This window comes from Prionailurus viverrinus, chromosome A1 (genome assembly GCF_022837055.1).
Source record: "Prionailurus viverrinus isolate Anna chromosome A1, UM_Priviv_1.0, whole genome shotgun sequence".
Taxonomy (NCBI): domain Eukaryota; kingdom Metazoa; phylum Chordata; class Mammalia; order Carnivora; family Felidae; genus Prionailurus; species Prionailurus viverrinus.
In genome coordinates this window covers 203026968-203315325 of record NC_062561.1, presented here as the reverse complement: position 1 = coordinate 203315325, position 288358 = coordinate 203026968, and the positions used below count along the sequence as shown (strand labels likewise).

Below are 288358 nucleotides of genomic sequence, written 5' to 3'. Positions count from 1 at the left end.
GTGGTCCCAGCGGTGGGCTGGGGGCAGATATCAGGTCTGACTGTGGCCCCGCCCACCAACACAAGTTATTCAAGACAGCACAGGGGAAGTACCCCACAGTTCCACACCACTCCAGGGACTATCAAAAATGACGAAACAGAAGAATTCCCCTCAAAAGAATCTCCAGGAAATAATGACAGCTAACGAACTGATCAAAAAGGATTTAAACAATATAACAGAAAGTGAATTTAGAATAATAGTCACAAAATTAATCGCTGGGCTTGAAAACAGTATAGAGGACAGCAGAGAATCTATTGCTACAGAGATCAAGAGACTAAGGAACAGCCAAGAGGAGCTAAAAAATGCTATAAATGAGCTGCAAAGTAAAATGGAGACAACCACAGCTCAGATTGAAGAGGCAGAGGAGAGAATAGGGGAGCTAGAAGATAAAATTAGGGAAAAAGAGGAAGCTGAGAAAAAGAGAGATAAAAAAGTCCAGGAGTATGAGGAGAAATTAGAGAACTAAGTGATGCACTAAATAGAAATAATCTACACATAATTGGTATTCCAGAGGAGGAAGAGAGAGGGAAAGGTGCTGAAGGTGTACTTGAAGAAATAATAGCTGAGAATTTCCCTGATCTGGGGAAAGAAAAAGGCATTGAAATCCAAGAGGCACAGAGAACTCCCTTCAGACATAACTTGAATTGATCTTCTGCACGACATATCATAGTGAAACTGGCAAAATACAAGGATAAAGAGAAAATTCTGAAAGCAGCTAGGGAGAAACGTGCTCTAACATATAAAGGGAGACCGATAAGACTCGTGACAGATCTCTCTACTGAAACTTGGCAGGCCAGAAAGGAATGGCAGGACATCTTCAATGTGATGAACAGAAAAAATATGCAGCCAAGAATCCTTTATCCAGAAAGTCTGTCATTTAGAATAGAAGGAAAGATAAAGGTCTTCCCCAACAAACAAAAACTGAAGGAATTCGTCACCACTAAACCACCCCTACAAGAGATCCTAAGGGGGATCCTGTGAGACAAAGTACCAGAGACATCACTACAAGCATGAAACCTACGGACATCACAATGACTCTAAACCCATATCTTTCTATAATAACACTGAACGTAAATGGACTAAATGTGCCAACCAAAAGACATAGGGTATCAGAATGGATAAAGAAAACAAGACCCATCTATTTGCTGTCTACAAGAGACTCATTTTAGACCTGAGGACACCTTCATGATTGAAAGTAAGGGGATGGAGAACTATCTATCATGCTACTGAAAGTCAAAAGAAAGCTGGAGTAGCCACACTTACATCAGACAAATTAGACTTTAAATTAAATGCTGTAACAAGAGATGAAGAAGGGCATTATATAATAATTACAGGGTCTATCCATCAAGAAGAACAATTATAAATGTCTATGCGCCAAATACGGGAGCCCCCAAATATATAAAACAATTATTCACAAACGTAAGCAACCTTATTGATAAGAATGTAGTAATTGCAGGGGACTTTAACACTCCACTTACAGAAATGGATAGATCATCTAGACACATGGTCAATAAAAAAACCAAGGGCCCTGAATGATACATTGGGTCAGATGGACTTGACAGATATATTTAGAACTCTGCATCCCAAAGCAACAGAATTTACTTTTTTCTCGACTGTACATGGAACATTCTCCAAGATAGATCACATACTGGGTCACAAAACAGCCCTTCATAAGTATACAAGAATTGAGATCATACCATGCATACTTTCAGACCACAATGCTATGAAGCTTGAAATCAACCACAGGAAAAAGTCTGGAAAACCTCCAAAAGCATGGAGGTTAAAGAACACCCTACAAAAGAATGAATGGGTCAACCAGGCAATTAGAGAAGAAATTAAAAAGTATATGGAAAGAAACAAAAATGAAAATACAACAATCCAAACGCTTTGGGATGCAGCAAAGGCAGTCCTGAGAGGAAAATACATTGATAAATTCTTTATAGATTTTGGATACTAACCTTTTATCTGATATGTCGTTTGCAAATATCTTCTCCCATTCCATCAATTGCCTTTTAGTTTTGCTGATTGTTTCCTTAACTGTACAGAAGCTTTTTACTTTGATGAGGTCCCAGCTCAGAGTATTTTCCATTCTTTCAGTTTTTAGTCATCCATGCAAGATGAAACCAGATAAGCAAACTTGTTAAAAATTGTATTCTTGGTAAGTGGGACTCTGAAATAGGTCCCTATAAAATACCTGGTCACTTGCAAGGACTCTGGGAAACTTCTTCAGTGTTTTGAAGAGAACTTTGGGTTCACATATTTGCTAAAGTGTAGAGCTCCCTGTCAATGAAATTACCCATAGTTAACTCCATTCTCTGCAAGATGTTAGAAGAAGAGAAAATTGGTCACTGGGCTGCTTGAGCTGCCCTAACAAAATACCATAGAGTGATCAGCTTACACAACAGAAAATTATTTCCTCACTGTCCAAATAAAAAATTATTTTCTCACTGGCCCAAAGTCCAGGATCTAGGTCCAAGAGGATCAGTGTCCTGGGGAAACTGTCTTCCTGGTTTGCAGGTGGCCCCTTCTCACTGTGTCCTCACATGGCAGAGAGAGGGAATGAGCTCTCTGGGGTCTCTTCTTATAAAAACACTAATTTTATCATACAAAGGCCTCCATTTTATGACCTCATTATCTTAATTACTTCCTTATGAGTTAGGGCTTTACCATATGAATCTGGTAAAGGGGGGAGGGGGGGGGAGGCACACAAATACCCATAATAGGTGATTAAACTAAATGATATAATAATTATTATTTTAATAGTAATGTGTATGGTTATTTATTTTAGTGAATTTGGTTAAATTTGTAGTCAAACTCAGAAATGACGTCTTTTCTTTGGATCTCTTAAAAAAGGATATGAAAGGACTACGGCTTGCAATTAATCTTTAGAATCAAAGATTTTGGGAGTGCCTGGGAGGCTCAGTCAGTTGAGCATCCAACTTTGTCTCAGGTCATGATCTCAAGGTTGTGGGTTCGAGCCCTGTTTCAGGCTCTGTGCTGACAGCTCAGAGCCTGGAAACTGCTTTAGATTCTGTGTCTTCCTCTCTCTCTCTACCCCTTCACACTTATGCTCTATCGCTCCTCCCCCTCAAAAAAAAGAATCAAAGGTTTTTGTTTTCACTGTATTTATTAAAATGCTATAGACCTCAATGAGTGCAAAAATAACCTTTACTATTATCAAACACGTATGTGTCTCAACGTCCGATTAAAAGTTGTGTTAAGCATTTTCATTGTGAGATTGATATTACTGTTTGATGAGTGAATGAAAGAGCAAAATTCATGGATCAAATTTGTTTTTCAGTACAGTCTCCAAATAAGGATAAGGTTTGGTTGCTATGAAGCTTTCCACTTACATTTTCTTTAAAAGGTTATAATGACAGTTTTAAATGACTGTCCTTAATACAGTGGTTGTAAAACTAATCAAGTGTAGTGATCCTTCATCTGGAAATTCCTCAGACTTCATTTAAAAAAAAATTTTTTTTCAACGTTTATTTTTGGGACAGAGAGAGACAGAGCATGAACGGGGGAGGGGCAGAGAGAGAGGGAGACACAGAATCGGAAACAGGCTCCAGGCTCTGAGCCATCAGCCCAGAGCCCGACGCGGGGCTCGAACTCCCGGACCGCGAGATCGTGACCTGGCTGAAGTCGGACGCTTAACCGACTGCGCCACCCAGGCGCCCCCCTCAGACTTCATTTAATGGATCTTTAAGTTGTTTGTCCAGACATAGGTCAATGAATTAACTAGTGGTTTTGTTGGTGGTGGTGGGGTCTAATGGGATGATACAATAAACAAAAAACACTAGTTTTTCCTTCACAGTAAAGTAAATATACATTATAAATACTTTTATTTCTATATCACAGTGGGACCATGAGTCCCTTATTCCTAGCATGAATACTACTTGTCTTCAATCAACAGACTGCTGAGTGTAGAGTGTTTGCTAAACTAACTGAACACTGAAATTTGCAGTGCTTTTAAAGTGATTTTTTTATGTTTATTTTTGAGAGTGAGAGAAGGGGGGAGAGAGAGAGAGAGAAAACACGAGCGGGGGAGGGGCAGAAAGGGAGGGAGGGGAACAGAGGATCTGAAGTGGCCTCTGAGCTGACAGCGGAGAGCCTAAATGCGGGGCTTGAACTCACAAACCAGTCTGAGAGATCATGACCTGAGCTGAAGTCAGATGCTTAACCAACTGAGCCCCCTACTTGCAATACTCTTAACCTGTAATGTGTAACTGACCCACCGAGGATATTGTTAAACTGCCCTTTCTAATTTTCAGATCCAGTAGGTCTTGGGCAGACCCCAAAATTCTGCAATTCTAGGGGTGATACTCATGTTACTGGCCCAGACCACACTTTGAGGAATGAGGCTCCAAAAGGTCCAAGAGATATCTATTTCTTTTAAAAATCTGCAAAACTGAAATTACTAAAAGAACATTTCTATCCTATTATGGGTGCTTGGGGGATTAATGAGGTTACATCGGTAAAGCAACTGGCACAAAAGAGTTTAAAAACAATGAAACCTATTAATTGGATAAACAAAGACATCATCTTTTATGGTGAATTTTATGTTGCTGAATTTACTTAGAGCAGAGAATTTGAAGGGTTTGTTATGGTAGCATGGGCACGTTGGTATGACTTTATTGAAAACATTAAACTCTAGGGGCACGTGGGTGGCTCCGTTAGTTAAGTGTGTGACTCTTGATTTCAATTCAGGTCATGATCTCATGGTTTGTGAGTTCGAGCTCTGTGTTGGGAGCCTGCTTGGGATTCTCTTTGCCCCTCCCCACCCCAATCAATCAATCGATCAATGTATAAATAAATAAATATATAAAAAAGAAAATATTAAACTCTAGAGATATGAGACTTCATTCCAAAAGTGAGAGTAAACTTCTCAGTGGCTTCCAGTCATGGTAATGACAAAGTAAAAGCAATAATTTCATTCCGTGAAACTAAAGTTTTGGAAACCAAAACATTTGTGCAGTAATAGGGACTAGACTTGATAAGGCGTGGAGGTTAATGGTGGAAATAATGAAAATGTGGAAAACGAGAGGCCAACAGATATTGAGTGCCTACTGTCAACCAGGCAACATGCTCTACAGGACGCTGGCTGTATGGAAAACCATGTGGGAGACTTTCAGAATGTATGTATACACGTTCAGTCTCATTTCTCACCAGAATCTCTGCAGGAAGGTCCAAGCAAATCTTTTTAAATGTTCTTTACAGCCTCTCTTTCTCATGCCAGGTATACCAGTTCGCCCACCAGACTTCTCCCCAAAACTCCTATGAGGAGACCACCATTCTTTTCCTTCACCAGTTCTCCTCCTCAAGGCTGGCCATCTTCTTGTCCTATCTCTCAGGGAAGAGGCAAATGGTTATGGCCGATATCCTGCCCTCTGCTCCCCTGACAGCTTTCTCTTTTTATTCTCAAAAGTCTAGGTTGAAAGTAAAAGATGTTTTTAAATTAGCTGTGTTTCCTCTTAACCTCTCTGTTCAACCTAAATCCTGTAAGGCAGTTAAAATTCCCCAGAGGTGTAGACAAGAAAGAGATGCACACAGTTTAATATTTCAGGGTCCTTTCTCACTACAACAAATGGCCTGAGTCAGGGTGTGATTCTAGGACTGACTGAGTCCCAAGTACTTATTTATTATTCCTACTATGCCCTGCTGCCAAGCATTGCAAGCTGTCTAGGAAAAAGCAATTAAATTAATAATAACTTTTGCTTTTCCTTTTCTAAGAAAGGGAAGAAATAGGAGCCTATATTTCATCTCCCGAGAAATATACCTTGAAACATTAGGAAATACAGTGCCATAACCAGAGCAACATCTTTACCTTGAGCTACGAAGGTCTCACCACTGGTTCCATTTCATCTCCAACTTCTTGGTTCATAATATTTTTGGCCCAACTCAGATTTTTAAAACTGAACATCACCTTTCCTCTAGATCTTTCTCTCCTACTTCTGCCTTTTCAAAGTTTCTCTTGTGTCACTTATCTGCCTTGACTGGATCAGATCTCCCTTCTATCAGAACACAGTTTGTAAAGTTTGTTTCCTTTCAGCTTTGCTGAACAGGAGAGTCGAGTACACCCAGTTTAAGATCCATGCATTAATAGTCCTATCACAATCCTGAATCCCTTTTCATAATTGGCATTTCCTCAGTATGTATGTTCTCTTAATATGTATTCTTTTAATGTTTTAAAAGCATATAGTATTGCATTGCCCTCTGATCTTTTCTTTAGACCTTCTCTAAAATATGTCTATGATGATTGCCTGGGAACAGTGATTCTCAGCTCTAGCTACACATTGGAATCTTTTGAGAGCTTAAAAAAATATTGTTGCTTGGGCCTAATTCAATCAGAATCTCTGGGGTGGGACCGAGTATGAGTTTATTTTTAAATATCAAGATTGAGAATTGCTACTTTAGATCATACATTAATTCAAAAATGTCCCTTCTTTTCCCCCAAAAACACAAAAGCGAAACAAACAAAAAACAGCCTCAGGGCATAGGTTTAGCTAAAGGTTTAGCCCTAGAAGTGTTTGGAGGCCTCGATGTTGGAGGGCTCCCAAGAGAAAGTCACAGAATTGGAAGACATAATTCAACCAAGGGTATTTACTCAGCTACTAGATACTGTATTTATATTCCTCATTTCAGCTAAATCTTGTCAGCCTGGAGGAAGTACCTTTCGCTCAAAATCAATCTTTTAGTTGATTGAAGATCAATGACTTGTGTTTCTCAGGTCTGCAAGAAGGCTGTGAGGAGAAGAGCAGGATGAGGCACACCTCAGTTATAGGGTCTTCTCACGCTGTCATTCACATGGCCCCTGAACTTTTCAGGGTAAAGATGTCCTTTTCAGGTTTATTAATCAAGGGCCCAGAATCTCTAGATAAACCCCTGCCCCAGAAGCCCTGGCATAGGAACCTCATGAGGTAGCCTATGGTTCAGAATTGGGGATTTGGCACCAGGAAGCTACTCCTAACATTGCTCTTTATTTTGAGCACATCACTAACCAATATGTGCCTCCATTTCCTCACAGGTCAAAGGGAGGGGGGATCAAGTGCCATATGTACCTCAAAGGTTTTTGGGAAATGAGACAATCATATGGCTAAGTGCTGGAAAAACTCCTAAGTACAATTCAAACCAAAAAAGTGATTTGTATCACTGTGATTATTTATGAATGATGAATTTGACCATGTTGTTCTATTTTTTGCCAACTTTTGAGACTCGATGGAATTTAAAAAGTAAAAATGAGGAAAAAAAAGGCTCATTGCAGTACATTTAATGATACGAACCCAATGAAAACAAAAATAATAAATTGCTTTATAGGAAAAGAAAAGAAAGACATCCTGAGTATTTGTGATGACAATGAAAATTTGAGGGCAGGAGAAACTCTTTTTTTATTTTGCCTTATTTACAATAAGACAAAATATTTCTCCCGCTGAAATGTACCTGTTCTCCCCTTAGCAACCTAAGCATTGTTTAGGGAAGAAATGGCTGACATTTAATTTAAATTGAATTCTCAAAACTCCAGAAGGAACTTTTGTCGCTTCTTAAGCCAAAATAAAAACTCAGTCTTTATCCTTATTACAGTCTCCAGGGAAATTTTAGCTCCTTGGCGTTGCCCCTGGGACGTGCTGCTGAATAGCTGTTTGGCTGCTTTGGAGAAAAAGATCTCAAACTTCCCCTGAGATACTGCTCATTTCAGATATTTATACACAGAATAACTTTATTCACAGAATAATTTTTCAAAAACGTGTTTTCCAAGTGATCAATAGTATTAAAATTCTGTATCAGAAATTACTTACTGCTAAAGAAATCGACCTCATAACAGACCAGGAAGATTGTAAAATGTTTTATAAATATCTAAGGCTTTCATCACAAACAAGAAAATAATACACAAGGGAAAATGTGTTCCAAAGCCACCAGGAAAAATTGTGTTCCATTAATTCCTATCATGGCCCCTCCTCTATTCTGTTTGCCCCCAACATTTATGAAATTACTCAATACTATATGATTTTACTTTTATGATTAGCTTTGGATGAGTGTTTATAAAGATCAATGAAAACTTTCCTCCTTAAAGGTAAAATTGCACATTATTCTATATGCACTCAATAAATACTTGTAAATCACCTACTCATTTGAATCACATGAAATTACCATTTTCATGAGTCAAATATAATTCAGTAGCAGCAATCTTATATGCCTAATCTCCTACAGACTAACTCTTGTCAACCACTTTTTCAAATATCAGGTTGTTTGCATTTAACTTTTAAATATCTAAAAAATGTTTTCTCGGGGCGCCTGGGTGGCGCAGTCGGTTAAGCGTCCGACTTCAGCCAGGTCACGATCTCGCGGTCCGTGAGTTCGAGCCCCGCGTCGGGCTCTGGGCTGATGGCTCAGAGCCTGGAGCCTGCTTCCGATTCTGTGTCTCCCTCTCTCTCTGCCCCTCCCCCGTTCATGCTCTGTCTCTCTCTGTCCCAAAAATAAATAAACGTTGAAAAAAAAAAATTAAAAAAAAAAAAAAAAAAAAAAAAAAAAAGTTTTCTCATCTATGTCAAAAGTTTAGCTAAGTTTTTTTCCTTCTCTCTGCTTAGAGTAGACATTTGTACTATATGGCAATTAAGTAATATTTCTTCATGACTATTTCAATGACTATTTCAAGTATTTAAAATTTTTTTCTTTTATAATTAAATTTTTTTTCCTTATAAGTCTTAATACTCTTCTTTACAACCTGTTGATTTTAATTACAGTCCTTTGATATTAAAGAGAAATATCTTGAAGATAGGTAAATTGAACCAGAATGTTTCAGATTTACTTTTTTCTTGGATTCCATATATAATCTATACACATGTAAGTCACAAATTAGCTAACAACATTCTTAATTCTCTAATCTCATTTTCCAACCCTGTTCATGCAAACTTGAAAAAGCAAATTTCCTAATTTCACACTACAACAGGTGCTTAGTCAAGTATTTTTACCATTCAGTTAGTTAATCCTACTCTTTTCCTTCCCCTCTCCCCACAACAGAAAAAAAAATATATTGGAAAATGTTTATTTCACAATAAGAAGTATATGGATTTTCCTTTCAGTCACTACCAGAAATCACAGAGGTTTTAATAACGTCTAACAAAGATATACTTAAGGTCTTTGAGCATCTTTCATCATGGATTAGTTCAACTTTCATGATTTTCTTCTCACCATCAAACCAACAGAACCTCCCCAAACACTAAACAGGAAAACATTACAAAGATGTACGTTCAAATTGTCCTTGCTTTCCCTCCACTGCCTTTTCCATTCTATGTTCTATTGTGTAGTTCACATTCTAAGACCATTTGTCTACCAAATTATGCTTTCAAAATGCTGATATCCTAGACAGCCTGTATTTCCCAGAGGGTAATTCTAGTGCTTTCCCTTTACATTTAGTAAAGATTCTTTGCCAATATCATGAGCCCACTCCTCCCTGTCCAATTTTCTGCCCTTTAGTTTTGGTTTAGACATACTTAGAGATTGTTTCTTCATTCTCCCTACTCTCCTCTTGGGCAAATGTTTTTCCTTCCCTAGGAGTTTTATGTGGACTTTATCTAACAGCTATGCTGACACTTTAAACATGCAGTTCTGCATGGCCCTAGTTCTAATGTCAGCAGCTGCTTATGGATGCTCGTCCACAGATCTAACCATTTCTCTCTTACGTAGCCAAATCACCCTTGATATTTCTTTGCATGTGTTGACTTCCCACTCTTTCCCCCAAGGGAAGGGGGATGGGGGAGAGTAAGTGGGAATGTAGCTTAGAGCAGGGAAGAGGGAGGGGCAGAGGGCTGAGAAGGGGAAGCCAGAGTGGAAGGATGAGAGAGAGGACAGTGGGACAAAAGTAGAGAGTTAATTGCTTCCTCTGAGTCTGTTACTTACAAGGAGTGCCCTCTTTCCAAAGGTTCTTAAGGCCAAGGAAGCATTGTGACAGTGGTGACAGGAAGATCAGTGCTGCTCCAACAACGAGCTGTGGAAATGAGGTAGTGAAAGAAGAACATGATATTAAATGTTTAGTTCTTCACCCTTTTAGGGGTTCTTTCTCGCCCACTCCCCCATGGCCCAGCTCCAACTAATGCAAATACCCTCGCTGCATAATCTGATCAGCTCTTGGAATTCACCTCCAATGTTTTCATATTCTCTTCATACTGAAACTCATATCCTTTACATTGAAACTCAACACCAAAATTGATAACATTCTTACACTGAATATTCTTGTCATTAATCCACGTCTTCAATAGCATAATTTTGAATAAGAGCCACATAAATTCACACTAGTTTTCTGTTGGATTGTCAAAATAAAGTTGGATATCAACAGTTATATAGCTATTTTTAAGAGCTATATAACAAACAGGAGAATTAAATTCGAATAGGGTCTGTAGACGTGAAAGAGTAAAGTCTGTCTGGAACAGAAAAACTGAAAATTAGCTTAGATTGGGAGAAAAAAAAAAGTATCCTTGCTGTTAATCAAGCTGGGAGGACACAGATGAAGCCCTGCTTCCTGCAAAGAATAGGAAACTTTTTTCCAAGGTCAAGCAGTCCCTATAAACTGCTATCATGATCTCTTCTTTCTGTGGCCGCTGCTTTGTTACCAATGAGGCTCTCGGACTTGCTTTGCTATCCCCACCCACTATTACTGGGGACACCCAATTGCTAAACGCCCTTGCATCATGACAGCACCCAAGCCCTAGTTAATTCCTCCTTCTCCTAATCCTGCTTCAGAAACAGCATCTAAGGGAGACTCCAAGGTCTTCCTTCCCTTCAAGCTTCCTCAGAATCCTTCAGCAGGAATCTAAGCCTTTCCAAAGACAGTGCCATCCTCTCCCCCTAGAATTTTTTTGGGGGGATGGCATATAAATTGTCAGAAAAAAAATGTCTTTTAAAACAATCAAGACCCTTTGAGACATAATCAAGTAAGTATCTGAGGCTTCGTGACTTCATCCAAAACTGACAACTTCCAATAATAAGTAATAAAAATTTTCCATAATAGAGACATAACTTTTCTAAAAGACTTGACAGTTTGGTTAAGAGGAAATAAATTTCCATCTAGTGTTTGATTTAATTTTTTAACAAGTTAACTCTGAGGTTTCTCTTCTGTGGAAAGCTTAGGAGCTTAGGAAGCACCCAAAATAAACATTTATTTGCCTTTACTCTTCAAATAGGTCCCATATTGTATATATTTGATTCAGATGTATGTTCTGTGTATGGCCTATTTCTGATGTATCTATCATGTTCCATAATTTCTGCCTCAGCATTATACACTGTAAATTCAGAATACATTTTATATCTGATGGAAAAACCTGTCCCTCCCTCCCATTCTAACAAATACATTTTGTTAAAACTTGGTTGAATTCCAAAAGAAAATTATGTTAGAAATGTTCCCCATTGTAACGATCAAAAATGACATTAAACTTCTAAATTAATTCTGAGATAATTGAATTCTTGAATAATTGAACAGTCTCAGGACTTCTCTTTTCCAAATATTATTTTGTTTCTCAGCAAATTTCCGTTTTTAAAGATATGTATACAATATTTTTACTATTTCATTTTATTTAAAAAAAAATTGGGGAACGCCTGGGTACCTCAGTCATTTAAGTGTTGGACCTCGGCTCAGGTCATGATACTGCAGTCTGTGAGTAGTTCAAGTCCCGCATCAGGCTCCGTGCTGGCAACTCAGAGCCTGGAGCCTGCTGCAGATTCTGTGTCTCCCTCTTTCTGTGCCCCTCCCCTACCCCTCAAAAATAAATAAATATCAAAAAAGAATTTTTTTAGGGGTGTCTGGGTGGCTCCGTCAATTAAGCCTCTGACTTAGGCTCAGGTCATGATCTTGCAGATGGTAAGTTCAAGCCCAGCATCAGGCTCTGAGCTGTCAGCAGGAGCTCTGAGCTGTCTCCGGAGCCTGCTTCAGAGTGAGAGAGGGAGACACAGAATCTGAAACAGGTTCCAGGCTCTGAGTGTCAGCACAGAACCCATGAGATCATGACCTGAGTCCAAGTTGGATGCTTAACGGACTGAGCCACCCAGGTGCCCTTTGCTATTTTAAATACAAAATTTATTCTTTTTCTCTAATAAAGATAATGTACATGATAGAAGTTGGAAAGTACAAAAAATACATGGTCATACTCCTCATGCTTCTACTCGGCCAAAGTATCAACATTATTTAGTGTTTAAATTTATATATATTTTCACATTTGTATTAAATTCGTGTTTGACCATTTTATTCAGTTATTAATTTCATTAGTATTTACAAATTTTCTTAAGCTTTTTAGCTGATCATATTATTATCTTAAAAGATTAATAATTATATCCCAGCTTCTTAAAAAATTCTATTTTCTATTCCTATGTCATGTTGTGGTGAGCAGAATAATGGCCTTCCAAAGATGTCTATGTCCTAATCACTGGAACCTGTGAATATGTTATGTACCTGGCAAAAGGAGATTAAGGTTACAGATGGAATTAAGGTTCCTAATCAGCTGACCTTAAAATAAGGAAATTATCCTGACGGTCCCAATCTAATCATGAGTCCTTAAAGGGAAAAAAAAAAATCTTTCTCAGCTTCAGTCTGAGAAGGATGTGGTGACAGTAGGTCAAAGAGATGAGTCATTCAAAGGATTCCACCAGCCATTGCTATTTGTGGAGAAGGAGGAAGGGAGCCCTGAGCCTAAGTGTGAGGGTGGCCTCTAAAAGCTGGAAAACTCTTCTGCCCTGGAGCCTCCAGAAAGGACTGCAGCCTTCACAACACCTTGATTTCACACAGAAAGATCCGTCAGGCTTCTGATCTATGGAACTGTAAGATAATACACTTATATGCTTTATGCTACTAAGTTTGTGATCATTTGTTACTGAAGCAATAGGAAACTAATACACATGTCTTCTTACATTGATCTGAACAATGTTAAATAATAATGTCAAATTGGGGGTAGAGAAAGATATTAAAGTTGAAAAAAACAAATGAGGCTGTCCTCTCTCAGCAACAAATGATCTAAGAATTCTCTTCTACTTCATTAAATTTAATTAAATTTCTAACCTAGTTTTATTGATCTGGCTTTTAATGAAACATTTTATGCTTCATATTTCATCTCTCTGGTTTACTTCATTTATTTTTATGCATTAATTTCTTGAAGTACCATTTTCAAAGGATTATACAAGAGTTTTCTTCATTCATTTTTTAAGAAACTTTTTGTTGGAATCTTCTCCAGTGGGTTTTTATGTGATATACATGAAATATTGGCCCTTCTGGTACTTTGATTATCGTGTCTCTCTATATTTACTATGACAAGAGTCACGTGTAATGTACATATTCTCACTTTCACATCTTAACATCTCTCACATTTAAGCTGTTTCTAAAGTTGGAATCCATAAACAGTACCTATAGCTAATAACTTTGCCCCATCGTCCTCAATTTCTTTCTCTACAGATTCCCAAGTCATGGATGCAATGAGTAGGGTACCATCTTCTCAGTAGCCCTTCCTCTTCCTTTTTGGAATAGCACACTGCTATGTAAACCACAGTGGCCCACCCCTTCTGAACTAACAGGAGTAAGTAAAGCAAGATTCTGTTTCTCCTGGGAATCTGAATCTTGAATAGAAGACCATAGCATTCTTGAAGTTGAGTTACTGGCACTCAATAAAACCTCAGTTTCCAACTGAGATGCTGAAAGCTGTTGTAGTTCTATTTTTTTCTGAGGCTTGGTTATCCTGTTTTTCCTTCTATTGTGTAAGCTAAGCAATATCCTTTTAAATACCTTTATTTATTTTTACCAGAGGCATTTTCTAATGTTTTCAACCAAAGACCTCCAACTGATAACCCGGACGACGTTAGGGAAGATGATATATAACACTGACACCTATTTCTGGATGTAATGGATTATTGCAAAAGTGTTTCATTTCGTTTTGTCTTTTAATTCTTTTTAACCTTTATTTATTTTTGAGAGAGAGACAGAGCGTGAGCAAGGGAGGAGCAGAGAGAGAGGGAGACACAGAATCTGAAGCAAGCTCCAGACTCTGAGCTGTCAGCACAGAGCCGGAGGCGGGGGTGGAACTCACGAACTGCCAGATCAAGACCTGAGCCAAAGTTGGAAGCTCAACCGACTGAGCCACCCAGGCGCCCCCCTTCTTTTGAATGCTATCTTAGTTAAGAATCTTTGGTTCTGGTGTAAGACTGGAAATAACAAGAAGGAAGAAAATATGTCAACTAAGTAGAGAATATGTCAACTAAGGCATTAGAATAAGAAGAGATTCTAGTAGGATCTCCACAGTGACTCCAGTGTTACCAAATGTGCCTTCCAATGAACTCCTGTTTCCTCCCAGAGTAAGAGACTGCTCAATGGGGGTTGGAGTGAGATTAATGGAGTGGTATATCTTTTGCTTCCTATTTTACAGTAAGGATGTCAGCAAACCTTTCCCAAAGCAGTCCTATGCAACTCTCAAATTAAAGAAAAAGGCTGTAGCAGCCACGTCTATGTCAACTCACTCCAGTCCTTGAATGCTGAATGGTGACATATAAGTGAGGGTGACTTCCGCATGACGTAGCTTAATAGTCTACATGGCAGACAAGGCCAACACATCCAATGGCAAGGAAATGAGTGACAATGAGGGCAGCCCTAGGGGAAAAGGCCAGAATGACATATTGGCATCAGACATGCTAAGTGATAGACATTAGGAAATAAATTAGATTTATAGTGGATCTGTTACTTTGAGTTCTTTTTGACAGAAGAGCCTCTCTCTAAACCATTAGAACACAACCACTGTCTTGCCCCCCAATGAACATTTATAAATCTGAGTTGTAAATCCCTTTTACCGAGATTAATCTATGGTAGAAAAGTTTCAGAGACAGGAAAGCAAAGGATATACAACTTCATTCATCATGAAGGGAGAATAAAACAATTTTTTTTTGAAATGTTACTCAGGCATCTGTGATAATCTCAGGAAAGATTGGAATATCTCATCATAAAAATGTCAGAAACCAGGATAGCTTAGAGAAACTGAACAGCTGGAGAGCTGGAGTTCATGTACCTTCCTTCTGTAGTTCTACCACAAGTTTAATTTAATTCACAAAACTACGGATTTAAATATGTGAGAAATAGGGGCGCCTGGGTGGCGCAGTCGGTTAAGCGTCTGACTTCAGCCAGGTCACGATCTCGCGGTCCGGGAGTTCGAGCCCCGCGTCAGGCTCTGGGCTGATGGCTCAGAGCCTGGAGCCTGTTTCCGATTCTGTGTCTCCCTCTCTCTCTAACCCCTCCCCCGTTCATGCTCTGTCTCTCTCTGTCCCAAAAATAAATAAAAGTTGAAAAAAAAATATATTAAATATGTGAGAAATAACTGTGAAAGGCTTTAGAAGAACAATCCTACCACAGGGCTCTCATGTCTATAACACTTTCTAGTTTCAATGTTTCCTTTTTCCGTCCTTGGATTTCCTTTTTTTCCATGTAAACTACATTACTCTTTGATTTTCATTCTCTCCCTTTTATTTTTCTCTATGTCTAATGTCATTCAATTGCATTCTATACTTTTGAAAAAGAAATCTTTCACTTAGTTTTTTTCTCTTAAAGTTTTTATCATATTTTAAATTATTTTATTATTCTTCAAAATTATTAAGGTTAACAAGTATCAATAGTTTCTTCTCTGTTGTTATCTGTCCTTTATATACATGATAGGTGAGATGTAAAAGTAAGTTACAAAAAGTAGGGTGAGTACCTCTTATTTTTATAAAAATAGTGTGTATATATAATAAATTTATACACCAAGATCTACATTTAAATACCAGTGTGCAAAACATGTGAAGGAAAGAGGAACAGATAAGTCAAGTGACATCACAAGGAAGTAATTAACCAAAGTCAGAATATGGGAAATTGTTCAGAAGAATGAACCTAATTTCTTCAACAATAAATGTCATAAAAATTGGTGGAGGGAGAAATAATCGATTATAGACTTAAAAATTTGGTTTTCATAGGGGTGCCTGGGTGGCTTAGTTGGTTGAATGTCTGATTCTTGATTTCCACTCAGGTCATGATCCTAGCATTGTGTGATTCGAGCACTGCATTGGGTTCCATGCAGAGTGTGCTTAAGATTCTCTTTCTCTCTCTCTCTTGATCTCTCTCTAAAATATATATAAAAAAATTTTGGTTTGTCATAAAATCCTCATAGGTATCCCCATTTGTAAAAAACAGTAACTATTAAAATACATTTTTGAGAAAATCAGGGAAATCATATTAAGAAATAATTATTAACATTGCTATGTGTGATAATGGCATTGTGGTTGTATTTTTAAATTTTATTGTTTTTTAATTTTAAGTTTTTATTTTAATTCTAGTTTGTTAATATACAGTGTTATATTAGTTTCAGGTGTACTGTATAGTGACTCAACACTTCCATACATCACCCGGTGCTCATCACAACCAGCACCATCCTTAATCCCCATCACCTATTTAACCCACCCCTCCCCTCCCCCTGCCACCTTCCCTCTGGTAACCATCAGTTTGTTCTCTATAATTAAGAGTCTGTTTCTAGAGTCTCTGTAATTAAGAGTCTGATTTGTCGCTCTCTCTATTTTTCCCCTTTGCTCATTTGTTTGTTTCTTAAATTCCACATATGAGTGAAATCATATGGTGTTTGTCTTTCTCTGACTATTTTGCTTGGCATTATGCTCCCTAGCTCCATCCATGTCATTGCAAATAGCAACATTTCATTGTTTTTTATGGCTGAATAATATTCCATCACATATATGTGTGTGTATATATATATATACAGACACACATACATGTATATACATACACATATATGCATATATATCACATCTCCTTTATCCATTCATCAATCAATAGACACTTTAAAATCTTCCATAATTTGGCTGCTTCCATAATTTGGCTATCGTAAATAATGCTGCTATAAAATAAGGGGTTCATGTATCCCTTTGAAATAGGGTTTTTTTTTTGTATTCTTTGGGTAAATATCCTACTGTAGTGCCATTGCTGGATCATAGGATAGTTCTATTTTTAACTTTTTGAGGAACCTCCATATTGTTTTCCAGAGTGGCCGCACCAGTTTGCATTCCCACCAATAGGGCATAAGTGTTCCTTTTCTCTACATCCTTGCCAACATTTGTTGTTTCTTGTGTTGTTGATTTTAGCCATTCTGACAGGTGTGAGATGATATCTCACTGTATTTTTTTAAAACCTATCTGTGAGAGATGTGCACCGAAGTATTTTCTGGTAAAATGTTATGATGGGTGAAATTTGATTTAAAATATTCCAGTATCACTTGTCAAAACTGTGTGTTGAGCTGAGGGGGCGGCCATAGATGGCAAGATTGACAGAATGTTGATGATTGTTGCATATCGATGATGGGAACAAGGAGATATATTAATGCTCTCTATTTTTTAAATGTTGAAAATTTCCATAAAAAGGTGATGAGTTTATAGATGACTAATCTTTCCTTCTCAATATTTTCTAATTTTTTACTACAATGATGTGTTAGTTGCACAAGAAAAGTTTAAAATATTTAAAAAGTATGTCTTACATTTTAAATGTATTCCTATTTCTAATGCAATTTGTTCATCCTTTACGTGCTGCCAATTTTTCAAGTTTTGAGAAATGAATTTTGACATTTTCAGGAAAGGTGCCATCTTCCATCACAAGGGAGTTTTAAAGTTCAATTGAGATCACATTTCTGAAAATACAGTATAGCCATCACAGTGTTATACAAATGTACTATAATTTGTTATCAACTTGCCTCTTGCTTTTCTTTTTTTTTTTTTTTGTCTTTCCTTTTTTGTTATTACAATCCAGACTGTTAGCACATATATACAAGCACGTGGACTTTCATTTTATATTCCAGCATGTTGTCCGCTATTATTTGGCTTCAGAAGTTATTTTACTTACTTCTGGTTCTATTCTCTTTTCCCAGGATGCAACTTAAATCTCCTTTGAATAATTGCTGTGTGCAGGGTAATTATCCTTGGGTAACTCTTCATATTTCTGTTAAGAGTATGCCCGTTAGAAATTCTCATGTTCTCCTCTCAATATAAAGCACCACATTCTCAAGAGGTAAATAGATGTAAGATATTTTGGAGCATGGGAAATACTGAGGTAATAATAATAATCATAACAACAATAGTAGACATTTCCACTCTGTTCAATTTCTCTCGTTCTGCTTCTTCCATTTGTGTTGGGCCCTATTGTGATTGCCTGGCTCCTATGATCCTCATTCTTCCAGGACTCATGGTTCAGTCCATGGGGAATGTTAGTCTTATTTCTTGGACCCTTTTCCTCTATTGAATTATCCATCCATATACTTCTTTTCTCTCTCTGCCTTTCTTTTTTTTTTTTATATGAAATTTATTTTTTTTTTTTAATTTTTTTTTTCAACGTTTATTTATTTTTGGGACAGAGAGAGACAGAGCATGAACGGGGGAGGGGCAGAGAGAGAGGGAGACACAGAATCGGAAACAGGCTCCAGGCTCCGAGCCATCAGCCCAGAGCCTGACGCGGGACTCGAACTCACGGACCGCGAGATCGTGACCTGGCTGAAGTCGGCCGCTTAACCGACTGCGCCACCCAGGCGCCCCTATATGAAATTTATTGACAAATTGATTTCCATACAACACCCAGTGCTCATCCCAAAAGGTGCCCTCCTCAATACCCATCACCCACCCTCTCCTCCCTCCCACCCCCCATCAACCCTCAGTTTGTTCTCAGTTTTTAACAGTCTCTTGTGCTTTGGCTCTCTCCCATTCTAACCTCTTTTTTTTTTTTTTCCTTCCCCTCCCCCATGGGTTCCTGTGAAGTTTCTCAGGATCCACATAAGAGTGAAACCATATGGTATCTGTCTTTCTCTGTATGGCTTATTTCACTTAGCATCACACTCTCCAGTTCCATCCACGTTGCTACAAAAGGCCATATTTCATTTTTTCTCATTGCCACGTAATATTCCATTGTGTATATAAACCACAATTTCTTTATCCATTCATCAGTTGATGGACATTTAGGCTCTTTCCATAATTTGGCTATTGTTGAGAGTGCTGCTATGAACATTGGGGTACAAGTGGCCCTATGCATCAGTGCTCCTGTATCCCTTGGATAAATTCCTAGCAGTGCTATTGCTGGGTCATAGGGTAGGTCTATTTTTAATTTTCGGAGGAACCTCCACACTGCTTTCCAGAGCGGCTGCACCAATTTGCATTCCCACCAACAGTGCAAGAGGGTTCCCGTTTCTCCACATCCTCTCCAGCATCTAGAGTCTCCTGATTTGTTCATTTTGGCCACTCTGACTGGCGTGAGGTGATACCTGAGTGTGGTTTTGATTTGTATTTCCCTGATAAGGAGCGACGCTGAACATCTTTTCATGTGCCTGTTGGCCATCCGGATGTCTTCTTTAGAGAAGTGTCTATTCATGTTTTCTGCCCATTTCTTCACTGGGTTATTTGTTTTTTGGGTGTGGAGTTTGGTGAGCTCTTTATAGATTTTGGATACTAGCCCTCTGTCCGATATGTCATTTGCGAATATCTTTTCCCATTCCGTTGGTTGCCTTTTAGTTTTGTTGGTTGTTTCCTTTGCTGTGCAGAAGCTTTTTATCTTCATAAGGTCCCAGTAATTCACTTTTGCTTTTAATTCCCTTGCCTTTGGGGATGTGTCGAGTAAGAGATTGCTACGGCTGAGGTCAGAGAGGTCTTTTCCTGCTTTCTCCTCTAAGGTTTTGATGGTTTCCTGTCTCACATTTAGGTCCTTTATCCATTTTGAGTTTATTTTTGTGAATGGTGTGAGAAAGTGGTCTAGTTTCAACCTTCTGCATGTTGCTGTCCAGTTCTCCCAGCACCATTTGTTAAAGAGGCTGTCTTTTTTCCATTGGATGTTCTTTCCTGCTTTGTCAAAGATGAGTTGGCCATACGTTTGTGGGTCTAGTTCTGGGGTTTCTATTCTATTCCATTGGTCTATGTGTCTGTTTTGGTGCCAATACCATGCTGTCTTGATGATGACAGCTTTGTAGTAGAGGCTAAAGTCTGGGATTGTGATGCCTCCTGCTTTGGTCTTCTTCTTCAAAATTCCTTTGGCTATTCGGGGCCTTTTGTGGTTCCATATGAATTTTAGGATTGCTTGTTCTAGTTTCGAGAAGAATGCTGGTGCAATTTTGATTGGGATTGCATTGAATGTGTAGATAGCTTTGGGTAGTATTGACATTTTGACAATATTTATTTTTCCAATCCATGAGCAGGGAATGTCTTTCCATTTCTTTAAATCTTCTTCAATTTCCTTCATAAGCTTTCTATAGTTTTCAGCATACAGATCCTTTACATCTTTGGTTAGATTTATTCCTAGGTATTTTATGCTTCTTGGTGCAATTGTGAATGGGATCAGTTTCTTTATTTGTCTTTCTGTTGCTTCATTGTTAGTGTATAAGAATGCAACTGATTTCTGTACATTGATTTTGTATCCTGCAACTTTGCTGAATTCCTGTATCAGTTCTAGCAGACTTTTGGTGGAGTCTATCGGATTTTCCATGTATAATATCATGTCATCTGCAAAAAGCGAAAGCTTGACTTCATCTTTGCCAATTTTGATGCCTTTGATTTCCTTTTGTTGTCTGATTGCTGATGCTAGAACTTCCAGCACTATGTTAAACAACAGCGGTGAGAGTGGGCATCCTTGTCGTGTTCCTGATCTCAGGGAAAAAGCTCTCAGTTTTTCCCCGTTGAGGATGATGTTAGCTGTGGGCTTTTCATAAATGGCTTTTATGATCTTTAAGTATGTTCCTTCTATCCCGACTTTCTCAAGGGTTTTTATTAAGAAAGGGTGCTGGATTTTGTCGAAGGCCTTTTCTGCATCGATTGACAGGATCATATGGTTCTTCTCTCTTTTTTTGTTAATGTGATGTATCACGTTGATTGATTTGCGAATGTTGAACCAGCCCTGCATCCCAGGAATGAATCCCACTTGATCATGGTGAATAATTCTTTTTATATGCCGTTGAATTCGATTTGCTAGTATCTTATTGAGAATTTTTGCATCCATATTCATCAGGGATATTGGCCTGTAGTTCTCTTTTTTTACTGGGTGTCTGTCTGGTTTAGGAATCAAAGTAATACTGGCTTCATAGAATGAGTCTGGCAGTTTTCCTTCCCTTTCTATTTCTTGGAATAGCTTGAGAAGGATAGGTATTATCTCTGCTTTAAACGTCTGGTAGAACTCCCCTGGGAAGCCATCTGGTCCTGGACTCTTATTTGTTGGGAGATTTTTGATAACTGTTTCAATTTCTTCGCTGGTTATGGGTCTGTTCAAGCTTTCTATTTCCTCCTGATTGAGTTTTGGAAGAGTGTGGGTGTTCAGGAATTTGTCCATTTCTTCCAGGTTGTCCAATTTGTTGGCATATAATTTTTCATAGTATTCCCTGATAATTGTTTGTATCTCTGAGGGATTGGTTGTAATAATTCCATTTTCATTCATGATTTTATCTATTTGGGTCATCTCCCTTTTCTTTTTGAGAAGCCTGGCTAGAGGTTTGTCAATTTTGTTTATTTTTTCAAAAAACCAACTCTTGGTTTCGTTGATCTGCTCTACAGTTTTTTTAGTTTCTATATTGTTTATTTCTGCTCTGATCTTTATTATTTCTCTTCTTCTGCTGGGCTTAGGCTGCCTTTGCTGTTCTGCTTCTAGTTCCTTTAGGTGTGCTGTTAGATTTTGTATTTGGGATTTTTCTTGTTTCTTGAGATAGGCCTGGATTGCAATGTATTTTCCTCTCAGGACTGCCTTTGCTGCGTCCCAAAGCGTTTGGATTGTTGTATTTTCATTTTTGTTTGTTTCCATATATTTTTTAATTTCTTCTCTAATTGCCTGGTTGACCCACTCATTCGTTAGTAGGGTGTTCTTTAACCTCCATGCTTTTGGAGGTTTTCCAGACTTTTTTCTGTGGTTGATTTCAAGCTTCATAGCATTGTGGTCTTTAAGTAAGCATGGTATAATTTCAATTCTTGTAAACTTATGAAGGGCTGTTTTGTGACCCAGTATATGATCTATCTTGGAGAATGTTCCATGTGCACTCGAGAAGAAAGTATATTCTGTTGCTTTGGGATGCAGAGTTCTAAATATATCTGTCAAGTCCATCTGATCCAATGTCTCATTCAGGGCCCTTGTTTCTTTACTGACCGTGTGTCTAGATGATCTATCCATTTCTATAAGTGGTGTATTAAAGTCCCCTGCAATTACCACATTCTTATCAATAAGGTTGCTTATGTTTATGAGTAATTGTTTTATATATTTGGGGGCTCCGGTATTCGGTGCATAGACATTTATAATTGTTAGCTCTTCCTGATGGATAGACCCTGTAACTATTATATAATGTCCTTCTTCATCTCTTGTTACAGCCTTTAATTTAAAGTCTAGTTTGTCTGATATAAGTATGGCTACTCCAGCTTTCTTTTGGCTTCCAGTCGCATGATAAATAGTTCTCCATCCCCTCACTCTCAATCTAAAGGTGTCCTCAGGTCTAAAATGAGTCTCTTGTAGACAGCAAATAGATGGGTCTTGTTTTTTTATCCATTCTGATACCCTATGTCTTTTGGTTGGCGCATTTAATCCATTTACATTCAGTGTTATTATAGAAAGATACGGGTTTAGAGTCATTGTGATGTCTGTATGTTTTATGCTTATAGTGATGTCTCTGGGACTTTGTCTCACAGGGTCCCCCTTAGGATCTCTTGTAGGGCTGGTTTAGTGGTGACAAATTCCTTCAGTTTTTGTTTGTTTGGGAAGACCTTTATCTCTCCTTCTATTCTAAATGACAGACTTGCTGGATAAAGGATTCTTGGCTGCATATTTTTTCTGTCTAGCACCCTGAAAATCTCGTGCCAATTCTTTCTGGCCTGCCAAGTTTCAAAAGAGAGATCAGTCACGAGTCTTATAGGTCTCCCTTTATATGTGAGGGCACGTTTGCCCCTTGCTGCTTTCAGAATTTTCTCTTTATCCTTGTATTTTGCCAGTTTCACTATGATATGCCGTGCAGAAGATCGATTCAAGTTACGTCTGAAGGGAGTTCTCTGTGCCTCTTGGATTTCAATGCCCTTTTCCTTCCCCAGTTCAGGGAAGTTCTCAGCTATTATTTCTTCAAGTACCCCTTCAGCACCTTTCCCTCTCTCTTCCTCCTCTGGGATACCAATTATGCGTATATTATTTCTTTTTAGTGTATCACTTAATTCTCTAATTTTCCCCTCATACTCCTGGATTTTTTTCTCTCTTTTTCTCAGCTTCCTCTTTTTCCATAACTTTATCTTCTAGTTCACCTATTCTCTCCTCTGCCTCTTCAAGCCGTGCTGTGGTGGTTTCCATTTTGTTATGCATTTCGTTTAAAGCGTTTTTCAGCTCCTCGTGACTGTTCCTTAGTCCCTTGATCTCTGTAGCAAGAGATTCTCTGCTGTCCTGTATACTGTTTTCAAGCCCAGCGATTAATTTTATGACTATTATTCTAAATTCACTTTCTGTTATATTATTTAAATCCTTTTTGATCAGCTCATTAGCTGTTGTTATTTCCTGGAGATTCTTCTGAGGGGAGTTCTTCCGCTTGGTCATTTTGGATAGTCCCTGGAGTGGTGCGGACCTGCAGGGCACTTCCCCTGTGCTGTAGTGTATAACTGGAGTTGGTGGGCGGGGCCGCAGTCAGACCTGATGTCTGCCCCCAGCCCACCGCTGGGGCCACAGTCAGACTGGTGTGTGCCTTCTGTTCCCCTCTCCTAGGGGTGGGATTCACTGTGGGGTGGTGTGGCCCGTCTGGGCTACTTGCACACTGCCAGGCTTGTGCTGCTGGGGATCTGGCTTATTAGCTGGGGTGGGTAGGCAAGGTGCTCGGGGGCAGGAGGGGCAGGCTTAGATCGCTTCTCCTTAGGTGATCCACTTCAGGAGGGGCCCTGTGGCAGCGGGAGGGAGTCAGATCCGCTGCCGGAGGTTTGGCTCTGCCGAAGCGCAGAGTTGGGTGTTTGCGCGGAGCGAGCAAGTTCCCTGGCAGGAACCGGTTCCCTTTGGGATTTCGGCTGGGGGATGGGCGGGGGAAATGGCGCTGGCGAGCGCCTTTGTTCCCCACCAAAATGAGCTCTGTTGTCAGGGGGCTCAGCAGCTCTCCCTCCCTTTGTCCTCCAGCCTTCCCGCTTTCCGAGCAGAGCTGTTAATTTATGACCTCCCAGACGCTAAGTCGCGCTTGCTGTCGGAACACAGTCCGCCCGGCCCCTCCGCTTTTGCAAGCCAGACTCGGGGGCTCTGCTTGGCCGGCGAGCCGCCCCTCCGCCCCGGCTCCCTCCCACCAGTCCTTGGAGTGTGCACCGCCTCGCCGCCCTTCCTACCCTCTTCCGTGGGCCTCTCATCTGCGTTTGGCTCCGGCGACTCTGTTCTGCTAATCCTCTGGCGGTTTTCTGGGTTATTTAGGCAGGTGTAGATGGAATCTAAGTGATCAGCAGGACGTGCGGTGAGCCCAGCGTCCTCCTAAGCCGCCATCTTGCCGCAACTCCCCTCTCTCTCTGCCTTTCTACTGTTGTCATTAGACAAAACTTCTTTACTAAAAACGGCCTATTATTTGGTTGCTGTTTGCTCTGTGCATACTGTTTCATTTGCAGCCATGCTGTCTTTCTTCATGTCACCTCTATCACCAGAAACCCACCTTCTTTGTTTTCTGTTTCATTTCTGGAGCCTTGACTCACTCTGCTACATAGTTTCATGTGGCCTTTTCTTTTAACAGCTGTTGCAGCGGAAGTAGTCAATTTATTTCTTTAGACTCCCATTTTATTTATTGGCTTCAGACTGGCCTGATTATGTCCCTCTCAATTTTGTTATGACCAGTTACTTAGAACCCATAGAGCCCACAAAGGGACCCTGGGGGATTGTAAGTCCAACTCCTTCATTTTAATGATGAGAAACCAGAAGCTCATGCTTCCTGATTTCTGGTCCAGTACTGGAATTCTTTTCATGACACCTCAATTCATCATCCGTTTGAACAGTCATATTTTATATTTGCGTAATACTTTTGTCCTTGCGATGGGCTTTCACATCTATCTTTTCATTTGCCTGTAGTTTAAAAGGCACTTCTGACCACCTATTTCTAATGACAGCAGCCACAACCTTGGGATGTTTCTGCCCCGTGACTTCACATGTCTGTTCTGGGCCCTTGGGTAAGAGCACAGAATCCTGCACTGTGTTTTCTCAAATACTTTCTCACTGTCTGGAGAACAAATTTTGTTATGTGCTCCATCATTGTAGTAATATTTGCCTTTAGTCCTATCTAGAAGCATTAAAAATGTGCATAATATATATCCTTTTAGATCTTATCTTAATAAACATCACTTGTGGTGGAGGAGAGCTAGATGAATAAAAGAAGGGTTTGCTTCCTCCCAAACAAGCCCACCAAGAACCTCCTGAAGAGAACTCAGACAACAATCCAGATGAAGTAGGCTCACTTCAACACCAAAAGCACAGCAACTGAGAAAGATATTCTTAGATGTAACCTTTCTGTAGCACTAAGGTTTTCTAAACCTTTTCACAGGTTGATCTCTTTTGTTTGTTTGTTATCTCTTTTTTCCTTCTCTGGGGTGCCCCATTCTAGCCAACACGTGATTCTTTTTTCTAGAAGTTAGTTATGTCCTTTTCTTCCAAACAGGTAGTGCTTTTTGTTTTTGTTTTTTGCCTATAGCATACATCCAAAAGGATGGGAGGAAAAGAAACCTCTTTCATTCTGCTCCCCAGTCAACACAGGCAGGAACAGCAGTTTTCACCCGGGCACCTGCTAAGGAGCACCTTGTACGGAGGCGCTTAGCATGTGCAGATCAATGAAGAAAGGAAAGATCTTGATGGGACTTTCGTGGCATACCCACTTTGCACAATTTCTTACGCAGCCCAGCTATCTCCAGAATTTGTTCCACCCATTTAAGAAATTAACCAGTTGCTGATAGACAGTTTATCATTGAGACCACGTTGTCTTCACCTTGCTGCATATTGACCCTAATACAGCCCCTTAAGGAAAGCAGGGAACTTCACAAAGACAGTGGTTAAGAAAGAGAGAAATTAAGCCATTTGTTCAAAATCACCTAACAAGCTGGTGACAAAGCCTGAATGAGCTTGAACTCAAGTCTCTGGCTGAGAGTTCAATGCTCTTTTCATTGGAACCACACAGCTTCTTAAAAGTAGATCAACCTTAGTAATAAAACTTGCATAGTGCAGTGTGACAGATAAACTAGTATGGAGACCAAGATATAGCACAGGAAGCACTTGGCCTTGCATCCTCCTGGTCCCCCTCGTATCTTTTGTTTATGTACTGACTTGACTTGGGCAGCAGGCAGGTAGCACAACAGCTGTCAGAATGAATTGAGGCCACGATTTTATGTTGTTGAATGTGTTGAGTCATTTCCCTTAGTTCACACATCTGCCTCACTCTGTCTTCTAAGTTATTATCATGGCTTTAATCTCTCCTTTATTTTGACAGTTGCGATATTTTTGGAGACATTATTCAAATGAAATATTGATTCTCATTTATGAGACCCTAATCCTTCCCCAGTGGAAATGGCTATTTCCTAGATACAATAGTTAAACCTATAGGATTAAAAATGCTTTTACAAAGACATTAAAAAGTTGTTTACAAAAAGGATGGTTAAGAAAATAGAAATTGAAACTCGAAATGACTGCCATCAGCCTTCTCTAATGTTTTTCTCTAATCTTTTTTCCTGCGATGTAAATCAAAATACTTTTTTTTTAAAGACTGTTTTCAGGTGAGGATAAAAACAGCCAAAACCCTGAATTAGTTAGTAGTCTTATGATTCCTAGTCACCAACTATTTTTATATTCTTTTGTGAGATGGTTGTTATCTTTCAGCCCTCTCTAATACTGTATGTAACTAATCTCCAGGTAGAGAAACTCTAATTTGTCTGTTGTTTATCATTCCCTGATTTTAATCTTTTGTTTATCATTCCCTGATTTTAATCTTTTATTTGATAAAAACCCAGCTTTTTTATATGTAAATATTAGTAGTAGTCTAAAAATGCCATTTCTCAATGAACAGGATGCATTAACTTGGAAAATAGAGAATCAGGTACTCACCATTGAGGAAATCAGCAAATCGAAGAGTCCTATCCAGCTGGAAGGAAGTCAGACAGGGCTATAGCATGAAAATATTGGAGAAGTTTGTTGGAAGGGCAGGACCTAATATAGTTTACCTTTACACTTTTAGAAGATTTTGCTTCTTGCCTCTGCTTGAATGCCCTCTGTCATTTATTATAACTGGATTTATTGTTTCAATAGTGTTGTACCTGGAGTTTTGACCACAGTCAAAACAAACAAATCACTGGATATAGCTGAAACCATAGATAAATGACATGGCAGGGATTCGTGCACAGATTTGCTCTAGTGCCCTCTCACATTCTGGTACCATCAATCTAGCTGGTGCTCTCTGAGGGTCATCAAAGGTCAACATACTTTCAATAAGGTGTTTTTTTTTTTAATTTCAGTAAGGTTTTAACTGAAAGGTGCCCTTAACGTTCAGTGAACTTCAAGCATGTTTATAACCAAAAAGCCACTCCCCCTGTGGAATGATCACCCTCTACAGAAGTCACCCAGCCTGTGTCACATTTCCCAACAGTGCTCGTGCTCGATACATTGACCACTGATTCCCGTAGGCCCAGCTGCTTCCAACGCTGATGGTCCAAATAATCTCAGTTGTCTGCCTGGCCTTGTCAAAGTCATCTCATTTCCCATCTTTGTGTTTTTGCTCACACGGTTTCTACGTGGAAAGTCCATACGCATCTACTTCATTTTCCACCTCATCATTCCACCATCCATATGCTCTCAGGACTATCCATCATCAGAACTGCTCTTAGCTGACTCTCCACCAAAAACCTTTCCTTGAACTCATCCTGAAATAACATTTTTTTTCTGCTAAATTACCATTTGTCATATATTAGTGCATGGCATCTCTAACTATCATGAATTGGAACAGATGAGAGAAGATGGAACTTGGAAGGAAATCTGCTCTTTTAAGGTAGGCCCTGGGGAAGCAGGCCTGGCTGGAGGTGATGTACAGTCTAGATGATGTTTTCAGGATCTGAAGATGGTAACAACCAAAAAACCAGTGTGAGCCCAGACAAGCTGCCAGTGCTGGTCCTAAAACTAGGTATTTGAATGAATGGACAAATCAGCTTGGAGAATTGTGTCAGTAAATAGAGGAAGGGCAGTCAGGGGTGCAGTGCAAGACTACTGAGGGAAAATGGCTCAGAGATAGCAAGATGAGGGGTGCCTGGGTGGCTCGGTCAGTTGAGTGTCCGACTTTGGCTCAGGACATGATCTCATGGCTTGTGAGTTCAAGCCCCGCGTTGGGCTGTGTGCTGACAGCTCAGAGCCCGGAGTCTGCTTCAGATTCTGTGTCTCCATCTCTCTCTCTGCTCCTCCCCTGCTTGCACTCTGTCTCTCTCCCTCTCTCTCAAAAGGAAATAAACATTAAAAAAAAAGAGAGAGAGAGATAGCAAGACTAACACATCGCCTAAGTTGTTGAGAACTTAAGGCTATTACTAAATCACTGAATCAATTATAAGAACATAAGACAACACAAGAACATAGCTTAAGTCAAGATTAGCAGTAGGGTAAACTAATATTGAGTCTTAAAACACTGAGCTAGAAATATTTAAATCCTTGCCAAAGGTAAATAGAAAGGGCATGTATTGGTTCAGGGTGAATTTCAGGTCTTTTGTAAAGAAGACTAGAACAAAAATATTCTTTTCCACTGAAAGGGAACAGTGAAGCATAAAACCCCAAATTTAGCTGCAGGTTCCATCACCTGCTGATTTGTGTGTATGGAACATGAAAGGAAGGCTCAGAAACAAAAGTCTGTAGGAAAAAAATAGAAGGCAGCATTTACTCGCAAAGAAATGTGAGGAAGTCAGACTTCAGAAGAACTGGCCCAACAAATTAAAAAATAGGACAAGTATTTTTAAACAAACAAACAGTATTATGAAAGCTCAAGTTCTCATCAGTCTGTTCATGGTGGAAGACAGCAATTTTATCGTGGTTACCATATTCACCAAGTTCATAACCTATCTTCAGACAACAGCATTGCGAACATCAAGGATAAAGTCATTTTCACTTAGGAGTTAGCAGCTTGCAGGGAATACTCAAGGTTTCATTTGGAGGACAGAACTAGGCAGAGAGATTCTTTTAGTTTTTATTTATGTAAGAGTGGAATGTTGAGGGATTTTTTTTCTTTCGTTAGTGGTGAGACATGGGGCACGTGCTTACACTGGTGACAGTGCCAGGTGTCACTTTCTGTTTTTGCAGTCCTTCCTGTGGTCATGATTCCCTGCCCCCCATAGGACACATTTGTCTGCCTACATTTGCTTAGCAATTTTCTCAGTTGTTATTATTGATTTCATATTTTACTTTGACCCATTTTATTTGTGTCAATATAATGAGAAATGTTGATTCACATATAATTACCTCCTTGTAATTTTTCTTAATGAAACAATACGATACTAAGACCCAAGATTTCACTTCTGGTTGTAGGTTTATAAAGTCTTTCTGGTTTTAATTTATTTCTATGTGTTTATTAGCTCAGTTGAGAGCAGACTATACCACCCAGTTCACCTCCACCCGATTAACAGTACCTGTAGTTGTAAGGCTGCCCTTTTCCCAAAAGATACTCAGATTTCTCAGAATCCACACCCTGCCAAAAAGTGACATTCTTTCCCACCTATAGAGCTGAGATTCCCTAGTCCATCAGGGCAAGTACCAGGTGAGTTTCCCGAATCATGCTATAGGCATCACTCTATATGCAAAACAAAGAGTTGTTTTTATTACTAAATTTGTCTCATCTACTTGAGTGTAATTTGCAGCCTGATTATGTTAAAATTTTATTTTTTCCCATCATATAATGGTGGAAAAGAGGACAGATTCTTATTGAAGCAATACAAATAACTATATTCTCATTTAAAGTAAAAGTTTTTAAGGGCATCTGGGTGGCTCAGTCGGTTAAGTGTTGACTGTTTTGGCTCAGGTCATGATCTCACCATTCATGGGATTGAGCCCCCATGTTGAGTTCTGTGCTGACAGCCTGGGGCCTGCTTGGGATTCTCATTCTCCCTCACTCTTTCAAAATAAATAAATAAATAAATATTTAAAAACTGTTATCTTCCATTAAAAAGAAGTTTTTATTAACAGTAAATTTATACGTTTGACCATTGTAACTAACTTATACCTTTGGTATATTAATCTAAAAATTTTAAATTTCCAAATCAATTATAAACCTGTCAACCCAGAGGTATTTTTGTTGATGTCTTTCAGAACCCAGGACATAATATTCTGACTTTAAAATGTTTATTTTCTATTTAATGGTGGAAAATAATCTATATGATGACAAACCAATCTAGAAGTTAGTAGTTACTTGTATAGTGGATACAGGAAATTTTTCTATATTTATATTAAGTGCAACACTCTATTTACCTATAATTAAGGCTTTCTAAACTCCTCTTTAGAATGACTAAAAATGATATTAGAGAGGATGGTCATGTTGATGTTTAAAGCTGGTTCACCATTCTCTATCTCACTCTTATACAGAAACCTGACTATTTTACCACAAAAATGCATATTTAACATTTAACATTTCTTGAAAGGATTTAGAGGATAATCCCTATTCCCTCAGATGGCAATACTGCTATGCGTGTGAAAGAATTGACTCCAGAAGGACTATTTCTAATCTGGCAGGACACTGTAAAAAAACACTAGAAAACAAAGTACATGGTGCATGTTAAGCATACTTATGATTTCAAACTGTCTAATTGCTCTAGTGTTCTGAAAAAGTAATTAGATTTTTAGTTGGTCAAGAAGCCATAACTGTCTTCACTCAGGCTTGTTGTCTAAGACTCTAAACCTAAGGAAAAAATGGGGCACCTGACTGGCTCAGTTGGTTAAGCGACAAACTCTTGGTTTCAGCTCCAGTCATGATCTCATGGTTTGTGGGGTCAAGCTCACATTGGGCTCTACACTGACAGTGCATGGAGCCTGCTTCTGATTCTCTCTCTCCCTCTCTCTCTTCCGCTCTCCCTTTCATGCTTACTCTCTCAAAAATAAATAAATAAACTCCAAAAAATTCTAAACCTGGAGGAAAAATAATAGATTTCAAAAGAAGTATCAGAGGATAGAAATATGAACATAAGTTACAAGGACAATGGATGATAGAAGCATAAAATAAGCATAGCAATAAGAAACCCTGATCATCAGATACAATAAGATAAAATGATTATTAAAAGTGTAGAATACTTGATTAAAGAGTTATTCAAATTTAGAGCAAAAGCAAAAACATTATAAGTACCATGACTAAATGAAAATCCTTCACTATCTAGAAGAGAATAATTTTTTACTACTTTTACTAACAGCAGGCTGGTATATAAAGGTTGATTTATCATTTTATCAAAAAGAAAACCCAAAACTATTGCTTTTTTTAGATCTATATAAGAAATTGCAGTAAAAGGTTCAAAAGCCTTTTTTATGTTTTATACATAAACTCATTAATATTGGATCAACTTACCGGGAAAATTATAAATATTTTATTGCTCATTTAAACTCATTTTTTTACAGGTATTATAAACTATAGTAAGTAAAGTTTATCTCCCTCAGATATTCTATAATTATTACACACCCCCCAAATCTGTATTCTTATTTATTTATTTATTTAGAGAGTGAAAGAGAGAAAGTGGGGGAGGGGCAGAGAGAGGGAGAGAGAGGGACGGAATCCCAAGCAGGCTTTGTGCTGCCAGTGCAGAGCCCGATGCAGGGCTTGAACTCATGAACTGTGAGATCATGACCTGAGTCAACATCGGACGCTTAACAGACTGAGCCACCCTGGCACTCCCTAAATTTGTATTCTAAAGTCTAATTGCATATTCTGGCACAACAATAACAATTTTGCTTTTAGAAAAAATTACTCCCATTTTGCCCTGATAAACAGAACATATTAAGATCTTGCATGCACTTTTCCATACATTCACACGGACTTAAATTCTTAAAGAATTAAAGAACGAACATATGTAATAATAGGTGCTAAAGGTATTTGTACATACTGTTCATTTTCTTATCTGATAGTCATTCTATAATGTATAAAAATAAGGGGCATGGATGTTAAAGGTTTTGCTTGCATATACAGAGATTATTTATTAATGATCTCAGTATAATATTTATCAAAGTTCTCAAAGTTAACTAGTGTAACAAAATTCCATGTAAGCTGACATATTACATAGAAACAAAAATTTATATGAAAATTTTGTCAAATATTAAATTTGAAAAGTTGTCTCCCAACAAGGTAAGAGTGATTTTAGCTACACAGTATAATGATTTGTAGCCCTGTCTCAAGTTACAGAAACAAAATCTCTTAAAAGACAGTAGTTATTATAACTCAATTTAATTGAACCATAAAGCCAGTGTGGGACACTTTGAGAGCATTGATTAATTAGGGTATTTTATAAATTAGAAAAAAAATATGCTTACATTAATTCTAACATTGTGATAAAGTCTGGAAGAAAACATAATTTATTTAAACCAAAATTATTAAACCATATACATTTATCCAAGGATTTCCCCTTATTAGGAATCTTACTGAACTTTATTTTAATCAAATAGAAAAATCTTTCAAATTTTGTTTTAAAGTAACAAAGTCATGGGATGCCTGGGTGGCTCAGTTGGTTGAGTGTCCAACTCGTGATTTTGGCTTAGGTCATGATCTCAGGCTTGTGAGATCGAGCCCTGCATTGGGCTCTGCACTGATGGTGTGGATCCTGCTTGGGATTCTCCGTCTCCCTCTCTGCCACTCCTTGATAGGCACACTCTCTGTCTCTGTCTCTCAAAATAAATAAACTTATAAAATAAAATAAAATAAAATAAAATAAAATAAAATAAAATAAAATAAAATAAAATAAAATAAAATAACAAAGTCTTTAGAATTTTGTGGCTCTTCTCAGGCACCTGCCTTTCCTTGTTTCTTATCCTTTAGCGTAGCAACCAAATTCATTAATTCAACTCGGAATTAAACCTCAAAATTTTTGTTCTTCTGAACTCAGTTCAGCAAATCACCTGTGTTTATGTAAGTAAGCAAATGAAAACAGCTCTATTAAATTCAAGACTTGTTTAACTCACTTCTTTCATTTTCTCTAGACATAGTAAAATATATATAAGAATTTTTTCAAAAAATATTTATATCATACAACAGGAGGTCATTATTAAATTCTGAGCCAGCAATGATTTTCTCCCTATTTTATTGTATGCTTTTATGCGCTGTTTATTTATAGTCCTCATCCAGTCAGATTGTGGGTCAAGTTAGGGACATAATTATTGAGGTTAAGTAATACCTCATAGTTGGCATACAGAACATTTCTTGCATCTTCTTGTGACTCACTTTTTATATAACTGTGAGATTTTCCTGGTTTTTGGGTTTTTTGGTTTTTGTATTTTTTGTGTGAGGAGAGAAAAATTTGCACACTTGAAATTCTAGAGTTTTCAGACGGGCATGCAACTCCAGATTAATCAAAAGCAACAATTTCCACTACAAATTGTATTTAGGCTCACTTATGTTTGGTTTTGGCAAATTAAGCAAAACCCTCTCAAAAGTTAGAACTCTCCAGGGTGCCTGGGTGGCTTAGTTGATTAAGCATCTGACACTTGGTTTTGGCTCAGGTCATCCAGGGTCATCCCAGGGTGATGGGATCAAGCCCTGAGTCAAGCTTTCCAAGGAGCTCCCCACCCCTGTTGAACCCCCCATCGAGCCAGGCTCTGCATTGGGCACGGAGCCTGCTTGGGATTCTCTCTCTCTCTCTCTCTCTCTCTCTCTCTCTCTCTCTCTCTCTCCCTCTGGCCCTCTCTCCTGCTGGCACATTCTCTCTCTCTCTTAAAATAAAAATTAAATAAAAAATTAAAATAAAAGTTGGAACTCTCTGTTTTACAAGTCATGTAAAGTTGCCTTCCTTAGCTGTTGCTACAACAGTAATTTGAATTGCAAGAGCATAAGAATCACCTGGAAGGCTTATTAAAATGCACATTTCTTGGCCCTTGCTGGGCAGTATGTGCTTCAGTAGGAAAGGTCTGGGAAGTTGCATTTCTAAGTTCCCAGGTAATGCTGGTAAAGCTGGACTGGGGACCATTTTGAGTCCAATGTTCTAGAATGTTTGCTAAACGACCAATTTCTGTGCCCAATTAATCTGCCAAAATTTCCTGAGAGGGGGAAAAAGAAATGAAGAGTAGTAACACTTAAAAACAGACAAACCGCTATAAAGGCTAATTAATCTTTCTTCGTAAGAATGGGGGAAAATGTATTTCGTTTCACACCCACAAAAAGCTTTAAAATCTAATCCATATGTCAGAAGGAAGCATAGAATGCAAAATTTACTGACCCAGATCTCAAAGGAAGATCAGAGGCTCAGAGGCTCTCCATTCCAATGAGCACAAAAATTTTGAGCAAAAATTAAAAACAAGGAGGATGCTGGAAGTTATCAAAATTTTGGATATAAGCATACCAAAAAAAAAAAGATTAGAAAAGTCCTGGGTGGCTCAGTCAGTGGGCGTCCAACTTCAGCTCAGGTCATGATCTCGTGACCCATAAGTTCGAGTCTGTGCTGACAGCTTGGAGCCTGGAGCCTATTTCAGATTCTGTGTGTCTCTCTCTCTGCCCCTCCCTGACTCATGCTCTGTCTCTCTTTGTCTCTCAAAAATGAATAAACTTAAAAAAAAAAAAAAAGATTAACAAAAGGTATGAAAGACTATCTCTGCTAGATTCCCCAACACTTTCACTCAAGAAAGAATGTCTCTCCTAATATTACCCAACAAAGTCAAAGAACTGTGGCCTGACGATAAATTCCCAACAGGAGTCTTGGACATGGAGGCCCCAAATCAGAACATCTAGATTATTGAGGCTTAGATATGGGTTTTCTGCAGCCCAGTCCCGAAGCTCCAGACCATTCCAGTCTTATTGTTTTCTGTCTTTGCTATCTAAGAATTCTAATATTTTTGAATTTCTTCCATTTCTCCTAGGAAGACATAAATACATGAATACAGTATAATTTGTCATTCCTGCTTCCTTGAAATTTTATTAAGAATTTCAGAGTAGAATAAACTGAGGGTTACTGGAAGGGAGGTGGGCAGGGGGATGGGTTCAATAGGTGGTGGGGAGGAAGGACTGTACTTGGGATGAGCACTGGGTGATGAATGTAAATGATAAATCCCTAGATTCCACACCTGAAACTAATGTTACACTGTATGTTAACTAACTGGTATTTAAATAAAAACTTGAAAGAGAAAAAAAAAAACCAAAAACTCCAGAGTAAAAGAATCCTTTACTTTCCAACCTTTGTTACCTAGTGGTGTGAAAATAAGGATGAATGGTTGTGAGTTCTTTAATTGCCTCAACACAGGCTGACCCTATCAGTGGTATAATGGAGGATAAATTGGAACCAGTCTCCGGGGTCACAAAAATAGGCTGTGCAGAGTGGTTCACCATGGTTTGTTAACAATTTTCAAGGAATTTAGCAATTTTCAAGGAATTTATGGTTAAATCTTTGCCCTTCATAAAAACTGTGATGAATTTTATAAATGTAATTTGACTTTGCCACTTCAACTCATATAAACAAATCGCTTTACATATTATACCATAAGAATGTTCCCCCAGGTCAAGAAACAAAAAGTTACAATTGTTGCATAACTGTGTAATTTTTACATGTAGATATAAATAATGAATGTGTATATGCGTATGGGTATATGAATGTATATATGTGCATATAACTAAATTCTACAACTAATGTAATCATTCTCCTATTGATGGAAATTTACCGTGGTCCCATATATTTTGCTGCCATAAAAAAAGCAGCAATAAACATTCTAACTTTCCAGAAGATGCATTCTTTCACACTGGTTCTTTAATCTCCATAGGCTCAAGTCCCAAAAATGGAACTGCGAAGTCAACATGTTTTTTGTCTTTAAAAATAATAATAATAATAATTACTACCAGATGACTTTACAAAAAGTTTTCAATTCACATTTCCACCAACAATGTATAATGTTCGTATCCCTGAATCCTCACCAGCACTGATTTTTTTTTTAATATAATCTAGTGGAATTAAAAAAAAACATAGTTTCCCTTTCAATTTGAAATTCCCTGATCCTACTGAAATTAAACATCAACGTTATTCCTTTAAAATTCAAATGCTGAAAATATGTATAACTACAATCAATGTCAAGAGTCGAATAGCCAAGAGTCCTGGTAAATTATACATCAGAATCCTAAGCGAACACAGCACTGGATGTGGAGCTGGAAAATTCCTATATAAATCCTAGCTCTTCCATCTACCACATTGTAAATGTGGATAAGTTGTTTAACTTTTCTAAGTTTTAGTTCCTACAATATCTAAATTGGACTAAATCACCACTCCTACTTCTTGAGGCATTGTGATAATGTGGATAATGTGATGATGTTGAGGAGTATCATCTGCTGAAGTGGTTAGCACGATTCCCGGCACCTAGAGAGCAGTTAATAGACGTTGGTTAGTATTACAAGGATGCTTACCACCTTCTGATATGCTTTTCACTCTTTCTCTCTCTAGGATCTTGAGTGAAACGTGGTTAAAGAACAAAGCGGAATGATGTCAACTTGATGACCTCAGTGTATTCACATTTGAAATACCTTAAAATATTTTTCTGGCAACACAAAAGACATCTGCCGTCTTAAGTTGGCACTAACGCTTTCTTTAAATTATATATGCAACAATATTACAGTGAGATTGGCAGCATCAAAGAAACAAAAACCAAAACCCAAACAGAATGAAGCAAAACACAAGAAAGCACATAAACCTTAATAGTGAGTTAATTAAATTCTTAATGGTGAGATGGCAATGTTTTGAGTATTACAATGCCTTCATAAATGAATAGGTAGCCCCTGTGAAACCATGTTATTGGTTCACCCATTCACTCACTATTTTTACATCTTTGCTCTTTGTCTCTGTGAATTCACTAATTCTTTCCGATGTTATGTTCTCACACTCTGAGCCACTTCTATCAATTTATAATACACTTGATCGAATGGTAGTTTGCATTTGTTTATCCTTGGTTGGTTCAAAGCACTTGGTATAATTTCCTTGAAATCATCTCCTCCCATTTCACAACATTGCATTCTTTTCAATTAATTCCCAATAAACTCGTAATTGTCCATGCTCTGTTAGAGCCAGCAGTTAATCTCTGTTTAAGCTAATGGGTACAACGTCTTCAACAAACAAATCTTTCGTGAAGGCTGCTGACAACCCAGAGTATTAACTGAGTCTAGTTTCATTATTTCTCACTTTCCTTGATCGTTTTCTCTCTTATTGTTTGGGAAATAGTCATGGCATTCTGGTGCTACTATATAATACGATCAAGACTAGAGAACACAGTGCAAAGAGTCAAACTATTCTCCTTAAAGCTGGTGTGACCCTTCTTGTATACCAAGCCTCAGATGACAAGCCCATAACATGGGTAGTAGTACTCTCTAAACTCATTTTCAAGCATGAAACCAAACACATCTGACAATGTATGATTTCACTCGTACCTTATACAAGTGCCAAGAATAAGAAGTACAGTTGTATCAAATAAAATGATATATTTTTCAATTAGAATTAATTTTTCAAAATGGAAAAACTTAACCACTATTTTTTATTATAAAAGTAAATGTACTCATCATTTTTAAAAAGTACAAAGAAAAAGGGAAAAAAAAAATTACCAGAATTACCAGCTGTCCTACATCCCAGAGACAATCACTGTTAACATACAGATGTGAAATATCCATTTGGATAAAATAGATAAAATTTTTTCCGAAAAAAAATACTAGACATTATTTTGCATAACCTATTTTTCTAATTGTATAGAGCATAAAATAAATGTCATCACTTGACAATATAAACTAACCTATTCTTTTTTTTTATGTCTATTCCTTTATTTGGAGAGAGAGAGAGAGAGAGAGAGAGAGAGAGAGCAGAGGAGGAGCAGAGGGAGAGGGAAAGAGAGAATCCCAAGCAGGCTCCGCAACATCAGCACAGAGTCTGAATTGGGGCTTGAACTCACAAACCAAGAGTCAGATGCTTAACCCACTGGGCCACCCAGGCACCCCTACTCTATTATTATTTTTTTTAATTTTAATTTTTTTTTTTTTTTTAAGGAGAGAGAGAGACAGAGCATGAGCAGGGGAGGAGCACAGAGAGAGGGAGACACAGAATTCGAAGCAGGCTCCAAGCTCTATGCTATCAGCACAGAGCCTGTCGCGGGGGCTCCACCTCACAAAGCACGAGATCATGACCTGAGCTGAAGTCGGACCCTCAACCAACTGAGCCACCCAGGCGCCCCCCTAATCTATTCTTTTAAACAGCAAGGTACATTTCATTGTATAATATATGTAATATACCATAATGTATTCACTGAGGCCTCAGGAGGGGAATTTAAGTTGCTTATAATTTTCCTATTACAAATAAACATTATAAAAGTAATCTTTGATGGGGCACCTGGGTAGCTCAGTCTGTTGGACGCCCGACTTGGGCTCAGGTCATGATCTCGTGGTCTGTGGGTTCAAGCCCCGCGTCAGGCTCTGTGCTGACAGCTCAGAGCCTGAAGCCTGCTTCAGATTCTGTGTCTCCCTCTCTCTCTCTCTGTCCCTCCCCTGCTCGTGCTCTGTCTCTCTCTCTGTCAAAAATAAATAAACATTTTTTAAAAATTTTTTTTAAAAAGTAACCTTTGCAAAAATTTTTTCTATGTTATTTGTGTAGGAAAATTACTAGAAAGAGAATTGCTAGATCAAAGATTTGTAACAATTCAAATTTCAAGATATTGGGACTAACTGTCCTTCAAAATATTGTACAGAACTGTATTTTTGAGTTTCTTTCCTTCATTTTCTCTAGAGCCAATCATTTTAATTTTTTCCAGTCTCTGAGACAGAAAAGAAATCCAGTAAAAAAATATTCAAGGCAGATGAATAGATAGAGAAGGAAACACAAATGGTCAAGAGAAATAAGAGATGGCCAAAGTCAGTCCAATCAGAAGAGCTAAACTTTAAAAAATGCAATAATAGGGGCACCTGGGTGGCACAGTCGGTTAAGCGTCCGACTTCAGCCAGGTCACGATCTCGCGGTCCGTGAGTTCGAGCCCCGCGTCGGGCTCTGGGCTGATGGCTCAGAGCCTGGAGCCTGTTTCCGATTCTGTGTCTCCCTCTCTCTCTGCCCCTCCCCCGTTCATGCTCTGTCTCTCTCTGTCCCAAAAATAAATAAACGTTGAAAAAAAAATTTTTTTTTTAAATGCAATAATATTCACTGTTAGCAAGTGTGTGAGTATTAGACATTCTCATATCCCATAGACATGGTATTGGCAGGAATACAAACTTGGGCCTTGTTTTGGAAGCATATTTGGTCACAACAAAAAATATTATTCGTATATTCCACAGCAGTTTCATTGAGGAATTTATCACAGAGATAATCTTGAAAAAGTACAGAAGCCAAGATATGTTATTAATGTTATTGGTAGAAGATTACTTAAATAAATTATAACATTCATACAGTGCAGTTTTTAAAAGTAGTATCTTGAAAATAAATTGAATAACTCAACCAAGCTTTCATAATATATATGCCTATGAAATTATTATGTGTACCTTAAAGTTAGATAATGTTATTTGTTAATTATATCTCAATAAAGCTGGGGAAAAAATGTAAAGCCTAGATTCCGAACATCCTTTTGTATAATTCCAAAAGAGTAAGTTATATTTCAGGGCACCTGGGTGGCTCAGTGGGTTAAATGTCAGACTCTTGATTTCAGCTCAGGTTGTGATCTCACGGTTCGTGGGATCATCCCTGCATCAGTCTCTGTGTGGACAGTGCAGATTGTACATGCGTTTCTCTCTCTCCCTATCTTCCGCTCCTCCCCTGCTCTTGCGCTCTCTCTCTTTCTTGGATTAAAAAAAAAAATTTTTTTTAATGTTTACTTGTTTTTGAGAGAGAGAGAGAGCACAAGCCAGGGAGGGGCAGAGAGAGAAGGAGACACAGAATCTGAAGCAGGCTCCAGGCTGTCAGCACAGAGCCTGACGTAGGGCTTGAACTCATAAACCGTGAGATCATGACCTGAGCCAAAGCCAGACGCTTAACCAACTGAGCCACCCAGGCGCCCCAATTCTTGGATTTCTTTTACCAAGTGCATGAATTATATTTTTATGTCAGCCTGAGCTATTAACTAAATAAAATTATGAGCCATTTTTGTCATTTCCCACTTTTGTGTATAAATGAAGAAAACCGAGGCTTGTCTTTTTTAAATTTGATCATTCTAAGTCTGTAATTTTTATGAAATCCTCTAACTTCGTAAAGTTTAGTCCTCTGCTAACATCCTTTCACAAAGACTGTTTATGTTGTACAATAACTATTTGCTCAAGACAAATCTTATAAGGTAGATACAAAATGTGGCATGCATCTTCTGGGTCAAACTAATTTCATGTAATGAACAAAATTGTGTAATATCAAATTATAGGACCTTTATATGATCTATCAATCTACCGAGTTAAATAGCTGAAATCACTTCCAAAACAAATCCTTTTGCAGTCAGCAAAATGAAGCAATTACATGAATAAGTTTTTCCACTTGGCCTATTTTTCTGCCCATGGTTATTAATCAGTCTCACTGACTACATTTTCCATTTTACATCCACTTTCAGGCACTACTCCAGGTGGCCAAACATTTCACATTACGTAAATAAAATAAAACAAAACCTTTGCCCATTGAGCAAATGGATGTACTTCAGATCTAATTTTTCCAGCCTCTCTCAAATCATTCAGAAAACACAATATGGATTCTATAAAAGGATACTCAATATTTTCATTTTATTTGGCTAACTGGAATTTGTTTAAGTGAAATTTTGCTCCAACCGATATTACCCAGATAGCTGAATTAATTTAGGTTGATGGCCTGTTTTATCTCATGGCTCTTTGATACCTTTGGCTCGATTGTTGCTTTGCCTTGTCTCTTCTGAATTCAAAGTCTGGGAAATGCCTGTTTGGAACAGCTGTTTCACATAATGCCTCTTTCAGATGCTAGTTCTTAACCCTTGCTACATATCAGAATGACTATTTCTTTATACTACTATTCTAGACGCAATCAGGTGGTGATTCAGATTTAACTGGGCCAAAGTGGGGCCAGGGCAACTTTTTAGAGCTCCAAATGTGATTCTGTTGTGCCCGGACATCCTGGCCCTCAGGCAGGGTCAAATATTACTCTATGTTAATGATAGGTCTCTTAAATTTAATCCAGGTCCTTACAGCTGATAGATTTCTGTAGGCTGATCTGCCCTGAGTGATAACATGGCTGTAACAAATCTACTCACAACATCTATGTTTTTCATAGGAATTCCAGTGTTCTAAAGATTAACGGTTCTTAGGCCTCAGAGCGTTTTGTTTTGGTTTTTTGGGTTTGGGGTTTTTTTGAGAGCTTTAAAAAATAATAATGCTTGTACCACTCCCGAAGTCTAAAGTGTGACCTGGGCATTGAGATTCTTTAAATTTTTCCCAAGTGATACTAATGTGCAGCCAAGGTTGAGAATGACCATATAGGGCCAAGATACTTAAGAAAATTCAAGTCCTGGCTTGTCAAATGCAGTTTCCCTCTTTCCCAGAGAGATTCCCAGGGGATAACTTAACCATGGGATAATGACCACAGGAAATAATCCACAACTATTATATATACACACACATATTCTTCTTCGAACTTTGGCTTGGAAATATCTGTGTTAGAGTTCATTTCTAGAACTCTATACGGGGACAGTCCTAGGGGAAAAAAATGAGACTAGAAAATATATTTTCCATGGCCTTCTCTTAGCTTCTTTTATCAATTCTCCTCATTTCCCTACCCAGGAACTTTTCTTACATCACAGTCTCTGAGGGCTTTGCTCTCAGCTAATTAGCTAAGACATTAGCTTTCAAAAGTATAAGATGTTTTCTCACAAAGATGTAGAGTATCTGTATTTAATAGGACAGTATGGAAAGATTTTAATTCTTTCCAGGAACACTACATCTTCTCACCCTATTCATCAGAATAGTCAGGTTTCTAGACCAAGATTGAAATTTACTGTTAAAAAATAAATTCCCATATGACTTTTCTACAGCTCTAGTATGCTCAGTATTGTCTTGATTATAGCAACAAAAATTCTGGGTAAATGGGAATACCGATCACCTCTTTTCCTGTATCTCTCCCTTTCATGACTGGCTCATAACCATGGCTGCTTTGGTCTGAATGTTTGTATCCCCCAAAATTTGTCTGTTGAAATACTAACCCCCAAGGTGATGGTATAAGGAGGTGGCACATTGGGAGATGATTAGGTCATGAGGACCAAACCCTCAGGAATGGAACCAGTGACCATAGGAAAGAGACTTCAGCCATCCCTCACCTTTTCTACCATGTAAGAACACAGGGAAAAGACAGCAATCTGTGATTGAGGAAGTAATCTCTCTCCAGACACTGCATCTACCAGCATCTTGATCTTGGACTTCCTAGCCTCCAGAATGGTGAGAAATAAATTTCTGCTGTTTGTAAACCACACACTGTATAGTGATTTGCTATAGCAGCCTGAGTAGACTAAGTAATGGTGAAGGTCACAGTGTTGTTTTTTTTAATTGTATTTTAATGCATTACTCATTGCTGTTTCTGCATTTTTATTTTATTTTTTTAATTTTTTTTAATGTTTATTTATTTTTGGGACAGAGAGAGACAGAGCATGAATGGGGGAGGGGCAGAGAGAGAGGGAGACACAGAATCGGAAACAGGCTCCAGGCTCTGAGCCATCAGCCCAGAGCCCGACGCGGGGCTCGAACTCACGGACCGCGAGATCGTGACCTGGCTGAAGTCGGACTGTTTCTGCATTTTTAAATAGTTTGTATGTACTAAGAAACATTGGAAATGCAGAGAAAATAGTAAAGAATGAAACAAGAATCACTGACAGAAATAGTCACGATGAAAATCTTAACCCACTCCCTTTCAATTTGTCTCTCTGATTGATATTGACACCTATTAATGTCAAACGAAAAAATCGGAGATTCAGTCCTGGAACTGGCTGTAAGTGTAAGACATTTGACAATGTAAGACAAACATGAAGCTCAATTCTAGCCAGACTCCATGCAGATTAACCCTCTTCTGCTAAGACATCATTTGAGATAGAATAAATATAGTTACTAACATACAAGCTTTCTTAGTTAAACCACAATTCAGTTATGCTTCCCTGACTTTGTAGCAGTTGGATTTTGAATGATCACAGAACATGTCTTGAATAATTTCTAAAGATGGTTGATTATTTCTTTTGCAATTTGCTTCTTCCTTTTTAAATTCAATTCTTGGAACATCAGTATAATTTGGGGGTACTTTTCTTCTCATATTTATATTCTCTCTCTCCCAAAGTTGGTGTATACTTCCATATTTATGTATTTGAACCTTGTATGGAAAAATGTGTAAAACAATGAGGTTATACAGTATATGCAAGTTTTTATACTTCTATTTTGAAAAGTAATTGAATACTGAATATATATAAACTAATATTTATAAAATACAGATAAGATACACACATAAGTAATAAAACAATAATATATCTGCTTTGACTAGCCCCTCTCTTCCTCCTCTTCTCAGTCACTTAATGGGTCCTAAACTGGTTTGTTCTCAGACCCCTTCCAATCTACTCACCTGGTCTATTCTGTATTTAAGGAAAAAACATTTGCAGGTATATTTGACCTCCAATTCTTCATTAGGTTAGCCAGTGGGAGGTACTAGGAAAAGGCAGGGTATGATCTCCCTGTCTCCTATGGTGTCTCCAGCAAAACTTGTCCCTCTTTTGCTGGTCTAATTCCTGACAGATACCCTCTCCTTGCATGAAGCCTGCTCTCCTAGACAATGCTGATCTTAGCTCTAGTGGCTGCCAGAGATTCCAGTCTCTTGAGTCTGAGAACACTTCTCCCACTACTCTTCTAGCCCTAGGGGCATGACTGGCTTCCTGTCCCCAGTAGCTGACTCAAAATGCCTGGTTTGACTTTCATAATCTGAGTAACCAAATTACTTGTTGTAATCACCTCTGTTTGGAAGACCAAGAAATTTCTGATTTGTAAGTGGATGCTAAAAGCTCTTCCATTTCTAGTTTGCTAGAAAAAAAAATTATTAAGCTTTATTACTTAATTTTATTGAATTCACTTTCAGCATTTCCAGAGATAATGATTTGCTTTTCCTTCTTTAACTTGTTAATGTGATAAATTACATCTATAGGTTTTTTTCTATTGTTAAAAATCCTACATAGATCAAGTTTTCATACTACACTATGCATTTTATAGGTCACTCTAAGAAAGAAAATTTGCTAAGTTCTAATTTAGAATTTTTACCATTAGATTCATGAGGGAGATTGGTTATAATTTCTCTTTATTGTACACTTATCGTATAATGTTGGTATCAAGATTATAGGGACCTCATAAAATTAACTAAAAAGAGTTCCTTCTTTTCCTATTCTGGTATAGTTTTCGTATGACAAGAATAATACATTCCATTGACATTTGTAGAGCTCATCAGTAAATTTGTCTGGGCCTTATGGTTCTCTTTTTGTGAGAAGAATTTTTAACTTCTAAATCAAATATCTTTACTAGTAAGAAAAATTTTCAAGTGCTTTATTTCATCTTGAACATTAATAAATTTGGACTATGAAAAGTCCTTAGATATTATTTCCTTGACTATAAACTTTCCTAATTTTCTTTTTCTTTTGTACATCTTATCAGATATTGCCTCTATTTAGTTCTTAATCTCTACTTCACATATCTGTCTCCCCTCCCTGTGCTGTATTCAGGATAATTTCCTCATATCTAACTTCCAATTCATTATTTTATCTTTGGCTCTATCTAATCTAGTACTTAACCTCTCCATTAAGGTTTTGATGTTCATTATATTTTTTATTTCTAAAAGTTCTCTTAAATACAGTTCCAAATTTGCTTAATACATGATATATATACTGTTTCTAACTTCTATTACCGACACAGTTCATTGATTTCTTTAAACATATTAAATGTGGGTTTTCTGGTTACATAATAATCCTAATATCTGAAATCTGAGTAGAGTTCCTTTATATGTTTCTGCTCAGGATGCCTATTTCCTTATGAGTTTTTTTTTTTAAGTTTATTTATTTTTGAGAGAAAGTGAGAGAGAGAGAGAGAGAGAGAGAGAGAGAGAGAGTATAAGCAGGGAAGGAGCAGAGAGAGAGGGAGAGAGAGAATCCCAAGCAGGCTTCAGACTCTCAGCACAGAGCCAATGCAGGGCTCAAATCCACACACCGTGAGATTATGACAGCCTAAATCAAGATTCTGACACTGAACTGACTGAGCCACCCAGGCTCCCTTCCTCATGAGTTTTGTGATAGTTTATGTTTCATTCCATATTTAATGGAATTTTGGGTGTAGTAATTCTCTGAGACCTGGAATACATGGATTTCTCCAAAGATATTTTGCTTTTGTTTTGGCTAAGTTCTTTTTTTTTTCCTTAATGTTTTTTATTTATTTTTGAGACAGAGAGAGACAGAGCATGAGTGGGGGAGGGGCAGAGAGAGAGGGAGACACAGAATCTGAAGCAGGCTCCAGGCTCTGAGCCATCAGCATAGTGTTTTGGCTAAGTTCTTAAAGATAATACCAAACAGGGACAATCATAAAATACATTTCAGTTGATTTTTTTTTTTTTTAATCACGGAGACCATGAGAATATAAACTACAAATTCATGTGAAGATGTACTTATGATTTCTGCCCCCTCAACCTTGCACCAAGTTTGGGGCAGAAACATTTCCTAATGCCCTTCCGAGGGGCAGTTATTTTTTCTACTTCATTCTTTCACTGAAAATATAGTCCTTTAGATTCTGGCTTTAAATAGGTTTCTCTATAAGACTGTTACCCTGAGCAGGCTCTAAGCTTTGTCTCCCACTTTCCCATATCTTGATAATCATAAAAATGGAAAGTCAGGGTTTTAAGGATAGCACTGTTTCATGGAAATCTCTGGTTATCGTGCTTTCATACCTTTCTGGATTCATGTATTCTCTTCATGATCTTCTTATAAGGTATACCTTAATACCTTGGCAAGTTATCAATACACTTTTTAAAATGTCATGTGCATTTTACCTGGTATTTGTAGGATTGTGGTACAGAAAAAAAATCCCCTGCACTTTGAAAACATTATGTAAAATAATTTTTATTGTCATTCATATTTTTTTAGAACTGTGCTTTTAAATGCCTGCCCAGGGTTTCGTTAGACCTTTTTGGTGTGTATTTAACTAATGTGCCCCTCTTCCCTTTGTGCTGTGGAAGTGAAGGTTGTATTCAACTCTCCATTTTAAATAATGTTGCAATAAATATCACTCCCTATAGCATTTATGATTATTTCCTAGGGAGTAATTAGTGAATCATGGTTACATGAACAGTTTTGATGTTTGAGATACCTATTTCCAAATTACATCCCAGAAATTACAGTACCAGTTTATACTCTGATAAGCCGGATGTGAAAGTGCCCATTTCACTGCACTCTTACCAAGAAAAACTATCACTATTTTTATACCTATAAATCTGACAAGGACTTTAGCAGCCATCTTATTATTTCAATTTGTATTTATTTGATTACTAAATTACTCAGCACTTACTTTATCATCCACTTTCAAACACAACATAAAGATTTTTTCTTATTGTTTTCTATGTTAATGCAAACGCTAAATCACCACTTTCTTCGTCCAAAATTATTTCCTAAGCAAATTATACATGCCTTATACGTATGTTTTCTATTATTCTCCCTTATATTTATATCCTGTAAAATCTGTTAAAATATATATTAATTATGAATGATTGATCAGAAATAATATCTTCATTTGGGAAATTTTCTCTGTAAATCTAAGTTTCCATAAATCTTCCTTTGAACAACTCTGCAGAATTTCCTCTAGTTTTAATATTTGCAGATAAACATTTCTTCCATTTCCTATTGCTTCTGGTCTGCTGCTCTCTCCTTTTTCTTTCATAAGGTAAATAAAAATTCTAGTTTCAGATTTTGTGATATATTATTTCTTACAACCTCCCACAACACTTTAAGGATTCAAATTGACCTTTTCTCCCATTCTTCTTATTTCCTGCTACCGGTATGTCAATACCTAGGAAATCTCATCAAAGATGTAACTGTCCATATCCAACTGACTCATTCCTTCTTTCAAATTGGTCTTCCTTATTCTCATTCAATTTTTTTTTTCAGTAATATAACTTCTTCAAGCATTTTACCCTCTAATTCATTTCTCCAAGCAACAACCGTAGCCCTTACTTGTCCTCATTCAACAAAAACAAGCAAACAAACAAACTGCACTAATCTTGGAAACAAATGATTATATCAAATCTTCTATATCATATCTTCTCCCTCCTTCATATAAGTTGTATGTGACAAAATTAGTTAATCAAGTAAAAGCACCACCTTTCTTAATGAGAAGGAGCAGATACTGGCTATTATTTTCAGTGGTGAAATGGGTTATTCAGTCCCAATTAAAAATAGAGACGACAGAGACTGAGACCAAGATTTTTAATTTAAGATGTGCCTGTGATGCAGTTACATTTGCCAAAGGAAACGGCTTCAACAGTTGGATGCAGGCTTCTTCTCTCTTCTCTCTGAAAAGAAGGGAGGAAACAATAAACTTACAGAAATAAAAAAGATGCCACCTAGCTTCTTTCACCCCACCACGTTGCTTTCTCGTAAACATTGTACAGAGCAGTTAGCATTCAAAAAGTCAAGCCTCCCAGTTCTAAAAAAAATTTAAAAGACCCACTGTGATTTTATTTCAGAATTTTTATCAAATACTATTTACAATGCTTTTCTTTTTGCTTCATTAAAATCTGATTAACAATATCTAAAAACTTCCACTTTATTAACAATCAATAACGTCTCTTTTTCTGATCAGCATTTTTTTTTTCCTATTAACCTTAGAAAATGAGAGTCTGGAAAGTATACTTAACTTTTTGATCCTGAGATTTTATATTTTCAAACTGAAGTTACTTTCCTCTTGCACTACAGAAAGTACTTAAGACAGTTTAGATAATATTTAAATGCTCTTGGATGAAATGTGCTTAGTGACCAAAGCCAATCATTATACAAACCATGTGTTTTTCCATAGCAAATTAAATGAAATGAAAGAAGATGACAGTTCTAACTAGTAATCCTGCTTCAATAGTATACAAATTAGGAGCATCCGTATTCTATTATATTTATAAATTCCAGGACTTCTCTTTAATTGGAAACAAAATAATTGATAAGTAAACAAATTGTGTGTGATAACGAAAGAATGGACAGATCTAGAAACCCAAATTGCCTGAAGAGCTAACTAAGTACTTTAAGCAAGATGCATTTTTATTTCCATAACTTTGTATTAAACTTCAGTAACAAATAAGCAGAGTACACAGAACATAATGAATACTTGATGAGTCAGGGTTATCACCACACAATAACAATATGATATATAGTTTATAGTTAAAAAGTGACTGCTCCGTGGCGCTTGGGTGGCTCAGTCGTTTAAGCATCTGACTTCGGCTCAGGTCATGATCTCACAGTTCGTGGGTTTGTGCCCCACATCGGACTCTGTGCTGACAGCTTGGAGTCTGGAGCCTGCTTCGAATTCTGTTTCTCCCTCTCTCTCTGTTCCTCCCCCACTCATGCTCTGTCTCTCTTTCTCTCTCCTTCAAAAATAAATAAAAACATTAATTAAAAAAATTAAACACGTGAATTCTCTCAAAAAAAAAAAAAGTGACTGCTCCTCAGACCTATGAGATATTCTGGAAATGTAAATAGCTTATGAAGAGAACAATACACCAGTAGGATTTAGTCTGCTACCTACAGGAACAGTATCTAAATTGTAAGGATTCCCTTAGCTTTTGAACAACCTCCACTCGTGTTTGGATTCACCCCATAATCACGGTCTACCTTTCTGGTAACATTGCTGAATGAAGACCCATGCTTGGGTCTAGTTTTTACTAATTTGACCCATTTAGATTTCTTTAACTCTGAATCTTCTTTTTATGTTACGGTAAACATACATTAACTCATATGCCAACGAGTAGAGTGGAGGATGGGGAAACTGCCAAAGAACCATGGTGTTTTTTTGTTCTTTTCACAAACCAGACACCATAACAGAAAACAAATTTAAGAATGTGTGTGGGTCTGGTAAACTTCCGTGCAATTACACTAATTATTTCAAAGTTCATAGGAATCAATATTTTTTTAATATTTACCAGGTCTGTGATGGCTTATTTGATGTGTAACTTGATGGGACTACAGGGTGCCCAAATATTTGGTGAGACATTGCTCTGGCTGTTTCTATGAGAGTGTTTTTGGATGAGATTAGATTCAAATTGGTAGATCAAGTAAAGCAAATGGTCTTCCCAAACATGAAGCCTCATCTAATCTGTTGAAGGCCTGAATGGAACAAAAAAACAGACCCTCCTCCAAGTAAGAGAGGGTTAGCTTTTCTTCAGCTTTCAACCTTGAACTGAAACATCAGCTCTTTTTGGTTCTTGAGCCTGCTGAACTTCTAACGGAAACTATACCATTGAGTCTCCCAGCTTGTGGACTCATTCTGCAGATCTTGGGATTTGCCAGCCTTCATAATCATGTGAGCCGATATATGTATATCTTACATATGTCATTAGTTCTGTTTCTCTAGAGAACCCTGAGTAATACAAGGTCACTCACAGAATGTTAGAATTTTGACTGGGAAATAATAATGAAAATGACTTTTTTACAGTGTTCTATAATCTCCTACTATTTCTTCTTCATGTGCTGTTCTGTTTGTGTGTGTGGTTATTGTTATAAGAGCAGAGGTGAGCAGGGGTGTTTCTCACGACTTCTTTAACTTTCTCTTGTATACTCAATTTCCTGACCAGTTCATGCTTTCCTCTTGCCCGTCTCGGTAATATCTGGAGACAAGTAATAGATTAGCTCACAGTACCTATCTATTAAAGATGAATTTATCTTCCATCAGTCCAATTTTTAGAAAAGATACTGGTGAAATTGTTCCATATTGTAACATCAAAATCATTAACCAGATTCCAGAGCTAGAGGACAGGTTGACTCCCTGCATTCTCAGATGCTTATAAGGAAAGTTGTATCCACTAAAAAACCAAAAAATACAATTGAGGCAAAATCTCTTACTGCATATCCAACAGCTATTTCTCTTTTCTCCTTCATAACGGATCCTGTTATTGTTTAGGACTTTGGTCTCAAATGATGAATCATGAAGGATTTTGAGATAATATGTAATATCATTTCTCCTTTGCATGTTACTATTTTAGAGGCAAATTTGTGATGTATTTTTGACCTCTGGGGTGTAAGAGGGAATATTTTGAGGATTCTTGGAAAGATTTTACCCTTAATTTTTAAAAAAGAGGGTGGGAGGTATCTTTTCCTCCTTTCTCTACCTTCCTATTTTGGAAACTTCAAATAAATATAGGCTATCTAGAGCTGCAGCCACTGTTTACAAATGTGAGGGGACAAGCCTGATGAAGAAATTCAATATTCTGAAGAAGTCAGTTAAAGGATGGAAAGAAACTAGTTTTTTAAGATCCCACTGGGCCACCAAACCAACCCTGGGGACCAGCTACCTTAAGAATTCCTGTTAAGTAAAAATTAAATGTTGCTCTGTTAATAAGGTTTTTTACTGGTTTCAACCAAGCACAACCTAACTGGCGTGATCTAACATAATTAGTTATATATGATAATGTATGGATTTGTCTTTATTTTTCAAAAGTTCTTTCTTGTTCTTAGCTTCATGCTGAGTAGCCTATCTCTTTTGCATTATAATTGCATTCTGTTGATTTCTATTATGATGTTTTTATTGACATTCCCATTGATTTAATTCCCTATGGTTGCCTTTGCTTGCATAGTATAATCTCCTAACATACTTTGTTAGAAACATAAAAAAATATTTCCTTTATGCTAATGGTCTAGAGTGCTCTATAGAAGTTCACAAAAGCTTGTAGTAAAGTGCTTCTTTTTTTGGCAAAATAACATGTATGTATGTGTGTATGTATATATATATATATATATATATATAATAACATGGCAAAATAACATATATAACTATATATACAAAAATATATACAATAAATTTTTTTTATTTTTTTATTTTTTAAAGAAATAACTCTTGATTTGATCCTGGGCCACTATAGAGACTGAAGTCTTTTTTTTTTTTTTTAATTTTTTTTTTTCAACGTTTTTTATTTATTTTGGGGACAGAGAGAGACAGAGCATGAACGGGGGAGGGGCAGAGAGAGAGGGAGACACAGAATCGGAAACAGGCTCCAGGCTCCGAGCCATCAGCCCAGAGCCTGATGCGGGGCTCGAACTCATGGACCGAGAGATCGTGACCTGGCTGAAGTCGGACGCTTAACCGACTGCACCACCCAGGTGCCCCGAGACTGAAGTCTTATCAATGGAACAAAACATGACAACATGAACTGCTTGTCATGAAATTAGTGCTACCCAGTTAACTAGTATTACTAGGAATAATATAGATGGACTTGAGCCAAAGCAGCTCCTAAAGGCACAGAAAGCTGCATGAACTTATTCTCTGAGCTGCTGCCCCTCCTTGATCCTCATCTCTGTCTTCACGGGAAGTTCTCTATGTCCAGCTCATGAATGAGGGAAAAATTGAGCCTGTTTTATAGAAGCACTGCTCAATATATCAGTGCCAGCCCAAAGTTGACAGCTTAGGCATTATAGCCCACTTGAGTGTAATCTTAAGAGATACTTCAAGCTGTATATTTGGTTGTCCACTATTCCTGCAAGATGAGTTATTGATTTATGCATGGTAGCTAATAATTTAGCTAAATGATTAGGGACTTGGAAGGAACAAGATGGGAGGACTGGTAGTAATGAATTTGAGGGAAGAAATATGTGGATGAACCACTGAGAATGAGCTACAGTATGAGAACATTTATGCTTAATATGAATGCTTACCAAACTGTCAAGAAGATTATCAATCAGATATGTAGGTGTGAAACAACCTCTTTCACCAGGCACATTGCTTGTTCAGAAAGCTTATGAACAAAGCAACCTTAGCCAAAGAAAGCTTAGCAACAAAGGCAACAGAAAACATTCATAGGCTCAACAACATACCTTGTCCCTCACCAAAGCCAATTTATCTGGCAAGACTATTACATGTCCAACATGCAAGCAATAGTGAGCAAGGCTAAGCACTCAACAGTGTATCTTGGGCAAACAAACTACTTACCTTTTGGCAGGATCATTGATATTTAATTCCTCTGTCACGGTGGCAACAGGGAGTTTCATAACTGGAATAGATAACTCTTCTGAGATTACATTGTCTTTATCTGCACACTATGCTTCTCTGACCACCACCACCACCACCCCCCCCCCCCCCCGCCATGGGCATATTAAATGCCTTAAATGCTGCCACAGTCTGTGTTTCTACACTGCTTGTATGCAAGGAACTCTCTTTATAACAAAATAGTAGATATGCATTGAACATGCCAGTCTCACCATTTACCCTATGACCCCAGAATAACTCTTACCATTGTCTGGTGAATATTCTGTTAAAAACTCAATTCTAATTCCAGCTGAGAGACAATGGCTTGAAAAGTTGGGCTGATGTTAGAGGATGTGTTGTGTGTTCTAAACTAGTGATCAAGTGTGAGCTTATGTGGGTTCCCCATAGAGCAAATACAAGAATCTTTGATTTGTGTTCTGGATGTCAGAGTGACACCTTTGACCATTACAATTACCAATCCTTTTAAAACTTTTGTCTCTTACTCCTGAGATTTTAGGCTTTACGGAATTAGTACCCGAGGGAAAATATGCAGCAAGATTCCTTTGAATTTGAGGATGAAAGCCTTTTAGGGTTCTTCATGCTTCTGGACAAACAATCAAAAGTTTAAGAGGCAGTTACATTGTTGGCTGGGGAATAAAATTTGACTCTAGAAGGGAATTGAAATGGCAATTTCTGAGAAAAATTAAAAGAACACAGGGGCAGGATGGTGCCAAGGTGGCTCATTCCATTAAACCACTGACTCTTGGTTTCAGCTCACGTCATGATCTCATGGTTTGTGAGATCCAGCCCTGCATCAGGCTCTGCACTGAAAGTGTGGAGCCAGCTTGGGGTTCTCTCTCTCTCTCTCTCTCTAAATAAATAAATAAATAAATAAACATAAGAAAAAAAAATAACACAGGGGATCTCCTTGGATAGCTCCTCATTCTGCCAAGTCCTATGAGAAAAATCAATGAAGACCTAATGGTCGAAACTTGGAAGCAACCAAGATGTCCTTTAATTAGTGAATGCGTAAATAAACAGTGGTCCAAACACACAATGGAATATTGTTCAGTGATTTCTATAAAATGAGCTATCAAGCCACAAAAAATTCTTGAAGGAAACAAATGCATTTTACTGAGTGAAAGAGGCCAGTTTGAAAAGCTTATATACTGTAATATTCCAACTATATGACATTCTGGAAACCACAGAGTAAAGTAAAAGTATTAGTGGTTGCCAGGAGTTGGGGAAGGGGGATAGATAAGCGGAACAGAGGAGATTTTAGGGCACTGAAACTATTCTGCATGACGTTGTAATGGTAGATGCATGACATTAGACGTTTGGCAAAACCCACGGATCTACACAACACAAAGAGGGAAGCTTAATGTAAAGTAGGAACTTTAGTTGATAATAACGTATCAATATTGGTTCATCAGTTTTAACAAATGTGCCATACCAGCACAAGATGCTGAAAATAACAGAAACTGGGGATTGAGGGAGATGAACAGAAAGAGAATACACAGAAATTCTGTGCGTTCTACTCAACTTTTCTATAAACCTAAAACTGCTGTAAAGAATAAAGTGTATCAATTTTGTTAAAACAAATGCCCACATCAAACTCATGCAAGTAGATTATAAAAGATATTTATGTTAAGAATGAAGATTTGCGGGCACCTGGGTGGCTCAGGCGATTAACTGTTGGACTTTGATCTTGGCTTAGGTCATGATCTCATGGGTCTTGGGATGGAGCCCTGTGTCAGGCTCTGTGATAACCATGTGGAGCCTGCTTGGGATTTTCTTTCTCATTCTCTCTCTCTCTCTCTCTCTCTCTCTCTCTGCCCCTCCCCTGCTGGTTCTCTCTCTCTCTCAAAATAAATAAAACTTAAAAAAAAAAGGAGTCTCTTCTTTAAAAAAAAAAGAGAGAAAAGGAAAAGAATGAAAATTGGTCACTCTACAGTGGAAAGCTCTGACTGTAGAGATGTTGGCAGAGGGCACACGGTCACAGCTGCCAGTAATGACCTGATGATCATCCACAGAAACAAAGGCCTTAACATCCACCCACATTTCTTGCGTTGTCTGGTATATTTCTATTTTATACGTATTTTATATTTATATATCTTAACAAAATTTCCCTCTTCTTTCTTCTCTCTTTCTCCCTCTTTTTTGTGTAGGATATTTGGGAGGTGGTTAGCTTATTTTTAAAACCACATATGACAAAATATCAAGATAGTATAGTGATTGGCTTAGAAGAGGAATGGACATCACCCAGAATTCTTGGATTTGGAATCGTTGCTGTGACCGATGAGATTTTTCATTTGTTCCCTTGTTGAAGAGAGTGTAGCTAAATATTCAGTTGGTGAAAAAATAGTTGCATCTTTTAGTATGAAGCATGAGTTTTAGTGGCTAAAAAACAGAAAAGTTTATGTTGATGATGAACAAAGCATGAAGTTTTAATTTGTTATTATTATTAAAGTATAATTGACATACAATGTTATATTCATTCTAGGTGTACTACATATTAATTCGACAATCCTACACATTACTCAATGTTCACCATGTTAGGTATAGTCACCATCTGTCATCTTACAACATTATTTTTTTTTTAATTTTTTTTTCAACGTTTATTTATTTTTGGGACAGAGAGAGACAGAGCATGAACGGGGGAGGGGCAGAGAGAGAGGGAGACACAGAATCAGAAACAGGCTCCAGGCTCTGAGCCATCAGCCCAGAGCCCGACGCGGGGCTCGAACTCACAGACCGCGAGATCGTGACCTGGCTGAAGTCGGACGCTTAACCGACTGCGCCACCCAGGCGCCCCTATCATCTTACAACATTATTAAAATATTATTGACTATATTCCCTATGCTGTCCTTCTCATCTCTGACTTATTTATTTTATAACTAGAAGTTTGTACCTCTTAACCCTCTTTATCTATTTCATCCATCCCCGCACCCACTTTTTCTCTGGAAACCACTAGTTTGTTCTTTGTGTTTAAGAGTCTGGGTTTTTTGTTTGTTTGTCTGGTTTTTGTTGCTGTTTTTTAGATTCCTCATATAAGTGAAATTATATAGCATTTGTCTTTGCCTGACTTATTTCACTTAGCAGAATACCTTCTGGGTCCATCAATATTGTCACAAATGACAAGATCTCATTTTTTAATGGCTGAGTAATACTCCATTGAATAGACCACATCTTCTTTGTCCATTCATCTATCAGTGGACACTTGGGTTGAAAGCATGGATGTTCTTATTATTTGAAGCTGTTGTATTATTTGTAGCTATTGTAGAAATTCCTTAGCCTCTCAGTCTTGATGGGAGCAAGAGACCACCTCTTGCTTTAGAAGCTGAAATGTCAAATCCTCGCTTTCCCAGCCTCCTTTGCAGCTAGGGTAGCAGCATATGATTTAACTTCTGCCAATCTGTTTGCCTGCGCTGAATTTTGACACAGGAATTCATAAAAAAGAAACAGCTTTAGTTAAGCTTTCTCTGTTTCTAGTGGAGGCAATGCAGCAGCTGCTAAAGCATCTGTTGTATAGCGCACAGTGGGAGCGAGCGGGAAGGGTGGTTAAACAGGTGGCCTGGGATTGAGCAACAGGTACAATCGTGGTGTCTGCGAACTGCAGCATGAGTTCCTAGAGGTGTGCCAGTAGAACTCTGGTCAAGTTCTACAGCATGGTTGGGGCATGTTTTGTGACTCGTTAGCTTTGAGTCTGGTTGTACAGCCTTTCAACAGTACCACAAACACTGTGATATTTCTGATCAACTTATTTATTGTTGAAGTCAGAAATATTAGGCGACTGTGGTTTATATTTTTAGAAGTCCAAGATCTACAAATGTAACAGATGCTCTGACAACATTTGTCTTTTTAAGTTAAAATACAACCTATGTCACAGAAGGTAGAATGAGCAGAAATCAGCAAGTTGAACTGAGGAGAGACCAAAAATATCCAAGCCTGTTTGGTCTTAAAAATGTAAGTGGATGAGGGGCGCCTGGGTGGCGCAGTCGGTTAAGCGTCCGACTTCAGCCAGGTCACGATCTTGCACTCCGTGAGTTCGAGCCCCGCGTCGGGCTCTGGGCTGATGGCTCAGAGCCTGGAGCCTGTTTCTGATTCTGTGTCTCCCTCTCTCTCTGCCCCTCCCCCGTTCATGCTCTGTCTCTCTCTGTCCCAAAAATAAATAAACGTTGAAAAAAAAAATGTAAGTGGATGAAACTTAGGCTTTTAAGTAAGTAGAAAATACTTTAGGTAAAACACAAATAATAAATTAACATTCTCATTATGGATTTTTGTACTAGAATTTTTACTCTAGACTTTTTTCACTTGTTAAAATGTTGACTATGTTGCAAATCCTTGAAAATGTGAAATATAAACCTTGGTATTTTCCAAATGTATTTGAACATGGACTATTTTACTTACTAAGTTAGCATGTAAGTGCACTGCTAGACAATGGCAAATACTAGTATAGATCAATTATGATCTAACATTTTAGTGCTAATGTATTCTGATAATTTGGTCACAAGGAACAAAGGCATAATTCAAACTGGCTCATATAATAAAGAGAATTTGGAAAATAGTAAAAACTCTTACTAATTTAATGCCAAAGTTTAGTGATGACACAAAATAAATGCTTCTTGTCCTTTCCGTATCTCCACTCTACCTTATTAGTACCCATGTTATTTATTTGAAATTCCATATCATCACGGGGTAACTACCTCCTGCTTCCTCTGATATGTTTGGAGAGAAGCTATTTCCCCCTCAATCACTGAATGAAAAAAACTGTGCTCCTTTCTGATTCGATGAGCTGAAAGCACATGCCCCTTCCTGTGTCAATTGTCATGACCAAGAATTCAGCACGGGTGTTATCCCACTCCCATGTTGCCGTGGCTGAAAAATTCATCGTCTGGTTAGGAGTGTGTGCATGGGGGAAGGAGCATATTGAACGCTTGGGAGGCCACTCCCAACGATGTCCACCACATATATTTCCATATTTCCAACGATGTCCACCACATATATTTCCATTTCAGCAAACTTTGCCATTAGGATACTGCTCTAACAAAAATCAGAGGAGCAGAGCCTAGAGCCCCCAAGTTTTGTTGATCTGAACAAAATGAGGCTGCTTTCAACTGGATAGTTTTGAATCTCACATGTACTTTTATGCCTCAGTCCAAATTTACATTAAACAATTTCCAGACCCCTATGTTTAGCATATTCTGCTTGTTGGTCTATATATGTATATATTTTGTATGAGATATAAGATATTTATTTATATTTATATTTATATTTATATTTATATTTATATTTATATTTATATTTAACATGCACATGCACACACACTCCTACATATAGTTTGGAGGGCTTCACATTATACTGTTTTCCCTAAAGAGTGAAAAAAAAGGGACGCCTGGGTGGCTCAGTCAGTTAAGCAACTGACTCTTGATTTTGGCGCAGGTCATGATCTCATGATCATGAGATCAAGCCCCATATTGGGCTGTGTGTTGACAGTGCAGAGCCTGCTTGGGATTCTCTCTGTCTGTCCCTCTCTGCTCTCTCTTTCTCTGGAAATAAATAAAAAAATATTTTGCATTCTGGATGAATTAATATCTTCATGATTTTGTTTATTTTTTTCATAATTTTGTTTGTTTATGGCTTAAAATAATAGAAATTTATTTTCTGATAGTTCTGGAGGACAGAAGTCTGATATCAAGATGTGAGCATGGCCATACCCCCTCTGAAACACATGGGGGAAAATCCTCATGTCTTTCACCTTCTGGTGTTTGCTGGCGATCTTTTAAGTTCCTTAACTAAAGATACTCCACTCTCATCTCTGGCCCTGTCATCACATGGCCTTCTTCTCCCTTTATGGGTCTGTGTCTTCACATGGTCATCTTCTATCATTTTAAACACTACTTTGAAACAAACAAATGCTTTCCCTTAAATCTGATCAACTACAAGATATAAAAATATATTCAAGATGCAATTTGTTTCTCAGGATCCTGTACAGAAACTTAAAAGGCCCCTATATTTCAGAATGTACCTAACATGGGTAATTGCACACACACACAATGGTCTACAATTATCGACCAACCGACAGAGAGGACAACAGGGTGTTACTGAGAGATGGTAGCACCCGTGTTTGCATTAGCTTCTACTAGTTCTTTCTTCTGTATCTGACATGTTTCATGTCACTGTTACTTAGCTACTGAGCTAATGTGCTTATATCTATAAGGGGTCTCATGTGAGCCTGTAAATAATTAAAGACGCATTAGCTCCCTGGAGGGCCCACATGCCTCCCTGAATAAGCCAAGATACCTAGGGACCTAATCATGCAATTTCCCTAAACCACCTAGCTTTGAGGAAGAAGTCACATCACTCAGCAGTAAGTATGATAATTATTCACAGCAGTTTGCCTGGTGCGATATAACATTCAATTTACAGAATTAAAGGTAATGCAATTCAAAAGAAAAATAGCTGGTTTTAAAAAACGAATAGCCACATCAACTACTAGAAGTGTCTTTGGGTCAGAGCCTCTATATTAGGGTTTCGGAAGGCTTATATTTTTAATTAATATCCTATTCGGCTTGGTAAAATTTCCATTGAGCTTCCCCAAGACAAAACAAATCGGAAATTGATCTTTGATTGTAAGCCAAAAAGCAAAGAGCCAAAGAATTGAGACAAATTTTGAAGAAAGAGATTTATCAGAACTAATCATCTCAAAAGGATAAAGAGTAATCAGACAACAAAGAACCGAATATAGTACAAAAACCCTATGACATACACTGGGAAAAAAATTATTAAACTTCTTCAAGAGGAAACGTTTAACCTTCCAGAGAAAAGAATTAGCAGTTTTGACTGTAAAAGAGACAAATAAAATATCAAAGAATTACTTAAGTCTGTAAGATGAAGCTCTAAATGTTCTCAAAAAGAAAACAGATGCTAAAGGGTAGGGTTTAGTTAGTAAGAACAGGCAATAGAGGAATAGTATCTTCTAAGTTGGGAGAGAAAATAATTGTCAACCTAGAGTTTGACAACCGAGTAAACCATCATTAGATGGATAGGAATTAAAGATATTACCAAATGTATATAGAGAGATTTAACTCACAAATGTCAATATAATTTGACTGTTGAAATGTAGTAAATGGACACCTGATAAGCTTCTTGGGAATAGTTCAAGGCTCTTCAAAGCTGATGTCGCGTGTCCTCCTTGAACACGTGGAGCTTTGCACTTGATGTAGAAGCGATTCTGTTTCGTCTCCAAAGAAATCTCTGCAACTTCACTCCCCCAAGTGTAAGTGTAAGAAGTGAGGGTTTTATTTTTGGTCTCTGTTCCCTGCTTATGAATATGCATATTCGCGTTACACTCGGGCTTCTCTTTTAGTTACTTAATTCCAGAGACCATCACTTTCGAAAAATCATTATAGTCTCACCATCCATGTAGACTTGTGCTAGTTAACTTGGTTAGCTGTACTGACTGTGTGATAGTTATTTGGTTGACACCTTTCTTTATAAAATATATTATATATTATATTTATTATATTATATTATATTATATTATATTATATTATATTATATTTAGATGGGGAGCCCTAGCTACACTCAAACTAAGAGAATATTTTCTTTGGTAGTTTCTGAACACTTAGACACAATGACTGTTAACTCTTCCTTCAGCAAACAAACTAGCCAAAATAAAAGTATTCATAAATGTAATTTAAAAAATATTTTAAGGTTTACTTATTTTCAAGAGAAAGGGACAGAGTGCAAGCAGGGGAGGGGCAGAGAGGGAGGGAGACACAGAATCCCAAGCAGGCTCCAGACTCTGAGCTGCCAGCACAGAGCCCGACTCAGGACTCGAACCCGCGAACCATGAGATCATGACCTGAGCCAGTCAGTCGCCCAACTGACTGAGCCATCCAGGCACCCCCATAAATATAACTATTTTAATCATACTTTCAGATGGTAAATGGGATAGCCCATGAAGGGCAAATAATATTCGGGGGGGGGGGGAATGATTATTTCTTAAAAACTGGTGCTGAGAAAGAGAAATGTGTGGTGTGGGGAATGTGAGAAAAGCCTGAGTGTAGATTAATCTTACGTTTATAGAACAAGAATTCCTGATTGTGGAATGAGTAGGGCATCATGAGATGCTCTTTTTCCTCACTCAGTGTCTGGCACACCACAGTAACTTCTTACAAAGAGTTAAAGTTACATTATATGACAAGACAGAGCCGGTCGAAGAAACTGGACTTTCTGGATGGGCGTGAGACAGTGTGGATCTGAAAGCGGTAGGGAAGGGAAAAGGAGATTCCAGGTGCTGCAGAAGGCTTGTGGTGCCTTTCCAGGAAAGCTGGGTTGGCGTTAAGATAAGGAAGAAGAAGGGATTTTGAGTGGGGAAACAACAGAGAGCAGGATTTCTTCATCACAGACGGGGTAGAGGGGCCTCTGAGAAAACCTGTCGGAGAAAGAAGAGTTGCCGTGGAGGAAGGATGTGGGAAGAAAACCCAGTGAGTCACGAAGAAACGATAGCATGCAGGAGGGCGGAGGCTTTGATCAGTTAAGGCTGCGGGGAAAGGAAGGGTGTGAAACTTGGTGGAACTTGTTGGCTGCATGTTTTCCAAAATAGTTAATTCCAGCAATCCCTTGGTCTTTGCCAGCTGAGGAAATAGCAGACTAGTGGATGGAAGACCTTTCTGGAAGAAAAAAGCTCAGTGCTGTCTTTTAAAAGCTAGTACAGAAAAACAGTAATTATGAGGTCTTGCCACGTCCATTAATTTATTAAACATACATCTCTATCTATCTACCTCTCTATCTCTATTACCATTATTTCATTTTACTTTTTTTTCTCTCCTTCCCACCCAACCCTTTCGAGTACTTTCTAGACCTCTGTGTGCTCCTTGCTGCTGGGGAGGAACGTGAAAAGATAAAGCAGAGAAAAATGTTTTCCTGGCTTTGGTTTCCTAAGTCAGAAGCACTCGGGGTAGTTTCCTGCTAGAGAAGGATTCTGGATGGAGAGGATTCTGGACTTAACAAGATGTTTAGAGACAGAGCAGAACTTACCCCAACTTCTCATTAAAACAAAAACAAAACCCCAAATACTTTGGGTTCAAACTGGAAGAAAGAGAAGGGAAGATAATAAAAGTGGAAACGAGTGTTAAAACCTAAAAAGAGAGATGGGGCACCTGGGTGGCTCAGTTAGTTAAGCGCCCGACTTCAGCTCAGCTCATGGTCTTGCCATTTGTGAGTCTGAGCCCTGCATCAGGCTCTATGCCGACAGCTGGAGCCTGCTTCCGATTCTGTGTCTCCCTCTCACTCTGGCCATCCCCACTCGCATTCTGCCTCTCTCTCAAAAATAAATTAAAAAAAAAAAACACCTAAAAAGAGAGAGCCATTCCTGTAGAGTCACCCTGATGGGAAAGAGGAATGTTACAGCAAAGACCTGCAAAGGGACAGAGGGGTCGCTGGGGACCCAGGAAGTGGAAGCTGAGCCGGCAGGCTCGGCCTTCACTTGCATTAGCAGGCTAGTTGCCTAAGGACAGTTGGCTGAACTTACCCCTCTGTGACCCCTGGTGCAGAGTCCACCCTTTGGTAGCGTTGTGCCTGAGATCACCGGTGACCCCTATCGGTACCCACGAGGTGGATAATCACATCTCTACGATGCCACTGGATGGAGGGTGTGGAAGGTATGGAAGGGAAAGTCTTCTTCCTGAACCCTGGTAAGACACACCTCGATGACAGAGCCTATCTACCGAATTCAGGTAAACAAGATCTAGATGCATCCCTAGAAAATTGGGTTTTACTGGAGAAGTTTGTTTTAAAAAGAAACATTTTCTTTTAGAATTGAGAAAAATAAAGTAAAATAAAGACCCCACTTATTGAAGTGTAGCAATGTTTGCTTTTCCCCTTTTTTTGTTGTTGTTAGTTTCGAAACTCCCTCTGAGAAACAAGTGATTGTTTCAAAACCTGTAATTTGAAACGAGGCTAAATTTGTTCCCTTAAAAATAAAACAACATGTTTTGAAATTATGCCAATAAGCTATGTTATTAAAAAGTGTTTAAGGGGCGCCTGGGTGGCGCAGTCGGTTAAGCGTCCGACTTCAGCCAGGTCATGATCTCTCGGTCCGGGAGTTCGAGCCCCGCGTCGGGCTCTGGGCTGATGGCTCAGAGCCTGGAGCCAGTTTCCGATTCTGTGTCTCCCTCTCTCTCTGCCCCTCCCCCGTTCATGCTCTGTCTCTCTCTGTCCCAAAAATAAATAAACGTTGAAAAAAAAAAAATTTAAAAAAAAAAAAAAAAAGTGTTTAAATAAGGCAGAAATATTCATAATACCACCATTCAGAAATAATCGCTCGTAACATTTTTCTGTGATTTCCAGGCACACTATGAAACATAACAATTCAGATTTAAAGAATCTGACTTTTCAAAAGTTTGCTTTCAAACTGTCCCTTCAACTTATAGGGAATGAGCTGAGCATGACGAAATGGGAGCCACCAGGAAGGCATGAAGACATTTTTGTATGCTTAAAATTGGTGATTGTTGGATTAGGTTTTCTTTTCAAGAAACCTGTCATTGTCTAGGTCATCCCAGCAATGGCCTGGTGGAGTGTTTGCCTCATTTTTATTGATTTATTTTGTCTTTATTGTTTCGGTCAGTCAACAATTAACACAATAATGCTGAGTAACAAAGGCACTCCAGACTTTGTGGTTTAAATTTTTTTTTTTTTAATGTTTATTTATTTTTGAGACAGAGAGAGACAGAGCATGAACAGGGGAGGGTCAGAGAGAGAGGGAGACACAAAATCTGAAGCAGGCTCCAGGCTCTGAGCTGTCAGCACAGAGCCCAACGCGGGGCTCAAACTCACAGACCATGAGATCATGACCTGAGCTGAAGTCAGACGCTTAACCGACTGAGCCACCCAGGCACCCCGAGACTCTGTGGTTTAAAACAAAAATCGTTTGTTCTCATTCATGTGTCTGTGCCCGATCTAGGCTGGGGTAGACTGGGCTTAGCTCCAAATGGCAAGATGAATCCATGTTTCTTACATGTTTCTTATCCTTCTGGGAACCATCAGAGTATCTAGGTTTATCTTCTCATGGTGATGTCAGAAGTGTAAGAGAGCAAGTCCAAACACTAGCACATTTTCAGCTCCTGCTGGTTTCATACCTATGAACAACCTATTAACCAACACATGTCAGTAGACAAGTCCAAAGGCAAAGGCAGCAAAGTACATGTACTCCACTTGGCAGGAAGCCAAAGAGAGTCACCCATCCAACACAATAAGTAGACCTCTCCCCTGCAGATTAGAGGGCAGAAGGGTTTTTGAGTAAAAAATGGAATCTATCCTGTTAGATTTCAATACAAACATTGGAAATCATAAGCTCGCTTTGTTAATTCTTGAAGTAATTGTATACTATTAATGTGAATGATACTTACATTTTGATTTACTCAAATTTGCCCAGGACGACTTTTTCATGGATGACTTAATTTCATAAGACAGAAGAAGAAAAATCCACTTTTAGAATTTATTCTTACTAGGTTGTTCTGTGACCACTTTTCCATGATGGTAACTAGTGATAGCAATGCTAATTCTAATCCCTGGTTCTGTTATAAACTTTCTTTGTAAACTATAAGAATTTTAAACAGGTAGAGCAATCATTTTAAACACACAGTATTTCCCACATGGGGCAATAGAAAGGCCAGAGACCCCAAGGGAAGAGAAGGTCAGATTCAGGGAACTAAGACTCTGTGGACTGATTTCAGGGATGAGAAGCTAGGGGAAAAGGAGGAAGGCACTTTGCTGTGATGTCAAGAAAGAAATTTGCAAAAGTCTGTCCACCGAGAACACCTCATGCTTTCATTATAGCAAAATCATAAATAAATAACAACCAAGTAACTTTGAAAGGGGAGTGCTCCATTGTACTTCCTCATTTCATCCAGCTTGCACGTGCGATGCCACCGTTTTATAAGTGTCTATCTCAAGGGGGAAAAAAAAGAGAGAGGGAGGCAAACCATAAGAGGCTCTTAACTATACAGAACAAACTGACGGTTGCTGGAGGGGCGGTGGGTGGGAGATGGGCATTAAAGAGGGCACTTGTTGGGATGAGCACTGGCTGTTGTATGTAAGTGAGGAACCACTAAATTCTACTCCTACACCAATATTACCCTATCTGTTAAATAACTAGAATTTAAATAAAAATTTGGAAAGAAAAAACAAAGCATCCATCTCAACCACCCCAAAAGAAAACTTTTTCCTTCCAATCTCTGTACGTGTATATGTATCTGTGTGTGTCTTTCTTCAATAAACTTTCCTTTCTCTACATATTCCTAGATTTCAAAGAAATGCAAAAACCCACTTAGGTCAAGTCTCTACCATTAGACAAGACCACACCTGAAATAATCTAGACAGAAAAGACAAATACAGCTAGAGTTGGCAACCTTTTTTGTTGGAAGCTTGCCGATGTCAACGCTTCAGGAGGCTGGTGTGCCAGGAGGCAGGAGGAAACAGACTTGTATTCTATGGGGCATATGAGCAACTGTAATACATGTGAAGTGGGGCTGCTGTTGGGGCCACACCTGGTCCCGATGGAATCAAGTTTAGGTTGGGCCTGGCCTAGTTCTAGGCTAAGCAATTGGCTGAGAATGATTTGATAGGACAGGGAATAACTTCCCTAGAACTGCGTGCACTCAATGCAGGGTGACTGTTTATGTCACCCTCTGCCAGTTTTGCCATGCAAAACCGCTGTGGAAGGGCTCTCGCCAGCAGATACCGAGCAAGTCATGTCATGTGCTTTCCTTTTCGAAGGAAAGTGTCTAAGATTTCAGTGTTTAAGATTTCTGATTTCCGTGGTAAATACCCCCCACTATGACTTGTTTCAAGCTACTGATAAGTCACTGCTTATGGAGTGAGGAAGAGATGTGTACGATGGGTCTTGCAAGCTTCTGCGAACCAACTCAGCACATCACGGGCTCCAGGACTTCCCACTGCCTAGAGGGTCCCGTTTCACTTTCTTTACTCCTATTTATTCAGTATTCGGCATCATTGGTGCCTACAAACGTTTCCCCCTGCTTCAATCTGAGTTATATGCCCTCTGTCTGTGTTTCTATTTTGCATCATGGAAGTGCACCGCCCTTCTTCGCTTTAGTGAGTATTCAGTGAGTGTTTTCTGTGTTTTACATATTAGCTTAAGTAGAAGAGAAACACTGTTGAAGATAGCAAATTACGCTCTGAGCACATTTGTTCATCCTCTCAAAAAAGGAAGATGAACAGTAGGTGTGCTAAGTACTATTACTGGGGTAAGCACAGAGGAGGGGGCACTGACTTAGTGAATAAAATGAGAAGAAATCCAAACGGTGAAGAAGAAAATAATCCATTTCTTGATATAATTCAACCCCGAAAGATGAGTGAACACTACAGATCCATCTAGAGAAATGCAGCGAACTGACGCAGTAGGTGATTTTTTTATCGGACTAGCAAGAGATCTTAAGTGACACTGCCTTCATTCCTCCCCAAGTGCTGTCCCTGAACATGGAATCAGTATTTGACCTGGCCTAACATATCATAGTACATCATCCACTTAGCAACAAAAGATAGACCCTTGATCCAAGCTGGGAAGGTAATTATATTGTTTTTATTATGAGGTTAATATATAGGTCCTGGAGGGAAGAAGTGATCCTTCCTCCACTGGGTTTACTATGCTGCTATGTTATAGATTTGGGATTACCGCAGGGCCATTTTCCTTGTTATTGGAAAGTAAGAAAATGACAAGCAGAAATGGAAATGGAAAGAGAGAAAATTCAAGTTGAGTCCCCAGTTTAATTCCCTAAGTCACTAACTAGTTCTTCTGGTTCTTGTTTTGGTCTGGTAAGCGAACCAAGCACCTTTTCCAGTTATTTGAGCCAACAAACCAAATCCTGCCTTTGCTAGTTTGAGTTGGAGTTCTCTTATACCATCAATAGTGACCTTGGATGTGATCTCAAAGAGGCAAGACTGGATTATAGCAATGGAAGTACCAGAAATGTACTTCCACAAGTTTGAAGCACTTGAGGAGAACTTAAAAGATCAGGGCATAAATAAAACGTTTGGGAATAACAAGAAGAGTATGGGGCTTCCCCAGACTGTCCCATTCAATATTAGTAGCACGGGGGCACCTGGGTGGCTCAGTGGATTAAGCATCTGACTTCGGCTCCGGTCATGATCTCGCAGTTTCTAAGTCCAAATTCCACATCAGGGTCTGCGCTGACAACTCAGAGCCTGGAGCCTGCTTCAGATTCTGTGTCTCTTTCTCTCTCTGCCCTTCCCCAGATCACACTCTGTCTCTCTCTCTCTCAGAAATAAACATTAAAAAAAAAATAAAAATATTAACAGCATGTTCCCTTTAGTGAAGAGCAAAAGAAATGGAGGAATTGGGGATGGGACTTACCGCCAAAGTGGGACTCAGAAGCAACAGAGAGAGCCATGTGGTCCCTAACACAGCAAATAAGCAATGTTCTCTCAGTTGGGAGAGGCTGTGAGAGACAGGGCTTCTAGCATTGTTCTGAGTGGTCCACCGGCCAAGGAGCAGACTGGCTTCCCACACATACCTTAACACAATGTAAGCTCTTTTAGACTTCAGTACAATCCCAGGAGAACTGGAGTAGAATTCACAAAAACTAAAGATAAATTTTTTGTCTGCTAGACATGATAGGACTAGAAATAGAACTCTATTTAAGCAATCAAAAGTAAAATATAGCTCCTCCTCCTCTTCCTTTCCTCTTCCATCACTACAATCTCTGCTTCCGTGGTCACATTGCTTCCTCCTCTTCCATCTACACGTCTCTCTAATCTCCTCTGCCTCTTGCTCGTAAGGACATTTGTGAAGGCATTTAGAGCCCAAGAATCTAGGATAAATCTCTTCATCCCCAAATCCTTAACTTAATCACATATATAAAGAGCCTTTTTCCTTAGAAGGTATTATTTACAGGTCCCAGAGATTTGGACCTCATACCTTGAAGGCCAGTAGTTGACTTGCCTATCACACTCAATGATTTGGAGGTAATGGAGCATCAGGTTGGCAGATTTCTCTTAAATATTTCAGGCAAAACAAAGTTATTTGTTCTCTACTTCCAATTTTTTATAACTTTATTTCAGAACAAAGAAATATGGATATCTTGAACAGTTGAAAGTAAAAGAAGAGAAATGTTCCTCCAGGGAAGCACTTGTTCTAGAATTCCTCCATCCTCTTCTACTACCTCAAATCTGTGCGGGTTCCCAGTTGCCACCAAGCATGAGGGGGTTACAAATATGAGGAAGAGGAAGGCCCCACACAGAGACTTATAACTTACTTATAACAAATGCATCCCAACAATACAATAGAAATTACCAGGTAAATTGGGGAAACAAAGGAGGATTTAGTCAATTGTATGTGGAAGTGAGGGAGAACATTTTTGAAAAGTGGCTCCTTAAGAGTAATTAATTCTTACTAAGCAAATTCTTTATTTTTCTTTGCATGTGCTTATCTCATCCTTTTCTTCAGTCATAAAGAGACAGGAGCCATTGTTCTTCTCAGATTTTAGATGAGAAAACTGAGAGTTTAAGTAATAACAAATTGTGGTTATGTACCTTGTCCAAATTTACATCACTAGTAAGTTGGAGTGTCAGAGTTTGATCCGAACTCTTCTACTTCAAAATCTACTTCAATCATCACAAGCCTTTCCTGGGATGAGTGTTAAAAATGCTTCACAACTGATACCACAAAGAAGAAAATGAATGCGTATAGTGGAAGTTTTTACCTGACTTGAAACAGATAAATTATTGAAATTACATGAAACACAATTCACTGCCAAGAAACCAACCAATCAACAAAAACTCCACATGGTTAGCCAGCTAAAACTCTTTGGAAATTCCATATATCCTTCTTAGTTAGGTACATTACAAGCTCAAATTAGTTGGAGAGAAACCTATTTAAATTGATTTAATCCACTTTCCACAAATTTACTTGAATCTGGAACAATTTGGAGGGAAATATCATTATATAATATGAAATTAATATCCAATGGCACACTCTTACAGAAATGCTTCTCTTCTGTGGAGATAGCATGAAATATTCAAGATCATAACAAAAAGAAAATCAATTAATCAATGCATATGTACTGAGTTTCACCAGTATATACTCAGCACTGTGCCAAAGGTTATTTAGGAGCAGTGGAAACATAGAGTAACAGGGCAATCAAATATTCAAGAAACTTAAAACAACAACACTAAAACAGAGTAATTAAGATTTCATGTCAATTGAACAATTATTCATTACACTACTTCCTTTGCATCCTATTAAAATAATTTCAATCAAAAGTTCTTCTGAAGTTACTAAGATGAGTGAACTTACAGTCTAGAAATGGGGAATTCAGGGAAGAAGAAATATTAGTGAATTGGTGAAGTTAGGAAAGACTTTTTTTGAGGAAGTAGTTTTGATCTGAAGGAGTTAGCTTTAAATTTTTTTTTAATGTTTATTTATTTTTGAGAGAGAGAGAGAGAGAGAGAGAGAGAGAGAGAGAGCATGAACAGGGGAGGGACAGAGAGAGAGGGAGATACAGAATCCCAAGCAGGCTCTAGGCTCTGAGATGTCAGTTACAGAGCCTGACTCTGGCTCGAACTCATGAACTGTGAGATCATGACCTGAGCCAAAGTGGGACCCTTGACTGACTGAGCCACCCAGGCACCCTTGAAAGAGTTAGCTTTAAGTTTTGTTTGTTTGTTTGTTTGTTTGTTTGTTTGTTTTTTAGAGAGAGAGAGAATCCCAAGCAGGCTTCATGCTCATCGTGAAGCCCAATGAGAGGCTGGATCCCATCACCCTAGGATCATGACCTGAGCCAAAATCAAGAGTCTGATGCTCAACTGAGTGAGTCACCCAGGTGCCCCTAAATTGTTTATTATTTTTAATAAATAAAAATTTAAAGTTTCTGTCTGACTAAAGCATATCTATGGCAGAAACGTGATTACTATCTGAAATATATAAAGGTCTCCTATAAATCAATAATAAGAAGTCAGAAAACTCAATAAGAAAATAGAGAAAGGCTGTGACAGTCATACTCAATTATACTTGTACACTCAAAAGACTATACCATTTACCAAAAAACACTTGAAAAGATGCCCAATATCACTAATAATCAGGGAAATACCAACAAAATAAGATGAATATTTTTCATCCTCCCTGCTAAAAAAGATAAAGATTTGTAGTACCTATTACTGGGAATGATGCAAGAATTAGTAATCTCAAAAACAGTTGGTGGAATATAAAATAGGGTTATTTTGAGAGTAATTTGTTTATACCTATCAAATTTTTAAATTGTCAGTTCCCTGTGATCCAGTCAGTCCACTTATACCAATATATTCCAAAGAAACTGCTGAAATTGTGCATAAAGATATACATTTATTGCAAATTGTTTTAATCAGAAAACATTTTGAAAAACCTATCATGACTGCAGAGGCATGGTTAAAGTATATTATGGCCTGTCGGTTCAATAAAATTCTGTACGGTAGCTGAGAGAAATGAGCTAGATCTCTTTGCACTGACATAGAAAGTTCTCCAAGACAGTGGAAAAACAACACGTTTACGTGTTGCAAAACAACACGTATTATGTGATTCCTTTTAAATTAAGATGTGTATGTATAAGCCGATGAACATATATATGTGGATATATAAATCCAAGAATGAAAAGATTCTCTTGTAACTATTAATACTAATTATCTTTGGGATCAGGAGTGGATTTAGGGGTTTAGATATGTAGGAATTTTCAAATTTTGCTCTCTGTATTAATATATGCTTAAGTAGTTTGCATTGAGAATATATCCACGCATTATTTACGCACTTTTAAAAATAAACCAAGGGTGGGGCGCCGGGGTGGCACAGTCAGTTAAGCGTCCGACTTCAGCCAGGTCACGATCTCGCGGTCCGGGAGTTCGAGCCCCGTGTCAGGCTCTGGGCTGATGGCTCAGAGCCTGGAGCCTGTTTCCGATTCTGTGTCTCCCTCTCTCTCTGCCCCTCCCCCGTTCATGCTCTGTCTCTCTCTGTCCCAAAAATAAATAAACATTGAAAAAAAAATAAAAAAATAAATAAATAAAAGTTGAAAAAAAAATTAAAAAATAAATAAAAAAAATAAACCAAGGGATAGGTATACAACAAAGTAGAATGAATAAGTGAGTACAAGCTGAGAAGTGGGAGTTTGTTTTAATGGGATGATGAGACATCTAATTTAATGAGGGCCAAGGATGCTTCTATGGTAGAAACGGGAATTAAAGTTTATGGAGAGACAAATGGGACGAAATTAAAGAGAAGTCTGGAACTAGAAAGAGCAGTTCAGTTTTTCTGTTACAGCTTTGGTGTTAGTTAAGTGTCTTAAAGTTGCTAGAAAGGGCTATCAAATCTCAACGAAACCAACACGATGCTCCATTTGACCTTAGGTTAGGCGATATGGTAAAGACCAAATTGAGACAAATTCCACAACAAACTACCTAAAATTCACTTCCATTTTGTCGAGTTTATTCAAGGGTGACTTTGTTTTGCTCATACTTTGATTGCTAGACCTACCAAATGAGGTTAGTGTAGCAGGATCAGTTTCTCCCAAAGCAATACTGCAGAAAGAATTGCCCAAATCCACTTTATTTAGGAAAGGCCAGTTGGGCCTAGCAGGCATTTTGAATTTTATGGATTTCTGTCCATTACAGAGCCACTGCAAGAAGGTCTTATAGATCGTAGGAAAGAATTTTGAGATCCCAGTGACTTCCCATTTCTCTCATATAAAATCCCACTTCTTCCCATTGGCTTAAAAGCTCTTGGTGATGTCTTCCCATCGCGATCCCTCACGCTCTCTCTCTCCCTTTTTCACTCTCATTCTACCTCAAAAGCAAATTATCACAGTGCAGTTTCCAGGGCTGACCAAGGCTGCTTTGCGTCCCCAGGGGCATTTGCTACTGATGACACCATCATGCATTTGGGAAAGGGGGCTGTTCTCTTGCTAATTCTGCCTCCCAACCTCTTTTCTTAATTCCTAAGAAATAACAGAGGTCAGGCTTTGACTTTTCTTCAGATGTAACTGAGGACTGGGATTCCTTTGGGAAAGGAAGTTCAATGCAGGAAAGGGAAAGATAACTGCCACTAGTAGAGGCTATTTTGAGAGCCTGTAGGCTCCAGGCCTGTTTCAGAATCCATTAAAGGGCTTCTTGTTGGCTTAACTCCTGGCCTGCTGCCATTGGTGAGGCCAGTTTACTCTGAAGTGAGACTTCTGAACGTTTATTTTTCTCAAAGTTCAGCTCAACTGCTGAACGTTTTGGAGAAAGGTAAAAGTTAATTGCAGTCTATGTCCCTGCTTCGAGAAGTTAATCAACTCCTTTGTGCCTCAGTTTCCTCTTTTGTAAAATGTGAAGAATTATAGGAACAGCTACCATCTAGGAGTATTGTGAATATTAAATGAGTTAATCTATGTAAAGCATATAGAGCAATGTCAGGCTGTTCTCATAACCTCTGGATACGTATGACCTATTAGTTACTATGTCACAACCATTGAACTTAATGCTACATTTCCATTGCCTTATGCTTCTGGGTCTTTTAGTATAGGTGAAAAATTTACATTTTTCCTCTAATAAATTTTGTTTTTTGGCTTGAGATTGTTTTTCTAACCTGGTGGGAGTTTTTTGACTAGACCCAATCATCCAACGTATTGATTATTATCTTGAATTTACTATAGCACACTACCAGAGTTCTCTCTCATTGTGAATGATTTTTATTTATTTAACAAACTGATTAAGGGCCCTATTATGTGATGTGTTCCTGAATGCATGTGAGTATGTGTGTGCACACAGGAGTGGTTAAGGCAGGGATATAACCTCCTCATCTCAAACATGCATACAGTTTTTAATCACTGTAAAATAAGCTAAATTTTAAATAAGAGTCTGAGATGAGGTCAGGTAAATGAGATGTTGGCTGTGGGCAGAGTCTGCAATAATTATGCCATAAAGATCTAGTATGGAACACTGATGCATGGTTTTTATTAGAGAAACTTCTCTTGCAAAAATGCATGCCACGAAAGAAAGGGTTTTTTTAAATCTTATCCCTTAACATTTAAAAATATTTAAATATATCACACCTTAAGGGCATGCACAGAGTGAGGTCAGTTTTGTTTAACAAAACCAGGGCAGCCTGTGAGGCTTGAAAAGAAAATCAAATATAGGACAAATCATAAGAAGCCCTATTTTTTGAAGGGAGTAGTAAACCAAGAAGTGATCCAGACAAAAAAACATCAGGTAGGTTTAAGACTATTTCAAATTTATTTGTAGTAAGGGATTTCCTTGGAGAATGAGAGCTTCGTGGATAAGGAGATAACCATCAAATACATTTGGGGGAGTTGATAGATCTTAAGCTTTGTAGAGAAGTGAGAGCACAGAATGATAGGGGGAAGTACAAGTGATACCCTGTGGAAGAGAAGGAAGTGCTTTTGGTAGCCAAGGGGCCTACACGCCCAGGAAGAACATGAACCTGCCCTGCCCTACACTGCCCTACGCAGGAAGTTTCAGGACAGGTCTGAGCAGAAAATGTACTGCATTGTGACTTTGACATCAAAGATGGCAGTGGTCCTGAGTGCAGAGGAACATTTCCTCTCATAATTCATGATGAATGTGATGTGTTCTAGGCTGTTTGACAAATCATTTCATGTTTTCTTTTCTGCAGGATAAAGGATTTGCAACACTGGAACATATGATTTCTCACTGCATTTGTCTCTGGAATCTTAAGGTTCTGTCGGGGGTGATAGCGATTTCTAATTCTCCTAAACATCATGTTGCCGCTTAATCAGAATCCAAATTGGACTGATTAAGGGTCTGAGGCAGTTTGTCAACTCCTGCATACTTATGCTGATAAGGAAGTTGGCTAAGACTGTGTTACACGTAAAGAAAAGAGGCTGCAAGGCACCACCGTTCATGCATTCAACCAACACTTAGGCCTGCCTCCTGTATTTCAGGCACTGCACCAGGCCCTGGGAATGCAGAACCAGCTGAGACATGGTCTGCTCAGGGAAGCCTTCTCGGTGGAGGACAAAACAACAAGAAAAGTGCCATTGGAGGCTCGTCCTAGGGCATGTGGCAATATAGAGGCAGGACGGCTACATCAGCCCTGCCCTGTCCTTAGGTAGAACGGGGAGTAAGGATCAGAGCAGCATCTCACTTCTAAACCAGACAAGATTGTAGGAGCTTTCCCCTGACCGGCAAAGGAGTGGCTTTTTAAAACAAGCCAGATATCCATCTTCTAGGGAGACCCTGGCACGTGCTCGTTGCCTCTGCCAATTTTTTGTGGACGGAAATCCCTAGGAGGGAAGAGCTGGTGAGTGTTTGGAAGTAGAGGAAGTCCCTCGAAAGGGGCTGCATTTCCTAAAGGGTGTCCCAAAGGGGCTGGACTATTTCCATCTGGGAGAAAAAGACTCCGGCAGGGAGGGCACGGGAAGGTGTATGTCTGGAGGCGTGTCAAGGCTTTTTCCATCTTGCCTGATGGGGCAAGAAGGAAAGATTTGTTCGTTTTATTTATTTATTTTCGATTTTTAAAGATTTTTCTTTTCCCTTTCCCCTCCCTCCCAGCCACTCCGGTTTGGGTTTTCCATATGACTCATAATCCCTTCCGAAAGTGGAGTCGAATTCATAAAAGTGGTGGAAGGGGGGGCAGGCTGGGAGCCCCGGGGAGTCTTCACTACCTACATTCCCACTCAGCCCCCGGCGCGAGCGGCGGCCGGGGCGGGGACGCCCAGCCTGCGCCGGGGATGGCGGATACTATTCACACCCCGGCGGCCGGGACCCGGTGACTGGGCGCGGGAGGGTCTGCAGCGGGCGGCGCTGCAGCAGCAGCCTCGGCACGGCCGCCGCCGCCCGCGGGCGCGAGTGTGCGCGGGTGTGGAAGGCCGGCGTGCGGGCCGCGAGGGGTGTGCGCGCGTGAGGCGGAGCGGGGCTCGCCCCTCGCCGGCGCCCGCCGCCCCGCCGGTGATCGCTCTCCGGCCGTCTCCAGCACCTTCGGGCCCCCCACGGCCGTTGGTCCGGGCGGGGGAGGGAGAAAGTGAGACTCGGTGTCATCACCATCCATTGTCAGGAGGGGAGGAAATTGGAATCCAGCAGTGGCGAGCAGCAGCTGGGCGGTCACATCTGGGAATGCAAAGCCGACCTCCCCCTCCTCCTCCTCCTCCACCACCTCCTCCTCTCTCACCCAGGATCACTTCCGAAACCACTTCGCCTTCAGCCCCTGCCTCGGCCAGAGGTTTCATTTTTAACTGAATATTTGCGAAAGCTGGAAGCGTGCGAGGGGGGTGGGGTGGGGTGGAAATAGCGGCTGCTTCTTTTCCAGGGATTTATTTAATGGGGATGTGTTCAAGGCAAGAGCGAATTCAGAAGGATATCGACGTCGTGATCCAGAAGTCCAGAGCCGAGAAGGACTGCCTGTTTGCAGGTGAGTTCTCGCCTTTCCGGAGCCTCCGACCCAGAGCCAGCTTCCCTTGCCCGCCCGCCGCCCCCCTTCCCAGTTTTCTGACCGCGACGTGTGTGGCTCGGGCTGGGGGTGGGTTGCACGTCCCCGTTCCGGGGTTCATTTGGCAACAGCTGCTGCAGCGGGAGCGGGAGCCAAAAGGGGGAGGGGGCGCCAGCCTCTCCCCTCCTCCCTTCCCCCCTCCCCCCCAGTCTGGGGCGGCCACCAGCTCTGGGGGCAGAACCACCGTGGCCCGAAGCGGGGTCTAGCCAGAGGGGCCGTGCGTGGTCTTTTTACCCCCTTGTGGATGCCCGGAGCGTCTCAGCCCGCCTCCGGGCTTTCGGCAGCGGCGGCCGAGCCGGGAGGGGAGGACCCGCGGGTTTGCGCAATGGGCTGAGCGGCGGCAGCCGGGAATGGAGCCCGCTGCGCTGCGCTACGCTGCGCTGGCTGGCTGGCTGCGCCCGGCGCCGAGGCCCTCGGGGGGCAGCGCTGGCCGGGTCTCCCCGCCTTCAGCTCCAGCTAGTCCCCAGCGACTGGCAGCGCGTTGCCCCGGAAAGAGAAGGGACTCCCGGGGTTTCCGAGGCGCCCTGCTCCCCTGCCTGGGGGTCGCCTTTCGTCCATTTTGCTCCCCCGGGAGAGGGATCGGATTTTGCTTTCTCAGCCGCGAGCTCCGCTGGGGCAGCTTCCGGCCGCCCCTACCGGGAAATTCCCGCCGTTGCCATGGCACCCGGCACTTGTTGCGGGGGGCGGCCTCCCGCGGCACCTGGCCCGGGGTGCGCAGCATCCCCTTCGGCGTGGCGCGGAGAGGGGACCGCCCGGCTCTCCAGCCCACGCCTGCCGCCCCGCCAGGCCTTCCCTTGGCTCCAGTAAATAGGGGGCCCAAGTCCTGACCGGGGTTAATAACCCAGTTAAGGGGTAGCTTTTAACAGGACTTTTCCGTTTCAGATTTCAGATACTCAGACTCCACCTTTACTTTCACCTACGTTGGCGGCCCCAAAAGGTATTTGTGTGTATAGAGTTGCTTCATTTCCTGTTCACAGGCTTGTGTTTCCTTTGTTCTTAGCATGTTCCTTGTTTGGGTATTTTTTTTTTTTTTTCTTGTTGCTGTCCTTTAGCCACATCCCGAACTTGAGGTCCCTCCGTTTTAAATAACAGAGGGGAAATAAATATGCCTGATTCAAGTGTGTCTAAGATCACGCCACAGGCAATGAGCAGAACTCTTGCACTGTTCATGTTCTGCTGTAGTAGCTTCTTGAGACGTTTGGGGGTTGATGGAGTTAAGCGGGTGCAGAACCGGAATACTAGGTATGAAGTGAAATACATAAAAGATGAAAGATGTCACAAAGTAGTTCGATCACAAATAATAATTTTCCTGGTGAGTTGGGGCTGCACGTTTCCATATTTTCTGAAGGTTGACATAAATATTCAGTCTCCCAATTCTCCATACCTTTTTTTTTTTTTTTTAAGGAGTGGTATTTTGTTTTTCACATTTAGTTTTGGGAAGAATTTGGAAGTTCTTTGTAGCTGGAGTGTATCACTTGTCTCTCGAGGGGGAGGTAGGACAGATGCCTATATTAGTACTAGATTGTTAACAGTGTGAGAGAAGTCCAATTCCAATTTTGTATTTAGGAAGTAGAGTTACAATGAAAGGTAGCCATTAAAATATGACTTGCTGTCTTCACTTGTTAAGTTAGGATTTTCTGGGACACAGGTTGAAAAAAGCAGTGGCCACACGTGAGAACTGTCAGAGATTTAGCCTTGCTGTTAGGACATGACACGCAGTATCATTTGATCACATTCCAAAATATCGCTTAGCTAATGGAAATGTTTATGAACATACAAATTGCAAAAGAAGCTTTCCTCTGTAAATACATTTTTTTAAGGTTGGAATTAATGTGAATCTTTAAAATGCTTAGGATCTGTGCTGAAGTCTAGATATCAAAAAAGCTTTAATTAAGACGGTTATCACATTTCCCATATGTACAGCCTAAGCCTCAGGATTGGTGTATTGATTTGATTAACTAGTTGAAAATATAACACATATAACATGTGTACTTACTGCGAGAGAATAAAATTACCATACTTCTTAATTTATTGGGGTGCTGTCATCTTTGTAATTATGAATAAAAAGAATAATCGAGAGGAGATTCAGCTGAATTAATGCTGCTCCTGCACTGACTGTCCCAAGGAGGTTGGTGTATATCCTTTTGGATTATTTTAGCGGTTAAAATACGCTGTGTGGCCCATTGAACACATTCTCTCCCAGTCTCTCCCAGATATCTATTCAGGTAGATATCTACTTGAGTAGTCAGTTTCACAGTTAGGTTGTTCACCCAGTGAGAGGTGGGGCCTGGGGAATGCTGTGGGTCGGTTTTTCAAATAGCTAGCTTATTTTCAGTAAGATACTTGAGTTCTTTTGGGCTCAGTTTACTTATCTGTACAATGAGGGAGTGAGCCAGACATTTAATCTCTAAGATCTGTTAGATGCTGCAGTAAGATTCTTTATCAGCAAATTATTGAACTGGTGTTAACACAGCAAGAGGTGGAGAAGGTATGAATGCCTCCAGGAGCAAAGCCAGGGGGGTTGGGATGAATAATTAACTAATTAAGATAACATCAGTTTTCACTGTAGGAACCAATACCATGGTTGCTCTTCAAGTAAGAGAGGTTTCCTTTTCTATGTAATCCTATTAAGGGATAGTATTTTCTTCTGTCTCTGATTTAAATACCTGGGACTTGTGTCTGTATTGCAGAACATACTGTCTGTTAAAGAAGAAAAATAACTCTTTGGGACTGTTGGTGTGATTGCTTTGTCTCCCCGAAAGCTTGTTCTCCAAAACAATATATAAAAGGTTGCTTTAGTATAATAATCATAATCCCTTTCGTGATAATCCTTTATGGATTTATAGCTAATGGCAAAGAAGACATTTTTTTCCTGAAGAGAAAAATGCATTGTTTTCATTAACTACATTAGAATCTGATACTATGTATTTCTCATTGTGGCATGTCAGTTGGGCATTTAAAATTTTTTAAATCTCGCTGTTTTGATTTAAAGTGCTTATCAACTTCTGATATTCCATTAAGAGTGTCCTTTCAGGTAAGCTAGACTTACTTCACCATGAAAGGAGGTGGGAATCTCAAGGAGAGATAGTACATGATTATCTTGAATTCTTTAGCAATCATTTTCTCTAAACCATTGAGGACATATTTAAAGAATAATTTTCAGTTCAGGTTGTAGATAAATTAAGCCATTGTCTCTGTGTCACACATTCTAAGAAGAAGTTACGCTTTGTTCTAAAGGCATGCTACTTTTCAAATAAAATAATATTGAGAATTTTTGTTACATGTGTATGTTTTATGTTTCTGTGGATAAGAGAAAATGCCCAGAGGCAGCTGTGTCTGGGCTGGCCAGTGGCCTAGTGAATTGGCCTTTCGTGTGGAGGTTGAAGTGCCCGTTAACATTTGCCATTCTGCTGCGTCGGTCGACTTTTGGTGAGGAATGAGGGAGAGCCGATGGTCAGCTGGGAGACCGAGTTCAGTTAGTTTTGCCTCATGGGAAGGTACAAGGAATTCTTCTCACTTTCAGATGTACAAACTGAGGCTTAGAAAGTTTAAGAAACATGCTGAGATGTACTCAGTTTGGTGAAGAAGCTACGGAGTAAACCCTGTTCTGTCACACCAAAACCTGTGCTACAGTAGGTTTCTCGGCCTCCTTTGACCATGGGGACACTTTAACATTGAAAGATTCTGTGGATACTTATTTGCGAGTGATAGTTTTAGTGTCATTTCATTGAGAAATAATGAGAAAGGAGGTGTTAAATGTTACGAATTTGGTTATTAGTACCATCTTCAAGTGCTTGAAAACATATGGTATGTATGCAGCCTAGATCACTTTATTCTAGCAGTGCTCCTTGTAATACCTCTGATTCCCGCGTTCCTTAGAGTAACTTCACAGCCGTCAGTGGTTCAGGGCCTGCCATGGGCACCTTCTCGGCACTGCTGCTGGTTTCAGGGGTGTGCCAGCGTCTGGCCTCAACTCTAGACAGTTTGGAAGTTTATGCAAAAGTCATTCCTTCCCCATACTTGTCATGCTTCTGATCTCCTGCCTCCTCCTTTCTCCCTTATCGATGGACAGTAAAATCCTTAAGACCCACAAAGGTTTGGGGTTCTTCTGGTCCTTCATCTCACTTGCCATCGGTCACGCAGTTAGTGGTAGGAGACACAGAAAGGGTAAAGTGGATAGTGACAGCTACTAGAGATGGGAGAGCAGGCTGAGTCAAGAAAGACAAGGATTGGGCAGGGGAGCGTGATGGGCCTGGCCGTGGACCCTGGGGGGTTCCCTGATTGTGAGCTTCCAGCAAGGAAAGTATTGTGAGGATACAACTGAGATTTTAAAAATACACAAATAGTGTTGATAGTAAAAAAAAAAAAAAATTGAAAAGAAGAGATAAGCCAACAAAAAACAAAAAGAAACAACGATTTTTCCATCTTCTATTAAAGTATTAGAGTTTATTCTTTCAGAAGTTTTTATGTCTGTATTCATATAAAGTATATACATCCAGATTGTATTATACTCTTTTGAGACCTCACTGTTTTTTCACCCAAGAATGTAACAATGTCTTCCTTTTAGAAAGGATATGAGAATACAGAAATGTTTGTTAAGCGGAGTTTTCTAATCAAGGAGTATGACTGCAGGACAAGAAATCTAATGTTAGAAATTACTAATGAGTTAGAAACTTAGTATCTGGCAGAATGTGCAGAGTGTATATACATATATATAGTGTATATATGTATATATATACCCATATACCTTTTATTGTAGGGACAGACACTCTTCACGTGGTCATTGGTAGAGTGGCATCTTTGGAAGTGTGTCCCGCCCCCCGCCCCATCTTTTAGGATTTTCTGTTCATGTAAATGTTTTAGAACATCACGTGTAAGACTAACAATAGTGTCAGCAATCCCTCCAATCACATGCTACCTCTTCTTTCTCCTGTGCCTTTGCACGTGCTGAACATGCATCTACACCCTGTCTTCCCACCCCTTCCCCGCATTCATTGTTGGATCTTTGCTAAGCCAAATTCCCCTCTGAGAAGCCTTTCCTGGCATCCCCTTGCCTGTCCCTGTATTATTCTTTTAGTTTTTTTGTTTTAATATTTATTTATTTATTTATTTATTTATTTATTTATTTATTTATTTGTTTTGAGAGAGAGAGAGAGTGAGTGCGTGCATGAACAGGGGAGGGACAGAGAGAGAGGAGGGACAGAATCTTCAGCAAGTTCTGCGCTGTCAGAGCAGAGCCCGACACGGGACTCGATTTCATGAACAGTGAGATCATGACCTGAGCCGAAGTCAAGAGATGGGTGCTTAACTGACTGAGCCACCCAGGTGCCCCACTGCTAGATACTTCTAAAACCATGATGTCACATTGTGTTGTTAGCACCTAAGTTTACCTGATCGTCTGTCTGACCTTGAGCCTCTGGGAGGTAGGGCCTGTCCTATTCACTGCATTTTTCCCTTGCCCCTAGCTCACTGCTTAGTACACTATGTTTTCTGAATAAGTAGATATTGAATCAATCATTATAGGAATGCTAAAAGGTCTTTTGGCAGGTGGGGAGCAATTTCCCAACTAAATGACTAGGTATAGAGATGATCACATACTTCAAAAAGCCCCAAATCTAGTAATGTCACTTGCAGTGGACTCTCTTAAGAATCCAAAAGTTGCCTTGCCAAGTTATAAGCCCTGTGGCATGCTCAAATGCTTTCAGGGGACAGGAAGATAATGCAGTGGCTTAACATTTGAAGAGAGTTATGAAGACTATGGCACACTGGAGAGTTTGGACTCTTAAAAGTATTTAATTTCAGTTTAAAAAATCAATAGCACTTTGGTGATCAAGCAAATTTTCTGGGGGCCCTAAGTCACCTGGGCTCCCAGTGTTCAATTTCTTACTCATGGGATGTCATGGAGAGAGACAAGCTACTTGATTGCAAAAGTGCATTTGTTTTGACTTTCTTAGAAAGGAGGAGTGTACAAAGGTGTGCAGGAACGGGGACATCGGGAGGGTGGCAAAGTAGAAAAAGATCATCTGAAAAAGATTAATCAATTTTCATTGTGAAAGAATTACATACTCACTCTAGAAATCTTGAAATATACAATTATTTTGAAACTATCAAGTGCTCCTTAAGATGTCATAAGGGAAAGAATGATCATTTTTTAAAATCAGAAATTACCGCATTCCTCTTGGCAATGGGGACTTGCTTCCCATAATCTTATACTGTATCAGTTGCTACTTTTTATAGTGTTCCTTGGAGCCCTGAGAACAGACATTGGAAATTGGGGTGCCTGGTGGAAGGGAGTGCAAAGGAAGCCGAGTGAGGTAATGAGATCTGGGCTCTCTCATCCCTTTGTAGACTATAGCTGCTTTGGCTCTTTTCTGTGTACATTTTTTTTGAAAAAAAGTTTCATTGTTAAATGAATTTCAAAACCACTGACCTAAAATAGCCACCAATTTTTAACATGAATTTAACTTCATTGAAACTTACATACTAAAATATTTAAACCCCATTTACTTCACGGGTCAAGATAATACTCTTAATCATCTTTTTGGTCACAGTCTCTGCTATGCCTTTTGCCTACTGTACATCCTATGTTTGCAACAAAGACGAGTAGGTATTTTGTCAGCTATTTTACATTTTATAGCTAAAGAAACTTAGGCTTAGGCCATTTAAATAGCCTACAGTTAGTATGAAGCAGAGTAGGGATATATTTCAGTGTAAGTCAATGTTTACGTAAGGTTGAGGGGCATTGGTTGAATTGGCATGACTAGGATAGTTGGGAATGTTTGAGGTTGGGGAAGGATTGCTTAGTGGGATGTCAGCCAGGGGCAGTACTGAACATTCCACTGGTTGGCAAGCCCGAGCCCAGCGCTGAGCATTAACAGTGAGAAAATTATGTACATTGGCTGTGGAATCCTTACACAAATATTGGGCTGATCCGTTTAAATTCCCCATCATTTCTCTCGGCAGCATTTTGAAAAATACATATAGGTGAAAATTTATCAGTCCGAAAAATATTTTGTAATTCTCTGCACAGATTTGCTGTTGGATAGATTGTGCTGTAGTTGATAAATCTTGCTTTAAGAGAGCTGCCACTGACTTAGTGTGGAATTGTAAAGTTATTGGTGTGTAATCTTTCTTTTTCATTCTCTAAATTTTTGAAATCTTATTTTCCATGTACCCTCAGGAAACGCTAATAAGAAATAGGTTTTTATTAACAAAATAAGGCTTGTCATTCCTATTTTATTGTGACATAATTTAGGTTTTCTGTTCAGTTGTCTCACTTAAATGGTGGACACTCAACCCAGCCTATCAGAACAACTCGTGATTTCCTCGTTAAAAGAAGCTTCCCTTCCCAGCCTTTCCCTGATATCACATCATTTGAACCTCAGGTCTCATGTGTCTCACCTCCCTCTTCATTTCTTTCCACTTCATATGCTCCTCTGCTGAGTCTTCCTTTGAAATCACTGTGGGCATCTTCATCCTTCCCAGGGTCCACATTTGGTCCCAGCTGTGATCACCTTGACTTACGTCAGTCACTTTAACCCAGTGTTTAAAAATTCTAGATTAACAGCCCCTCACCCATCCAGTTCATTGATACCTGAACTCTTTTAAGTATGAATTTAACCGTAGCATTTTTTCTGCATGGAAGCCTTCAAATGTGACCATAGTTTTCTCCATATCAAATTTAAGCCCCCATTCTTGGCTTTCTAGGGCAACCTTCTTATCCAGTCGTATGCATTTCTTAGGCTTCCACTGTTTGTTTATTGACCTGGTCTCTTCATTCAACAGCAGGTTGTAGTTAGTGCATTAAGCATGCACAGCTGTTGAAGGTTTATTGATTGATAGATTCTGTGTCACAAAATACGCTTGCTTTGGATATCATGTTCATGATTTTTATTATCACCAATGCCAGTTCATTTAATCTTTTCTTTGACCACAGGTGGCATCTCTGTGAAAATATATGACGAATTTATGGTCAAGAAGGGGATAGAGTAAGATCATGAGTAGGACAAACAGAATAAGACAAAGTGAGATCTGAGGAGGATGGGATGAGAATATGAATAGTTCTGGGTAGTTCTCGGTTCATTACAGAGTAATGGCAACAACAAGTTTTGGGTGTAGTTCATTTGCATATCAGTGACATCCCAGTTTATGGCTGACACCTTCTTGGTATTAATGGTGGTGGGAGGGGGAGGGATGCCAAAGCAGAATGTTAAATTTAAAAGGGAATCATCCGCTTAAACCTTTGTGCAGTCAGATCAATTTTCTCTGTATAGGAAGTAGCAGAAAGCTAGCTGCTAACAGACTTTCCCCAAGAGGGTTTCTTTCTGAACATTTTGAAATGTAGATGGAAAAGATCTTACTCATGGCCTGCAAGTGTCCTTAGGATTTGTCAACCAACTCAGAAGTGCTGTAGTTATTTGGGTTTTCATCATTGTTTTGTTTAAAAAACAAGTATAGGTTGTTATTCCAGGAATCCAAGAATCACTTATAGAGTATTTACTGTACACAAAGTGTAGATTGGAGCCAGAGACTCAATGTAACTACTTTACATTTGTTAGGCTTTCGCAGCTATGAAGAAAAAAGTTCAGACAGAATTGGAAAACAACAAAAATGCTGTTAAGGACAGAGCTGTGTCAAAGAGAGAATGTAAGTCAAATAAAGAAAAAAAGTCACAAAAAATCAATATTCTGTTTAAAGACTAGAATTCTGGTTCCCAGCAGAGTGCCTAGAATACAATAAATATTTCCTATTATTTCATTAAAAAAAAATGTTATTTATTTTGAGGGGAGGGGAGAGACAGAAAGAAAGGGAGTGAAAGAATCCCAAGCAGATCTGAGCCGTCAGCACAGAGCCCGACGTGGGGCTTGATCCCACGAACCATGAGGTCATGACCTGAGCTGAAATCAAGAGTCAGACGCTTAACCAACTGAGCCACCCAGGTGCCCCTTTCCTACTACTTCTTAAACGACAGTCATATTTTTTTACATTATGTGATAACATTCCCAAAGTGTTTAATTAGGTGTTAGGTGTATGGCCAAATATGTCTGGGAAATGCTGAGATAAACAATATTAAACCTTTCTAATGGTTGGCATTTTAGAGCTTTTTATATATTACTGTACATTATGCATATGCAAGAGGTGAATGAAGTATTCAGGCTTTCTCAGACTTATTTGAGTACAGATCTGGAACGTCTTGAGAGAGTTGTTTTGTGGAAAACACTTTGGCAAACTCTGAGTCTTAGTCATTAAGAATAGTTTTTGAGTAAACAGCAGTATAGTAGAAATAGAAATTGCCGATTCACCTTGAGCCCTGAAGAATTTATTTTCAGTGATTTTTATAAAACTTGCTTTATGACCAGGAAAGTTTTGGTTAAAGGCATTTGGCATTTCGTGCCACTCACTGTTTTGTATGAGGGTTTATTTCTCTTTGTCTGTCACTTTGTCCTCAGTCGTGTTGAATCCATTTATGAGGGCTTTCAACTATTCTTCTTCACAGCCTTGAAGCCAGCAGGACCCAGTCTGGTGCAGGATTAGAAGTCAGCTTCATAAGGAAGTGTTTGAGATAAATAATGATTTTTGTGTAGCAGAAGTACTCATTATGTCCTCTTGAATTCTGCCGCTTTGACTACAGTAGGGCTTCTTAGTGAGCAGTCTTTGGTGGAGTATATACTTTTGGAGAAATTCATGGTAAGGGGAATCTGGAATTTATCTAAATGTTTCTTTCTTTCTTTCTTTCTTTCTTTCTTTCTTTCTTTCTTTCTTTCTTTTTTTTTTTTTTTTTTTGATAAATTACATCTAGAAATCAATGAAAGTATTTTATACAATTTCCACCCAGTGACCAAATGAGAAATTTACTGAAGGGGTTTTAAAATCTTTCTCAGAGTTTTTCCAGCATTAGTCAGGAAGCAAAGCAGACTCTTTTAATTTTTCAGACAGCGTCAGCCATTAAACTTTAGGAAGTCGCCTTACTTTTGGTAACGCATGAATGGAGAATGAAGCCAGTGCTTTAAAGTGTACTCCTGTGGACTCAGGGCCAGGTGTATATTTTAAATGATGCATGTTAACAGTAGACCCATTCTTACATGAATAGTCCATAGCTGTGGTGATTCAGGGAAGCCAGTGGAACCTCACAGATACTGGGAATCCAGTAAATTCTAGGTTTTTCGTTTGAAGGCAGTGCGTAGAATCTCAACTGAGTGAATTCATGGTTGTGATAATACGTTTGTCAGTCTGTATGTTTCTGTGGCATTGATCTTCTTAAGAACAAAGTCTTAGATATTGTTATGGTGAAGATCTAAGCAGGATGTTAAGATCCACTTCATAAGGTAGAAGCTGGTGCTGTCATCATTTCTCATTAAAATGCACCACAGCTAGATCTGAAAAAAAAAAAAAAAAAAAAAAAGGCCCTCTAGCTGTCAAGCAGTCATCACTTTATTATCACCACAGAATTTGATATGATTTCTCTAGTGAATGGTCAAATTCATTTTTAGTTAGCTAGGAAAAAAGTTTGAATAATTCACTGTGAGCCAGAATCTTTCCTGATTCTTTTTGGAGCAGTCCATCCTTATGGGAAAACCAGCCTAGAATGGTGATTTAATTAATTCAATTAATATGAGAATTGCATATTCTTGGCTGAATGTGACGCCCAAATGATAAAATTTGGACCAAGAAAGATTTTATTTTATTTTATTTTTTAAAAAAGTTTATTTATTTATTTATTTATTTTGAGAGAGACAGAACACAAGTAGGGAGGGGCAGAAAGAGAGGAGGACAGAGGATCTGAAGCGGGTTCTGTGCTGACAGCAGAGAGCCCAATGCAGGGCTCAAGCTCACCAACGTGAGATCGTGACCTGAACCAAAGTTGGCCACTTAACCAATTGAGCCACCCAGGCACCCCAACCAAGAAAGAGTTGAAACTTCATTTTTTAAAAATCATACTAGTTTGGTTTTCTTTTTAAAATGAAGTATAATTGACATATAGCATCGTATTAGCTTCAGGTGTACAGGATAATGATTCGATATTTGCATGTAGTATGGAATGATCACCACAATATGCCTGATGAACATCTGTCACCACACGTAGTTACAAAATTTTCTTTCTTGTGAGAAGGACTTTTAAGATCTACTCTCCTAGCAGCTTTTAAATATGCAATACAGTGTTATTAACTGTAGTCACCATGCTGTATATTATGTCCCCATGACTTAATTAGAACTAGAAATTTGTACCTTTTGATCCCCTTCACCCATTTCTTTTATCCCCATCCCCATTTTGATTTAATATGAGCTTTCTGTGTTGACTTCCTATGTCATTGATTTAAAATTTCCAGTGTTCTCGGGGTGCCTGGGTGGCTCAGTCGGTTAAGTGTCCGACTTCGGCTCAGGTCATGATCTCACGGTTTGTCAGTTTGAGCTCTGCGTCGGGCTCTGCGCTGACATCTTGGAGCCCGATGGACCCTGCTTCAGATTCTGTGTCTCCCCCTCTCTCTGACCCTCCCATGTTGATGCTCTGTCTCTCTGTCTCTCGATAATAAGTAAACGTTTAAAAAAGAGTTAAATTTCCAGTATTCTCAATTCTTGATGTCCAACATACACGAAATCCTTTCCAGCTGTAGGTAATCGGCATGGAAAAATCTACTTAGGGCAGGAGTTTTGCAGAAGCTTTTTTTTTAAACAGAAGTGTGACATTTCCTGTCTTTGGGGTACATTCTCGGAAATGTTACATTTCAGACGCACTTTTAAATGAAAATGCAGGTACTTACCATTACATACCTATTAGAATGGCCAAAATTCAGAACATTGAAAACACCAGATGCTGGTGAAGATGGGAAGCAACAGGAAGCCTTGATTCATTGACAGTGGAAATGCAGAATTGTCCTGTCATTAGAAGACATTTTGTCAGGGGTGCCTGGGTGGCTCAGTTAGTTAAGCATCCAACTCTTGACTTCAGTTCAGGCCATGATCTCTTGGTTTGTGAGTCCGAGCCCCGTCTCGGGCTCTGTGCTGACAGCTCAGAGCCTGGAGCCTGCTTCGGATTCTGTGACTCCCTCTCTCTCTGCCCCTCCCGAGTTCGTTCTCTGTCTCTCAAAAATAAATAGCCATTAAAAATAATGATAATAAAAAAAAGAAGACAGTTGGGCAGTTTCTTACAAGAATAAAGATGTTCTTACCACAGTGTCCAGCAGTCGCACTCCTCTGTATTTACCCAAAGGGGTTGAAAACTTAAGTTTACACAAAACCCTCACATGGATATTTATAGCAGCTTCATTCAAAACTGCCAAAACCCGGAAGCATCTAAGGTGTCCTTCAGTTGGTGAATGGATAAATCAACTGTGATACATACAGACAATGGAATATTATTTAGCACTAAAAAGGAATGAACTATCAAGCCTTGACAAGACATGGAGGAAATAATTCCTACGACTAAGTGAACAAGACCAGTCCGAAAGGCTGCATACTGTATGATTCCATCTACATGACATGCTTGAAAAGGCAAAAATATGGAGACAGTGAAAATATCAGCAGTTGCCAGGGGTTACAGGAAATAATGAATAGGCAGAACAGAGAGTGTTTTTAGGGCACGAAAAATAACAATGGTGCATACATGTCATTATACATTTTTACAAATGCATAGAATGTACAACACCAAGAGTGAGCCCAAGGGTAAACTATGGACTCTTAGTGATAATGATCGGTCACTGTGGGTTCATCATTAGTAACAAATGTACCACTCTGGTGGGGGCTGTTGATCATGGGGGAGGCTCTGCATATAGGGGATAGAGGGTGTATGGGAAATCTCTGTACACTTTGCTCAATTGTGCTATCTCCAAACTGCTCTAAAAATGAAAGTCTATTAAATAGCCAGAAAAAAAAAAAAGTCAGGTGCTTGCCAAGACTTTTTCAACTTCTAAATAAGGATTCTGATCTGTAGAAAGTTTAAGAACTTCTTTTTACATGATACAGGCATGTAAATTTGAATTAGGAAAATATAAAATTAATGATTTTTATTAAATAAAAGTGCCTTGGCATAAAACTAAAATGCATAGCCTATATTATGGATTTAGTATGCAGCTAATTACATAGCAGACAGTCACCATTTTAAATTATGTTTCTATCAGTTTTTTCTAAGTATACTAAGCAATAAATAATCAGTATTCCAAGAAATACTAACACCTGTTACAGAAATTCTATGCCTGTTAATTTTTTAGTTGCCGTAGAAATACATAATGCCGGTGAACTTTTCAAATAAAATCAAGTAGGAGTTGGTGCCATCAGATACTTCTGTGGCTGAATACTGAGCGTAAACACAAAACATATTTGAAATGTGTATGTTGTTGTCTCTCTTGCACACATGATGCACGGACGCCCCCACAGACATTTGTGTGCACATACCTGCAACACGTTGAAGTTACAATGCGTTTTAAGTTTTCCTCCTAAACATGCAAAAATAACCTAAACTGCATTTGCAGACATTAAGAAAATAATAATATACCTATTTCTTTCTCCCTAACCACCTCCCCACCCACAATATGCACATACACATGCATAGGCACACAGTTCTCAAAGATAGAAAGTAATGAGAACTTCATCGCACTGGAAAGTTTTTGTGGGCAGGAGGAGTAGGCAGGTGAGGGACACCTCATAGTTTAAAAAACTAATGATTATGGCTTTTAGAACCACCACAGATATACATACAATTCTTGTAAGTCCAGCTTTAAATTGGACCATGTTTACAGGTTAATTGTAGTCTAAATATTTTTCAGGGTTTATGAAATTGCATTTTATAGTTTCCAAAGGAAATATTTCCAGTGTTGGTTGAGTTATAAGATTATTATTATTATTTTTTTTTAATTTTTTTTTCAACGTTTATTTATTTTTGGGACAGAGAGAGACAGAGCATGAACGGGGGAGGGGCAGAGAGAGAGGGAGACACAGAATCGGAAACAGGCTCCAGGCTCTGAGCCATCAGCCCAGAGCCTGACGCAGGGCTCAAACTCCCGGACTGCGAGATCGTGACCTGGCTGAAGTCGGACACTCAACCGACTGCGCCACCCAGGCGCCCCAAGATTATTATTTTTTTAAATGTTTATTTTTGAGAGAGAGAGAGAGACAGTGCATGAGCTGGGGAGGGGCAGAGAGAGTGGGAGACAACAGCAGAGATCCTGATGTGGGGGCTCGAACTCATGAACCGTGAGATCACGACCTGAGTCGAAGTTGATGCATAACCGACTGAGCCACCCAGGCACCCCAAAGTTATAAGATCATTTTAAACATTCTTTGTAACTCGTAACATTACAGTGCAGTATAACAGAATGGACAGATTGATTTGGTTTCCTTTTAAATAACCAAATGACTTAACCTCTTTGAAAAGTCTTATCATCTGTGAGATGGCGGTAATATTGCAAGGTTTTCAGGATTGAACTTGATAATATGCTTGGGTCCTGAAGTCTACTGTCAGGCACAGTGGTTTGCTAGAAGGAATCACAGGGCTCAGAAAGCTGTTATACTCACAGTTATAGTTTATTATAGCAAAAGGGTAAAGAATAAAATCACCAAATGGCAAAGGCTCATCGGGCAAAGTCCAGGAGATGGGCACAAGTTTGCAGGTGTCTTGTCAGTAGAGTCCTATGGACACACTTAATTTTCCCAGCAGTGATGTGGGACAGCACAGGCAAAGTGTTGCCAACCAGGGAAGCTCACCTGAGCCTGGGTGTTCAGGGTTTTTATGAGGGATCAGTTACAAAGGCATGTTGCACCTTTATGAATTGACCTCAGCTACTCAGAATCCAGCCTCCCAGAGCAAAAATGGTTTCACCATACATCACATTTGTTAGCATAAACTGTCTGAGCAAAGTGGTATTGCATGGCCCAAGACTTACGGCATACGGAAGCACTCTTACCAGGCAGAATATTCTAAGGGCTCAGAGCTTATTTCCTTGGAACTGGCCCAGGGCCAGTCTTGAAGACAGGCCTTTCTTGGGAATGTGCAGGCTTTGAGCAACCAAGGCTTGCATTAACCCTTTCCTGCACATATGCTGATGTGTCCAGCTCAGCACCTGTCAGAGCAGGCAGTACTTGATATCATTAGTTAAGCACTAGCCCAATTCCTGGAACCAGGACCTCAGGAGCAGGCAGAGTAAGGAAAAAAAAAATTGCCCCCTTTTTTGGTAGGACAACTGCTCTGACTGGTTTGGAAATATAAAATTTTCTCCATTTCTCTACTATCATTGAATAACAATTTCTAATAAAAATTACATTAAATGTACATAAAAGTAAAAAATAGCAATAGCATATGTTTATTTTTATAATTGCATGCTATTTTTTTTCCCAATAAATAACAAAGTATATGTTCACTCGTATAATTGTGTGCTGGGTTTTTTGTTTTTGTTTTTTTTTTCAGTGTCACAAAGTCCAAGGCTAAACTTTTATCATTTTTAGAATCTAAAGGTTCTCCAGACTCACTTTTGGCCATTATCAGGTCACCACAGCATTCAGTGATAATGCTTTTCCTCTCCACTAGTCTAGATTCCTGATCTTCACCTACAGTTCTAGAATAGTTAGGATTTTTATTTATTTATTTATTTTGAGAGAGAGAGAGAGTGCACGTGTGTGAACATTCACAAGCAGGGGAGGGGCAGAGAGTGGGAGAAGGAGAGAATCCCAAGTAGAGAATCCACACTTGGTGCTGAGCCCAGCTCGGGGCTCGATCCCACGACTGAGATCATGACCTGAGCTGAAATCAACCGTCAGACGCTTAGCTGACTGAGCCACCCAGGTGCCCCTAGAATAGTTAGGATTTTTTATCTAACCTGAAAAATTTTAGGTTTTTGTTTATATTCCTTGTTTGCTTACCCTTGTATTTTTTTTTTTCCCCATTCTTTACCTGAGTTGTGTAATACTGGAAATTAAGTAGTTTCTCTGGAAAGGCAGCTGAAATGTGTTAGGGCCACCACAAGAGCCTTTGTCTTGCAGGTACCTTGCAGTGTCCCAGTCTCCCTGATCCTTAGGAAGTCAGGGTATATTCTGATACATGCAGCAGTTTCTGCTGACTTTTCTTGCATTTTCTGACACGTAACAACCTTCTCTGTAGGGAAAAACCTTTTTCTGTTGTTGCTGTCGTTTTTATAGGGAACAACTTTTTTTTTTTTTTTTAATTTTTTTTTTTTTAACGTTTATTTATTTTTGGGACAGAGAGAGACAGAGCATGAACGGGGGAGGGGCAGAGAGAGAGGGAGACACAGAATCGGAAACAGGCTCCAGGCTCTGAGCCATCAGCCCAGAGCCCGACGTGGGGCTCGAACTCACAGACCGTGAGATCGTGACCTGGCTGAAGTCGGACGCTCAACCGACTGCGCCACCCAGGCGCCCCTATAGGGAACAACTTTTAATTTCACGGCTGCGTCATCGCTTTGTCCAATAGGCAAGTGGTGGTTCCAGGGCCGAGTGACACAGGGTAACCATGAGATGAAGTGCAATAGTCTGTTGAGGGTCAAGCTCTCACTTTTGCTGATGCTGGCAGATAAATGTCACAACTTCCTCCTACACAGCAGTTAGCTAAAAAGTTTCTTTCAATATATGTATGTAATTATACGTAAGTGAAAAGCATGAATTTTGTTATCAAGAAATAACTGAACAAAGGCTCACTAAACAACTGATAGGGGATAAACAGATCCTAATTCTTGCTTCTAAGTTACTGTCACGTTTTTGTCCCAAACAAATTTCTCATTTATTCCATGGAAAGGGTAAATGAGAAGCTGTTGGAAGGAAAAGGTGGCTAAAGCAACTTTATACACTGGATTGCCTCAACATTTACATTTTTTTAAATGTGTATTTATTCATTTATTTTTTTTTACATTTTTTTTAACGTTTATTTATTTTTGAGACAGAGAGAGACAGAGCATGAACGGGGGAGGGTCAGAGAGAGAGGGAGACACAGAATCTGAAACAGGCTCCAGGCTCTGAGCAGTCAGCACAGAGCCCGACGCGGGCCTCGAACTCACATACCATGAGATCGTGACCTGAGCCGAAGTCCGACGCTTAACCGACTGAGCCACCCAGGCACCCCTAAATGTGTATTTATTTTTGAGAGACAGAGGGGGACATTGCTAGCGGGAGCGAGGGGCAGAGAGAAAGGGAGAGAAAATCTTAACAGGCTCCATGCTCAGCGAGGAGCCTGATGTGGGACTCAATCCCACGACTGTGAAATCATGACCTGGGTGGAAATCAAGAGTCAGATCCTTAACCGACTGAGTCACCCAGGGGTCCCAACAGCATTTACATTTTTAATCAAAGTATCTGGTTGATAATTTAAATTAATTTTAGGGGCGTCTGGCTGGCTCAGTCGGTTCAGCGTCTGACTTCGGCTTGGGTCATGATCTCTCGGCCTGTGGGTTCGAGCCCCGCGTCGGGCTCTGTGCTGACAGTTTAGAGCCTGGAGCCTGCTTGAGATTCTGTGTCTTCTTATCTTTCTGCTCCTCTCCCGTGTGTGTTCTCTCTCAAAAATAAATAAATATTAAAAAAAAAAGTTAATGTTAAGCCGTGTTGTAAAGGGAAAGATCCTCAGATTCTCTGGGAGAAGGTGTTCGGGACCAGATATTTACAGTAGGCTCACCGCTTCTGCCTCCTTCCTTACCCTGCACCCGTGGTCTGTAGCCTTACTTTCTGTAGCCCCCTCCCCTCTACTTCACACCCCCTCCACATTCTCTATAAGCTCCCGGTGTTTTATCTTTTTCCACAGTGACTCTCAGGGCTCTTGGAGTTGCTATGACACGTAAGGTGGGAAACAGTGTGGCTGAGCATAGGGGTCATCTATGATCCAGCCGTGTTCCCATTGCTCCTCCATTCACTCTGTGTGTGTCTGTCTTTGTGGAAGTCTGTGTACGATTTCTGTGGAGCAACTATTATCACAGTTAAAGCATACCACCTGGCAAATACATGAATTGATTTCCCCCACACCTCCCAGAAAACTTGCTTAAGTGCTGCACACTCAGAAAAGAAAAACACTGTTGTCTCATAAAGTATGTTTCACTTTCATGTGCCTTTCCTCTCCTAGAAACTAAGGCCGCCCTGCTTGAAGGGTTAGCCTCTCAATAATGTGGGAGGCCATGTGTAAGAAGACAGAATTAGAAAATCAGATTTAAATTAAAAGAGTAAAATCTTCATCTGTCTGGCACAGATCCATCAGCCCTGTATGTTTTTATGACCTAAGGGCATGCCTGATTTTCATAAAAGCAATGCATTAGCATTCAAACAAACAAGCAAAAATTATTTTTGATACCCTACTTGAAAAGGTGCATGAATACTTTAAGTGTATTAAAAATTTCGCAGATGGTTGAAATTGTATAAAATGCTGAGTTTTACCTTTTTTCATGCATTAAAACAGACCTTGTTTTCTTAATAATGAATTTACATAGATACTTTCCCTAATAATAGGACATTATTGAGTCTTAGTTCCAACTCAAAAGAATATGTATTACCATAGGTATACTAGAACAATCAAATCTGTCTGATTCCATTAAAAATCCTACTTTTCCCTAAAATCTTAAAAGAACTTAATGTCTTAACTATTTCTTGTTTTATTAAAAACAATTGTTTTAGGGGACGCCTGGGGGCTCAAGTTGGTTAAGTATCTAGCTTTTAGTTTCCTGTAGGCTCAGGTCATGATCCCTTGGTTTATGAGTTCAGGCCCCACAACGGGCTGTGTGCTGACAGTGCGGAGCCTGCTTGGGATTTTCTCTTTCTCCCCCTCCCTCTGCCCCTCACCCACTTGTTCTAGCTCTTTCTCTCTCTCTCTCTCTCAAAATAAATAAATACATAAATAAACTTAAACAAACAAAAATGTTCCAGTGAAATACAATTGAGCAATTGAAATTTGTTTTCCCAATGTCTACAAGCTTTTTTTTTTTTTTCTTTTTGGCTTTAAGTGTGTTTGGCTTTGAATCCAGTTCTTCCATTCTTGAAGGTCTGTTGGGTCACTGATCTATGAGGCAAACGTCATTTAATCATCCTGGATGTGGGTGGACGGTGACTTTTAAGCATCTTTTATTTCTTGTCCCTAAAATGGTGAGGGGGGCGGGGTAGGCTTTGGGAAGCTGGAAAAAAGCGATAGTGAACATTCCTCTTTGATCATCTATAGTAACAAGTTTATTATTCTTACAGCTTCAAATAGTCTGAGAGCTTCATATAAAACTTAATTTCAGTTTCAACTAGTTGTGAAGCACTTAACCCAAAATAAAAGTCTTTGATTTTTAAGTTGTAGAGGAGACTCCAGAATCAAAACAGAAGTTTCTTTCATCCTGAAGTTCTTTAGAGTCTGTAAGAAGGCCTGATTGAAAAAGCAAACTGTTTAGTTTGGTCATTAAGGGGGAACTAATTAATTCAGTGGTTACTGTGATTGGAAACCAAATAACCGAGCTTGTTAGAATCGTTTCTAAAATGGCACAGCCTTTGTTCAGGGACGAGAGGGAATGTAAAGACATGGCTTTGTGACTTACTTTGGTGGTTTAACACCTTTCCTTGTGTTTTATTTTCTTCTGTGCTTGATTTCATAGTTATTATTTCACATCCTCTGATTAGTGCTTTGGCTGCAAAGCAGTGTAACTGTTGCTCATGGTACCCTTGGTCATATGGGCAAATGGCAGTACTGATGGTGGGGTATTGCTGTTTGGTCAAGGCTGTGTCATTAGAAACTTGTTTTCCCAAATGTCATTACATCCTCCTCTTCTGCTGAGTGGAGAAACCTAGATGTGAGGTGAGGCTGATTGAATACACACCGGGGTGGGACTAACATTTGATGTCAGCTTCTTTGCTTGTCAATTGTTCGTTGCCTTTAAATATGAACAAAAAGGGTTACCACCAAGAATATGAAAGTAACATTTGCTAAGCTAAATTTTAATGAAATCATTTTGGCTTATTTATAGTCACTTAACATTTTCAGTTCATGTGTTAATATTAATTCTACTTACTGGAGAGAAAGTACAGAAAATGTTATTCAGTCTGATAACCACCTTGTTACTAGAGAAATGTAGAAGTTTGGCATTTTAAATATCGGATGTTTTAAGTTAAAAAAAATTGCCAGTGTCCTGTAGCACGGAGAGATAAATCTGTGCCTGCTTGTGTCCCTTCAATCTTTCCCTTATAAAATTAAGCCTAGAGGCCTTATACTATTTTAAATTTTCAAAATTAGGTCACATAAATGTTGTGTCAGACTTCCAATTCATAAGTAGTAGCCTTACGAATAGGAATATAGGATATATTTATATCCTAATTGCTTAACTGTGGACCAGAGGTGAACGTAGAATAATGATGGTGTTTTCAAATGTTAGTAAACTGTTTTTCTGTGATCTCATATACAAGTGTGATGGCTCCCCCCCGCCCCCCCCAGCTAATATTAGAACATATGGTCTGATACATGTGAGTACATTTGGGGAAGGCAGGACAGAAATCAGGATTGACCTGGAAAAGACTTGGTCCCAGTATTTGTGGATTAGGAGGGGGAGGGACCAAAAAGGAACTGGAAAAGCAGTGACCAGTAGACCGAAAGGTTTAGCAGCAGAACTGGGGTAGCGGGGCAGGGGCAGGGATTTCTCCTAAAAGGTTGAGGAGAGTTCCTGTGGTCACTCCCTGCTGCAGGGCTCAGACTGAGAGCCATCCACCTAGGAAATGATTTAAACACCCTGTTTCTAGCTGGAAGGTGAATGCTTTATTTACTTTGATGAAGATGTAGATTCCATCAATTTCAGCTGTAGTGTAAATACATTTTCCCTTTGGCTATTTTACAAGGACATTGAGGATTAATTGTATTTAAAAGAAAGTAGCTCTTGAACTCGGGCATGGAACTCCCAGGAGATGAGGAGTGTTTATCATTTTCTCCTCATTCATTCTTTATTCATTTATTTAACAAATATTTGTTGAATACCAATTACACTGAAGACACTATAACAGGTGCCCTAAATGGGAATACAAAGATGAATGATTAGGGTGACTTCTGCCCTCTTTATATTACGTGTTCATATTTTATTTTTAAAATTCCCAATATGTGTAATTGTGCTAGGATATAACATTGCCAATCTCAGCAATAGTTGATCTTTGCATATATATTTACTTTGTAAGTTCATTTTTCCTTTCCAATTTTAGAACTACTCTAACTTCTACTGTAAAAGATATACAACATAACTTCATGTTTTTTTCCTAAAGTATAATCTGTGCTATAAGAACTATTTTTTCTTATTTAAAAAAAACACAAGTAATAATAGTAAACAAACAAGAAAAACAGCTCCTTACACTTCACTTCTTCCATTTAAGATACATCTATCATATTTTTATTTATTTATTTTTACCTGTCTTATTTTACATAGCACGCCTAGAATCGTTTGTTACTTAATGAAAATATTACTAGGTAGAGGCTTAAAAAAGTTTCTAATATTTATATTCTTTTTAAAAATTTTTTAAAGTTTATTTATTTTGAGAGAGAGAGAGAGAGAGAGCGAGCCGGGGAGGGGCAGAGAGAGTGCGAGAAAGATCATTTCAAGCAGGCTCGGCACTAGCAGTGCCGAGCCTGATGGGAGACTTGAACTCACGAAATGTGAGATCATGGCCTGAGCTGAAATCAAGAGTCCGAAGCTCAACCAAATGAGCCACCCAGGTACCTCTCTAATATTTATATTCTTTAGCATTACAAAGCATGTGTTAATCCATAGTTTGAATTAAAATATGTTAATTATCAGGGATATGAACTTAAGATATTTCCAATGAATATTGATAGGATGTTCTAGTACAAGAATGCATGCCTTTTTTGGGAAGGCTAGTGAAGATTTCCTAGCTTAGGTGATATTTATTTATTTATTTATTTATTTATTTATTTATGAGAGAGGGGGGCAGGGGCAGAGGAAGAGAGAGTCTTAAGCAGGCTCCATGCCCGTACTCCAGAGTCCTGATTGTGGGGCTCGATCTCATAAGAGTGAGATCATGACCTGAGCTGAAATCCAGAGTTGGACACTTAACTGACTCAGCCACCCAGGAATCCTTTAGGTGACTTGTTAGCTGGTTGGTTCTTGAAGTTCATTGAATAATGAGTGAACAGTTTTGACTACCAGCCTGAAAATGTTAATCTTTAATTTCAATCAGAGCAAGTGAAAGCAGATAAATTAATAATGTGTGCCCGATTCTCTATTTTGGGTCTGAAAAGAAATAAAGACTCTACCTCCTAAATTAGGATAGAAGGGAGGAGTATTTCTCTCCTTGATTATTTCTTAATTTGGAATTGTGTTTTTGGAAAAGGAAAATAATAGTGCTGATGTCAGTAGCCTTTGTCACTGCCAAATGACGTAGATACTTTGATGTTTTGAACTAGTAGTATAAAACCATAATTAAGCGTGTAGTCTCAGATGAATATCTGTAAAGATGTACGAATGCTGAGCTAACATGAAAATTATGGGTTGGAAAAACGGTGGATTGAGAATAATAAGTGGTAACTAAAGTTATATGTATATATTCATTGATTCTGTTTCTCTTCAATTTACATAATGTCATAAAACTGATAAAGTGCCTAAGTGTAGACTTGACAGAGAACCAGCATCCAACTGCTGCTTAAATCACACGAGCCTGTCAGAAACGTTATGACAGTATTTTAGGGATAACTTACTGTTATTTGTGAACCACGGTCAGGAGTGACTTCTAGGACTCATTTGACTTCATCTTTATAGCATAGACTTTTAAAAATGATTATATCTGTATGGCCGCTTTGAAAGCCAGTTTAGTAAGTGTCACAAATGGCAGATATTTCTCTTCCTGCCTGCTGTTCCTTCCCCAGAAGCAGGGTATGGGATGAGGTCTCTTTGTAGGTGGTGTGCTTGCTGGTCAATCCGGGGACTCGTGGTTCTTTTGCATTTCCATCCAATGAAGATCAAATCTTAGCATTTCTGTTGCTTCAGCTGGTCCATTTATAGCAATTGCTCCAGACTAGTTATCTGTATGTTTCTTTTTCAGGAATGCAGGTTTTCTGATATTCCTAATCATTCTTTTTGTATTTAAAAATGTTTTTAGTTGATTAAAGAATGGGGATCAGCAATCCAGGAATTCCGGAATGCACAGCAGTCTTTCAGGGCATGGAACACCACAGGAGAGCTGTTTGTCTTGAAATCTGTGTGTGTCAGGATGCGTTTATTTGCTAATGACAAAATACTCAACTCAGATTGGCTGAAATAAAAAAGAATTTTCTTGTTTATCTAGCTCTAGATTGGGTGGTAAACTGGGTTTCCGAGTTGACTGGTTTAGGGCTTAACAGTGTCTTCAGCAACTTGGTTTCTTTCCAGAGGTCGACTCTTGCCTTCCATGTCGACTAGTATCCCTTCCTCGTGGGATTGCGAGACAGCTGCTGAAAACTCCAGTGCTTTTTCCTCTTCCATATCCAGAGAGGGGAAATGCTTTCAAAAGCTGATTATTTTAGGCCTCAATTCCATTCCCATTGCTAGAGTCAGGGGTAAAATTAGCTGTCCTCAAATTAGCTACCCTGAGGAAGATAGGATATGATGATGAATAATAGGAACATTTCTAAGAAAAAGGGATTAGATGTTGGTGTGACAACCCCGAAGTCTGCCGGAGAGAGTTTTTCCACCTCCATTTCACAGTTTGTTTTTCTGTTGGGCCTTGGAAAATCTAGAGAGCAGTTGGACTTATCTTAGGCAAATAAGTGTACTGTGTGATGTGAGGATAGGCCAGTCTGACACACAGCGTCTGTAGCACAAATGAAATACCCTCCTGGATTTGAGTGTGCCGAGGGCAGACTTCTGTAACCACTATTTTTGCCATGAACCCCAAAGAACCGTGTTGAGAGTGCATTACATAAGAAGAGGCCTCTCAGGAGATAGAAATTTACTGGGAAATAGATCAGAACATGTCATAATGATCCACCCCATTCCTGTGCAGGTGGTAGAGATCGTGTGTAAATATTTTATTCTTTTAGATAATCTTCCACAATTCATTTGAACTTGATGTGATTGCAGACCCACATAATGTGACATATAGTATGTATTAATACTTTAAACCAATAATGATAGGAATAAAAATCAGGTAATTCTCACCTCTCTATAAAATGTAATTATGAAAGTTCTCAATTAATATTTATATAACGCCTAGAAGTTAATTCTAGCTTTACTCTTCAAGTACTCATCAAGTGACATTTAAATTCTTTACAGAATTAAAACCATTATATATGATGTGTGACTAAATACATTTTATTCCTTTTATTATAGCCTTGTCAGTTAAGAAAATTAAGAACATCATGGTACATTACTGGTACCAAGAAAATGATCAAGAACAAGAAAATGATCACATTGGTATTCTTGATCTTGGACAAATATCATTCAGAGCTGCTTCCTTGTTTGGGCCAAAGGAATTGGGTTGGGTTTGGGAAGATGTTTAGATAGGAATAATTTTTCTTGCCGAGTTCTTCAAGGTACGCTACATTGTTCCTTTGGGCTAAGCTACTGTTTGACCCTCTGGCCTTCTAGGGAAGAGATTCTTTAGTGTACTAGATATCCGAGATCAGATTTTCTAGGAGGCTGCCTTGCTTGAAACTTTAAGCTGGCTACTCTTGTCATTTTTCCCACCCTATCCACTCCTGTCAGCCATCAATCACAGCATTTGATATTCTTGGTCAATATGAAAGTTTTCTACTTTCAGTGAGCATAGCCTTCTTATGTTGCAGTAACCAAATACTTGTGAAATATGAACCACTTAATTCTGCCAAGATTTATTTTCCTGTTACTCTCTATGTTCATCTTTGGCTCATGGAGGCTCCATATCATTACCTGGGGAGCCAGATTGAAGAGCTTCCTTCTTGAATTGCATTATCTAGAAATACACACTGCTTATTGTACATTTCAGGTAAAGGAAGAACCTGGAGAATTCTACATGGGCCTTTCATTAACTCTACTTAGAAGTGATACACATCACTTCCATTGCATATCATGGCTCACATTAATCATGTAGACCTACCCACCTATAATGGTTACAGTGAAGAGAAGCAAAAGGAATATTGGTGAACATTGCTGTACCTGTTGTATTTTTCTATGACCTAGAAAATGTTGTTAATTTCTGCATACTTGGTGAGGTTCCTGGGGACTAATTTATCCCTTCACCTCCTGCCTCACTTGGTAGAAAGGTCTCTTGGAGTCCATAGACCTAGATAATTCCTAAATGAGGCATATGTCCCACCATGCACCTGGATTGTAGTTACTTCTTATTGGAAGATTCTTTTGGAAACGTTCTAGCCAGCGGCTGCTGGTGCAGACTCAATAAGGCTTATCAGTTTCTAGCCTTAGTGGGGATTGGACTTTCCCTGAGGTCATCTTCTCCTCATAGTCTCATGCCCTTTTGCTTTACAGTTGGGAGCTGGGGCCAGTGAATTATGTGTGATGATGGCAAGAAGATAAAAGAATTTTCATTTCATGCCTTCCAATCTTTCAGAAGGTAGAGGTAGAGGAAGAGAAATTAAGAAGGTTGGAATGGTCACTGTGAAGAGGTGTGGAGAAGGGAAGAGAGATCCCCACTGCTTTCTTTTCCATCCTTTGGCTTTTGTAAAGTTGACTGTTTTTGCTGTACCCCCTTTTTTCCCCTTTTGCTGGTCTCTACCAAATGCCTGGTTATTCTCTCTTATTTACTGAGGACTTTGACACACAGTTTGCCCTTTTCCTGTCATCTCCAGATTCAGCCAGCACATGAGTGACTCCAAGGATCCGTATCTATGATCTACTTGATATCCACAGGTCTCTTAATTCTTTGATGATCTCAACACTGGTATTTTCAAATCCTCCCCGTGTTAGCCACCTACTTCATGGTCACACTCTGGAACTGCTTAGCCTCTGGTGTATTTAACCCACACACCTCATTCTCTGATATTGTCAGTGTTCCATCTTTCCTGCTCTCATATTATTACTACCCCTTAATTGAGACCTTTGATCTCATGGTCCACTTAGTTTCTAGTAACTTCTTCCTAATTCCCCCCTTCCCTTTTTAGCCATGTTTCATCATTTCCAAAGACACATTTGGCAATATCCTCTCCTCTTTTTATGTTTCTGTGGGAAACTACATCTAGCTAAACTACTTCTAAAGACTGACCTACCTCCTCATTCCACTCCTGTGCCTGGACTGGTTAACATTTCTTCAGGTAGATGGGGCGCCGGGGTGGCTCAGTCGGTTAAGCATCTGACTTCGGCTCAGGTCATGATCTCATGGTTCTTGGGTTCAAGCCCCGCATCAGCCTCTGTGCTGACCAGCCCAGCCTGCTTCGGATTCTGTGTCTCCCTCTCTCCCTCCCGTCCTGTTCATGCTCTGGCTCTCAAAACTGAATAAATGTTAAACAAAACAAAAGAAAACATTTCTTCAGGTAGAGACTCAGGAGCGACCACTAACGTGCAATCTCTGACCTCAGTGGGCCCTCACAAATCAAGTATTGCATAAATCGTAGAAAGAATGGTGAATAGTGAGAAACAAGCATGGTCTGTTTTCCTGTTTTCCATAGTAGTTCCTCTTCCTCTTTTTTTACTCTTCTCAAAACTCTTATTCCTCCACCTCTTCCAGAACACATTCCATCAAACTTCACATTAAAATCGATAATCAAAAGGGAGCAGTACTTTTTACTTATTTATTGCCAGGTGTCTACAACCCCACTGTGCTCTTGAGCATCCGTTGCTCCCATTGGAAGAAACCTGTAGCTAATATGCCAGCGCCCGCCCCTTCTCCACTCCCCCCCCCCCCCCCCCCCCCCGCCCCAGTTGTGCTCTGGAACACACCCATTCCATGACTTATCCCTCTCTCACTCATCTTCTCAGTGGCTCGTTTCAACTTAAAAAAAAAAAAAAAAGTTTAAAACAAGTTTACAAAGAAAACCTCCCTTACTTCCAATTCTGTTTTTGCTCCTGGCTTCCTCCCACCCAAAGCCAGTTTTCTGATGGAAGTGTTTGTGTTCTTTTCTTTACATCCTCAGCTTGTCTCCTCACCCTAACAGCAGTCTATACTGGTGGCAGCTATTACTTGACTTGTGCAGCTATGGCCTTCCACAAGATTAATCATGCCTTCCATTTGGAAATGCTCTCCTGTCCAGGCCTCGGTGATGAACCCCCCATTCTGCCCCATGTCTCTGACTTCTGCATCCTTCTAGGGACTCTTCTTCCTGTTTCAATTCCATAAATGTCAGCGTAACTGAATGTTTCCTGCCTGTTCTCCCACCTTTGTCCACTCCAGACATTCTGGGAAATCTCCATTAACCCCCTTGCATTCGGTTAGTCTCTGTATTTTTGTGTCCCACATCTCCCAAATCCTTGACTCTTTGTTTTTAAACACTATGATCTGTTTTTCAGCCCAGATCTCTCTTGTGTATATCCCCCTCTCACAACTTGGACATTTTAAGAATCTCCAAGCTAAGTATATAAAAAATGAATCTCATCTTCCACTCCCTCCCAAGTCCTCATGCCATTGATTGACTCCACTTCTTGCCCATATTTTCCCATGTGAAAAACTTGGGTGCCATCCAAGATGCCTTTGTCTTCCATATACCCTACATATATAATTAATCACCATATTCATACTGATTTTTAACTCCTTAGTATCTGTCAAATGGCTGATATTGAATGGCTAGTACTTTCCACCACAACTCCTCTACCTTAGCTGTGACTACTGCCCACAGTTCTTACTTTCATCATTCCAAAAGCCTTTTCCAAATCCAGTCTTGCTTTATTCCATTCCATTCCATTGCACCCATAGCAAAATAATCTTTCTTAGGTATATATCTGATCATATTACTTCCTCCTCCTAAAGCCCTTTCTAATTTCTCCACTGATCACAGAGTGAAATCTAAACTCTTCATCATGGTATTTATTTATTATTAGTTTTTTAGTGTTTATTTTTGAGAGAGAGAGAGAGAGAGTGAGCAGGGGAGGGGCAGAGAGAGAGAGAGAGAGAGAGAGAGAGAGAGAGAGAGAGAGAGAGTGAGTGGGGGAGACACAGAATCTGAAACAGGCTCCAGGCTCTGAGCTGTCAGCACAAAGCCCGACACAGGGCTTGAACTCAGGAACAGCTAGATCATAACCTGAGCTGAAGTCAGATGTTTAACTGACTGAGGCACCCAGGTGCCCCTCCTTGTCATGGTATTTAAAAGCCCCTTTGTGAGCAGGCATCTCACCTGGCCATAACTCCCTAGTCCCTACCACTTTACTTATTTTTGATAGTTCTTTTTATTTTGCATCTTTTATTTTATTTTCCTGTTTGCTTTGATTTCAATTTAGGTGTCATTTCCTCCAAGAAGTTTTCCCTGAGGCACTCAGAATTAGATTATATGTCTCTCCTAGATGATACTCTGCCACATGGGGATAGTGATCACATAATTAAAATTCTCTGTTTATGACTCTATCTTTACATTCCTTAAGGGCAGGAATAGTTTCTTTTTCACCAAGCACAGTGCCCGAGTTAAAGTAGATAATCAAAACTTTTCATTGAAGGAATGAATGCTGTTGGGACATAATTAGACGGGCCTATTGATGGGAAATTCTCTTGGTTGCTTTTTCTTACTTCCATAGGATGGTAAAAATTAATACTCTTTACCCTCTAATTATTTGACTAAATCTTAATTACCTTTCAAGATTCAGCTTACCTAGTCACACCTGATCAGTCGTCACCCTGTCCTAGAGGCACTTACTTTGTACTCATGTGGTACCCTGTGCTTGTTTGTTTTAGCACTTAAAACAATGATACATAGTTACTGGTTTTTTCTGCCTGTATTTCCTTCTTTAAATTCTTTGAAGCAACAGTTTGAAGTTTTTTTTAATGTTTATTTATTTTTGGGAGACATACACACACACACACACACACACACACACCCACACACACACACAGAGAACAAGAGTGGGGGAGGGGCAGAGAGAAAGGGAGACAGAATCTGAAGCAGGCTCCAGGCTCTGAGCTGTCAGCTTAGAACCCGACGTGGGTCTCGAACCCACTGACTGAGCTGAAGTCCGACATTTGACTGACCCACCCAGGTGCCCCTGAAGCAACACTTTATATTGTTCTTGCCTGTGTCTCTAAATGACTGGCTCAGGAAAAGAGTAGCTCTTAAAATTTTTATTGTAAGGGTATTGGAGACCGCTCGTAGGAGTTTTTCACTTAAATTAAACCTAGGAGTTCTCAAGATGATTACCAAACTAAAATGCCATTGGCAGATTTTCAGCCAAATTATTGGTTGATAATAAATGAAAGAGGTATTTAAAAATTGTTTTCGTAGCCTTTAATTGTTTATCACAACTGACCGTAGATGCTACTACCAGTGGCCTGTCTCAGATAAAGTGTGAATAAGCACAGGAAGTAGCTATTATGGCCTCGGTGTTTTCTCATCTTTTATTAATTCAACACTACAGTTGAAAGTATCCCCCAGGCATAGAATGGATTACATGTAGCCAGCATTTTGAATCTGAGCCTTTTTCTGAAGCCATTAGGAAATTAAGTCTGTCCAGGTGTTCTGATTGTTTTGACAGTCTCAGGAGGTCAGAACCGCTCTCGGGATAGAACATAACTACATTTATAGAAGAACATGTTCAGAGTCTGAAGTGATATGATAGAATTCTAAGCTTGTTTGTTTTGTTATGTTCACATCTATATTGCCCATGATTTTAGAGTTATGCCGTACTTACTCTAAAAACTTGACCATGCAGAAAGGTATGAAAAGGAAAGAAAAATTGCTTATAATCTCTGCACCCAAAGTTAATGTGTTAGCAGTTTGATATATCTCCTTTCAACATTTTTTTTCTGTACCGATACCATGCGGCACACATGGGTGCAACTTGCTCCTCTCATTCTCATCTTTAATTATAAGGAAGGAATATCCTAAATTCTGAAGTGGTATTTTGCAAGTAGCCTTTTTTCATAATAACCTAAATCACTGTTTATAACCATTTATTTACCATACGTTGTTTGAGGCAACATTTTTGTTGCTTTCAGTAGCCTGCTGTGAACAAGGATCCTTGGACTTCTATTTTCTTGCAGTTGTCGCTTCCCTCATAATATATTCCTAGAGTGAAAATTCTGAGTCTTTTGATGCATGTTGTGAAATTGCCCTCATGAATGTGACACCAATTTACACGCCTGGCAGCACTCTCATGACTTAGCTCATGCAGCATGCTCGAATTCTTTTTTGGTTTTGCCAGTTACACACACACACACACACACACACACACACACACACACGCACTTGAATCTCATTATAATTTTAATTTGCATTTATTTGATAGTAAATATATTTTCTTTAAAAGATTTTTTTTAATGTTCATTTATTTATTTTGAGAGAGAGAGAGAGCATGAGCAGGGGAAGGGCAGAGAGAGAGAGGGAGAGAGAAAATTCCAAGCAGGGTCTATGCTGTCAGCAGATGCTTAACTGACTGAGCCCTCCAGGAGTCCCAATGGTGAATATATTTTCATGTTTAGTTTATTCTGCTAGGTTTGATCAAGGTCCACTTGAAGGGTCTCAGAACCGCATATCTGGTGGAGTGATTTTAGCTCTGCTTATAGAAATTTTGTGTCCTTGAGGCATTTCTTCAGGGTGGCTTCAGGAACCTTATTAACTATGAGTATGACAGTATGGCTTGAGATTATCTCCTTCTAGAAACTGGGACCATGTTGACCTGGTTATATAGACTCTCTAGAATAATCAGCTCCCTAGTGTAGAAATGTAACATCTTGACAATACTGAACTGTCAGTGTCGGGCAGGCCTGAGATTTATGTGCGACCGTGCGGTGCCTGCAATGCTTAGAAAATGAAAAAAGTCACAACCGAGTCCAGGTTCATGTTCAGTCATTCAGACCTCTTGAAGTATTAACCTAGGTTGTAAATGACTATTGGAGTCTGACTAGTTTAGCTAATTGGGTATTTATTGGACACACTTCATAAAAGCAAATGGATAGATTCTGTAATCTGTTCTAGTAATATGCACTAATTAATTAATGATTACTATTGTCAATAAAAAAGCAAAATATTTCAATAAGCTTTTCTTTTATGGCTCTTTTAAAAAATGCGGTCACTTTTTTCCTTTGTTAGTGTTCAATTTTGTTCTTTTTAATTTTTGTATCCTTGCTTCATTGTAGAGTTCAGAAATGGATTATTTTCTAAACTCTTTTCCTAATAATAAATTATTTTGATTTAAGAATTACTCAGCAGATATGGGATCATTATTCTCAGAAGGACTGAAAGTTGATTTACTTTTGAATATGCAAAATTCAGGCTTTAGTGTACTTGAGCAATGTTTTTGTGATTTAGAGCTGCTATGAGAAATATAAATTTCAGAAATTTTCACTTGGGTGAATTCTAAATTATTCCCTACCATGACATTATTTTGATATATTTCAGCTGAGTATACTGTTTATTTTTGAACAAAGACATGATTCAGGTGAAAGAAATGCATGCTGTTTATTGTTACGAATTACGTAGATTTTATAAATTAAGTCTGTACATCAGTACTTAGAAGACATAATTTGATGCTTACACAGAGGAGATGGAAGATTTTCTTTTAAATGAGGATAAAGAAAAAGTTACTTTGAATTAATTTCACACAGATAATGTAGCAAAGGAATGAGTAGAATCAAACTATACCATAGCTCCTTCTGTGGGTTAAGCTTTTATTACTTTATAGTCATCATTTGAGTTGCCTGACAGAAATAATAATACAAAAATTAAATTGGAATTCTTTTAAACTTTATGGTCTGAAAGCTTAAAAGTTTTAAGGTTAGTTTAAACTTGCGTAACTGAAAAATTGTCCCAAATTTTAAATTCAATTTGGGCATCCAAGGTACCATATTTTAATGTATGTGGAACACCATCCTTAAATTTCTTGAATGATCAGCCCATAAGCTTCAATTTGAAAGGATGAAAACCGGAAGGCAGCTCTGATTATATTATCTAAAAACAAAGTAGCAATTCTTTCTACCCATTAGCTATTTCCCTTTCTCTTTCCCCCTGGAATAATGTTATATGCTTATTTCTCATTTACTCATTAACCCTTTGTTATTTGTCCTCTGCCCCACTTATCTGTCTCCTTTGTGTCTTCTTTATGTAAAATGTTTTTCCTCTTGATTTTACAATGTTACTCCTTGTTTGTTTGTTTGTTTCTTTAATCACTTATCAGGCTTCAGCATTTCTACATTTATACTTCATCTGCTTGCCCCTTTCATAATTGACTCTGTATCTGTTGCAGTTCCATATACTTTTGCAAACTTAGTTGGCTATCTGCCCCGGAGGAGTCAACGTTCTTATCTCTGTGCTCTTGGATTTACTACTCTGGCCTTGGGAGTTCTTATTCTCACTTATAATAGTGACGCCCAGTTTGCCACTACAACTGTCACTCAGATAGGACATTAAAAAGAATGGGTCATCTCCTTCTGAGTCAAAAACTGAAGGGTTTTTGGAAAGCTATTAAACAAGATGGCAGAATCTTATCTGGAAATCCTCTCTTTTATTTGAAATCCTGGCCAACAGTATCTGAAAGAAGAAAATCAGTACTTTAAGTCAAGGTGTTAGTAAATTAAAAAGACTTATTCTAGAAAAAGTTAAAAACCGAAATTTTCTTCGTGAACATGTTGGTGGTTATAGATGTTGGTGGATACTCAGAGCTGTATCTTTTAAGTAAATATTCTCGTTCGTTACCCATAATGTAGTTTAGTGTACGGCTTATTAACTATAACTAATTTTACTAATAAGGAAAATAATCACTGTGTGGGATCACTGGCACTGCATTTCTTTTTTTTTTAAATCTCCTTTGTATGCTTCTGGTCACTGCTTTAAGTATCACACAGAAAAACCCCTCTGTTTCCCTCTCTCTCCCTCTCTTTCTCATAATCAGGTTAATTCTACTAGAGATTTCTCCGTGCATTGAAACTGCAGTTTCACATATTTGTGCATGATTATTTGATCAAAATTTAATTTCTTTGTCTGGACCATGAATCTACAAGGGGTTTTGGGGTCATGTTTGCCTCAGCTTTCCCAGGGCAGCATAATGCCTGGTACACAGTAGGTGCCCAGTGGCTCTTTCTTAGTTATTTATGTCAGTTACTTATTTCTCAATAATTGAAGGAGTTAGTGCTTCATGATTAAATTAGAGATGTAGATAAGAAAACCTCTGAGAACAAAATGTATAAATGTGTAAATGGCCAATTGATTTACTCATCTGCCACTTCAGCAGACATAGGCACCAGGGAAACACAGATGAATTCAACATGACTCCTGCACTTCAGGTGTCTATACTAATCTAAAAGCTTCTCCTATATAGAGGGCTTTCTGGGAATCCTAGAATGTCTATGAGCATTATAACTGAAATACTATGAAATGAATTACCTTCTAGAAGGTTGTTCATATCTCCTTTTTATTCCTTAGCATCTTTTCACTTAAAAAAAATTTTTTTTAGTGTTCATTTATTTAAAAAAAAATTTTTTTTTAACGTTTATTTATTTTTGAGACAGAGAGAGACACAGCATGAACGGGGGAGGGGCAGAGAGAGAGGGAGACACAGAATCGGAAGCAGGCTCCAGGCTCTGAGCCATCAGTCCAGAGCCCGATGCGGGGCTCGAACTCGCAGACCGCGAGATCGTGACCTGAGCTGAAGTTGGACGCTCAACCGACTGAGCCACCCAGGCGCCCCTAGTGTTCATTTATTTTTGAGAGAGAGAGAGAGAGAGAGAGAGAGAGAGAGCGTGCATGAGCGGGGTAGGGGCAGAGAGGGAGACACAGAATCCGAAGCAGGCTCCAGGCTCTAGCTATCCGCACAGAGACCAACGCAGGGCTCAAACTCACGAACGTGAGATCATGATCTGAGCTGAAGTTGGATACCCAACTGACTGAGCCACCCAGGCACCCCAGCATCTTTTTGCTTCTTATCGCTGTGATAAAATGACCCTTTGCCTTAGATGAAGCCAAAATTATACCTGAGAGTTTTGAGGCACCTGGGTGGCTCAGTCGGTTAAGCGTCTGATTCTCGATTTCATTTCAGGTCATGATCTCTTGGTTCGTGCATTCAGGCCCCACATTGGGCTCTGTGCTGACACTGCAGAGCCTACTTGGGATTCTCTCTCCCTCTCTCTCTGCCCCTCCCCTGCTCACATGTGTGCACCCTCACGCCCACGTGCTTTCACTCTCTCAAAAATAAATAAACTTTAAAAATTATACCTGAGAGTTTTACATGCAGGAGAATCTCACTAGAAATGAGATTCTTCCCCCTACAGCACAATGGAGGACAGGAAAGAGGCCAGAGACCATTTCTCAAAGACCATTCCATCAGCCTCTTATCCTGATGAGATTTTTGCTTTACCCTCTTCCTCTCTGAATGGAAGGAAAAGCCATTAGAGGAGATAAAAAGGAAGCAAAAAAAAAAAAAAAAAAAAAAAAAAACCAAACCAAAACAAAAAACTTGAAAAGAAGCCATGGGGTCAGGGGTTCTTTGAAAGGACTTAGGGAAGGACAAAGAAGACTAGGTGATATGTAATATGTGCTAGTTCAGGTGATCGTCAGCTTCTATCTAGTAAGTTAAAAACATACCAAGTGAATCTACTCAAGACATTTCCTCCTGCTAGGAAGACTTAGAAAAAGATTTTACTTAGTTTTCACAGAAAAAAAAAAGTTTCTTTGAAAAAAGTCTTCCAACTTCGCCTCCTTGGAACTATAGTGGAAAGGTTTTTCCACATCCCTGTGTTCAAGAAATGAGGACACTGTGGTGTCATTGGATCCTGTGTGTGTTTCTGGAAGCGGGTGATTAACCTACTCTAGAACCATGATCATGTCGGTTTCATAGAGTCATGTCAGTTTTATTCTTTGCTGACTGTACTCTTGCCCGTAATATGGCAGGACATGAGTAGCGTTGCGTAAGTATGTGTTAAATGGCTGACCAAATGAATGAAAGATTGAGAAGGGCCTACAGTGCCGAAACATGGGAAGGATCGGTTGTTGACCCTTTGGATCCTTTCCTGGCCAAGTCCATTACCTAAAGAACATGGATCTTGGCAGGATTGGAATCTTAAGAAAATATCACTGTACCAATGGTTTATTAAGACTTTACCAATTTCAGAGTGTCTGTTTATACATTTTCCATATAATCATTTCCATAGCTGCCTCCCAGTTTCCTAGTGGACTTGAGCACAAGGTTAAAAAGGTGTTTGGATCAGAGAAAGCATATGTTTACCCTCTTCATTAAGACATCAGCACCTGCTCAGGATTCCTCCTAAATTTGGTCCTAGGGAGACCCTGTAGGTCAGCCAAATTACTTATACTTCCATTTCCACTGTCAATACGACAAAAAACCAAGTGTGCTTTGCACTAAATCTTAAACTGGAGTGTTGTAGGAACCACTTGAACATCTGTTGAATGTAGGTTCAGATTCAGTAGGTCTGAGGTGGGCTAAGATGTGATATTAAACAATCTTCTAGGTGAACAGATGCTGCTGGACTGTGTAGGGACCATATTCTGAGTAGTGGCAAGTTGCTTAGGGCACTTTTGATGCCCCTTGTCTTTCTCTGGCTGATAACATTCTTGATAGGGTAACGCCACTGAGTTAAAGTGAGTGAAAGTACCGTAAAGAGACATCAATGGCTTATGGAATCTATCTTCATTGAAATTTAGTGAATTAAACCAGACTAAATTTCTGAAACCAGACATTTCTGAAAGTCTAGCTGTAGGCACTCTGGTGAGAAAAATGAGGCTTTCAGATGTGGTTACTGGTTTAAGGTCAAAAAAATGAACTAAGTCTTAAATCATCAGCATATGTCCTCTTTCTGCTCTACCAAGGGCCAGATGTGCTGGAATCAGCTTCCAGAAAAAAAGAATTACACTGGCTTAGGAGTGAAAAATGCTGATTTTTTTTATCTTTTGCCACCATGCTGAAAAAAAAATCTTTATATAGTTCCCCTCTTTAGAATTCTTTAAGACGGTAAAGCTTCTTTACAGTGAAAACCAAGTTCTATCAAACTATTGATTATTCTGTACATTACTTCATTCAGAGTTGGTAGATAAGTTTGCACATAAAAAACTTGTTTCCTTGGGAGGCCTGTGGTTTCCAAACATAAAGTTTTTTTTTTTTTTTGCTTTTCTGTAACGCGGTGAAATTAAGAGACTTAATTTGATCAACTGGAAGGAAATAAAACATAACATGACCTAAATTTACTAAACAATGCTTTAAGGCAAGTATTTAAATTAGCAAGAATTGGAATATATGTTTGTTTTTCTCCCATTTTAGCAGTGTTTGTAATCTCTTGAGTGTTGCTCATACTTAGTAACTGAATATTTGTGTCAGGACATCATTTCTCAAAATTGTATTTTCCCCCTGTGGATACAATATTAAATTCATGTAGTAATGCTAATTCACTACTGTTTCATAAACTTCCATGTCCTTTTTTAATCTGGCAAAAGCCTTCTCTCAGGATAATCATTACCTTCTAGCAGTTCTCACTCTCATGCTTGAAGTCGTTACTAGACAATCCTCCGAATAGTACTCCAAACCCGTCTAAGTATCATTTAAACATTTTTTTTTAATGGCATTGGAGTTTCTGAATTTCTGTATCTATGAGACAATGGAAATTCCCCAGAATATGCAATGGAGAAGTTTTTACAGTTTAATTCATATCCAAGTCTGACATTGTTTAAATACCCTCATTCTCATTTTAAATGTGATTTATTTTTACTGACTGACATGGATGCAAGTCACAGATTGTAACTTTTGGAGTTCAGTTGACTCCAGCCTCTGTTGTTATCCCTTTTCTCATCTATTTTTTCCCTCAGTAGAAAGGTAAGATAGGAAGTGTTTTATATAATTATCTTTAATAGTGGATGCAGTTAATAGTAGTGGCTCCAAGGATGAGGATAAGGGGATGAACTGAAGTGAATCTCAGTGGCAGAATAGTGGGATTGATGTTGATAGTAGGTGTTGGGTGGGGTATGTTGATTGGATGTGAGAGGTGTGGACTGGGGGAAGCCATTCAAATACACTCCTAAGGGTAGTGATTTGCTTATTTGGGGATAAAGCCTTTAGTTTTTCTAACCAAAAGACTACACTTTTTATCTCAGTCCTTTTTATAAATACTTATTTGCTTTTCTTTGGCATAGTTTCCATGAGTGGCATATATCATATATGACATTCTGATTATGTGATTCCACTTACAGCTTGAATAATCAGATTTGAAGTGACTGGCTACTACAGTTGGGTTTTTTGAAATCTGGAAAATTTGTAAGGTCACTAAAGTGATAGAAGTTTGCTTGGAAAGACCATCTAAAGCACATGTTGATTAGTGACTGCAGAATAAACTGTTTACTCTTCTGCAATATGCGGATAGAGATAGATAACCACATGTGGGAAGATCTTGTGTTGCTCAAGAGACTACAGATAGGGTACATATTGAGAATTTTTGTTTCTGTTTTTGTTTTTGTTCAGTAACACAGTTCTACACAGCAGTTAGAACTTCTCTTCTTGTTTAGAAAGTTGGTACCTTTTTATGTCCTAATTTTATTTTTATTTTTTTAATTTTATTTTTTTTTAACTTTATTTATTTATTTTGAGAGACAGAGCAAGGGAGGGGCTGCGAGAGAGGGAGAGAGAGAATCCTAAGCAGGCTCCGTGCTGTCAGCACAGAGACCAATGTGGGGCTCGAACTCACAAACCGTGAGATCATAGCCTGAGCCAAAACCAAGAGTTGGATGAATGTTCAACCGACTGAGCCACCCAGGCGCCCACTAATGTTATTTTTTTTTTTAAATTCAGCAATTTGACCTTGTTTTTATAGCTCTAACTCATGAGAATAATGGGTATAATTATGGAGCTGTGATTGTTTTAGTTTGTTTTTTGTTTTGCCAACTAATGTTTTGAATAAAACACCATTCAGTTTTCCTGCTTTTGGAGATGAATTTGCAGCCTATATGATTTGAAATCTAATGAAGATCTGTTCATCTTTAGTTGTACAATTTATGTAACTGTTCTTAAATGTTGTCCTATCAGAAATAAAGTCATCTTCTGTTGATTTTTAATTAAATCTTATTTAATATCTCTAAGAAAGGACATTAAAGTTTTAAAAAAGTAGGTAGTGTACATAATCATATAACTGCCGTAATCAGACCTAGTCTTCTAGGACAATAAATAACTTGATTTGTGAACACTGATAAAACATGAAAGTAAAATAATCATTTAACTCAATAAAGTCCTACTTTATTGGCAGCCCGTAGAACAGAACCACATTTATAGTTCACAGCTGTCTGTTGAAATGAAAGCATTTTGAAGTGACAAATTTCAAGACTTCTCATTTTGTTATTTCATTCTTTAACACATTTTTATTTCTAAAAAGTATTTTAAATTCATTCTATGTCAGAAAACCCTGGTTCACTCCAAACTAAGAAACTAGTAAATGACACCCTTCTTTCTGACATTTCTAACCTCTGTAAAAAGAAAAAAAAAAAAAGTATAAAACCCCAAACATCATTGTTACAGCACTGCTCTTTCCCCCCACCCACTTTCTCCCTGCTTTACTCAACAAAAGTAGTAGGAAGTGTTCTTGTTGTTGTTGAGACTGTAGTCCTGTAGAAGTAATTGAGGCACCAAATAATGCTAAGTGCATCTCAGGCTCAGTTCTCACTGCTGAGAACAAAACTGTCAAATACCTTGATCTCAGTGAGCTTGCTCTTTGTTCTCTGTTCCTTTGATGTGTCTCACCCTGGGGACATCCTCCTGGAAGTGTCCTCTCTGAAGAAAGCCTCAAGGGGAAGATGCCCTCGGGTGTGATGTTAGGGCGACATTGACATTTGTACACTCCCTTAGGATTGGGAAAGTGAAACAAAGGCATGGTCAAACAGTAGGATCTTGGAATTACTCATGTCTGGCTTCGAAATTTCAAAATCTGTCTTCCTGTTTTTCTACCCTTCAGACTTTAGCCTGTTACTTAATCTTTCACTTCCTTAGGCTCATATATAGACTATGACAGGATGGCAGTAATAACTTTCTTAACTAGGGGAAGAGGAGTAATATCTGACTATGTTGGTGTGAACTTGTAAATATGGGAAATGAGTGTGCTTACTCAATAATTGTATTGTTACTGTGTTGATCTTAATTGGATTGAAGGGTAAAGAGGAGAGGTTGAAAATCTTATGGGATCATGGGGTTTCCCTGTCTTAAGAACAGAGCGTGTCTTACCTGGTTCATTTTATGGTAGTTGCCATAGCACCTCACATGGTGCTCTTCACCAGTGAGATGTTGGTGGATATTCAGGAACGACTACCCAATGATCAGCCCATTGATCTAGCAGCTTATGTGTTGCAAGCCTTTGAGGGGCTTTATCTTTATGCTGGACATTAGAGTTTGAATCATAGGCCTTTTCAGTGGAGGCATTACTGTTGCCTTGAAAAGATACTCATCTGGAGACCTCATGAAATTTTCTTTTGAAGATTTTATGTCAAATAGGGGAGGCCATTTCTGTTTTTACATTTTACTAATTAGTTTATATTTGACTTAAGACTTTGTTTAAAATTTTTTTTATTTTTTTAAAAATTTTTTTGCCTTAAGACTTTGAAGTTTCAGGGGCACCTGGGTGACTTAGTCAGTTGAGCGTCCGACTTCGGCTCAGGTCATGATCTTGCTGTTCGTGAGTTCGAGCCCCGAGTCGGCTCTGTGCTAACGGCTGGGAGTCTGGAGACTGCTTCGGATTCTGTGTCTCCCTCTCTCTCTGTTTCTCTCTCTCTCTCTCTCTCAAAAATAAATAAACATTAAAAAAAAAGACTTTGAACTTTCAAAATATTCTTAACGTAGGGATTGAAGTTTGTTTTTAGTTTATTTTTTAAGGAAAAATACTGTCATTTGGGGGCGCTTACTAGAAAAGAATAATGGACCGCGTCTCTAATTTATTGATTCTGTAAGTTTTTATTAGCATCTCTGTGGCAGGCACTTTGCTGGCAGCTGGAAATGTAACAGCAAGCACAATGAATGGCTAGATTTGATTATGCAGTCTGGCAAAAGATAGTCAATGAAGTTTCTAAGTACTCTTATAGAAAATGTGATATAATAGTTAACAAGATCCCTGTTTTCAACAAAACTGTAATGAGGCGGAGTTGATAAAACTTAGTTTAATGAAGAAATTTGATATAAGTAAGGTATTGTATGATATTGACTTATACGTATAGTAGTATCTCAAAGAAAGGAGAAGCTGCATGACCCTGAGTGATGCCTTGTATTTTAAAGTTGACTATAGTTGAGAAAAAAATCAAGAAAGTGAACAGTGACACTAAAAATGGTTAGCATTTATCGGGCACTTACATGTTCCAGTTACACACACACACACACACACACACACACACACACACACGTCTCGTACACACTTTGAGTTAACATTTTCAGTTTTGAGCTTTAATTCTTCAAAATCTTGTGTTATCGTTTACTAAAACATTGTAGGGAGTATTTTCTTCCTTTATCTTATCACCTCAATTATACCATAAATGTAATGATAATATTTTGAGAGACTAGGAAGCCATATGACATAAAAATGACAAAGTCTTATAGGAAACTTTGTGTAATAAATATAATATAAGAAAGTCCTCATTTAATAGCAGTTAGTGAAGAGAAAATGAGTTTAAAAGAATGAGCTTTTAAAAAGCTTTTGGTATTAAATACAGAGAACAAACTGGAGGTTGCAGAAGGGAGGTGGGTGGGGGGATGGGTGAAACAGAAGAGTGTGAAGAGGATGAAGAGTGCACATGATGAATGGGGCGCCTGGGTGGCTCAGTCTGGTTGAGCATCGGACTTTGGCTCAGGTTATGATCTCGTGGTTCATGAGTTCGAGCCCCGCATCGGGCTCTGTGCTGACAGCTTAGAGCCTGGAGCCTGCTTCAGCTTCTGTGTCTCCCTCTCTCTCTGCCCCACCCATGCTTGTGCTCTGTCTCTCTGTCCTTCAAAAATGAATAAACATTTAAAAAAAAGAGTGTACATGATGAGCACTGAGTAACGTACTGAATCAATGTCATGTACACCTGAAACTAACATAACACTATGCTAATTATACTGGAATTTAAAAAAGGCAAAAAGCTTGTGGTAGGTATTTTAATATCGTTGGCCTTTCGTGTCAGATAATCCCTAGATCCCTCATTGTTCCAAGTGCGGTTCCAACTTTTCATTTCTCTCATCTCTCTTTGAGAGTTTGCAGTGCTGAGGAAGTAAGGCATTTGTTGCCTTTTCTATTCCCGTTTATTCTTAGGGAGAAGGCACAAGCGTCCCAGATTCAGTGTCTGAGCTGGAGCAGTCTTCCGTGTCACATAGGTGGGGAACCTGAGATTTAGAGAAAGAACTTACCCCAGGTTACACAGCCCCCCTGCCCACGCAGGGCCCACACATGGTGTGCAAAGCCACCCTTTCTTACTCTGTTCTCATGACTTGTTCACAGCACATGATTTTTCTTGGTGGGGAAAACAAATTTAAAAGGCAAGCCCTCCTCTCCCCACTTCTGATTTTTAGAATCCAATCTTTTTTGCTTATTGTAAAAAAACAGGTCTGAAGAAATGGACTTAGGTTTCCTAATCTTTCATGTTGGAAACCATTGAAAGGTGGCAATGAATTAAAATCGTAATCTGCTTGTTTTAGTGGTGGACTTGGTGAATACAAAACTATGGCTGTGGCAAAATATGCAGAGAGCTTGGACTTCCCTTTATTGCCAAAAGACCAGTGTCCAAAGACTAGTAGAAGAGTAGAATAAGGAAAAGCTTATTTGGTTTTGCATTTCAGCTCAGGAAATTTCTTCCTAGGGAATATAGTACTCATTTTCAGCTTCCCCAGATTTTATCCTGAAGTTCAAAGTCTACTAACTGCCTAAGCCTTACATTTACAGTGCCTCGTCCATGGCCATCCGAGTCAAACACACTGTTATCTTGGACAGCATCTTTGGAATTCTGCGTTCTTCAGCACTCTCTTGACTATTCAGAGAGTAGGACCTTATTGGTGGCATTGTACCGATTCGGCCTGCATGCGTGCTTCCCAGTTTTTAAATTATCTGATTGTTTCATTACATTTCTTACTTTTTCTCCACATCTGACTCGGACCTATTAGAATACTGAAATCTGAGAAGAGTCTAGATCAAACCATTTGAATTAGTTCGTTTGTTTTTTGAGTAAAGTGGGAGTGAGGAAGTAGAGGGAGGAAGATGGCCCATCCACTGCTACTTAGATAAGAAGGGTCGCGTTTGTAAGGATGTTCTCCAACAGCGGCTGTGTTGGCTTTCAGGTACTCAGCCTAATAGCTGGTTGGGTGGATGTCACCGGGTACATTACGTGGCTTGCTAAGACGGTATGTGCCCAAAAGCTGGCATGGTAAAAACACTTACGGTTTTCAGCCCCTATCACAGTGCTGGGGATCTAGCTCAGTGAGAAACAATCCAGTCACTGTAAGAGTAAACTCACAGTACTTTGTAATGAATTTTCAATAACAGATAACAAATTTGCAGTAACTTTGTTGATGTCCACGGATAAACGCCTCAGTATTTCACAACTTAGGCTTTTCTTGTATGAGAGTTTCTGTGTTAGATTATGTGAGGTCCCCTCAGTTTTATTCTTTGCACTTTTTTAAAGTAATCTCTGTGCCCAACGTGGGGCTCAAACTTAACAACCCCGAGATGAAGAACTGCATACTCTACCGACTGAGCCAGCCAGGTGCCCCTGAACATTGATTCTTTGAACATTAAGTTTCCATATTAAGACGTGAATTATGGGAGAAAGTATCTACTATATACAGCAGGATTTAAGATTTAGTTGATTATGTATTGAATAAAATGATTTTGTTGTTGTTATTTTGAACCTTATTTAATGTTTATCTAATTTGCCCTCTTAAACTTACATTAAAACTTTTCCTGTAGCCAGAAGTTGTGTTACGGGTGCATTCCACAGAGAGGGTGTCAAATCTGCCTTAGGCTGAAGAGGCTGGCCTACTTCAGCCTTTGAGACTCCAGGTACCTCAAAGTCCTTCTCATTCTAGATGGGAGATCTGATATTAATTGATTCCTGCAGCCAGTTCTTATGTGTATATATCCCAGTAATTCTCCTTGGCATATATAGATTCTGATCACCAACTATCAAAAAAAGGCAATTTTAACTGTCTTTTTTCAGATCATAATCAGAAAATATTGCCTATTTTTGTCCATCTTTGAAAAACTACCCTGACCTAAGTGAGCACAGAGCCATTTACTTTATTTTAAAGTTTATTTATTTATTTTGAGAGAGAGAGAGTGTGTGTGAGCAGGAGAGGGGCAGAGAGAGGGAGAGAGAATCCCAAGCAGGCTCCACACTGTCAGTGCAGAGCCTGATGTGGGGCTTGAACTCATGAACCGAGAGATCATGACCTGAGCCAAAATCAAGAGTCAAACACTTGGGGCACCTGGGTGGCTCAGTTGGTTAGGCGTCCGACTTCAGCTCAGGTCACGATCTCACGGTCCGTGAGTTCGAGCCCCGCGTCAGGCTCTGGGCTGATGGCTCGGAGCCTGGAGCCTGCTTCCGATTCTGTGTCTCCCTCTCTCTCTGCCCCTCCCCCGTTCATGCTCTGTCTCTCTCTGTCCCAAAAAAAATAAATAAACGTTAAAAAAAAAAAATTAAAAAAAAAAAAAAAAAAAGAGTCAAACACTTAACCAACTGAGCCACCCAGGCACCCCTTACTTTATTTTAATCTTTACTCCCTAAATGCTCACCTCTAAAGGTAGCTAACAGCCAGAAGTGGCTTTTGAGCACTTGAAATGTAGTGGAATAGAGATGTGCTCAAAGTATAAACTATGCACCAAATTTCAAAGATTTAGTGTAATAAAAGGAATGTGAAATATCTCACAAATAATCTTCCGTTGATCATATACTGGAATGACATTATTTTGGATATATTGGGCTAAATATATTATTAAAATGGATTTTTATCTATTTTTTTTTTTTCTTTTTAACATGACAGTTTAAAGTTACATCTGTGGCTTGTAATATTATTTCTTTGGGACAGTGCTGCTTTAAAATAGGAATACAAGAAGAATTGTTTTTTAAAATGGTTTGGGGATGCTGCATCTGTTGATCTGTTTGTAGAGTTGTGGGATTATTTTAGAGCAGTGTAATTTTTAAATTTATAATTACTTAATGGATAACTTGCTTCCTTCTAAAGCAAGTGAAAGCTTTAGTATTGCCAATATTATAATCGGGCAGACCACAGATGGCCAGTACAGTCCCTTTATTGCCATTCGGATTATCTTCTCAACACACAGATTGACACTAATGCACACAGTGGAAATGTTTCGGTAGAAATTTTTGTTTTAAAAACTGAAAAATGTATACTTTGTAATTATTGTCATGACTGGTACTGTAATGAAGCTTTGCTCTGGTTTTTTTTTATGCTTTGATGAGTTTCTAGACACCAGAGTAAATCGAGGGGTTTTCTACATGTGAGTGAGATGTAGTTTTTCTGCATCTACGTGCCTCACTTGATTATAGGAGAGCAACCACGATAGCTAATTAGCTTGCTTCTCATTTAATTGCCATTTCCTAATGTGTGACACAAGTGAGAAAAGAAAAATAATAATTTGATAAAGATGACTGACTTATTTTTAGTTAACTGGGCTCATTTTCTTTTTAAAATCGGAAAGCTGCAATAAGCCATATAAGAATTGGAAACGTAATTGCGTTGAGATAAATTATTGAAAATGAAGTTTTTAAAGCAAGTACTTTATTACTTTCAGAAATAGTTCACTGATTAAGACAGTTGCTCTGTCTCATCATGGCTCAGGAAAATGTGTGATTTTAAAAGTAAAGCATGAAAAGAACATTGGTGATGCCTCTGGCCTCACCAGGGACTATTTTCTGTATTATCTGGCTCAGCTGTGAAGGGTAAAGGGGAGTCCGTTTACTGACAAATGGATGAAATAAAGTGATCATCTAGGTATATTATTTCAAGGCACCAGGGTGCAAACTAATTGGAAGATAAACATAATAGAGTTACTGTAGATACAATATAGAAAAAAGTATAGGTGATAAAATAAGATATAAGACATATGGAGATTACTAGCTGAGGAACTAAAAAGGCATATGTTTCCAAAGAGTCAGCGGGACAGGGCTGGGACTCGATTGTCATCATAAAGTAGCTGCACGTACCTTGTTATGTGTTGTCATTTGTCTGCATTTCCTTAGTATATATTTTTAATTTGGTCTCAGGCAGTGGGTCTTACAATGTGGTTCAGGGTTTAGCTGCATCAGAATTATTGAAGTGCATGCAAAATGTGGATTTCTAAGTCCCACTTCTGAACAATTGAATCCATTTTGCTGGGTGTGATGCCGGGAAATCTGTTTTAGCTTGAATCCCAGGAGCATCCTGAGATCACTGAAGATTAAGGTGCGATAACTTCTGTGAGGTGTCAGAGTATATATACTTGGCAAACGTTTTCCTGACACGTGAAGTATTCAGCAATAACTAAAATGAGCGTGCACCACAAATGTGTTGGGATTGGTATAATATATAACTCTAGCTAGCCCTGAGCAGCATAATACTGGGATTTACAAAGTACTTTTTGATAATGTGATTGGGGATCCATAGTCTATATCAGTGGTGACATGTCAGTGCTCTGTTTCCTACTTCTTGGGGCTAAGAATACTCTGATTTCTCTTCAGATTGTATACCAATTCTTGGGGCTAAACAAGGTCTTTTGTTGGTACAGTATTTTATAATTGTAACACAGTGGCCAGCATATGGGGCATTAATCCTAAGCAAAGTATGCTCTTTACCGTTTACTGGTTGTCTGTTGTGACCATGTCAGGGATGGTATCCTTGTCTCAGCCAGGGTTACCTGTGTTACAAAGGAACATCATACACACTGCTTCTGCTGCACTTACAATATTTTTACAGCAAATAGCAAGATGCTGGGACTCAACTGGCTTAAATATGAAGGAACTTTATTATGAAATACCAGCACTACAGTAAGCTGTACTCAGGCATTAAGTGATGTCACAAGGAACCAGTTATATAGGCTTCATCCTAAGGCTGGTTTTCCACCTGTTTTCAGGATGGCTGCCATTAACAACTGGTATTTTGCTTGCTTACTTGTTCAGATTCAACAGAAGGAGTGAGGGGGACATCTGTCATTTAAACCAGGAATTCAGATCCTTTTCCTGCATTCTTACTGGGCCAATTTGGAGCTAAGGATGGGGCCATTTTACTCAACGTCTTGGAAGCAAGAGAAGTGGATACTTGAAAAAAAATTAGGATTTTTTTTTTTTTTCTCCACGAAGAAGGGACACTGTAAGCAACTAACATTGCCTGTTATATAGACATTTCAGTATATTTCATGACAACTATTACTGGTAACTTGTAAAGTTGGTAATGCAAACTTTACAGATAAGACAGTATAAATGTGATGATATGTAATAGTTGATGAACACTACCTGTATGTTGGGCACCATTCTAAATACTTTTAATATATTAACTGATTTAATACTGAGAGCAGTCTGCTAAATGAAATACTACTGGTATATCTATTTAATGGATCAGGAAACTGGGACATGGGGAAATTAAGTGACTTGTCCCAGGTAACTTAAGGAGGAAGCAGCAGGTAGGGATTTGAACTTTCAGACTGGCTCGAGCTAACTCTCCTACCTGCTACCATATGGCTGTCAGAACAGGTGCTGGATGATGTCAGTCAGCTTGCATTGAACATGGTCTGTGAGAGCTGAAGAGTCACGGTATTCATGAATCAAGGTTATTAGCTTTTTTTAAAGTTCTTACTTATTTATTTTTAGAGAGAGAAAGAGAGAGAGAATCCCAAGCAGGCTCTGTGCTACCAGTGCAGAGCCCCACTCAGGGCTCGAACTCATGAACCGTGAGATCATGACCTGAGCCGAAATCAAGAGTCGGATGGACGCTTAACCGACTGAGCCACCCAGGAGCCCCTGAATCCAGGTTATTGTTACAACTCTTTAGGTTGCTGATGAGCAGAACAGCTTGCTCCTGTAGGTGTTACAATAATTTCAAATTGAAATAGAGTGATTATTCAAACCAGAGGTAATAGTAGTAGCAATAAAGTAATGATAATGATGATGATAATAATAAATTAACCTATGTTTCAAATATAAACCCGTCACGGTGAACTTATCTTTATGATTTCACCATTTTCTAGGATAGGTGACTGTTAAATTTCCTAAAACCATGCATTCATTTCTCCCACCTTTGCATTCATTAAGCATGATATTCATTTAGCCAACCAACATGTGCGTTTCTCCGAAGTATAATTGTCTATGTAACAGCGATTTCAAGGATAAATAGACATAGCAACTTTGCTTTTAAAAAATTGATGGTCTGATTAAAGAAAAACAACAGGTAAACACATAGATCTAAGGTAGAGTAAAGATTACTGAAGTAAAAGAATGGAGAAGCTATCACAGAGACAAGAGGTCTGCAGGTTGTTGGGAAATGTCAAAAGTTTGGAAATGTTCTTGGACAAAAAAAGATTCTGGAAGATGAAGTGGGTGGACCCAATTAGGAGGATTAGAAAAAAGCATTTAAGTGAAGAGCATTTACAACGGCACTGGGAACTGAAGAGCTTCTTATTAATTTTTTGAAGTTTATTTATTTTGAGAGAGAGAGAGAGAGAGAGAGAGAGAGAGAGACCATGAGCCAGAGAGGGGTAGAGAGAGGGAGAGAGAATCCCACAGCACAGAGCTTGAACTCAGGGCTTGAACTCACAAACCATGAGATCTTGACCTGAGCTGAAACCAAGAGCTGGATGCTTAACTGATTGAGCCACCCAGGTGACCCAAACCAAAGAACTTATATGTTTGGTAAATATAAGTGAAGCGCACTGTTAGGTTCTGAAAAAAGGATTGAGAGGATGGTTGTAGGAGTTTAGGTTAGACAAGTATTTTTGGAATGTTGAAATTTTTAAGATTCATTGAATTTTATTTCATTTATTTTTTTTATTTTTTTAGAAGGAAAGAGTTTGTGTGAGTGAGGGAGAGGGGCAGAGGGAGAAAGAGAGAATCTTGAGCAAGCTCCACATTCAGCTCAGCCCAGCGTGGAGCTGCTTCCCATGACCTGGGATCATGACCTGAGTGAGCAGAATTCAAGAGTTGAACACTCAACCGACTAAACCACCCAGGTGCCCCAAGATTCATTGAATTTTAAATCGTTAAGATTGGGCACCTGGATGGCTCAGTTGAGCATCTGACTCTTGATTTCGGCTCAGGTCATGATCCCAGGTTGTGGGATCGAGCCCCGAGTTGGGCTCCACGCTGAGCATGGAGCCTGCCTAATATGCTTGCGCACGTGCACGCGCTCTCCCTCTCTCTGAAATTAAATAAATAAATAAGCAAACAAATAATTAAATCTTCAAGATACACTTGTTTGTGGTTTGGGCTCAGAAAGTGTAAAAACACTTTTAACTTCTTGATTTTTAGTTTAGATTTAGAATTGTTCAAGACCACTGATATTTGGTAGAACAGATAAATTTGGGATTGTTAGCCATATTGTCACGTCTTCACTGCATGTAAGTAAAAGAATTCTTTAATATTGGATGTGTTTCAAAGTACTGAAGAAGTGTGTTATTTGAAGAAAATCATTAATAAATAATTTTATGTTCAGAATGAAGACCCTGAATTATTCACTTTACACATATATTTTGATTACAGCATACCAGAAATTTATTTTCCAGAAGACATGATATATATTTATTTAAAAAAAAATTCAATGTTTATTTATTTTTGAGAGACAGAGCACAAGCAGAGAGTGGACAGAGAGAGAGGGAGACACAGAATTCGAAGCAGACTTCAGGCTCCAAGCTGTCAGCACATAGCCTGACTGGGGTTTGAATCCATGAACTGTGAGACCAGGACCTGAGCCGAAGTCGGATGCTTAGCCGACTGAGCCACCCAGGTGCCCCTATATTTACTTTTAAACCCTTGGATTACCCTATATCAATTTTGTTGTAGTGGAATTATTGTATTCCAGTGTCATGTTGTTGTTTCAGATTAGTAAAGGTATTAATTTTATTGAGCATCTTTGTATGTCTCTTTATATACTTGAACTAGATTCTCTCTTGGGTATATTTTAAAAGTGGAATTGTTGGGTTAAGATTGGCTGATACTCAAAAATTGCTTTCTAAATTGGTTGTATTTAATTTATACTTCAGGTAGAATGAAAGTCACCATTTCCCTCACTCTTGCCAGTAGTTTATGTTACATTTTAAAGTCCATATCAATATTATAGTGTTGAGGTGCCTGAGTGGCTCAGTCAGTTAGGCAGTCGACTTTTGATTTCAGCTTAGGTCATGATCTAACAGTTGTGAGATCGAGCTGTGCATAGGGCTTAAGATTCTCTCTTTCCCCTCTGCCTCTCTCCCCCTCCCATTTGTGCTCTCTCTCTCTCTCTCTGTCTCTCTCTCTCTCTCAAAAGAAAAAAAAAAAAAAAGGAGTGTTAAATCATATCCTATTGTTATTTTAATTTGCATATACTAATTATTACTGAGTTGGAACATTTGTTTTCAAGTTGATTTATTTGTTTTGAGAGAGGGAGAGAGTGAGCAAAGGAGGGGCAGAGAGAGAAGGAGAGAGAGAATCCCAAGCAGGTTCCACACTCCCATGCAGGAGCTTGACGAGGTGCTCAGTCCCTCGACCTGTGAGATCATGACCCAAGCCTAAATCAAGAGTCACTTGCTCAATCGACTGAGCCACCCAGGCACCCCAAGTTGGAACATTTCTTAAGTTTGTTGAAAGTTTAAAACTTTATTTCTGTGAAGTTTTATGTTATTTTACATATCTTTTATTGGTTTTAAGTATTTTCTTAATTATCTTTAGAAATTTTGTTCTGAATAGTTGGTTTATGGGATGGAAAACTTTTCACGTCTGGTATCAATTTTCATTTCCCTGAAAAATGTTTTAATCCTCTTCCTATCCCATTTGGTTATGTCTGGAGTCTTTTGATTGTAAACTTCTTGTGGTGGTTAATGTCAGAAACAAACCTGCTTGATAATTTCAGTGGTTAGGACCAGGGTTTCAAGTCGAAAAGTTTCAGTTTGAATATAGGCTCCTCATGATCTTGAGTAGTTAATCTCTCCGATTTCTACGTAGAAACAATAACCTGCTGTAGTAAAATCACACAAACACAAATCCTTAATTCAGAGCTCAGAACTGTGCCCGCAATAAATGGATGCGATGATAAGGAAAAACAACATCAGTACTTTAAAAAAAATTTTTTTAACGTTTATTTATTATTGAGAGACAGAGAGACAGAGCATGAGCAGGGGAGGGGCAGAGAGAGGAGGAGACACAAAATCCGAGGCAGGCTCCAGGCTCTGAACTGTCAGCACAGAGCCCGACTCAGGGCTGGAAATCACAAACCATGAGATCATGACCTGAGCCAAAGTTGGACGCTCAACCGACGGAGCCACCCAGGCGCGCCCATCAGTACTTTCCATTTTGTCAAATGCTTTATGCTTTCAGAGTGCTTTTATTTAAATAAAATGTGGTTAATCTGAGCATTTCCTAATTCATATTTTAATAGTCCATTGTGCTCCCGGTAGCATAGAGTGATTGATTTCTGCAGTTTCCATATACTGGAATGCATATGTCTTACTTATGAAATCATTACTCAAGGGCTTCATCATTTACACAGAAATCTATATAGCTACTTTTTTTACTGGGTAGTCTTTTCTAAGTGTTAGATTTGCATGTATTTATGTAGTTCACTAAGTCAGTATGTTCTTTGTGAACGGATATATAAAATCTCTTTATACACATTTATAAGAGCATTTATTGATTTAATAAATCAGACACTTGTCAACCAGGCATCAGTGTAAATTGTCGTTTATGTATAATGTAAGCATGTGCCTTAGAGTACATAATTCATCATTCAATTAACATAAATATATGAGTAGTCAGTATTTACCTTCCATGGCCCAAATCCTGCAGGAAAGAAACTTTCTTTGATATATAGAAGTTACAGTTGTTGTTCATTTGATGATGCTCTTAGTGTGTTTTTGTATTTTTTGCAGTGTTTTAAATTTAGGTTTTTTGATGCTCATTTCACCGCAATAATTAAATAGACTTAACAGCTCGTTAGAATGCATAATTTTTTCTCAAAAACAATGCAGTAATTGCTGAAGGTTTGATTAAAATTCTTGATTAAAATTCATCAAAAACCTACTTAATATCTGAATATAATATTTGAATGATTTTAAAACTTGATCTTTGGAATGTATTCTTGGAGAGCAAGAGAGATTGATTGATTGATTGATTAGGGGACATATTCTACTGCTTTTCAGGGAACAGTAGCCAAGTGTAGACACCATACTACTTACCAAGATTGTCTTCTGAAAGCAGTCTTTTGACTGCTTCTTTTGGATTTGAATGAATGGTGGTTTTATCCTGCTTTTCTTCGCTCTTATCTCTTTTTGGTATCAGTGGGGAGTTTTCTTAAAACTCTGTATTCATTGAAGTAAATGCATATTTAATTACAAAATCAGACAGTATGAGTTTATGATCAATATGTTTACTATATGTTAAAATAATTCACTTTAACTGCTCTTTATGGATTTATCAATTTTAGACAGTTTTTGTTGAATACATGTGATATTAGTATTTATCTCTCTTTTATCTCTTTACCCTGTAATCTCAATATAGCCATTTCACAATTTTTGGTTGCATGAATAATCAACATTATATTTACAGTGACTGTATCATTATAACTATATATATATATATATATATACACTATATATATATATACTATATATATATATAACTATATAACAATTTTTTATTTTTCCTAAAGTTAAAAATTACCTATGAATTTTTTTCCACTAGCTTTTATTTGACTATATATCAATTCTTTTTTTAAAAAACTATTTTAGAACATTTATCATGGCTATCAGTAATTTTCCCAAATGGTCAAAAACATCAAATAAATTATCAGTGACATATCCCTTCCCACTTCCTGTATTTTCTTGAGGCCTCCTTTTTTCTTGAGTCTGACCTATATTCTCTGTAGATTTGATATGTTATTTTAGGACATATATTCTTTCAGCTGCCAGAAAAAGTTTTTGTTGAAAGTCATTTTCTTGAGTCTGGGAATGTCTAAAATAACTTGATTTGATCCTCATTTTAATTGATAGATTTAGAAGGTAGGGAATTCTGGCTTAGAACTCATTGGTCCTCATAATTTTGTGGACATTGCTCCATAGTGTTACAGTGCCACTGTAACATTGAATTTGTGTAATTCAGTATCTTCCTGATTGTAATTTCTTCAGATGTAACCTGTCTTTGTATCTTTCTGGAAGCTTTTCAGAACTTTCTTTACCCTTAAAGTTTAGAAATTACCAATGATGTGGTTAGGAGTAGACTTAAAAAAAAAAAAACAACTGACTTGGAATTCACAGCCAGTGTTTTTAATGTGGAGGCCCCCTTTTTTTCCTAGGAAATTGTTTTGTCTTATGTTTTTGATAATATTTCTTCACCTCCTTCAACTCCTTTTTTTAATGAGCCTCTGTGTTTCTATGTTTTCATCTTTTCCATGTCTATCTCTTTATTCTGCCATTTCAAGGTTTCCTCAATTTGATCTTCCGGCTCTTTTGTTGAATTTTAGTTGCCAGTATATTGTTTTTATTTCCAGGGTTCTTTCTTAATTTTTTATTATTTTCCTTTTGAAAATACTAAAATATTTTCTTCTTATTTTATGTACGGATCACACTCAGTTTATAGTGGGATTACATCCCAACAAACCCATCATGAATTGAAAATATTGTAAGTTGAAAAGGCATTTAATGCACCTAGCCTGCTGAACATCATCAGCTTAGCTTTGCCTACCATAAATGTGCTCAGAACACATACATTAGCCTATAGTTGGCCAAAATCATCTAACACAATGCTCTATTTTATAATAAAGTATCTTCTGTAATTTATTGGATACTGTCTGTACTGAAAGTGAAAAGCAGAATGAGAACAGATGGTTGTAAGTATTGGTTGTTTACCCAGATGATCGCATGGCTAACTGGGACTTGCAGGCTCACTGTTACTGCCCAGGCATCACGAGAGAATATCGTTCTGCATATGGTGAGCCTGGGAAAAGATCCACGTTCAAAATTCCAAGTATGGTTTCTACTGAATGCTTATCACTTTGGCACCATTGTAAAGCCCCAGAATTGTAAGTAGAACCATTGTAAGTCAGAGACCATTTGTACTTAAAATCTGTATTTCTCTATATCAACTTAGTTTCTTCTACTTCTTTTACTGTTTCTGTTTTCTCCAGGTTTCCTTTTTTGTTTGTTTTGGTCTCCTACATTCCTGTTGGAGGCTTTTCTCAAATGTCTAGTGATCTTTGCCTGTTGACATTCAAGAGTAAGGCATCGGGTAGACTATAGTGATCCTATAAGCAAGCATGATGGGAAGAGGCAACAATAATCCGTGTAACTCCAGCATGCAGTAGCCACATGGTTGAGAGGACTGTCATCTCAGGACTCATCCAGAAAGAACAGTGTCATTAAGCCCTACCACTGTTGCTAAATATAAAAGAAAGGGAAAAATGGAGATATAGAAAGGCCAAGAGACCAAGAGAGAGAAGTGAAGACAGACTAAGAGTCAAAGATGAGTGGATGGATTGTAAGGGTTTGTGTACGAGTGTGTATACAGGAGGAGAGGGAAGTGGGAGAGAGAGAGAGAGAGAGAGAGAGAGAGAGAGAGAGAGAGAGAGAAAGAGAGAGAATACATGATAATGATAATATATATTCAGGGATGTTTGTGAAATGAACTTAATGACCCTTCAATAGAGATGAGCTGTGTGCAGATTTTGGTAGAAAAAGAATGGCAATGAGGGAAAAGTCACATTAGTAATTTTCTGGGGTTAATTATTTATTGTGTTTTTATTTCATTACAACATTATTCTTAAAATACTCCTTTCTCAGATATTTACAGGTGATCAAATGAGCACCTGAGGTATAAATTGAAATTTTTTTTTTTACATTTCATGGATCTTTGCTTAGATTCTGTCTTCTACTAATTTTTATCTCTATTTTGAGATTATTTATGAGGCAGCGGTTGCTGGTGCCTTGGTACTTTATAATAGCAATAGTAATAGAGAAGTACTCTCATACTTCTTATTTATATTCTTTTAAAAAGATTCTTCTCTTAGAAGAACCAGAGATTAGAATGGATTCAACACCCAGTGGTATCCAGATCTCATTGAGTCCTGCTAATTCTCATTTTTGTAACTACTCCTTTGTTCTGGTAAGAACCTTTTTAGAGAAAGATAAGGAACAGCTTGTTTTTGTGTGTTTTCATGTGCTCCTTAATGGCGCACAGATTCTTGGATTTCATCTTTTTCAGAATGTCAATATTCAAGTATAACGTATTTAGCAGCCTACCTCTGCTGTTGACTTTTGAAACAACATAATTTTGTTTACATGTCTGTAGCCCACGTATTTGATGGAAAATTATTATATCTGAGATGTTCTGGTTTGAATGAACCTTGGTGTATCCACCTCTATCTCTTACCTTGTTTCTATCTATATATCATATATTCACATACACGTATACGTGTGTGGTTTGTGTACACTCAGATATATGTATTCAAATGTTTCCTGGCATCAGAATATATAAGTATGTGTAGCTACTTTTTAGAAAGTGAATGGTTTCTTGTTATTGATCGTCTATAAAATGGCATATTGATTCCTTCTTTGGTGAACATGGCTGTATTTATGTATCTTTCCTCCCTTATCCTGCCTCCTTAGAGCTTGGTAATTTGGCCTATAACAGAGCTAACTTTTCTGACACAATTTGTTTCTCACATTTCGAACATTATTGTCTATCAGACATAGATTCCTACCTTTCTCCATGCAAAGAGAAAACCAGTTTTGGTTCACAAAATCACCCTTAGTGAAAATGAATGGAAAACAAATTAGTTTAATCCAATCGTGTACCTTGTTTCTCTTGCCCACCTTCCCCTTCCTCCCTATCCTGATTGATTCACGGCTGGCTGTAGGATGCACATCTGGCCTCTAAAAGGAGTTTGCTGGAAGTGACTCCTATGCTGTTAAGAAGGAAACACACAGGAAGCCTTTAGACATTCTCATGTCTGGATGTAATGTTGGGACTGCAGCAGCCACCTTGTGCGCCACACAGGAAGTTAACCCAAAGGTGAAACTTGGTATATCCTAAGAGAGAAAAGATGGGAAAAACTTGAGTCCTTGATGACATTGTTGAGCTGCTGAATTAAACAATTAAACAGTGGTGGAGTACTTCACTCTTACCCCCCATCCCCAACACCTGTACTCCCAACATACATTTCTATACTTTTTAAATGTAAGATAATCATGGTTTTATTTTTAAAGTCAGTTCAGTTTGGACTTTTGACACTTGGCAGCCAAAAGCATCTTTGGTGAAACATTATTACTGGTTTACCTTTTATTGCTGTTTTCCGTAGTGATTATTAATAGACTTGCTAACCCTCTTTTGGCTTTAAAGCCAGTGGAGTGAATGATAACCAGGTTATTATTTATCTAGCATCATTGCAATTATGATAAGCCTTTGGAGAAGTAAAAATCTAAAGGGTTTTTCTGCAGAATTGATTTATCTACTTCCCGAAGGATCTTATTACTTCTTCCGTCTCTGACAAATACATATATTACAGTATGATTTTCTTCTTTATCAATTCTAAGTTGTATTAATCTTCACTTTGTGCAAGATGGTTTGAAGTGGACTACAAAGTTGAATGGCAAAACTAAATTATGTCCAAAACAATAAGAACAAACAATGCATGCTCACCTTTGGCTGTTGATTACCATTTTGTAGACTTATCCGAGCTATACATTTAGAAATAGATATTTGGCATTTCATTAAAAGCAAAGAACTTTTGGAAAAGGTTTTCTGTTTCTCCACAGTGAATATATTCTGATTTGTGAAGCACATATAAAACAACAAAATGTTCATGTTTTTCATTCTCTGATTATTGTTGATTGCAGAAACAAAATAAACAGGAACATTTTGGAATCTATTCAACCTCATATTGATTTTATGTTAATCTATGGAGATATTTTAAGAAGCATACAAAATGGTAGCAGTAATTAAAGATTCTTGGCAAAACAGCTTACCAGGTTTTTAAATAACTGCAGTTTGTTACTTCTTCACTTATTCATTCAATAAGCCCCGACTGAGGACCAGGCTCTACAGGCCACCCTGAGTATGGAGAAATCCCAGGCCTCAAGACACTCACAGGTCAAGGGCCAGATAAAGAGGCAGACGTTACAGTGTATTCTGATGTTACAAGTGACAGTATGGACAAATAGGGAACCATCGGAGCATAAAGGATGGGGACCAAATACAGAGTTGGAGAAGAAGGGAAGTGTTTATACTGGTGTAAGGAATATTTAGAACTGGAAAGTGCGAGGCACAAAAAGTGTTTCTAAAGTTCTTATGTTAATATTGGGCTTGATGTTTATCATGTTTTTTATGTTCATGGCAAGAGATTTATGTAATAAATTCATTGCAGTCATATCATAGTAATAACAACAGCTAGAATTTGCTGAGTGTTTATCAGAGTGGTTAAGAGCACGAGGATGGGATTTTGAATCCCTCTTCTTTTTTTTTTTTTTTTGTCTTTAATGTTTATTTTTTGAGAGAGAGAGAGCGCGCAAGCGGGAGAGGCGCAGAGAGAGACACACACACACACAGAATCTGAAGCAGGCTCCAGGCTCTGAGCTGTCAGCACAGAACCCAACGCAGGGCTTGAACCCATGAACCGTGAGATCATGACCTGAACCGAAGTCAGACACTTAACCGACTGAGCCACCCAGGCGCCCCTTGAGTCCCCCTTCTGTAAGATGCGTGCTGTGTGACGTCAGGTATAGGAATTGTGCTATATGTTTCTCAAGATGGTAGTATGTATGTCATAGGGCTGTTGTGGGGTTGTTAAATCTCTAAGGGATTAAGAAAAGTCCTTGGCATTTCTTGAGTGCTCAATAAACTTTAGCTATTATTGCTATTATTGGGATAATCTCACGTAATGTTTTCAGTAATCTGACAAGGTAATGCGGTCGAAGGAGTAATGGTCACCACATGTCCACATCCTAATCCTTGGGCCAGTGAATATGTTCCCTTACACGATACGAAGGCTTTTGAGAATGTGATTAGATCAAGATTTTGAGATGGGGAGATTATCCTAGATGACCGTAGTGAGCCCAGGGTAATTACAAAGATCCTTACAAGAAGCAGGAGAGTCAGAGTAGCTGATGTAATAAAGGCAGCAGAAGGGGAGAGTCCGGGGTTTGGAGCTGCTGGGCTGTTGACTGTGAAGGTGGAAGAAAGCACCATGAGCCAAGGAACATAGGCAGCCTCTAGAAGCTGGAAATGCAGACACCTGATTTTTGCCTCAAACCCCTAGGGGGAATGTGGCCCTGCTGACAGCCCCATTTTGGCTTGGTCACACTCATTTTGAAATTGTGGCATCTGGGACTACAAGATAATAATAAATTTGTGTCAGTTCAGGCCGCTGAGTTTGTGGTAGTTTGTTACGGCAGCAGTAGAAAACAAATGCAGATTTTTACAGATGAGGAAACGAGTTCTGGGAAATGAAGTTTCTGGCAGGGTTCCTGGAGGCTCTGGGGTGTGAGCAGGAGGGCTTGAAGGCTGATAGGCCTTCCCATGGAAGTAGTCACCAGGGAGGGACTTGGGCCTACATTTGCGTATAACCTGCAGCCGGCTGGTTTTAAGCCTCCTTCCAGCTCACTGTGCCTGAGGTCCTGAACCTCTCTCCGGTGCCTTAAGATGGCAAATGGCCTTTCTTCTCATGAGGTCCATTCCTGCAGGTAGCCCACTACTTACCTCTTCCACTCTCCTAATTTACTTAACTTTTTTCAAAAGTGTTGGAAAGTTTCTTTCCACTGATGGCTCTTCTTGTCTTCCTGTCCTTGTGAATTTATGCCCCCGCCTCCCCCTTCCTTGGCTCTCATTTTGATAAGGGTTCATCAGGAAACCGAAATCACTGGTCAGCCAAGCACGGTTCACCCGAGCAGCATGTTAATTTTTGACCTGTGGCAGGGCCTCCTTTCCTTTCAGCTCCCTCAAAAGACTGCAAACAGTAGCATGAATTCAGCCAAGACTAGCACAGTCGAAAATGTCTCACGCGGTCTTCATGAAAGCACCCACAATTCTTGCTCTCTTTAGTAATCTTTCCATGCAGCCTTTTTTTATTCAAATACAATTAACTCCATATAATCTTAATGGTGAAACAGTGGGTAGGAGAGAAAATGCTCCTTACACACCCTGCCAAAATAGTCATAATGGATAAATTTCATAACTTTGGACAAATTTTTATGAATTCTCTTATGTTTTTATGTGTTTTCTAGGAATTTACTCATAACTTCCACGAATTCCTTCTCTCTCCACTGGGGGAGAAAAGGAAATTGCAGTTCACACTTCTCTGGCTGTGTGTATATCAGTGTCCTCATATTCATCAAGACCTCTTCTAAAAATGAAACGTTGCAAATAAAGATGACCAAAATCGGTCACTTAGCGAGGAAAAAACAATGTGATTCACCAAAATTTTTAAATGTTTCTTTTTAAACAGTTATTCAGACCACTGTTTTACATGTTACATGTAACAAGGGGACCCAGTAAATATGAACTAAGAGAATATTTTAAAAAGCTAGCATTTAAATTAAAATACACAGCATGTCTACCTCTTAACTTATATTAGCAAATTCCTGTGCTGCACGTGAGTGGAAATTGTAACCGTTAGGCCTTCACGGCACAGAAAGGTCCAGGGTTGCCTTCTCATTCTCAAGTAATGTATGAGACCGATTCAAGTTTTTTTCATCTGTTCTTTAAAGCTGAACACTAGATTACATCTTTATTGTAAGTTTTTGGTTCCCAGCTTTCTTCCTGTAATTCCATCCCTCTTTAACTCCTGCTTGTGAAAATACAGCTGAATGCGTGAAACCGACATTGTAGCAAGAATCTCAAATTTATCATGCCTTATAAAAATGAGTAGTTCTGTCCTAATCTTTGACATGTTTCAAAATGGCTATATATGAGACCCTTGGGCTTCCGAAACACGGAGACCAAGAATTGTCAAATTGGAGACTTCTGTGAAGAAAAGAAGCTGTTATTCCTTACTTTATTTAGACTTCTGTGAAGTTACAAAGGAAGACAGCTTGATGATGTTGCACAGAACTTTCTAAGTGAGATAATAATTAATATGACTTAGGGTGGGTCTGATTTAATAGTTGTGTCAATACAGTGAATATCATGGTTTTTTACTTGCTCATTAAAGAGGCTCTGCAACAGTAGATTCTCAGATTAAAGGAATTGGATAAAATGTTCAGTTCCTTGCTACTAGGGAATGTAAGCTGTGTTTTAATAAATATATTGCAAGTTTATGGCGTGTTTTCATTACCTTTATTAATTCATTTGACAAGTAGCAATTGCATACACTCTACGTATCAGCCACTGTCCTTAGTGCTGTGTGCACAGCAGTGAACAACGCAAAGTAGGTAGGGGTAAGGTCACGTCAGGCATTTCTCAAGAAATTCGAATTTTATGCTGACCACAAGGGAGGCCATTGGAGAGTTTTAAGCAAGAAGGTTACATAATTTGTAAATATGTAAATGACTTACATAATTTATAAACAGAGCACTTTGGCGTCTCTGCACACCACGGGTAACTTGGGAGAAGCAAAGAGAGAGTTAGTTGGAAGATGGGATGGAGGCATTACCAACGTTCAGGGGAAAGATGATGGTAGCTTGCCTTGGGGTTAGAGAAGAGGAAGTGCAGAGCAATGGATAGCTTCCAAAAGTGGTGTCAGATGTGGGGGCGGGTGAGGGAAGGAAAGAGTAATCATGATTGCCTGGTTTTTGGCTTGAGCAAGTATTTAGATGGTAAAGATAGAGAAATCTGGAAAGGAGCAGGTTTGGGAAGTAGGGTAGGGAATCAACAGCTAGGTCAGATAGGAAGTTAGATTTTTACTGTGGAGTTTTAAGTGTGAAGTCAGGGTAAGAAGGATGGATTTGGAGTTTATTGAAATACAGGTGATATTTAAAGCCCAGGAACAGATGATGTAACATTTATGCAGATAGAAAAGAGAATACAGGACTGAGCCCTGGCACATTCTATAATTTAGAGGTCAAGCAAGATGATGGATTCAGCAATTGATACTAAAGGAAGGAGTGTAGACATAGAAACCAACATAGAGTATGGTGTCATGGAAGCCACGGAAGAAAGTGTGGCCTGGAAGGGAACATCATTGACTGTCCAGTGCTCATGAGAGTACAGCAGTGACATAAGTGACCATTGGATTTGGGGTTATGGGGGTCATTGATTATATTAACAAGACATTGATAGTAGCTCAGAAAAATTACAGTAGATTATACTAGAGTGTGTTTGGATGCTGATAGAAATGATTCAAGACGTAAGGAGAATTTGACGATGACAGGGTGATTTCACACATGAAGTTGTCAAATTGAGAGTATAATTTTTGAGAAATTATATAGTTGTGACCAGTGGAAATTGATTTTAACATCTGGGAGTTTGACCATCGTAAGAACGTTGGTAAAACTTAATGGATTTTCTAAATTTTGATAGTGATACACAGATAAATTTACCTTAATTACTTTTTTCTCCCAAAGAAGTAATCTTGTGTAATGTCTTTTTTTTTTTTTAAGGATAACAGCTCTTTAAAAAAATTTTTTTTGATGTTTATTCATTTTTGAGAAAAAGAGAAACAGAGCATGAGTGGGAGAGGGGCAGAGAGAGAGGGGGACACAGAATATGAAGCAGGCTCCAGGCTCTGAGCTGTCAGCAGATGTGGGGTCCGAACCCACGAACCGCAAGATCATGACCTGAGCTGAGGTCAGACACTTAACCAACTGAGCCACCCAGGTGCCCTTATGTCTTCTTGATAAAAAAACAAGAGACGTATTATTGAATAAATAGAAAATGCTTTGAAAACCATGTAGAAAGCTTATATATTTTTTTAATCTTTAAAGTATGACAACAGGACTTTGGACAGAGAATATTGTTAGTATTTTGGTTGTTTGTTGTAGACTTTAAGAAAAATCATATTAAAATGTGTATCCTTTTCCCTCTCAGAAGTTAAGTAGTTTAAAGATAAAGAGGGAAATTATGAAAATAAATACTTTCACAGCTTCTCCAGAGAAATAAAACCCCTTGGAAACCAAACATGCAAGTACATCCTCAGAAATGATTTTCATCACAAGTCAGAGTCTGCTATAGATCAGTTTCATATGCCAGCACCTGAACTTTTAAGAGACTTAACCTGTAGTGTCTTAATTTTTTGTTTAAGTTTATTTCTTTATTTTGAGAGAGAGAGAGAGAGCGAGAGCGAGTGTGCGTGCACATGTGAGTAGGGGAGGGGCAGAAAGAGAGAGGGAGAGAGAGTCCCAAGCAGGCTCTGTGCTGTCAGTGTAGAGCCCTACCTGGGGCTCAGTCCCATGAAACAGGACATCATGACTGGAGCTGAAGTCAGACACTTAACTAACGGAGCCACCCAGGTGCCCCCTGTAGTGTCTTCTCAGGTATAAGTGTTACAAACTATAAAATCATCAGGCACGTTACTTGAAAATATTTGACATATTTCTATCCTTTTTATGAATCCCATCAACAGAAATGTATTATCATTAATGGAGTACCTCTCAAAAGTAACATGTTTAGGAAATCTTCCTTTTATTGCTCCAAAAGTGTACTTTGCATTGCTTACATTATGAGAGACATTAAGCTAACTTAGGCAGTTGTTTTGCATTCAGTAGGGATCTAGGCCATGTGTCAAGGGAAGTTATGTGTTTTGGGCCCCACTTACCCCTCTTGTTTTCAGTTCCTCAGGCTCCAAAGTCTTCACAAGGCAATTTGGCTGCAATTAACAAAAAGCCCATAATACCATTGGCTTACATTAGAAGTTTTTTTTTGCCTTCTCACATAGGTCTTTCAGGGCTGGTCTGCTCTGGGACTCAGGCCCTTCCGGCTCGTCCCTTCCTTATGGCGCAAGGTAGTACCCCTGTTCCTGACAACAGGGAAAAATGGAGAAAGACAGCAGCAAAGGTACATATACCAGCTGCCTCTTATAGGAGGGTCCCAGAACCCATTACCAGATACTTTTGTGTATACCATATTGACCAGAACGTGATCATACCATAATTCCTGGTTCCGGGAGAAACTGGAGCACAGGGTCTTGATTTGGGGCAGGCATGTTCCAAAGCTAAGCATCAGATTTCTATAGAAAAGGGTCTGAATAAATATTGGGGCCAAAAAGCAGTATCTGGCACACGCTGACACACCAAGGTCTGTATTTCCATGAAATAGACCATGCTTTTGAGATCATCTTTCCTTTTTCCCTTCCCCTCACCCTTGCTCTTTGACATGGATCTTTGGTATTGAGAAAATGGCTTCCCTTCCTCCTAGCCAAGCTGTGCTAGGGTGCAACTCTTACTGGGCAGAGTCCGGGCTAGATCATGGCTCTCTAGGGAGCCCTTAGCCTGGAGCCCTTTTGCTGCACACAGTTTGCACAGCGGTACATGGCCGTCCTGTTTCCTTGCTCTAACATCTCTTCTGTGTCCTCAGCGTCTTGTGGGGAGAAGAGCGGTGTAATGATCTAATAAAGCGATTCACCTGAGGTAAACATAATTGGTGTTTTACCGTCTGCAGGGGTTATATATGAAATATTTTTGATTTGGAAAAAAACTCTTCCGGTCCTTTAATATCCCTGTGTCCAAAACTTTTCAGTAGCGGTTTTCCTGCTCTTAAGAGAAGTCTGTCTCTTTTGTTAGCAGCAGTGGATGCCTCCCGTGTTTCAGAAAACATGCCATTTACACACCAGTGGGGGCAGGAGGCTAAACCTCTGTGTGTGTGTGTGTGTGTGTGTGTGTGTGTGTGTGTGTGTGGTAGAGGTAGTCTTGGCTTTTGTGAAGCAGTCATACCCTGATAGATGATTTCTTGAAATATGAAAATTGGCCAGCTGTTTAAGAAGCATTAAGCTAATTGTGGCTTGTGTTACAGTCCTTGCATTCAGTAATTTATTTCAGAGTGTGTCTGAGAAATGACGTTTTGCTCCCCCAAGGAATCTCTATGCCCAATGTGAGGTTTGACCCCGAGATCAAGAGTCACATCTTCTACCGACTGAGCCAGCTAGGCACCCCCAGAACTGACATTCTTGAGAGACCATTCAGTTCACTGAATCCTCCCATTTTCCCTGAAATCCTGAAGTCAAGTACCTGTGACTTCTTAACTAGTTGTATTGTTCTGTGCCTTCCTTTGTCTGTGGTTAATTAGTTCAGACAGGGAGGAGTATAGTGGAAATAGCCTGTACTAATAGGGGGATGAGATGGATACTATCTCGTGGCTGAATCTTTCTCCTTCTTTGGTAACTTTGTAGATGTTTTTTGAACACAATAGGGTCTTAGCCAGAAGGGGCGAGTGAATTCATAGAAACATCTTGTCCTTAATGAAAAGAAAAGTTCTTACTGGTTGATAAGAAACCACGCTTTGTATGCAACATGTAGCGATTAAATAAAAGTGCTAAAGCTGGATTCTGATTTTTCTGCCTTTCTTTTCCAAGCACTTCTTGTAACATACGCTTTCCTTTTTTATGTTATTTCATGTTTTCTGTTTATCTGTATCATGCTCTAAAACTTTTGTAGCTTTGTAATAGTATTAAGGAACGTGACTAAGTAGATGAATCAGCTTTTATTTTTCACGTCCAAGCTGTTTCCTTTTTCATTGTGCCCAATTAAAATATGTTAACAGTTTTCATAATGAATGTTTCAGTGTAATATTTGAGGAGGAAAGACAGCTGGACTGAACAGATTTCATGAAAGTTTTAGGGATTACTGAAATCTTGAAAATTACAGGCATACCTTAAAAAAAATAAAATTACAGGCATAGTTTGTTTTATGGTGCTTTGCAGACATTTCATTTTTTGCAAATTGAAGGTTTGTGGCAAGTCAGTGTTGACCAAGGCGATCGGCACCAGTTTTCCAACAGCATTTGCTCACTTTGTGTCTCTCTGTCACATTTTGGTAATTGTTGCAGTGTTTCAGACTTTTCCAGCATTATTATATTTGTTATGGTGATCTGTGATTGGTGATCTTTGATGCTGTTATTGTAACTATTTTTGGGAGCCCTGAACTGAGCCCATATAAGAGGACGAACTTTATGATAAATGTTGTGTGTGTTCTGAGTGCTCCACGGACTGACTCTTCCCCATCTCTCTTCCTCTCCTCGGGTCTCCCTATTCTCTGAGACTCAGCAATATTGAAATTAGGCCAGTTAATAACCCTACAATGGCCTCTAAATGATTAAGTGAAAGGAAGAGTCACATGTCTCTCACTTTAAATCAAAAGCTGAAAATTATTATTAAGCTTGGTGAGAAAGGCACAGTGAAAGCCGAGATAGGTCAAAAGCTAGGCCTGCTTCTTGCAACGATTAGCCAGGTTGTAAATGCAAAGGAAAGGTTCCTAAAGGAAATTAAAAGTGCTACTCCAGCGAACACACAAATGATAAGAAAGCAAAACAGCTTTATTGCTGATGTAGAGAAAGTTTGAGTGGTCTGGATAGAAGATCAAACCAGCCACAGCATTCCCTTGAGCCAAAGCCTATACGCAGCAAGGACCTGACTCTCGTCAGTTCTGTGAAGGCTGGGGAGGGTGAGGGAGCTGCAGAAGAAAAGTTTGAAGTTAGCACAGGCTGCTTCATGAGACTTAAGGAAAGAAGCTGTCTTCCTAACATAAAAGTGAAGGGTGAATGAAGCACCAAGTGCTGATGTGGAAGCTACAGTAGGTCACCCAGAACATCTAGCTAAGATAATGAAGGTGGCCACACTGTATGACAGATTTTCAGTGTAGATGAAACAGCCTCATACTGGAAGAAGATGCCATTTAGGACTTTCATATCTGAACGGGAGAAGTCAATGCCTGGATTCAAAGCTTCAAAGGACCAGCTGACCCTCTTGGTAGGGGATTAATGCAGCTGGCAACTCTAAGTTGAAGCCAGTGGTCTTTTACCATTCTGAAAATCCTAGGGTCCTAAGGAATTAGGCTAAATTTACTCTGCCTGTGCTGTATACATGGAACAACAAAGCCCAGATGACTGCACATCTGTTTATAACACGGTTTACTGAATAATTTAAGCCCACTGTTGAGACCTCAGGAAAAAAGACTTCTTTCAAAATATGACTGCTCATTGACAGGGCACCTGGTCACCCAAGAGCTCTGATGGAGGCGTACAATAAGATTAATGTCATTTTTATGCCTGCTAACACAGCATCCATTCTGCAGGAGTAATTTCAACTTTCAAGTCTTATTATTTAAGAAATACATTTCGTAAAGCTTTATCTGCCATAAATAGTGATTTCTCTGATGAATCTGGGCAAAGGAGATTGAAAACCTTCTGGAAAGGTTTCATCATTGTAGATGGCTTTTAAAAACATTCCTGATTCAAGGGAAGAGGTCAGAGTATCTGCATTCATAGGATTGTGGAAGTTCCAGCCCTCGTGGATGACGGTGAGGGGTTCGGGACTTCAGTGGAGGAAGTCACTGCAGGTGTGGTGGAAATGGTAAGAGAACTAGAAGGAGAAGTGGAGCCTGAACATGTGACTGAGTTGCTGCAACCTCATGACAGAACTTGAATGGATGGGTTGCTGGTTCTCCTGAATGAGCAAACACAGTGGTTTCCTGAGATGGAATCTGTTCCTGGTGAAAATGCCGCAAAGACTGTTGAAATGACAGCAGAGGATTTAGCGTATTACACAAACTGAGTTGATAAATCAGTGGCACCGTTTGAGAGGACTGATTCCAATTTTGAAAGAAGTTCTCCTGTTGGTAAAATGCTATCAAACGGCATCTCATCTACAGAGAACTCATTAGTGAAAGGAAGACTCAATCATCATGGCAAACTCTTGGTTGTCTTATTTTAAGAAATTGCCACAGCCACCCCGGCCTTCGACACCCCCCACCCTGATCTGTCAGCAGCCATCAACATCGAGGCAAGACCCTCCATCAGCAAAAGATTACCACTGGCTGAAAGCTCAGATGATGGCTAGTGCTTTTTGACAACAAAGTATTTTTTTAATTAAGGTGTGTACATTGTTCTTTCAGACATGATGCTTTTGCACCCTTACTAGGCTACCGTGTAGTGTAAATACAACTTTATGCACTGGGAAACAAAAATTCGTGATTTGACTGGCTTTATTGCAGTACTTGCTTTCGTGCAGTAGTCTGGGCCTGAACATGCAGTGTCTCCAAGGTATGCCTTTGTGGGTATTTGTTTTCTTCTGCCGTTAATTTCTAATTAAAGGCATTGGAAAACTGGAGTTCTAAGTAATTAAATCTTACAATAAGCCCAGTGTATTATCGATGTTAAAGGATGCTGTGGTACAGACTTCTGTGTGATCACCAAATTCCTTTCTTCGTGGCCACACGGTGAGACTACATTTTTCCGCCTCCCTGGCAGTTAGCTGTGATCATACACTTGAGTTCCAGAGAATGGAGTGTGGATGGAAATGATATAGGTCCCTCCAAGGCTTTGCCCATGAAACTTTTCGTCATGACTTCCATGTTTTGTTTCTTGCATGTGGATTGAATGCGGTGGAATATGAAGCCTTTGCAGATTGTGGGGCACAATAGTTTAATAAGCCTGGGGTCCTCATTGACTGTGTGGCGCAGAATCTCCTGCTTTTCTCCATATACTGTGATATGGATGAGAAGTCAACAGCTATTGTGTTCAGCTACTGAAATTTGGTGTAAGAATTGATATCAAAAGGTATATGCTTCTCAGCCCTCTTGGGACCTTGGAATCCAGCTGTGTCTTCTGGAGGAAATAGGATTTAGTGAACACAGGACATTGCCTCTCTCAGAGAGAATTTGCCCGAGTTTTCAGATACGGATGTTTTGTGCATTTAAAGATTCTACACATCTCATGTTATCCCAGACCTTTCCTAACCCTGAAGAGTAATGTGAGTTGTGTACTCACTAGAAATGTTTGGGACGGTCCAGCATCAAGGAGGCATCTCATTTCACTTTAAGTCATGAATATTTCTGCAGCAGATAATTAACCTTGGTAATTGTATTGTTTTATAGCCGGCTTACTGGAATGATCTGTAATGTGGCTTGGCAACAGTCAACAGCTATCAGATGTCATTTGAAATAATTTACTGATTAGCGATAACTTATTATTTCTTGCTCAGCCTTTTCACCATGAATGTTAAAGTATATTTTTGCCTCTTAAATATGGTAATAGCTTTTACTTTGCATGCAAATATGGGCAATAAGCTAAAAATTCCCTTCCCTTATGAATCAACTTTCAGATGCCTGTAATGGATGATGATTTTTTTAATGTTATCATTTGGTTCTCAGATGCTTGTTATAAAAATTTACTTCAGAGTCCTGAAGTGAAGTCCTGCATTAGGAAGCAATGGATAGATACTAAATTTCTCCTTGTACTCTTGCCCAGGGGCTTTGAGTTCAGTGTATCCTCTACTAGGGATAGATTGTTCTGTCTCACTCCTTAGATTAAATGGTTGCCTTTTCAAGACCATGGTGATGATGCTAATCATGATGATGATGATGGTGATTTACCATTAATATGGGTTAAGTGTTTGGATAGCAAAGGCCAGGGGTCTGTCTTTTCAGAAAAAGGTGATGGTTTATTCTTGGCCGATTTGTATTTAATTTCATTTAGGTAGTTTAGGTTTGCATGAATCCTGGGCTCTTGTGCTCATTCTATCACTTTCTTGCTATCTGGTATCAAATCAATCTGTTAACCTCTCTTTGCTTTCTTGTTCACTCAAACCTATAATGTGGAAAGTTACGAAGCCCTTTAAAGCTCTATGATGGTGTGATACATTGAATTTATGATTTACTTGTGGCAGGTAGTACCTTTATCCTTGGAGGGGGTAAATCCTACAATTAGAGGTAAGAATAAGTTCTTGAAGAAGGAAAAAAAGGGGCGCCTGGGTGGCTCAGTCGGTTAAGTGGCTGTCTTCGGCTCAGGTCATGATCTCGCGGTCCGTGAGTTTGAACCCCGTGTCGGGCTCTGTGCTGACAGGTCAGAGCCTGGAGCCTGTTTCAGATTCTGTGTCTCCCCCTCTCTGTGACCCTCCCCCATTCATGCTCTGTCTCTCTCTGTCTCAAAAATAAATAAACGTTAAAAAAATTTAAAAAAAAAGAAGGAAAAAAAACAAAAGAGAAAACTGAATGAGAAAAATAAAGGAAACATGAGAAAAAATATGCATTGTTGAAGAATATTTCCAGATTTCTCTAAACAGGTTTATTTCTATTCCTTATTAGATTAAAAAGCAAAACAAAACATGGGGCGCCTGGGTGGCTCAGTGGGTTAAGTGTCCGACTTCAGCTCAGGTCGTGATCTCATGGCTCTTGAGTTGGAGCCCTGCATTGGGCTCTGTGCTGATAGCTCAGAGCCTGGAGCCTGCTTCAGATTCTGTGTCTCCCTCTCTCTCTGCCCCTTTCCTGCTCATGTTCTGTCCCTTTCTCTCAAAAATAAATAAGCGTTAAAAAATTTTAAACAAAGCAAACCCTTCTTTTAGGAGGAGGGAAGGGAAATTTTTAAAAGATTTCAGAGGTTTAAGTAAGTCCTAGAGACATTGAAATATTTTAAAAAATTTATTTGTGAGGAACTTCGTTCCCCTTTTAAATTTTAAGTAGAGGATTTCAGTTTCTCCAGAAGAACTTATCTCTTTGGGTCAATCTCCATATGCACAATGACAACCAATAAATATTCTTCAAGACCAAGTGTAAAAATTCTCCAAAATGTGATTGTCTATTCAGATCACATGCCGTTCCTTTCTGCTTTTGGAATGAACAAACAAATTTATACCACGGTGAAATTCTATTATATGTGTGAAAATTGATTCTTTACTTTTACCTACCTTAATAAGCGCACAGATTGCTAACTTTTCAGTAGATGCATTTAAAATATATTATAGCTAATCAAATGTTAAAGTGAATTACAGCCAATCAAATGGGTTTTGTTGTTTTGTTCCCTTTTAAATGACACAGTACATGAGCCAGCACAGCCAAGGAAAAAAATTGGCTTAGTTATCCTTTACTGAAAACAGAAGTTGATTGATTCAGAAAAGAATTTGCAGCTACATGAATTGATATTGATGATTTGATATGTTAGGTGGGTAAGAATCACAGATGTGCCCATCAGAAATGACTGTCTATGATATGTAGTGAAATGTTAGGTCATTATTCCCTCTTCTATTCATCTGCCTACAATGTAATCTTTTATGAATGGAAAATTTAATTAGGTGCTTTTTTTTCTAAATTTTTTTTTGGTAAAAGCAATACATATTACAATTTTGGCTGTATATGATACTTTTATTTAAAATTTTCATTGTTATCATTGTAGGTAGAATGTCTGAAGCTCTTTGATTGGAATAGTAGCTTAATACCATTTAAATAAATGTATTTGCTCTTCATAAGGCATTTTACATCATTTATGTATGTGCATATTAGCTAGAGGTAAATGCCCACTAATGTCTAAAGTAAGAAAAATGATCAGTGAATTATTTACCTTATTTATACTTTTAACAAGATACTTACACGTAGGTTCAAACAACAGTCTTATATTTGAGTCATCACTATCAATCTGGAAAAGTGTTGGCCAACTCTTGCACCCCAATGGGAGCACGTGTTCAGTGAGGGGCTGTCTGTAAATTTCAAATGTAATTTCATGTGTTTACGGTTAATAATGGCTGTTAATTAAAACAAATTAGTGGTCTACATAACACAAATTAGGGAGTAATTTATTAATTCACTAAATGTTTTTTCCACGGCAGACATTTTCAATTGTTTACACGGCATACAGTGCTGGTCGTAAAACAAGGGTTTACAGCTAAGTCATGATAGCGGTAGAAGGTCATTTAGGTCTTAAGCCAGTCTTTCTGACAGATGATCAGTATGTTCTATTCTATTGGTGGTTGTGTTTCAAAACAGCTCTGCTAATGTTGGCCTTATCAGTCTGCTTAGATAGTTTATATAACTTGGTGCATATATACATTCCTTCAAATTGAAGCACCCTTTAGAGCCTGAGTGGTTTCTGGTTATGGCACCTATTCCTATGGTGTTTCCATGCCTCTTTGGGGAAACCTGGAAGTTTGATTGCTTTACATGTGTTTATTTTACAGCTTACTATGTTGTTTCAAGTTGTCTCCCTCCCTACTTTTTTATTTAAAAATGTTCTTTTTGTGGTGTATCAGACAAGTCACTTTTTCTCTTAGTAGGACATGGCATTGGGACTGTTTCAAAGCTTGAGCGTCCCTGTTTCCTCAACTACATAGTAATGGTGGATTCATGGCATCTTAAAAGATGATGTGATTATGTGTGTGTTACTTAAAAAGTGTTCAATAAAAATCTGTTGAATAACGTATGCAGAAACTTTCATTAGCTATCTTCCAAGCTTTATTCTTTTTTTTCATTTTATAAATACGTTTGTACTGATAGGAGTACCTCAGATTTGATTTCAAAATCTGAGAGGGGAGGCTGTTTCTTCTCATTTAACCACATTGATTAGCATCACCAACCACTGTAAAGCATGTTGTATATTGCCAATGCTTTCTCAATTAAAAATTCCCTTGGGAACAAAGCACCATTTAATAAAGTTGGCATAGGCTCAGAGATGATTCAGAAAGTTCCTTTTCCTAGTGCGGGAAAACTCACAAGGGAGCTGCTTTGTATGCTGGTCTCATTTAGACTTGCTGGCTCCTGAATATTCTCTCAGAAGGGCAAGACCACCAAGGATTGTACAGACAAGTCATGTGCAAGCCTGAGAGGCACAGCTTAGGGCTTGTCACTGTGGATCATCTTTGTCCCCTTGCTGTAGACCTTTCTCAAAGGGCAGATGCCAGGCACCTCTGTTTGCCCAAAAGGGCAAGACTTCTTTATCTGGAGGGGAAGGGCAGAAATGTACTAGGGAGGGAATTCACATCTTAGAATAATACATCACTCTGTGTTTTATATTTCTTTTTGTGGAAATAAACAAAAGAGTGGTCATGCGAAACTACTCTTCCGTATAAAGATAAGGCATTCCCATATTATATGTTAAGGATGACATTTATAGTCATAAATCAAAATAATCTGGAATTTCTCAGGGCCTTTTAAGTTGGTAAGAAGACCACAGCCACGTTCTTTATACTCGTGTTTTGTGAGTGACAGAGGATCGCACTGATAGCAGTTTTGGTAATCATTTTGTCCTTAGCTCCTTATCAGCTGGGCTGTAGTATTTTTATGACCACCTCCCTTTCTTTTAATACACATCTGAGCTACTTCGTTGTACAAAGAGCTGTAGGCACATTTGGACATGCTGTGAGTCAGCCATGGCTCTTGTGTGCCAATACTCCCTTCTGTTGGAGTGTGCCCAGTGCCCAGGCCTACGGCTCCTGTTTCCCATGGGGTTTGGCTTCCTCTGGAAAAGATGGACACTGATCCCCTCAAGCTGTATCCCTCTTTTCATGGCCTTTTGTGTGTGCATACTGTGCTTTGATCAAACTTGTGGCAGGTGTTTTGGTCAAACTTGTGGCAATATATATACGTGTGTGTGTGTGTGTATATATATATATATATATATATATATATATATATATTTAATGATTATTTATTTTTGAGAGAGTGCTACTGGGGGAGAGCCAGAGAGGGGGACAGAGGATCCAAAGTGGACTCTGGGCTGACAGCAGATAGCCTGATGTGGGGCTTGAACTCAGGAACTGTGGGATCGTGACCTGCGCCAAAGACGCTTAACCGACTGAGCCACCCAGGTGCCCCATTTTTTTAAGAATTTAAATACTTGAGGTAATCTACATGACTTGTAAGCTTGCTTTCCATTCTTCTCAACAGAATATGTTAAGGCAGATTATGATTTGCACCTTCCACTGTGCCACGGGCTACAGATACTGCAGATACCTAGAGGAGTAAAATATAATCTCTGAGCACGAGGAGGTCTGCATTCCACATTTAGTTGGGAAGCTATAAGGTTAAAAAATGAAAATCTTGAAGAATGGGATGGTGTGTTTTAACTCCTTCACACTTTTCCTTTTACTCATTTACAGATTTCTATGGGAAACTTGGTGTCCCTGCACCGATGGCAAGTCACATGCCCTTGTTTTATGCTCCAGTTTATGGTGTCATCCTCCTTCAGAGCATTTGTCACGGCTGTAGTTTTCATTCATTTGGGTGACATTTTTACTGTATTTTCTTTGGCCAGCCTCGAAACTTCCTGAGTCCAGGGGCTCTGTCTTTTTAAAATTCAGCTGTGTTGGTACAGAGTGGGTCTTCAAGAATCATTCACTCCATAATTGGCTGAATGATTGTATGTGTTCTGATTATTAATGAATGGTGAGAACAAATTAATTGAATATAGTTTCTTCTTTTCAGTCTAAGTATGTCCTTTCTTTCAGGGGCTTAATATTTGCCATATTTATAAAACCTCTTGTGTGCTTTAAAAAAAATATATTTTTTTTTTTTTGTTATCTACCTATTGAGAGAGAGTGTGCACATGTGCGCATGCGGTGGGGAAGGGCTCAGGAAGAGGGAGACAGAGAATCCCAAACAAACTCCATGAGGAGCCCAATGTGGGCTCGATCTCAACCCTGAGATCAGGACCTGAGCTGAAATCAAGAGTTGGATGCCTACTGACTGAGCCACCCAGTTGCCCCTAAAACCTCTGGTGTGCTTTTAAAAGTTCTCTTTTGTTTTGTAACATTTTTAGTCACAGTAGAATAATCACTGTGAATTGTTTCCGCAGAGGCATGTTTGTAAGTGCTGGGGTGCATTGAGAAGGTGCGTGTTTGAGAAGGAAGGTCTTGGGGAGTAGAGCTGGACAGACACGACCATTGACAGCATTCATTAGTTCTGTGTCATTTTTCTGGGTGGAAATAACCAAAGCTAAAGTATTTTCCTTCCAATTCTAATGAATATTTCTAAGCCATTATCTTGTTTCTTCTATTAAATGAAAACATCAAGTTAAGTTGTATTGATATTTGCAATTTTAGATATCACACTGTGTCTAAGTGATGAATGGATGCTATTACAATTAGACTGACTTCAAAGAATGATCTGAATTTTGAGTTATCTATGAATCAGCTCATTAAAAAAGGTAAAAATGATTCTGTTGATCTTAACACTTTGAGTTCTGAAAAACATTTGTCATTTGATATGTTTATATAATCCTTAAATTGACCTCATTTTCCTATTCTTTTTCCTTTCATATTCTGAGTGCAGTTTAATTGATGGCAATCTTACCACAAAAAACTTTCGCTTTTTTGTCAAACTGTTTTTGTGTCAGGTTCTTGTTTTTGTAGGAATCACTTTCAAAATTAAGGTCCTGCGGTTTTCCTCAGTTCTTAAAAAAACACACAGAGCTTTTTCTTTTATTCTGTGTTTTCTTTCTTTCTCTTTTTACTTTTCCTTCTTTCTCTCTTCTCTCTTTCTCTTTGTTGGTACCCACATGAGACTTTCGGCTACTCCCTTCCCAGAATTAGTTGCCTTTCTTTTCCCAAGAATGCCTGATATAAAAATGTGTCTCAAAGAGCAAGTAAAACCAATACTTCAATGTCAAGGAAGTTGAATACTTTTTGAATTGATAACCTCTGCAATAACATTTAAAATGTTTCATAACTTATAAAGTATGGTTTTTAGATCACTCAAAATGAAATTTTGTACGGAGTATTTTAGAGTTTTTCCATACCCTCTCATATTGGAGCTATCTATATGTGAACTTTGAAAAATATTTAATAGTGTGATGAGAGAAAGGGAAGATCTTCACTGATACAGAAAAAGGTAACCAAGAAGAGCTCATTTTTATTAAAATTGACTGAAGATTTAAAACTTTTTTTCTCATAAATATACTTAGGTATGTAGTAATTTTATGGCCCAGGCTTATGGTACATATGTCAGTGTGTAGTTGTTGAACAGTGCTCCTCTTCTAAAGTGAAAATTTCGGGGTGCCTGGGTGGCTTAGTCAGTGAGGCATCCAACTTTGGCTCAGGTCATGATCTCACAGTTCATGAGTTTGAGCCCCACATTGGGCTTTCTGCTGTCAGCACAGGGCCAGCTTCGGGTTCTCTGTCTCCCTCTTTCTCTGCCCCTCCCCTGATTGTGTGCATGAGCTCTCTCTCTCAAAGAAGAAACATAAAAAAATTAAATTGAAAATTTCATTCATTAAAAAAAAAAAACAAAATGACACACGTTTTTTGCTTTCATTGCTTTGTCAACTATTAACTAAGTAAAAGTAGTTTATTTAAAAAAAATTTTTTTTAATGTTTATTTATTTTTGAGACAGAGGGAGAGAGAGCACAAATGGGGGAGGGGCAGAGAGAGAGGGAGACACAGAATCTGAAACAGGCTCCAGGCTCTGAGCTGTCAGCACAGAGCCCAATGCGGGGCTCGAACCCACGAACCATGAGATCATGACCGGATCCGAAGTCGGACGCTTAACTGACTGAGCCACCCAGGCGCCCCTAAGTAAAAGTAGTTTAAACAGTCACCTCATCATTAAAAGAACTTTCCTCTGATAGCTAATATCAGTTTGCAAAACTGATGCCAAATAGAATTAGACATGTCTCCACTCACAAAAGCTGCTTTGCTAAGGAAACAAAATATAGAGGAAAAATAACTTTCTTCACGTTTTTAAATACATTTCATGATTGGTTTAAATTGGTTGAGTTCTGACTAGGAGTAACAGCTAGTGTTCTGCTGCATATACATGTTAATAAATGTACTGCACAAGTTGTGGAAGTGGCAAAATTTAGTGGAAGGCCTCTAGATCAAAGGAGACCTAAGTTCTGGACCAGAACTTCCTGCTCTGTACCCAAAGACAAATTGATAGACTTCCCTGCACCTTGATTTCCTTACTATAAAATAAGAGGCCCAGATAGGATGGTCCATTTTTATTACTATAATTTTATGAGTGTTATGGGAATAAATTTTATTTCTCTTTGCAGTTCAGAAAAGTAACCCTGTTTGAATTATTTCTTTTCAGTTAGGTATGAATATCTCCTGCAGGCATCTTCCATCCAGCTCTTCCAGATTAGCTGCCTCACATGTTTTTCTTTCCTTTTCTTACCGATAAATTTGGACTCCCTCTTGACGCCGATGACAACTTCAGCATCCTTCTTGTCACCTTGCAGACTTTAAACATAAAAATACTCATTGGTTTTAAAAGGCAAAAAAAAAAAAATGTATATATTAGGACTATTAAGCCTGGCCTTGAAACATTTCCTGTCTTTTATTAAATGTCTATTACCTGAAGAGGATTTATTTTAGGATGGAAAGTGGGAGAAGAAAGGAGCTAGACACATTTGAGAATGCAACTATGGTCATGCAAACATTTTAAAAGCCTTCTTAAAGGGAACACATGGAAATGTATTAACTAAGGTATTAAGAAGCGTTACTGCTTGTCTGATGCTAATTAAGGCAAGCATCTGGGTATATTTCCTCTTCTTAAATTGAAGTATATTTTAAAAAAAAACATAAAACTTAGAGTCATCAGTACAGATTGTATAAGAATTTTAACTGGATTTTGTTTGGTCTTAGTTTCATCCTTTTTTTCCTTTGTCAGTCTATGGAATTTTATAAATGTCAAACTATTTTTATTTCTTGAAAAGCTGATATGACAGAACTGAGTCTGTGTGCTGATTATTAACCAGTACTTTAGCTGATGTAATATTTATTGAATGCCAAAAATCATTGAGATATCTTTTGTTATAGCTTAAGTGACTTCCTTTGAAAACAACTCCATACTTTTAGAATATGAATAATTTCTTTTGTTAATAATGATCGAAGGTGAAATATAATAGATGAAGAAATAACTGGGATCACCTGAGTGGCTGGGTTGGTTAAGCCACCAACTCTTGTTTTTGGCTCAGGTGATGATCTCGTGGTTCTTGAGTTCGAGCCCCGTTTTGGAATATGTGCTGACAGCATGGAGTCTGCTTGGGATTCTCCCTCTCTCTCTGTCTCTCTGCCCCTCCTCTGCTTTCTCTCTCTCTCTCAAAATAAACAAACTTAAAAAAAAAGAGAAATAACTGCGTAAACTTAAGCATATTAATTACAAGACAAGATTGTCATCTGTGGAGGAAAGGATACCTGGTGGGCTTTTACTTTCTTTGGGGCAGTGATGTTTCTCTGTTGCTTCTATTTTCAAAAATATTTTGAGGAAGGAAGATTAGATCTTGTTGCAAAATACTCTGAAGTTTCTTGCCGTAGAGCTTACAAAGTCACAAGAGGAAAAAGTCAGAAAACTTAGCTCTGTCTCGGTTCCACATGGAAATGCATGAATCCTTATAAATTTATGTTTCCTCATCTGTAAAGTGAGGGTGTGCATTGGGCGATTAAAGACCTATATTCCTCTCTAATATTCTGTGAAATCAAGACATTATGTACATCCCCCCCCCCATTTCTAAAACCGTTTTCCTTTGGCCTTTAGAGAGTAAAATCAAAACAAAGTCTCTCCATTTTGAATTTCTTTTTTTCAATTGATTTCTCTTTTGTTCGTCTGTCCAAAGGAATGATCACGTTTGTCTGTTGGACTTGAGTCAAATGAAAATGTAAAGTAGGAAAATCATAGCGTTGTGCCTTTGCTTGCACAGGTCTGGCTTATGTAAATCCGAGAACTCTGGTAGAGTTCTTAAAATTTATTTATATGCTAAAGAAGATGTGCTTGTTGAACCCTGAACAAAGGATCACTAGACAGCTTTTTATTCTTTCCATTGTGAAGTTATTTTCATCTGGTCTTACTATGATGGGAAATGTTTGTTGTCTCCTACAGATATTTTTCTTTTCTTTTGTTTTTTGGATACAGTCATTAGGAAAGCATAAAATATAGGCTTCAATGCTTAGGTATTTAGGTATAGATTTCCTACTATAATCAGTTAGGTATTTGCTTAATTACAGAATGTGGCCTCATGAGTCATCCTTTTAGATATTAAAAGTTAAAATATGTGTGTGTGTGTACACACAATTTATTATCCAGAATTTTTGAATCCACAAGACTCTGAATATTGAAACAAAATTACTTTGTAAGTTTGGCCCATTAGTGGCAAACTGATCTGAACTGACACGATATTATTTATAGTGGGAATGTTCATGCGTTTCTCCAGATACAGTATTGTTTTTGATGATAAGGTGTAAAATGTGCACTCTGTTACCTTTCTAAAATATGCATAACTCTGAATTTCAAAATACACCTGGCCACTGGGGGTTCAGAGAAGAGACTGATCTTTGTCATCATTCTCAAGGGATTATTAGCATGCGAGCGTAAGAATGTTGGTTTCCTATTGTTGCTGGCAGTGGAAATACAATACAGTAAATAGACAATAATTGGGGCGCCTGGGTGGCGCAGTCGGTTAAGCGACCGACTTCAGCCAGGTCACGATCTCGCGGTCCGTGAGTTCGAGCCCCGCGTCGGGCCCTGGGCTGATGGCTCGGAGCCTGGAGCCTGTTTCCAATTCTGTGTCTCCCTCTCTCTCTGCCCCTCCCCCGTTCATGCTCTGTCTCTCTCTGTCCCAAAAATAAATAAAAAACGTTGAAAAAAATTAAAAAAAAAAAAAAGACAATAATTAAGTTCTTGGCCCTGGAAAAGGTTGGAACTAGAATCTGGAAAAATAAACTGCATACAATATGGGAGAGAATCTTAAACAGAAAACATACGATAGTACTTATCCATAAAGATTAGTACATAGTACTTACAATTTTTAAAACCAGTTTTGTGCTTGCTATAAATGCAAACAGGGTTTTATAAGATTTGCTAAACAGGGTTAAAAAGAAATTCTGAATAGAAACAGTTGATATGCAGACTGATATTTGCATGAAAACAAATTTAACAGATGCTTTGGAAACATTGGATATATTGTTGGGTAAATTGGCTTTGAGGGCGAAGTAGTAAAAAATTTTTTTCTTTCAATGACAAATGCAAACAACATACAATAGTTTTTACTCAGCAGATAGTATCTTTTTTTCTTTTTTGGTAACTGTGGAAATGAAACTGAATGATTCTCTCATAGCGATGCTTTTTTTTTTTTATCTGTGACCTATGGTCATAGAAGACTGATTTAAAATGGACGAAAAACTTGCTCCTGACCTAACAGATGGTGTCTTGTACTCTCTGGTGGGCAACTTGACTTTTAAAAAAGAGCTGAAAATTCAAATTGCTAATATCCGTACTTTATGAAAATTATTTTCTTTTGCTTGAAAAAGTCTCTTTTAATAATTCATGATGAAGCAGTTTTTAAAAAAGCTTTTAAACGATTCTGTGACTGATTGACTTGAATGTAATATTTTATAATTAGTCAATATTTGAAAGATTATATTAAGCTTTAATAGTATTTATGCTTAAATTTTAGTTGAACTGTATTCAGGGATAGAAATAATGGGGTTAAATAATTTAGAAAACAACTCATCATTTATTGACTCACAGCCTCACAATTTGTTATTTGTTACTCACAAAAAAGGGTATTTTGTCAATATCTATTGTAGAATCTAATATCCTTACTATCATTTTCCATCACTTCTTACCATGTGAGGCTTCATTTTATTTTATTTTTTTAAGTTTTATTTAAGTAATCTCTACACCCAATGTTGAGGCTCGAACTCAGGACCCCAAGATCAAGATTCTCATGCTCTTCCCATTGAGCCTGCCAGGTGCCTGGAGGCTTTATTTTAATATTCAGCATGATAACTTGTTTTCCTACCAGATCGGGTGCCCTACAGTTCTCTACAGATCTGGTTCTCACACTTGTTTATCTTTTCTTTAAATCTATAGTCCTCTTCAATTTCTAGTATGTTCTCAAGTATTATACACTTAACCTCCAAAAGCCATCCTTAAATGGCCTTGTCCTATTTGAGGCATTTCCTTATTTTCCTCACACTCTGTACATTAACTGATTAACTGTACATTAACTCTTCTAATGAGGAAAATGAACTTAAGTGAACTTTGTTATGAAAAGTAATTTTGGAAGCATTCAGAAAGTTGTGAGGGAACCTATCATGTAATGGTATTAAATATAAAAAGACAGATACAAGTGACACAGAGGCTTTTAACATTGAATTTTATCTTCCTTAAAGAAATTTTTTTGGGGGCACCTGGGTGGCTCAGTCGGTTAAGCGGCTGACTTCGGCTCAGGTCATGATCTCACGGTCCATGAGTTCGAGCCCCGTGTCGGGCTCTGTGCTGGCAGCTCAGAGCCTGGAGCCCGTTTCAGATTCTGTGTCTCCCTCTCTTTCTGACCCTCCCCTGCTCATGCTCTGTCTCTCTCTGTCTCAAAAATAAATAAACGTTAAAAAAAAAATTTAAAAAAAAAAAGAAATTTTTTTAAATGTTTATTTATTTTTGAGAGAGAGAGAGAGAGAGAGAGGGAGGGGCAGAGAGAGAGAAAGAGTAGGATCCAAAGCAGGCTCTGGGCTGACAGCAGAGGCAGTGCAGGGCTCTGTCTCACAAACCATGAGACCATGACCTGAGCTGAAGTACTTCGCTTAACCAACTGAGCCATCCAGGCGCCCCTATCTTCCTTTCTTTTTTAAATGGAGGTTTTATTTAAGATCCCATAAGGATATATATGTTTTTTTTTCAATTGGTATGTGTGAAATTCTTAAGAATTTATGAAGGATTTCTTTTTTTTTTTTTAATTTTTTTAATGTTTATTTATTTTTGAGACAGAGAGGGACAGAGCATGAACGGGGGAGGGCCAGAGAGAGGGAGACACAGAATCCGAAACAGTCTCCAGGCTCTGAGCTGTCAGCACAGAGCCCGATGCAGGGCTCGAACTCACAGACTGCAAGATCATGACCTGAGCCGAAGCCGGATGCTTAACTGACTGAGCCACCCAGGCGCCCCTATCAGGATTTCTGGAGGGTAGAGATGGGGGTTTGGAAATCTCATGACGGAAATTTTATCATTTTCCTTCTTACTGTCCCTCTGAAGGAAAAGAAAGAGTGAAGAGAAGAAAAGATCTTTGTGATGGTGCAGAAATAGAGTATCCAGTTCTCCATTTGCTTTGGACTATCACTGGATGATTATAATGATGATAATCATCTATAGTCAGCCTGTACGTGATAACAGAGGACAGCATGTACGTGAATTATTTGCTGAAAATTACATGATCATTTTAAAAAGTCACAATTTGTCAGTAGTATATTTACTGGTATATAAAATTAGGTAAAATTGATTTTTTTCTTATTTCATATCCTTAGAAATGTGTAATTCTCAACCATATTGCAAATGTCCCCAGGATGCCTAGTATAAATTTCCATCTCGGATTGACTGAACAAAAACAGTTAATGCTCTGTCTCTCTTGTTCTCTCTCTTTGCTTTTCTCTGTAACCTGAGAAATTTCTTCATTGACTTAAATGAAGCTAAGAGGTTTACCTATTTTTAGAAACAGAGAAGTGACTTTTCCACGGGTGCTGGAGTTTTCCCGTTTTCTTCCGTGAAATTCATAGTGCCAAAATCAAGGACGCCTAGACACAGATTTAACCATGCATTGCCTAGAAAGGGAAGCTGAGACAGTGTGATATTTATGCCCACCCTAAATTCAGACTATAACAAGATTATGTATGAAGAAGCCAGTGTTAGACAAACCTATGTTCTAGAGCCTTAATATTATTAGTATCACTGTAATGTATTGCTATAATAGAAATTAATCATGAACAAAAAGGTTGGTTGTGACTGGAAGAACATTTTTATAAACCAGATTGATGGCTGCTTCTCTCATGTGGTAGTTCTATAATAGGATTCAGTGTACATTTGTTTGGTGCCTGGGGAACTATCTGAACAGAATATTTTCTGTAATTTATTTAAACATATTTGCATGGCCTGCAAATACTGAAATTTCAAGACCTTCAAGTACCCTTTATTGTTTGTTCAGATTTTATCATCAATGTTGCAAATACCAAGCGTCATATTTTCGTGATTTTTGAGCATGTTGAATTACAGATGAATGTCCTTGAACCCTCTGCATATAATGTATAAACACAGACAGTATGACTTCTTTGTTTTCACTTCACAACATGATACAGTATGATAAAATTCCATTACCGTGATTTGTTTAATGCAGACACATTATAGGCCAAATTATATCCCTTAAAATATTACATACGTAAAAAATCTTTTCCATGAGTGAATGGCAAATGTTACTCATCTCTCATAAAATCCAGCTTATAAAGAGACTCAAGTTAATTGGATTTAGGTGGTTTATCTTTGGTACAACATATTTGTTACTCTACCATATTTTAAGAGTCATTCATTGTCCATGGCAAGGGACCTATATGTATATTTATATATATACATATATATATGTGTATATATTACATATGTAATTGTATATGTACATATACATATGTATATATTACATATGTAATTGTATATGTACATATACATATACATATACAATTACATATGTAATAGGTATACATACATATACATATGTATATATAATATGTGTATATTATATATATACATATATATATATATAAGAGGTACATCCTAAGAGTACCTCTTAGGATACAATATGCATATATTGAGTATCAGGCTCACAACAGTGGATAAGACAGAGAAATTAGGTCTAGTAGGGGAAAGAAGCATTGATTTCATATTCACCCCAGTTATAGCTATGAAAAGTTTTAGAAGGGGTTCATCTAGGGCCCTATGACAGTGTCTAGTAAGGAGTCTTAAATCTTGTCTGCATCAGATTGGACAGAGTGGGGTGAAGTTGAGAGGAAGGGCTCTTGAAGGTAAAAATGTGGACTGCTCCCTGAAAGATGTGTAAGATCTAGCCAACAGATACAGAGGTATTGCTCCCATTTTATTAATGAATGTACTTTTACTTGCATTGTGAAATATAATTTATAAATTAATTCTAGTAGTTTTCCTCTATAATTATACTTGATTACTGCTAGTAAAGTTTATTCCAGGAAAATTTGGAAGAAAAGAAAGCAGACGTCATCAGCAATAACAACCATCAGTGATCCAACAAACCTCCCCAGAAAGCATACCCTAATACCCTTCTCCCTGCCTCAAAAGTCCTATACAACTCAGAATAGATGTATTAATAAAGGTATTTAAATCCAAGTTTTTTTTTTTTTTTTTATCAAAAATGGGGTCACAGTATTATCAGATTGCAGTTTTACTTTTTCTAGATTTTACTTTTAGTGGCTCCAGCACCTTTGCAAGAGACATACCATTATTTATTTAACCAGCCCCTACTTGTGAACCTTTTAGTTACCTTTAACTTTCTCACAATCCGAAAAATACTTGAAGCAAAGTCAACTGTATTTATAAACTTGGTTTGGTCAGCTTAATGCCTATGTTAATATGAAGTAAAGAAGGCATTCATTTGTCAATACCAGAGCTTTTTTGTGTAAATTTGCATACTAAAGATGGCTCAAATGAGAACTGGGTACACACACATTTAACTTATTTAGATATATATTCTTTACTGAAAGAAAACTCACTTGTAATGCCATAAATGGGAGTAATTTGCATTATGATCAGTCTTTTACCGCTTAGCTTTTATCCCTGCAGGGTATGAAGATCTCTGAGTTAATCAGAAACCCCTTTAGAATCAGAATCTTCAGGGTCTACTGTAGAATGAATGCCCAGTGTGCCAGTGGAAAACATTCAGGATCTTTTAGGCCCATTTTCAAGTTTTTGACAGTTTTCTTTAGAGTCTTCCTCCTGAGATCACAAGTAATTTACAAAGGTAATTCTTCATCCAAAAAAAACCCAAAAAACTGCAGCTAGAGTGTTAATTGGCCATAGAGGCCTCCTCTAGATTTGCAAATGTAGAACCATGAGCTGTTGAGGTGATAGAATTAATTTCTCTCCAGAAATTTTTATTATAAACCTTGGATTGGACTTTTAAAAGCCTCTGTTATTTGCTTCTCTGAGGCTAGGAAGTCAAAAGCAAGAAACTCTCTCCAAGAGATTTCGTCTTTAGTACCTGTGTAACTGGGTGAATTTCCGTCTGGTTGAGGCTCCCAACATTTGCTAAGGTTCCTGTTCTGACTGACAGTGACCTTTCTTACCTTCTTCTAACTTCTGGAACCTATCTGCCAGCCAGGTGTGTTAGGCCAGTTTTCTTGGGGGAGATTTGTAAACTTAACCCTTGTTAAAAACTGAACCCTTGTCTTTCAGTAGTTGTCACTCCTGATTATGCGAAAATCATTTTCAAATATGATATTCTCGGGGTAGCTCTGGTTACACAATTTATTTGTCCAAAGTATTCTGCCAAGAAGAGAAGGCAAATTCTTACTAAACCTATGGGAAGAACTATATGGCCATGGAAAGTAAGGATGCCCATTATTCGTTTCTGAAATCTGGAGAGATCAGTGAGAATTAGATGCTCTTTTAAAGTGTTTTGTTTCTGGGGTGCCTGGGTGGCTCACTTGGCTAAGTGGCCTACTCTTGATCTCGGCTCAGGTCATGGTCTCATGGTTTGTGAGATCAAGCCTAATGTCGGGCTGTGTGCTGGCAGTGTGGAGCCTGCTTGGGATTCTCTCTCTCTCTCTCTCTCTCTCTCTCTCTCTCTGTCTCTCTGCTCCTCCCCCACTTGCTCTTTCTGTCTCTTTCAAAAATAAATAAACATTTTTAAGTGTTTTGTTTCAATTTGAAACAGCAGTGTCCACCAAATTGAAAGGTATAGCTTAAAAGGAAAAAAAAAAGATGAAAGTCTTACTCATATATCATTAGAAGACAGAATATTAAAAGCAACAACAGTATCTGAAAAAATACCTGCAATTAAATGGTACCCATCCATTAATTCAATCTTATGGAATTCTTATTTCCTTGTATCTAGGGTCAGTGGAGTCTGCCTTGATGAAGTCTTCTCCCATAGGAAAAATCCAGAGACTAATTTAGTGTTTAATTTAGACATATATTCAAAACTGGTATTATTATTGTAACTACTTTGTTAAACTGCCGTTTTCCTTTGGTAAAACCATTTGCGTGGCTATTTTTGTGTTATGTATTTGTTACTTTGAGGCTGGCTTTTAGTTACATATTCACTGGCTTAAGAATGAATTGCATTTGTTAATTGAATATCTAGTAATCAATTAACTTTGTGGCCAAAATATGTCAGATTTAAATACAGTACCCTTGTTTCCAAATAATTATACTTTCCACATTAATCTTGCGAGAACAAATCATTTTTCAAAAGCTTAATGAAGAGTGAAAGGCTAATTGATTGTAGCAAGAACTTAGAAGTACTGTTCTACAGTCTACAAGTATTCCCACTCTCCTGTTGAGTTGCTAACTTCCCTAAAGGCTGTAGTCTAGAAACAAACAAGAAAAACAATGGTTAGGACTATAGCTTTTCAAATCCCACTTTCTAGAATATATATTGAAACAAAATAACAAACCAAATGCATATGAAGGACTAAAAAAATCATTTATCCATAAGGGAAAAAAATACTGTACCTTAAAGAAAATGACCATAAAATAATAAGACCTTTGCACTCACAAATTTTGTTGTATAGTATCTAATTTATTACAATTGTTTTTGGGTCATCAATTCTATAAAATGTATGAATATTACTTAAAATCCTAAATAAATCACTAAAGTATATACTTTGTAACTATTAGGCAAAAATCACAAAATTAAATTAAGCCTATATGTCCGTGGTTTTTTAGTTTAAATAGCTTGCAGATGTTCACATTAAAGCATCTCAACAAGCCTAATAGGTCTATGTATCAGTTAATATGATTTTGGTTGTAAGGAACAAAAAATATTTTATGCTGGTTTAAAAGAGCAAAAGGAAAGTTATTTGTTCATTGAGAAGTTCATTGATAAGGAATTTAGGTTTAGTGTGATCAGGGCTCTGCCTCTATCTCTGAAATTACCTAAGCTCTGCTGCTTTTCTCTGTTTACCATGGGTGTTAGGCTACCAGGGAAACTAGGCTTATCTGATTGGCTTATCCATTTGCTCAGCTCTTTTCTACCCTGGGTGAAGGGATTCTCCTCTTGCAAACCCAAGGGCTTCCCTATCCAGCCGGGAGGGGAAGGGGTAGAATGGATAGTGAAGAGCTCTACTACAGAATTATTTTGTATATTCTCATGCTTGAGTTTTGGGAAAGGAGAGGAAGTTGAGAAATATTTTCATTGATTGTCTCCTCTTATTACACAAGCTGCTTTCTTACACTTATCATCTTCCATGTAATCCTCTTGACAATACTAGGAAGTAGATGTTATCTCACTTCACAAATAAGCAGAAGGTTAGCCAATTCTTTTTCTCAGGCTCACATGGCTTGTGAAGGTATATTCTAAAGTCCATGTTCTTCTGTGCTCTTCAGATTGTAAACTAAATCACATTTGCTAAGTAATTTTGTGAGGAATGTTATTCCAAGTTGGAAGATCCCAAAGGATTTAAACTTTTATCAATATCCATTCATTCCACATTTACAGTGTTCCTACTGTGTACTAGGTGTATGTAGTTGCTGGGATATTATGGTTAGAAGTGCCTTCGAACCGTACAGATTTAGTAGGAGAAACAGATGTTAATGTCATGCAAATAAGTATATAATTACAAACTCTGTAACTGCTCTATAGTAAGATCTGAGTCTGGGAGAGGTGATCACAATGTTTCTTTCTAGGAGGTGACATTTCAGTTGAGATCTGAAGGATGAGAATGAATTAACAAGACAAAAGAGGAGTGGGAGTAATGGGTTTTTGGAGTGATGGTGGGGTTCAGAGCCGACAGCCAAGATAGAATTCTTGAAGACGTCTTTGGTGCAAAAAGGTGATTTTATTAAAGCTTGGGAACAGGACCCATGGGCAGAAGAGCTACACGGGGATGTGCAGAGTGACTGCTTAAATACTGTGGAGTTGGGGGAGGTAAAGTCAAGAGGAAGTTTCTTAAAGGGCTTTCCCTATGCTAAAGAGGATTTACAGATTGTTGGAGGCCTAGCTATTGTTAAGCTAAGGTGGTTTTTCCCTTTCGCAAAGCATTATCCTTAAGATAGTAGGGAGTTCTGGAGATTAGGCTGTTGATAAGATTGCCTTTTTCTTGTGATATTACTAAGATATTTGTAAACTGATGGAGGTTCTATCAATGTAACCATTTGTTTTCTGTGCTTTCCTTTGTTCTTGAGCAACCAGGAGTGTGTGAGGAGTGTCAGGCACATCTCACCTCGGTTGGGTGGTGTTCGTGTCTGATGCATGAGTAGAAAGTAAAGCGAGTCCTTTTTGTTTGAGCACAGAGAGAACACAGGGCAAGGCTAGGATGAGGCAAGTAGATAGACCGGATCTTGCAAGGGTCTTCAGGTGGTATTAAGAATTGTGCTGGATATTCCACAAGAAATTATCTTGGAAAGAACCGATCTTGGAGATCTTAAGTCTTTGAGAAAGTTGGTGAGGTGGTATTTTAGTATTTATTGTCGTTATCTCTCTGAATAATTTATAGTGTTTTCTTAAAACATGTTTTCTTGCCTCAACAAAGCCATACTTCATTTTTAGAATTCTTCTGTCGTATTCAGCTTTCCAGTCCTGGCATGTTGTGTAAATCATTTGTAACCACTTTAAACTTTTTGTAACTGTTTATAACTTGAACCTAGATAGAAAACAGTGAAGGTGGGGGTGCCTGGGTGGCTCAGTGGGTGAAGCCTCCGTGCTGGGTGTGCAGCTTGCTTAAAAAAAACAGTGAAGGTAAAGGTATCTACATTTATCGAATGAATGTTTATCAAATAGTATTGAATTAGTTGTAAACTGCTTAGAGAACAAAAGTCTAGACATTAAACTTTGGGGAGGAAATATAGAAATAATATATATAACTGATTTAATGTTGGTGACTTGGTGTTCTCTGTTCACTGTTAAGGTCTTGTTGGAATTGCACTTGTGACCTCCCTTTTATTTTTGGTTACAATTAAAGAATAAGAGAGAAACAAGACTTTATTTAAATATGCAGTTGGCTCTTTTCATTAGACTAAGGCAGTATAAAAGAAAAATTTTGCTCATACCATATGGTGTATTAATATCATAAATAAAGCATGCATCTGGGTTATAATCAAAGTTGGACTTAGGTCCTTCAAGTTCATGTCTGTTGACAAGATGGTTTACTTAGAATTCTGAGCACTTGACCTATAGTATAATATTTAAGCCTGAAGCTGCTGACTCAACCAGTTCCCTAAATGTCACACAAACGAACGCCATTACTTTAATCTTCTTACATCACTTGCTGAAAGTAAAGCTTTAAAAATTATCAAAATAAGACTTGAGAGTAGGAACATATGTATTATTGAGAAACTAACTGAATGTTTAGTGGGCAAACATCATCATCCTTTTATCTTTGTAAAGGATAATGTAAATTGTGTTATACCAACAGTTTATTTCATTGTTGGGAAAGATGTGTCTTCTCTTCTGGAAGGTGAGCTTAGTTCTCTTGTCTCCGTGTTGAAAGCTCTAGAAGAAGGGCAGGGCAGAGATATGTGCGTGGTTGTTGTTAAAGTCCTTGACTAAAGCGCGCTTGCTCCTGGCATGGAATATATGATGTTGCAACAAATTCCTGCTCAAACATTTTCCTCTTCTGTCTAGAACTGTCTATACTTAACTTTCCCGTGTAGTTCTTTCCTGACAAGTAAAAAACTAGTAAACTACTGATCAGTTTGAAATACTAACATTTCTACTTGTTTGTATTGAAAGTAGGTACTTCCTTTTTCGTGGGGGGGGGGGGCATCTGAGAGATCTTCCCTTATTCTGGGCCATTGAATTTCAACTCATGCTATCAGGACTGATAATAATGCAAGTATCACCTTTAGTATGTAGATTTGAAAATGGCAAATACGGAGAACACATATGACCCGGGCATTCAGAACCCACTCTATTCTGTGCATCACGAAAAGCCTGTGAGGAGAATGTGAGGAAGAGCCGGACATTCACATGCATGGTGGTGTGGACCCCCAGGGTGAACTGTTGGGTACCAGCATTTGTTGATTTTCATCAAATATTTCAACACTTGCTGAAGCGATATGTTTTCTACCAAGGAGTGTCATGGAATATCTAGTACTTTTGGAAAAATATATGATTTGTTCATTTATTCATAAATTATTTATTGAGTGGTAAGACTGTGTCAAAGCTCTAGGAATTTGAGGATGAAAATGCTTGGTCCATACCTTCAGTCTATTGGATAGTTAATGCCACGATGAAGTGGGACATAGGGGAAGAAATGCCCAATTTTCCTGGATTCTTGGAGAAGTTTCATAGGAAGTAGTCCCTGAGATTGAGCCTTGAGGAGAGAGGGGAATGTGTTCCAGAAATTAAGCCTATGTGTGGGAGTAATAATAATGATAATATTATTAGAAGAGGGCCACCTGGGTGGCTCAGTCGGTTGAGCATCCACTTCGGCTCAGGTCATGATCTCACAGTTTGTGGGTTCAAGCCCAGCATTGGACTCTGTGCTCACAGCTCAGAGCCTGGAGCCTGCTTCAGATTCTGTCTGTCTGTCTCTCTCTCTGCCCCTCCCCTGCTTGTTCTCTCTCCCTCTCCTTCCCTCCCCCTCTCCCCTCTCAAAAATAAATAACTAACCTTTTTTTTTGAATTAAAAAAAAATTAAAAAAGGATATTATTAATGAAACAGCTAAGGTTTATTGAAAATTTTGTGATTGTTTCTTTTCTTTTCCTTTCTTCAAAGCGTTTCACGTGTATTAACCTGTTTACTCTTCATAGCAACCCTAAGAGATAGTAGACTATAGATAGGAAACTGAGTCAAAAAGAAGTAATTCTCTAGCTCACTGTCAGTCTAGCACGCAGTCACACAGTTAATAATGATGGAACCAGATTTCACATCCAGAGTCTAGGACAACTTTGCTTTGTGTGAATAAAATGACCTGTTTGGTAACGGTAGAACTTGAAATGGTTAGAAGTTCAGGTCGCTGGGTATTTGACAGGGTTTTGGCTGGTCAGATTGTTATGGGTTACATTGTGAACAGCCTTGGAAGACATGCTAAAGAATTAAAATTTAGAAGTAAATTAGAAATGCACATACCAGGTCCTACTTCACATCTACTGAATCAGAATTTCCCTGCTCCAGAAAGTATCCAAGGCTTTTGTGCCCTGATAATGTCAAATAGTGAGTAGATCTATAGTTTCTAACAGCAAGTGCCGCTATTATTTGCCCCAGGTTTCTTGGTGTTTCGTTTGTTGGGTTGAAAAGTAAGGTAGAGAATGCAATAAATCCTATTTTGTATGACTTGGGTTTAATTTGCTTGCAGAATATCCTATTAAAAATGTGAAAAATAAAAAGCTGCCTTGCCTGCCTGATTTGGAGATAGGGAATTTTTTAGTCTCATGTATGGCTGGTAGGAGATACTCATGGATATAGTTGAGATTACTCATGTGAGAAAATAGAGCAGTCAGCATGGATAGAAAGCATTGAAATATGAAAGCAGCATGAAATTTGAAATATTGTAAGTGAAGAAATTAAGAAGAGCATCTTCAAATACCAGAGGGACCCCAGGGAGAGATGGAGTTTGGGAGCTAAGGAAGGAGGGTTTCACGATATCTTTATTTTTATTAAATGCATCAGAGAATTTGCGTAAGAAAAGGACTAGCGGGGAAAAAAAAGACCAGGGATGTTGTGAAGAAGCAGAATTTTGGTGGGGTGGAAGCCAGATTGGAATGTACATTTGCCAGTAGGTAGGTAGTAAAAAGGGCTTAGATGACTCTTTGCAAAAACTTGATTTTAAGAAGGAAAGTAGAGTGATAATAAGAAAAGGCTACAAGGTAAAAATTACTAGCTTTTCCCTCTTTTTATTTAATACTTTTTATAAGATTGAAACAATACAGATACAAAAGATAAAGCTCCCTTTCATCCAAACACCAAGAGATAAGAAATGTTGAAATTTGTCATTATTTTTCAAGCCATGCTTCTATGAATATGTATTTGTAGTAAATATGTATCTATGTGTTTTTAACAAAAATATGTTGTAGCTGTCTAAATTTTCATATGTACCTTAATGTACTGGAAACACATGTCTCTTTCATTACATGTTATTTTACACCATTACCTTTTCAGAGTTGCCTGGTGTTGCATTGTATGTACAGAATAGTTTACATAATCCAATTTTTGACATTTTTGCTTCTCTGGGTACTTCTTCATTTTAACAGTGCTACCATTAATATCTTTGTGGGTAAATTGTTAACACTTTCATAATTATAGATTTTTTATTAATTTCAAATTGTGGAACAAGGTCCCAGATGGAGCCTTCATTTACGGGATCTATAAATCAAGTAGATGGACCAGTCTTAGATAAAAACACAGACATTTCCATCTTCCTGGGTGGGAGGAGAAAAGTATTAACTTATAGGTGGTTAGTAGGAGAAAGGATGAAAATGCCCTGCGGGAGTAGCCATATGATGCTCTGTTTTATCTTCATGCGGATAGTTGAAAGGGCACGTTGTTACAGGACGTTGGAAAGTTGTGAAGGTTTGAAAAAAAACTACCAAAAAGAAAAAACACAAGAGTATATGAAGGGTTACTGGGCAAAGTTGTGCAGAACTGGCATTGAGCACTCCATATCTGCAGGGGTTCCAGAGGGCTTGGTCCCACTGTCCTCTCCAGGGGCATTCAGAGCCCAGGTCTAGGGAGTTGAGAAGGCCAGATATGACTTATCTATGGTTTGGTGGTTACAGGTCTGGTAGGTGGTCGGCATGGGCAAAATAGGGGTACACCATGAAGGAGTTGAAGATGGTGTGGAGAGAGCAGTTGGGTCTCTACAGTCACATGAAGAAGAAGAAGAAGCTTGAAGGGACCATAAAGAGCACAAAGAGTGAAAGAAAGCATGGGGATTGGCGGGTTTCAGTGAGCAGGAATAAAGGACTGAGGCCTGAAAAGTTATAAAATTGTGGCCAAAAAGTGGGACACCGAGTTGAGATTTTAGAAGGAGAGCAGTTACACTCCAAGTCAAGGTCCAAGGGATAGCCATGGATCTGGTGAGCTAAAATTAAGGGAAGATGAGGTCATGGAACCATATGCAGCTCAACGTTGTCCATATGGATGTGGGTGATGTGAGGATTTTTAAGTAAAGAGGAAAGAGTGCCCTAGAAATTCCTAATCCTGGATAAATGACAAAACAATTGGTAGCGAATAATGGTAAATAACGAAGGTGCTATAGCTGGTTGGCCTGGATATTTAGAAAATATTTATGGAAGGTAAAACTGATAATAAATGCGATAATGAATCTTTTGGGAAGCAAATGGCATCCAAGGAGCAAAATGAGCTTCTAGCATGCCAAAAGTCACCGTCTGGCTTGAGATGCAGGAGTTGGTTGAGGAGATGGATAGCTGGACGGTGTCTTTTTCACCCTGTAACACTGGGACATTGGGGAAGACAGGTGCTGGAGTTAATTTTCTTCTGGTGAGGTCGCAGTGGGTCTGTGAGTGGGGTAGGGAACATACACCCTCAGGTCTAAGCTGTTGTCTTGCAAGTGAACATACAGAGTTGAGGCCTGTATTCGTAAGCATTGTAGCCAGGATGGAGGGTTGCTTGCCAGTAGCTGCAGTTTTTTGTGAGTTTCTGATTTTGCTTTTTTCTTTTTTCCACGTAAATTTTAAAAGTGATCTAACTGGGAGGAAAAGGAGCTGTAAGGACTGGCTTCCCAGAGAAACTGTTTTAGAGAGTAAGGTAAAAGACCTGGTGAGATTCTGGGTTTTGCTTGCTCTGTCAAAACCCCCGGGTGTAGTTGAGAAAGTATGAGCTCGGGATGCAAGATTCTTGAGTTTGAGGTATCAGAAATGTTATGGGGCCAACAATTAAAATACAGCCACTGAATCCAGTACCTCTGAGAGGTCTTCGGAATCTAAAGTCATTTTGTCTTCACACCCGAGTTCCCTTCCCTGTTATGATAAAACTGCCCTTTTCATCATCTCCCTACTGTTCTTAAAGAATTTCCTTATATCTGTGAACTTGGGGACTAGATATAAACTCCTATTCTTAGTTCTTTGCAGGCATTTCAGGAGAAATAGGATGATAATGGAGTGAGTGGTGAGTTTAGATAGAAGAATGACCTTACGAATGCTTGTAATTACAGGAGTAAACAAATAGAGAAACAAAATACAGGATTAGGTAGATAGTGAACACACATCTGAGGGCTCCCCCAGGAGCTCCCTTACAGGCTTGTGGCAATAGAGAGAGGTCTTTAGTTGGGACAGTTGCTTTCAGAGGAATAAGGGATGGAAGCCGCCATTTTATTTATGTTGCATGTAGTATTGACCGCATAACGACCACCTTAAATTTCTCTGGCAAAGCACCTCGGTGTAATTGTAATTCAACATATTCTAAAATTTTGAAGCCATTTTTTCCTGAATCAGAATTCAGAGCTTGCTCCACGGTTTTCTTCCTTCTCCTGTTCGCCTTCCCCTTTCGTTTCCTCATGATAATTTTGGCTGCTTTAGTATTTAGCATGTGCAGCACATGCTATGTAAGCCTATACATATACTATTATACCCTTACTCCTATATCTATTTAAGCTTGGTTCTTTGCCTTTTTTCTCTTTTTCTGGCCCTGTGTATTAGGTCCTTTAGTTTAATCATCCGTGTCTGCTTGTACTAGATTGTTTCCCTAAGAACTCTGTAAGCCACAGAGTGAAACTGATTTGGATTTTACAGCCCTGGTGATTTTCCTTCTGGTGTGCTACCAAGAAAGTGCTATAGCACAGGAGCTGATGAGTCATTTTGCTGGGCTTTTGCTTTCTATTTTGTCTTTGAAAAATCAGGTATGATCAAGAACATGGAAATGTCTCCTAACATCATGAGGGTAACGCTACCATAAAGTAAAAGCGTCAGTGTTAGTTTTGGTCTCCGATAAATGGAACACATTGTGATTTCAAGTAAATTGAGTTCCCCCATAAAACATTCATTCATGTAAAATTTCGTTTCTCTAAATTTTCATTGCTTGTACTGGAAGCTGACTAGAATTACTCGGCACCTGCTGCTATGTGTCTGGCGTTGTCCTGGGGGCCTCACACCTGTTAAGCCATTAAATCATCACAGCAGGTTTATATGGTAGTTCTGGATTCTCCCATTTTACTGAAAAGAGGTTGAATCTGAGCGTGTTGAAATAACTTTTCTTATGCCACTCAGCTAGTAAGGCTGGTATCCAGGATCTCTGTGGCTATGACTGCAACAGGCTTCCTGATTGGAGATAGACATGGGAACGTATTAAGGTTTCATTTTGGATTTATACATTCATTTGGATTAGAAATGGAGCCAACTGTTGTTGGTTGAGATGGTAGGCTGTTGGGAATTAATTCAGTTTAGTACTGAGTATAATCTCTGGCAAGATCCCAGTCTTCTGTCACATAGTACTGCCAGATGAAGGGTTACCTTGATCGTCAATAATTTCATTTCTACACAGTATAGTTTCATTATCTAAGGAGATGAATTGTGGGGCAAATAAATTCATTGAGGTCATAGTGTATATTTCCCCCAGCTTGTTTGAGGCATCACTGGCATGGTTATTTTATCTTTTAATTCTTGGCATTTGATTCAGGGCCATGATTTCCAAAGCTGGTCTCTTGGCTGGGCTCCAACATCTGCCATTTGTTCCTGCGTTTTCTCCTCCCCGTTACATACCTCCCCACTGATCGTTGCTCATATTTTGCCACTACGGTAGCTTTTGAATCCAGTCTCCCTCTTCTTCAGTCTATCCTACATATTGCCAATCATAGCAGTTTTTTTCACAATACTCATTTGGCCTCAAAATACTATTGTGCTTCATGGCACACTCTGTGATTCCATTTATATAATGTTCTTGAAATGACAAAATTATAGAGATGGAGAATTGATTAGTGGCTGCCTGGGGTTAAGGATGTTGAGGTGAAGGGAGATGGATTTGACTCTAATGAGGGTAGCACGAGGCAAATCCTTGAATGATCGAATAGTTCCGTAGCTTGATGTGTGGTGGTACATGATGCAAATGTGATAAAATAACATAGAGCTATACTCCCCTTACCTAATGTTGATATCCTGCTTTTGATATTGTACTGTATGTATATAACATGTCATTAATGTGGTAACCTGGATGAAGGCTACAGGAGTTCTCTCAACTATCTGTGCAACTTCATATGAACCTATAATTATATAAAAATGAGAAGAAAAAAATACTGTTGTGCTTTAAAATGTTTAAGTTCCCATGTCTATCATATTCCTTGTTTTATATTCTTTGTTTCCTCCTGAATTAATCATTCAAAATCATCTCCTGATTTTTCTACCTAAATCGTAGTTGACGTTAACATAGTGTTTGTCTTTTATCAGGTTACCAAGAAATGCTTTTTGAATTCATTGATCAATTAAATATGCTTTATGAAAGAGCCGTGTATCAGTATTTGGTCTCATTACAAACCATCTTGTTTTCCTTCTCACTTCCTTATTCATTTTTGTCTCTGCCTAATCTCTTTACAGGGACTAAGCAGCAGGCCAGGGATTTGATTGGTGGAGACTTGGGCTTGCCTGGAGGGGTTGCATTGCCTGTGGCCATAGTCACATTGCCCAAAGTCCAGTCACAAATTCTAAAAGGCAGTGGCTCTTTGAGGGCTTATGACTTAGTCAGTTATAAGAGCTAGATGAGTCAGGAAACCCAGGATATGGACTATGGTGAACCACAACCATCCATTCATTCAGATTTACTAAGACTAGTTTTATAGCACAGTGAATGATCTTTTCTGGTGAACGTTCCATCCATGTGTATCTGAAAGGAAAAGGATATTCTACAGTAATTAAAATGTATTTTGGATCTTCGGTCTTCAGTGATTTGGGTGGGGGGTGTCTAGTTCTATCAATTACTCAAATTGTGATTGTGGAGTTGTGCTTTTCTCCTTTTAATTCTGTCAAGTTTTGCCTCATGTATTTTGAAGTTCTGTTATTAGGTGCATACACATTTATGATTGTTGTGCCTTCATCCTGATGAATTGACCCTTTTATCATTATGATGATCTCTTTGTATCTTTGTCTTGAAGTCTTCATTATTGATTTAAACATGTGAGTCTTACGCTTACCATTTGCATTGGTATAACTTTTCCCTCCTTTACTTTGAATCTGTGCCTTTATATTTAATGTGGATCTCTTAAAGACAGCATAGAATTGGATCTTGTTTTTTTAAATCCATTCTGGCTGGCTTTGCCTTTTAGTCCATTCACATTTAATGCAATCCTTGCTATTGTTTTTTAAGGTTTGCTTGTTTGTTTGTTTGCTTGTTTGTTTCTTTGTTTTGTGGTTGTTCTAGAGATTACAGTGTATATCCTTAACTTTTCTTAGAAGTTATTGTTTAGGGTTAGTATTATCCCATTTTGAATAAGATAGAAGAACCTTGAAACTACATAAGAGCATTTAACCCCTCCCAGACATTATGCTATAATTGTCATGTGTATTACATTTACATATGTCATAAATCCCACAGTGAAGTGTTAGAATTTTTACTTTAAACAAGTCATGTATTTTTAAAACAGTAAGAGAAAAATAGTCTTTTATATTTACAATTTCTGGTACTCTTCATTCTCTCTGGATATTTGATTTTCTGATATCATTCACCTGGAGAACTTTGGGATTTTTTCTGCCTTAGGTTTGCTGGCACAGACGTCCACAATTTTCTTTCATCTGTAAGTTTTTAAATTTATCTTCATTTTTAAAGATCCGTGGCCTGGATGTAGAATTCGGGGTTCATAGTTCTCCCCCAGCTTTTCATGATTCTATTGTCCTCTGTCCTCTACAGTTTCTTATGAAACATTGATTCTTATTGTTTTCCTATGTGTATAGTGTCAGTTTTTTCTCTTTTAAAAATGTTTCCTTATATTTGGTTTTCAGCAGTTTGCCCACGTGCACCTGGATGTAGCTTTCTCTGCGTGTAACCTGTTTGGGGTTTTCTGGGCTTCTTTAGTCTGTACAACAGTCTTTGACTCAAACTGGGAAATTGCCAGCCCCTTTTTTTTTTTCCTGCAGTATTTTCTCTCTCTTTACCTCCTGAAACTTTAGTTATACAAAATGTTTGCTCTTTTACTAGTGTCCAAAAGACCCTGATGATCTGTTTTTTCTTCTTCGGATTGGATTTTTCGTTTTTACCTCCGTAAACATACTTATAACTTTTTTAACATCATTGTGGGCTGATTCCAGCACTTGGGTCAAACTTTCCCTTGAATATAGGTTAGATTTTCCTGTTTGTTCATATGTCAAGTAATTTGAATCTTACAGGATTCACTTTGTAAATGATACTTTGCAGAGATTCTATTTTTTTTGTTCCTTCAAAGAGAATTGATTTGTGTTAACAGGCAGTTAATTTGGCTGAACTTAAACTAAATTTTGACTTTTCTCTGGCAGGTGGCAGTTCCACCAATCTTCAGAAAGCTAATATTGAATATGTTCTGTGTGTCATGCAGTAAAATAGAGGACTGTGCTAAAAATAAAATAGACACGGACCCTAACCTCAAGAGACTCACAGTCTAGCTGATAGAGAGAGGAAAGTGGAGAAGTAATCGTGATAGCTTCCCATGTGTCATTGAGGTAATACCTGAAGGCAGTAGGGTTACTGGGGAAGGAGTTGTGAAATTGTTAAAATGCAATTTAAAAATTGTTTTTAAGGCAACCCAGTCCTCCTGAGGTCTGGAGATAGTTCGGTTATTCTATGTCGTGACGATGAGAGATTGGCTGATGAACAACTATGAGTTACGCTGTCATCATTTTGTTAAGTCTTTGAAGAAAGGACGTGTTTCAGAATCACAGCAGATTGTGGAGAAGCAATATCAAAAACAAATGTTTAAATTCTGGACTGCCGTACCAAACAGAAAGAATACTTTATTTTGGGTTAAAAGAAGGTGATTTGATAAAATCTGAGCAGATGACACAAGTGATCATAGATTAGGGAATATTAGATATTGCTGAGATTAAAAGGACCTGTCTGTACTCAAAGTACCACTGTGGGAAGAACGATACTTCAAAAATCATTTACACTCACAGAAAATATATCTTAAAACTCTGTAAGTTTCCGATGTCAAAAATCAAAATATTCTTTCTAATCTGTTTTGGATGTTAGTTGTTCATCTATAAAAATGAATGGGTAATATGACGGTTTTTATTTTGTAAAAACATATATTCCTTAGCAGTAACTTGAGCCTTTCTTTTCTCTTTTTTCCTGTTTTAACAGTGTATCCTATTCAGTACATGTATCTGAAGATTACCCAGGTATGCTTTTTTTTTCTTTCTGTTTTTATTACAAATACTTGTGTCGTGGTTTCTTTGAATATTTTTTTTTTCTTTTGGAGATGGAAAATGTATATAAATATATCTGGGAGTGAAGCGTTGGCAGGGGAAGACTTAAAGATCCAGAAAAATTCTGTTGGTTGCCTGTGAGATACATGTCTTACCCTGAGATGCAGTCCAGAATCAAAATAGTTTCCTGATGAAAAATAGTTTACTTGAGCCCATGTATGGCTTCAGCCTATATATATTTTTCTCATTGCAAATAAAAAAAGAAGATTCTCTGAACTGGTTCAGTCGTTGGCTTTGAAACATCATTTGAATTCTCATAATGTAAAAATAATAGGTAAGGATAGCAGCTAAAATAATAGGTAAAAATAATAGTAATAGCAAAAAATAGTCCTGTCTTCATTTCTCTAAGTATATGTCTCATTAAACAATTCTGACAATGATCCTATGACATTGTTACCATAGCATCACTTTTTTCCTCATGAATGATGACACAGCTAGTAAGAGGAAGAGCTGGGTTTTGAACCCAGGAGACCAGAGTCTATGGACTGTACCACTGGACTAGGCTAGGTATCTTGTTTATGTAGTCTCACTGAGTGTCTGTTACTTGAAATATATTACTACGCCCACAAACACTTCTCCCTAGAAAACAGAATGTAAGACCACTGCAGATCCATTTTTGTATCAGTCAAACAAGGGTTTTTCTTCTAGGCCATGGTCAGTCCTGTTTTCTAGACACATGTAATCTCATCAGAGCCCAAGCTGTGTATGCCAACATTTTAGTCATGACAATTTTCAGATACGTAAACAAGATGTTTCTCTTTAGTATTTTCCTCACAAGTGATATCTGTAATTTTATCTTGAATAAGAACATAAGTATTGTAGACTTAATGCAGAAAAAAATACAACCTGATTACTTTACCTCGGAGAAAAGAGTATAATGCAAGCATCTATTGTTTATCATATTTTGTGGCAAAGAACAGCAATTTTTTTTTTAATGTTTATTTATTTCTGAGACAGAGAGAGACAGAGCATGAGTGGGGAAGGGCAGAGAGAGAGGGAGACACAGAATCCAAAGCAGGCTCCGGGCTCCTAGCTGTAGGCACAGAGCCTGATGCGGGGCTCGAACTCATAAACCGTGAGATCATGACCTGAGCCGAAGTCAGTCACTCAACCGACTGAGCCACCCAGGCGCCCCAAAGAATAGCAAATTTTAACTGCCTGTATTTCATATATGTTTTACTCCAGCATTCTGACTTAATAAAATCAGGTGGTCACCAAACTAACTGTTGTGATCTGTCGGTGTCATAAATTAGAAACCTAATTCCAATTCTTATTCAAATCTAGCCATTTTATTCACATACTCTGCATGATTTGGATCATATTTTTCTGTGTAAAATGACTAGATTGCTATAGGCAATTTTGATGATACATACTTTGAGTACTTTTAAAAATGGTTAGTTCATAAGATAGTATGAAGATGTAAAACTTATTTCTTTACCATTCATGCTAGTATTTTTTGTGGTTGTTTGCATCATGCATTTAATCTTTTTATAAGACAAGATGTTACATTTAAAAATAATTTTGTAAGTCATAAACTACAGTTTCAGTTATTTTGCTATGATCTCCATATATGTTAAGCATATTAGTCTTTAAAACTTTTGTACAGTTTTACAAGGGGAATTATTCATTATTAAAGAGATGGCCTATTTTTTTTTAATAGTAGTATAAAAAGAGTTCTAAACAGATTTCATTGGAAGAAGGAACACAAGAAGTATTTACAAAGAAAAATTTTTTTGTAGAAGATTTTGTAATCAGCTCTCTCCCTTATGGTATAGGATGTTTTTGGTACTGAATGTTTGCTAAGTGTGTTAGGAAAATAAAAGCTCCAGTGTTGTGAATATTATAATTATTGTGCTTCTCATCTGAGGCAGCTCCTAGAGATGTCAGTCATGAGAGGACTTGAAGTCAGAGTGATAGAGGTAATGCCACAAATCAAAGCCACGTTGAAGACAGTAAGTGAATTATTCTGTAGCACAGGAAATAGGGCAGAAGATGCCCTTAGTAATAACGAAGGGAGCCAAATGTTTAGCTCCCTCTTGTGGCCAAGAGGTATCATTGGCTTTTTCCTCTCTGTGCGGGAGGTAGCCCCTTTAGGAAATGCAATATACAAAAATTGAAACTTAAAACACTAGTTATCATTTGTGCTTTTTAAAAATAAGTTCCCTTCTTGGAAAAAGTCTGTAGCGAATTTCCACTATAATTTCATTTCTAAAAATAAAAGGAGTGTAAAAAACACAAGTTTTGGTGTGAGAGAGATTAATGCATTTTGGGGTAGAATTTTGAATTGGCTGATGTAACCAGTACACCGTATACCAAGTATTTTCATACACATAATAGAATAGACTCTAAATTCCAGTCTGTGTTTAAGCAGAACAGAGGCTATCGTGACCATTTATAATTGAAGCAATGTGTCAAGAGAGGGTAAAGAGTATTTCCCAAGGACATGCAGTTTGGTGGTAAAACCAAGTCTGTAATTTAGTTCTGATTCCTGTCACTTGTATGAAAGAAACAGTGGGAATTATTTTTATGGAGTGTTCTTCGTATTACTACATTAAAAAAAAATTCAAAGTGTTACTATGACAATATTTTACCCATTTTATTAAATTTTAATCTACATTTATTTGTATTAAAAGTTCAGTTAATACACTTGATTTCTCAGGTAGCTAATATTGCATACAAATTACGTTTGCTCTCCCTTCCCGGTATTCATCCTTGTGTCTTTTCTGCCATTACACTGCTAGAACTTCCAGAATAATTTTTAATGATGATTGTGAAAGTTGGCAGCTTTGTCCTTCTTTTCCAAAATTAGTGAGCGTGTTTCCATCTACTTTCAGAAAACTAGTTTTCTCCTTTTACCAAGTCTTTTTTTTTTTTTTTTTTTTTTTTTAAGAATGAGTTGTAAGTCTTGATCAAATTCTTGCTTAACATCTATTGAGGTATCACGTATGCTTTCTCCTTTGAACAACAAGGTTGTTTAGCAGGCATCTTAATGTTGATCCATAAGAACCGTATGCATCTTGCCATATATTTTGCTGTTAAAGAGTTGGCATTGCTGAAGAAATGCAGCTATTCTTTGGCATTTGCTAGAACATGCCAGCAAATCTCTCAGAGCCTGGCATCTCTTCAGGGATGGTTCTGGGGCAGTTGTTATTTTTCTGCCGTGATTATTGTCTGTTTTGTTTTTCTGTTTCTTAGTCACTTTTAAACATGAAAGCTCACTGTGTTGGTGAAATGTCCCAACTTCTGTAGCAAAAAGTTTTTTATCGTATTCGGCCTGTACATCTGAAAATCTGCCTCTTTGTGGTTATTTCTCCTGTCTCGTACCTATTGTTTTACATTTGTTCTTGTCTTTTTCTCCTTTTGGTTTTTCTCCCCCAGAGTTTACTTATTGTAAAAATCAACTCAAACAGATAGCTTTTTATGTTGTTTTTGAAAATTTCTAAGTCTTGATAGTAATTACTATCAGTAATCTTGGTAGTACTTCATTAGTTCCTTCTGCTAATGTTCCTCAGTCTTTTCCCTCCCTACTTTCTCTGGATTATATGGTTGAATGATTAGCTCATCATCTAGCTTTGAAAATTTGGAATTTGCTTTGCCCTGTGGAAATATATGAGCATAATCCTCCAGATTCAGGATTATGGCACTTTGTTTATTTCCTTAGGAACAGATTTATCACTTCATAATTTTAATGTATTAAGTAACCTGTGCCACCTATTGAAATTCATGTCATAGTTTTGTTTTGTTTGAACAAAGAAGATCTTTATTGAGCATTAAGTATACTTTAACATGTTCATAAATGCAATGTTAAATGATATGTGGGCTTTTTTAAATGCGGCGAAGAAATAGAGCAACCTTCTGGTTTACTTGTGCTTCCTTATGGAATTTATACTGTAGACAGATTTTTGCTTTTTGGAGGCAAATATATTACAAGTCACAGATAATTGGCTCCACTGGAACAGAACAGCAGAATTTTTTCTCATCAGTTCCCACCTTTAATTAGGAGGCTCACCTACTGGTGGGTGTGAATTTTCTCATCCCTTTTTTATGTTTTACAAGATATTGCGATTGTTGAGTGACAGCTTTTTAATATTAAAAAAAGCATAGCAAAGAACTGATGTTTGAATTCAGACAGTTTTACCACTTATTTGCCATGTGTAATTTTTTTTGTTTATTTATTTTTGAGAGACAGAGAGAGAGAACAAGAAAGCAGGGGAGAGACAGAGAGAGGGAGACAGGACCTGAAGTGGGGGCTCTGCATGACAGCAGAGAGCCGATATGGGGCTCGAACTCATGAACCACGAGATCAAGACCTGAGCCCAAGTTGGACACTCAACTGACTGTGCCACCCAGCCGCCCCTTAATTACTTAAATAATTTGGGCAAATTGTTTGATTTCTCTTAGCTTTGGCTTCCCCATCTTTAAAATAGGGATAATAGTTGATTGGTTTGAAGGTTGATATGAAGTGTATAAATATTATATAATATAACACTCAGGGGAGATATCCAGATTCTATTACAAAGCCAATATAATTATTATTATAATTGTATTATTTTTCTGAAGGTACATAGTAATGAATAATGGAATGACTTGGCTTAAATTATGTTGCCTTTGAAATAGAATGGAAACAATAGTTTCACAGATGCTTTCTCATAGCTCTCTACCCATCTTGCCCCAGTCGTCCATGGAAGTCCCAGTAATGGCTTGCATAGTCTGGTAGGGCAGGGAAGAGAAAATAGTCACATTGTTAACAGCCTTTAATAACAATCTATAGGTCCCTACAAAACTTACACGTTAAGGAACCTAGCTGTCCTCAGAATTTTCGGGGGGGGGGGGGATGGGAATTGGCACCTCTGGAGTCAAGTGGGAGAATTCCAGAGAAGGAATTTGAGTTTGAAAACATTCTATTCAGTCACTGACTCATTCTGTTACCTTAAATGCATTCCTTATCCTTTTTATGTCCTACTTTCTCATGTCTAAACAAAGATGATTTTATTATTACAGATGTCAAAATAGTTTGAGGAAGGTTTAGAAATGATTATTTAAAGAACAACGAAAAGAGAAAACAGAATTCATTCATACAGCTGGGACGATCCTCAAAGAGCATCTGCAGACCTTCACTTTAGAACTAAAGCAACCATGGGTTAGTTAAAAGGGATCGATAGCTAGTTGGTAGTTGGGTCTAGATTTTATTTGCTTTGTCTACTGTCCTACATTCCTGTTTTTCACTCGGGTATATATATCTCTTTGATCGGGCCTGTGATGTTGTAATGATGATTTAATAGATATTGGCATGAAACCTGAAAACATTTTGGCTTGGGTAAATTTAGCCAGAAACAGAAATTGAAAGTGTTCAAATGCCTAAACACTAATCAAGATACAAACTGGTAAAAAAAAAAAAAAAAAATCTCTTAGAAAATGATGTGTTTGACTGCATAATCCTGTCTTAAAGCATTATGCAACGTGTGTTCATTCGTTCAATTCAAATTACATTCTCTTGAATCAAAGCTGACTGCCTTGTAGTGTCAACACCACCTAAGCCATTGGATCCATTAAATTGAGTTATTCACTTCCTTGTTTTCATAAACAGAATGCCCTAATTTACTTTCCTCTTAAAGATTTAGTAAAATGCTCCCGTCCATGACACTGAGATACTGCATGATACTGTGTGCACTTTGTGGATTTTTGGGGATCTCCCCTTCTAGGTGGTGGTTAGCTATTACTTTTTTGCTTTAATGCTCACTTTTGTTTTTAATACTCCTTTTCTCCATAAGTTTGCTTCAAGGAATACATTATCTACAGGGAAAAACTAATGGAGTTGATTCAGTAGCAAATAACTTTGGATCAGTAACCCTCTGAATGAGGGTTTAAGAAATTGAAATACTGGCTTTAATAGAGGGGTTTACTCTTCACCTCAGAGTATGAGGTTATTGACAGAAGAGACTCCAGATAAACGGTCAAAGTCTCAACCAATGTGATGAAACAGTAATTAAAACAAATTTATATTAAACCTGTTTGTTAATCTGTGGTCCCACTTGATAAACACAAAAATCTCACACCCTCCTCAATGCTACTTGAAAGTGAAACAAGGCAAAATTTGTAATTAAAACAAAGTAATGAGGCAAACCTGTTTTGTTTCAAATCTAATCCACATTCCTCTCCTCTCACCTTCCAGAATTATTAGTAAAGCCTTATGTCTATTGAGAGTCTTTGAGACTATGCTGTGAACACATATCACTCTCGACTCACTGCACTCAAGGTCTAAACACAGTGCAGATGTTTCTTTGCAAATAAAGTAGTGACTTTGATATCTATCAGTTAAAGATCGTGTTCTCACTGTACTGACACAATATTATGAAAACTTGGCTCAAGATCTTTTATCGTGTACTCAGTCAGTTGTCAGAATGCTCATTTCCTTTTGCAGAAATTGATAACAGGTTTCTATTATTTGTTGGGAATATTTTACACTTTTTATATTTTATACCGTGTCAATGAGAGTATTATAGGACCATAATTAATGAATTGGTGAAGCGTTTGGTAACCAACAGCGGTCTCACAGATGCGCAGTAATTGTCAATGAACAAAGTAGAATAAATGGCTGTGTGTTATATTATATACACAAAGAACTGTATTTTTAGGGAAAAATCCTAAATTTATTAAAATATTTTTTTCTGGAGAAAACAAATAATAAAAAAGCTGTGGAATAATTTAATATTTTCTGTGCATTCAACTTGCTTAGTATTATTTAATGGAATTAATTTATGGAAGAAGAAGAATTGTGAGACTTAATATCATTTAAAAATATACATTAGAGTAATATGGAGGTATGATTTTCAACCAAGGCTTTGGTTCAGTTTTTTTAATGACTTGATATTGAATTTTTTTATTGCACCAAATGTTCTTGTTTTAGCTTTCTCCCAGTATCTGCTTCCTGTTTGGGGAACAGTCTCTATCCGCAGTCTGTATTTCTCTAGGAGACACAAGTGTCTTTGAAGACGCCATTTAAAATTAAATCACACGTAAATTTGTGATAAATCACGTATACTTAATTTTGTCTGAGATTAACCGGAGCAGTAGTATGTGCTTCCTGAGTGATGGAAGCGATGTGGATATAATTTAACTTTTTTTAATAAAGGGTGTATTTTTTTTGGTTACCATGCCTGTAATTGTCCATATTTCTTTGCAGATAATACGTATGTGTCAAGTTCAGAAAATGATGAAGACGTATTAGTTACTACGGAGCCAATTCCAATAATTTTCCACCGGATAGCAACAGGTAATAGGAATATACTGTTTTTTTAAACTCTAGATTAATGTTTTCTTGGCTATAGGTAGCTTTATTTATTTATTTTTGTTCTTTTAGCCCATGTAACAGATATTTATCTTTAGCATCTATAAATCTGGTGTCCCATACAAATTTTCTGTCTAACTTGCATTAGTTTGTTTTTCAACAGTTTTTTAAACACATAAATTTACACTACTTTAAAAAAGCCCTGTTTAAATGCATTGTGTTGATATTCGCTCTTATGAAAATATTCCATGCATAATGACACTGGTAGACAAAATGAATATTTAAAAAGCTTACTTAAGGCAATGTAGATCCCACGAAATACATAAATGAGAGCTGAAGGGGTCTGTGTAGTGGCACTTTGGTTTGACCGTATTTTGATGGGCAATGAAAAAATCAGAATAGCTTATATATCATGTAACTTCCTAACATAATATAATTATAAAACATTCCTTAATCTTTTGGCAAAGAGAGAATCACCGGAGGTGTGTTTTTATACTGAAACTTATAAATATTTGATAAATAGCCTGCTGAAAACTAAAGTGATGTTTTATAAATGATGTTTTATAACTTTCTTTCAGAATTAAGGAAGACAAATGACATTAACTGTTGCTTATCCATAAAATCAAAATTACAGAAGGAAAATGGAGAGGTATGGAGGTTACATTTAGTATTTTATACTTTATTCAAAACAGAATACATTTTAAACTTACCTTGTATTTATAGTTAATATCATTGCTATTTAGGTTAAGACTGTAGGGGCGCCTGGGTGGCTCAGTCGGTTGAACTTCGGACTTCGGCTCAGGTCATGATCTCACAGTCCATGAGTTCGAGCCCTGCATTGGGCTCTTTGCTGACAGCTCGGAATTGGAGGCTGCTTCGGATTCTGTGTCTCCCTCTCTCTCTGCCCCTCCCCCATTCATGCTCTGTCTCTCTCTGTCTCAAAAATAAATTAACATTTAAAAAAATTAAGAAAAAAAAAGACTGCATATAGAGTATGAAGCACAGGCTTGTGGCCAAGAGACTTAAGTATAGGGAAGGGTAGTGACCTAGAATTAACCCTGAGAAGGAAGCTGCCTTTAACAGAAAGAATGTCTGGCTTAAATCTAAATCAAGTGCACACAAAGCTTAACTTATTCTCTGTATTTGGTCAAGTAATGTAGTTGACTGAGGAGCATCTTCTGTAACTTACAGTTCTAACAGCTGCATGTGGAACCCTTACCATTTCATTTGTAAAAGGTGATCTCTTTACCTAAGGTAGCAAAGAGAATGGGTATACAGTCTTATTATTAGTGGCCAATGTTAAAACAACATCAACGACAAATTCCTGCTACCCCTTCCTCACCTTTAAAAAATCTGCTAGAATCAGTCAATAAACACTGGGGTGTTAAAAAAAAACAAGATGAGTGCAACGGGACTGACAATTTTTTGCTTTTCAAACTACGCACCCGGAACAACCCCCCCCCCCGCCCCGCCCCTTAGTATTGTATCATTCCCTCTACTCTCCTTCATCCACAGTGAGAACCACAGATTTAGCAATACTGGCCCCCAAACCCAAATCTGTTAGCATTTTATAAAACCCAAATTCCCTTTTGTAGGTTTTTTGTTTTCCTTAAGAATTTGAAATTTGGTCTGGGGGGGCGCCTGGGTGGCGCAGTCGGTTAAGCGTCCGACTTCAGCCAGGTCACGATCTCGCGGTCCGTGAGTTCGAGCCCCGCGTCGGGCTCTGGGCTGATGGCTCAGAGCCTGGAGCCTGTTTCCGATTCTGTGTCTCCCTCTCTCTCTGACCCTCCCCCGTTCATGCTCTGTCTCTCTCTGTCCCAAAAGTAAATAAACGTTGAAAAAAAAGAAATTTGGTCTGGAAATTTAGAAACGATTCCAAAACATTGGGTTGATAGATTCCTGTGTCTAATGGGATTTGCCTTTCTCCTAATTATTTTAACAGAGCCAGCCGGGTATGGGAATATCATCATTAGTTACTTTAGGTAAAATTTTACTGTTTGAACTTCAGACACAAAGCATATGTGGTTCCATTAATTAGAAACTCAGACTTCAAGTTCAAGCATATTTAATTAAACATCCTTTTGAAATCTGAAATATAAAGTAAATAATTTCTGTATATAGAAAGTTCTCTTCATAATGTAATTCATATTTATTTTCATAATTTGATTTTTATATTATTGGAGTTAGAGTGTCTTTTATTTCATACCATTGTGTAGAGTTGGCAGTGGAAGTGAGCACGGTCAGGGATAAATAAATAATGCTGAGGAACTTTTTTTTTTTAATGTTTATTTATTTATGAGGGAGAGGGAGAGAGAGAGGGAGAGAGAGAGAGAGAGAGAGAGAGAGACAGAGCATGAATGGGGCAGGGGCAGAGAGAGAGAGACACACACAGAAGACGAAGCAGGCTCCAGGCTCTGAGCTGTCAGCACAGGGCCCGATGTACGGCTCGAACTTGAAAACCACGAGATCATGACCTGATCCAAACTCTGAGTCTTAACGGACTGAGCCACCCAGTCGCCCCAGTGCTGAGGAACTTTTTAATAAACAATTGAATCAGTATGAACTCAGAAACTACGAGATCATGACCTGAGCCGAACTCTGAGTCTTAACTGACAGAGCCACCCAGGCGCCCCAATGCTGAGGAACTTTTTAATAAACAATTGAATCAGTATGAACTTGTCAGATGTTTTTATCAGAACAAAACCAAAGTTGTAGTTGATGACACGTAGTTTTATGTAAACATCAAATAGTAAATTGTACAACTCAAAATCAATGAAATAGAACTTTTTAAAAAGATGTACAATAGAGCTTACTACGCTGACAAAACTGTCTCTTACTGCCTTTTGTTTTTGGCTTGTACTACGCCACACACGTTTTTTATATAAAATCCATGTGATAAGCAAGCACAAGACCTATCTATTATGGCCACTTGCTACTTTCTTTTCAAAAGAAGGTAAGCTAATCTGACCATTAAAATTCTTTTCTTAATCTGTTATTTAAGGAGTCAAGACAAAATAGTACAGTGGAAGAAGATTCTGAAGGTGATAATGATTCTGAAGAATTTTATTATGGTGGACAGGTAAGCACATCAGGCCCGTCAAATACCCACTCGCAGAGTTCGCAGTAGCCCTTACGCCCTAGTGGAAATCTGTGCTTGTGATCTGAGAGACCTGTGTGTTAGCTCTGGAGCTAACTTGGAAACCTATATAATTTCTCCGTTTCTCATTTCTACATATTTTCAGAAATCAAGGTTACTTTTGCAACTCTTTGACTGTAATCACTCACACTGAAGTTGTCTTGCTTCATCACTGAGATTTTGCAGGCAGCAGCATTGTATCATAAAATAAAAGTTTTTTGACTTTTATATTTCTTAAGCATATTGGGCTCAGTCATTATTTTGAAATGATGACACTTCTAACAAAAGCATGGATGGATGGTTAGTTTTAAATAGAAGATGATTAACCTTTATCAGTGTTGATGGTCCCTCATTACTGAGCATCCTTAATGTTTGTATTCATTGTCTTTTCCTCTTACACTGTTGTAAAGTGTTTGTTGAAAAATGCTGATGAAGAAACATCATAATTTATATATATATGAGAATGGCATAGCAGCATATATAAAAGAATTCACTATTTTTCCAGGATCATGTTAAAATTTTAAACCGTGGAGTTGATTTTAGGATTTGGCTATATAAGGCATCTTGTTCGTTTCTGTAAACTTTTTTTAAAAATTATTTTTAAGTTTATTTATTTTGAGAGAGAGAGAGAGAGAGATTGAGCTAGTGGGGGAAGGGCAGAGAGAGAGGGAGAGTGAGAATCCCAAGCAGGCTCCATCTCACAAACCATGAGATAATGACCTGAGCCAAAATCAGGGGTCAGACCCTTAACTGACTGAGCCACCCAGGTGCTCCATGTTTCTGTAAATTCCTTGATCAAAAAGCTTTGTTATGTTTGTTTGTTTTTTTTAATTAAAAAAAGTGTTTTTTTAATGTTTATTCATTTTTTAAGAGAGAGAGAGAGAGCTCTCTTGTGAGCAGGGGAGGGGCAGAAAGAGGGGGAGACACAGAATTTGAAGCAGGCTCCAGGCTCCGAGCTGTCAGCACAGAGCCTGATGCGGGACTCGAACCTATGAATTGTGAGATCATGACCTGAGCCGAAATTGGACACTTAATTGACTGAGCCACCCTGGCACCCCTTGATCAAATAGCTTTGTAACTTGGATAGTATAATGGGAAGGTAGTATGTTAGAGTGGTGTTTTAAAGCCAAATTTATTATTGTGTAAAAGAATGCAAGTCAGTTTACTTTTCTGGAATCAAAAACCAGTAATTTATCAATGGAGCATAAACAAGGCTGCAGAGGCGTGAACATATACATACAACTGGGCTTCTTCTCTCCAAGAATGCCCGTCCAGCAATGGGATACTTTTCCTAATGATTCTCTAACCAGTGTTGCACTTCAACATTATGCAAAATAATCCTTCCAGTTTGGATTTTTGTTTACACAGCTAGTATTTGCAGAGGGGAAGTAAATGCTTTTTCTCAGTATAGATATTCAGTCTAGAAGTTTTCAGATTATCTGCCAGCCACTACTTGGTTCTTTTTAACATTGATCTTTTCCCCATATCAAGGTAGTCTAATTTTCCTTTCAAGCATAGTAAGTTATACTAGACATAGGTGAACCTATGAACTTTAGCAAATATACTGCTGTATTCTCTGTATTTTTCAGTGAGAAATGTCTATGGCACAACCTGCAGGGTAACACCTGTCCAAGAGATGGTTTGTATTTGATTCTTTTGATTCTCTTCACCATCCCTAAGTCATTTCTAAACCATCCCTTTCCATCAGGTGAACTATGACGGGGAACTGCACAAGCACCCACAGCTTGAAGCTGATTTGTCAGCAGTGAGAGAGATATATGGGCCACATGCAGTTTCTCTCAGGTAAATAAATACCTCTCGTGAATAAAAATTGAAACAATTTGGTAAGCCAGTCATTGGGATTTTTCTGTTGCGTTGTTTAAGTGGAAGTATTCTTGGGCTTAATTATATTTGAAAGTTTTGAGGACATTCTGCTGTGTTTTTACTTACACAAGATAGTATGTTTATGGCTGTAAGGATTTTTGTTTTGGGTACATGTGGTTTAAGGGTACATTGATGCATTAAAAAATTAGTTAATTTGGAGAGTTAGTTCGATAAAATATCAGTCTTAAATAGCGTCGTAATCAAATCCTGTAATAGATTTACCCAGCTGGGTCCGTGCTGTTAATCATAAATCAAGGGCACATGCACGTGAACAATGAAAGTCAATAATGCATTAACCACTGAGGTCCAGAGATCACACTGTGATGTGATCTGACCCCAAGAAAAGAAAGGAAAAAAGGGACATAAATTTGCAGAGTGTTTGTTTGAATGATAATGTAGTTTATCTTTCAGTTACTTAATATATAATTTGGTGATAAATTTTGGACCATTATTTATTGCTTTTAATTATTCAGAAGACCCCACTATCCTTACTTTTTTTTTTTTCTCCTTCATTTAAAAAAGAAACTCTTGGGGCGCCTGGGTGGCGCAGTCGGTTCAGCGTCCCACTTCAGCCAGGTCACGATCTCGCGGTCCGGGAGTTCGAGCCCCGCGTCAGGCTCTGGGCTGATGGCTCAGAGCCTGGAGCCTGTTTCCGATTCTGTGTCTCCCTCTCTCTCTGCCCCTCCCCCGTTCATGCTCTGTCTCTCTCTGTCCCAAAAATAAATAAACGTTGAAAAAAAAAATTTTTTTTTTTAAAATAAAAAAGAAACTCTTTCCTGCCACTATCTTAGTTTCCCTCCATGAATCAGATCAGATTCTTTCAGATTCTTTCTCTTTGCCTAAAGAGCAGCCTTCAACTTGCGGTGGAATTCCAGAGCCCTATCCCAGCCTGCCCTGGGTTCCCACCTTGCTCACCCAAACCACAAATGTCCCCATCCTCCAGTTCTCTGTGATCCCTCTTGACCCTGGGCATATATCTGAACTTGTTTCTTACCAAGAGGTGCTTCACTCTCAACCCCACTACTGTTGTTATTCAAGCCACAGTCCAAAGGCTACCTACTCCTTGAGCCTTCTTTTAATCTCCACTGCAGGCTAGTTGTTCTGTCCTTCAGACTCCCATCACATTTGGCTCTATCCTCATTTATTATACTTCTCATATCCTGTCATTGTTGCTTTACTTCCCTTCCTCATCCTAACTTATGTGACTGCTGGGACAGTGCAGTTGGTTTTTAAAGTTTATTTATTTTGAGAGAGAGAGTGTATGCGCCGGTGCATGGGAGGTGGGCGGGGAGAGAGAGAGAATCCCAAGCAGGCTCCTTGCTGTCGGCTCCGAGTTTGGCCCAGGGCTCGATCCCATAAACCGTGAAGTCATGACCTGAGCCAAAACCAAGAGTCAGACACTCAACTGACTAAGCCACCCAGGTGCCCCTGGGACAGCGCACTTTTTGTTGTTCGCTTTATTTTGTTTTGTTTTGGTTTTTAACCATGCTTGTATTTTGGTACTTAATATAGCACAGGGGACTATGTGAAATATGGGCTAATAGATTCTTGATCAGTTCCAGTGACATCCATGAAAGATGTTCACATTATCTGGTTGCATTCTCTTCCATGGACATACCCAGATTTTGAGAGAGCAAACAAATACTTTAAGTTGGAAAGTACCACACAACTAAAATTTATAATTGTCAAGTGTTTCATTTTAACTTCAGAAACAAACTCACCACCACCTGCAGCCTAAATAAGCTGGGGTTGTATGCACAGATCCACTCTTTCCCACTCCCAGAGCTCTGGTAGGTTGCAGTTGAGTGAGAATGATTGGGATTATATTTGGAAAAGCAAATATTTGCAATTTTCAAGGTTTTAGCAAATGAGCTGCAATTATATCTCAGTTGATCTCTGCTATGGCTCCAGGCTAGGGAATGTGGATATTCAGTAAGTGTGTTAGAACGAATAAATGAAGAAGGCATTAGGGATTTAATCAAAAAATAATCCAAAACAAGGACTAATTTTTTAACTTGAGTTAGAATTTGCTTAACAGCTTAAAACTTTGATCACAGTGATTTAATCCCCTCCCCCACTAAAAAAATGGATACAATTAATCATAGAATACAACATGCAATTCAACTTCTTTTCATTTGAAATACGTATTTTGGGGGAGGATTACCTTAGCACATGTTGATTGTTCATATAGTGAAGGATTTTTTAAATACATATTTCCATGCTGTCTAAGCTCTAACTATACTGTTATGTGTGTGTGTGTGTGTGTGTGTGTGTGTGTATATATATGTGTGTGTGAATTTGTTTGTTTCTTCAGCAAGAATTTATTAAGTACCAATGATCATCTCTATTAGTATTTTCCATTATTAATAAAATTATTGATAATTTATCAACTCTTGAAATTGGATAAATATTTGCAATTTCATTCAAATGAAATATCTAAAGTCACAGAGTTTGATTTTGTTTCCCTCTTCCGTATTTCACTTACAAGTTTTGATTCAATTTGAATCTTCATGAATATAAGCCATGTTCCTGCCTGCTGTAGACTTACTCTATCTACAGAGGATGTTTCCCGAATATATAACCTCCCAGAGGCCTCATGGTATAAAGTATGAATCACAGCAGGACTAATCTGATTTACTTGAAATAAATATGAATGAATTTACTGTGTAGGATCAAATACTAAGGCTTGGGCACATGGCAAAGGCAGTAGTTAGGCATAAGGTCCTGGAATCTTCTTCCTTGCAAAGTTCTTAGTCTGTTGAAAACAGACTGTTCTAATTAGCTGTTCTTTTACTTAATTGAGGTTTATAAGAACTTAATGGAGTTTGAAGAACAAAAGTACCTCTATATACATAATAGGCTATTTGGTGTCATTTTTTTTTATGTGACACCTAATGAGAAAGGCAGCTAACCACATCTAAGTTCTCTTCAAGAGATGGAAATAACTAGGATTGCTTCACTTGAGACAAAACCTCTTAAAGTCAGTTGAAGGAGGATATAGAAACAGAAACTAATGACCAGTTTATTACTTAAGTAATTTCTGCTGTACATGGCCATATCATTCAAAAGCAGAATCCTGGCTATATCAAACTGTGATTCTAAACACTGGTGACAATTCCAATCCATAGGCTCTTGTATTGGAAGTGAGTTAGGTCTCTGGGAAAAGCACGAAAAACTATTAGTTTATCAGCCTGAATGAACATGTCTCATCTTGAATAATTCAGCAAAATGAAGATATATTTATGTTTTTCATTATAAATTTTCTCCTATAGTCCTGTATTTACAAAAAAAAAAAAAGGATTTGATCAGTGCCATCTGAAAACACTTTGAGATTAATATTTTTAGAAAGGTGAAGCGAATTACAAGTCACAAAATTCTCATTTAGTCAGGAATGAAATGATTCTGACAATTTGCTTAGGGCGCTTCAAACTTCCAGCCCCTGTGAAATAACCTTTGCTTGATAATTATACCATCTTCTGCTTTAAAAGGTGAAGCCACAGGAGTAATATAAAACCTTTTAAAAATAAAATCTTTTGATTGTGCCTGATGCTTAATGAAGGTTGGAGGATTGCAAGACTATGACTCTTCTGTGTTTTGATTACTTTCTGGGGACGGACCGTTGTAACAGGGCCTTTGGGAATTGAGCTTCGAGAGGACAGGGCATTCTGAGGAGTTTTTAAGGTTTGAGGTGATGACACTACAGTATTCAGGCTCACATACCTCCTTAAGGGAAAAAGAGGGAGACAGAGAAAGGAGAGGAGAGGGGGAGGGAAGGGGAAAAAAACCCCACAGAAATTGGTACAGACCACTTTCTCTGGGTTTATGTATTTCCATTTGTAGTGACCAGTAAGACCACTTACTGATCTGGTTCCTGCCCTCCGGCATATGGCAGAATTTTATTTCCCTGCCCCTTTTAATACTATGTGTGGGCACAGCTAGTTTTGGCTAGTGAAGTGTGAGCAGAGGTACCAAAGCAGGGTTTCCTGTTTCCCCCCTGACTCCATCATTCCGGGCTCCTTGGTGACCACAGTGAAGTAGCATCTCCTCTCCGCCCTCTGGTTCCATAGTAACTATGTAGTGTGAGTGAGATACAAATCTTTTTTTGCATTAAACCACTGCCATTTGAAGAAGTTTGTTACTACAACATACTTAACCTACGTTGAAGTACGTCATTCATCAAAAGGTCTGGCGTGGACGTTTGCAGTGTCCTTTCCAGAATGTTAATTCTCCCAGCCCCACCACTAGAGCCTTCAGAAAAATGGTCTGACTGAAAAGCAGGGAAAGTGATGACAGGAGGCACATAGAAGAAACAAAAAGGAGAGTATTTTCCAAAAACGCTGGCCATAATCTAGATGAAAAGCTTCAGAATGTCACCTCCCAGACAGTCACTTGTACTTTCTTCAAGCAAAACCAAGATTTTTTTAAGCTGAGGGGGAGTTGTAGCAACTGTAACCTCTTACACACTATCGCTTTATATGGGCTTCCTTTTTTAATCTGGAGCTAGTTTTTAAATTCTCTCAGTCCTGTTGCCTTTTAGAGAAACTTCAGAACACTTTGGATACAATCTTGCAAATGCTTTCATCTGCCAAGATTTCTTTCTGACTACTGAGTTTGCATATTTCTTGGCCCATTCACAAACATCTCTCCCACACTGAGCAAAAAACACACATTGAGTAGGCATGTGGAGACAGACATGCAAGCTGTTGAGTTTCAGATGTCATAAGAAGGTGTATGTTTCTTCACAAAATATGTTTCTTCTCAAAATATAACTGACCAGTCATTGGCTACAAGAATTAACTAAATAGTGATAGAGTTTTATTTCCCAAAGACCTGTGGTAAAGTTTCGTGTATGCATGTGTACATGTAATTCCCTTGACAGCTAATAAGGGAAGGTTAAGATATCTAGAATATATTTTTATAACCTGCACAATCACTAATTTTGATCAAATAGTATTATAAAACATCACGACAGTGTAATGAATAAGCTATATATAGTTTCACAGAGAATGAAGGACCAGCATAGACTGTCTGACATTTAATATATTGATTATGTAATGTATGTTGTATCTCATTAAAAAGGATGCTGTCTTGGTTAGTTCCATTAAAAAATAAAAGGACGAATTGCCAAGATTTCATGTAGTGCCCTCAAAAATACACATTCATAGAAAAATATATTTCATACATATATTCTTAAATGAACTGTCACGTGTTAAGTACCTAACATCAAATGACCAGATTTCTGCCCAAAGAGTAGCTCAGAGGTCTGAAAAAAAATTGTGGAATAGTCCTTTCTCAGCTCCAGGGTGTAACAACTACATCAGATCATTTCTGTGTTGTTCTCCTTATCTTGAAAAAGTATTCAGGTTCAATTTGATGTGATCTTTTCACAGTGAATAAATATAGGCAGTGCATGAAATTATTTTGAGTTATTATAAACCCAATACAGCATTCAGGACACAATCAGATATCTGGCTTCACAATTCAAGTTGCATTCATATTTCAGGCTTTTGACTTGATTCTGCATTTGCTATTCATGAGATCCGGGGCAACTGAAAGTTATTCAGATATAGAAGCAATCCTGATGACTGGGTCGCTGCATCTGGACAAACTGTAATCACGCTTTGTCATCTCACAGCGGGAAATGTGAAATTACTGGCATTATATAAAGAGGGCATCACAACGGAAATTGGTTTGCCTATATGCAGAGCTGTTGTGAATTCTCTGAAGTGTGGCATAGAAACAAAAAGTGTAACTATTTACAGATCTACACCTGCAGAATCCACTTAATTGCAAACCTTTAATGCCTCTGCCTCCTTAGAATTCTGTATTTGTGCTCTGTGGTGGTGAGGGAAAGCACTTGTAAACTTTTATTTCCTTCTTTTTGTTGTTGTTGAAATAAATTGATAGTATTAGACATTGGGAAGATACTAACCACAAAAGTATGGAAGAAATCATATAAAGAATATTTTAAAATTCACATATTAAAGGTTTTAAAAGAATACATGCCACTGTCTCATCATAACTGTGTGATAAATTCTGCTGAAGTCTGGAAAACTCTGAAGAAAGCAGCTGTGGGTAAGGTTCTTCCTGGTGTTTGTTGTCTGTGATTCCCTTCTCTGCTTCTGAGTGCACCAGAGTCTTACCATTGTAACTAAATCCAGACAGAAGTTATTTTCCCTTGTGAAAATGGCAATGACGAGAGGAAACAAATGCCTGGTGATGATGAGGATGTGGGAAATGGTCACTGTGATAACCTGCTGTGATTGCAGATGGCCATAACTTTTTAAAATAGTAATTAAATAACATACACAGTTCGTGTGTATAGTACTAAAAACACATATACTTAACATATATAGTTAAATAACATATAGTTAGTATGTTAAGTAACATACATAGTTAGATATGTATATATATATAGTTATACATAGTGTCTGCATATATAATTGCACAGTTTTCTATGCAATTGTATTCTGTTTTCTATTCTATTCTATATAGTTATTATATATATAGTTCTATTTGAATATACTTCTATTATTTATTTCACCCAGTAATTCTAGAAATTATTCTATGAGAAGACAAATGCACATAGATTTTTATCTAGAGACTTTTTTTATCCATATTTATAGTGTAAAATACATCAACAGCAACCAAATAATTGTATAATTGTTTTATTATACAATTGTATTTATACAAATACAACCATTTTTTTTTTAATAATTTTGAAGAGGATTTTATCATATAGAAAAACACTCATTTTAGAAGAAGTGATAGAGAAGGACAAAAATTTTTGTATACCACATTATCCTTGTACATATATTTCCATATATATCTTTATGGAATGAGATGTAAAAATAACTGTCTCTGAGTCGTAGTATGACACATTGTTTTTTGTTTGTTTTTCTGTTTCTGACATTTTATGAAATGAGCCTATACTACCTTTATAATCAGAAAAAATAGATATGTTTTTAGAAAACATAACATTTTTTACAAAATAAGTTTTACCCACAATCTATAGTTAACATGTAAATACTTTTTTTCTTTTCTTTTTTCTTTTTTTTTTTTTTTTTTTTTTTTTTTTTTTTTTTTTTTTTTTTACTTTTTTGGTATTTCTATTTTACTTAAAAACATTTTTTCATTTTGATGTATTTTTGGTAATCTGCTTGCTCCAAATAGTCCATTTTGGAACATTTCCCTCAGGGTAGTAAATATTTTTATATCAACTTCTTGAATATTGGGTAAAAAAATTGTTTTAATCATACCAGTGTGCTATAATTTATTTCTTTCCTTATTATTCAATATTCATTTCTTTCCCCAATTTCTGCACCTAACAAATATCCTCCTGGGCAAAGGTTCCTACATATTTGTTACAATTTTCACCCCACTTAAACATCTATTGAACATCATTAATAATTGATCCTCATCATTACATTTAGTGGTTCTTCCTTTTAACTTACCTAACAAAAGGTACTGGACTTTTATGTTTATGAATAATTTGCTGATGTTTAAGGCCACAAATTATGACCACTGGGTCAAGGGTCCTGTTTTTGAACAGCCTGTGAGCCATAGATAGTGTTTGCTTTTTAAAAGGTTTAAAGAACAAAAACAAAGAGGAATATGTGACAGAGACCAGAAAAGGCCTGAAAACTAAAATATTGTCATGACCTTTGCACGGAAACTTTACTGACCCCTGAACCAGAGGCATTAAAGAGATGGTTTATTTCCTTGGTCCTTATTCTTTTAAAAAAAAATTTTTTTTTAATGTTTATTTATTTTTGAGACAGAGAGAGACAGAGCATGAACAGGGGAGGGGCAGAGAGAGAGGGAGACACAGAATCTGAAATGGGCTCCAGGCTCTGAGCTGTCAGCACAGAGCCCAACGTGGGGCTTGAACTCACGGACCGTGAGATCATGACCTGAGCCGAAGTCGGACGCTTAACCGACTGAGCCACCCAGGAGCCCCTCCTTGGTCCTTATTCTTGCCATAGTGTCTGTGTAATTTCATAAATAAATGGGTAGATCTTTGTATCTAAATGTGCATGTCAAATCATGTCCTAATTTGCATGAGGTTATATTCTTATCCTTTATGAATAACACAGATGTTTTGATCCATGCTGTGTTTTTGAAAAATTAATTCCTATGTGAATCATTTTTATCCCTTTTGTTCTTTATGTAATCTAAAAATATTATATGAAAGAACAAAAAGTATAATTTCATAAACAATGAAAACGTGGTCAGGGTTTTGATATATTTTTAAGGGGGCAATGGAGAAACTACAGAGGCTAAGTTTTTATATTGTAATATGCTGCTTTTTGTGTGTCACAGACATCAAACATCACAAACCCCTTTGATTCCTTTATCCGTCAAATTACAAAAAAACATTTAATCATTAAAGATGTCTTCTCTGAACCCCAAACAAGTGCCACAGTTGTGTATTGTGTTAGCTTTACTTGAATATATAATACACAGAAATTGTCATTGAGTACTTACTATGTGCCAGATACTATACACAGCTTTGAAATTGGACATGAATTCAATGCCTGACTTCCCCACTGACTCCTTATCTGCTCCTTGGTATCTGATTTCAAGACTCTAAACCTCAATTTCTTCATTTACCAATGAGGATAATAATCGTATCCTTGTCATAAGGCTTTGAGGACCTAATGAGAACATCCATTAATAATTGACTTGGTTTCCAACAGAGTGATAGTGTATTGAATATTGAACTGATTAATCACATGCATAAATAAATAGAATATATGTGTTTAAATCTTGGCTATCTACAAAGTGATGATGGATGGGTAAGTTAGGGACTCAGTTAATGCATATAGGAGTTAGAGGTGGTAGGTAGTATCTATAGTGTGCTATGATCACATGTAGGTAAAATCCTTATGTTGATTTCTGGCACATAAGTGCTTAATGTTTATCATCTCAGTTATCTGTATAATTCTATCCCGCACTGTGTATAACCTTTGTGACTTTGTAATTTTATAAAAATATAAAAAATACAGATACGTGTATAGAGAGAACATGGAAAAACTATTGTTTTTATATTCTTTAATTAACTTTAAAAAACTCTGCTGGTTTCCGCACTACCTGGGCTGGAGAAAAGGTAGTTTTCAGAATGTCTTCATGTGGCACATACTATTGTTACTTGCTTTCATTTTGATGTATCAGGCTTTTAGAGCTGCCTGTCAGAACGTAATGACATTTAAGTGGCAGAACACCTGGGTCCGTTTCAGAACCACTGATGTTTAGCATGGAAGGAAAAAATTGTGGACACGCTGTTGTGACAGTAAATTATTTCCCCACCCCTTCAGAAACTCCTTTTTGAAGTGCCTTCAAAGCAGCTCTTCAGAGAGCACAATGAAAACCAAGTGGTCATATGAGAAGATTGCTTAATTTGCTACAGAGAAATGGGGATGTTTGAACTTACGAAGCAAACAATTCTTGAATTTATGTATGCAAGTGTTTGTACATATAAATAGAAAGATGTCTAGATGGCATGAATAGTCACAGAAGACAGCAGTCCCACTCCATGGAGTTAGTTAATTCATGTCCCCGGTCACTTCTGAGCTCTTGGCAGAGATGAAGGATATGAGTTCTTAATTGAATTTTTGACTTAACCTTGCACACATTATCTTTTAAGGACAAGGTAAAAATTAGTGTGAATCTTTGCTTTCAGGGAATATGGAGCCATTGATGATGTAGATATTGACCTGCATATTGATGTTAGCTTTCTTGATGTAAGTATCACTTTATACAATATGATTGGTACATTTAAACACTTATTTTTACTGTCGGAAGAAATTTAATATTTGTTTCTCTTATTAGTTACATACTGATTTTGTTAAAGTGATTATAAAGAAATACTATGGCTGAAGAAACAGATTTGGCATACACATAAATAAATAAATAAATAAATAAATAAATAAATAAATAAATATGTTTTATATATATATAAATACATACATATATATTTCATTGTTTCTTTTAATATATTCTGAAACTTATGGGCTCTTATTATAATATTTCATTATATCTTAAATTTTCACTTTAATTTTCAAATGTAGGAGGCAAAAATTAAGAATACTTTGACTTTCTTTTCCAAACCAATAGGTTTTGAGGTAATTTGTGAGCCTTAAGATTTATGTATTTCTTCAAAATAAATCAAAATTTTTTTTCATTTTGGGAAAACAAGAATTTTAAAAGATGACTAATTCGTCTTTTGACATATTTGCACAGGAGGAGATTGCTGTGGCTTGGGAAGTAATTCGAACAGAACCTATAATTGTCCGACTACACTGTTCACTTACACAGTATTTAAATGGTCCAGGTTAGTTTTCCTTCTATGTATTATTTTAAATATGAATTAATTGTGCATTAAGCAAAATGTTCATCTGGTAATTATGAACATAATTGGCAGCTATCTTGATAATGGTATTTAAGTATACTTGCATCCTGACAAAGGTGGTTTATTGCTTTTGTAATTTAATGGAAACAGAAACATGTAACATTTTAGTTTTAGATTTCAGAAGTTGACAAATTGCTGTGAAACAAACACAGTAAAACCTAAAAGAGAACTTTGCATACAAGCTCAGTAAGTATATTTTGGATTGCCCTTAGATTTAATTATTTTTGCCCCTGATTCTGAGATTTAATTTTAATGTTTACTTATCCCACCTCTGATTACTGATGAATTTAGTGTAACTATAAATATAACCTACTTCTATTTTTGAAAATAGAGATCTTAGTAATATTTTTGTTTTCCATTATCTTTTTTAAAATTTTTTTAATGTTTATTTTTGAGAGAGAGAGAGAGAGAGAGAGAGAAAGAGAGAGCCCAAGCATGAACAGGGGATGGGCAGACACACACACACACACACACACACACACACACACACACACACACAACAGAATCAGAAGCAGCCTCTAACCTCTGAGCTGTCAGCACAGACCCCACCATGGGGCTTGAACCCATGAACCGTGAGATCATGACTTGAGCCGAAGTCGGGCACCTAACCACCCAGGCGCCTCTGTTTTCCACTGTCTTAAGGGATGATTTCGTTCTTTCTCAGGTGATAACTATTTACAACAAAGGATGCTGTTATTAAATCTTGACAAGACTTACTAGATTAAGATATATTTCCCATGCAAATACACATGCCTGTGCATGTATTCAGATGGGCGTGCACGTGTCTACACATGCATACACACACATACACTGTATCTACTCGTGTCTTCCAGTTATATACTGCCGCACAACAAACCACCCCAAAACTTAGTGGCTTAAAACAATTTACTGTCTCTCTCTGTTGTTTGAACTCAACTGGAGTCCCCCATGCTTTTGAAGTCAGATGGTGGGTGGAGCGTATGTCCGTTGAAAGGCTCTGCTGGGTTGGATGCCCAAGATGCTGGACTTTGAGATATCTAGAAATTGATGCATGTATCATCTTGGATATCAGCTGGGGCCTCTTGACTTGAGTGTTGACCTTGCATCCACATGGCCTCTTCATGTGGTTTAGGCTTCTTGTAGCATGATGACTGGCCATTGTCCAAAAGCAAGTGTTCCCAGAGACAGGATGCGGATGTTACCTGGAAAGAAGCACAGTGAATCTTCCACTGGATTGTATTGATCAAAGCAGTTGAAAACGCACCTAGAATCACTTCTTAAAAGTCATGGCCATCTTCACGTATACTTTACTGTGATGTTGGCACGTTTTCCTTAGGCGTATTAAAGAACTTATATCTACTGTTAGTTCTTACATAAGAAAAGTATCTGACCTTTCAAGTTGATGAATATATAGGAAGGTCTCTCATTTTGAAAAAGTTTCTGTTGAGTCAGTTCTTTTCTATTTTTGCATAATGAGACAATGATTTCTACTTCAGTAGTCAACGCTTCATGTAAATAACATGACATGATTTAACACCAGGCAAAGACAAATAGATGTTACATATTTTTATTGTGATTATTTAAAAATGTATAAAAATGTAATAAGGAAGAAAAGGAATTACTCATAATTCCTCTATACTGAGGACACTGTAAATAGTTTGGTGTTTCTCTTTTCCGTGCACACATGGTTTGTTTTCATAAAGTTAACATTGAATTGTAGAATTACGCACCCTAATGTAGTGTCATGAAACTGTCTTCAACTCATTGAATTTCTAAAATAGAATAATTTTAATCTCTGCATAATATTCCACCTTCCAGGTGTATGTGTTTTTGCGGTTTTCCTAGATACTCTGCTGTATGGCTGTTTTTTCTTTCTTTAGGGATTTGATACGTGGCCACTTGATTTTATTCTGATGGTGATTAGAATAAAAAGAAACTCTCATGTCTGACCTTTTTTTTTTTTTTTTAATTATCAGAGTTAGAAACAAAATTGGGTCAGTTCATCTCTGCTCACCCTATTCCGTCTGTGTGAGATGAAAATGTGGCATACTTTTATGTAATCTTACCAGTGTTACTCAATTTTTGAATATAATCTTGAATTTTAGGCAGAGATTTTTCCTTCTCAGTATCTCTTTAAAAATTTGTTATGTTTGCATGGTTTTATAAATGTTCTAACAATTATATTCTAATTCCTATTTAGATGATTTTATTGTTCAGTACCCATTCTTTGGTATTACAACTCATCTATAATTTAGTCTTCCTTTTTTCATTTTTGTCAGTTGATTTGCCTATTTAGTAGTTTGTAAACCAAAGAGACATGAGGGTGATGCTTCCTTTTTTCATACCTGAGAATGACTCTCTGTTTTGTGAACAAGACAAATTTGACCTGGTAGAAGTTGATGGGGTCATAATAGTTGCCCTAAAAGAGGTAAAAATACTTCAGAGACCTCTGCCAGTTTGTGTCTGAAGTGTTTTAATTTTGTTCGTTTGTAAGACACCGGTTTTGGTGTTAAGTTTGTGTTTTGTTATGTGTACTTATTGGGCTATTTTTTCTTTTTTTCCTTAATGGTATCTTTTATGTATTTCTTTTTGATTGGTACACTTCAGTCTTAACTTACCTCAAGCAAGTTTTATGACTAATCCAACATGTTGACTGACCTAGTTAACAGTTCTTTTTGAAAGCATTTATTCCTAGGTTTTGGAAATGTATGACTAATACTTACTTGAGCTGTAATATTTGGCCAGGGCTAATCTGACAGTATATCTGTTCTTACACCTCCTAATCCACTCTAATATTAAGGATAAGGATTATTTTCATTGTACATGAAGAAATACACTTGAAATAAAAAGACGTGAGTGTTATAATTCTTATATTATGTATTTTCTTTACAGTTATTAGTGTCTAAGTCTAGTTTCTGATCTGAAGCACAAGACTGTTTTTAGGTTAAAGTGATAAGCAGCCAACATTATTAAAACTGTTTTTCTGTGCACATCATCTCATCAATAGTACCTCTATGTTTACATGATCAGAGCATTAGAATAATTTCCAAATATCTTAAGCAGCCCTCACTTACTGCCTTTCCAATGTAATATTTACTTTTCCGTTAAAGGAAGATTTGTTTGTTGTTTAGTTTTATATATCAGTATAGTTCTGTGCTTTTTGTTTTGTTTTTTTTTTTTTTCTGCCTGAGGTCACTAATTTTAGCTAAATTTAATCATGAGTACTTGTTTGCTAATTGTTGGCTTAATGGGACTTTTATATTCCACTTTTAGTTATCAGAAGGCTATTTAAAATTTTTTAGAAATATTAATCTAAAAACAATTTTAGATTTACCAAAAAATTGCAAAGGTAGTATAGCATCCCAATCCACTCCACATCTAGTTTCACGGTTTATTAACACCTACTGAACACATTAAATGCAATTAATTGTAATAGTAAGTTTTATCACTTTAATCTTGGAACATTTTTGGAAGTAACATCCTGTTGTTACTCTCTCTTTCAGTATATTCTAAAATTTAGGTCATTCAGATTTTATATCAATTGAGCCAATGTTTGTAACTTACATTTCCCTATAAGATTTATCATTTTGGTAAAATGTTGACGCTTATTTTCTAAGCGTTCATGGTATGAATAAGTTTGGGTCTTTGTGTCATTAGTTTGTAGGATTAATTTATATATTCTGGATGAACGTTTGTATCTATCATCTCTCCTTTCTCTATCTGTGTATCTTACACAATTTCTTCCAGTGATTATTTCAGTTCTTCTAGTGCATTTTAGATTTTTCTACATTTTATTTTTAACCAGGTCCCTTTTGTTTGTCTGCCTCCATCTCCCCACTTTTTTCATCTGCCTGTGAAGAGATTGTGCCTTCTTAAATATTTTTTTATAAATTTTTTTAATGTTTATATATTTTTGAGACAGAGGGAGACAGAGCATGAGCGGGGGAGGGTCAGAGAGAGAGGGAGACAGAATCCAAAGCCGGCTCCAGGCTCCAGGCTCCAAGCTGTCGGCACAGAGCTCGACGCGGGGCTCAAACTCACAGACTGTGAGATCATGACCTGAGCCGAAGTTGGACACTCAACCGACTGAGCCATCCATGCGCTGCCCCCCCCCCCTTCTTAAATCTTTTAAGAGAGAGCACAGCATGTTCCAATTTTGTTATCTTTCTCTTAAAAAAATAATTCCACCAAACTTTCAAGATGTTAGGATTTTTTATTCATTGTTGAATTTCTGTCGTCCTGGGTTTGGAACAGGGGGGGATTAAAGTGTCCACTCTGTTCCTCACTCTATATATAAGGATTAGAATGCTTTCAGGAAGGGAACTGATAGATGATACTAACACCAGTTTTCTTTGATCAGTAGAGCGTTTGTGTCCCAGAATAACAGCCAACACGGGGGTGAAGCAATTGGGGATACCGGTTTGGTTTACACTGTCGAACGTGCATAGTCTGTGAATGTCCTTTTAACAAGACAGTTCACCACCTCCACTGATCCAAACCACAGCATCTCTTGTCAGTTACTCTGATAAGTTCCTGAGCGATCTTGTTACTTGTACTGTGTTCTTTACAAAGATCCTACACTGCCAACCCACAGTCCTTCTCAGATCTCCTCTCCTAATGTGGTACCTTGTTCACTTCTCTCTGGCTCCACTGGTCTCCTTGCTGTTCCTAGAATATTGAAGCACATTTCTTTCTCAGGGACAGTGCCCTGGTGATTTCTTCTGGCTAGGACACTTCATCCTATCTAGTGTTGGAACCTACTATGCCCATACAACCTTTACTCCAAGACCCTTTCCCTTTTTTCTTTTCCTCCAGAACCTTTACCACCATGGGGCATTCTGTCTATCTAGCTTTTGTCTGTCTCCTTACACTGCACCAAGGCTTCATGGGGCAAGAAGAGTTGTGTGCGTGTTTTTTTTGTTTGTTTGTTTGTTTTGTTTTGTTTTTTGTTTTTTACCATTCTATCTATAGTGATTGGCGCAGTGGACCCTCAGATATTCTTTAAAACCTGTGAATAATGAATGGTGAGTGACTTTTTTTGACAGTTTATTAAATTCACAAACATCATAGTTACTAGCTTACAGAGATGCATATACCTGGTAAAAATATGAAGCACATGGCAGGCTACCCAGTGAAAAGAAAGTCTCCTATGCCTCGTCATACACTGTTTTATTGTGAAAACAAAAAAAGGTTGTGTATGTATAAATATGTCTCTCCTCCACTTAAAGAATCATGTACAAACTGTCCTACACATTGCCATTTACACTGCTGTATTTTTTGGCCATTCTTCATCATTATACATATTATACATTTATATACACATATATTATGCATTAGGACATGATATGTAATGACCATGAATGATCTCCAAAATAAATAGCAATGTATGTAGGAGTGTGTGTATGCTATTTTTAAATATGTATGTGTATATCACTATGTATTGTGCATTATATAATATATAAACATATATGTTTGTGTACATACTATAGTTTATCATGTATATTACTTTGCAGTCATTCCTGGCTGATGGTTCAGTTTTAACTCAACATTTTGACTGATTATTTTTTCCTTTGCAGTGCCCACTGTTGATGTCTTTCAGATTTCTACAAAAGAGCGATTTGGATTGGGACATCAGCTAAAAAAGTAAGTTTCCCAAGAATAAAAAATAAATTTCTATTTTGCTCAACCCTCTCCCCCCATTCTTATTTAATAAGAGCTTTTTGAAGTGAGTGCCTCAGGAGAGGAGTTCATCCATTACCAAGAGCTGCTTCAGTAATTTAGCTGGCAGAGCTCACCTTTAGAACAAGGCTGCATTCCTTCTGTTTGCCCACCCAGGTCCACTCTTCACCCTCCAACACCCTGCCCTCTCCTGTGGAGGCTGATCTGTGGGGGTGCAGGTTCTAATGTGTTGCTGTGTCTCAAATGTGACCAATAGAGGAGGAAGCAAGTATAAGAAGGAAGTATTTATTGCCTTTGGTTTCCACCCTAAGAGGTCCCCTTGAGTTGACTAGTCCTTCAACTGAAGCTTTCTTTTCTACTCTAGGCCACAGCCTTTGCATGACTGACTCTCTCTCTTACGGGATTCTATTACTAGTTCCCCGTGCTTGCTCCTGGGGCCTAGAGGTGGTAACAATTAGGAGCCACCTGCCCTGGGCTATTGTACTGTCCTTAGTTCCTATACCTACATTCTTGAAACATTCCATCTTTAAATAAACTCTTTAGTTTCTCTTTGGACCTTGACTAAAGCAATGAATTTATAGTGTATAAACAAAATTATCCAGTCAAACTGACTTTTAAAACATACTAGCATGTAGTCACAATACAAATTTGTTAAATCCTATCCTATACGTCAGCTTTAAGAATTTGTATTACTGGAGAATTTCCAAAGGATTATTTATTCTTCTGAATATACAAATTTTACCTCAATTTATATTAAGAGAGATCATTAGATTATTGTTATGTTTAAACACATGGTTCACACCCTCCATAATGATGCAGTTGACGTGTTCATCTATATTTTAATGGATTTTAATTGAGCAATGTTCTAAGGGAAAGTACTTTCAAAAACTTTATTTCATTGACTAAATAGGGAATTTATTGTGGTCATTTTACCTGACCATTACAGATGTAAAAGGAAGCTTATGTGGGGTAGGTATTAAGGGTTGTACATATTATAGAGCTCTAGAATCATCTAAGTTTTTATGAGTTTACATTGCTCAAATGTGAGTTATGTGTGGGTTACATGTGAAAGGAAATTAAGATAAGGGAGTATTCTTGCAGATTCCTACTGTTAGGTTTAAATATGATCATATAAAAATTGGATAATAAACCCTTAACATTTTGAATCGTACATCTCTAAAACTAAATTCAACTTACAACATACGGTTAGCACATAGAATGTGATCTCTATAAGGACTTTTGAGTCCTTATAAAAAGAAATATAAGACTGAGGAATTTTGTCAGTTTCCTGGACGGGGATGAGGTATGCTTTTCCAGTGGAACTGGTTTTGTTTTTTCAGTTAGATTTTGTTTTCTGTGTTGAGCCAGTATCCTACAGGTCTTGGAGCTAATGAGCATGGAGCCTGCCCCTGTGTTATGCCATCCAAGTTGGCACATAATTTTATTCCCCCTCCTCTGATTTTCTTCCCTCTCACCCAATTTTCTTCCTGTTGTTATTTTTTTTTCTATTTTGATGAATTTATTTTCGTAGAGCAGTTTTAGGTTCACGGCAAAACTGACAACAAGATACAGAGATTTTCCATACGCCTCCTGCCCCCACAGGTGCATAGCCTTTCTGCTATCAGGGTGTCCTAGTGGAGTGATACGTGTGTTACAGCTGATGAACCTGTATTGACACCTGATTATCCAAAGTCCATGTTCTTAACTTTATGCACTTTTGTTATGCACTTAACCTTTTTTTTTTTAAGTGAAATGTTGATCCAAATAAGACAAGAATTATAAAAATGCAGAATATATAACTTTCTGCCCCTTAATGATGTCTGAGTATATCATTTGGGCTCAGAAAAAGAAGTGATGTGTAAATTCCAACTCTGAAAAATTAAGGAAAGCTATGTTCTATGTTTGCTGTTTAATCACTTTGTAGAATATGTAACATTTTATTAATATTTCCATCTAAGTGGTTAACATTTTTTTTTAATTTTTTTTTTTCAACGTTTATTTATTTTTGGGACAGAGAGAGACAGAGCATGAGCAGGGGAGGGGCAGAGAGAGAGGGAGACACAGAATCGGAAACAGGCTCCAGGCTCTGAGCCATCAGCCCAGAGCCTGACGCGGGGCTCGAACCCACGGACCGTGAGATCGTGACCTGGCTGAAGTCGGACGCTTAACCGACTGCGCCACCCAGGCGCCCCCTAAGTGGTTAACATTTTAAAAAAGGTTACTCTGTGGATAAATTTTAGTTCTATGGACAGTTTAGGATATGGACTAGAACTTTTTTTTAATGATTCCTGATAAATTTTAATCTAACGTACTTTTCCTTCATTGTAAATAACTGAGTTTGACTGTGATCCCTTCTGGTCTAAAATTACATGATTTCAAAACATCTGAACTCATCTTCACCATAAAGTAAAAGAGGAAACTGAAATATGTTTTCCAGAAACATATAGCAAGTTAGGAAGGCAGATTCAAAATCTAGCCCCTTTCTCATTATTGCTCTGGTTTGTTCTCGGCAGATAAGGAACACATCAAACTTTTTCTGTGATTCTTTATCTGGTTTGTTTCTGGCAACTAGACCAGCTTAACAATTGCAGCAGCAATGCTGATGCAATGCTTAATGTATGTCAGGCACTGTAGTAAGTACTTTACCTACATTAACTCACTTGATCTTCACCACACCCCTGTCCAGCAGGTACTGTCACTATCCACACTTCCTAGATAATGAAACGGAGACCCAGAGAGATTAAGCAAGGTACTTGTGTCACAGCAGTAGAGTCAGAGTTTGACATCGGATCAGTATTTTTGGCCCATCCACTAATCTGGTTTTCATATATTCGTAGCTGTCCCTTCGCTTTATATTAGACTTGGGATATATTTTCAGCACAGAATGAATATAGGGAGAATGTGAAGGCATTAAAAGAGGGGCCCCTGGAAGAGGGGCGCTTGGGTGGCTCAGTTGGCTGATCTTCTGACTCTTGATTTCAGCTCAGGTTTTGATCCTAGGGTCATGGGATCAAACCCAGTATCAGGCTCTGCTCTGTTACTATACTATATCTAACAGATATACTACACTATATCTAAGAGATATAGTATAGTGATCAGCCTCATTAGAATCTTTATCATGCAAAGGCTAAGTGTAACAGAGACCATGGAAATGATTTTAAACTGTGTATGACTTTATACTGAATTTCCATTGATCAGACTTAAGTTGTTTTTAAAAGGAAAAAAAGTGTTGCAAATCTTTGAATTTAAATACAAACATAAAATTAGGTTCAGATTCTTCATATGTTGAGTTTTCACTTAAAACAAAATTCAATTTATTTTTTTTAATTTTTATTTAATTTATTTTTTAAATTTACATTCAAGTTAGCATATAGTGCAACAATGATTTCAGGAGTCGATTCCTTAATGCCCCTTACCCATTTAGCCCATCTCCCCTCTCACAAACCCTCCAGTAACCCTCTGTTTGTTCTCCATATTTAAGAGTCTCTTGTGTTTTTGTCACCCTCCCTGTTTTTATATTCTTTTTGCTTCCGTTCCCTTATGTTCATCCGTAAACCAAATTCAATTTATAACTGAGGTGCAAATCAAAATAAAGTGCTCAGATTTGGATTGTAAAATCAGTACGTTAATTTAATCTGATGCATGGTACTGTTTTGCCGAAGTTGTTACCACCACCGTCTGCATGTAGTGCGGGCTCCTTGAGTGCCTAATCCTTTTGAAATCAGCACGAAGAAAGCAACAGTGTTGCCCTTGTGCACTCTCTATGCTCTATTTGAACTACCTTGGAACTTTTGTTGATGTAGCTGACTATGACATCATCTGGTGTAATTGAGCTTTGAAGTCTTTTTCTCTTTTATTATCAGCCAGTGGCAACTGTAGCAGCTCTCCGTGGTGCCAGCATAATAGTAAACACAAACACCAGTGCCAGGACTAAAATCTCATGGCAGCTCTCCATTATGAGGAGGTGGTCCTTACACCAGACGTGCTCATGCGTACATTTTGCACTACCATTAACTTTAAACACAGCATTAACTTTCCTGTAGAACAGTTAATTCCCGCCTTTTGAATCCAAGAGCATCTAGGGATCTGGGTGTCCAAGTTTAAGAATTAACTCATTTTAGATGTTGAAGTCACACTTTAGAAATGCTAATGTAATGTGAAAATTGGAACTTTAGCTACTGACTTGTTATATTTTTGTTCCAGTTAGTCTATCAAGTAAAAGAGAAACATAGACTAGGTTTCTTAGGGAATGGTACACAGGAATGGCAATTTCCCATATGAGGAAAAGAATCTGAATCTGCCTGGTACAGAGGGTGGGGTCACTGGAGATTGCAGGTTAGGTACAGGGAAAACCGAAGACCCTAATATTACTATTACGTTTAAATCTTGCTGAAATCTTGAGTGAAAAAAAATCTTCAAAAATTAAGTGCAAAATAAAAATTTCCACTGGTCTGAACTCTAAGGTGAATTTACTGCAAATTTGGAATCCTGCATCATTGACTGCAGTTCTGTCCCCTTCTTCCTCACCACCTCTGTGGCTTAGGAAGACCCCAACTTATTCCATAATGGCTGTTTCTTCTAAAGATCGGTGTAGGAAGTCTGAGGTTATACATTCTGATGATCTGAGTTAATTTGATAAAACCCGAAGGGTCTTGAGAAATTGTCTTAGTGCTAAGGGTCACACCTGTCCCTTTTGAGTGAGTTGCTAACATAGGTCAGTCCATATTGGATCAGCTCTGCCACTCATTAACCAGGTGAAATTGGGCAGATTTCAACCATTAGGCTTATTTGTGAATAGTAGCTACTGTCTGGGGGTGTTAAGAGTTAAAAGAGAAAAATAATCTGTGTATAAATTACTTCTTGATATATTATAAATGGTAAATATTGGTACCATTTTTTGCTCCAAAAGCAATCTGTGTTAGAAATAACTGAGAGGAGGGGCGCCTGGGTGGCTCAGTCGGTTAAGCGTCCAACTTCGGCTCAGGTCATGATCTCAGGGTGTGTGAGTTCGAGCCCCGTGTCAGGTCTGTGCTGACAGCTCAGGGCCTGGAGCCTGCTTTGGATTCTGCGTCTCCCTCTCGAGATCTCTGCCCCTTTCCCACTCATACTCTGTCTCTCGAAAATAAAGAAACACTAAAAAAAAAAAAAAATAATAATAATAATACAAAAACCCTGAAAGCTGAGAGGAACATGAAAAGTAGGCAATACTGAATTGACTTTTGAAAGAAAATCAAAATGTTTATTGTATACATAATGTTTAAAATATTATGTCTACTTTAGTATCAGCCTTAAGGGACCCTCCACCGTTTCCACCTGAAAGGTGAGATACCGACAAGTTGTCACAGCCTGGGAGCCTCAGAAAACAGTGCTGTGTCCACGTCCACAATGGACGTTCCAGAATTCTTTGCCATAAAACAGTGATGTGCGGTGGTCTCAACTTAGAAAATACTGAGATCAGAGTTAGCAAATTCCTGCTTTATGATAGTAACTAAAAGCTTTTAGAGACACACACATTTTTTTTTTTAAACCACACTGTATTTAAAGGTGAATGGGCTGTGCTGAAAGATAAGATTTGCTGATTATGTATTTCTCCATAGAGTCAGTTTTGCATGGTTTATTTTTACTTATGGTTTTTGCAGTTTCATTTTATTTCCCTTTTTATGAAGAAAATTGCATAAGCAAATCAAGTGAAAAGAAATTGACTTTACTTGTATCTTAATAGATAAAAGCATAATTACTATCAAAAATTTTTTTTAAGACTGTGTTTCTGGCACCAACAAAAGAATTGTGAATTTTTTTTTGGCTGAAGAACTTCGGCTAAAGTTGGTCCTAAAGGCTGGCATTCTAAATCTCTCTCTCTCTCTCTCTCTCTCTCTCTCTCTCTCTCTCTCTCTTTTTGAGAGAGAGATAGAGGGAAGGGCAGAGAGAGAATCCCAAGCAGGCTCTGCACTCACAGTGCAGAGTCTGGTGCGGGGCTTGATCCCAAGAATCACGAGATCATGACCTGGGGCAAATCAAGAATTGGATGCTTACCCGACCGAGCCGTCCAGGAACCCCTAAATTTCTTTAAAAGAACATCCTTTATCATTTATGTTATTAATCCTATCACAGTAATTAATGAGTTATTAACCAAAATGGCAGTCAAATCATAGAAATTTTCTGTATAATGCTTTCCTACATTTGGAGACATCTTGTATGATTCTAAATTAGAATCTCACCAATTACTGTGCATTTATTTTCCTTTGAGAAATACATGCTGTACGTAATACAGAAATCTCGTATTAAATCACCTTGGAACTGTGATAACAGACTTACTTTGGATTGACAGAATCATGCAGACATTTGTTACACAGCAGTGGAAACAGAGCAAAGAAAAATCCAATTGCCTGCACAGTAAGAAGCTGTCTGACAAGAAGGTGAAGTCCCCCCTGCATTTATTTACTACCTTGCGCAGGTAGGTAACAGATTACTTCACCATGGTCTTAACTGAATTCTGGGCGTGTGAAGCTCCATGATTATTGTACTTCAAGCATTCTTTGTATAGCTGTGGCGTCTGTTTATTTTCTGTGTGACTTCAGAGAACAGACTGTTACATCCGTTCCATCAAAAACATATTCTTTTCTACGTTTAGAGTTTTTGTTCTCTTAACGTGAGTTAAATATACTAAAATGGCATTCTTCGTTTTCTAGTCACATAGAGTTTTCTGTACCAAAATTGCTTCTGTATAGAGCTCTGAGATAGATAGGAGGGGGAAAAAAAACCCTGATAATCTTGCTTTGCTTTCCAGGAAAAAATATAATTCAGTTCAGTCCATGTGATCCCTCTACGCATACTGTTGGTTTCAGTTTGAGCTGGATGGGCTGTATTTAAAGCAAGGCGGTGTTTGTAGCAGAGTTGAGGTGATAAAGCCTCACAGGTCTTTTCCATGGTGTGTTTTACTCGTGATTTGCCCTGTACTAATTGTTGTTCAATTTTGAAGGTCGCCAAGTTATCCTCCCCCTGGTTGTGGTAAAAGCAAATCCAAGCTGAAATCTGAGCAAGATGGAATCTCCAAAACACATAAGCTGCTGCGGAGGACTTGTTCCAGTACTGTCAAGGCTGACGACGTGTGCTCCAGCAAGTCGCACAGGACCTTTGGTCGCTCCCTGTCCAGCGACCCCAGGGCTGAGCAGGCGGTGACGACAATTAAATCGCACAAACTCTTGAACCGGCCCTGCCCTGCAGCTGGCAAGCAAGAGGACTGCCTGGCACTGAAGTCGCATAAACTGTTGACTCGGTCTTGTTCTGGAGATCCGCGATGCGAGCACAACGCCAACCTGAAGCCCCACAAACTGTTGAGCAGGTCTTACTCCAGTAATCTCAGAATGGAAGAGTTGTACGGACTGAAAAACCACAAATTGCTCAGCAAGTCTTACTCCAGCGCTCCCAAGTCATCCAAGACGGAGCTTTTCAAGGAACCTAACGCAGAGGGCAGGAGGCTCTCTCTTACCTCAGGGCTTATTGGTATCTTAACACCCTCTTCGTCGTCATCTTCCCAGCCTGCTGTGCGTAAATACTTTCATCTTGAGTTCGTAAACGTTAGCTAGGGTGCAGGAGAGATTTTTGTTTTTGTAAGATCTGGTAGAGGAAAGAAGATGTTTTGTCGTTCTTTTTTTTTTTTTTTTTTAATATCCTCCTTTTCCTTTTTGGAAATCATTTGGCATACCAGACACGTGCAACTGGTGCTGGAATGTTCGTTTTGATTCTGAAAAAATAAATGTAGCTGTTGATTTAAGGTCTAGTTCAAATTCCTATTATGGTCATGAATGCTGCTAAAAATGGAAGGAAGCCCGTTGGATCCACAAAGCCTATCCTTTTAAGCAAACATAGCATTTTAATGTTTTATCAAGTAGGTTTATCTGTTCTCTCGTTTTCTTACATAAGTGATGGAGGACAGAGTTTGACTAATAAATTCAGAGTAGTGTCCTTCCTGTTATATATAATATATAACATAGTATATAATTATATAGTATATAATAGTATATAATATATTTATATTTAAATTATTTGTATATAAGTAAATTTTCATATATATAAATATTATAGGGATATAAATATATATATTAGGAAAACTTCACCTGTGAATCGTAACTTCTAAAGAAAAGAAACACTTGCATCCGTATCCCAGAGCTTCACTTAAAGCTGCTCTCAGTGTCTGCTTTATAAAACTGAAGTCACTTTATCCTGAAGTTTTTCTGGGGGAGATGGGGCCAGAAGGTAACTGTATTAACACTTAAGCCCTTTGGTGTGGAATTTATTGGGAGTCAGTCTTACACGAAATTTACCTCTAGAGTGATCAACATTACAGCTGATTTCAGATAAAGAAACAAACCTATTTTATGTATATTAATTACATAACATAGTTGATTAAAAATGTTTTCTTTTAGTAAACGTGTGTATGTTGGGGCAAGGGTATATCTAACTCTTAACCATTAATATGGATACAGCTAGCCATAGATGAAATTGAAAACAAACAAGATACGTTTTCAGAAAGTTGTGCTGCTCTCATATAGATTTGTTTCTAAAATTACATTGTGGGGCGCCTGGGTGGCGCAGTCGGTTAAGCGTCCGACTTCAGCCAGGTCACGATCTCGCGGTCCGGGAGTTCGAGCCCCGCGTCGGGCTCTGGGCTGATGGCTCAGAGCCTGGAGCCTGTTTCCGATTCTGTGTCTCCCTCTCTCTGCCCCTCCCCCATTCATGCTCTGTCTCTCTCTGTCCCAAAAATAAATAAATGTTGAAAAAAAAAAAAAATAAAAAAATAAAATTACATTGTAAATGATACCGTAAAATTATATTTGTGTTAAGAAAATGTATTTAAGTATGCTGATAATTTTAGGTGGACATCCTTAAAAGCCCATTTCTTAACAGAAGTAGACAGTAAGGGCATATAGAAAATAATGTCAGAGTGGTGCATACTAGAAAGTTTCTTCCCATGGTAGTTTCACCTAAGAAAGAGAATTTCACATATTCTGTAAAAGAAAATGTCTTCCTGTCTTCCTGTATGATTAAGCCTAATACAGTACAATAGTTTAATGTTGTACCCCTTCAGCAACTGTCTAATTTTTCCTTGGAAGAATAATTCTCATTGTAAAATGAGCTTAAAGTAGTCTAAATGAGGAGGTGGGGGCATTTGACGATGAGTACCAGAGGAAACGAGCTTTTGTGTACATTTAAAAGTACCATTTTTACTAGAGATCAGAAATTAAGAATACTATTCATTTAGCTTAGACAAGACTTGCAGTAGTAATGGCAGAAAGTATATTATAATAAAGAAATCCTAAAGTCTTGATGTCGTAATCACTGATTTAATTCCTGTAACAGGTGATCTTAGATAACACTTGTATTCACTGTTGCAAAAAGTCAAAGGCGTAATTTATATATGCTCCAAGTTAAAGAATTATTTTCTTCTTTTACTTTTCTTTTTATAGCCAAATGGTGCCAAATGCATTCCAATACGAGATCGCGGCTTCCTAGTGCAGGTAGGAGCCAAGCCATCCATTGCAGAAATATTTTAGCTTTTGATGGGTTTCCAAATTCTTTATGAACTTGACTTCATTATTTCTCTTTATTGTTTTATCCAGACAATTGAGTTTGCTGAGCAGCGGATCCCTGTATTGAATGAATACTGTGTGGTTTGTGATGAGCCACACGTGTTTCAAAATGGCCCCATGCTTAGGGTAAGTTCTCATTGATAGAATACCATTGTTGATACAGAATACAAATGAAAAAAAGTTGAGACATAAAAGTAAATAAGTAAATAACTTTATTTATAGCAAATGCTCTCCTACTGAGGAAATTATTTAATACACATAATGGTATAATTTTGAACAAGTGAATCACTATTTCTGAAGGAGTCTGTGAAACAGCAAGTAGTTTCATATTAGTAAAATATTTCTTACTGTATTTCTTATATGTGCCTATCTATCATCTTTCTTTCCTTCCATCTATTTTTTATCTATCTGTATCTTTATTAATATCAATAGACATAGATCTAGATGGATAGAGAGATACATATAGATACAGGTGTATATATACAGGTGTAAGTTTGAAAACAGTGTGTCTTCAAACCACACAATTTAAGATGCTTGAAGGGTAGAGGTTAGAAGAGGTATGCAGTAGTATGCATAGAGTCAGAATAAAGATTTCAAGAAATGCCAGATCACTGACACATTTGGGGTGTTATTGAAGGAGTATAGAAATAAGAATCAATGTGTGTATGTGCATTTTGGGAGGAATTATCCAATCTCAAGTGTTTTTTTTTTTTTTTTTGCAACTTTTAAATTGAGATAAAATCATATAACATGCAATTCACTATTTTAATGTATACAATTCAGTAGGTTTTGGTGTGTTCACATGTGTTGTGCAGCTATTATCACTGTCTAATTCCAGAACATTCCATTCCCCCCCCCCCAAAGAAATCCATAACTGTTAGCCGTCATTCCCAATTTTTTTACTCCCCTCCTCCCCTGACAACTGTTAAACTATTTTCTGTTTCTATGAATTTGCCTCCTCTGGACATTTCATATAAATAGAACCATACATTATGTGGCCTTTTGTTTTTGTCTTCTTTCACTTAATATAATGCTTTCAAGATTCATCCATGTAGTGTGTATCAATACTGTATTTCTTTTTATGGTGTAATAATTTTACATTGTATGGATGTATGACATTTAATGGATATCATTAAATGATCTTTTCATCATTTCATGGAATTGCTGGGATATCTGTTAATTCTGACTGTTTGAGAGACTGCCAAACTATTTTTGACAGTGGCTGTACCATTTGTATTTCCACCAGTGGTGTAAGATGGTTCCAGTTTCTCCACATCTTCTCCAGCACTTGCGATTCTCCTTTTTAATCCCCCCTAATAATCATCCTAGTGTGCGTGAAGTGGTATCTCGTTGTGGTTTGGATTTGCGCTTTCCCTAATGATTAGTGATTTCGAGCATCTTTTCTTGTGCTTATTGGCCATTTATACATCTTTTTGGAGAAATGTCTGTTTTTATCTGTCGCCCATTTTTAATTGGACTATTTCTTTTTTGTTGTTGTTTTCAGAGTTCGTTTTTATTTTTAAAGTTTATTGATTTATTTTGAGAGAGAGAGAGCATGCAGTCATTCAGGAGAGGAGCAGAGAGAGAGAGGGAGAGAGAGAATCAATCCCAAGCGAGCTCCATGCTCTGTGTAAAGCCTGACACAAGGCTCAATCCCATGACCGTGAGATCCAGAGCTGAAATCCAGAGTCAGAATTCAACCAACTGAGCCATCCAGGCACTTTAAGAGTTCTTTATATATTCTGAATACTAGATTTTTGTTAGATATGTGATTTGAAGATATTTTTTCCTATTTTATGGGTTTCCTTTTCACTTTCTTGATAGTGTCCTGTGACACACAAAAATTTTTAATTTTTATGTAGTCCATATTTATCAATTGAACTGTTGCCTAATTCCTTTTAAGTGTTTTATAGTTTCTATCTTACAGTTAAGTCATTGATCCTGTTTGAGTTAATTTTTGTGTATCGTGAGATTGGATTTTAACTTCATGCTTTTGTATGTAGTATCCGAATGCCTCCACACAGTTTGTGGAAAAGACCTTCTTTCGCCATTGAATGATATTGACACCCTTGTGAAAATCATTTCACTGTAGATGTATTGGTCTCTTGTTGGACTCTTAATTTTATTCCACTGACTTGTATGTGTGTCCTTGCACCTGTACTACACTATCTTGTTTACTGTAGCTTTGCATTAAGTTTGTCAGCAAGAAGTACGAGTCCACCAACTTTGTATTTCTTTTATAAGATTGGATTTCACTATTTGGAGTCCCTTGCATTTCTGTATGAATTCTAAGGTCAGCTTGTCCATCTCTGCCAAAAAAGGCAGTTGGAATGGCTTTGCACTGGCTCTGTAGGTCAATTTGGGAAGTATTCCTGAGTTAACAAAAATTGTAACCCTTCCAGTCCATAAGGAACACAGGAAATTTTTCCATTTATTTAAATTATATCCTATTTTGTAGTTTTCAGTGTTCGGGTCTTGCACAACCTTGGATAAGTTTATTTTTAAGTTAGTTCATTCTTTGTGATGCTCTTGTCACTTCTCATCAACATTGTGCTAGAGGTTATAGCCAGGGCGGTTAGGTAAGCAAAATTATTCGAAGGTATCCAGGCTGTAAAGGAAAAACGAAAATGATCTCTGTTTGCGGATGACATGAGCGCTGTGCGCTAGGCACTGTGTGTACATATTTTGCATATTGCTTCCTTATTTGATTTTCACAGAACTCTTGTGGTTTGTGTATTTTTGTGCTCATGGTACAAATAAGGGGATTAAGATTGAAGGAGGTTAAGCAGTTTGTTCAGCATCACTCAGCAAGTATAGGTAAAAGCTGGACTTTGAACCTGCTTCTGCCTCATTTCAAAACTGCATCAAAAATGCTTATTGAAAACTTCCTAAGTATAAGGCACCATGCTAGATTCTGCTGTATTTTTTAAGAGAAATTTGTCCTGTTCTTGGGAATATGTTTGAAAAGACAAATTACAAAGCGTAGAAAGAGACAATTCTATTAGAACTTGTTTGCATTTCAAGATTTAGACTCTAAAAAAACATAGAATAGCCATTTATGATCATAATCATCTGTCAAATTGTATGATATATTTGTTTTATTTTACTTGTTTATGGGAAACCTATATAAAAAGTTTTTCTGGCTACTCATACACTATTTTTTTATCAGTTAGCTTTTCTCTCGAAGAGATACAATGTTATTCTGAAACCTAAATTAACTAAATTAGCATTTGTTTATTAAATATTCGTGCAAGTTTGTTATTTTTGTGTGATACATGGAAATGTGTAGTTACAATGAAAATAAGGAGAATGCTTTGGTCACGTTAGTTTATCCCATTCAGGAGGTCCATTTTTACTTTGTTAATGTTCCTCTGTGGATCCTGGTCTATTGCTTGATCTAGGGCAATGCAATCTTCACTCCAGAAGATAATAGTAATGTTATTAATGGCACATGCTTTTGAGTGCTTTTTATGTGATCGTGTGTTGAACGTGTTTTACATGGATTATTTAATTGAATCCTCATCATAACCCTGTGAGGTGGGTATTATTATTACCCCTGCTTCACAGATGAAGAAACCAGTAATTTATTTAATGTCAACACTGCTGGTAAGCGATATACACAAGATTCGAGCCCTGGGACAATGGCACCAAGCCATGGTTCTTAACCGTAATGCTATTCTTGACTCACCACGTATTTGAACTGACTACTTTTACATCCTGGAAATTTACTACACATTTCACTGGGAGTTTGCTCTTCATGGTTCAGTTAATGGCAGCTCATTCCTATAGTAAGTGATAGAAATATCCTAATTGCTATTGGTATTTTCTGCACCTTGCTCCCAGTTTTGTTTTACCTATTTTATTCTGCACCAGTGAAGTTGGCTGTTTCTTTGTAGAAGTGGAAGGGCTTTTGTAAATAACGATGTTTTCTAAATAAGTATAGCTAGCTCTCAGCTGGTTTTCTTTTGCTGTGATTCAGACTGATACTAAGGAAATCAGAAAACTTACTTGGGTTTTTTAAATAGTTAGATAAATGACAGATGAAATCAGGTCAGGAAATGAAAGTCAAAGGAATATCTGATCTTCAAAGGAAGAGAAGTAAACAGAAAGAACTGCCTCTTGATTGTTTGAAAACAGATGTTGAACCTCAATCAGGCATACTCATTTATTCTGTATCTTTCTTATATTTACATTGCAGTATGTTCTACTGTAATTTTAATAGAAATGTGTAAAATTATTACAAATAAAATTTCTTATGGGGTATAAATTATTAAAATGACTCATTGACCATTTATTCAGCTTAAAGGATGCATTACAAGCTGCAGTGGCTCCCAGAGATGTAAAGAGGATAAGTTATATCCCATTTGGTGATGAAACAGGTTAGGTAAAACTCAGGCTTCCGTAGAATTCTGTGCCTAATGTTCATTATGTTTGTTAGACTTTTCTCTTTCCGAAGCCAAACTGTGTCTTATATTTTTTCTCTTTTCTCTAAGCATGATTATTTATCGGATTATATAAGTCCTCTTTTACTACTATTCCCCAGAAGTCCTAACATTTCGGTCACTACTTGTACTATTCTGTCACTTTACTCAGAGGTCTGGGTAAGCATGTCATACCTTCTGCAACACAGGTAACTACACTGTTTACTTATTTAGAAATACCACAAGGCTCCACTTAACGCTTTTGTTCACGAAGGTTATAAATATCACTCCCAGGCATGAGAGCTGACTTGTAATACTTTGAATCTGCTTAAAATTCATATTAACATCACAAGGATGTCCAGTCCTAGATTTTCCTGGGTTTTTCCACTTGGCAATGCAAATTGGATTATGATCAGAAAACCCAACCCAAACCAAATCATTGGTTCTCTACATTTTGAAATCAATTAGAATGTTAATGCAGCAAACTGGGAGATGCTTTAAAATGCTTTAAAAACACTTCATCAAGAGTTTTTGGAAAATGTGAAAACAAGAACTTACTGCCAGACTCACCAGTGTTTTATCAGCCTCTAACTTCCCAGTGCCCTTGTCTTTTTGTTATAGTCACTCTGAACACCATGAATCAGTGCAACTGTTGGTCTTCTTTGAACCCTGCATAAGGGCTGCTGAACCCGGTGGGAGAAAACCACGTACATGGTTGTGTGGGTTAGTGTCCCTACAGTTAGAAGTTTTTATCACTGGTACTTGGCAATCATTCTGTGTGTCCCTGCTACTAGACTTTCCCATTTCCCTGATCAACATGGGATATGAAAAGTAGGATCTCATTCTCTTCTCCTGTCATGTGAAAACGTTCCACATTGCTTGCTCTGGATGGACTGATTAGGCCCCAGATCCCACTTCATTATTCAAGAACAACGCCCAATCCTATTAAAGCAAAGTCAGCTGAGAAACCCGACAATCTGTATTTTTGTGTATCCAGCCTTGCTGTGGACCTTAGACAAATGTTTGTAGCTTAAGTTCTTATTTTCAGAATGAATGAAAAAGCACATCCTGTTCCCTCCTCACCCCATCCTCCCATCCCCCGCTCCATGTCTCAGAAATAAGATTTCAAGTTTTGAAATACAACCTAAGATAAATAACAATTATACCAAAAAAAACCTTTAATTCAGAAATATGATTTTTTTTAACATCCAAATTGAGTAGAAGAAATTGATTTTAAAGCTCAAACAACAACTTAAGTTATATGAGACAGTGGAGAAGCTTAAACATGCATGGGCCTATCTTACTATAAATCTGTCTTGATCTCTGTGGGATCCCTGTCTTTCTTAATGGACAGTACCTCCCCCCCCCCCCAGCACCCCACCCCACCTTGGAATGTGTCTCTCTTCGAAACCATGAAAAGAACCTGAAGCATAAACTATAAAGTCAGAAATACAAAGAGCTGAAGGCTTGTAGGTTTTGAGTTTCCAGTAGATATTCTTCATTATTCTCATATGTGTTCAATACTAGTTTTTTAATTTTGAATTTTTATTTGCGCTGCTCATTTCTTTTTTAGCAAGAACAGTTTTAACAATAAGCTAAGGGTTTGGATAAACTATGGATATAAAAATAAAAACACTACTTCATAATAAGCCTCAAAGAAAATTTTCATTAAAAACCTATTTTTGTACACACACTGGGTTACAACACACAGAAGACACGGCTTATCCAAGTTCCCTAATGCTGTTAATAGTGAAACAGCTCTGTATACCTCAGGGGGAGTTTATGAACCTTATCTTACTTGGTTCTCTTTCTCGGTCCTCTGCTCTACTTGATGCGATAGGTGTGATTTTTTTTTTTTTTTTAAATCCCGTTTACAGATAGGAACACTGAACTGTGCACATGTGCCTCAACTGGAATAGTAACCCGTTTCTGGTTACTGTTCTGTATATTGGGCTTACATGAAAAACTTTGTTTAAACAGAAAGAGGATGGCAAAAAAGGGTTTGAAAACCACTCACCAACACCATGCCAAGTATAAATACGTAGCTAGATTCTCTTGAGGTTTATCATTTCTATTTTCAGTGGGAAGTGATTTAAATTCATTGAAAACACAAAGTTTCTACAATGCAGTTAGGTTCTAAAATATTCTTTAGGGCTTAACCATTCTTGAAATATGTTTTCACTGCTCAGATTTAAATTGTTTTGATTCAAACAAAATTTAAAATGTATGTTAAAAACTTCTGAAATAAATCTCAGGGACACATAAAGTTCTCCATGTGTTTAAATGGTGCATAATGAATATTATATTGCAAAAAAAATTATGTATGTGCAATGGCAAGAAGGATTTGGCATGGTTTTATAGTTTAAATTATAAGAACTAACTGCTGGAGGGCAATATAATAACATGAAGAATAGGCAATATTTTGCAAATGGAAACTTATTGATTGTAAACTCAAAAATAAACTCATAAATGTTGTACACATTTGGTTATGTTTAGGCTTATACACTTTGTATTAAAGTGTATGTGTAGCAATAGCTATTAAATGATCATGTTCTATTTTTTTAAATATATTTTTGTAAATTTGGGGGCTTATTTATTTATTCCTTCATTCATTCATTAATTCATTCATTTAAGTAATCTCTAAACTCAGTGTGGGGCTTGAACGCACAACTTCGAGATCAAGAGTTGCATCCTCTACTGACTGAGCCAGCCAGATGCCCCAACTATGTTCTATTTTTAATTAATGCTAGAGTTTTTTGTATAAATAGTATAGTAATAGAATTTGTTGGGGGCAGGGGATTAGCTGAGAGTCAGCTAACGTGAAAGATCGCTAATCCACTATATAAATCTTATGTTTCAATAGGGAAGAATGATTTGGTTTCTCTTTCTTGAATAAGATATCCTTTCTGTGAGCAAGGAGATGTCTAATCTTGATTTACTTAATATGACTTGAGAACTTTCTTTTAGGGTGCTATGTTGTGTTGACATTTTGAATTTCTCAAATAAAATGTGGATAAACATGGGAGAAGCGAAAGTCAAAGGCTTACAAAACCTAGTTTGTAAATGTTTATCTCAAAATGAAACTGATTTATGTCTCAAATACTGTCTTGAACTTTCTAGTAAAATGAGCAATAAATACAGAAGTGTTAGTTTAACAATTCACTAGTATTTACTTAGGTCAGTGTTAACCTATATATATGTTAATCGCCATATTACTACCTCTATATTTGCCATTTTACAAAAAGGGAAGATCAAATTATTTTTGTAAGACTATAATGTGCAGTTTTAATTTTTTAGTATGGTAGCAAAATTTCTTTTTTCCCCCCAAATTTTCTAGGGTACCTGATTTCCTTCTTCAGACAGTTGCAGAAACAAGATATTCCTATAAATCAGCTTTATACATTTTAATCAAAAAGATGCAAGAAAGGAAAAGAAGTGTCCATAAAGTAATCAAGCCATAGCTTTATCATTAGGATTGTAGGTTTATTATTTAAAGTAATGGGTCCATTGGTAAGTCCACGTGATTAGGAGATTTGGATATAATCATGTCTGGGAGGGGGATGAAAAGGAAATGCAAAAGAAAACATTGAAATGTTTATATGTTACCCAAGATAAAAAAAAAAAATAAGAGATCAGGGGTGGAACTGGTGAAAATTATTTGAGACACAAACCAGGGTGGCGCATGAATATCTAGGATTGGGGACAGAGTGGGCTGATAGAGATATGTAACAACAACTATTATATTTTTTCCTTAAGTCTTTGAAATTTTTCCTAAGTTAAAATTATAAAAATTTATCCATCCAATCTAATATAGGACGAAGTATTTTCTTTCATCTTTATTTCTGTTGTTTCAAGCAATAATCAGGTACTGAAAAAGGTAGTTTCTTTTGTTTTAAAACATTTCCTGGAATCTGTGTGTGAATACCCATGTACATGCATACATACATACATACATACATACATATTTGGATGATCACAAAGTAAGTGTAATTGATTACCAAAAGTTCAAACGACAAAATAAAGCCAATTGTTACTCATATACACTAAATAAGCTTTACCCTATTTTTAGCTTTGGGATTGATGGATTTTATTCATAAAAATGTATGGTTATTTGACAAGAGTAGTATTAAAAACACCATCTGTGTCCCTGTCTACTTCCTCAGAGAACACTGTTGGGTAGCTGTTACATGAATAAATTCCTAGGGCTCTTTATGATTGCCACAGTTTTATCTTCCCCCTGGACCCTCGGTGGTATACTGTTCCACTATACTCAACCATCAGTATAATGTTTGGCACTACACTAAATGTACAATCAGTAGTTTCTGTTACTGTTTGAGACCATGTCATGCTCCTAGAAAGTGAAGAGAAGAAACAATCCAATGTCTCTGGGAAAAATTGAGTTTGAGACATACATACACATAGATAAACACACAAAAAAATAGAAGATAAAAAATAGGTTAAACACTTAGGTAAACAAAAAATTGCAGAAATTGAACAGTCTGCTCTAAGTATATCCATCTATGTATAGCAGTGTATATATAGCTTGAGTATGGATGAAGAACTTTCTCCAACTAATTTGCTCTCATAGGTAGTTTTTCCTGCTGTTTCTGAAATGTAATCAAACTGCACTTTTAAGGAGGACGAAGGAAATATATCAGTTCCTTTTTCCCTAAAATTCTTTGGGGAACGTCAACCAGAAATGTTTGTGATCGGTCATGCTTATGTACACAAAGCCACCACTTGGGCCCTTTTTGAATATAAAGGGTGGACCACAAAGGACCATACTTCCCACTGGATAAGCACTAGCCCAAGTGGTCCTCAGAAATGAGTGAGCTTAGAAGCAGTGGCACTAACAAATGCCTTTTGTCTGCTAGGCAGCGGCACCATGGATTGTATCGTTAGGCTTCATCAGCTACCTAATGCAATGTAACTCGGGAGATAAGATAAATCAAACAGACGACACTATATTAGATTTGAAAGATGAGAACTTTTCCAAAGCAATTGCAGAGTGTATATTTCAGTGCTGTTGACTTCAGGAGGTTATTGAAGTCACAAGTCTTTGCACCAAAACCAATCTTTCAAGAGCTGGGTAACAAGTAAGCAGAGTCATGCTTATTTCTTCCAAAGAAAACTACCTAGGGAAAAGTGGAATTCTTCTCTGTATATTTGTTTTACCTAGCTGTTCGGTTTAACCTCATTTTTTTTAGGATATCACCAGCTTAGGTGTCTGCCTTTTTTTATACATCTCAGATACAAATGTGTATTAAGCAGGAGAGATGTATTTTCCATCTACTGCTAAAAAGTTCTGAGTGCAAGTGCCTACACTATTTGAAATGGATTTCTTATATTGGTGACTCTGTATCACTAGGTGATTATTTACCAATTGTTACCTAAATTTAGAAATGTATTAAACCAAGTCGTAGGATTCCTTTCTTTTTAACATTCTGAAACTTTTGCATTATTTATTACATGGAATGCCATAAATTTAATTTAGGAATTGGGCAATGGAAAACAGTGGTGTAACTCATTCCCCTTTCTTTTGTAGCCCACTGTGTGTGAACGAGAGCTTTGTGTATTTGCTTTTCAAACCCTGGGAGTAATGAATGAAGCTGCTGATGAGATAGCAACTGGAGCTCAGGTAGTAACACGCAATACTAATTATTCCTTACTCTGATTTGAAAAACTTGTTCTGACCTACTAGTTTCCTTCAGTCTTTTGGACAAATATTTGATAGTTTGACGTTAGATTAAAAAACAACCCGCATTTGATTTTTTTTTTTAATAGATAGAAACTCAATTTTGCTATCTTTATCTAGTGAGTGTTTTGTCATTTTGCCATTGCCAAGGGAAGAAATTAAACCCACATTCTGTTGTTTAAAAAATAATTGTGATTCTTTCACGGTGAAGTTGAAATATCGAAACACTTGCACATGTATTCTGTAAAATTTATTTGTAAAGTTATGGTACCATAAAATGGAATCTAATTTATTCCTGAAACTTAGGTGAAAAGATAAAGGGCAGAACATATGAGAAAAAGCATCCAATTTTATAATAGCAGTGTTTATGACATAGGAAGGCAAATAAATATAAAAAAACAAATGAAACAACTTGGAAGTAGAGAAGCATTCCATATTTCCAGAAGGAAAAAAATATTATAAAGATGATAGAATTTACTTGTTGCAATTCTATCAAAATTTCAATTGATTTTTAAAATTTATTCATGGAACCTAACTTTCTAATAAATCTATAAGAAAAAAAAGTAAGACAAAACATAAAAAAAATTATGAATGTTAATTAAGGGAGGCTAGACCAAGCACATACAAAAACATATTATGCAATCTTATATTAAAAAAAAAATACAGTACTGGCAAAGAATAGAATGTCAAATGATCCCCAAAACAGATCTTGTTAAAAATATACTTAATATACTTTAAAGAAGGCATCATATAAAGTTGTAAAGTAAAAATGATTTAGTAAGTGGGTACAAATGGCCTGCACTGTGGGGTGGGGGGAACAGATTAGCTCTTTGCACTGTTGGTAAAAACAAATTCCCAATGGCCTAAAGAGTTTTGTTTGAAAACACCGTATACATACTAGAGGAGAGTAAACAGTGTGTCAGGTTTATTCGTTTATGCAGTTTCAGGAAAGCATAAAGGAAAACACCAGCATCGAGTCCATACATATTTTACGTTTCCTACTTGAAAGAATAGTGAACATTAAGAGAGAATTATGAAAAAGTTTATTTTCCCTCAAACATAAATGTATAAAAGCACATAAAAATAGAAAACCATGAAGATCATAACGGATTATTAGAGGAAATGAACACACGATTCACAAATATGGACCTATAGTTAGTAAAGAAACATAAGAAAATATTCGGCTGTATTTGAAATCAACAGGAAACTAAATGTGAAAAGAATTGACAATCTGTCATTTTTAAAATTTGCAAAGATGAGTGGGAACAAATGATCATATAACAGACATTCTTTCAACAAGTACTGAATGCCTGCTATGTAACAGGCATTGCACCAGATGGAGGTACAACAGTAAATATGGATAGCGCAGGCCTCATGGATTTACGTACATTCTGTTAGCCTGATTATTTCACTGATTAACTAAAACTGAGATATATCCACCTGAAGAAATATTAAGGAAAACAGTTGTGAGTTACAAATGAGAAATAAAAATACAACCAGTATAACAGTGATTGTATGTCATGTGGCAAAAAAGATTCCATGATTAAATTTCAGAAATACAGATTGATATTGCCCCTACACCCAAAATGCACATATTTGCATATTAAAGGCTCTCAGAAAAACCGAAACTAAGAAAATGAGTAGCCACTACTTTAAGGGTTTCTCGAATGTGTCTGACCATGTGGGTCTTTTGTTTTCTTTCCTTATTATTTTTTTTAATGTGAAAGTTTTTCTTACCAACTGGAACTAATATTGCTCAAAGAAAAGATAGTTTAATATATGCCATTTATAGCTAGGTAAAGATGATTAAGCTTTACACAGGTGTGTGTGTGTTTGTGAATATACATACATGTATTTTACATGAATAGTGTGTGTGCATGTGTGTGCGTATTTATATACGTGTATATATAATAAGTATATGTATGTATGTATGTATATAAAATTATTTGAGCGGTAAAATTAACATTTGTGCATTTTAGTGGATGTAAATTGTCCCTCAGACAATTTGAAAAGGGAAGGATTTAAAGCCTGGAAATAAGAAATAATGGATTAGAAAGAAAATTAACATCATGCTAACAAGTAGGCTAGGCTGATAAAATATTAGATTAGGTGCTTTCTCCCCCTTATACATACATCTCAAAAAATAATGTTTGCTAAAGAGAGATTAATTTTGGATTATACATGATAGTTATAAAACACAATTACTCGGCCGTATCAACTTAGTGGTTCTACTCCAAAGTGGAATATTCTTTTCACTACTTTAAAGCAAGTACCCAATATTCTGTTTATAATTTTAAAGATTAGGTGGAAACAGATTCTCTTTCTAGTATATCTCAGTAGTCCTGCTGCATCAGTTGGCGCCTACATTTTAAATGGTTCTATGAGGCTGCAAGAACATTCCTTAGGGGGACACTGAAGGAGGCTATCCTGGAACGAGTGTGTTTCAGCAGCTAGGATTCCAAACACTCAAATACTGTTTCAACAAAAACAGCTCCATTTTGTGTGTGTGTGTTGGGCTCTCATATAATGATTAAGAAAAAAGGAATCCATATTGAAATGTTTGAAGGCCATCAATCTTCAATTTTCAATACACCTCTTTTACAGAATACATTATATATCCGTAGGCCACTCCTGTACATGCCTTTCTTGCTCACCTGGACTTGAACTTTCTCATTTGCAAGTGCTCCTAGGCCGCCTTTACCTGCGGGGGAGGGTGCAGAGTCTTGCTCTGCCAGCTGGGTTGTATGTAATGGCCTGTGGCAGCATGTGATTCTGTAAGCCCACAGACCTTTGTTCACTCAACAAATGGCCTAATTCCCATTGCCTGAATTCTGTATTTCTCTATCCTAAGTATCTTAGCCTCCAGATTGCCTCTTCAATTATATTATTTGCGCTAAGAGGAAAGATGTGTGTAACCTGATGGCTACGCCACTCACCATATGTGCTGAGGTCCTATTAAGAATCTCTCATTTTAAATGCTGAGAGTGGGGAAATACATGATTTGTGGTAGAAGAAATCATAGTCATTTGTTAATGTTTATTTTTTAAAGTAGACACTTTCCTTCATTGAAAAATTAACACATGCAGACGAATACAAATCCAGTGTTATACAAACCTTTCCTTGTTCAAAAATTCTGAATGCTAACTTCTGCAACAGATAAATCATAAAATTACAGTGGTTTAGGATGATAGACATTTTTATTTCTGGCTTACGCTGCTGCCCAATTAGAATGTTTGTTAGGCAGCTTTCTGTGTGATGATTGAGGGAACTGGACCGTCTGCTCTGCTGTCTAAAGTACCTGTCCGATAGTAGAGTGGAGAGAAAAGTTGAGAAGGTGCACCTGTTGCTTCTTCAGCTCCACCCCTTCCTGCTGCCAGTCCATTGATTGAGGTGAATGAAGCTAGTCATACAGCCTGACCTGGACAAAAGGGGCAGAAATGTCCCACACAGAGCAACTGCCCCCAGTCAATAGCTCTATACCCAGGAAGCCAGGAGTAGGAGGCTTTGGTAGACCGCATGTGATTTTGCTATGGTACTTATGCTATTTCTTTGAAGTTAGCTTAGGACATATATTAACAGAAATAATTCTAATTAAATTCTCTACCCCGACATCCATTATTTCATTAGAGTTTGCTTGACTCCACTGGTGAAATTATTGGCAAAAGAATGCATATAATTTTTGGTAGTTTTGATTGTTTTGAAGCTTTCAGCACAAGATGTTTAATAAATATTTGATTGAAAGAAGGAACATTGTTCAGGTTATTAAATATTGTATCTGTTTGTATCTTTATTCTTGTGGTAAAAAACACGTAACATAAAATTTACTATCATAACCATTTTTTAAGCATGCAGTTCAGTAGTGTTAAGTATATTCAACTTGTTGTGAAACCTATTTCCATAACTTTTTCATCTTGCAGAACTCGAAACTATATCCATTAAAACAACTCCCCTTATGTAAACCCCCTTCGTCCAACTCTGGTAACCACCATTCTACTTTCTGTTTCTATGAGTTTGACTACTTTAAATACCTCATAAGTGGATCTTAAAATATTTGTCTTTTTGTAATTTCACTTAACATAATCTCCTCAAGGTTCACCCATGCTGTAGTATGTGGCAGAATTTTCTTCTTTTAGGCTGAATAATATTTCCTGTATGTATATTCCACATTTTGTTTATACATTCAACTGTCAATGGACATTTTGGTTGCTTCCATCTCTTGGCTATTATGAATAATGCTGCTGTGAGCATGCATATGCAAATGTGTTTAAAATCCTTCTTTGAATTATTTTAGAAATATATCCAGAAGTGGGATTGTCACTGCCAGCAGGATCATATGGAAGTTCTGTTATTAACTTCTTGAGAGGCCTCCATACTCTTTTCCATGGTGGCTGCACCATTTTATAATTCCATCAGCAGCACACAAAGACTCCAATTTCTTCATGTGCTTAACACTTATTATTTTCTGGGTTTGTTTGTTTGTTTGCTTGTTTGATAGTAGCCATCCTAATGGTTGTGAGGTGATATCTCATTATGGTTTTGATTTGCATTTTTCTGATGATTAGTGATGTTGAGCATTTTTCATATGCTTGTTGGCCATCTGTATGTCTTCTTTAATGAAACGTCTATGTGGGTTTTTTTCCTATTTTTAAATTATGTGATTTCTTATTGAGTTGTAAGAACTCTTTATATATTCTGTATATTAATGCCCTTTCGGATATCTTATTTGCAAATATTTTCTCCCATCCTATGCCGTTTCACTCTATTGATTGTGTCCTTTGATGCACCAAAGTTTTTAAGTTAGATGCACACCCACTTGTCTGTATTTGCTTTTGTTGTTAATCCAAGTAATCGTTGCCAAGTTCAATGTCGTGAAGCTTATCTCCTATGTTCTCTTGTGGGAATTTTATAGTTTAAGGTCTTAGGTTTAGGTCTTTATTACGTTTTGAGTTAATTTTTATGTATGGTATAAGGGTCCACTCCAGTTTTTTGTGGATGTAGTTTTCCCACCATCATTGTAGAAAAAAGTACCCTTTTCCATTGAGTGGTCTTAGTACCCTTGTCAAAGATCATTTGACCCTATATGCAAAGGGCGTGTACTTTTATAAAGCTTCAGTTGCAGACCGTGTCATGTAATTCTCGAAAATTTTTATAAGACAGTGCCAATTCCCTCTCCACTGCCAGAGTTTCAGAAGAGGCTATTTTATTTTACTGATTATTCTTTTTCAAGAGTTTTTATTTGTTTTTCTTTTATTGGGAGACCAGATAATGCTGAAGACAATTTGTATCTGGGTTAAAGTGCATCTCTCTGGGGTAGAAGGAATGTGAGTGTGGGTATGGAAGACAAAAAGGATTTTATTATGTCTTTATTATATCTATTGCTTGGAAATCCTATATATACACACACCTATAAATAGAATAGTGTGTTAAATACATACTAACGGTTTCAGTCCTACTGTTCTCTGAGTGAGTCTTGTGGGTATGTATGTCTATGTACTTTGAGAAGTATTACTAATAGATCATATACCCAATGGAATGGTTTGAGTGTTGCTAATTATTTTAGGTCCCTGGCATTTCTGGATGCTGTGATTGGGTGGCTGTATTTTGTGAGTATACACACAACAGAGTGAGCCCTGCTATTGTTAGGTCACAGTGCTCCTTTCATTAACCACAAGAATCAAAATTTGTTTTACTCTTTGTGTGCATTTTTAAAATGCCTGTTTAAAAACTTTCTCGAAGTATTTTTTTCTCTATAAAGATTAAGCCCATTGCTTTCCTTATGATGTCCCTGTCTTCACACTGGCACACTGTCTCCGTTTAGACGGTATCTGTTTTCTTAATTCCGTTGCCAGAAGCTTATTGCTTTGGGGACTGGAGAGGGGGCCTTGCCCTTAACTGTTAAATAACACTGCCTCTTAGTAAATTGTGTGAAAAGGCCATAGAAGAACATAGGAATAAAACCATCATATTTAGCATACGAAGGTCATTAATGGCCTGAGGCAAAGAGCTGGAAGAAGTAAGATGATGTCAGGAGCTTCACTGTTCTTAGAGCATGTCAGACTCATTTCCTGCATCTGCAGTTTCCATCACCCGGAACGGTTTCTCCCCAGAGTTAGGTCTCCCTCTCTATCTTTATTCTAGTCTCTGTTGAAACATCACACCTTCCTAGCCACTCAGAAACAGCACCCTCTATTGCCTTAGTCTCTAATGCCTGCTTAATTTTTACAGCATTCAACATGACCAGAAATGTATTTAAACATGTATTTGTTTAACTGATTTGTTTTATTATGCATCTTCTCCATTAGAGTGTAAATTCCACGAGAGAAAGGACCTGTCTTGTGCACAGAGCCTAGAACAATGTTAGAGCATAATATGTGTTCATGACAAAGGGATATTAGGACGTAATTGGGAGCAACTTATTTTATTTTATTTTATTTAAATGTTTATTTATTTATTTTGAGAGAGAAGCATAGAGCAGGGGAGAGGCAGAGAGACAGAGAAGGAGAGAGAATCCCAAGCTAACAGCACAGAGCCCATTGTGGGGCTCAGTCCCACAAACCATGAGATCATGACCTGAGCTGAAATCAGGAGTCGGGTGCTCAACAGATGGAGCCACCCAGGCACTCCAACACATGTCAGCTATTTTAAGTTAGTGGTCAAGTTTGTTCAAACTTGATCTGAAGCCATAAGTTACAGATCTGAGAAGTTGATAGCAGTGCTGAGGCTTTCCTGATTAACTTATGCTAGGTACCATGACAGGAAGAAACAATGGCAGAGCACTTGATGAAACCCAAAGGATGGTAACTATCTTATGTATGTATTTCAAGGTGGTAGATCTACTAGTGTCCATGTGTAGGTCTGCATTGGAATCTCCTAGAAAAGTTGTCATTTTCGAGCCATATCCTTCTGTGGTAGATCCTAACGATCCTCAGATGCTGGCCTTCAACCCCAGGGTGAGTACTTACCCTCGCACGCCCCTCCCGTTTCCGGTAACAGCAGCTGAAATTCTAATCTCCTTAGCTTTCCTCTTTCTATCTAAATCCCTCCCTTGGCAGGCACATCCCTGACCTGCTGTGGACTCTGGATCCATTTAGTAAATACGGTTCTTCTAACACAAACTTGGTTTCCGGCCTCCTTCGGTCTTTCCCATATCCTGTTACTTTCCCTGTCTTTCCGTCTCTTAAAATCATTTTTTAAAACTTCATCTTTATGAACCTAGACCCATTTCATCCTCTCAAATTCCGATCTTTACACATCCCATCTGCATGGAAGGCAGGTAAACAGCTATAATAAACTGGTTTGTAATGGCTGATATGATTAATTTCATTTTATATTTTTTGAGATTCTAGCTTAGTGTAACCTCATTTTCAGGGTCATGGGTAAAAGGACCGACTTGTTTTTCTTTTGTATTTTTTGCTTCCTCATCCCTTGCCTTCCCCCCCCTTCCTCCCCTGTTATATGAAGGTTAGTGGAAGTTTAATTCATGTGATCAACTAACATTTCTTCAGAAAATGATTTCATAGATATTCGTGGAGATTTGGTGGAATCCTTCTAAAATAGCAAAATCTTCAAATTGCATGAGAGCTAAAATTGCCTTAGTTTCTATCACTGTTCATCTTGAAATCATTTTCCAGAAACAATGGCTATAAAAAAATGTCCTTGGAAAAGCTTTCCTTCCTTCATAAGTGACAACGGTACACATAGTTACAGTGTGCTTGAAGATGAATCATCAGTTAAGTGGTGTCATTTATACACCTGCTAGTCATACTCTTTTGGTAATAATCTTTCAATCAAAAGGAAATAAAAACAAAATGATTTTGTAATATTTAAAGTGGATTTTGGATTTTAGAAGGACTCTATGCTTACTTTACACATCATGGCTTAATTTTTTTAGTGAAAGTAAGAATCAGGAGCCCAATATCTTTTTTGTATTTATAGTTTTCCCCCTGCAGGCTAAACATGATTTTATGTACTTATACATAAATAGGATTGTATTGTTTAAGTAGGATTGGCATTGTTTTCTTTTTTCTTCTCTCTAACTCAGTTATATATCCTACATCCCAAAACCATCTTGTTAAAGTCTTCTCTTTTATGTACACAACAGACATTGCTTTCAAATTGACTCTGATGGAAAATCCACATACAGAAATAATATGTTTCTCTAGTAATGCACAGACTTGCAAAGGCTTATAGTGAATACTATTTTTTTTTTCTGTTCAAACAGAAGAAGAACTATGATCGGGTAATGAAAGCACTGGATAGCATAACTTCTATTAGAGAAATGACACAAGTAAGTATATTACCTTGTGGTTTTATGCAGTTCAGTTTTGCTAGAGTAAAATCATATTTTACAAATGTCTGAGAGTATTGGCTGTGTAGTGAAATGTACACTTTTCTATTAGATGGGAGTATAATTAAAATAATTTACAGATTAAAATTGTGTTGTATTAGGATGTTTTAATTAAATTACACCAATGTATTGGTGGGCTACCACAGTGACTTTTGGAGGGTAATTGCATAATTATAATCCTCATTCTGTCTGCAGGAGTTTGAGCATATGGAAGTGTGTCAGAATAGCTTAAGGCAAAGGTTAAATCTGGTACCATCTTCCTAGACTGTCAATTTTCATTAACAGTAGCAATTTTAACACATATTTAATGTCAAAATAAAAACAAATATTCTATCAAATGTAAATTGTGCATAAATATTTTAGAAAGAACACAGATTCTCAGAACAACTTCGGAAGACACAAGACTCCCAGAGAGTATGAGTTTATGTTTTTGGTCATTAGAGAGCCTTTGGTGAAGTTTGATGAGCAAGGATTGTGGCTTATTATGAAAGTCTAACAGATCACTGGGCTGTAGTCCAGCTCTTGGAAAAGCACATACCGTTGAATTATTGAGGCCTTTCCACTGCCAAAGATTTGGAGAGAGGCTTACAACTCATTATTATAAGTAGAAATTAATAATCCATAATTGACATCAGCACACATTATGGGTTTGGTTTGCATATGGTGGTTTCAAGGCTTGCACTGCCCTGGAGGCCTTGGAGGCTTACAATAAATACTACCCTGGGTCATTTGCTATCTTTGGGGAAAGAGTATTAGATTCCTTCAGTCTTGAGGCCCACAAAACTTCTGTGTCACTGCTCCCTTCTCCCCCACCATCACCCTTACTCTACTTGAAAATACGCTCCCAGAGTACATCTTAACATTCCCAAATTTGAGATTTCATTCTTTTGATAGTATTTATTCCATGTAGTCAAATAGGCATCAACAAACAGTGTGTGTCTGACGATGGTAAATGAGGAGATCTTCAATTCACCCGTTATAGTATTTGCTGAAAAGCCATCATGCTTTCTAGTTGTTTTTCTATGTCCATAATTTTCTGTGTTACCTGAATTCCTTTTCAAACAAATATTTATTATTTGTATAAGGCAAAGAAAACAATAAAACACATTTCCATTTAGGGAGAAAAAAGGACCTGTTCCAATATCTTACACAAAGTTCAGTAAACATTTTTGTGTCACCAAAACCCTTGGTGGTAATAGGGTATTTATACGATACCCTAGACCAGGATCATTCTTGGATAAAAATAGCTACAAAATTCTGACTCTGGGATCAGCTCTCTGCCAAAATTTGCTTCCTTTATTCTGGGTCATGTGTAAGCTATTTTAAATAGAAGGCAGTGGAGACGATCAAGAGTCAGCCTAGGAAGTCAGAGGCGTGTGTTGTATAATTCACTCATCGATGATGTGGCCTGTGACCTTGGGCAAGTTGCGTAATTGCCCGAGGCCTCAGCCTCTTCACTGTCAAGGTGGTAAATAGTAAATAGCAATGTGGCATCGCCTTCCAGTGTGCGCTTCGTAGGGATGCCGTCAGGGTTCACTGCGTCATATCTTTAAACCTCTCCCAATAAATATAACATAATACCGTCCTATTTTCTAGAATGTACTGACCTTATAGATAGACCTAAATTGCCACAGACAGATTGCCTCTTGTTCTCTGAAAAGGTTAATTGTCTGGGTAAATTCCAGGAAATACTTTCAAAAGAAGGGCTCTTCCTATGTAAATTTTGTCCAGTTTTTACCTGTAAAGCTCTACACCTAAGTCAGGACCCAATGATAGGAGCATGAGTAGTAGCTATGATACAAGGTTTGCTTTGATGTTAGTTAAAAGTTAAAAACAGTCATTTTCGAAGAGAAATGGCACCCGACACTTGCTAAAGGTGGCGAGATAGATTTTATTTGAGGACTGGAGTGGGAAAGAGAGACTTGCACCTCGAGCGAGGTAACCTCCGAGTAGGACCAAGGTGACTGAGGTTTTTAAAGTGAGAACAGCAAGGGACCAAGAGGGGCTCGTGGAGTAGTGAAACTAGGAAGCTGTGGGGAACAGGAAAATTGCAGCAGGGGGATAAGTAGAGAATTACCGGAAGGTTGGCAGTGTAGTTGGGACAAGATACCTCTTGTGATTGGGCAGCATTATATTACTTTGAACAGAGACTCAGCATGATGCCCGGGATCACCTTTAGGGACATGGCCTAGTACCAGGAAGCCAGGCTAAAGCTTGATGAAACCTCTCTGTGTAACAAAATGTTGGCTCAAGTCCATTGTGCTATGTGGGAGTTCCGAGTTCACCTGGCCTTGTGGGGGGAACAAGAAGGGTAAATTGTTGCTGTTTGTTGCCACTTCACAGCCACGGGCTTCCGGGTTTAACTAGATTAGGTACACCTGTTCAACCTGATTTTCCTGTTGCAAAAAGGAAAAACAAAAAGGAAGAAAGGAATGTATGAGAGAAATCACGAAGTATAATGACTTTTTTTCAGGCACCGTATCTCGAAATCAAGAAGCAGATGGATAAACAGGACCCCCTTGCTCATCCCCTGCTGCAATGGTATACAATTTTAGTTTTCCTCTTCATTAAAACGGCATCGTTTTCTACTGCCTGCTTTAAGCGGGGAGAGGGGAGGAGGAGGGCCCCATTTTACGAGGCCTGCAATGCTACAGTTCTACAAGCCTGTGAGGCTTGGTAATTTTATAATCAGAGTCCGTAATGACTCTCACTTTAATTAAAACTTGTATATCACAAGGGGAAGAAAATGCTGTCCTACGCGCTACACAGGTATACAGCGTATTTGATGGCAGTTTGTCTGTCATTTTAAAAAATGTGATTAGCTGCATTCTAATGGTGAAGCTGTTTTGGTTCATTTAATTTTCTCGTTAACTGAGGACTGAGTGACAATACTCACTGTTTCAAACACTCACTGAAAACCTTTCTAAAATGTATGTCTCGTACGGTTCACTCCCTTAACAAGGACAGCATAAACTTGATGAGCTCTTTGTTTGCCGGCTGCAGGTGATGCCCTGTTCAGAGTGAGCGTGGTGAGGGGCAAGGCCGTAGTCCCACAAGGACCCTAGGAGGGCTGAGCGAGAACCGGAGCGTGGCTTGAGAGCTCCCCTCCTACCATGCCTGCCACAAAACCCTTTGCCCTCCGGTTTCTTACTTCAAGATGAAAACAATAGTATCTACTCCCCATACCTACAAGGGTTTTATGTGCAAGTCTCTTTGAAATCACTTCAAACTTAAAGACTGGAATTCATCACGGCCATCATGCAGTAACACAAATATGAAGATTATAAGAGATTGATTTGCATGAGATTGATTCTATACTACAACCTTTAAAAAAAAAATGAAAAGATGAGCAAAGGAGAAAAAATGAGTCTGATTACTTAGCTTTCACTTAGAATCTTACAGTGAGCACTTACTCTATTAAGACTTTAAAAATTAGATTTGGAAGTCTTTCTTCTTTGTACCTTTTTTGATCTTATTATTAAAATTCTGATGGATCGAGTAGAATAACACATAGTTTTCATTTTAACTTTTCAAATTCTCACATTAAGTCATATTCAAAATGAAGGTAAAAATCTCAAATATTGAATCTTTTTTTTCCACCCCCTGTAGTCAGCCTCTGATTGTCAACTTTTATTTGTGATCATTTTCTTCGGTTTGTTAGTCACTCATCTTTCAAGGAGAAGAAAATCTACCAAAATGTTTTAGAGTTTTCCCTATTATTATTTTCTGTACTGAAAAGCATAAAGTCATCAGTTCTTTCAGATACCTGAATTTAATTTTTTTCAACCTCAGTGTCTAAATATGGTGAATAACAGCTTGTGTGTAAACCACTGTATATATCAGCACAAAGATCCTCAAATATTTAAAGAAACAAAAAGGTCTCATAAAAACTCATTCTTAGACAATGTAGGGAAGAGCCAAAGAAGCGGTTGTAGGAATCAGCTTCTAATCTTTGTATTTACGTGATCGTCATGTGAAAATATATTTAGAAATGTTCATTTTGCTGATGTCCGAGGAGGGTAATGATTAAAGATCACACTTTTAGGGTGTAAGGAACTACTTCTGCGTTCTCAGATATAAAATATTATCTTTTTTGTTACATGCGCTCTTTTAGTTGTTTTAGGAACAAAGCAAACTGATGTAACTAAGTACAAGCATCACTCAGTTTAGTTAATGTCACAGCAAACATTAGTTCCATTCACTTGCCAACTAAAGAAGAAAACTTTAAATATATTTGGCATGTATTTGTGACTGATGGATTATTTTAATTAATTTCAGGGTTATTTCAAGTAATAGGTCACATATTGTGAAACTGCCAGTTAACAGGGTAAGTTGTTTTTTCACATATACATACAGAAATGGGAACAGTCCTGACTAGTTGGGAGAACTGACCCTGTGATGTTTAGGCAGCCACTCCAGGAGATGGAAGTAATCTCAGGTTAGGCCTCATTCTTCAGTTTGAAATGACCATATGGGCACAAGCTCTAGGTTTTCCCAAGAAATCAAATTCAAATTCAGGCTGCTGCCCTGAACTATCATTTAGTTATTCTGCAAGTGATAGGAGGAATCTGGAGATTGACCAGAGAAAGGTATTGTGCTTTTTATTTTTATCATTGTCAGTTTCTTGTTGTCAAGAAAGATACTGCCTTATCAGCTCAATATGCTTACAAAATAAATGAAAAGCCAATGGACTGATTTCAGTTCTGATCATTACCTAAGGAGATCATATCCAGAATCTCAGCTCTCCTGTCTGTGAATCTCTAAACTGCGAGATTCCTTTATATTGTATTCCTATACAAATACATTCCTAAGTGAAAGGGCAGCAATTAGAAAATTTGTCAGGCAACTAATTCAAAAGATTCTGTTTTAATTTCTTTCCATGAACAAAGGGGAAACTCTATGTGAATGTAGGCAATTTCCAGATTTATAAGCATATGCAAATAAAGCATGACGATGGTAATTTTTGCAGTTTTAAAATCTTGAACTAACTTTTCTTTTCTGCTTAGCAAACTCAGATATTTCCCCAGTTGAATAGCTAGTGGATACTTAGGGAATTCAGTAATAAAAGTCTCAAAAAGAAACATAATTAGGAAGGCAGATCTGCTTGGACACGATTACACAATGTATTCCAAAGCTAAATATAAATGACTTTGGATTGTCTGTCTCCTGTTCCTTTTCCATTAGCCTAAAGAATTACCCTTCCTATCAGCAACTCCGTATGATTTATCATTTATGCAGGTTTTTTTTTTTTAATGAATGGTCCTGTTAGTGTAAATTCGTGTGGCTTGAATCTAGATATTTCTTAAGCCAGTAAAATTTGAAATTGTCATCAGTCTGATTCTATGTTAATTTTGACATGTTTTCATTTGTCGTTATTTTAAATGGCAGCAACTGAAATTTATGCATACTCCACATCAGTTCCTTCTTCTCAGCAGTCCACCAGCCAAAGAATCTAATTTTAGAGCTGCTAAAAAACTCTTTGGAAGCACCTTTGCATTTCAGTGAGTATGATTTAACGCTGATGGGGATATAGCTTCACCTCGGTCTTCCAGAAATGTGTGGGGAGGAAAACATTCACTTGTAGTAGTTGGCTGTAAGCACTGAGTAGTCCAGTGCCTGATACTTGACTTGGAAATTCAGGACTTTCTGAAGGTACATGATTTATCATACTGTGGCTACTTTAGAGGATTATTAATGTTTGGTTTTACCTTGTCCTTCCCCTCCTCTGTGCTTTAGTGGCTCACATATTGAAAACTGGCACTCTATTCTGAGGAATGGTCTGGTCGTTGCTTCTAATACTAGACTGCAGGTAAGTTTTCTGGATGCTTTACCAAGACCATATTTACTTTTGTGTTAGAGTTCAATAAGCAGTCCTGGTGTTTTGTTCTTATGTGAAAAGGGGTAAGCAAGCGGGCTTCAAAAAATTACATAGGATTTTTAAAAGGCGTTAGTAATGTTCACAAAATAACTGAAGCAGAATTGACCTATACATCATATAGGGATGGAAAGGAAAAGAAATTGAATTCCCTATGAGAAAACAGTAAAGTCACTTTGAGCTTAAGTAGAAGAAAAATTATCATGCAGAAAGTAAAAGCGTACAAGCATTCTGTTGCTAATTCAACACAGATTTCTTGAGCACTGCCCAAGTGTGAATACTTTAAGAAAAAGTAGGGCTAAGAGTTAGCAAAATGGAGATTGGATACCAAAGTGCTATCTGTTGCCTGCTTTACCATCTCTGGGGCAGCACTGGGAGTTAGCGGGATATCGCGGGTATAGTGCTCATCTTTATTTATTCCCTTCATCTCCAATACCCTACCTCACTCTCATTCAGCTGATTTTCATCTGAGGATGGAAAGAGGTCAGGAAATGAGATGCTCAATCCCATCACCTGTGCCAGATCTCACGCTCTGATGACAGTTGAGATGATACAGTTAAATGTAAATGTCCATAAACACACACTTATTCTATTAGTATTCAGTTCATACTAAATAGGGCACAGGGGTTCTAGAAGACAGGGATAATGAGAGAGAATTTTAATTGTTCTGAGTAGTTTCTTAGAACAGTGGAAGAGTTTCAGTTAATGAAACTGTAACCTGCAAGGTTAGAGGAGATAAGAATGGGATTGCAGTGTTGTGTAATGAAAATGTCAATAGGCTCCTTTGTGGCTATACTAGCATGTGAGTCCTAATCAAAACCCTCACCATATATAATGCAGTCTGGTTTGTTTTCAGTATTTTGGAGTCGAATATTTTGGGTAAAAATGTTACTTTATAATAATTCACTGACTTTGTCATAGATCAGGTGGAAAACTTTAAAATTAAAGATTTTTTTTCTCTGGCCATCACTTTTTATGTATCAACTCACTGAATTTTGAGGACAAAGATATTAGTAGTCCTATTTTCAAATTAGTCCTTTAGGAAATAGCTTTATCATTTTCTAAGAATTTATGCTCCAACATGAGACTAATTTTTCTTATGTAAAGTATTAACCTTTGAAACCATTGGCTGCCCACTTTCTCTCCCCCTTCTTCCCCTTTTAGCTCCACGGTGCAATGTATGGAAGTGGAATCTATCTTAGTCCAATGTCAAGCATATCTTTTGGTTACTCAGGTAAGCGTGTGTTTCATTTTTACTTTTTAAATTTTTTTGAGTTTATTTAATTTGAGAGAGAGAGAGAGCGTGCGTGCATGCAGGTGAGCAGGGAAGGTGCAGGGAGAGAAGGAGGGAGAAAGAATCCCAAGCAGGCTCTATGCTGTCAGTGGCAGAGCCTGACACAGGTCTCGATCTCACCAACCTTGAGATCTGACCTGAGCCAAAATCAAGAATCAGACACTTACCGAATGAGCCACCCAGGCACCCCTTAAAACCAATTTACGAATTTTCTAAATATATCGATTTCTAAATATAGCAAGAGAATTTCCTATCCCTATTTTCCATGCAAATTTTTTTAAAAAGCTGTATTTTCTACTTTCCTAACACAGTCAGGACTTCTAAACCCACTGACTTTCCACCCCAAGTCACAGGAGCTGGTCCTTCAGGAGCCCATCGTGATCATTGGTGCTCCATGCAATGAAATCTTAGGCAAAGTGTCAAGGGATTGTATTTGAGGGGCATGATACAGCTTTGTTCCTGAATTACTCTTTTCTTGGTGTCCTCAGGGATGAACAAGAAGCAGAAGGTGACAGCCAAAGACGAGCCGGCCTCAAGCAGTAAAAGCAGCAGCACATCACAGGTGTAGTGACTCGAGTGGCTGATGTGATGAGTGAACGTTAGCCTCATTAGCCAGCAGGACATCAATAAGTCTGGCTTTTTAAGTCTTCAGAGTCATTGTAAATAGTCATTACGCATGAAGGAACAAAACTTACCCTCACGTGTAATAATCAGAGCGCCTTTATTCAGTAAACATTCAGCAAGTATTTATTAAGCTTCTCCTGTAATGTTTTAGAGAATGCTAAGCATTGGGCTATAGTGATGATAAAAAAAGATCGCAAAACAATAGAGAATTCCTTTGGGAGTTTACATTCTGTTGAATGGCTGTGAATGAATTAAATATATATTTAGATAGAATGCTAGGTGGTGGAGAAAAATGGAGAAAAATCAGGGAACAGAGATGTTTAATACCATGAGATAGAAGATGGGACCAGAGTGACTGTCCCTGGGCTGGTCAGGAAAGGGTGCTCTTTCTCAGGTTATCGTGTGGAGACCTATAGTCAGTGAGTCCATGAGCCCTATGGGAGGAAGAACATTCCAGGCAGAGAAAAGAGCAAGCACAGATCCCTTGTTGTTTCAGAGGAAACAACCATTCTGGACCAATTAAAAATCTACTTAATGAATAATGTGACTTTAAATTGAAAAAAAAAAAAAAAGGCTAGCTAACTTAGTATCTAAAAACAAAAGCAAAACTACAGATTTTCTACATGAGGTTTTTCTGAAATGCCTGCAGCTTAAGTTAATGGTGCTGTAAAAATGGGTTGGTTTTAGGTTAGTTAGATGATCTGGAATAACTGATTTTAATGTTTAAAAAGACCATGCAATTTTAATTTTGTTTCCCTTGAAACAAGGATGCCAGGCTTCCAGTAAAAATAAATTTGAGTTCTAATTCTATGATGTGATGCTGTTAAACTTTAATTTAGCCTTTTTAGTTCACTTATCTTGAGAGTGATTTGATAATGATTATGTACAGAAATTAAATGATATAACAAATATAGCTTGACATTAAGAAAGAATTCAAGGATATTACTGCTAGTCTAGATAGCCCCCCCCCACTTTTCTTTTAATCTGGAGCTATCTCAGGGGCTATTATTTTTTAACGATGATGAGTTCTCTTTTCACTTGAGCAACTGCCCCATTTTCAGTCTAATTTTTAAATTCTTTTGGAATTTAGTCACAGAAAAAAGGACAACAATCCCAATTCCTGCAAAGCCGTAACCTAAAATGCATCGCCTTATGTGAAGGTACGTTGAAAATTCTACAAACCTTGTAGCATTAATTCTCTATGTTATATGTATTTAGGAATTTGAGTATATTTACAGAATGCTCATAATGCATTAGTGACAGCATTATTTCTCCTGACCTTCTCTAAGGGCACAGATGGGAAACAGGTACAATATAGAGCGTTAAAGGTGAAAAACAAAGTGTCACTGGCAAGAGTTCAAACAGTGCTATATTTTATTCTTGGCAGATATCTCAGAATGGTAATTATATTTTCCTGATCAAGTATTACTAATCTCTTCTGTTAATATGCCACCTTCCTCTTTAAGTTGGCTTTTGAATGTATAATACCATGGAAAATTGGAAAGATGAACCAAGCACCAAGAAGAGAACCCAAATAGGTCTTCTGTTTCTACGCTGAAATTATTCATTTCTTCTGAACTTGGGATAGAAAAATTGATAGGCGATTTGGAAAATCATACACTTTTCTTTGCTCTTGCTATAAAATCTGACCTTGACTAGAAAAGCGTTTTTTCCTTGTGTTGAGAGTTTTCAGTAGCCACTCTTAACTGCCTTTTAAGTTTTCAACCCTTGATAGTTGTTATATGGGAGACCAAGTTGTTTTCCACATAGTTCCCGAGTCAGGACTGTTTGCTTTTGATAATACACAAGTGATTGCTTTCCTGTTGTTACGCTGATGGTGTTTAAAACATAAAATTGTTACATGACATTTCATTGTTTTTACTACATTTTTGACAGCTAATTAGGTTAAACAATTTTTCATATGCTGGTCTGTGCATGTTCTTTTTGCTTTTAGATTCTAAGAGCCAGAAGTATAGTAACTTAGAATACATAGTTCTTTACTTTTATCTTCCACTTACAGTGATCACCTCACCTGACCTGCACAAACATGGAGAGATATGGGTCGTCCCCAATACTGATCATGTCTGCACACGATTCTTCTTTGTGTAAGTGTAAAGGTTCACATTTGTGTCTTACTGTCTTCTCCATGAATGAGATAGTAGTGACTACATTTCTTTCTTTTTTTTTTTTTTTTTTTTTGTCATTTTAGCTGCCAATATATAACAGACAGCTAATTTCTCATTATATTAATGTTTGTTTTATTTTAATGAGCTCTAAAAAACAGAGTGATATTTAAATGTTAATTTAGAAGAACTGAAGGAAAACACCCTGTCTCTTTAACCATCTATGTGTGCATGTATGTACATGTGTATATATGGGTATATATACATACACACAGATAGATGTAACATAGATATACACACACATACACACATATCTTTATCTATGGACTTAAAAATATGATAACTGGGAATGAAGAAAACAATAATGAGAATGCCCTGTCCCTATGAAAAGTTGATGCAGGACTACTGATGTGGAGTTTTTGACACAGCTGTATCAAAAGTGCTGTATGAAAATGTAATAGCATTAGTTTTCAGCCCTAAATAAATAATGAGTCCAGTAAACCTGTCTGATTTTCACCCATCTTTGTTTGACTCCCAACCCCTTCCCCTGCCTGTTTCTTCCTCATCCATGGTCCTATCACAGGAAACCCCTCGGGGAAGAATTGAGCATATCTGTTTTATACTTTTATGTAGTCTTCTAAACAGAAGATGGAAAAATGCACTGGGTCGCTTTATAAGCCATGTCAAAATGACTGCAGCAAGATTGCTTCGATGTATAATGTATCTGTAGGATGCTATGCCTACAGCATTTGATTGCTTACCTAATGGACAGGTGGCAATGGAAATTTTATGAACTGCCTGGTTTTCTTTTGGATAATATGAAAACTGACTTTCTTATTCTGATTTACATATTATGTATTTATATATCTTCTATATTTTTGATACACATTAATACATAAGTTACGTATTGTGAGACATATATATATCTATAGACTTTTTCTTAATGGCAAAGCAGCCATAAGTGTTGTAGAAAAAGCCTGCTTTGGTTAGACAGTTTGTGTCCAGGCTCACCAGGTAGATGATGTTAACCATGCTGCATAACCTTCCTAAGTTTCATCAGTGGGTACAATAGAGTATCATCAGTAGATATGGTAGCACAGTATATCTACCTTAAGGGGCAGAATCCCAACAGGAAACCCGTGGCCCATGAAAAATACTGTAATTTCTTTTCTTTTTTAATAATAATATTTATTTATTTTTGAGAGAGAGAAAGAGACAGACAGGGCCTGAGCAGGGGAGGATCAGAGAGAGAGAGAGAGAGAGGGAGACACAGAATCTGAATCAGGCTCCAGGATTTGAGCTGTCAGCACAGAGCCTGACATGGGGCTCAAACCCAAAAACCCTGAGATCATGACCTGAGCCAAAGTCGGACGCTTAACCGACTGAGCCACCCGGGCACCCCCAAAATACCATAATTTCTATCATCCACAAGTAAGTTACTTAAAAAGGTGTGGTTTATAGGGGAACCGGTCTAGTGTAGTAACCAGGATCTAGTAACACCACAGCTGTTGTTACTACATGTACTTAGGGCCAAAAGGACAAGAACGAGAAACAATTATCAGACCTGGCAGGAGAACCCTTTCTAGTTCAGCAGCTTTGAAAGTCTACACATAGCCCGAGGTGCCCTTGTGGATCTGGAGCTAAGGGAAACCTGGACTTTGCCCTCCTGCTAAGGTCCTGCTGGGACTCCCCATTTCCTCTACCAGAAAGTAGAGGGCCAGGGAGCATACTGATAGAGTCCATACAAATCGGTCTTCTGGGTCAGAATGCAAGGTAGACAAGGATGCCATGTGGGTCTGGAGGTTCCTAGAGAAGCTATCTGCATGCTAGCTTAAGGTTATTATGAGCACAAAGTTGGTGCTATGCAGATCTCCATTGAAAGGCCCTCATTAAATACTTATTCCCCCCCCCCCCTTTTTTTTTTTTGAGAGAGAGAAAGAGCGTGTGCACATGCGCAGGGGAGGGGCAGAGAGAGAGGGAGAGAGAATCCCAAAGCAGGCTCCATGCTCAGTGCGAAGCCCGACTCAGGGCTCAATCTCACAACTGAGATCATGACGTGAGCCGTAATCGAGAGTATGCTTAACCCACCGAGCCACCTAGGTGCCCCTCCCCTCTTCTTTCTTTACCATCGTGACTGTTATCTTCTGTTAGAAGATTGGCTTTCCCAAAGACACATCCAGTCCCGAAGTTGTTTCATTGAGTGGCCTTAGGATTTAGAAAGTAACTCCAAAGTCCTCTCCTTAGCCTGATGTTAGTTAATTTATCCCTTTTAGTAACTTGCTAAAAGTCAAATATATTGAGCCAAATAAACAACTTTAGATATTTAAGTATGCATTCTAGCATTATTTCTTTGAAATTTTACATAAATTATATGTAAATAAATCTGTAGGGATATATGTGTTGGGTGTGTATTATGTGTGTGTCTGGAGAGAAGGATATCTATATTTTTTAGAAGAAAAATTTGAGGAAAGACCACCTGAAGAAAAGAGAACAAAATTCTTCTAGTATATTTAGATACTTTACAAATAATATAAAGAAAAAAATTCTCTTAAGATAATGATTTTAATTTCTTTATTTTTTTTTAATGTTTGTTCATTTTTTGAGAGACAGAGAGAGAGAGAGAGAGAGAGAGAGCGAGCATGAGTGGAGGAGCAGAGAGAGAGGGAGACACAGAATCTCAAGCAGGCTCCAGGCTCTGAGCTGTCAGCACAGAGCCCGACGTGAGGTTCGAACTCACAGACTGTGAGATCATGACCTGAGCTGAAGTCAGACACTTTACCCACTGAGCCACCCAGGTGCCCCCTATTTTCATTTCTTTATAAATGCAAATGTGATTTCATCCTTTTTCTCTGCACCCTCAGGAAAGAAGGGACTAATTGAGGAAAATTGATAAGATTCAAACACATCAAAAGGAGAATCCATTCACTAATTAATGTACATTCTAATTACAACCATCAGCTTCTTTATAAAGGATATAATCACAGAGTTCTGTGAGTGATGTGCCTCCCCAGTGAGTGGTAACATCTAGGGAAAGATAAATTCAGGAGAAAGAAGTGAGTTATCACAAATATACTGTTATCAGACAGAAAATCTTATTTTCTTATTATTTTATTCTGTTTTTTTTATTACCATTATCTGATTCCCTATTTAGAAGTCTGACCTGATAGTAGGATATAAATTAATGTTCCTTCTTTTTTATCTATTTTTAAGTGAAACTACTAAAATATTTCAGTAATTTCCATGCTAATCTGATTTCTAGAATGGAGATAATAAAACACTAATTTAATATCCTATTCATACTCTTTCCAACAAGTAAACAACAACACAGAATGAAGGAAGAATTGTGGGGATATTTTAGGGAACAGACTGCTACATCAAAAAAATTTTTGAAAGTAAAATTTAAAAGAAGACATCACTTAGAAAAAAAAAATAAGTTCAAAAAAATTTTGTTGGATAATTTCAAAGTGAATGAACTTAATCATATTTTAATGCTTTAGGCAAAAAGTAATAATTAGATGTTTTGAACAGATTGTAACCAATTTTAAGTGTCTAAGGATTCCTGATAAAGTTTGATTTCTGATTGGGCTTGAGACACATGTACACAAAGACATTAAGGCCAATATTTAGAAATATGGCAGCAGTTTTTAAAAGGGGCTAGAAGCTGGGCTCCCCGAAGCAGAAGATGCAAAAACCAAATGGATACATTGTACTCTAGGTATATGCAACAAACATGCCTGCTTCACAGTGAATGGGGAATTTTAGAGCAAGAGAAGGAAGATTTACTATTGGTATTTCCCATTAATAGGATTATTAAATAATAAAATTGAGGATAAGGTTAGTGATAATTTGGCAAGTAAACAGGTGTGTCCAGTGCCATGCCCCCCCCCCCGGCTAACCCTCACCCCCACCCCATCCTGCCATAATGACAGCTGTTAGAGGTAAGAGTATATGTCTTCTCCCTCAGCTCTCTGGGACCCAGGAAAGGTTAAGAACTGCTAGGTTTGTATATCCTGCTTATTTGATGTTACAACCTGTTTCATGCTTTAGTGTTTCTTTGATTTAGAGCAGGTAGATCTTCAAATGAATTGTTTCCATATGTTGTCTATTAGATAAAGTTAAGGTATATACACTCCCTCCTATTTTTCAAGACATACCAATAAGTTCAGAAACTTAAGAACGGGAAGCACCAAATCAGGTAAGTCTGCAGAGAAGAGATTGGGTATTTTCAGGTTTCTGAGTCAAGCAGATCTCAGGGCTAAATACGTTTCAGGAATTCTTATCCAAAATCTATCTTCTAAGGTCTAGCACAAATATCACCTCTTCAATGCAGCTCCCAGTCAAAATTAATCTTCCTTCCTGGTGTTCTTACACCCCACATTGCAGAACTTCCATTTAAAATTCAGTTTTTTCATTGTATCTGACTTTTCTATGAGGCTATCAACTGCCAAAGGGCAGACCCCTGCTCTTGCTTTTCTTTTTTCTTTACGATTTTTTTTTTTATACTTTGTTTTGAGAGAGAGAGAGAGAGAGAGAGAGAGAGAGAGGGAGAGAGAGAGATGCCTGCATGCACAAAAGGAGGGGCAGAGAGAGAGAGGGAGAGGTTGAGATTCCCAAGCAGGCTTCCACACGCAGCTCAAACCATGAGAGATCATGACCTTAGTCAAAATCGAGACTCGAAAGCTTAACTGACTGAGCCCCCCAGGCACCCCTACTCTTGCTTTTCTTTTACTCTCCTACATGCCCTGAAGCACTTCCCAAGGTACCCAATGCGGAGACGCCTGTCAGTACATTTTTAATGAATGAACAAAAACAAAGCTGAAAAGGACAATATTTTGGATTACTAATGTATGGTTTTTACTTTTGGTCAAAGTTTGAAATATATCTAAAGAAGAAGATACAAGAAAAATTTGTAAAATAAAAACTGTATAATGGCCATTAAATGAAAAGAAAGAGAACGTGCATCATGATTTTGCAAAAACAAAACAAAACAAAACAAACAAAACCCACAAACAGTGTTTGCTGGGAACATAGTGAGTAGACAGACAACTTATTTATAAAGTTGGAAGACAAACCATTTGGTCATGGCTCAGTGACACTGTGTGACATAAGCTGTGCGACATCAAGCTGATAAGATCGGGAACTTTGCTTTATCCCCAGCTTATAATAAATCCAATTTCTCTGTCTGCAACCCAGATCCCTTTCCAAGATTTAAACCGCCACATCACTCTCCTGCTTAAGATTCTTTCGGAGCTGCTTGCTTCTTATAAGACGAAATCCCGTGTCCTTTTACAAAGGGAACCACACAACTCCCCAGCCCTTTGTTCCTCCTTCAGCGCCACCGCCTTAGAAAGTCAAGGAGATCCAGTCCCCAGCCTCATGCCCGCCACATCTCATTGCCCACAATTTCTCCCCTCCAGATGTTATGCGTCACAACCTGAACTGTTCACTACAATTCCCACACCTTCATGCTTTTCTTCTTTCCTTTCTCCATTGAGCTTGGATTCTCTCTTCCTCTCTACCCTCAAAGTAATTTATCTAATTCCTACTCATCCTTTAAATTTCAACATATGCCTTCCGTTCTTCCTAGAACTTTCCTAGACTCCTTTGTACCGCTCCTTAGTGTTACTGTGTGATGCCGTGGGCATGTTTTTGTCATTGGGTTATTCTTCCTTATGCATGGTCTTCTCCATTATTCTGTATACTTCTTGAGGTTGTGGACTGTATGGCTCATTTGTCTTTGTGTGCCCAGCACAGTGCTTAGCAGAAAAGAAGGAATGAATGAAATGCCCACATTTAACTGCTCGCTAGGTATTTCCCCTCGAAAAGTCTGCTCATACCTTAAAATCAGTGTGTACAAAGTGGACCCCATTATTGCTAAATCCCCTAATCAAGTTCTCGGCTTTCTCAATCTCTGCAGTCATTTTACATCAAAGAGACTTGAAATCCGAGCTCTTGTTCTTAATTTCTTTCTCCTTGTGCGCTATAGTCATCAGCTCCCAGTATACCTTTACCGTTTTCTCCTTTCAATACCTTTGTTTCCATGGATATATCATTCTCTGCCCCAGAGTCCACCAAAAGATTACTAGTTATTCTCCATGCTTCTCATTACCCCTAATCTATCTTGTACAATGCCAGATTTATTAAACATTAAGATGATTAGACTAGTGATACCTCTTCATTGTATAGAAACTGAAATCAAAGGCAAGCAAAAAGAAGAAAATCACCTGTAATATCCCCACTTGGAGTTAAATACAGCTAATCTTTTGGTGTATAGTCTCCATTTCTATGCATATAAAATTTTAAGGTCATGCTATTTATATCACATTAATATTCCTAAAGCAGAGTTTTGATTGTACCTTGTTCATACAGACTGGTAGTTTTTAACAAACAAAAACATGGTATTCTGCAACATAGAGACCATTTTACTTTCCCTCAATTATCCATACAAAACACTGATTGAATAAAATTATTATCCAAGGTGTTTCTTGAGAGCAGCTTGGAATTATTTTTCCCACTACTGTGCCTTTGTTCCGTCAGTCTAAATGATGGGCCTTCTCCCCAGCTTAGCCTTCTCTAATCTTCCAAGCCTGACTACATGGTCTTTTCCAAGGGGTCTTCTTGACATCCCAGTCAGACATGATTTCTGTCTTTAAGTTTTACTCACTCTTTTTTTTTTTGTTTTTAATATTTATTTATTTTTGAGAGAGAGACAGAGTGTGAGCAAGGGAGGGGCAGAGACAGAGGGAGACACAGAATCAGAAGTAGGCTCCAGGCTCCGAGCTGTCAGCCAGAGCCTGACGCAGAGCTTGAACCCACAGACCGCCAGATCATGACCTGAGCTGAAGTCGAATGCTTAACCGACTGAGCCACCCAAGTGCCCCTTTACTCGTTCTTGTTCGTCATAAAATCTGCTTGTCCTTGATGCCTGCCTTACAGTTATTTACATAACTTTATTATCTCCCCTCGTAAAGTGCAGATTCTGTTCACAAGAAACAACACATAGCAAATGAAAGCAATGACAAAAGACTGCATGTTCCAACGTAATGAAGAAATTGTACATGAGTTGTGACATAGACAATGCTGTTACAGCATCAGGTATCTTCAGGAACTTTGGGGAAGTGCCGGATATCATTCGATTCACAGTGAATTTCTTCTTTTTATTGCTAATGAAAAATAGTGCTATCATTTCTGTATTCCAGATTCAGGGAGCCCGAAAACAAATTTACGTGTGCCATTCTTTAAAGCTGTCACAAAGCTGCTACATCAGTTTGAGAATAGAACATGTCAATACATTCAAAAGTTTTTATCCACGAAATTTTGTAACATACCCAGAGAGTTCCAGACAGCTAAATTCCATCTGTTGTCTTATTTTCCTTCTCATAGCTTTTTAGGCAGATTGGTTTATTTTTTATTAAAATTTTAGCAATCTTCTTATACCTGGGAACATAAGTAATTTTAGACTTCTTTTAGATGGTTTCATTTTTCCTTCTTCAATAAACCCTAGTCAAGTATATCATTTCCCTATGATATTATTCTTGCTCCATTTCTTTTTTTTTTTTTTTTAATTTGTTGCTTTCTGGGCATAAATGAACTTCACTGTTAGCAACTGAGTGTTTGTCTGTAATACTAATAAATAGTTGCAAAGTATTCTGTATGCCATATTGTAATAAGTGCCCAAATGCTACTAGTATTACATAGATATGAATTCTGCCAGTTGACCCAATCAAATGGTAGTTTGTCTTTCCTTTATTATTATATATGCTTCATAGTTTAAGACACCTGGATGCTTGGGTCAGTTTTATCCTTCCAACCCACAGCTGTTATGCTTTCTTGTGGGATTCACAGACAGTGGGAAAACATGCATTTTTCTTAATACTTTCAATCTCAGTCCCTCACTCTTGCTCTCCCCTCACCCTGTGCTCTTTGTGTCTTAAATTATTAGCATTTATTTAAAGAATGTGAGTCTCGTCTCCTTTCCACTAACTACATATGCTTTTAAAGTGTTGATGAACACATAGTATTGGGGGTAGCAGACCCTTCCATTTGGACATAGGGTGTCGGGGGAGTGGGACATGACTGGAGACAAAGTTTTGGTTTGAGTCCCGCAGGACCTGGTGTGCCATGCCAGTCTCACTGGATTTTGTCCTGCAAGTAAAGTGGAGGCCATTTGTATCACTGTAGCAGAGCAGAAAATAGTCTTAGGGGAGAGATGATGGGGTAAGTGTGGAGACAGAGAGATCAGCTATAATGTTATTACAATCATCTAGGTCAGTGTTTCTCACTACAGAAGAAAATGTGTTTGACATCGTGACTTGGGAAAAAACAATGTGTCCTTTGTGTGGTGCATTCAGTATTCTGTATCTTATTCTATCATAATCTCATTGAAAAATGCTTAGATTAACAATCTAAATTAATTTCGGAACCCGCTAATTGTACATAACCTGAAACTTGAAAATCCCTTATTTAGATGAATGATAATGAAGGCCTAAATGAAGGTAATGGCATCAAATGGAGAGAAGATGCAACTGGGAATAATTAAGAAAACAGAAGCAAGATAACTTGGTGACTTACTGGAATCAGGCACATGGAAGAACCAAGAAGGACTGAAGTTACCTTGTTGGGAGAGTGGGTAGACAATGGTACTCCAAATTGAGATTTTGTTAGGGTAAAAAAAAAAGCAGTTTCAGGGTAAAAAAGTTAAGTTCAGTTTTGAATACACTCGATTTGTGATTTCTGTGGGAAAATTACAGTTAGGGAAAGATGTAAGGATTAGAGATATAGTTGAGGAATCAGCATGTGGGTGACAATTAAAGCAGTGGGAGGGATTGAAATAATTGAGATTTTGCAGATCATGAGAAGAGAAAACACTGAGAGTGAATTGTGGATAAAATCAGCATTGAAATGGGAGGCCACGGGAGAGGATGTGGTGAAGGAAATTGAGAATTAATAATCACAGGGCCAGGGCGCCTGGGTGGCTCAGTCGGTTGAGCGTCCGACTTCGGCTCAGGTCATGATCTCACAGCTCATGGGTTTGAGCCCCGCGTCGGGCTCTGTGCTGATGGCTCAGAGCCTGGAGCCTGCTTCAGATTCTGTGTCTCCCTCTCTCTCTGCCCCTAACCCACTGGCATTCTGTCTCTGTCTCTCTCAAAAAATAAATAAACATTGAAAAAAAATCTTTTTAAATAGTAATAGTCACAGGGCCAATGAGGAAGTGAAGAGATAGTATCACTTTAGGAAAAAGAGCAGTCCACTGTATCACATACTGCTCACATAGCAGGTAAAGTCCTGTGAACTCCTCACCTAGGAGGCTGTGGGCAACCATTGTCAGTACACTCAGTAGAGTGGTAGGATCAGAAGAATGACTGCAGTGGCTTGAAGACATGAGAAGATAGAAGGTATTACAGACAAATCTCAAAGGTCAGCATTAAGTTGAAAGGAATAGAGATTGTAGTAGGTAGACTGGGTCTCAGTTAAGCCAAGAATACCCTATTCAACTTTGTGTCCTGTGTACAGAGGACACAGTAGGTGTCTAGACCCTACTACAGGTGCCATAGAGCCAGAATAAACATAAATGCATATTGGGAAAATGAGAAGAGCTACATGTGGACGGTATGTGTAACTGGTATCATGGTTTTCTTTGTGTCTTCCCACTGTCCTTTTGGCAGTGTCTTTGCTTTCCAAAATCCGGATCCTGGAGGAACTAGCTGGATTGACTTGGTAAACACTATTAACTCCCTCGGAACGAGCCTGCCAGCCAGTTTGCCTCTCCAGCCTTGGCTCAGTATTACGGATGGCTTAATTTACCCTTAGTCCTGTGGGTAGCCGGGATTTGTGTAAAAGCCAGTAAAATGTATTTTACTTGCCCTGTAAAATATATCTTTTACATAGTTTGCCACAATGCACCAAATTTGATTTGGACAGTACTTAAAGCATTTCACTTGAGCATTTTCCACTTAATTAACAGAACACTTACAGTTTGATCTCCTGACGAAATAATTATAACTGGGCTATATACCACATACCCCTTTCTTTTCTTTACGGTGATGTTTCACTATGAGTGTGTGTGTGTGTGTGTGTGTGTGTGTGTGTGTGTGTGTGTATGTGTGTGTGCGTGTGCACACACACACATATTTATACGGAAAGAATTAAACAAGTTGATAGGCAACCGTGGGTCAGTTCTTACGAGTCTACATTCGATATAAATACAGTTATCACTAGGTGTTTAAGCAGTGGGTTATGTAAGGACCTGGGTTCTCATTGCTGTGTGCCCTCCATTTCATTTCCCTGTATTGTGCTATTTCAGGAGAATTTTTATGTGGTTAGGAAAAGACAGTGGTGCGCATAAATCTTTGAGACTGCTTACAGCCCTGGTTATCTATTTTGAAGTAATTACCCCTTCTCTAAAGCTTCTGTCTTGAAGTCATTTTTATGAAATAAAATTAATTCATCACCTATTCTACTTCTGACCGTTATCATGGAAGTTTAAAAATTCATTCTTGGAAAATTCTTATTGCCCAAGTAAGTTTATTTGAGGAAATGAAGAATCATCTAAAACGCAATTATTTCTTTTTAAAGGACTTTGCAACTGCTGTCCTTTAATGTTCTATTTTCACTTCTACAGCTTAGCTACACTTGGCGCACTTGCGTTCTAATGTGAAGTACCAGCATTAAGTAAGAACGTCTTGTATAGTCAGACTACGTAGAGCAGCCAGAGATAAGAGAGAAAATGCAGCACTGATCACAACAGAGTGATGATGAGAGGGCAGGCATGGCAAAAGAGCAGCGGCAGAGAGTGAAGTCATTTCTAAGAGTGTCGCAGATGAGAAAATAAATGATTGAGGCTGGAGTGGGGCTGGGAAGTTTAGAAGCTAAAGAACGTAAAGCCGAAGCTGGTGTTTCCTCCACGGTAGGCTTCGTATAGCAGCCACTGTGGGAAAATGCTTGCAAGGCCAGAGACACGGGTGCTTCCGGCATCACAAGCCGTGCTTTATGTGGGGGTGAAAAAGTTGAAATTAAGAAAGGAAGGAAGGGGAAATCGGGGCACGATTGAGCATAATCATGTGGTTAGTAATGCAGACACATTATTAAATCCAGCAGAGAAATGACTCCTTCGCTATTGATTCCCTTCAGCTGTACTTTGGGTGCCAAATAACATTTCTAAGGTGGCTTAAGTGATTTTTTAATGTTTCGTCTTTTTAAATGTTTTATGTTTCTTTTTTGCATTTCAGCTATGAGGATGGCCAAGTCGGAGATGCAAATATTAACACGCAAGAAGGAGGCATTCACAAAGAGATCCTTCGAGTAATTGGTAATCAAACCGCTACTGGGTAAAGGACCACCATTTAATTAACGTGATTTGAAAGCCTTCCTCGGGTTCAAAGCTGGATTTTGAACTGAAGAAGATGATAAAATAATTTATTGTTATTATAAACAAAAGTAACCCTTTGAATACTGATTTTTTTCTTAGTATTTCTAAGTATCTCATTAAACATACCTAAAATGGTATACAATTTATCAATTGTAGGGTTATGGAATCTAGTAATAAAATTACAACAGCACTTAAACTTAAGTTTGGGTTGCTCACACAATAAACAGATTGAAAAAACAGTTTTGTGCTGATATTTTTATATTAAACTCTTTAATTGGAAATTTGGTATTATATACCGACATTTTAGGTTACCAAAATAGAACTGAGAACATTTTATAATGACGTCTAAATCTATACAATACTTTGCAATAAGTCTGTTTGCACATTCCGATGTGCTATTTAATTAGTGGTATGAACATTCAAATGTTTGGGGAGGGGATGTTTCCTATTCTCCTGTTACTTTTTTCTTAAACAAAAACAATTAGGTCTTAGATGCAGTGCTTTGCCCAAGAGTATGTAATGTACATATCTATAGATTCATGCATCAAAATGTGTGTGATGGTGCATATATGTGTGTGTATACACATATATGTGTATTGACAACAGAGATGGCATGGCTCCATGATTCCATTCCCATTTAATGAGAAGAAAATAATATTCAGTAAGCAGGAAATCTGGACATAAACCAAGATACGAGTCAAATTTATCACCATTCATTCACTGAAAATATTTACAAACAATTTTTCTATTTGTTTAAATAATTTTTCCTTCAGTTAAAATTCAACTCTTTTATAACGTTCTCTAACAATTATAATTTGGGGAACACAGGTGCCCCAGGTGGACTAAATCTATATTCAAATGATTATATGTTTAAAAGAAGGGCCTCAGAATTTAAACAAACAGTATATATTTTTTATTTACTACAATGGAACATTTTTACAATTTATTTATACCACACCAGCATTTTTATATTTTTTCATCTAATACCTCTGCTTATGTTTTTTCGTATTGAGAAAGAAGACAAACTTTGAAGTTTCTTTTATATTAAAAGAACACAAATAGATTTATAGAGAATAACAGCACCAGCTCTCAGCATTTTCCTTTCAAGAGTCATGTGCTCATCAAAATCATTTCTATTTCTTTGGGTCCTGAAGTTATTCTTGCTCATTATAAGTTTTAATTGACAGTGTTTTATTTCCTACGTGATATCTTTGGAATAAGGCCATTCATGAGAGCAGTTTAATTAACAAGTCTGCCACTCTATTCAGACCCTGAATCAAGGCTCATATCTGATTCTAATTTATTTAGAAAGAAAAAAAAAGTAAAAATGTATAGTCATTTGCAAGTATAATGTTATAACTTCTGTGTTTATTTCCTTTGGCACACAAGGTGAGCAAAAAGGTCACACGCATCGCTAAGGGTTGCTACTTAAGTATTTACCTATTGTTTGTTTCCTTATATTGTAAATAATTGATAATGCCACTTATTTCTGCAAAAATAGACTTGAAGCGGTTGAGATATTAATCATTGTGATAGGATCCACTTAAAACATTGATCCATTCCAACTTGGGCCTCCAAACTCAAAGCCAGACTGAGGCATAGTAGGGCATAGATCTAGCATGTCACTTAGTACTCTGTGACCAGATATTTGAAGACTTTCCATGGGACAAGCGGACGACTTGCTTCTTTCTGCCAAGACTCCCCAAGTCTCCCAAATCCCTTTGACTGCGTTTTAAAAACATTTTTAAGCGTCAAAATTACTATTTTCAAATTAATTTTGTGGCACGTTCTATATATAATATAGTTGTGAAGACGTAATGGCAGGATTTGGAAGTTGAGGTCTCGGAACCCCACCTGTGTGGCCACTGGCAGCACTGAGGCAACTCCAAAAACGCCCTGTAGCGCCCCCCACCAAGCATAGTTTTTGAACCATGGACCTAATCCATTAAGGTTTTACTTAACAGTTGAGTGATCTATGAGGAGTGTAGTATCAGAATCTGAACTGGAATAGGTGGCTTGGAGGACTCAGGGGAGAGTATTTTAGGGAGGAAAAACTGGAAGAATGCAAACCTCTACCACCAGTTTAAGAATAGAACTTGGATGTAAATTTTTAAAAAAATGAAAAGAAAACAATAAAAGTAGATTCACCTCTTAGAGCAGAGGAAGCAGTTGATAGTTTTAATGCCCACTAACTATTACAGACAATGGACATCTGTTATGATAATAAGATGTCTCCAAATAGTAACTAATTGAATGCTATTGCAGTGCAAAATGACAGATTTTAAGTTTGTTTTGAAAAATTAAGTGTCAGAATCTCTGTAAGCAAATATTCAAAGTATGAGAGCCAATCTTTTAATTGAACGTTTTTGATATTGGGGTTACTATAGTATACTGATACTTACCTTTATTTTTAAATAATCCAATTTCAGTATTAGTTAATTAATAATATTAATTAATATTCATCAATAAATGAATCATGCTTCCAAGTAGGTCTCTAAGATTTAGAAGTTTAAACATTATCATGCCTTGATTCAGTCACCCCATTAAGATATTACCTATTGACATATTTGATGATTCCAAACATGTGATATTGTATTGTATTTATATAATATTTGAAGTCTGTTCACTGATGCTTTGTAACAGTTGTATTAATTGTGTAGTCATTACTACTTAGCATTAACCCACTGAGCAAAGGTAATCATTTATTTTCATTCTTGAAGTAGGGAAAGAAGAACCTTAATTTATTAGTTCTGCTTTTTCCTACATTACTGATTTTTGTGAACATTTCACTATGAGTGATTTGTCCTTTTCATTGTCCACTGTATTGGAAAAAAAAAAGAAAATGAGTGAACATTTGAGAAGAGAAAAAAGTAATAATATACTTAAAACCTAGTGCTATAGAATACATTATGGTGAGGTACCTTGGGTGCCTTAGATTGCATTATGTTGAAATGATTTTTATTTTTATTTTCTCTTCAGCAAATCTCAGTCAAATGTCGGATTTGAAGGTGGTTTTTAAATTTAAAATTTAAATGAGTGCCACCTCCTTAAACTTAGTATCATTAATGTGGTGTAAGAAACCAACCCAAAAACTATTGCTAATGTTCTGAATATTTTGCATTGAAAAATTTAAGAGTTTAAAAAAGAAATCTCTCAGTTATTCTCCACTTTGCTAAAAGAAGGGAAACTTTTAATATGCAGTATAAATTTTTAATATCATTGAAAGAATTCCAAAACTACTTTATACCGTAGTATCATAACTTGCCAGAGGGCATGGTGTCGAAGAAAGTTTTAAGGAAAAATCATCATCTTTGTAAATGTCTGGATGCCTTTCATCAGATAGTGATTTAATATGTCATGAAGGGCCACTCAACCTTGGACTGTCTACCACTTAAATATGTGGATTTCATAGTAGCACTTGAAGCACATTTAAAAAATACTAGGATGTTATTCGATTGTTCCGCTGAATTCTTCATTCTAACACTACCTCAAGACAATTGACAGACCGTTTGTTAAGGTAAACTGGGTTTCCAGTATAAGGAACGCATAAAATTTTGCAAATGGAAGTTATCAAGTAATTCAACAGTCAAGATTGTGCTGGACATAGATATTGTCAGTTACCTCTTGACAGTGCAGTAATACAGATATTTCAGTCACTGGTGATGAACGACATAGCTAACTAACACCCAGTGAGTTATGTGAAGGGGTTTCAAGTTGCAAAATCTGAATATAAGTAGTCCCCTTTAAGATTGGTTTTCTCCATGGGCCAATTTTATGTCCATTCACCTAAGCCACAAACAATTGCCCACTTACAGTTAAAGGATTAACATACTCAACTGCTTTGCCAGAGTGGCAGACTGAATATTCAATTATTTTGGCATTGAATGCCTGCTAAATTTTTGTCAGATTAAATATAAATTTGATGTATATTATTGTCCAGTCAATTTTTCCTGGAGATTTTGTATACACTATGATATATTAGGATAAGTTTTTGTAGGTTGAAAGAATTTCAAGTAGTTTTTAGACAAAACATATCCATGAGTGTGAAAAAGCTGTGTTGAAGAATAGATTACATTACACATTTACCAGCAAGTCAGTAAAAAAATAGTGCTTATTTACATAGTCAACATAATTTAATGTTCTAAAAATATTTTCTTCAATCTGCCCAATATCTAATGTATCATTTGATATTTTTAAAAATGCAGCCACTCCTTTATGTAAACATTAAGATATGCCTATGTTTCTTTAACTATCCAGCCTTCTTTACAATAAATTTCTTGACTTCTGTGCACAAAACAGTAGTATTGCAACCTGCTATTTAGCCTTTGGTGCCTTAGAGTTATTATAAATATTTAACAATATGTACATAATGTAAATACTGCCAAGAGATCACTAAGGCCAAATATTTTCTCTATTCACTTTTTATTGCACTTGCTTTCTATTGCTACTTAAGCCTCTTTTATCCAGCTTTGTAATAGTTCTAACATTGTAGCCAATGTAAATGTTTACTTTCAATAAATCTGAATTTGTTCAACAAGTACGGTATATGTGGGCACTATTTTGAAAACTTGGTGAGACCTTAGCTACTCCTCACAATGAATCTTGCTTCTGGGGACCAGATATTTGAAGTTCTCAACAAACTCTAAAAATGATGTTGCCCTTTTCACTTGTAAAGTACTTCTAAAATAGGAGGGAATAAAAGAAAAAACCCATCTTGTCAGCATTGCCCCAGATAGTCGTGATAGATTTAATTGGTCATGTTAATTTCAAATTCTGTCAAGAAACAGAGGATTGAAACAAAAGAGTTTTATACATTTTGTATATATGCTTTGTAAACACCTCAGCATACTGTCAAAAGGAGCTCACGTGAACTATCTTGAATTTTCTAACCTGACTTGATTAGTAATTGGAAAATGATTTTTAAACCACTACTTTTTGTAACATACATCTTATTAACTAAGACCTTAGTCCATAAACAAATTTGGTTTTCTAAACACATTAATAGTAAATATGAGGAACTAAGTTTATATTCTCATAAGAGATAAAGTAATTTTTTTTACTCCTGTTACATTTATAGCTGAGAAACCATAGATAGCAAACTTCTGTTTATGTCAGTTACTCTAGAAATACTTGTTAAGAGTCTGTGATGCATATTCACAGTCACGATATTCTCTTATATATATATATATATATATTATATATATATTTAACGTTTATTTATTTTTGAGGGACAGAGACAGCGTGAGTGGGGGAGGGGTAGAGAGAAAGGGAGACACAGAATCTGAAAGAGGCTTCATCCTCCAAGCTGTCAGCACAGAGCTCGACCGCGGGGCTTGAACTCATAGACCATGAGATCATGACCTGAGCCGAAGTCAGACACTCAACTGACTGAGCCACCCAGGCGCCCCCACAGTCACAATATTCTTATAAGAAATAGCGTTAGAATTTGTGTTGGCCTTAAGGAGCCTTCAGTCTGTTTGTGAAAAGCAAAAACATGTTTGGAAATAATTCACGAATCACATAAAAACAACACTATTGAATGGAAAAGACCAAAATGCAAACACCGCTTAGAAGAACAGATGAACCACATCATAGCTACAGGGGAACCACCATGGGAGACCCATGGTGTTAGCTGGCCCCTCAGTATCCCATTGGCCTTCCCCAACCCGAAGCCAAGGCTTTCAAAACAAAAAGGAGAGGAGCACTGGCACATGATGAGAAGTTGGCTTACAGATGCAAGGGTCTTGAGTGAACCTACAAAAACTCCCAAATAACTTGAATCCGTTCAACTAGAAACTGCAATGCAAGTGACGTTTTGAATCCTTTCATTAGTGTTAACGAGTAGTGTATTACTAATTTCTGTTTACTTATTCACCGGATACTCTTTGTAATCCTTTTGCAACAAAGTTATAATAATTTACTTGCATGTCTGTTTCTTCTTTGTTGTAATTAATACATGTATTAGAAAGCACTTCATTTTTTTAATTTTTAGCTTTCGATTCTTCACATTTTTGATAATCTCCTTGTGACTTCTCAGTCTTACTGACTTCTGGCGCTTCCATTCCCTCTGACACATACCTGCATTCCTCCTCACAGGAATATAGTTGGCAAGAGTGTATTTCTACATCCTAGGCTAACTTAAAGTTCCTTTAAGCCTGCTCTTTTGGAAAGTCAACGTTGAGGATCCCTGAGGATTGTTGAGTATTTATTTGGCCTCTATTTCTGTTCCCAACCTCCAGGTCTCTCTTTTTAATTATTTCAGATAGTAGTGACGTCTAACTTGTATCAAGAACACTGAAGATTTCAAAGCTATCAAACATACATAGTTTAAAAATCATGTATTCTTGAATTTCAGATAAGAGAAATTTTGATTACATAGGATTTGCTTTAGCACTTTATAATTTAGAAAGCACGTTCACGTAGATTGTCTCATTTACCCTTCAGAGTAACTATGTAATGTGTTAGCAGATTTAACTCTTATAGATAAGAAATTAAATAGCCTATCAAATGGGTCACTAGGCTCCAAACCTAGGATCAGAGTTTCTGAGTCTTCCTCTCCGTGCTCTTTCTTTCTCATAAACCTTGTTTATTATTTCTGAGATTCCAGATCCGCAAAACAGAAAACAAGTGTAAGAATTTCAGTAGACCGGGGGGGTGAGTCAATGAAGATTTAGTTCTGATTGCCTTAAAGAACTCTACCAGGGAATCATTAAAACCATTCATCGGCTAGGTGTGATCTTATTCTGGAGAGCCTGGAGGGAAAGAAGTCTGCACTTGATGTAATTGCAAATGGAAAAATCATTGTCAGCTCTGGGTGAGTGACATCATGGAAACGGGGTTTTGGAACTATGCTGGCAGCCATGTTCGGAAGGATCTCTGAGAGAGGCAGAAAGCAAGAAGCTTTAAATTGGTTTTAGTAATTCTCACAGGTACAAGGGCCTGAGAGGAGGAACCGAGAGAAAGAATGGGTAGACAAGACATAAGACTTAGGAAAAAACAGTAAATTGGTAAACAAGAGGTTCAGTTTCCATGTTAGCATACCTTAATATAACTTGAGAATCATTTTCCTCTGAATTTTTTATTGGAGATACCAAGATTCTCTTACTCCTTTTAGTATTGGGGAAAGAGAGAAGAGCTAACTCAAGAGCGTCTCTCTACATCAAGTCTGTAAACACATATCCTGCATGTGAAGAAGGGTGTGTGTGTGTGTGTGTGTGTGTGTGTGTGTGTGTGTAGGATGTTCTGATCCACAAGAGGGCATGTTTGTGAATGCACTTCACCCTTCACCCTTCACCTATGAAACCTATAAATACTGAGATTTGTAAGTAGTTGCAGTAGGTTAATAAATCCCATATCTGGTTTGGTATGATATGTCATTTCCTGGATCCATTGAATTGTGTGCATGTTGTCAAATTGCGGGTGTGTGTGTGTGTGTACAAAGCACTATATCCTAGGAAATACTTAAGATTCACTGCCCAAGATGATGGTACCTTCCTCTACATGCTCCACTTGGAAGACACTGTCCACCGTGAATGGCTCCAACTCCCACCTGTAATGATGATTCCTAAGCTGCACCTCTTGGTCCTGTCTCTCTCCCGGGCTTCAAATTGGTAGGATCAAATGATGGTAAACAAACATCTCTTCCTCAGTGTTCCAGAGATAACTCACGGGTGTCCCCACCCCCCAGCCATTCTCCTCTCCTTTCAGACTTCTCTCAGTGAACCAATGAATGGCCACCCCATCCACCTGTTTACTCAAGCCGGGAGACAAGTCGTTTCCTGTTATCCTCCCTTTCACTCAATCCCCACCAATTAATAACCAAGCCATTTAATTTCTCTTTGTAAGTGTCTTGAGTGCGTTCAAGTATCTTGATCTCTCCTGTGACTTCCTTTGTTCACTTTTACGTGGGTTATATCAGTAACTTCCAGTGGCTCTCCTTCACTGAATCTGGCGCCTTCTACCCAGAACAGATATCCAGCCAGCACATATGAGTACAGCCTTATGATTGCTAGGATACTGAATACCTCTGTATGTTAGTAAATAGACACTCCAGTGGCACATGTCTGGAGAAAGCAACTAAAGAGTTAACTCGGGAAACATCAGACCCTCCTGCCCTTAGATCCCCGCTAAATAGGCTACTAGATACTTTTAATATCACAACCGGCTCTAGTTAAAGTGATCTTTCTAATTATTTTAATGTTTATTTATTTTTGAGAGAGACAGAGACAAAATGCAAGCGGGTTAGGGGCAGAGAGAGAAGGAGACACAGAATCCGAAGAAGGCTCCAGGCTCTGAGCCGTCAGCACAGAGCCCGACGCGGGGCTCGAAATCACGAACTGCGAGATCATGACCTGAGCCGAAGTTGGACGCTCAACCGACTGAGCCACCCAAGGTGCCCCTAAAGTGATCTTTCTAAAATGCACACTTGATTTTGTAAGCCCTTTACTTAAAATCTTTCAACGTCTCCTAACACATCTTTCAAAATAAAACTTCTGACCCCTTCTCTTTATTCCCTCTCCAGCCTCATTTTTCACCACCACCCCTGTGATGCTTATACTCAGCACTGGAGCCACACTGAATTATACGCAGTCCAGAGAACAGCCCATTGCTACTCACTTCCCCTCACATGCTTTCTCTTTGCCCAAGACAGCCCCACTCCCCATTTCCAATTTTTACCCTCTTAGCTTTAATCTCTTCTCACTTCTTTCAACACCTTCCCTCTTACTCCCAGACTGGACCAGATGATTCTTCTAAATCTCCGAGTATCTGACCAGAGCTCATCTATCTCACTTAGCACACAATGAAAAGGTTTATTGACTGCCTGCTTCTTTCTTACCCCTAGTCACCCCTCTTCCTTGCTACCAGGCACAGATTATTTTCAGTGCCTTAGTATGTACATAAAAACTAACTTACAAACGTCTATCTGATGAAGATCGTCTTCAAATACAGTGACCTTAAAGCCAAAAATCTTTAGAATATGTCTTATAGTTGGCACATAATATATTCATAAGTCTAAACAGCTACTCAGCAGGAGGAATCTAACAAGCCACATCACCATCACCGTCATCGTTATCATCGTCATCATGGGCGCCAGCTCCAACTCCATCAGCTGAAGAAAATCTAGAAACCCCTGGATGTTGCTAACATCTACTCTCTCTTGTCACCCTTGACAAGACCCTTGGACCAAGCAATACCTGGATTGGAAGGTCATTTAGAGGCCTCAGAATGAAACAGAAGACCGGATACTTGCAGATTTATAATTTAATGTCAGTAATTTGCATAATCAAAGGATCATTGCTTTGCTAAATAATTACCTTAAATAATGAGCTTCTTTAGCATATTTAAGAGTTCATTTACAGGTCATTAACTACTTGACATACATAGAAGAGAGATACTTTAAGCTAAAGTACTAATCCTCATTACCAATAAAAATAAATCAGTGATGGAATTAAGTACATCTATAATTATAAAGCAATGGTGAAATAAGGTTCCTTCTAAAGGAATTGCTTGCTTCTAACATGGTATAAATTGTAACGAACCTGAATTTTATTATACTTACTACTTTGTGACATCTAACTAAATTTTTGCAGCTGTGTAATTGGGAACATTTCTATTCTTTATGTGTTTCTAGGTTAACTTCTGGGATACGTATTTCTTAATAGTTGTAGGCTTATAGCATAATCAATATTCTAGTGCTGAGCTCCAGCAGCCGTAAAGCAGTGTAGCTTTCTGCAATTTATTATTATTTGGAATCTTTTCCCCTGAGTATATGCCTATTGCAAATCTATCCATAATTCAAGGCCAAACTCATGTACCCTCAAGTACATGAATACTTTCTGGATCACCCAGCCATAAATGATGTCTCCCTGCTCCAAATTCCTGCAATGCTTTATAGTTTTCTTGGAGCACTGACATAGTTAACACTGTTTCTGGTGCTTTTTGTGTAAAAAAAAACTGCATTCCTGAACATCATACTCTAGGTACCACCACCATTAGTCCCTCTTTGCTAATGTTAGGTTAATTTCCTAACTTTAATCTAGTAAACATTCAGTGTTTAATTTTATAAAGCCTTGTAATTAAATAGCATTTTAAAATTTCTGCTAGCATTATTGAAGAAAGTGACAAAGAGTGAGGCCCATCACTTTGGACGGAAGGTGACCGCAGTCCCTCCCCATTTCTATCAGACCTTTTCCACTTCTGCTACCTAACCGGGATGATTTGGGAGAAGGAACAGCACAGTGTTACCATTTAGCTACGTAATAGAACAATGAACAATATTGATCTACCACTTTCCATTCTCCTTATGGGAGTTACCTTAATTTGTAGAGGGTGAAAGGGACTGGTCACATGTTGCGCATGAGGCAAGATACCAAGCTACATATAGACATTCAAAAATCATCAGACAAATGCATGATTTGCTTTTTAGTAAACAAGTTTTTAAAAAGTATGTAAGCGGATAGTAATTTCATAAACAGTGATTTTTGTTTTCTACTATTGTGTGAGTGACATCTGTTTCCAGAGATCAAGAATGCTAGTTCAGCTTGCATAATTCTAAGAATGAGGGTTTGGAATGGTGCACCAGCACATTTTCCCATTTTCCCATCGAGATAGCAGTGCCGATGGCTCGCTGACTACCTTATTTCTGTCCAAGGCACCTCCATTCCCGAAGTGACCATGTCGAAAACAATTTCCCTTGCCCACTATATCCACTCAGTCTCCAAGAACTGTCAAATCTCCATGCAAAATATCTCTGCTCCCCTGGAATGCAACAATATTCGTCAGTTCTAATACTTTATCTATTCAAAACGTGTATTTTTTAGCCCAGTGTGGACACCAGTTTCTGTGACACATGTTCTCCAGATGCTTGTTTTTATCTTCAAGAGGTGGTTCCTGCCTTAAGAGTCCACAATCACTAAGAGAGTACAGATTGGGGCAGTTACAATTCAGGATGCTGCAGGATGTGACAGGTGGGGACATGGAAGGAAACCTCTCATCGACTCATAGACCTCCTTGTCAAGGTCCTGTCCTGCCCTTGCCCTGCCCTGTTGTAGTTTCTCATTACTGCATGGACCACACATTCTAACACAGCATCCAAGCTCTGAAGAGACGGAACAGTTTTCCACCTGGACATATGTATCACTTCAGATGACTTTTATTTCCAATCAAACCAGGATCCCCATTAATCCCTGAATCCACCACACCCTTGGACTTTGTTAATTCTATGTCTTTCCTCACCCCCATTTCCCTGTGACTCAAATCATTCTACCCGTTACCACCATCCCATCAGTTGGTTTTAATCTCTAAAAATCTCAAAGCAGGGGTACCTGGGTGACTCAGTTGGTTAAGCATCCAACTCTTGGTTTAGGCTCAGGTCATCATCTCATGGTTCGTGGACTCGAGCCCCCAGTTGGACTCTGCACCATCAGTGCTTGGAATTCTCTCTGCCCCTCCTCTTTCAAAGTAAATAAGCAAACTTTAAAAAAAATCTCAAAGGAAATCCTACCTCTTCTCTGAAGCCTGTCTCCAGATGCAATGAATCTTTTTTCTTCTAAATAATGTTACAGCCATTAGTTTGAACATTTCTTGTCATATTCTGCTATAGTTAAGAGCAACAGCCTTGCCTCATTTCTGCCACTGGACTGGAAGCTCCTCCAGATTAAAACACACACACACACACACACACACACACACCCTGTTTATTTTTTTTGGCATCCTCCAAGACCTGAATAAGTTAGCAAATATTTTTGAATGAATAACAACATACAATTTGAAGATTCTGTGGCAGAGCAGTATTGTTGTATGCTAAGGGCACTTCCTTAACTAGTTTCTGCCGGTCCATCCCAATAGCACCAAACCACGAACTGGGGATAAATTAGTATGTCTAAATCTCGTTTTACAAATTCAGTACAACAAGATGCTATTTGTGCCCCTAGCAACTAGAAATCCCCTCTAGGAAAAAGGAAAATAGTTAAACCTCAACTTGGGATCCTGGTTCTCTGTTTCCTATTCTGTCTTGAAAATACAGCTATCTTGATACCTTCCTCACCACCTGTTTTTTTGCGTCAAAGCCCGTCCAGGCGGGGTCAGGATTAGTGTGGTTGTTGGCTAGAGTAATGAAACAAAAAGGGAGGGTAAACCCGTAAGACTCTCCTTTCCCTCTGAACTGTAGCCCCCAGGCTCTGCTGTCTTTCCTCTCATTCTCTGTAGGGATAAACTTACTGTTTTGGCTTCATTTATGAAATTCCCAGGAGACACACAAAGTGAAATTTCCTTTGCCATATTAGATGAAGATACTTGATTCCTTTGATTATCCTTGGGACTACTTTTTTTTTTCCTATGGGCAAAAAAGAAAGAGGATTGGGAAGGGATCCAAAATAAGCTAAAGTCCTCTTTCCCAGTTGGGAGAGTCCTCAGAGAATCTGGGAAGATTAGCCATGCGTTTTCCTCTGTTGATGTGGGTTGAGGAGTTGGGCACCAGGAGGGAAAGTAGGAAGCTGCCTTTCATTCCTTCCATAGCCAACAGGGCAAAGGAGTCCAGGTCAAAAGCAGCAGGGAAAGTGGGGTAACAATCTTGGAGCCCTCTGATCCCAAGACGAGTCTCAAGAGAAGTTGATTTCTCAGCCCCCTAGCTAGAGGCCTCATGTTAACCCTGACTCTTATTTCCCGTGCTACTTTTTAGAAATGATATTCAGCTTGTTTAAATGCCCACTTAGTTGGGTTTTGCTTGTAGCAATGTCACCATCACCTCTTTCAAGTAGTCTAGCTATTCAGGTGGATATATATATATATATATATACACGCATATATATATATCTCATTCATTTATAAATATTATAAATATATATGTTACAAATTCTATTATTATAAACATTATATATTATAAATATATTGTAAATATAAATATATGTTATATATATAATATCTATCTGCTGTTTTTCATTTTATTTATCCATGCAAGTGCTTTCCTCAGCCTGACTGCAGCTGAGCTTTTACCCACACCTCCACAAGCGTCCTCCAAGCCATGTGTGCTGACATATTTTCAGAAACGTCAGTCTGGAAGGCGAGAAGGTGAAAGGCTGGCCCACACTGGGTTGCGACACTGCTGACAAGCTGTCATCCTCTTGGGGCTTGCAGACAAACGGTGAGGGAAGTGAGCACGATTTAGGAATCTAGGAAACCACCATTTTCCACGTAACCACCAGCAGACCTCACAACAGCAGAGAGATCAAAGTGAAGAGGTTTAAAAGCAGTGACAGGAACTGACATTTAATAAGATTGGCAAAGGCAAGAAGTTAAATATTAAGCCCAGGCTGTAAGATATCAATTGTTCTTCACAACAGAACTATCTAGTGTGTTTAATTGGCAAAACAAACAAACAAACAAACAAAAAAAAGCCTGTAATTCCTTCATCAACCCTTTGTTTTCCCAGAAAGTGCAGAATGGGGTCCTGAGCACAGAATATATAGTGGAGACTCTAATTAAATAGACTTGTTCACCCTGGGATTTTTAGGCTCTGCATAATTTGACTATTCCCATCAATCCAACCTTATCGCCCACTAGCTGTCCTTTCCCGGCACTCGGAATTCACCCATTCTTTTTCTCATGTCCTTTCCACCCACCATGAGCCTGTCTGCTCTCAGGCCCCAAGTTTCCATCCTTGCTCAGAAGGCCCTGGGTACCAATCCCAATCTATCTATATCTGCAAGCCCAAGCTAAGCTCTGTCTCCTTCATGAACTCCTTCCACGCTGTGATCTGTATTGTTTAGAGATACATCGTGAGGTTGTTTTGGTTTTGGTTTTGATTTGGTTTGATTTGGTCTGCCTAATATTCTGTAAAGACCCAAGGAGAAAGGAAATATCATGTATACTTTAGCTTTCTGCGAAGTTTAACATACAGTAGGTACTCAATAAACAATTATTGAATATAATTGACCAAGATAATTGAGTGTTGTGAGAAGAGAATGAGGTTTGAGGAAGACTGGATATGTAGCCAAGAAAAGTCCTATATAGCATTACTTAGTCGTTCCTACTTTGTCTACCCAGCACCCATATGTCCTTCCGTCTAAAGTTATCTCCCTGATCCGACTATTCATTCACACTGATGTCTCCTTATGTCTTCTGAGACTGAGGCCCTGATGTTATTCATTTGCCTCATTAGCTCTAGTCCAGTGCCTGCTACAGAGTAGGCACTCAGTACGCCTTCGTGAACGTGCCGACTTCCCAGGGCCTTTCACGAATTCATGAGTGAAAGCAGCAAGGTCCCATTGGGCCTCTGAGCAACGCCTCTCACACCGATCAGGGAAGTCTGCCCTGTGATGAAAATACTCCAGTGGGCCCAGTAGAAACACCTCCTCGGACCAAGGATTCGGGTGCGTGGGGAAAGGAGGAGGCAGGCCTTCTAAGCAGGGGAACTGCACGAGGGCCACACGAGAGTGAAACAGAGTGAGTGTGCAGGGGAAGGGAATAGCTTTCCATTAATGTTATTCCCTTTTGGTGCTTGGAGCTGTGTCTTCTTTTGGCCTCCCTTCCTTTTACCTTGACTTTGCCTTTCTCATCTCTGTTTGCTTTCCTTATCTTCTCCACTCTCCCTCTTAAACTCCAATAATCCTGAAATGCAAACTGAGGGTAGACAGAGAGCCAAAGAACCAGGAGATACCCTAGATGGGTATCTACCCATCCAACCACCCTAGATGCTTACATGGTACATAAGGTATAGATTTTCCCCAGCAAAATGAATCAGGGCTGAAAATAAGGCAATTTTCTAATAGGACATAATAAGCAACTTGATGCATTTCCGTACTGAGTAGAACTAAAAAAAAAAAAGTAAGCAGCTAACTACGCTTCAGGTTCTCTGCTGGACACTGGGTGGATACAAAGGAGGTCACCTTGAAGGGCTATACAGTCTGTGAGGTCCTTATCGATAATAATGATAATGATGATTATTAATGCTATGTACAAGGCATTGTTCTCAATACTTACAATAAGCTTTGTGGTTGATCCCATTATTATCCCATTTTACATATTAGAACAATGAGGCAAAAGGGCATGGGGATTTGGCCAAGGTCACATATTCACTGAATGGTGGAACCAAGGCCATCCAACTTGACTTCAGACTCTTACCTGCCCTGTGATTTTGTCTCCCTCTCTCTGATCAACACAATGCTAAGCACAGAATCCACATGCCAAAGGGTTTGCTGAACTGAATCACTTTTATGCAGTGCTTATAAAAAGTTTTTATCCATGCCTTTTGAATTAATTTTGGCATTTATAATGGCCCAGAAAAAGACCTTGGCCAGTGAGAGGACCTCATAGGAATGAAAAGAACAGCTGCTAATATAAATGCTACTCACAACACTTAGAGAGTTTTGCCAACAAGTCCAGCAGAATCCTGGGAATGTCTGCTCTAGAAGGCCTTGAGATCAATTCCAGTGCCCTATCCTCTGCCCAGGCTGCTGATGGCAAATCAAATGCTCCGTTCACAGAATGTTGAATGAGCATCTCCACGAGGGGCCACTGGAACAGGCTAGGTTCTGCAAAATGCAGCAGAATAAAACCCAGAAATTGTCGTACCAACTCACATGGCCTGGGGTGCAGTGACCTTCATCATCCTTTGCACTATGAAGCTTTGGAATAATATCAGACTTATGAGGTCCAAAGCAAAACATCACAGAAAACTCAATACGTATATAGGACTCATAGATACCTCTATGGGAAGTGGAGGCTATACTCTGTATTTGGTTATCAAGAGATTGAGCTGCCATCCAAAGTATTTTCTCACGGAGCAGTGTGTCAGAGTTGTGGAGGGAGCCATGAGATTATAAAGATTATTTATCTATATGATCTTTTATCCATCAATGAAGTCATCGAGGATGGATGTTGGCCACGTATTACATGCAATCCCTAGGCAAACAGTTGGGAATGCAGAGGTGAAATACAATGAAATGCTCCTATACTCATGAGGGCAGGAAAAAATTTTTTTAATTTGTTCATTGCTGTGCCAATCCTAGGCGTTTTTGCCCTCAGATTCATTTTGCACCCTTCCACTGCTCGGCTGTGTGTCACAGTGGGAGCCAAACCTCCTAGATTTCTCATGCTCCTGTTTTGACTGACTTCCAGACGGTCTTGACAATGGGAAGCGCTAGCAGGAGACTGGGGAACAGAAGGGAGGAGACAGGAATTTCTCCTTCCATTTGTTTCCCTGGTGGCCTCTCTAGCAGAAGCTGTCTCTCCCCCGTGGCTCCAGCTAGCACCTGCAGGCCAGGCTGTGTGGTTCCAGTTTCTGAAAGGTGACCTCCACCCCCGGAATCTTGTAGGTCTCTGCCTCTTTTAGCCTCTCCAGTCCCAGAATGGTGCCTTCCTGGTATTATTCACTTCTGGACTGTGTCCCCTTGCCTTGTTTGGATTCTTATCTTCTCTACCACCTGAGTAACCAATACCCTGAATTAAATCTCTTCTGTTGTAAATACTCACAGTGCTTTCTATTTTAGCCCCTGACTAACACAACTGCTATCTTCCCTGTGCTCAGAACAGAGCAGTGCACATATTTATTGGTCGGTATTTGTTAAATGAGCAAACTGATTAGTGGGGGGAGACACAAGTGTACAGATGTTTATAATATATACCGTAAGTATGATAAGATGGACATGCACAAGAACAGAAAAAGAAGTGCTTGGCATGTTTTGAGAGTCTAGGGAAACTGAGTTTTGAAGGAGGAGTTTTCAGGTGAACAACAGGTAAGGCACTTTCCAAGAGTCAGAATCTACAGGAAGAGAGATAAAGAGATAGTAAGGAGAAGGGATCTATGGAGTATTTCTTCAAGCGTGGGATGTGAAGTGACTGAGAATTATGGAAATCAAATTAAAAATGATCAGCTCTAGACCACAAAAGACCTCATGTCCAAACTAAAGACTTTGGATTTATCCTGCAAAATCATTGAACAAGTTTCAAGCGAGGAAATTACAAGAACACCCCCCAAAATTCGATATCCCTAATATGCCCATTTCAAAAACAAAGCAAGCATTTCAGATTACTTAATTTTTACCTTTCTTTGTTTGTCCATTGTTTATTTTTGTCACAAAAAGCAACAGTTGCTGACATATTGTGTCTAGTTAAAGATGATTTTCAATGACAGTGGATGCTTCATGTGAAGATGCCTTCATGAATACTGATGAGTTAAGAACCTCAGGGTCTACGCTGCTCCATTAGAATAAACATCAACCACGCTTTGTTTTGTTTTTAACCACTGATGCATCACCTTACAATGTCAGAGGTGTGCCTCCTTACCGGCTGCCAGATGGCTGCCATGTGCCAGTTGCCTAAAACCCCACAAAAAATGTCATCTACATCGAGAATTATCCAAAAATGAGAAGAGAAGACTACAGAGTATCAGGATGCTGTGTTTTTACAACCATATTGGTATGGAACCTTTGCTAAGTATGCTAATATACAGATACAGCCCCAAATGCTGGAAGCAATGCCTGAGCCATTACCTGTGCACATGGAGGAGTAAGAAAGGGCAAGTCGTGATGGCTTGGATCTCCGAAGCCCGTAGCTTCTGTGTACCACCAACTTTGAAAGGATTTTTACAATTATTTTCTTACTTCCTTGCTCCTCAAACTTTAGATACAATTGGCTTAAATGCCTAGGTCGATACCTTATGGGAATTCAAAACCTAACTGTAGATTGCTCATGGGAACAGGTCACCTTCGCCTCCTGGTTCCTGACAGGTGCTATTTCTGCATCGTCCATGTTTAGAGTCAGAGACGGAGCTCAGCCGTTCCCTCGCTTGCCACACACACATTGGGGCAGTACTGCACTGCATCACCAATGATTTCTCCCTCAGCACTAACAAGTTGTCCGGTTCTGGGGCACCTGGGTGGTTCAGTCGGTTAAGCATCTGATTTTGGCTCAGGCCATGATCTCACAGTTCCTGAGTTCAAGCCCTGTGTTGGGCTCTGTGCTGACGGCTCAGAGCCTGGAGCCTGCTTCGGATTCTGTGTCTCCCTCTCTCTCTGCCCCTCCCCTGCTTGCGCTCTGTCTGTCTCTTTCTCTCTCTCTCTCTCTCAAAAATAAATAAGCATTAAGAAAAAAAATTGAAAACTAGTAGTTCAGTTCTTTCAGCTCTCTCCCCCTGGGGTTTTCTCACTGGCTCTTCATGGGCTATTCATGCCATTGTATTTCAGCTTCCTCACCAAGAAATTTGCATGATAAAATTTTCCAACTTCTTATATGATTGCCTTTTATTCTAGTTTATCCACCAACTGTCATCCTAACAGTAACAAGGAAGAAACTGCTTAAAGAAGTTAAGCCAGTGTAAGGGATCAACATAAGTGATCTTATCATTAAGGTTACTGCTGTGGTTTAAACATCATTAGGTCCTGGCTCCCTTGAGACTCTGATAAAAATGTTGGACTGCCATCTCCTTGTTGCCAGATGGGGGTTGAAATCTTGGTTCGCCCCTTAGCCTCTGTAGGTTTCTGACCAAGTGGATCCCTCCTTACGGTTGGGTGGAAATGAGAGTTATGGTTCCCCATGGGTCCCCATGGATGTCTACCAGGTCAGCAGGAGTAGGAGTGCCTTGTAACTTGATCCCTACATGACCTCCATGAAAACCACAGAAGGAGGTTGCCCTCATTACCACCAGGCCGTGAGAAAACCACTGGGCCTTTGCGGGTGTGGGCAAGGGTGGAGCCAGTTGTGGGGTTTTTTTGGTCGGTTGGTTGGTTGTTTTGTGTGCGTGTTTTGTTTTCTGTGGTGCTTGAATACAATACAGTGATCATTGTCTAAAACTTCTCTTGGCTAGGCCGCCCCTTTCCTGGTCCTTTGGTTAGAGAGAGCAGGCTTTAGTTGGGGCTTTTTATCTGTTAACATACCGGGGTTTCTGGCTTCCTCAGATCCAAGCCTAGAATATACAAGGAAAAAAATCCCCCAGAGAACTCACCAGTATTTTGTCCGTTGAATCTCCAGGTCCTTAGCCAGTCTAGCTGCCTCCTCTCCATGTTCCATAGACTTCTTATGTTTATTTTATATAGACTGCCAAGGTTTACAGCTGTACATAGTGGAAGAATAGGAAAAATAAGTCTACCTCATCTCTTGGGAAGTAGAAGTCCACTTCTCCAATTTTTGTGAGATTTTTGTTTTTATTCTTCCATAAATTTTCTGCTTATGATTTCTACATATCGAACTATTGAATGATCATTGCTATTTTTATTTCTTACCTAGTTATAGTTTAAAATTATGAACGATGTCATAATGGTTGTAGATATTTTACCATATTCTGATGGACTTTATTTTGTTTATAATGTTGACATGGGGAAATTTTAATCTTTAGATAGTCAAATCCATATGGTAGTTTTTCATGTGAGGTTTTCTTTACATAAAGCTTACAAAGTCTTTCTCTATCCAAATATAAGATAAACATTTGTAGATATTTGTAGATGACTATTTGTAATTTTTAAAACTTTATATCTTTTTTTTGTTTTTACTTTTCACACTTTCATCCACCTAAAATTCATATTGTTCTATAGCGTGAGAAGAGAAATTCTTTGAACTATGGTTTCAGAGGAAGAATTCTTGATTGTGTTGGAGACTTGAAAATGTTCCCAATTATCCTCAATTCGAGTACAAAGTCTTGCTACAATAACTACAGACGGTATCATTGATTTATTCCATGCGTTAGCAGCCCCAGTGCTTCTCTACCGTGTGTCTGCGTTCATCTCGGTTCATGTTGAGGATGATGGGCAAGGGAACTTTGCCTGAGATGTCGCCCTCAGGAAGATGGCCATGCGGAAACCCTGTGTGGATGATGGTGGATGTCTTGAGCTGGTCGGTCTGAGGATCCTGGTTGAACCATGTTGCGAAGTCTCCTAACACCCCACATACCATTCTAAGCCCAGCAACAGAAATGACCTCTACTGAGATATTAATGAAGTGATTTACTTCAAGCATCTTGATTTGAAATTAAGGATGCTTTGAAAGATGAGCAGGTGTGCACTATACCTCCTTCATTTTCCTTCACAAATGTTAGTCTTTGTTAACTCCAGGGCTGGGGCACCTGGGTGGCTCAGTCAGTTGAGCAACCAACTCTTGATTTTGGCTCAAGTCATGATCCCAGGGTCATGGAATTGAGCCCTGTGTTGGCTGAGCATAAAGCCTGCTTAAGATTCTCTTTCTCTCTCTCTCTCTTTCTCTCTCTCCCTCTGCCCCTTTCCCCTGCTTTGCGTGTGTGCTCTCTCTCTGTCTGTCTCCCAGAAGAAGAAGAAGAAAAAAAAAAGAATTCTAGGGCTAACCCGAGGTTATTTCATGCCACTCTTTTGGAGGTTGGGGATCTTTATAATCATCTCCCAGAGTACAAATGGGCCAGTGTGGTGTTGCCATCTTGAAAAATCAGGAAGAGATTCTGCAGTGGTGCTTACACCACTGAAAATAAATCCCTCAGTGCTCATCGCCTTTGTCTTTTTTTTTCTTTTTTTGTATGTGCTTCTATGTCTTCACCAAAGCCATAGACTGAATAAAACAATGATTTTTTTCTTTGCTTAATACATCAAATTATAGAGAAAGAACGCGTAATTCTATTGAACAAGGGTAACTCAGAAATAGAGTAAAAATAAAAGGAATCTCATTGCCGAAGTGAGAAAAAAATCAGCGCTGCTATTAAACATGACAATTATAAAGGCTTCACAGAAGCATAGAAGATATTTCTGGGGCTACATTAAGTGCAAAAAGCAAGACGGGAAGCACATAGTTTGCTCACCATGTTAGGGAATAAATTCGAATTATGGCGGTAGTAGCTTTGAGGTGGTTTTTCTCTCTTTTCTGCACCATTTATAATGTTGCATACATATGAGATATCCTCACATTATATCATAACTTTTATTTTATTTTTTCATAATTTTTATTACTGAGGGAAGGGTTATTATATTATGTATAAGATATAAAAAAGCAGGAGTTTCTTTGATGTACTTTGTGGCTCGTTCCCTGGGGTTACCGACATAGTGACTTTGGATGAAGGTTTACATAGGTTCCTCCTATAGCAGTGAAATATTGTTGTATTGAACGTTGCCTCATCACTGCCTCCATTTTTATTGGTACACAACCCAAAGGTGGATTAAAAGTAACTCAAATGTTATAGCACTTTATAAGTTTCTTTGCTATTTCATAAGCAGTGCCCAGATAGAAGAGAGTGCAAGGTAAAGAGTGTCTGCTACTTCCCAGAGTAGCCCTTTCGCTGTTCTGTCTGAACTATGAGAGGGATGTTTAAAACCCGATGAAACCAGAAAGTATCAGCAGAACAGGTTTGTTTCTTTTGGGTGTACTTTTCAAAGAGGCCTCTTGCTAAGAAGCCCAGGTGACTGTATTTATTTATTTATTTTTTTAGAGCCAACTAGAGCCTTCAGCTATGCCAAGAATTACTTGGGAAACACACACACACACACACACACACACCCCAGAAGCATTCCATTCTCCAGACGGCAGATTTTGGTGCAGGCTTGGGGCAATGTGCGTGTGTGTGACTCAACGGCAAGAGAGTTTCATGCTTCACAAGAGAAACAGGTAGCAAAGTCCCGGAGTTATTGCAAGCTGGGAACAGAAACATGTAAATAGAAGACAAAGATTGACACTTTGTAAGTAGTACATGAAAAATAAGACAGAATTCAGGTGCCGACCCAAACACACACACCCACATACACACAGACGCACAGCTGAAGGGAGGGGTGATGTTAAAAGTATTTGGCAAAAAGAAGAAAAAAGCTCCCTGGAGCCAGAAGAGGGACAAACAAGGTATAAAAAGAAAACAGAACGGGAAGTAGAGAGAAACTAGGTCCACAGTAGGTCCTGGTCATGACCCCATGCCTCTGGATAGAGAACATTAATCATTCTCTCTGATTTTCCCAGTTGCTTAAACACCCCTCCCCCCCCCCCAAGAAAGACCACTCTGGGGCCAATGCCCCAGGCACTACTCGGGAGGGGGACAGTCCTCTGGTGGTGATCAGTGGGCACCTATGACAGAACACAGCAAATTCTCACCTCTGTGTTGTGTCAGCTTCCACTGAGGTCATTTTAACTCTGTAGCCGGTCCTTTCATCCACGTTCCCTGATGGGTCATTTACATGGCACACCGGTGCCTCCTGTTAAAAATAGGCACGCACATTTTTCCAGTAAAACTCCGCTATGTATTTTTAGTTTAGAAAAATGAAAAGGGTAACGTAAATTTTCCAGACTAGCATTTCTCTAGGACACATTTACTTAACCTTTTTTTTTTCTTTCTTTCTTTCTTTTTTTTTTTTTTTTCCTGCTTGCCTCACTATTTTTCCATTTACACTAATCCCTAAATGCCAGTGGTATTCTGCTGTGTGTCACTGTTCACCTGACACGTTTCTTGGGAGGGGACATTCCGTTCGCAGGAACTTGCATCATGCCACTGTTGGGTGCTTCCATCAGATCCGATAAATGTTAATGTCGCAACTGTCACAATAACATTCAAATTGTAAAAATAAGTATTCGAGGCTTCAAGCTTCAGAAGTAATCGTTGAGATACTTCTCTTACAACCTTTCAACTTTAAAAGCATTCACTGTTTTGTTGGCTGAAGTGGGTTTTACAGAGAAAAAAGGTAGGAGCAAGAGAAAAAAATCGTTTTGAAAGTTTTTATCTATATGCACTTTTCTCCCACTCACACCTTTCTTTCTTCCTTTATTTTTATTTGCCTTAAGGTATTATTTGTAGTATGTTGGAGATATATTTTTTGCAGTGCTTTGTAAAGGAAAAGCTGAAAAGTAGGTATGGTTTCATAAGATTGATTTTTTTCTTACCTGGGGTTGCAGGAGTTGAATTTCTAATACAGTGTCATTCCCTATATGTATCATTTTAGCCATTAGCTCAGAAAAAAAAGCATGGCTACGTTTCTCATTTCAAAATGCATTATGGTTGGGGCTCCTGGGTGGCTCAGTGGTTAAGTGTCCAACTCTTGATTTCAGCCAAGGTCATGATCTCAGCGTTCCTGAGAGTGAGCCCTGTCTCGGGCTGACAGCATAGGGCCTGCTTGGGATTCTCTCTCTCCTTCTCTCTCTGCCCCTTCCCTGCTCTGAAAAATAAATAAATCAAATAATAATAAAAAAAAAAACGCATTATAGTTGTTCTCTTGAACTGAGTGGGACTTTGAAAGTACTCTTTCCGCAAAACATAAAAACATCCTGAGGCTAAGACCAGCCTGTGTCTATGTGTGTGTGTTTAGGGATGTGTTCAGCATTCCTGGGCTGAGTTGTTCACAACCTGTACTCCCGCACAGAGCTCTCTAGATTGTTGTGTGGGCACCTGTCTCTATATAGCTTTGAGAGTCTGGATGTGGGGAGCACACACAGGAAACATTAAGAGAATGGTGACAGTAGATCAGCTCAGCATGCACCCCATTTTAAAGGGAAGAGAACGGCAGAATGTATAGCGTCCAGTCTATTGTGTCCCCACGGACAGACCTCCAGATCACTCTGAACTGAATTTTGAATTTTATCGAATTTTACATACTAGGCACAGAGCACAGAAAAATGATTACGTATTATAACAAATTACAAAACCCTTTAAAGAGTTCAGTGTCTCCCTGAGTAAAGTAGATTTCTTATCAATTCGGTAGCTGCTCACAGCAATTCCATGTTGGGATCATAGCAACCTAGCCTGGTCTAGGAAACCTAGACATTCAAGGAATATGAAGCCTTTCAGTAAGATGTACTGCTACTTTTACTTCCCTGTAGTAACAACCTTCTCTTGGACTTTGCAAGTAGACTGGTGATAATAAACTGTATCTCTTCACCCTAGTTTGTGTTTAAGTGCAATGACATTTTTCTATGCTATCTACTCCTCACTCTCTTTACACAGTCTGAAGCAAATAAGGCAAACATAGCTTCCCCTTTCTCAGTACAGATCACCTGGGCCATCTGGAATTTCAAACACCATTTCGGATATTGTTATTCTAGGTTCTGATTCAAGCTTCACATCCGTTTCTAGGGAGAGATCTCACTGCGTGGAAGATGGACAGAGAAGACCTTTTAGGTCCCAGAGACCCTTTTGTGAGCTCTGTTAGGTCAAAACTATTTTCATGATGATACTAAGATGTCACTTCCCTTCAGTACTCTCGTAGCTGTTCAAGCCTACCGTGGCTATTTTCACTTGGAAAATACAGTTATTTTTCTTAAAAATTTGCTAATTATGATTTATGTAATGGATAACATGATTTTAAACACATGACTGCATTCTTGTTTTGAAATTTCTCAGTTTTATTTGTTACTACAAGACATGAAGCCCGTATGACTTAAAGGTTTTTGGAGCCCTCAGTAGCTTTGACTACATTGAAGTGAAACCAAGAATCTGAAGAACTGTTCTGAGTTTCTTCTGCATTCATTTAATCCTCTCTTTCTGTAAAGAACCTTCGGGTAGCTGACTCTTAGTTATGAGGTACTCATCACATTCTCCTTTCCTATTTCATCCACAAACCCCGTCTTTCTCCCTGCACCCAACCCAGGTTCCCCAGGTATGTGGAACATACCCACAAAGGTAACCCACTCAGTTGTGCCCCGAAAGAAATAAGAAACCAGAAGAAATGAAGAAAAAAGGCTAGTGTAATAAAAAGAGCACAGGATGTAGTCCATGGTAGGGTGGGGGTGGGGTCTCTAATCCTCCTACCAGGAGAGCGTGTTAGCGTTCCTTGTCTGTAAAATGAAAGAGGAGATTAGTTATTTTCTTTTTTTTTTTTTTTATTTAAAAAAAATTTTTTTTTTTCAACGTTTATTTATTTTTGGGACAGAGAGAGACAGAGCATGAACAGGGGAGGGGCAGAGAGAGAGGGAGACAAGATCGGAAACAGGCTCCAGGCTCTGAGCCATCAGCCCAGAGCCCGACGCGGGGCTCGAACTCACGGACCGTGAGATCGTGACCTGGCTGAAGTCGGACGCCTAACAGACTGCGCCACCCAGGCGCCCCGAGATTAGTTATTTTCGAGGTACATTCCCCAGACCCCATGTTTCTGAAGATGGGACAATGTTTCCAAAGCGGGGAACTGGGTGTGTAGACCTCCTCCTCCCCGGCTTCCACCAACACAGAGCCACTTCCAGACCGTCTGACATAACAGGATTTGGGATAAGACTTCATCTAACAAAAGAAGAGTTTGCACTGACAACATTTGGAAACGACAGGACTGGAAGATTTCCGCCAGCTCTCACAGCCCCACCTTGACGAGCAGTGGCTTCCCATTAGAAAATATGTCAACCTTGACGAACACAATGTAATTTTGTTTCTCATCCTAAACTTCATGCATTGAGGAGATTTGAATGAATTAGACATGGCAGCTGTACACAGGTCCTAAGTGAAGAGGCCGTGGAGAGAATTTTCCTGTGCTCTGCTGGTGATCTGTGCTGCTTTGACATCTGAGCACAACCCTCCAACCGGAATCTCACTCCAACACTTGGCTACACCCTCCTTAATTGTGCCGCTAACTTCACAGAAGCAATTTTACCTGGATTTTTAAAAAATGTTTCTTTATTTTTGAGAGAGAGAGAAGGAAAGAGAGGGAGACAGAGGATCTGCAGCAGGCTGTGTGCTGACAGCAGAGAGCCCAATGTGGGGCTCAAACTCATGAACCGTGAGATCATGACCTGAGCTGATGCTGGACACTTAACTGAGCCACCCAGGGGGCCCCTACCTTGGTTTGATAGAACATGATTGAGTAGAAAATTCAGGAACTTGTCAGAGAAGTTTCTTTACTTCATTGGAGCCCCTGGAGCATTTGCTTTGCTGTTGAGGTGAGGAAAAAAACAAAAACAAAAACAAAAAACTGTAAGATCGAAATAACTGTTGAAATGCAGGAAGTTTTTAGAACAATAACAAATTAGAGCAATAAAATATTGCAGTGAAGTAGCCTGTTTTTTTAACGTTAAGAAGTCTTCCTTATATGTTATCTCAATTTTTTTCCTCAATAAAATATTTAGACAGGTTACTGTCTGCCTTGACAATGTAAATATGGAGCCACAGAAATGTGGAGTCATTGGTGTGGGTTCACTAGGAAGAGCACAATAAAGAAGACAGAGCTAGAATACAAGAATTTCGACACCTCCCCTGACTTCTCTGTTTTGTGTTCAGGAGAATGGGTCTTCTCTGGATTACTAACTATGCCAATGCTAGGAGGTGGCCTAGAAACAGGTTTTTACAACATGAGGTGTTTCCTGAAAGCACTACTTTCTTGGGCAGAGAGACCGCTTATTTTCATCTCTGCCCACCTTCTGCCCCCAAAATCCAGCTCCCTCTTTTCTTGTCAACAAGCATCCTAGACATTCTAAGTGACGTAGTTTCAAATAAGCTGTGACTGCTGTTTGCACAAGACAAAGGTTGTGCTTTTCCGCTTCCATTTTATAATTTTAAACGCACTTTGAAAAGCCCTAGCACTTGCGAATGCGTATAGTTGAAAACGTTAAGAAATGCATGATCCCACAGTCTTGGGCTCCCCAGGAGACATCCCATGCTGATTTCAAGGCCAGATAAAATTGGGTTTGAATTCAATTTCTCTGGAAGTTGCTGTTTAAACTCCTATTCTCTGAGAGCTTTTTAAAACAAACAGTAGCACTTTTGTTAAAAACAAAGTCACAAGATTTAAAAATCTCTAATGGAATACAGTCTGCAAGCGAATTTGAGATTTTTCCCATCAATCATAGCTGTGTCACTTTCAAGATGTGTTTTTCAATATAGCTCTCTATAAATTTATGACATTCTCTAGGTTGATTTTCCTCTCACATAATGAGTGCTCAATTTTTCACCTGGATCATGAAAAGAAAACTTGAAAATATAAGTGACATTATAAAATTCAGATTCTACACCATTTGCTGTTTCGCAGAAACTATGAATGTGTTAGTCATTTCCTGCAATTATTAATGACCTTAATGTGATCACTTGATGAAAGTCATGCTATCTTTGTCTGTGATTTTTTTGGTTCTTCTGGGAGGCTTTTTTGTTTGTTTGTTTGTTTCTTTGGACCAGTTCTATGGTGAACTAAATTAGTTAATTTATGTCTGCTATTTCAGCTCTAAGTTACATATAATTCATTTTTGTGTGCTTATCTGGGAACAATCCATTATTGACTTAGTTTGGAGTAGACATAATGTACCAATCTTAGTCATCAGAAATATGTCCTACTTAGAGAAATTTTCCACTCACTTTATTTCTCAAATGCACAGACCACTTTGAAAAGTCCTTATCTACAAACAACAGAGAGGAGTGGTTTCACACTCTAAGAATTTATCATAAGTCACTGGAGAATTTGACATATCCTTATGCTTCAAACTTATCTGCCTGAAGTGAATTTCAGCATAAACCCTTAAATGATTAAATGAAATTCACCCAACCATTTACTTGCATAGTTTGGAGATTTGTAACAAAACTGATGGTTATATTTTGGGAAGAAGAAATATGGTCTCGATGGCTGGTCTGACACAAAACAAAACAACCCACTTTAAGTGCTTACAGGCATAAAGATTTAGAATGGATATGAACGATTGCTTTTCTGCTCCAGCTTTATCTTAATTTCTTACTTTTATTTTCTCTTTTCACCTCTCCTCCCCTACCACATAATCTCTACCTTTCTTTGGTCAATTTGCTCCTCTATGTCCAAATGCACACTATTTCTGGAGGAGACCTCCAGCTTTTTGGAACAGGGCATTATAACTTCTTTCCACATTGTTCTTCCACCTTATTCTAAGAAGATACAATCTAAAAAGTTGACACTTATCTAACAAAATATTCCATCATGTGAAAAGATTCTCAGGATTCTGTCAGAAGGACATTGCAACTCTTGGTGAAAACCAAAAACCAAAAACCAAAAGCAAGAGAAGTATTTCATGCTCTATAGAGGTAGAGTTTTAAACAAGACTTTTGATTTCCTGTTGCATTACTTTGCTAAGGCCGCCGTTACAAAATACCACAGAATGGCTGGCTTCAACCACAGAAATTTACTTTCTTACTGTTGTAGAGACCAGACGCCCGAGATCAAGATGTCGGCAGGTTTGGTATATTCTGAGGATTTTCTCCTTGGCTTGCAGCTGGTCTTCTCGCCGTGTTCTTTCCTGGTTTCTCCTCAGGGTGTGTGTACCCTAATGTTTCTCTGTGTGTCCAAACCTCGTCTTCTTACAAGTCATGTTGGATTAAGGCCCACCCTAACAACCTCATTTTTACTTAATTCTTTAAAGGCCCTATCACTAAACAAAGTCAGATTCTGAGATACTAGAGGTAGTGTTTCAACATATACATTTTGGGGAAACACAATTCAGCCTGTAACACCTGTGTTTTGGTAGAGCCCTCTTCAAGTAGCCACAGTAGATCTGTTCTAGTAGGACCTGATTTTCTCTTCATATAAACATTAAAATGTCCATTAGCCTTTCTATCATATCTGTGATAAGAGTGGCATTATCATTGGAAATTAGAAGAGCTTTCCTCTTTGTCCTAGGATGGGTTAATATCCTTAAGTATCCTAGAGGACCCTGTAGGTATAGTGTTACTGTTTTTTTTTTTTAAGTTTACTTATTTATTTTGAGAAAGAGAGAGCACGCGAGTGAAGGAGGGGCAGAGAGAGGAGACAGAGAATCCCAAGCAGACTCCACACTGTCAGCAGAGAGCCCAATGGGGGGCTCGAACTTGCCAACCATGAGATCATGACCTGAGCTGAGATCAAGAGTCAGACGCTTAACGGACTGAGCTACCCAGGCACCCCTATAGTGTTACTGTTCTGATTTATTTTGATTTGCTTCAAGTGATACGCTGTACTTTTGGAAGGGAGTGTCCCCAGCAGGGAGGACTGTTTAAGGTCAGATATTGAAGACTTGGTCTTCTAGCTATTTGCAACACACCAGTTTATAGACTTCTATATTTGCAAAGGAAGATCTACACTTAACCAGAGCAAGAAGCCAGATTAGAAGCAGCTATCTGCTAGATTTGGTTGTATATTAGACTGTGTTAGAGCCTTCCAGAGAAATAAGAACTAATAGAAAATCTAGGTATTTATGTATCTACCTATGTATCATCTATGTATCCATCTGTCATCTATCTTTATTTATTTTAAGGAGTTGGCTCACATGATTGCCAGGCTGGTAAGTCTAAAGTCTGCAGGGCAGGCTGGCAAGCTTGAGATCCAGAGAAAAGTTGACATTGCCATCTTAGATTTAAGGTCAGTCCAAGACAGAATTCCTTGCTTTTCTGGGGACCTCAGTCTTTTCTCTAAAAACTGTCAACTGTTTGGAAGAGGGCCACACACATTATGGAGGATAATCTGCCTTGCTCAAAGTATACTGAATTAAATGTTTATCACATCTAAAAAAAATTCCTTCATGGCCCCACCTAGCCACATGGTGTTTGAACAAACAACCATGTACCATAGCCTAGCCAAGTTGACACATAAAATTAAACATCACAGGCGGCTACATCGATGACAGCTCATTGTGGACACCATGTCCAAGACCATGGCTTACGTTTTTGCTGTAAGTTAACCTCTCTTAGGCATCGAATGAAGGTAGTGATGTCAACTGATCTGTAATACAGCCATCTTAATATGGAAATGATCAGTGCTGGAACGATCTCTTCCCCACGGACAACTACCTAATGAGTGCAAGAAGGCACTCCCAAAGAATGAGTATGCATTGTGAGTGTTCAACTGCCTGAGGCCCCTGTATATCATAGAAGACATGATTTCCACCCCATAATTTTATAGCAATGGTTCGTATTTTGGAGGTAGAGGGTTTCTGAACCCTTTCTTTGAATGAAGTTTGGAAGCATAAACAATGATCAATGACATGGAACGATAACAGTTCTTGGGTTTAAGTGGCTTCTTCACTACTCGCCCCAATCTCAACCTCAACCTGTAATGTGATGTCATTACACTGACATCATAATGTAAATGTAAGGAATTACATAGTTCACACACAGCCAATATCAAGTCTTCAGAACACAGTTCCAAAACAAGAAAATAAAGCTAAACTACTCTGTGATAACTTGAAACAGCTAGTGCAAATCCTCTGCCCTCTAACTGGCACTTTATTGTTTCATCCTTCTTGTGTGACCTCATTGGTCTCAACCTATTTTTCCATTCTTCACTAAACCCAATTATGTGCTTTCTAAGGCCACCACATTCAGTATGGTGTTGGTGAGCAAGCTTCTTACTTGGAAGTTGATTTTATCCAGTGGATAGACTTTAGATCTTCTCCTTCTGACTTACGGGAAGATATAGTTCCAGGAACATGCAATTAGAAGAGAAATGACAGACAAGACAGAGGTGTGGAGGTCCCAAAACAGAATTACTGCACAGCGAGGGACGTCTGTATTAGTAATAATGAGTCAAACTCATTTGATTTATATTTAGTAGCCTCTCTTTTAGAGAGCGGTTGAGCATGTTAGCAAGTATTTTAGAGAAGTATTTGGAGAGTATTCTGGAAATACTTTAGAAGAGTATTTTAGAAAGCTTCCCAATAGATTGATTACCATTGTTTTTTTACAAGTTTTGGCGCCCTTATGGGAAAAGCCAGTTTAAAGAACTTCATTTGCATCAAACTCTAAGAATGCTGATTATATAACCATGACCGTTTTATAATAATCTATGAAAGTACACCCTTTTCTCAGTTAAGCTCAATTTCAGAATTTGAAACACTGTATGTGGCACTTGCTTTTGAGGAGGATCTTTCACCGTAGTTACAGAAACACAGTTAAATGGGATAATCTGTCATTAAAATAAAGAAAACACCAATGACAGCCAGAGCTACAGTCACTAAATGCTTCTGCATCAGACACTGATCTAAGCAGTGTCCAGTAAGAGATGCTTTAACCTCCCTCTGAGGTAGGTGACATTCTGCTTATTTTGCAGCTAAGGAGACACCATCACAGGAAGCTCAGTAATTCAAGATGGCACTGCTCATACTTGCAGAGACAATATTAACACACAGGCAGTCTGGCAACAAAGTCCAGCTTAGGTACTCAAGGACCTGGAGTCATAGGCATCCAGAGAAAAGCTGTGTGTACAAAGTGGGTCTTTGTCATTGAGGGAGCAATGCAGGTGGATAGGTAGTTAAAGGACAGGAAGCCTTACAGGAGCAGAAACAGCTAAACCCTACTCACCACCCCCCCCCCCCCTTTGGAGGACAAAGGTACAATTAAGGGCTGAAAAGGACCGTCAGAGCCGGAGTGACAGTGTCTCAGGGGCAGTTACAGCATCGAGGGGCAGAAAAATGGAAACCACAGTCAATTTATGCAGGATCTCAAGTTGAGGCCAAGTTTGGCTCCTGATCCAATAGGACTAATTGAACCCCACTGGAGGCTCATGAGTGTGCAAAGTGTATACAAGTTATACTTTGAAGGTCATTGCGGGCTTGGTTCCAGACCCTTGCAATAAAGCAAATAGTGCAATAAAGCGAGTCAAATGAAGGTTTTGGTTTCCCAGTGCATATAAAAGTCACATTTATACTATACCGCCATCTATTAAGCATGCAATAGTATTGTGTCTACAAAGACAATGCATACACCTTAATTTTAAAATACTTTATTGATAAAAAACGCAAACCATTGTGTGAGCTTTCAGTGAGCTGTAATCTCCGATCACAGATCACCGTAACCAATACAATAATCATAAAAAAGTTTGAAATATTTTGAGAATTACCGAAATGTGACCCAGAGACATGATGTGAGCAAATGCTGATGGAAAAATGGAGCCGATAGACTTGCTCGATGCAGGGCCGCCACCAACCTTCAACCTGTAAAAAATGCGGTATATGGGAAGCACAGTAAAATGAGGCACAAGGTAGGCCTGAAATGGAAATGACTTTGGAGAAATAAATGGTTTTGGTAACTTGGCACTGGGGAGCGGGAAGAAGCTGATTCAAGAAAAGATCTGGACTGATCAGGGCGCCTGCCCTGAATGCTATTTGCTCTGAGAACACAGGTTTGGGTTCACGTAAAATTTCTTAGAGCCTTCGAAGGTCATATTTCCCACACTGAATGCCAGGCGCCCCCAGAGAACCTCAGGGAACTCACAGGGGCACAGCAGGATATGTTGACTTTTTGAGGGAAACAGCAATATATAACATCTTTCAGACGCAAGCAAGTTATTAGCTTAGGGACATTCACAGTTTCAACATTAAATAGCGCAACGTTCCTTTTAATGATGCTATATTTTTGAGAAGCGGATTTTTCCAAAGCTGCTGTGATAAAAAGCGAGTAGCAATGCAGAAATCAATATGAAAGAGGAAATAAAGGTGGCAATGGCCAATCTGATTGCAAGGTCTCAGAAGCTGTGCTGTGCCCAGGAGGCATATGCATTCCACCCATTAGTATGTAGTTGTGGTTATTTAAAGATGAAGTAAAATATAGGGTTTTTTCCCATTTGTTTGGATTAAGCTATTTAAAAAAACATTAGGTAATTCATTTGCTTTTGCCTCTACCATGAAAAAATGACACCAAAGGCATCATGAACTGAGAATTTGCAAACCTCTATGTTAGGGATCATGCCTGTTTCGTATCCTACCAATTAAGGAATGATCTTCAAAGTGTTCTAAATCTATTGTGTATGAAAGAAAGTGAGCGAGGGACAGAGAGAGAAAGAGAGAGAGAGAGAGAGAGATTTATGTTTATTTAGGCTACATTATATTTATTTTTGTAAAAGGACTATTTAATTTATTTATTTTTTATTTTTAAAAAAATGTTTTATTTATTTTTGAGAGAGAGTGTGTGGGAGGGGAAGGGCAGAAAGAGAGGGGGACACAGAATCCAAAGTAGGCCCTATGTGGGGCTCAAACTCACCAATCATGTTAAAAAAAACAAAAACAAAAAACAAAAAAACACCTCACCAACTGTGAGATCATGACCTGAGCTGAAGTCAGACATTCAACCTACTGAGCCACCCAGGCGCCCCAAAAGGACTATTTAATTTTAAAGGCATAAGTGATGTTTAATCTCACCTCAAAACTTCTGCCTATTCCTTACTAGTTTGCCCCCACCTTGGTGAAATGGGATCACTATCCTTTCAGAAGCCAAAGCATCATCATTTATTCTTTCCTCTCTACTACCCTCCACAGCAAATCTATCACTGGGTCTTATTGCTTCTGCCTTCAAAACAGAGCTCAAGTCCACCCGTCTCCCTCTCTCTGGCCTCACTGCCACCCCCTCCCCCAAAACACGTTCTTTCCTCCCCTAGACGCAATGTCTGTAACAGCCTCCAGTAGGCCTTTCTGCAAGCATCCTTCCCCTTTCTCTGTTCTCAGCAAAACAGCCTCAATAATCTTTTGAAAATATAAAGGGAATTAGCTTATTCTTTTACTTAAAACCTTCAGTAACTTTTCATTTCACTTTATTAAAATAAAAAATCAAAGCTACTTACCGTGTATGACTTAAGCCAAGCCCACGTCATTTATCTATCCTCTGGCTCCCTGACTTCATCTCCCCATCGTGCCCTCAGATTCCATACCCAGCACACTGGCTTCTTTTAGTTCTGCAGAAACTCTGAGCTCTTCTCCCACCCAAGGCTTTTACGCCTCTGTCTGGAACTCTTCCAACCGTCAGCACCATTATGACCAACTCCTTGCATCCTTTGGGTAACAACTTAACTGTGATTTCTTCCACAAAACCTTCTCTGACCACAATGCCATAAGCAAAGTCCCTCCACACAGTCAAAAATAAAATCTTCTTCATGGCCTGAACTGATGACAGTTTTTATTTATAGTTGGCCATTTACTTCTTTGTCGCCTGACTGGCCCCATTACACTGTTGGAGCAGGCGATGGGTCTTTGTACTTATCGGCATATACCTAACACCTAGAAGTGTGTCTGGTATTCAGTAGGTATTCAGTAATAATTGTGAAATAAATGAATGAATAAATGGAAGAGTAAATGGAGTAAATGGAAGATGTACTCCACTCCACCAGATGTGTGGGTTGGGATATGGGGGCGGTCAGCTTGATCTGTCCTACTCTGCTGGCCATTGCCTCCAGCCAGGTCTCCTGACCGCTGGCCCTAACATCAACTGCAAGGTGAAAAGTAACGCAACAGGGCACAACCTGAAGGCAAATTCAGGGACACAGACAAGGTAGCAGAATTCTCTTTCCCTGAATAGCCTTTTAAATCCCCTAACTCTAAATACCCTAAATTTCAGATTGTTGGGGCGCCTGGGTGGCTTAGTTGGTTAAGCGCCCGACTTTGGCTCAGGTCATGATCTCTCTGTGAGTTAGAGCTCTGCTTTGGGCTCTGTGATGACAACTCAGAGCCTGGACCCTGCTTCAAATTCTATCTGTGTGTCTGTGTCTTCCCCTCCCCTGCTCGCTCTCTGTCTCTCTTTCCCTCAAAAATAAATAAACATTAAAACATTTTTTTTAAATAAAGAAAATTCAGATTGTTTTCTTTGGAACACTTTTTCCTGCCCTACGAACATAGCTATTTTAATATTTCTTAAATGGTTTGTATATATACTATATATAAGAGCTTTCTTGAACAACCATTTCCTTTATGCTATCCTGGGTTTTTGTTGTATATAGAAGTCCCATTGGGGTGCCTGGGTGGCTCAGTCGGTTAAGTGTCCGACTTCAGCTCAGGTCATGATCTCACAGTTCGTGAGTTCGAGCCCCACATCGGGTTCTGTGCTGACAGCTCAGAGCTGGAGCCTGCTTCGTGTTCTGTGTCTCCTTCTCTCTCTGCCCCTCCCCCACTCATGCTCTGTCTCTGTCTCTCAAAAATAAATAAACATTAAAAAAAGAAGTCCCAGAAGTGATGTTCATAGGAACAGCATAGGAGCAAGATTTCTGGGGATGTCTGCCACATAGAACATGGAGGATGTTGCAAAACAATTATTTTGGTTTTCTGAAAATCAATCTTATCTCCAATTTTTTACTCTGTTACAAATGCCATTATGGTACTGGAAAAAAACTTGATTTGGTGCCTGAAAAATGATGGGAAATTTGGGCAAAGGAACACAATAACTGTCAGGAATAGATTTTGAAAGAACATGCATTTGCATTATACGTACTCAAAGTGTTTTATTAGTTTTCATATTTTAGTCTTAGTAAAGAATGTGTGTATATCATCATTAATTTAACATTTTATAAATATGTTAATATTTGTTTCCTAAATACCAGGGGTAGGGCTCTAGAGTAAACACCAAAGAGAAAAAAAACACTTATCATACCTGGTTTTACTAAACTGGGAGTTTACATTCTGAGAAATTTAGACATTTATATGTACAATTTATATGTACAATTTAGACATTTATAGGTACTATGCTGTCATTTGTAATAAAACTTATACTGACAGAACGGATAATAAGTACTGTAGAAAAGTAGGGAAATCAGGGATTTCTTTGAATTCTTTTTCTTACCGGTTTTCTTGAGGTATAATTGACAGATAAAAATTGTATGTATTTAAGGCTTACAACATGGTATTTTGATATACATATCTGTTGTGAAATGATGACCACAATCAAGTTAATTAATCCACCCATCCCCTTGCATAATTACTATACTTTTTTTAATGAGAAAACTTAAGATCTACTCTCTTAGCAAATTTTAAGTATACAATACACTGTTGTTAGCAGTCACCATGCTGTATGTTAGATCTGTAGAACTTATTCATCTTGTAACTGAAAGGTTGTACCCTTTGACCAACACGTCCCCATTTCCCTACTTCCCAGGCCCTGGCAACCGCCATTCCACTCTCTGTGCCTATGAGTTTGTCTTTTTTAGGGTCTCCATATAAGTGAGATCGTGCAGAATTTGCCTTTCTGTGACTGGCTTATTTCATTCAGCATGATCAGGTTCATCCACGTGGTCACAAATGGAGAATTTCTTTCTTTTTTATGGCTGAGTAATATTCTACTGTATGTAACTATCACATTTCTTTATCCGTTCATCAGTGAATGGATGTAAGTTGTTTCTGTATTTTATTTTTAATTCTTTGAATTTCTGAGAAGGCTGTGGAAAAGAGGGGCCTTGCTGGTGCTTAAAAGGGAGATTCCTTTGTAAGTAGAATTTAAAAAAGTATTCTATAAAGAAGAAATGGACAAGGAAATGGCTCTCTTGGGAAAGTATTAGCAATGGATAAAGAGAGACAGCAAATTTCAGAGGTATCTGCTTATGACCTAAGCTGAAGGATGGTTCAAATAAGGAGCAATTATCTGCAACTAACATCCACCTCAAGTATCGGGGTCCATTCAGCACAAAATAGATCGTGGTAGCCATGGCCCTCTCATCTTTGCCACCCCTGCTTAGCAGAAGAACACTGGGCCCTTCCCTGACACTCTTTTTTCTGCTTAGACAAAAATAAAAGTAAGAAGGTAAGTAGAGAGCTGCCTCCTTGATACCTCCTTAGAATGTGTAAGATTTTGTACAGAAGACCCTGGATTTCTTCCGAGTCTCGCCTTAGACTGTGGCCTGGTCCATGTTGCTCTGTGATGATTAAACACCCAAGAAAAGAATGTTCCTGAGCAGATAACGAGAGTTTCAGTGACAGAGTAGCTACCAAGTGTTTACCTTAACAGCATTTACCAGAAGAATCCTGGATCAGTATCTCTCAGTGGGAGCTTCCACTTATCTTCTTAGAAGATTGTTCCGATTAGGGAAAATTGTTTCAGAGGAAGGGATGAATTCAGGTGAAGCTGGTGACAGAACTTAAGACCGCTGACTGCAACTTTTACTTTTGGCATGGTTTAATTTTTCTCTTATTTTACCTAAAATATTTTAGATTTAGTAGAAAGCTGGAGGTTTAGCATTTTATAAAGATCATTCAAAATTCAAAAGAGACTCTGCACAAGATAAAGAATGGCAAATAACATTGTGTTTGCACCTTCAGCGTTCAGTGGGAGGATTCAATTTAATCTAAGAAATGCAATTAAAACGTAAGTGTTTGCACCCAGTTTAAGTCAATAGGCAATAGATGTTACTCCGCATAAGGTACCATAAAAATAGCGGTGGAAGATTTGAAAAGTTCAGTGCATGGTCTCTGCCATCACGGGGGAGAGGAGACATAATCACAGGAAATACAAAATATATAAGGCACTATGTAAGCACCAAGTTAAGTGATTCAGCAATTTAAATTTAAAGACTGAAAGCCTCATTTTAATTGCAAATTACCTAATCGCATTTTCATGTTTTACAATAAATGAGATGAATTTCTCTCCAAATTGTTCTTTTCTTGGAGAGGCAACTTGGCCTGCATAGTGCCCGCCTAGTCCCCGCCGAAAGCCAGGGCCCAGCACCCCTGGCAAAAGCATTGCTGTTCTGCAGCCACAAAGCCCCACTTGCACCTTCTGGGTGGGATAGACTGAGGTTTGCCTCAAATAAAAAAGTGGAATATGCAGTTATTATGGATGTCCAAATTCTGAGATACAGAAAAGATTTCCTTTTCTCTGGCACAACAAAAACAAGCTATTATGTTTCCCCAGTAAACAAACAAGAGAATTAATTTGTAGGCAATTACCCACTGGTGTTTAAAATCATGCTCGGAGTTTTGAAGTATTTGGACATGAGGACGAGCTATGGCTCAAATGTATGGTTCAAAAACTGGGAATCTCGGGGAAGATTTTCTAGAGTGAAGATATGGCTAATTTTCATTACCTAGCATACAATCAGCATTGGCTTTGGGTGTTTTCCCTGAAAAGCAAGAAAGCTAAACTGTGCACATGAGTCCTATGTTCAAGTTATTATACAAGATGAAATTTTCTGGGTGAACTATATAGATATTATTTTAAATATTGGCAGAGTAAGTTATGTAAGCGTGAGCCCAAGTTCCACTCACTGCTGGGATTCTGAAACGTTCAGGAATGTCTGATAAGCTGATCAAATGAGCAGCACACAGGTATTTATTCACTTCTTTGGTTCACACAGAAGTATTTGCTTCAAAAAAATAGGAAGAGGAGAAATGGGGTGGGCACCACGGTGTCTGATTCAGATAAGGGTCCCATAGGAGACCTGTTGGACATTTGCTCAGTCTGTTGGCCACTTCCCCTTTTTTGAGGTTTACTCCCGTTTCCTAGAGGCTGACGCATTGCAGACATATTTGTATTATATAATCCTAGCCAGGGCCTATTGGACCTGGAGTAGGCATCCTACTCAAGATAGCTTATTCTGATTTTCTTTCCTGAGAATCTGGAATTGAAATTCCAGGATGTCCAGGAAGTCTCTCCACAGGACTGAATCATATAAACCATTGAATTGTAGTCACAGCCATACCGCGTGCCATGTGAGGGAAGAGCAGCGAGAGCTGGCTGGCAGAGGGCACAAGAAGAGTGAAGTAGATACACCAGAAACTTGAGGTAACAAGTTGTGTCCCAATGGTTCTCAGTGACAAAGGGTGACCCAGGGAGAGTAAAGTCATTTTTACACTTAATGTGGAACTACCCCTGGCATAGACACCAGTAGTCTCACGGAAGTTCCAGAGAGCAGTGGCAGTATAAGGACCCTTGGAGGATCAGGTGAGTAGTTGCCAAAAGGAAAC

General features: G+C 38.2%; 1 protein-coding gene across 3 annotated transcripts; it reads left to right on the top strand.

Moving 5' to 3' along the window:
- Positions 1-70498: 70498 nt before the first annotated feature.
- PARP8 (poly(ADP-ribose) polymerase family member 8) lies at positions 70499-254414 on the top strand. Of its 3 annotated transcripts, none has more exons than XM_047850835.1 (27): positions 70499-73698; positions 74704-74805; positions 75766-75820; positions 172039-172076; positions 179347-179436; positions 180030-180100; positions 182453-182530; positions 184296-184390; positions 194154-194214; positions 194714-194804; positions 200438-200504; positions 206869-206994; positions 207520-208084; positions 210008-210058; positions 210161-210256; positions 220097-220189; positions 227071-227196; positions 228468-228533; positions 231067-231134; positions 232872-232920; positions 233982-234094; positions 234330-234402; positions 235633-235702; positions 236251-236324; positions 237477-237546; positions 238407-238491; positions 249738-254414. In XM_047850835.1, the coding sequence occupies exons 2-27, from the start codon at positions 74715-74717 to the stop codon at positions 249838-249840; spliced, it is 2565 nt and encodes an 854-aa protein (XP_047706791.1). In that variant the 5' UTR covers positions 70499-73698; positions 74704-74714; the 3' UTR covers positions 249841-254414. The 3 variants fall into 3 exon arrangements, with proteins under 3 accessions (XP_047706791.1, XP_047706780.1, XP_047706797.1); XM_047850824.1 differs by lacking the exon at positions 70499-73698 and adding an exon at positions 73740-74616; XM_047850841.1 differs by lacking the exons at positions 70499-73698; positions 74704-74805; positions 75766-75820; positions 172039-172076 and adding an exon at positions 177282-177303.
- The last annotated feature ends 33944 nt before the right edge of the window (positions 254415-288358 follow it).

Bases quoted from the DNA above. Each gene is read 5' to 3' on its own strand.
- PARP8 (XM_047850824.1), top strand. From the start codon at position 74,511: ATGCAAAGCCGACCTCCCCCTCCTCCTCCTCCTCCACCACCTCCTCCT. The intron at 182,531-184,295 runs GTAAGCACATCA...CCTTTCCATCAG, and splicing joins AATTTTATTATGGTGGACAG to GTGAACTATGACGGGGAACT. The intron at 237,547-238,406 runs GTACGTTGAAAA...TTCCACTTACAG, and splicing joins ATGCATCGCCTTATGTGAAG to TGATCACCTCACCTGACCTG.